Source organism: Microcaecilia unicolor, chromosome 4 (assembly GCF_901765095.1).
Source record: "Microcaecilia unicolor chromosome 4, aMicUni1.1, whole genome shotgun sequence".
Taxonomy (NCBI): Eukaryota; Metazoa; Chordata; class Amphibia; order Gymnophiona; family Siphonopidae; genus Microcaecilia; species Microcaecilia unicolor.
This window is the reverse complement of record NC_044034.1, coordinates 44,275,795-44,564,152: the sequence shown is the minus strand read 5'-3', so window position 1 is coordinate 44,564,152 and position 288,358 is coordinate 44,275,795. Positions and strand designations below refer to the sequence as shown.

The window sequence follows — 288,358 nt, the reverse complement described above, 5'->3', positions numbered from 1 at the left end:
TGGCTTTCTTTCCCGTACCAGATCTAATATCACATGTAATGCAGTTCTACTCTGGAGCACTTCCGGGTGCTGCTGCCGCCTCACACAGTCAATATTAACTGCTGGTGGTAGCCGAGAAAGGGAAAAAATGGTCAAAATTTGTACCTGAGCTCCTGCTTCTTAGGTATATTCTCCACTCTAATATAAAGGGACTTTGCTTCTGTTTTCCGCCTCCACTGCACCCCCCACCCCCACCCACCCATGACTGGCATTTCTTTCTCAACCCTCCCTCTGCAGCAACCAACATTTCCTGCCCCTCCTCCCCCCCCCCCCCCACACACACGATAACTGGGCTTTTCATTCATACTTGCTTCTTCAGCAGATGCTGACAAAGTTTCACGTTGGGCTGGTACAGGGCCTTGAGCACCTGCATATGCTGAAAGCATGCCGACTCCCGCCCTCTCCAAGGCTCTTGGAGCGTTTATTTGTGAACAAGAGGGTTAGAAATTTAATAAATGAAACATTAGACCGGAGAGTTCAGTCTGCAGCTGGCTTGGTCATCAATTTGCCAACTCTATGTCAATCTGTGGCTCATAGATTCAGACCCCAGTATAGTCAACTCAGCGGTAGATAAAGTTAATGTTCTGTGTTATGTCAGTGCTAATGTATAATATGGCTTTTGCTTGATGAAGAGATCACTGTGTTTTAAATGGATAGATTACCATGTTAGTATTCTGAATTCAGTTTGCATCACCAAACTGCAGTCACGACTGGAATAAAATATATTTTTGAAATTTCCACTACAGAATCCTGCACAGAGACTGAGCATGGCATATCTAACAGCATCAAATTTCTAATATGTTCAATGCTTTGGAGTCAGTCCAGGCAAGAGCTCTCCTTGTCGCAGCTGTTACAAAACCTGGTCTTTTCCTATCATTTTAAGCAGGGGAAGTATTACTCCAACCTGTGACAGGACCACTGATGCAATGAGGCATGTTTTTAACAGAGAGAAATAGATCTTTCTTAATAGCCTCAGCCTAAATACAAGCATTTAAGTTGTATGTATTTAGTAAAGGCACTGTTTTCCTCTCCTCTCTTCTCCCTACCAAATTCAAGTTTTCAATATAAGCAATTAGACTACTGAGGGAACCAGATCAGAATCATCAAACAGCCTGATATTCCCCACTTTGTACTGGATCTGAATTTGAAGCATTATTCTGGATTTTAAATATATATTGTAAGTTCATTTCTTGGAACAGAATGTATGCATCTGCAGGTCAATAATTAAACTCCACAGTCAGCGATGTTTTAAAATGCTTGCTGCAGCATTAAAATAAAATCCGAATATCGGCATTGAATATCCGGATAGAGCAGGCAGTGTTGGTGTTATCAAACCGGTATCCTGATGAAGTTAGGACAGCAACATTTCTATCCTCACTTTCTTTGGAGAGTTATCCAGATAAGTTTAAATATCGCCTCTAACCAGATAACTTTTGCCTCCACCTATGCCTGCACCCCTGTACCATTTCAGAACTATCCAGATAACACTGGGTTGGTCTGTACCAGTGAAAATCAATGGATGGCAGGTATATAATCAATTTCTAGTGTCTGTGGTCAAATTTATTTTTATTTATTTATTTATTTGTTACATTTATATCCCACATTTTCCCCACCTATTTGTAGGCTCAATGTGGCTTACATAGTACCGGAGAGGCATTACAGACTCCGATATAAACAAATACAAAGTGATGTGGTAAGATAAAGTTCATGTGGCACAGCCACACTAGGGAATCGTACAATGGAAGAGTTGTGTTATGTCCATTACGTTCTTTAGTTTTGTTGTGTTGCAAAGACCAGGCATTTATGTTGGATCAGTAGGGTATGCCTTTTTAAACAGGTTAGTTTTTAGTGTTTTCCGGAAGTTTAGGTGGTCGTTTGTAGTTTTCAAAGCTTTTGGTAATGCGTTCCACAGTTGTGTGCTTATGTAGGAAAAACTGGACACGTAAGTTGATTTATATTTGAGTCCTTTGCAGCTTGGGTAGTGCAGATTTAGGTACGTTCGTGTTGATTCGGATGTGTTTCTAGTTGGTAGGTCGATCAAGTCTGTCATGTATCCCGGAGCTTCACTGTAGATAATTTTGTGAACCCCTTTTCTTCCAAACTTTAATTCATGGCACACAGACTGTTATGGGTTCTTCTCTAGGTAGCAAGCCCAGCTCTTAATGCATCTCCTTCTGCTACACTTACTTAATCTACTTCTATCAGGTTTAACCAAATAGTACATTTCTCAGTATCCAGCACAAAACATTTATGAGCCTTTCTTCAGTCATCGAAATTAGATTGCGTTCATGCCTAGTCCTTCAGATCTATTAAATATTGGTGTTTGTTTTTGCATTCAGGATGTGCACATAGGCAGTGCTTGGAATTAATTATGATGCTGCTAGTTCAGATCTTTTCTGACACCCACATTAAGCATTTGTAAAACACTGCACTACAGTCTCTGTTCCGGCCCTTGAGTCATGAATCTCACTGTAATTGTAGTCTGGCAGTGTTCTCTAGGTTTGTTTTCTCTTTCAGGGTTCCTATCTGGTTTTCCCTTTTCTCCTCATGCCTGACAGCATTACGACAGCAGCTCATTAAGGGCCTGATATTGAAAATTATTTAAATGGCCAGGAGAGGCTCCTGGCTGTTTAAATCGCCTATCCAGTCTAACCAGACATATTACTACTACTACTACTTAACATTTCTAGAGCGCTACTAGGGTTACGCAGCGCTGCACAGTTTAACAAAGAGAGACAGTCCCTGCTCAAAGAGCTTACAATCTAATAGATAAGAGTGAGACAAATATAGGACAATCAAGCCATTGTGACATCACGAGGTTGGCTCTTAGGCATTGGTGGAATGAGGCATTATGACATCACAATCTCAGCTCTGGTTAAATCACTGCTATATGTAATACTACTACTACTACTTAACATTTCTAGAGCGCTACTAGGGTTACGCAGCGCTGTACAATTTAACAAAGAGAGACAGTCCCTGCTCAAAGAGCTTACAATCTAATAGACAAGTGAACGGTCGACAACTTAACCTGACTGCGCCACTGAAAATATCCCCTTGGAATCAGCAATTGGATGGTACCTTTTGGCACCATTTATTGAATTTCCCCTATATTTGCAGAGCTAGAATGTTACCGATTTCCGAGAGGGTGATTTTGGGTCAGTTCTGGCTTTTTTACAGTCCCGTTCTATTGCGTTTCGGGACCTGAAAGACTGATTTCAATACATACAATGAGCAACTACAAACACCATTCTGTTTTATTTATTTATTTGTTACATTTGTATCCCACATTTTCCCACCTATTTGCAGGCTCAATGTGGCTTACATAGTGCCAGAGATGCAATTGCAGACTCCAGTGTAAACAAATACAGAGTGATGTTGAGATAAGATAAGGTTCATGTGGCATGGAGGGTCATAATTGAACAAAAACGTCTATCTCCATGCGCGTTTATCTCCGAGAACGGGTCCGTGAAGGGGCGGACCGAACCGTATTTTTGAAAAAAATAGACGTCCATGTTTTATTCGACAATTTGTGAGCTGGGCGTTTTTGTTTTTCAGTGATAATGGAAAATGAAAGCGCCCAGCTCAAAAACGAATAAATCCAAGGCATTTGTTCGTGGGAGGGGCCAGGAGTCGTAGTGCACTGGTCCCCCTCACATGCCAGGACACCAACCGGGCACCCTAGGGGGCACTTTTACAAAAAAAAAAAAAAAAAAAGGTAAAAGAGCTCCCGGGTGCATAGCACCCTTCCCTTGGGTGTTGAGCCCCCCAAATCCCCCTCAAAACCCACCGCCCACAAGTCTACACCATTACTATAGCCCTAAGGGGTGAAGGGGGGCACCTACATGTGGGTACAGTGGGTTTGGGGGGAGGTTTGGAGGGCTCCCATTTACCAGCACAAGTGTAACAGGTGGGGGGGGGGTGGGCCTGGGTCTACCTGCCTGACGTCCACTGCACCCCCTAATAACTGCTCCAGTGACCTGCATACTGCTGCCAGGGAGGTGGGTATGACATTTGAGGGTGAACATAAAAAGTTGTGAAACGGCATATTTTTGTGGTGGGAGGGGGTTTGTGACCACTGGGGGAGTCAGGGGAGGTCATCCCCGACTCCCTCCAGTGGTCATCTGGTCATTTAGGGCACTTTTTGGGGCCCTATTCATGGAAAAACAGGGTCCAGGAAAAGTGCCCTAAATTCTCGCTAAAAACGCATATTTTTTTTCCATTATCGGCAAAAGGCGCCTATCTCTGATTGGCCGATAACCACGCCCCAGTTCCGCCTTCACCACACCTTTGACATGCCCCCATCAACTTTCTCCGCATCCGCGACGGAGTGCAGTTGAAAACGTCCAAATTCGGCTTTTGATTATACCGCTTTATTCGTTTTTGTGAGATAAACGTCTATCTCCCGATTTGGGTCGCAATATAGGCGTTTTTCTTTTTCAATTATAAGCTGGATAGCCACATAGGGGCATCGTACACGGAAGAATTGTGTTGTGTCCATACTGTATTTTGGTTTTATTGTGTCCATACTGTATTGAGATGTCGATTCAGAATCAGGACTAGCCCAAAATTCTACCTCCTAGAACTGGGCAATTTAGCAACTCTGTGGGCTCCTTTTACTAAGCAGTGGTAAGCGGCTTACCGCTCGCTATAATGTAAGTACAGCCAGGCTACCGCAGCAGCCCAGCAGTACTTCCCACCCCTACTGCGCCATCATTTCCGGTGTTACAAAAAGTATTTATTTTTGTAGCGCCAGACTGTACCCGGCGGTAATCGGGCAGTGCCACATGCTGCCCGGTTACTGTCGGGTTAGCGCAGGATCCCTTACTGCCAACTCTCCCTCCGCACCCCGAAATGGCTGCACGACAAATGCTTTTTACATGCCACCCGGCCATTTCCTGCAGGAAAGCGAGACCTTCTCTTTTACCAGCTGTGGGTAAAAGGAGGCCTCGGCGCGTGTTTTACACACGCACCAATGCCAGCACCGGCCCCCTTTTGCCGCAGTTGGTAAAAGGGGCCCTGTATTTCTGCAAATGATTCTTGTATACAATCTTATCCTGCAGGTCTCCTGTTTGTCACCAGACAAATTCAAATTTACCTTAAATGCTCAGAGAACCAAAGGTCTTCCTTATGAATTCTAACTGTTCTTGTGTTTTTTTTTTCCCTAGGGAATTCGATTCTGCTGCTGTATGCATTATTTGATCCCATTTTAGTAACTAATTCGTCACCAGGCCATCTGCAGTAACAAAGTCTGTTGTTCATCCGTGGCTTCCCACAACCTCATAGCAGTAAGTTCACTTCAAGATCTTAACTTCTGCAGAGCCAGCACACAGAAAACTGGACCCTCATCCTCTCTAAACTAAGTTTGTGAGATCCCCATCTAAGGAGGTAATTCTTTAATGGGGTCCCTCCTTTAGGTACCCCAATGCCACTGTTCCCTCTAAGCTAAGTGGGAGTCCTCTAACTGCATTGCTGCTGGAGGGGGGGGGGGGGTTAATATTGTGTTTTCAATCACTACAGACAAGCAGGTTCCCTGGAGTCCTGCAGAGCTTGCCTGTATATCACTATTGAAAATGTGATAATGAAATAGCACCACCCACTGGCAGGACTGTAGATGGAGGACTCCCACTCAGCTTAGATGGAATAGTGCCCAATGCCATACAGTGAGAGTCTTTTCTATAACATCATCTGGGCACCCAGATTCCATTATAAAATAATACCAGAACCCGTCATCAATGCATCTTGCATTTAGACACCTGCAGTTACACCAGCCAAAGAGCAAAGTGCTTACTGGATATTCCATCATTTAAACATGTCAGACTGAGGCTAATTGGTCTGCTATGTTTCAAATTGTTGGTGCCTCGATTTGGAACACTTTGCTGGTGGTAATGCGAGTGTAGTCCTGCATTTAGGAAACAGCTAAAATCACTCTTTTTTGTTCTGGCTTTTGGAGTTGCGTTGTAGGAGGCTGTTCACTGTCAATTTACTAGATGTTTATGTTTGCATTTGAGTGTGTATTGTTTCTGTGTCAATGATTTTTTTTTATTACATTTGTACCCCGCGCTTTCCCACTCATGGCAGGCTCAATGTGGCTTACATGGGGCAATGGAGGGTTAAGTGACTTGCCCAGAGTCACAAGGAGCTGCCTCTGCCTGAAGTGGGAATCGAACTCAGTTCCTCAGTTCCCCAGGACCAAAGTCAACCACCCTAACCCCTAGGCCAGATTGTGTGCATTCCTGTATTGTATTCTGCCTACGACAATTTAGATAGTGCGGTTTATAAATATTTTAAATAAATTAATTAATATGTCAGTACGTGTGTAACTTACAGTATTCTATAAGCCTAAGTGGGAGATTTGCCAATGTCCTGCCCATGTGACCACCCTTCCCTCTTGCATTTACATGCTATGTCATTACAGAATAGTGCTTAGGTGCTTTGCTGGCTACTTATGCATATGTGTACATTTACCAGCAAAAGAGCTGATATTCTGAACATTTATATACACAAGTGAAGACCCTGAGAACATTTATGAGATAGGATTCCCCTAGAATCCTATCTCATAAATGGAGGAGTGGAGGAGTAGCCTAGTGGTTAGTGCAGTGGACTTTAATCCTAGGGAACTGAGTTCAATTCCCACTGCAGCTCCTTGTGACTCTAGGCAAGTCACTTAACCCTCCATTGCCCCTGGTACAAAATAAGTACCTGAATATATGTAAACCACTTTGAATGTAGTTGCAAAAACCTCAGAAAGGCGGTGTATCAAGTCCCATTTCCCTTTCCCTATTTAAGATTCTACATGGAATGTTGCTACTATTGGAGATTCTGTTGCTACTATTTGAGATTCTACATGGAATGTAAATATTGCTATTCCACTAGCAACATTCCATGTAGAAGCCTGCCCTTGCAGATCAGCAATGCAGCCGCGCAGGCTTCTGTTTCTGTGAGTCTGACGTGCAGAACGTCAGACTCACAGAAACAGAAGCCTGCGCGGCCGCATTGGTGATCTGCATGGGCAGGCTTCTACACAGAACATTGCTAGTGGAGGAGTAGCCTAGTGGTTAGTGCAGTGGACTCTGATTTTGGGGAACTAGGTTCAATTCCCACTGCAGCTCCTTGCGACTCTGGGCAAGTCACTTAACCCTCCATTGCCCCAGGAACAAAAATAAGTACCTGAATATATGTAAACCACTTTGAATGTAGTTGCAAAAACCTTCAGGATGGCGGTGTATCAAGTCCCATTTCCCTTTCCCTATTTGAGATTCTACATGGAATGTTGCTACTATTGGAGATTCTAGATGGAATGTTGCTACTATTGAGATTCTGTTGCTACTATTTGAGATTCTACATGGAATGTTAATGTTGCTATTCCACTAGCAACATTCCATGTAGAAGCCTGCCCTTGCAGATCAGCAACGCAGCCACACAGGCTTCTGTTTCTGCGGAGCCGGCCCTGAAGATGGCCGGCGCTGTTCGATTATGCCCCTCCATGCAGCTTAGTAAAAGGGCCCCATAGTGGTTACAGTTTCCTCTGAACTGAACTTTTACCGTAGAAAACCTGCCTTATTTGGCAACCCAGCTACAACCTGTGAGGGCTCAAAAGTGCCACAACTGGAATATTTTGTGCTGGTGGCAGGAAACCACACAAAATATATTTTCTGGTGCACGTGGCGGACAAAACAAAAAAGGACCAGGAGTCTTCGAAAAAAAAGGTGGATAAAACCTTTAATCATGTATTTTGAGGAACAAATCTTTGAATGGACCTGACACGGTCCGTGTTTCGGCACTGAGCGCCTGCGTCAGGGGTCATGAAGTACGTACGGCTATATTATACAATTCAGTACGTTTGATGGAATCAAAATTTTGAGACTAAAGGAGTATGTTAATGAGAGTATTTCTCTACTTGATTCTACGCGAAGGGATAGCACGGCGGTGCAGTGTATTGCTTCCATCAAACGCACTGAATTGTATAATACAGCCGTATGTACTTCACGACCCCTGATGCAGGCGCTCAGCGCCGAAACACGGACCGTGTCGGGTCCATTCAAAGATTTGTTCCTCAAAATACATGATTAAAGGTTTTATTCTCCTTTTTTTGAAGGCTCCCAGTACTTTTTTGTTTTGGTCTTTGGAATTTTTTTTATACTTTGCTCCCTCTCTTTGCTGCAGGTAGTGGACACGCATCAAAAATAAAATTACTGCACAGGCCGCACGTTAGCCATGCGGTAACTCCAAATTGATGCACCTTGGGCGTGCCTAAGCGCCTACGCGGCTTAGTAAAAGGGCCCTTTAGCGAGTCGTGGGTGTAAATTTTAATTAATACCAATTAGTGCTGATAATCGCTTGTTAACATCCAATTGACAGCGCTGATTATCTAGTTAACCAATTAAGTTACGCGCATAGTTGTAGAATACCCTTCGATTTCCACATAGAAATTAAGGCATAAAATATAGAGTTTGGGGGACAGTGTGGGCCTCCACTTATAGAATTGCCCTTCACGAGATCTGCAACACTGATTTCAACAAGTAGAATTAAGTTCTGCAAATAATATACTGCTTTTAGGAGGTAAGTTCAAAACCAGAACTGGTCAAAACATCTTCGCCCTGGAACAGGGTAGCTTGGCAGCTCTGCTGTTATTTGGGCTTGGGCTGCACTGGAGTTGGGGGGGGGGGGTGCAGGGCCGGTCAAACCCGGTAAGCAAGGTATGCACTGCAGGAGGGCGCATGCCTTCAAGGGCGTCACTTTGCAAGCATCAACCTCTGCTGAGTATCTAATCTCTGCTGCTCATCTCAGTCTGGCTCTAAAGCTGTCAGCTCTCTGTCCCATCCCCTCCCCCCTCCCAAGCAGAGAAATATCCTCCTTGTGTTTGTCAGAGGACATCACTGCTCCAACTGAATCTGGCTCTGAAATAACTTGTGGGCGCTCAGCTAACCTCTGTCCTCTGCCCAGAGAGGGCTCAGACAGAGACAGCACAGCAGAGCCTGGACCCTTGTTTTGTCAGAGACTGCTGTTTAGTGCTGCACCTGACCCACCATTTTCCACCCCCACCCCCAACACAGCAACTCACAGGACAGGAGGGCTAGATGCCTGCTTTCAATTCCTAACCATCACCTATCTCTCATTCCCACTTCAGTAACTCCTGTTAGTCTGTCCAACTCAGATTGTAGAATATGTTAGTTTATGCTGATTAAGTCTGTCCTAGCTAGATCCTAAACTGTGCTCGATGGGAAGGTTATTGTGCTGCATGCAGAGTCTAACTTCTTAGGATTTCAGGTTAATTTTTGAAGCATTTGAAGAGGGGCTATCTCTGTTCTACATGTGTGACTGCAAGGCCAAGTGTCTGAATAGGGATCTGTTTGTTAGATTCTGAAATTTTGATAACACATTGTTTTTCAGAGTTGGCAAGACCGTCTGTTCTCCTAATTCCTGGTCTGTGTGCTAAGTTATTTTTCTTCTATACAGGCGTAATATTTTCGTTGATGCCATGGCTGGTAAAAGGGGTGTGTCTACTGTGGGGGTGGAGCCATAGTGATCCCGCCTCTGGATGGGTAGGGGCGCCGACTAATAGACTGCAGGAGGGCGCTAGAAACCCTAGGGCCGACCCTGACGGGGTGCTTGGCAATCACCTTGAGTCATCCCGCTCCCACAGTAAGAAGAGCCCTGCTGTAACAGTGTTTCAATGCATTTTTCTTTTTATCTGTGAATGGGTTTTACTGGATAAACACTTAGGACAGGGCAGCAAAAAAGACAATTCATATTGCATATCATGATGTTTTTTTGATATGCTTCTCAGAAGCCATAGTGCATTAATGGAAACTGGAGAAATGGCACTGATTAGAACTGCCTGCATAACAAAATGCCATCTGTTAGGCTGCTGTGTGGGGACTTTGTAAGTCTTTATTGCTATTATTTTAGATTAAGCAAACTACATGGAATAATATTAGGGATGAAGAAAAACCATCAAAAAAGAAAATTTTAGGACGTAAACAGCTGCCATGCAGTTGACTTGTGTGATGCACAGCATGGGTAATAAGCACATGGGGTTCTGCTGTTGGCTTCACAGCAGAGATAACAGAATAATTAGCCTTTCAGACCGCACTAATGTTAGATTCTGGCGTATTCATTCCATGGCAAAATTCACAGATATTGAGTTAAGTTGGAAGGATAAGCTGTGCCATATGGTGTTTGTTGTCTATGAATATTCAGGGTCACATTTCATTATTTGCAAATAGATGTGGTACAATACTTCTGCCTCGTGGGATGTTCCGGAGTGTGTGAACCACTGTTTTCCACCCTTGTGGTACCAGTGCCCAAGAAATGTTGTGTAAAGTATAGAACTGTAAATTGGCTACTGGAGCAAGTGCAAGCACTGTATACCTACATTTACTTTACTTTTTACTTTCTCTGGGGCTTATATTCCGCTCACACCTCGAAAGGTTCGAAGTGGATTACAATATAAGAAGCCAGTAACATTAAACTGGGACGTATTCTCAATGGAGAAGGGTAGATAGTGGGGCTCCCCAGGGCTCTGTGCTGGGACCGCTGCTTTTTAATATATTTATAAATGATCTAGAGGTGGGAGTAACTAGTGAGGTAATTAAATTTGCTGATGACACAAAGTTATTCAAAGTTGTTAAATCGCAAGAGGATTGTGAAAAATTACAAGAGGACCTTATGAGACTGGGCATCTAAATGGTAGATGACGTTTAATGTGAGCAAGTGCAACATGATGCATGTGGGAAAGAGGAACCCAAATTATAGCTATGTAATGCAAGGTTTCACGTTAGGAGTCACCGACCAAGAAAGGGATCTTGGCATCATATTATGAAATGAGGCTTGAAGAGATTTCACTTGTCCAACCATGCACAATACCATTTGTTGTGAATAAATGGTAGAACAATGGGGATCCTTTTGCCCTGAGAACTGTTTGAGCATCTGGAATAGTTTTGATGGAGAATGACAATTACTGGTTAGGATCTGCTGGGCAAACATTTTGTAAAGCTATTTCCAATTCTTTCAGATGGTGTTTGTTACATTCTAAGTTTTACCTGATCAGATCTAGAGGTTTTCTTTTTTTTTTTTTTATGAATTTTTCACTTACATTCATGCATTAACACAAATATATAAGAATTTAAGAAATATTCAAATCTTAATAAGATATAGGGAAAAAAAGAATATTAAATTTTTGTCCACATTAATGGTCCAAGTACTAGGAAATATTTTGTAAACAACAAGAATACATTTGAAATTGTTATAATCTTTAGAGTGAAAGAAGTTTAAGAGAACATAGCCGAGTAGCGTGTTGCAATTAAGAGTATCCGAACATCATTCTTTACTAACAATAAATTCTAATAGACTCCCAGGTTCAAGAAAAACATATATCAATGAGTTTAAAGAGACAATACATCTACAAGGAAACTTAAAGAGAAAAGTTCCTCCTAAACTAAGAAGTCTTGGCTTTAAAACCAAGAATTCTTTTCTTCTTTTTTGAGTGTCTCTTGTTAAATCTGGAAAGATCTGAATTTTAGATCCCAGGAATAAGGCATTGGCTTGGCGGAAATATAGTCTAAATATATTATTCCGGTCTGGTTCCAGAGCAAATGTCACCAGCATCGATGTTCTTTATGATATAACTTCCAAGGAGCTTTCTAGAAATTCTGATAGATTTAAAGTGTTTTGTTTAGGGGTTCAGAGACCCCCAGGTTCTGTCTGGTACTTGGGGATTATCCACTGATTTCTTTATTCCTGTAATATATTTTGCCTTTACAATTGGTGGAAATCCATCTGGCATGAAGAAAAGGCTAAACGAATATTTAATATAAAAAGTTTACTCATTTGTTTAGTGTACAAACTGATTACCATCAATAGGGGTAGTCAGGAAGCATTTCTGTACTCAAAGCATATCTACACACAAGCAATATACAGCAAGCTTAAGGCAAATCAAAATGCTATACACAGACAAAGAGAAATTCAAAATGCTTGCTACGTCTTTGTTTCCCTCTAGTTTTATACCGGGCCTCTGACTAATTCTCTCATACAACATTCCTGTGCAAGTCTCTGAATACCACAAACTGTTAATCATGTGCAGAACATCTGCTTTCACTTACTGCTCCCCCTTCTTTCCAGACTTTCTGGAGCCGTGCCTCTGGCTAATGTGGGCCCCATCATGTCCCAGGAGATTTTAGTGTTGAAACTGTTCTTTGAAGCATTCCACTTCCATTTTTTTATGCTTTTATTCAACAAATCCTCCCTTTTGAGGACTGATTGTTTCAGGCCTCAAACATCTGTTTCAGCTCCAGTCTGTTTTCTTACCTCCCTTCTAGATCTCCTCCCCCCTTGTTTGTGGCATTCAGTTTCTGCACGCTTTTTCAATATTTTTGGCTGACATATTAAAGTTCTATTTATTCTGAATTTCAGTTATCATTGTTATTTTAAAAACATCCTGGCACATCTTTGCAAACTTGCTAATACATGTTGCATTAAACAGATTCAATTGTACTAGGGTACAAAATTTATATCTCTTGAGGTATATAATTTATAGGACAGTGAGCTTCATTAAAGGGAAGTGCACTGTCATTCATTCTTACTTTTCATTAGCTGATGTGGCATTAAAAATTACACAAATTAAAAGCATAACATTCATTGAATCAGTTGTTACAACATTCTGCATGTAAGTGCACTTTATCGGGGGAATGTGTTCAGTTGTCATACTATTCATCAGACACCAACATGATGTCTGTGGATACTTGTCCATAAGCAAGGCTTGCTTATAAATAGTCTCATTTGTCCAATGAAGGTTTTCATCATCTCTTACACAGGTATTATTGGGATCACAGTCATGGTGCCCACTCAATTTTATCATTGTAGTCCCATACATCATAGCTGGCAAGGACAAGGATGATGTCAATCAGTGGGCACATATGATACAATCAGTCAAATTCAACATCTTGGCCACTGTAACAAGTCTATTCTCATATGTGTTCATTGTCCATTAACAAACAACAACAGTCCAATACCATCATGTTTCGGGACATGTTTGTTTATTCTTTGTCCATTTCAATATTATTAGTTCGTCGAATATCTGATAAGTGTATCCAAGAAGTATGACCTTCCAGACAGGCAGCGGTCTGAGTAAGGGCCGTGATAGCAAAAGGCCCTACATACACAGGATCCTTCCATGTTTTATGTGTAAAGTTCTTTCGTAGCACTAGGTCACCTACTTTAAAAGCACAAACATCATTAGTAGTTCCTGCCTGTGATACTACATTTGTTCGGATCATATCACTTGTCAGGTTTAACATAGGTTGTAGCTTTTGCCAGTACTGAGCTGTGCTATCAGTACTTGCTGTCTGCATCGGGAAGAAATGACGTCCTGTCTGAATTTGGAATGGGGTCAATTTAGTACGCCCATTAGGTTGGGCCCTTATAACCATCAAAGCTAATGGTAACAAATCAAGCCAGGTATATGGTTTACCTGCTGTTTCCTTGTTTAAAGCCTTCAGTAATACTCTCAATTTAGTTTTTAAAATACCATTGTAGCGTTCCACCAAACCATTGGAGGTGGGGCGATACACTGATACTTTTCTGTGTGTTAAACCCATAATCGTTGCCATTTCTTTCAAAACACTGTTATTAAAATGTGTCCCGTTATCAGAAATTATTCTAGATGGACACCCATGTCTTGGCATAATATGAGTTACCAGGCATTGTACCACTTCATGTGCTGTCTCCCTTTTACATGGAAATGCTTCTACCCACCTTGAAAAAGCATCCACCCAAACTAACAAATACCTTTTTCCCTGCACTGGAACAATCATATCAGTGAAATCGATATACCATTCTTTTGCTGGGCCTTCTGGTATTGGAAGTGTCCCAGGTGATATTTTAGGACCTCGTTTAGGTATGTTAATATTGCATACCATGCAATTTTGCACAACCTGTTGAATCAAGTTATCAATTTTCAAGGTCCAAAACCTTTGTTCAAACTGTTGTCTCATTGTTTCCTTATTCCAATGCATGGTTGCATGCCAACCAGCCAATACCTTAATCGCCTGGCTCATTGGCATACAAGGTAATCCTTCTTCTGCATTAAACCATTCACTTCCCAATTTCATACATCCTCTCTTCAACCATTTTTCACTTTCCTGTCCCTCTGGCTGCCACATTTCAATCTTATCTACATTCGTAAGTGGCCCTTCCTGTGTCTGTCTAGTATTATACAAAATCTTTTCACTTTGCTTAACCACCTCCGTTGCTGCTGCATCAGCCATTGCATTACCTAGTGCCTCAAAGGTTGGCCTTTCAGTGTGGGCCGGGGTCCACACAACTGCAGTTTTTCTACCTTCACGTTCCCTTTTTGCCAAAATTTCAAACAGCAATTTCCAATATGTGTAATGTTGTAGATTTTTACCTGCACTGGTTATCATCCCCCTACGTTGCCATTTTAATATATGATACTGTAGTGAACTTGCAACGTAACCACTATCAGTATATATAGTGACATTTTGAGTCATATCAGTGTGTTGTAAGGCCGTAATAACGGCTAAAAGTTCAGCATGCTGTGCAGTCTGGTTAGGAGGGGTTTTATATTGTACTTGCATTATCTTTCTTAGATTCTCATCTACCTGCACGCAGGCAAAGCCTGCAACAGTCCTTTCACAAGCTCCATCTGTAAACCATATTAACCCATCAGATAAGGGTTCAAAAGTAAGACAGTGAAATGTAGGGATTTCTATAGTATCGATCTCACCCTCTAGATTGACAGGAAAAAGCAGATCTATCTTATTTCTCTGTTCTTTAGTTAATGGTATTATTCTTATATCTTGTCCTAAAAGTACTGCTTGATATTTTCCAAATCTAGTGGCTGTCAATGCTGTTTGGCTAGGGCTCAACAGCGTTTTAATCGTGTGGTTGGTATGTATTACAATAGGAACAAAAGGCATTTGTGCTCTCCATTTACCTACTGCAGCCACTATAGCTGTCAGTAACTTTGGTATTTCTTTCATTCCCTTTTCCACATGATTAAAAGAGCCTGACAAAAAAGCTACTGGTGCATTTACTTCATTGTTTTGATTAATCATAGCTGCCCAACTATTTCCCATGTCTTTTACCCACAAATGCACAGGTGATTGGATATTTATTACTGCTAAGGGTCCTGGAGATAATAAATCCCTCACAATCTTAGCCAATATTATCTTATCCTGCTCTTCCAATACAATTAATGTATTCTTTGGTGTAGCTGCGGGCAGTTTCAAATGTTTATAAAGTCTCATTACTTTTTGTGTATAATTTGGTATCCATTGTCTGCAGTAATTTAACATTCCCAAAACAGCACGTAACTGGGTAACTGTTTGCGGTACCGGAGTTTCATTTAAAATAGATATAACTTCCGGTATAATGACCTTATGTTCTGCTGAAACATTTTGTCCTAAAAAGGTGACAGTAGACTGAGCTATAACACATTTTTCCCTGTTACATTTATATCCTAACTCTCCTAATAACAAAAATAATTTTGTAGTCCAATCTAGGCATTCTGCTTCAGTCTCAGCAGACAGTAGAATATCATCTACATAGACAAACAATGACACCGTGTCAGGCAATTGACTCCTGAAATCCTTTAAATCCATCATTAGTTGTTTTGAGAATACCGATGGACTATCAGTAAAGCCTTGAGGCATCCTAGTCCACCTGTATGCCTCATTCTGTACTATAAATGACGTCAAATCCCTAGACTCTGGATGAAGAGGTATTGAAAAGAATGCATTAGACAAGTCAATAACAGTGTTATATGCATATATATTCTGGGTATGCAAAAGTGTAGCAGGATTTGCACAAATCGGAAATTGATTTTTTGTAACCTCATTTAGCTCTCTTAAATCATGTACTATCCTTACATTGTTTTCCCCTTTCGGGACTGGAAACAATGGGGTATTATACGGGGATACTGAAGGTTCAATAATACCACATTTCAATAATTTACCAATGTGTTCCAGGGTTTTGGATACTAATTTAGGTCGTATGGGGTAAGGGTCTTGCTTCGGCCCCTTTGCCCCTTCTATTAATTCTATCTTATGGGGTTTTGCATTTATGGCTAGTCCATATGGTGAATCACTTGTACTCCAAATATGTTGTGGTAATTCTTCCATAACCCTTACTTTATTTTCATTATTCAACTGTTGAACCATGGTGAGCAAACTTGGTATTTCTTTATTTCCAAAATCTAAACACAATCCTAATTGAGACAATAAGTCTCTACCACACAAATTTACTGGGCAATCAGGTGCCACTAAAAAGGGTACCACAGCCTCCCTTGAACCGTGCGGTTGGCATTCCAAGCGCACCAGAGTCGGTTCCGTTAGCCTTTTTCTTTGTTCTATCCCCGTAAATCCCACTGTTGTTCTATACTGATTTGAAAGCTTAACTCCCAGTGGTTTTGCACACAACACAGAGGTACTCGCCCCTGTATCTATCAAAAATCTCACAGGAGTTCCATATTTGCCAATTGTCAATGTAATAAAGGGTTCCCTTGTGTCTAATCTGAAAATCATTCCCTCCTCCTGACACTGGTCTGCTTCCAGTCAATAGCATTGGTCTGGAGTATTCTGCCAAGTTGGAAAAGCATTTACAGTACCCTGTCTCTGTACTGCAGCCCCTGGTCCCTGTGATTGCGTCGCTGGCTGCTGTATTGCAGTCTGCGGGGCACTCACAGGCATCCCTATTACTTGTGGCATCAATCCTTGCTGCGTCTGCATTTGTACTTGGGGCATTCCTGCATTCTGATAACATTCTGAAGCATAGTGACCAAATTGCTGACATCCCCAACATTGTACATGTGCCCTCCTGTTAGGTGATAGTCCTGATCCTTGCATCCCTCGACCTCTACCCCTGCCTCTAACCATGCCTCGTCCCCTTGGTTGGTACGGCCGGCTATATCCCGGTTGTACATAGTAAATGACCTGTGGAGGTGAGGCAGAGGGTGTTACCATTGTTTCCTGTTTTTTATTTCTATCCTGTTCCTTGCTTTCCAAATCCTTTAACTGCATAGTCATTAACTTAGAGGTTAATTTTGCCTGTTCTTTCTGTGGGGTCTCTATCAGTTTACGATGCACATTACTAAAATGCATCAATGTCTCTCTTATTTCTGGCCATGGCTTTGAGGACAGGGCAATGACAGCGTCTAAATTTTTACGCATATTATCAGGCAGTGTGGACATGAATAGGTGTAAAAATACTGCTACATTATGGTCCACATCTGCATCTTGCCCTGTTTGAGCCTTATACAAATTTATACATTTTGTTAAATGTGCCGAAAAATCAGTTTTAGGGTCCCATTTATTTGCTGTTATGGCTGAAAAATCAATCGGGGTTGGATACATCACATGCAGAGCTGCAGAAAGAGCAGCCTTAACATTCCCTGCATATACATCCCCATCTGCAGTATGTGACGGCAGACGCCGATATCCACACTGCACTGCCAGTTGAGAAATACTAATACCTGATGCTGCACATAAAGCTTTAAAATCTCCAATAGTCAATTGAGTCCCTGCAGTTGCCTGTTCTATCCCATCTAACCACATACGAGCTCCTTTCACTATACTGGGAATTTTTGCAACTAAAGTTGTAACATCTACGGGGGTGTATGGCTTGTAATGTTGTATTCGATTGCCAGCTGCGTCCAAGCGCGTCATAACTGGCATGTGTAAAGCACTACTATCTAAAGCACTGCAAATCTCCTGTTTACCTTCCTCTTCCACCTCTTCTTCAGCCTGTTTCATTTTGTAAAACCAATCGTCCCAGTACTCCAGCCCTGCTTTAATAAAGTCCAGGCTTCCCGCCTTGGGGCAATATTTATTTATTACGTTTGTCAAACTCTGTACGTCCTCATGTGAGGTAGGTCCTCCCTTATCACAGGGGAAAAGGAGGTTTTTAACTTCCAACAGGTTCTTAGTAACTCCCCACCATTCTGCCCCATATTTAGTTTTATCCAATCTCACAAGTTCTGCAGCTACATAGGTTTCCTTAAAAATTGCCTTTGACGGTCTGGGTGTCAATTTGGGCGGTGTTTCCCTGATTTTAAACGTGGGTGTCTGAGGATCCACTCTAAGGGAAGGTTCAGGGGGTGACTCGGTACATAGCCGAAGCCGTCCCTCAATTTCAAATTGTGTTGCCAGGTCATATTGTTCTGATGTAATTAGGGTTTTCAAATCAGGGTAAGTGCCTGATTCTGCACTAGATTTTCCTTTTTCTTTCTGTCTCACCCATTTTTTCTCCTTTTTCTGTTCCCTAGTCCCCACATCACTGTCCTCATTATCCCCTCCCTTTTCACTTTCTGACTCACTGGGGGGGTCATCAAGAGCCGAATACCCAGCGCATGGCACAGGGCGCTTTGCCTTTGATTCCTTCATTTTATCAGTCGCCCTTAGGGGGCACAACGTGTCCCTGCTAGATTCATATGACGGGGGATTATTTCTTTCTGCCTCTTTTTGTATCCTATCTACATCAGCATGAAACAGATCTGCTGCTAAAGAAAATAAATTCCAAATTGTAAGATGCTTCTCTAAGCTTTTCTTCTTCTTTTTATTTTGTTGTAAGTATTCCAGGAGAGATAATAATTTTGGACGATCAAATGATCCATACTGAGACCAGTTTGCATCATATTTGATCCATTTCTCATGTATCTTTTCAATCTGTTTTTTTTCTAATGGGAATAATTCTATGACATGCTGCAAAGGGGAGCATTTTTTTGAACTATCTAAATCTAAATACATAGCATATACAGGAGGCTTTTCTTTCTTATCTGCCCCTTTCCCTTTCATTTTATTCTGACTATTACAATTTCTCCTATAGAGCCACAACCTACAAAAATATACTACTGCACCTAAACCAAGAAAATATACAAAACAGAAAACTATAAAACTAAACAAATATACCTAAGTCCACAATGTAAGCTTACTCACGCGTCTTCTTATTTCTCTTTAGCAAGCCCAGGAGTCGTAGCCTATATGTCCAGTTCAGCAGTTTGATCAATCCCACATCAGTGGAGCACAGAAATTAGGCTTAAACAACGCTTGCTCTCTCAAAATCCTGTAAAAAACTTCGTTAACAACAAACACTTAATTTGTTATTCGTCTCGCCTTCTCTTTTCCGTGTGCGGCCTACTCCTACTCCTACTCCTGGCTGGCTCGCCACTATGAAGAAAAGGCTAAACGAATATTTAATATAAAAAGTTTACTCATTTGTTTAGTGTACAAACTGATTACCATCAATAGGGGTAGTCAGGAAGCATTTCTGTACTCAAAGCATATCTACACACAAGCAATATACAGCAAGCTTAAGGCAAATCAAAATGCTATACACAGACAAAGAGAAATTCAAAATGCTTGCTACGTCTTTGTTTCCCTCTAGTTTTATACCGGGCCTCTGACTAATTCTCTCATACAACATTCCTGTGCAAGTCTCTGAATACCACAAACTGTTAATCATGTGCAGAACATCTGCTTTCACTTACTGCTCCCCCTTCTTTCCAGACTTTCTGGAGCCGTGCCTCTGGCTAATGTGGGCCCCATCATGTCCCAGGAGATTTTAGTGTTGAAACTGTTCTTTGAAGCATTCCACTTCCATTTTTTTATGCTTTTATTCAACAGGCATTATTCCCATAATTTCTCTAAAATATTTCTTTAACATTTCTAGAGCGGGGATTAAAGGAGATTTAGGAAAGTTCAAGAATCGTAAATTATTTCTTCTAATCTGGTTTTCTAAATATTCAATTTTACGTTTTTGGAAGTTATCTTTCATAATTGCAGTTATAGAATCAAATATAAATGGCGAGTGACTGTACTCACTCGCAAATGTGCAGTAGAGACTTCCCTCTCTGCCCCGCCCCGCGTCAATACGTGATGACGGGGGCAGGACAGAGAGGGAAGTCTCTACTGGCATGCTGCAGACGTCAGAACCGCTCTCCCTCCCCCGGAGTCGCCGCCGCCCCTCCATCTGACCCGAGCACTGTGAACTTATATCACCACGCAGCAGCAGGCACATCGGCAAGGCTGCCGTCGGGCTTCCTTCTCTGCCTTTGTCCCGCCCTTGCCGACGTTACGTCACACGAGGGCGGTACACAGGCAGAGAAGGAAGCCCACCCTGACGGCAGCTTTGCTGATGTGCTTGCTGCTGCGTGCTGAATGATGTAAGTTTACAGTGCTGCTCAGGCCGGGTGGAGGGGCGGTGGCGGCGACTCCGGGGGAGGTGGGGCGGGGCGGCACCAACCTTGGGGGGGCTCGGAACCCCCCCATTCCAAAAGTAGCCCGTTTTCACGGGCTCAATGGCTAGTCTTTAGAAGATTTTATCTCTTTCTCCAGAACTTCAACTTTGGTGATTTGTTCCTCTACCTTACCAGTCAATTGAATCTGTGCTTGTTTGATATCCGTCACGTCTCCCCGAAGGGAATTTAATATCTTTTGGAGAGTCTTATTCATACCCTGAATTGCTCCCCATAATGTTTGTAGGGTAATTACAGCAGGAGTTGTAATCTCTCCATTTCCACTGGGGGGACTGCTCTGTGTACTTCCAGGAGTTAAGGGTGAACACACCTTTCTCCCCTGCAAGGCTGTTTCCACAGGAGTCGAAGGTGCGGCGGGTCCTCCACCTTCAGCTGCCAGTACTTTCCCACTCCCGGGTGTTCCGGTCTGCTGAACTTCCATCGCAGCTAATTCTCTCCCGGGTCTCGGAGGTGCTGTAAACGAGGGAGGGCTAAGCGTCACTCCTTCCATGCTAAGGTCCTGCTCTTCCATTGGTCCTCTCGAAATGTCTCCTCAAACTCCCGGAGTTTGCAGCCCGAGCTCCTCAAGCGTCATCTGGCTCATGGTAGGGGGATTCACCCGGCTTGTGGAGGTAAGCATTAGGCTTCCCCTTTCCTTTTCCCCATTCTCAGTTCCAAGGTTTACCATTAGTCAGATTTTGCTGGAGGTCAGGAGCTTGTTCAACGCACTTCCATTCCAGATGCCATCTTGGACCCAGATCTAGAGGCTTTCCACATTCTTTCTACGCTCCTAGACCTGCCCCTTCAATAAAGCTAAATCCTGATTGTACCAAGGTTTAATTCTTCTGTTCATATTTCAAAAGGGCATAGATATCTAATGCCTGACTTAAGGTTTTATGTCATAGATATATGCTTGGTCTGATAAAGATAAAAAGCTAAAATTAGAAAGGAACAATCTTGTATTAAACTAGCAACAGTTTTGGCAAAAAAACATAAAGATCTACTGGGTGTAACTCTTGTTGCAGAAATAGATAGTAAGATACCTTCAATATATATCAGATTATGATCGGTCCACAGTAGCTGCTTAGAAGGGGGGATGGGATCTGATATGCTGCCTTTCCTGTGGTTACAAAAGTGGTTTATGTATTATATACAGGTATTTATTTTGTACCTGGGGCAATGGAGGGTTAAGGGGCCCCTCTTACTAAGGCGCGTAGGTGTCTGTGCGCGTCCAATGTGCATCAATTTGGAGCTACAGCCCGGCTACCAAGAGTTCCGGGCAGTTAATTCCATTTTTTACGCGCGTCCGATACATGTGGCAGAACATATTTTCTTTGAAGGGGTAACTAGATTGTGTATCTGGATTTTCAGAAGACGTTTGACAAAGTACCTCATGAACGACTCCTGAGGAAATTGGAACATTATGGGATAGGAGGTAACGTCCTACTACTACTACTACTATTTAGCATTTCTATAGCGCTACAAGGCATACGCAGCGCTGCACAAACATAGAAGACAGTCCCTGCTCAAAGAGCTTACAATCTAATAGACAAAAAATAAATAAAGTAAGCAAATCAAATCAATTAATGTGAACGGGAAGGAAGAGAGGAGGGTAGGTGGAGGCGAGTGGTTACAAGTGGTTACGAGTCAAAAGCAATGTTAAAGAGGTGGGCTTTCAGTCTAGATATAAAGGTGGCCAAGGATGGGGCAAGACGTAGGGACTCAGGAAGTTTATTCCAGGCGTAGGGTGCAGCGAGACAGAAGGCGCGAAGTCTGGAGTTGGCAGTAGTGGAGAAGGGAACAGATAAGAAGGATTTATCCATGGAGCGGAGTGCACGGGAAGGGGTGTAGGGATGGACGAGTGTGGAGAGATACTGGGGAGCAGCAGAGTGAGAACATTTATAGGTTAGTAGAAGAAGTTTGAACAGGATGCGAAAACGGATAGGGAGCCAGTGAAGGGTCTTGAGGAGAGGGGTAGTATGAGTAAAGCGACCCTGGCGGAAGATGAGATGGGCAGCAGAGTTTTGAACCGACTGGAGAGGGGAGAGGTGACTAAGTGGGAGGCCAGCAAGAAGCAGATTGCAGTAGTCTAAACGAGAGGTGACAAGGGTGTGGATGAGGGTTTTGGTAGAGTGCTCGGAAAGAAAGGGGTGGATTTTACAGATGTTGTAAAGAAAGAAACCAAATAACGAGCTGAATCTTCATATGCTAAATATAGACTAAAATCTATATATGGTGTGATATCTTTTTCTCTTGTTTATTTTTTCTATTTTTAATAAATTTTGAATAAATTTTAATTCTAATCCCAAAAGAAATGGAGAAAAAAGACCTCATCAGTCCCAGCTCGACGATATTTTTATTCGATCTTTCAATCAATTAAATCGTCTGCTTGTTCAAGGACTCCGTTATAATCCTTGGTCTTAAAAAAACTCCACCTCTCTTTATTTTAATAACAAAATTGTTCTTTCATTGTTCCATCTCCATATTATACTCGTGATTATTTTCAATATCAAGTTATATACTCATGTTACTTAGCTTTTTTTGCTCTGCCCTACGGGGCTCTCCGTTTCGCTATATGTTATATTATATGCTTCTTCAGGGGGCCAAGTAACAAATGGCAGATCATAATTCACGATATCTTAGAATATGGCGTCTCCAACTTCTCTGACACCGGTAGAAGAAAGAAAGAAACGACAGGTCTTGGCAATCTGCTGGATATGAGCAGAGAAGGAGAGAGAAGAGTCAAAGATGACCCCAAGGTTTCGAGCTGAGGAGACAGGGAGAATGAGAGAGCAATCAACAGAAATAGAAAACGGGGGAAGCGGGGAGGTGGGTTTGGGGGGGGGAAATTGTGGATTAAAAACTGGTTAAAAGATAGAAAACAGAGAATAGGGTTAAATAGTCAGTATTCTCAATGGAGAAGGGTAGATAGTAGGGTTCCCCAGGGGTCTGTGCTGGGACCGATGCTTTTTAACATATTTATAAATGATCTGGAGATGGGAGTGACTAGTGAGGTAATTAACTTTGCTGATGACACAAAGTTATTCAAAGCTGTTATAGCGCAAGAGGATTGTGAAAAATTGAAAGAAGACCTTAAAAGACTGGGAGACTGGAGATCCAAATGGCAGATGATGTTTAATGTAAGCAAGTGCAAAGTGATGCATGTGGGAAAAAGAAAGCCAAACCATAGCTATGTGAAGCAAGGTTCCACATTAGGAGTCACTGCCCAGGAAAAGGATCTAGGTGTCATCGTTGATGATGTGTTGAAACCCTCTGCTCTGTGTGCCAGCAGCGGCTAAGAAAGCAAATAGAATGTTAGGAATTATTAGGAAAGGAATGGAAAACACAAAAATGAGAATGTTATAATGCCTTTGTATTGTTCCATGGTGCAACCTCACCTCAAATACTGTGTGCAATTCTGGCCATCAAATCTCTGTATAAAATAGGATGAGAGATAAATAATGTGCATTATTGCATGTTAGCATGCAGTAATGAAGCACCTGTAATTAAATCTAGCCCTGTAAATAAGGAAGAGAAACAAATCTGTTCATTCCATTGTATGCATTTTAATCTATAGACCACTGGACAAAAGCTCTATGCAAACAAGTGGAGTATTTTCTAAATTCTTTCCGATTATGTGTTCATCCTTATTGTTCTGCCCCTATTTGCATGGAGGCAGGTTGCCTATTGTTTATATGTATATTTGGACATTGTTTATATCAGATTGCATTGCCTGTACCAGCTTAAAGTGGTTGTGCCCTTAAAGGCAGGAAGTGCCCTTGGACTACAAATCTTAGTCTTCCTGCAGTGCTCTGTAATAAACTTTTCCTGAGCACATGTCCCAGTTCCCTATGCCTTATGGGACTTTTCCTATTGGCTGGCCCTTGTACCTGTGTGTGCTGGGCTATAGTAGCCCACGTCTTCTCTTTCCATTGGGGTTGAGAGTGTGTCTGCAGCATGCTTTTCTAAGATCTGTAAGCTGACTTGCTGTACATTGTTGCATACTCTCCTTCAAGATCCTGTAAAATAACCAAGTTTTTACCAGTTTAAAAGTATTTACAGCATCCATTTTTCAACCAGTGCTGAAAGCGCCCAGCTTATCTCTGCAGTGAGAGAGAGAGAGAGCTGGCAGAGACAGACTCAAATCGCAGGACAGAGACTCTTGTTCAACACTCCAGAACTCTAAATTATTTCCTTTTGTTTGAATTTGCATTAAAGAAGATTTGGGTTCAAGACTTCTGAGTCTTCACAGTGGTTACGCTGGTTGACTGAACACTAATCGCCTGAGTAGAGAAAGCCCATCAAGAAACAGAACAGAACTGTAACACTTACAGTTCTGTTTTTCAGTGCATGGTGGATTAGAGAATTGGGGAGTGGGGCTGGGGGATCCTTTGTAGGAAGGAAAACCTGAACAGAAGCTTTCATTTTTATTTCATGCCTTCCATATTGCTGCTCACTTTAAAATGGCTAACAACAATCTAAAATGAGACAACTGAGTTGCATGTAGTGCAAGAACTCCATAACTCTTCAGACTAATGGAAAGCATTAATCCATCATACTCAGCCTGCTTAACAGCGCTGAAGAGCACTTCATTAGTCATCACGCCTATGTCCACTCACTCTATTGTTTTTCAGGACTCTTCAGTCAGTTGGTTTAAAAGGACTGCAGAGAGCATTATAAAGTAAAAACTACAGGTGCACTAGGCCCTGATTTCTAAAACTTTTTCCCATAGAAACAAAGTAGACCGAAATGTTTCATAAATCAGTCCTGGGGTTCTGCATCATGGCTGGAGAACAGGACAACAGCGCAAGACATGCTCTAAAGCATTAAAAATGCCCTAGTTGATATCTGAAAACATCATGTTAAGCAGTGGTTTAAAATGCTGGCTGCAGCATTTAAAAATACAGTGCTTCAATCCAGATAGCTGGTGGCACTGAATATACAGGGTGAGGCAAAAAAAAAAAGGGAACCTACTAGGATTTTTTGCTATTTTCTCAACAAATGGAGGAGTGGCCTAGTGGAAACCAGGCTGCAGAGTACTGCAAGGATCACCACTATCACCGATCCTTTTCAACCTCATGATGACTTCACTAGCCAAGACCTTATCCACCCAAGGCCTTAACCCATTTATCTACACTGATGACATTACCTTATACATCCCTTACAAACATGATCTGGCAGAAATCACCAACAAAATCAAGCTAAGCTTAAACATCATGAACTCATGGACAAATGCATTCCAACTAAAACTCAATACAGAAAAAACACACTGTCTCATCATCTCATCCCAATACAATACATACAAACCCACAAACATTAACACCCCAGGATACACCCTCCCTGTCTCAGACAGCCTGAAAATTCTCGGAGTAACAATCGACCGTAACCTATCACTAGACACCCAAGAGAAATCCACCATAAAGAAAATGTTTTTCTCAATGTGGAAACTCAAACACGTGAAACCATTCTTCCCAAGGGAAATATTTCGTAACCTGATACAGTCAACGGTACTAAGCCACGCAAATGACTGTAATGGAATCTATGCGGGATGCAAGGATCAAATCATAAAGAAACTTCAGACCACCCAAAAGACAGCAGCCAGGCTTATATTTGGAAAAACGCATTTTGACAGCGCCAAACCACTCCGAGAAAAATTGCATTGGCTACCAAAGAACGTATCACTTTCAAAATCTGCACGACTGTTCATAAAATTATTTACGGCGAGGCACCGGGATACATGACAGACCTCATCAACCTGCCAACCAGAAACACCACAAAATCTGCACCATCATACCTAAACTTCCACTACCCAAGCAGCAAAGGACTCAAATACAAATCCATCTATGCATCCAGCTTTTCCTACCTAAGCACACAACTATGGAACAAATTGCCAAAAGCAGTAAAAACTATGCTCAACCACCTAAATTTTTGGAAAGCACTAAAGACAGACCTGTTCAGAAGAGCATACCCCACTGACCCAACATAAAAATACCTGGACACTTGCGACACAATGTAACGAAAGACCGTAACAGACATGACCTGACTCTTCTTCCCCCTCTCCCTCTCTAAGTTCCCCCCAATTGTACCTACCATACATGTACCTCATTCTACCACAATATCACCTTGTACTCATTCATACCATGTATTTGTTCAGACCGGAATCGGCTAACGCAGTTAACAGTAATAGGTAAGCCACATTGAGCCTGCAAAAAGGTGGGAAAATGTGGGATACAAATGTAACAAATAATAATAATAATATTACTATTAAACAACATTTATGGCTTCTTTTACAAAACCACGTTAGTGATTCCTGCACTGGAAATGAGAGGAAGCCCATTTAATTCCTATGGGCTTCCTCTCATTTGCTGCACCAAAGATCACAATGCAATAATTTAGTAGAGCTATTAAAGGTTTCTTCCTACCCTACTAGTAGAAATATAGGCGTGTATACATGTGTTTTTGTGTAGTGGTGTGGGTGTGTGTGTTGGCACATGTTTTTGTATTTGTGATGTGTTGCATGAGTGTCTGTGTCTGGGTTTGTTTTGGACTGGGAGAGTAGAAAAAATGGGAGAGCCAGTTTGAAAGGAGAAATGTTTTAACTGTATCTAAGTTTCTTTGCCACAGAAGCTGTAACTGTTTTTCCCATAGAAATGCATTTTTCAGGGAACTTATTTCTCTAGAACTCCTGGTCCAATCTGGAGCATTTTCAAAACTGATGTTTCTCATCACCATTATTTTGCTTATGTCAAATTTGGTCTTGTTCTGTGAAGTTTTTGACCTCAGACAGAAAGATAGATGCAGACAAACATTCTTGACCCCTTATCTATAATTCTTCAAGAATAAATAATATTAATAGTTTAATAACAGGGCTGGTAGTGCATAAAAAATGTCATTGTAATAAACAAGAATGAAATAAATAGCAACCCCACCAGGAATATAATTATAACTTAATATTTTCTACCATGTAGAAAATTAAACAGATGCAGCATAACAAAACCCTGGTGAGAGAAAACCTGAGTCAACCTCCACAAATTAAAAGTAAATTTGAACTGAATTAACATCTAATATATTACATTTTAAGCAAGTCTATTTAATTTAAGGTTAATTTGATGATCAAAGTTTAATTGATTCCTCCAGCTGCAGTAGGACAGGCAGCTTTTATTATTCAGTAAATGATAACCACAGGGTTTCCAATCTGAAGGAAAAGTAATATTGTTTATATACGCAGTGTCTAGCTATGAAGATGTTTTCTCTCTTCGTCATAGCACTGCAGCACTACAATATAGACAATTTAAACTAATTATGCAAGCCTACATACCGATACAGCTAGATTTTTGCAACAGTTCATATATGGGCTGTTCTCAAACAGCATATTAAACTCCAAAAAGCTTCAGAATACAGTAGCTAGATTAATGAGCAATTCTGGTGACATATTTAAGGATGATTTATTCGTACTGCTTCAAAGACAAATGTATTCAGTTTAGAAAAAACTTCAACATGTTTTCTTTCTTAGTTATAAAATACTCCTCATGTGCTGTATGTGCACATGGCACATTTAATATAATTTAGGAGAAGGCCAAACCAAATAGGGAGGCCGGACACAACTGGGCTGTAGGCCAGCGGGAAGGAAAGGGTTAAAGAAAACAGGGGAGGGAGGGAGGGGGGCGAAAGGGGGAAGGAAGGCATAAAAGAGGGACAGCAGGTGAGAAAAGGTCTTTCGGGCGGGCATCAGTATGCCCACTTTACCTATCTCATTATTTGTTTTGGGTTCCATTATTATTTTTTTGATATATACATCTTTATTTTTCATGCTATATTTACATTGTTGTTTATGTTTGAGGCAGACCTCTGATGCAGGCGCTGTGTGCTGAAACACGGTCACTAATAGAAGACTGATTTTCAAGTTACACTATTAAAGGAATTGTGTTCCGATTTTGAAGGCTCTCAGTGCTTCTTTTTGTTTTCTGTACTTTATTTATGTACTCTGGACCCTCTTTGCATTGGTTTGATAGAATAACACTGGAATTTACATGCGCCTCTTTTTAGAATATGTACGTTTAAATTCCAATTAATGTTGATAATTGGTCATTATCAGCCAATTATCAACACTAGTAGGCTCATTAACAAATTGAGTAGCATGCATAAATTCCCCACATGCACAATTTAACTTACACTACTCAGCATGCCGTATATAGAATCCAGGGGATAGTGTGTTCTGATCTCAGTGTCCGTTTAGGATAAGCACACACAGTTTGAGTAAAATAGAATGGCACTAACAAATACAAAGTTTGATGTATCAAAAAGACTCCTTTGCTGCTTGGGTAGTGGAGGTTTAGGTATGATTGTGCAGATTTTGTGGTGTTTCTGGTTGGCAGGTTGATGAGGTCTATCATTGTATTGAATTAAGTAAAACACCGGTAACCAGTGCAATTGTTTCAGCAGGGCCAGTGGAATGCGGTAAGCAGGGTATGCAGGGCAGGGGGGCACCAACATTCAGGGGCGCCTGACTTTAGCCCTCCCCAGCTGCCCTGCTCTTTTTCAATGCCGCCACTCTGCCTCTAGTCAAATACATAAGTACATAAGTATTGCCATACTGGGAAAGACCAAAAGTCCATCGAGCCCAGCATAACGGTCTATGGACTTTTCCTTTAGGAAGCTGTCCAAACCTTTTTTTAAACTCCGCTAAGCTAACCACCTTTACCACATTCTCCGGCAACGAATTCCAGAGTTTAATTACACGTTGAGTGAAGAAATATTTTCTCCGATTCGTTTTAAATTTACTACATTGTAGCTTCATTGCATGCTCCCTAGTCCTAGTATTTTTGGAAAGCGTGAACAGACGCTTCATATCTACCCGTTCAACTCCACTCATTATTTTATATACCTCTATCATATTTCCCCTCAGCCGCCTTTTCTCTAACCTGAAGAACCCTAGCCGCTTTAGCCTTTCCTCATAGGGAAGTCGTCCCATCCCCTTCATCATTTTCGTCACCCTTCTCTGCACCTTTTCTAATTCCACTATATCTTTTTTGAGATGCGGCGACCAAAATTGAACTTGTATGGTCTGATGCACCGGCACTGTATACTCCTCTGAGTCACAAAATTAACTACTTCCAGTTTTGTGAAACCAGAAGTGGTTAATCTGTGGTTCAGAGGAGCATGCATTGCCAGCGCTCCAGACCTGTTTGACTAGAGGCAGAGCTGGAGGTGGGAGCTGATCCAGGGGACAGGTGAGAGAATGGAGCTGGAGCTGAAAATGGAGAAGAGGTGTGGTTTTTTTGAATTTAGAGGGGAAATGTCTGATTTCTGATGTGTAAAGGTAGGCCATTCAAACGTTTGGGACCCAAGTAGCTGAAAGTTGAGTCAAGGGTGCAGGATAATTGAGTAACAGAGGGAGGTGGAAGGGCAAGGAGATAATATCAACCTGGTCACTACACACTTAGAGGTCCTTTTACTAAGGTGTGCTAACAGATTTAGGGCTAGGTTTACTAAGTGGTACTATGGGTGCGTTAGTGTTTTTAACGCACATAAATGGTTTACGTGCGTTAAACGCTAATGTGTCCATAGAAATGTATAGGCACGTTTAAAGTTTTAACATGCCTTAAATTTACAGGCACGTTAAAAACGCTAATGCACCTTAGTAAACGTACCCCTTAGTGCATGGTGAATGCCTTGCAGCCCATTGGGCTGCATGGCAGTTAATGCACACTAATTTGCTAGCATGTGCTAAATCCATTAGCACACCTTGGTAAAAGGACCCCTTAAAGTTTTACCTCACCCCTGTCATGATTCTAACTTATCATTTCTTTAACCGTTCAATGGACTGGAAATGTAAAAAATGGCAATGTAGCTGATTAATTCCCAAAGTTAGCTGCATAAATTGCTTTGCATATTGTTCCCTGTATGACTTAATGGAAAACTCAACTTGAAGAGTGGAATATCATAGACAATCTTTTCCCACATGTGAGATGACAGCAAAGTGCATCTCCGAAAAATCCTCTTGAGTTACTGGACAGGCCACAGTGAAGATCAGTGATGTCAACAATTCATCTGCGAGTTGAACAGATACTGAGAAACCCTAGAAGTGGAAATCAGTGGAAACTTATTTAAAGTAGAACTGCTTTGGATGAGCAGATTTGACACAATAATACCTGTGTGTATTAAATAATGCATGTACTCGTCAGAGAATGAAAAATAGTCAATTGTTAAGGGAGCTGGAAAAAATCCAAGTTAGTGAAATGTTCATGTGAATTTAAATAGATATAGAATTGTAAAAACAGAGATAACAGATAAAACAGAAGATCATACAATTAAATAAAGGACTTAAGTACCAATAATTGAATTAGGAGTACTAGTCATTTTCATTATTTGATTTATTAATTTGATATACTGCTTAACACAAGAAAGTTTTAAAGTGGTTTACAGTCAAAAGAAGTTTTCAAAAACTGAACAAATTATTATATAACAATACAATAATACAATATAATAAAAGCCATAATAAAACAGTACACACAACAAAAAAATTGATAAAGAGCTGCCAAAAATGCTCACAAAAACCCAAGTCTTTAAGGCCAATATAGCTGGTAATACTGTTAATTTCTATTGCTAAAATGTTCCCCAATAAAGGTCCATTATAACAAACAGCTCTGTCCCTAGTAGCAGTCATTGACTTGGTATTAAAAAGTTCAGTTTGGCTGAACTCAGTTAAGGAAGCTGAAGCAGACAACTCAGAGAAGGGTGCAATGAGCACTGAGACACTTGCAGCTCTTCAGAGAGATATGTATGGGTGCCCATATATAGTAACCTAGGGGCCCTTTCACAAAGGCACACTGAAAAATGGCCTGTGGTAGTGTAGATGCGTGTTTTGGGCATGCACAGAATCATTTTTCAGTGCACCTGTAAAAAAAAAAAGCCTTTTTTAACTTTTTTGCCAAAAATGGACGTGCAGCAAAATCAAAATTGCCGCGCGTCCATTTTGGATCTGAAACCTTACCACCAGCCATTGACCTACTGGTAAAGTCTCACGCTGTAACCAGGCGGTAATGACCTACATGCGTCAAATGCCACTTGGTGCGTGTCCGATATGCGCATCCAAAAATAAAAATTATTTTTCAGATATGCGTATTGGACACACGTCAAAAATGAAATTACCACAAGAGCCATGCGGTAGCCTGGTGGTAACTCCCTTTTGGCGCACATTGGGCGCACGTAGACGCTTACACATTTAGTAAAAAGGCCCCATAGTAAATGATGTCAGATAAAGACCTGTACGGTCCATCCAGTCTGCCCAACAAGGTAAACTCATTTTACACGGTATGCGATACTTTATATGTATACCTGAGTTTGATTTATCCTTGCCATTCTCAGGGCACAGACCCTAGAAGTCTGCCGAGCACTCTTCTTTTACTAAAAGTTCTGAAGCTAATGTTGAAGCCCCTTAAAATTTGCACTCAAGCCCATCCCTATCTATTCAGTCATGATAAGGGCATAGACCATAGAAATCTGCCCAGCACTCGTTTTGCTGCCCAATTACTGGTGTTGCCCACCCAATCTCCACTAAGATTCCATGGATCCATTCCTTCTAAACAGGATTATTTTCAATAGTCCTTGTAAACTTGGCATATTAGCTTAAAATTAATCCTTGCAGAAATGGGCAAAGAAGTTCAGCCAACACGGGTGAAACATGATCATATTTCTTTCCCCTGGCTACCAAATGTGCTGTGCCGTGTTATGTACAAGCAAGTTGCTGTCTCTTCAGACTAAATGTAGTTAATCCCCAGAAAAGCGAATTGCAATAATCCAACCTACTAGTGACTAAAGCATGCACAATCTTTATCAGGTTGGATTTACTGAAAAACGGTCTTAACTCCTGGCCAGTTAAATGGCACTTCTAGCTATCTGGCACTGTAGAGCAAAGCAGCTTTTGTTTCAGATAAGATCCGAGTGAACATGATTGAATGTAGACTTTAATATTGAAAAAAAGAAAAAAATTTGTCAAAATATTAAATAAATATGGAACTGTGTAGGAGATTTATAGGACTGATGAAGAAGTAGGGTGGTTCATTAGTCCAAGCCTTATTTCAGATGTGACCTAAGCCACTGAAGTCCTTTTTCCTCCTCTTACTTTTATCTTTAGCAAATTGGATGTTACTTGCTAGTACTTTATAATGTTTATAGGCTGCAATATTTCACTAATTGCAAAAGTGATTATGCAGTATACTGCATTATTTGTCTTTGTAAAAGGATCTATATTTGACAGACATCAAGATTTTTTAGACTGAGAATGTGTGAAGATAAATCCAGTATTACAAGGCACAAGAGAGAAGAATCCTGAATGCACTTATTTACTGCGAATAACATATTTTCAAAGCACTTAGACTTAAAAATTACATTAATGAAGCGTATTTTCAAAACTCTAGACTTACAAAGTTCCATAATAACCTATGGAACTTTGTAAGTCTAAGTGCTTTGAAAATCTTTTGAGAAGCTGTGCATACTTGACTACAAAGCGTAGCCAGGTTGTGACGCCAAGGGGTGCGGACAGCGGATTACATATGTAGGCGCAACGGACCACCTGAAAATAGGTGCCAGCACCACTGGAAGTCTGTTTGGGGGAGCGGTTGCTCCCCTGGCGCCCCACCTAGCTACGCCTCTGAAAAGGACATGGAGATGCTTTCATTTTAAGTTTATGTTTCAATGAGGTTTTTTTTTAATTTATTTACTGAAAATTTTCATAACTTTACAAGCATTATACTTGCTACAAGAAATACAGATATAAGTGATACATACCATTCAAGTGGAAACATAATTAACTAAAGAAAAACATTATTATTTCACCATATCTTCCTTTGACCACTATTAAAGGAGGAAGGAGTCCAAATAGTTCAAGGGAACATAAAAAAAAAGAAAAACGTAAGGAAAGGCCTAGCCCTAAATACCACCATTCACAATACTTTATGTTGGTTTTATCATTTGACAAGCTTTTTCATATTTATAAATTCTCTCAATTGTGTCGGTACAAAAATACATACTTTATATTTAGATATTTTATAACGCACTTGCAAGGATAAGCAAGTAAGAAAGTTGCCCCTAAAGACCTGGTTTCCTCTTTCATTTCCAGAAACTGTTTTCTTCTTTCTTGAGTGATTTTAGTCACGTCGGGAAATATCCACAACTTCTGTCCACAAAATTGTTGCTGTGTATTTTTAAAATAAAGGTTTAATATAGCGTCAAAGTCTTGCTCAAATATGAAGGATACAAGAAGGGTAGCTCTAGTTGTCACCTCGGACAAAGAGTCCTCCAATATCTGTGAAATATCATTCAATTCCTCAGCTTCCTCCAAAACACCTTCTCGATCTTTCTTTGTAGGTAAAAAATAAATCTTATTTATCGGCGGAATATTTTGAGTTGAAAATTTTAAATTCTCCACAAGAAACTTTTTGAACAAATCACATGGTAACATTCCTATTGGTTTGGGGAAATTAAGAATTTGCATGTTCAATCGCCTATTATAGTTTTCTATTTGTTCAATCCTTTGACGCATAGACATATCTTTCATCACTGCAGTGAATTTTTCATTAATTTTCACAGCTTCTTCCTGAGAGTGTTTTTCCTGATCTTTTAAGTCTTGCTTCAGCTTATCCATAGATTGAGATAGCTGGCCTACAGTATTTGCAAGTTTTTTGGTCTCTTGAGTAGAATTTATTATTAAGTCTTGCATTTTTTGCATTGACTGCCAAAGCATGTCAAGCGTTACCACTCTTGGCGGGGTCTCCCACGTCGAATTACCTTCAACAGCCGACTCCAACTCCGGGAGGGGGCCCTCTCCGCTGGCCACACCGCCTCCGACTTCCGGAGCTTGTAGTTCAGCAACCCCTTCCCGAATCGCAGCTGGGCAGAGTGGAGTACCAACAGTCGGGGGAGACAAAGAGATCTCAACTTCCAGCGATGTCTGAGCCCCTGCACTGGCGTCAAGCGGGTTTCCTCTTCCTGAATCACCTGGTGGACGCCGAATTGCAAAACCGTCCAGAGTTCGCTGCATCGGAGAGGACGTAAGAGCCTGAGAAGGTAAGGCTCTCACCGTTCCTTTTCGCTTATGGGGCATTTTTTTGAGGAAAATCAAGTTTAGCCGCGAATTTACTCTGAGCAAGTTTGCAGCGTTCAGCGTGTCGGCGCCATCTTGACTCCTCCCTATGTTTCAATGAGTTTTTGTGAAATTATATTATGCATGTCTTGACTGTGAGTCACTAAGGATTTATTTGACTGTGCAGGTTGATTGTGATGCTTTGTTTTGGATATGGAACTTAAAAAAATGCGAGGTGGAGATTGTATTAAAAAGCTACAGCTGGTAGACATTTTTCACCTTCCTGGCTCACTCACTTATCAATTTATGATTCTCAGGGATCAGTATTACAAGTCTGCTGACTCCCAGTGAAGGGGCTCTTGTTAACACCATGGTTTCTTTAGCATTGAAGGTAATCTTCTCCCATTGGAAGTCTTTGCATTAGGCTACCTACCAGGAATGGTGGAACTTAGTGCTCCAAATTTACAAATTTGAATCACACCTTGCAAAGAAATCTTCTTGTTTTGCTTCATATAGGGAAAAATGGCTACCACTTGTCTCTTATTTTGATATGGTACAAAGATCAGTACTAAATTTTATGTATTTTTGGCATATGCATGCTTTATATTTTGATTTGTATCCTCTAGCCCCCCCCTCCCCTTTCCCTCTTCTTTTCCTCTTTCCTCCCTCTCTCTTGTTTTCACTTAATTTGATTCTGAATGTAGATTGTTGCTTCTTACATGTGAGCTACGGTATTGCCTTACTTTGTAAAATGTTACTTGTTGTTATGTTGTGAGCTCTTGATTGTATCTGTATCAAAAATCAATAAAAGAAATTAAACTAAAAAGCTACAGCAAAGAGAGGTAAGTTTATTTTTATTTATTTGTTTGCGCATTTGTGTCCCACATTTTCCCGCCTGTTGGTAGGTTCAATGTGGCTTACAGGAGTTCTGGATAAATTGTTTATTGGTTAAGCGAACAATGATATCAGTGTGGATTATGGGAGTTCAGAGTAAATTGTTTACAGATAATAAAGCAATGCTATCATTTATATAAAATGGTGAGGTTTACGGTTTCCTTTTATTTGTCAAGTCAATATTTTACATTTGCACTAGGTAAGTTGGATTAATGGACTTAAAACAATGGAACCAATAGCTCTATGGAATGGACTGTATTTTTGTAGAAAAATAATGGAAAATAGAGGTATTTCCAAGCAAGCAATGGTGATGAAAGGGTTAAGGCATAACCCATGATCAGTTGTGTGATGACATTACACAGGGAAGTCCTGTGGCCCTTCATAATGGCAACAGTGTCTCTCAAGAGGTTAGAAGTCAAGTTGATTGCATAGAATAAACCAGAGAAGCTGGTTTCTGGGAACAGTAAGTTGTTTATTTTTAATTTATTTATTAGGATTTATTTACCGCCTTTTTGAAGGAATTCACTCAAGGCGGTGTACAGCAAGTATAAAGCAAACATAAGCAATAGACAATTACAGCTTCATTGTGTGCCCATAAGAACATAGGCATGCCCCATAAGTTAAGGAAGCAGTGTGTCACTCAGAACAGAAAGAGTGCAAGATAGAACGTAGTAATAGAAAAGAGTAGAAAGAGAATGTGGAATGAGACCATGTATGCATGTCAAAGGGAAGAGAAGCTTATTGCCTAAAATGGAGCTAGTGGAATGTTTAGAAGAAAGAGAGGAGGCAGGAAGATTAGTCTGGCGAGATTACAAGAGCCTTGGGGGTCCTTTTAGAAAGGCGCGCTGAAAATGGCTTGCGGTAGTGTAGGCGTGGGTTTTGGGTGCGCCAATCCATTTTTTTAGTGTGCCTGTAAAAAAGGCCTCTTTTTTGGGGGGGGCCAAAAGGGACGTGTGGCAAAATCAAAATTGCTGCGTGTCCATTTTGGGGCTGAGACCTTACCGCCAGCCATAGACCTAGCGGTAAAGAATCTGGGTGGTAATGACCTACGAATGTCAAATGCCACTTGGCGCGCGTCCATTACGCACGCCCGAAAAAAAAAAAAAATTTTTCAGATGCTCGTTGCAGATGCACACCAAAACTGAAATTACCGCAAGGGCCACACGGTAACCAGGTGGTAACTCCAATGTGGTGCGTGTTCGGTGCACGTAGGCGCCTACGCAGCTTAGTATAAGGGGCCCTTGGCGAGAGGAGAGGATAGTGTGAAAAAGAACAGCCCTGGCTTCAAAAAGAAATAAAAGGACCAGCTTTTGTAGATGTTGTAGAAGTGTTTCAAGTGGGCAAGCAATTTTTGCTGAAGGAATAAAATAAGAAAGAAAGCAATGTGCTGCACAGAAACTGTACCAAACTGAGTCTGAGGAGATGGCACCTAGAAAGTGATCAAAACAAGCTGGCATTTATCTTTTCAAGCCTTTGGAACTCTATACTTGGCATCTAACAATCCTTTGTGACAATGGCTCATATTCTGTTCTGTTAAAAAAAAAAAAGATAAGTATTAACTATCCCTTTTTGAAAGGAAAGAGACTTAAATATGCAATTTTCTGTTAACTTTCTCCATAGCTACAGATGACACAAGGAATCAGGTGAATTTCAATAGTGGGTGGCTGACATCTTTACAAAACTTTCAACATTTGACACATTTGTTTGCTATATATTTCTAAAGCACACATGAAAACCTAATATTGACAGAGTTACTAAAGTGAGCTAACGTTAAAAGACATTATTTTACCACTAACTTGTGCTATTTTAGCTTTGGCTTCATTCCCAGACCTTTAATGGAAGAAGTAACTAACTTGTTAGTCTCACACACACATACACAAGGAGTGGCACGGGCTGCACATATTGTAGCAGGACATGTTCATCCACTCCTACCCCAGCTGAGATAATATTTAATCACCTCTCTGACCTCAAGTGCAACTTTATTAAAATTAGTCAACTTATTTTCTAACTCCTCTTACCTATCTATGGGGTCCTTTTGCTAAGCCACGGTAAAAAGTGTCCTGCGGTAGTGTGGAAGCGCTCTGGCCCATTTTTTACCGTGGCTTGGAAAAAAGGCTTTTTTCAACGGGAACAGTAAATGGCCATGTGCTACAATTAAACGTAGCACATGGCTATTTACTGCCTGTGCCCTTACCTCCAGCCATTGACCTAGCCGTAAGGGCTCATGCGCTACTCACACGGTAATCATGCAGCATGTGTCAATGTGGCTGCGCTGCCATTTACCGCCGGGAACACCCCCGGCAGTAGAAAATAGAAAACTTCCTGCCAGCCATTCAATATCTACTCCAGTTTTGGAGGGGGTCTGAACCAAATGTGTGGGGGTGTCTAAACCCCCACGTCCCCCCTGTGGCTATGCTGTCTACTGATGTGCAGTGACACAGATTGGCAGAGTCACCTAAGCCTAATCCTATGAGATTCCTGAAAAAAAATTGATTAGAGATCTGCAGTTTTTTTTTGTGTGTGTGTTTTTACCTGACCCATGGGCCCTTTTCCCAAAGGCTACCCTATAGAAACAATTTATCCTGCTGCACCAATCCATATACACCATGTGCTGGAGGTAGGGAAATAATGACAGGATGATGTCTTCAGCACCTATTATACCAGCGCTGTCAGAATCTTCAGGTTTCTATTGTTATGTTTTTGAGAAAGTTAATTATGTACACACAGGCTGGCAGCCTGAAACACCCCCCCCCCCCCCTTGGGCAACCTACAGTTTGTTTTGTCCATTACATAGCTCTTGAGACATATCTAGAAGGGTGTCCCTACCAGAAGCTTACGCTCTGCCAATACAGTTTACAGGATCATCAGCATATGCAAAGTTTCTCCAGCATCAAGGCACTAGTCTCAAGAGCAAGGGAAATTGGCTCCATTGGCTGCCTATTGAAGTGAGAATTATATTTAAATTTGCTTGTATTTTATATAGACTTTTAGATGGTAACTGTCCAGGATATATATTTTCGCATTTTGTTTTCCAATATGAATAAGAAAAGTATTCTCTTTTCTCCTTTCCTTCAGTGAAAGGGGAGGGGGGGAGGAGACAAATTTCATGAAAATCTGGAAGGAAATTGTTCTCCGTTTTGGACACTGAGGGCCCTGTTTATTAAGGTACAGTAGTGTTTTTTGCATGTGCTAAAATTAGTTAAAACACAGTAAAATAACATCATTCAAATGAAACAATTGTCACAATTTTGCAGTCACTGTGAATACTCAAAGTGTCCACCCCCAGCTTTAACACAGGCTTTCAGTCACTTTGGGAAGTTCTTTACAGCTTTGTCAATTGGTCCCTGTGGCAGCCTGTCCCAGATCATCTGCAGCGCCTCCTTGAGTTCAACAATAGTTTGCAGCCTGAGGTGCAGCTTGTGATAGGCCTCCAAAATTGTTCCCCAGACGTGGTAGTCCAAGGAGTTTAGGTCTGGCAAATTTGGAGCTTCCAGTTTTTGAGATGATACACAGTCACCCTGTGTTGTATAGTAACTAAAGTACAGTAACTAGTTACTTTTACTTGTAAAGAAGTACAGGATAACATTTGTTCCTTTTACTGATGTAATAATTAAGCCAATTTTTACTACTTTTACTCAGTTACATCTGATGTTTGCAGTTAAAAGTAAAAAGTAAAAGCGGAACACAGATGCAAGTGACGATCCCTTAGTAAACCAAATGAGGTACACTTGTCAAGCATATTTATTGTGGGTATCCCAAAACTGGGAACAGGATTTTGCTATTGCAAACCTCACCAGTAAATCATCTCATCTTAAATTTTGCAAGTCAGTGAATTTAACTTGTAATAACAGTAGAGTTGCCTGTTTGTTGAACTGGTTACTGGCCTCCAGCCAAACAGAACAGCGATTAGTTGAGTCACTTTAAAGTGGAGATGAAGCTAAAGCTGGTAGCAATTCTTGGTGAAAGACATATGTCTCTACCACAACAGACTGTTCATCATCTCATGGAAAATTTTACATTGGGGTAACTGTCCACTGGATTGGTAAGAGTCTTAGGGAGGAAGTCTGCTTGTCTGGCCTTTACACTGAAGGGTTCCAACACAGCTGACATTCTTGCATCAATTCTCGAAGATATTCAAACAGAGTTTGCCATTAGAGGAAAAATTGTTAGAACAAGACAATGATTCCAACTTTGTGAAAGTCTTCTTTGTAATTGGACAGCATGACAATGAAATAAAGATAAAGATGCAAGTGATGAATTAGACAGCACTACTTCAAATGCAGATGATAACAATAATGGTGATAAAATACTCTTTGCTATATGGAAGTCAAGTGTTTCAGAGATTCCCTTGATCATAACCCGCAGACCCAGGCAGAAGCCATCAGTAATATTGCAACCTGGCCCGATCTGAAGGAACATTTTAGCACACTGAACAATCCACTTTCTGCTAGTGCAGTTGATGTACCTTTTTAGCTGTGCTGGATTCATGACTCACAAGCACATTTGCATGAGTAACAGTCATTTTCAAAAATGTAGTTTTACTAAAAGCAAAGTGGATTGAATTGTACAGCAATAAAGTTGTTGGGATAAAAACGTTAATAGTTGCATTCATTGTAGTTGCGTTACTTTTACTTTTTACTCAAAAAGTATTATATTAGGCAATAACGTTTTTACTTTCACTTAAGTGAATTTTAATGTGTTCTTCACTGTACTTTTTTACTTAAGTATTAAAAATATACATTTACTTTTACTGAAGCGCTTTCACCTAAGGGTATGTTTACTAAGGCGTGTTACTGTTTTTAACATGTTTTTAAAGTTAAGGCATGTTAAACGCTAACGCGCCAATACATTCCTATGGGTGCATTAGCATTTAACGTGCATCAACCATTAACGCGTGTTAAGAACGCTAACGCGTATAAAGCGCACCTTAGTAAGCATACCCCTTATTATTTTGAACAAAATTGCAGCCGCTATCACCTTTGCTCTGAAACCTTGTTCATGCAGTGTCTGGTTTCTTATTTTGTCTGCTACCGACACCTTGCTCATGATTGCCGTTCTGATCCAAATTGCTTTTTAAAAGAAATTATCTGTAAATGATCATATTATCAAATACAAGTAATTCAAATTTAAATTATTGTTTACAAAAGTATGCATCACTGTGGAATCATTAATAGAAAGCTGATACCCCTTTTTTCAAATAATGGTAGTTTTATAGTGCAAACATTTTTGAGTGTGCAAAAATCACTGGGTGGTCACACTAAAAAGTCTCCCTTCGCTTTTACTAAGCCACGTAAGCAGCTACGTGCATCAATTTTGAACTATTGCCCAGCTACCGTGTGACCCAGGTGATTTCATTTTTTATGCGCGTCCACTAAGCATGCTGGAAATTTTCCAGCGCGTGAAGCTAACCAGGCAGTAATCTGCATTGTATGTGCGTAGACCATTATCACCCAATTAACACATGAAACCTTACCGCTAGGTTAATGGGTGGTGGTAAGGTCTCAGGCCAAAAATGGATGCGATTTAATTTTGCTGCACGTCCATTTTCGGACAAAAAAATAAAAAGAGGTCTTTTTTGCAGGTGCGCTGAAAAATGGACCTGCGCGCGTCCAATACACGCATCTACACAAGTGCACCTTAGTAAAAGGATTCAATAAAGCTGTAAAATTTCACGTTGAAATTCCAAGCAATTGGTAAGAAAACAGCAAAAAATAAATTAAAAAAACAACAATAACTCTAGGGGGTTACTTTATTTATTTATTTTGCCTCACCCTGTATATGCAAAGAGCAAGAGTGAGTCTCTCTGGCGAGGACAGCAATGTGAAGCTAAGGTGCGCTAACAGATCTAGCGTACGCTACGTGCTATGAAGCCCACAGGTACAAAATGGCCTTCTTAAAATTTAGCACATGCAAAATCCGTTAGCACACCTTAATAAAAGGGCCCCTACACGCGCTATCATCTAACAGATACACTTTTATCCAGATTCACAGGAGTGTGGGGACAATAATCTGTTTTTAATGTGAGTAAACATGTTTGTGTAAAGGCTTTTACTTGGAGAGGCATTTTCGAACAGGGATGCACATCTCTAAGGGCGACCATCTCTGAGGACGTCCCCGCGAAGGGGCGGGGCATCCCATATTATCGAAACAAGATGGGCGTCCATCTTTTGTTTCGATAATACGGTCGAGGACGCCCAAATCTCAACATTTAGGTCGACCTGAGAAATGGTCGGTTTTCGCCGATAATGGAAAACGAGGACGCCCATCTCAAAAATGCCCAAATGCAAGCCCTTTGGTCGTGGGAAGAGCCAGCATTCGTAGTCCACTGGTCCCCCTCACATGCCAGGACACCAACCGGGCACCCTAGGGGCACTGCAGTGGTCTTCACAAATTGCTCCCAGGGGCATAGCTCCCTTACCTTTGGTGCTGAGCCCCCCAACCCCCCCTCCAAAACCCACTCCCCACAACTGTACACCACTACCGTAGCCCTAAGGGGTGAAGGGGGGCACCTACATGTGGGTACACTGGGTTTCGGGTGGGTTTTGGAGGGCTCACATTTACCACAAGTGTAACAGGTAGGGGGTGGGTGGGCCTGGGCCAGCCTGCCTGAAGTGCACTGCACTCACTAAAAACTGCTCCAGGGACCTGCATACTGCTGCGATGGAGCTGGGTATGACATTTGAGGCTGGCATAGAGGCTGGAAAAAATGTTTTTTAATTTTTTTGGGGGTGGGAGGGGGTTGGTGACCACTTGGGGAGTAAAGGGAGGTCATCCCCGATTCCCTCCGGTGGTCATCTGGTGAGTTCAGGCACCTTTTTGAGGCTTGGTCGTGAAAACAATTGGACCAAGTAAAGTTGGCCAAATGCTTGTCAGGGACGTCCTTCTTTTTTCCATTATCGGCTGAGGACACCCATCTTTTAACCACGCCCCCATCCCGCCTTCGGTACACTGCCGACACCCCCGTGAACTTTGGTCGTCCCCGCGACGGAAAGCAGTTGAGGACGCCCCAAATCAGCTTTCCATTATGCCGATTTGGGCAACCCTGAGAGAAGGACACCCATCTCCCGATTTGTGTCAGAAGATGGGCGTCCTTCTCTTTCGATTATGCCGCTGATAGTGACCCCTTCATTACCATTAATACAAAACAAAACTTTTTTCTGTTTAAATTTTATTTTGCATATGTACACCACTGCAATATCTTGTCTTGATGTCACAGTATCAAACTAAATACAAACATGAACTACAGAACAGGGTTTTGCTCAAACACTATCTGGTTTCATTAATTCCCTTATATTTTACTACATCACATGAAAAAAAAAAAAGCAAAATAAAGCAGCAACATTATTAAATAGTGAACACTTAGGTTTGAGCATAATCTTAAAAGAATGTAGTCCAATAATAGAATCTGTGTCCAGGTATAGGTAAAACATTTCTCATTATTTTGAAACAGCACCTTGGCTGGCAACCTGCCCAGTTTAACAGATCTAGTAACATTTTCCTCAGTGCTCTATCCTGGTATTTCACACACACACAAAAATTAGAGACACATGTCACTTGGGAGTGGCCAGTGCTCTGAAATGTCTCTCTCATTTCCTACAATCAGTAAAACTTGAAAATATAAATTATCTATGTATAATGAAGGCAGGTGTGAACCAATGGTATGAGAACCATAAACCTAAGCGCATCTCTTCCTCCTGTCACAGCCAGAGCCGGATTAATGCATAGGCCAACTAGGCACATACCTTGGGCCCAAACGTTTAGTGGGGGGGGGGGGGGGGGGCTGTCAGATTGCCAACTGTCTGGATTTATTTTAGAATTCTAATGTGTCTAGATATTTTTTCATAGCTTAGCACTAACTCTTCAATCCTCCCCTCTTCCAGTGCAGAGACTATGGTAGGATCCAGCCAATGAAGAGGCTTCTAGTCACAGGAGGAGGGGCTGGGCTGCAAGGGCTGGAGTAGGTGGAGACTCAGCACTGCATGGGGTTTTGGAGCCAGTGAGTATTGTGGGGAATGGGATTGTTGAAAGGGAGTAGGAATTTAAGAAGAATGGGAGAAAGTGAAAGAGCGGAAACATAGTTATAGACATACCACTGGCATGGCACATGGCAGGACATCCTTCCTGTGTCCTTGCCAGGGCATCACAGGTTCATTAAGGAATTCACTGGATCTTGTCAAGGATGACAATCTGGAGGTGGATGACTTCTCAAAATCAGGATCTTCCACTGTAAAACCGTACATGTCAAAGACAGCAGATTTTCAACAGTGGTGCCAGTGCACCCCCTCCCCCTTAATGCTACTACTCACCTCCTTCGCCAGCGCAACACTTTCTCACATCTTCCGAGGGGAGAAAAGCGTAGAAGGGAGAGATAGTGATAGCGAAAAAATGTATACATTTCTTTTATAATAGTTACCTGTTACTGTTTTTTGTTGTGTTCCACTGGTCTAGTTTGCATGATTAATCCAGTTACCTGTTCGTGTTTGCTGCTTTTTTTTTTGTTGTTGTTCTACTGTTCTATTTCCACATGATTAATCCAGTTACCTGTTTGCTTTATTTTTTTTGTTCTACTGTTCTAATTTTGCATGATTAATTCAGTTACCTGTTACTGTTTTTTTTTTTTTTTTGTTGTTCCACTGTTCTAATTTTGCAAGATTAATCCAGTTACCTGTTCCTGTTTGCTGCTTTTTTTTGTTGTTCCACTGTTCTAATTTTGCATGATTAATCCAGTTACCTGTTCCTGTTTGCTGCTTTTTTTTGTTGTTCCACTGTTCTAATTTTGCATGATTAATCCAGTTACCTTTTACTGTTTTTTTGTTGTTCCATTGTTCTAATTTTGCATGATTAATCCATTTACCTGTTTGCTTTATTTTTTTTTTGTTCTACTGCTCTAATTTTGCATAATTCAGTTACCTGTTACTGTTTTTTTGTTGTTCCACTGTTCTAACTTTGCATGATTAATCCAGTTACCTGTTTGCTTTATTTTTTTTGTTCTACTGTTCTAATTTTGCATAATTCAGTTACCTGTTACTGTTTTTTTGTTGTTGTTCCACTGTTCTAATTTTGCAAGATTAATCCAGTTACCTGTTACTGTGGCTTTTTTTGTTCCACTGTTCTAATTTTGCATGATTAATCCATTTACCTGTTTGCTTTATTTTTTTTGTTCTACTGTTCTAATTTTGCATAATTCAGTTACCTGTTACTGTTTTTTTTTGTTGTTCCACTGTTCTAATTTTGCAAGATTAATCCAGTTACCTGTTACTGTGGTTTTTTTTGTTCCACTGTTCTAATTTTGCATGACTAATCCAGTTACCTGTTTGCTGTTCCACTGTTCTAATTTTGCATGATTAATCCAGTTACCTGTTCGCTGCTTTTTTTTGTTGTTCCACTGTTCTAATTTTGCATGATTAATCCAGTTACCTGTTACTGTTTTTTTGTTGTTCCATTGTTCTAATTTTGCATGATTAACCCAGTTACCTGTTTGCTTTATTTTTTTTTGTTCTACTGCTCTAATTTTGCATAATTCAGTTACCTGTTACTGTTTTTTTGTTGTTCCACTGGTCTAGTTTGCATGATTAATCCAGTTACCTGTTACTGTTTGTTGCTTTTTTTTGTTGTTGTTCTACTGTTCTAATTTCACATGATTAATCCAGTTACCTTGTTTGCTGTTTTTTTTTTTTTGTTCTACTGTTCTAATTTTGCATGATTAATCCAGTTACATGTTCCTGTTTTTTTTGTTCTACTGCTCTAATTTTGCATGATTAATCCAGTTACCTGTTCCTGTTTGCTGTTCCACTGTTCTAATTTTGCATGATTAATCCAGTTACATGTTCCTGTTTTTTTTGTTCTACTGCTCTAATTTTGCATGATTAATCCAGTTACCTGTTCCTGTTTGCTGCTTTTTTTTTTGCTGTTCCACTGTTCTAATTTTGCATGATCAATCCAGTTACCTGTTTGCTGTTCCACTGTTCTAATTTTGCATGATTAATCCAATTACCTGTTACTGTTCGTTGTTTTTGTTGTGTTCCACTGGTCTAGTTTGCAGGATTAATCCAGTTACCTGTTCCTGTTTGCTGCTTTTTCTTGTTGTTCCACTGTTCTAATTTTGCATGATTAATCTAGTTACCTGTTTGCTTTATTTTTTTTGTTCTACTGTGCTAATTTTGCATAATTCAGTTACCTGTTACTGTTTTTTTCTTGTTCCACTGGTCTAGTTTGCATTATTAATCCAGTTACCTGTTACTGTTTGCTGCTTTTTTGTTGTTGTTGTTCTACTGTTCTAATTTCACATGATCAATCCAGTTACCTATTTGCTGTTCCACTGCTCTAATTTCACATGATCAATCCAGTTACCTGTTTGCTGTTCCACTGTTCTAATTTTGCATGATCAATCCATTTACCTGTTACTGTTTTTTTTGTTCCACTGTTCTAATTTTGCATGATTAATCCAATTACCTGTTACTGTTCGTTGTTTTTGTTGTGTTCCACTGGTCTAGTTTGCATGATTAATCCAGTTACCTGTTCGCTGCTTTTTCTTGTTGTTCCACTGTTCTAATTTTGCACGATTAATCCAGTTACCTGTTCGCTTTTTTTTTCTTCTACTGCTCTAATTTTGCATAATTCAGTTACCTGTTACTGTTTTTTTGTTGTTCCACTGTTCTAATTTTGCATGATTAATCCAGTTACCTGTTTGCTTTATTTTTTTTTGTTCTACTGTGCTAATTTTGCATAATTCAGTTACCTGTTACTGTTTTGTTGTTGTTCCACTGTTCTAATTTTGCATGATTAATCCAGTTACCTGTTTGCTTTATTTTTTTTGTTCTACTGTGCTAATTTTGCATAATTCAGTTACCTGTTACTGTTTTTTTGTTGTTCCACTGGTCTAGTTTGCATTATTAATCCAGTTACCTGTTACTGTTTGCTGCTTTTTTTGTTGTTGTTGTTCTACTGTTCTAATTTCACATGATTAATCCAGTTATCTGTTTGCTGTTTTTTTGTTGTTCCACTGTTCTAACTTTGCTTGATTAATCCAGTTATCTGCTACTGTTTGCTGTTTTTTTTTGTTGTTGTTCCACCTTTCTAATTTTGCATGATTAATCTAGTTACCTGTTACTGTTTGTTGCTTTTGAAGCATGTGCTTGCAGGGTCCTTCTGCTCACTCACAAAGTATCACTGCCACCATGCCGATAGATAGGATCTGTGCTTTCCCTGCTACTTCTGGAGAAATGAACTGTTTGAGGGGAGGGGGTGAGGGTGAGAAAAGAGATAAATCCAGGGGTGGGGGGATGCGGAAATCTCAGTAGGGGGCCCATAAATATGCTTTCCTAGGGCCCAATATATTGTTAATCCGGCCCTCGTCACAGTCAGCCATTTCATGGCTTCACCTCCATGTGCCTTAGAAAGTTCTCATAAGCCCTCTAGCTTACAAAGTATACAAAAGGATGTTTTTTTTTTTTTTTTTAAACCTGAGGTAAAAATGTAGAAAACCAATGCAGTTTATCTTTCACATGCTATTTGATTTCTTATACTGCATTTTTCAGAATCATTAAAAATAATTACAAATATTACAAAAACCTGAAGCCAAAGGCAATTGCTAGATCTTCAACTGCTCTCATCCTCCCTGAAAATTAAAAAAAAACCCAAGTGCATCCAATTCAGGCAGGGCATGCATTAAACATATCGGTCAAAATATACTGCCACAAATGTAACGAGTACACAGACTGGAAGGCAAATGGACATTGGTCAGACAAGAGAAAGGTTAAAAACCAATCAAATCATAGTGCCAGAAAAGAAGAAAGGGAGTGAAGGCCTGGGGGTTCTATCCTAGGGACAAGAAGGGAGAAGCCACTTGGTCTCTCACAGACAAATAAGTTGAAGAGCAGAGGAGAAAAGCAGGAACAGTTTATTCAGTGAAATTGTTGACGTTCATTTGAGCAGTAGAGATGTGCATTCAGAGTACATTTGGTTTGTTATGCCTCAAATTTCTGTGTGCAAAATAGATTTAACATGCATTAAACTAAAATGAGCATATAGTTGATCTGCATGTATAAATAATAATGTTGTGCATTAGATTTTTTTTTTTAATTAAAATGAATGGCTGGATTGAGCCAGAAAAAAAAAAAGCCTGAAAAATCAGTACAAAAGGTCAAACTATTTTTTTGCCTGTACACATCCCTACTGAACAGTAAGCAAACTAGTGAGCACGGACATAAGTACCAAGAGATACCAGTATGCTAGTGCCACATCAACAACTGTACTGAAAAGTGTGTTCCCAGAGAAACTTAAGACTATTTTCAAGGGGTAATATCTCCAGGGACAGTGTCTCCAAATGGGTTCATTTTGCACACACTATGACATTAATAAACCGTACTCTTAAGCCACATTATGCGGAACGTGACCTCAGTTTCTAAAAATTTACATCTAGAACTTGCTGTAGTACTTTTATTGTGTCAAAAGACAGAATCCTTCTGGAGTTCCTAAGATGAAACACATAAAAGTCAACCTATCCAGGCATGCTTGAAAATTCCTTTTTAATCAAAAAGGTTTGGATGGTTTACGAAGTCCATAGACCATTATTAAAATGGACTTTGGGGAAAATCCACTGCTTATTTCTACAATAAGCAGCATGCTGGGCTTGATGGACCCTTGGTCTGTCCCAGTAAGGCAATACTTATGTCAACCAAAGGGGAAGTCAAAAGCATTGGCTCACTATTGGGATCGTTTGTGTTAGGAGTGGAGTAGAGCAGGGTCTACTACTATTTATCATTTCTATAGCGCTACTAGACGTACGCAGCGCTGTACTCTTGAACATGAAGAGACAGTCCCTGCTCGACAGAGCTTACAATCTAGTTAGCTGCATACCAGAAACCTTGGAGTGGCTCATCTCCAGCAAAAACAAAGGTATTTGAAAACCTTAAAAACAAAAACACAAAACCTCCACATTAAACAAAACAACTTAAAAAAGTACATGCAGAAGTACCTTCTATGAAAGGATTCAGTGCATTAAGTTTTGTGATGACTGAGCTGTTCAGCTTCACAGTTAACTGAGATGTAAAAGGGAAAGAAAAAAAAAAAAGAATAATTTTTTTAAAAACAGCTTAGTTTTCACCACTTTCAGGATACAAATAAATAAAAATCAAGTCAACTGCAGTTCCAAATATTCATGGATCTTTAAACCATTCAGACATCTCCACTTTTGAAGTCACTCCGACTTATTCAGTTAGTCTAGTTTATAGGACCATATGTTCAGTGACCACAACTGAAAGGAGTGCATCCCGCACCTTCTGGTGAATGTGAGTTTAACACTCACAAAAACTGTGGTCCATTAGCAAGAAGAATCTAACAGTCTCTGGCGAACTTTTTTATCTTCTTGGCTTGTTTTTTTGTCATCACCAGAAGACAGGTCTGTCAAAGAAACAGAAAGGAAGATAAATTATAGCAAACTGCACTACAGAAATTTTCTCCATTACACAAGTAGCAGAAGGAACAATAAGCAGAAAATGTTCAAGGCAATTTGTTACTATGAAAGCTACTAATGAAGTATATGAACCTTTGAAATACACTGCCCTCTCCTCCCCTCAAAAAAATACCAATTTGGTAAATCATCTTAACTCTGGGACCCTTTTACTAAGCGTCAGTAAGCCCAACGCGAGCTCTGCGCATATCCAGCAGATAGAAGCGACAGGTCTTGGCTCTCTCTTTAACATCAGCAAAATTCACCCTTTCCTCTCTGAGCACACCACCCGTACTCTCGTCCATGCTCTCATTACCTCTCGCCTTGACTACTGCAACCTACTCCTTACTGGCCTCCCACTTAGCCATCTATCCCCCCTTCAATCTGTTCAGAACTCTGCTGCACGTCTTATATTCCGCCTGAACCGATATACTCATATCACCCCTCTTCTCAGGTCACTTCACTGGCTTCCAATCAGATACCGCATACAGTTCAAGCTTCTCCTTCTTACCTACAAATGCACTCAGTCTGCAGCCCCTCATTACCTCTTTACCCTCATTTCCCCTTACGTTCCCGCCCATAACCTCCGCTCACAGGACAAATCCCTCCTCTCAGTACCTTTCTCCACCACCGCCAACTCCAGGCTCCGCTCATTCTGCCTCGCCTCACTCTATGCTTGGAATCAACTTCCTGAGCCCTTACGCCAAGCCCCCTCCCTACCCATCTTCAAATCCTTGCTCAAAGCCCACCTCTTCAATGTTGCTTTCAGCACCTAACCTTTATACCTTTCAGGAAATCTAGACTGCCCCTATTTGACTGACTGTACATTTGTCCTTTAGATTGTAAGCTCCTTTGAGCAGGGACTGTCCTATGTTAAATTGTACATCGCTGCGTAACCCTAGTAGCGCTTTAGAAATGTCAAGTAGTAGTAGTAGTAAACAGAAAGTACCACGGGGCTACTGCAACAGCCCGGCGGTACTTCCCACCCCTAGCGTGCCGTCATATCCAGCACTACAAAAATATACTTAGTTTTAGCACCGGAGTGTACCCAGCGGTAATGGGCTACTGCTGGGTTAGCACTGGAGCCCTTATTGCCACCTCAATGGGTGGAGGTAAGGGCACCCCTGAAATGCAGGAAAGCGATTTCCCTTTTACCCACTGCGCTAAGAGGTGACCTTGGCGAACGATAAAAACACGTGCCAATGCCAGCACGGGCCCTCTGTACTTAAAAAGAAATAAGGACCATTCCAGAAGTAAGGATGTGCATTTGTCCGAAATGACATGGGATATGCCAACATCTAATAAAGAACAAATTAAGGGATAGAGAGATTGGTAATCAAAATCCACAGAAATCACTTCTCTTCTACTTTGGGGCAAGCACCGACTAGATTCAAAACACTGGAGAAAATAGACCTCAGATATCAAAAGAACGTCTCACAAAAAAACAACCCACAGCTGAAAACATGTAGGCTGACATTCAATCATACATCAAAAAGACTCAAATTAAAGTCAGTAACAGTTGAGTCTTCCATGAGTCCAGTCATTTAGAACATTTTCTCAACAGGAAATCAAAGCAGCAGGCTTAGTAGCAATGAAAAGGAATATCTCCCATGTTGTTTTTAACATAAAATAACACAACCTCCCCACCCCCCAAATTAATTTTTTTACGATTGCCAATAGGGTGCACTTTTTGCACTTCAAGTTCAATTTATTTGATATACTGCAAATTTTCAAGGAGAAATCTAGATGTTTACAATAAGTAAACTAAATGGGGAAGGGGAAATAAGAACAGAAAAGTCATAAAACAACATAGAACACAAGAGGGTAATGGGAAGATTACATGTCAACCAACAGGAACGATGGAGAAAAAGGAAGAAACATGCCTGAGATTAAGACTTAAGGGAAAGGGAAAGCTACTGACAATACTGATCCCGAAATGAAACATTTTTAAAACCCAAATGAAACAAAATCCCACACAAGATATGGGAAACTAAGCAAAATGAAGATTTTTGGTCTGCAAATCCCTAGCCAGAAGCAGCATAAAAGCCATCTCTTAATTAAATTTTGTAAGCTTGCAACCAGAAAGGGAGTGGGTGCTGTCCGATCATCCCCTGACATTTCGTATTGCTTCTGATAAATCATTTTCATATCATAAGAATTCCTTTTATTGCTGAAGATGTTTTGGTGACTTGCTGTTCTTTTGAGAGTGACCATCACGTTTGCCTTCATTATTCCAACTCATTTTCTAACCTTTGGTTATGTATAGACTTCAGCGTTCTATTAATTTTTGAAGACATTCTATTCTATTCCAATTCTTCTATACCGCTTTTATGTATGTTCAAAATGGTTTACAGTAAGATTTAATACCCTACATGAGAAAGCAGTGCGTGAAATATTACCCATATCGGAACCCTGTTGCTATGGACTTTGACTTCTTTAAAATTCTTCATGATAAATATATTTTTTTAAAGACTCTATGTTGAAGTATACCACAAGTATATAGTCTGAGTGCAATAATTATATTATGTGGAGATTAATGCCAATGACCTATTCAGACTGTGGAAGCCTTCCACATTTGATATGACCACTACTTTAAAAACATTATTTAATTCATTCTTAAATGTTGAGGAAATATACGAAGGACTCTTGTTCAGCTGTGAGGCTCTCTCTTTTTGGATAGTTTGTTATTCCAGTGCAGGCAATACCTTAAAGGAAATGTCAACACTACTCTCAGAAATCATTTTTTCTACTAGGACATTTGTAAAAAGTTTGTTAACAGAAAGTGCCGACCTTTAATGTAAGTCAATCCCCCCCAACTCTCTTTTTGTCATCATCATCTTAAGAAACCACTGCATCAGGAATGCAATGATAGCAGAAATTGAAACAGGTCTTGGCATTCCCAATATATAAAAAAAAAATGAAAGAAAAAATGGAGGGTCTGCTAGCAACAAAACAGTACAGAAGTCCTTTGAAATGGAACCTTTACCACATGCATATGATTGGGTGGGGGAGGCTGTAATACTATAAAGCTTTTTCTGTGGGTAAAAGCCTGTGTTGCATGCAGAAAGGCTTTTATAAAATTGTACAGCTGCACATGCATGCAAGAAGTATGCACACGGAAAATGAATGCTTATTTTTATGCTGCGTGCGCATTCCCTGAGACAGTCTGGACACAGGTGAAGCTGTGTAGGGGTATTTCCCTGTGATCTAGCCTGAGCTGGTCTTGGCCTATACAAGCCTATGACATTTTGGTACAATAAGATGGCTGCTGCAACCCTCTGACCTGCACATTTCTGTGTCAGCAAGATCCAGCTTCAGCTTGTGGAAAATCACTGACAGGCTTGCTGAAGCCAAGGACATTCTGTGTTCCAACCATCCCCCTTCTATCTCTGAGACGCTGGGAAGGTTGTCATACTCATGGCACCAGAAGTTACCATCTCCAAGGTCACAATACAAAGAACTCTTCTTGCCCATGCACTGGACTGCACGAGAGGCTAATTGGTCCAGGCTATCACCCGACAGAGAGGTCTGGAAAAACGCAGGGAGAGGGGGAGAAGGAGTTAGTCAGGGACCCTCGGAGGAGGAGTACCTGTGAAGGACCTAAGAAATCCAGCAAGGCTTGGGGTGAGCTAGAGACTGTATGATACCAACCTTGTGACCTGCATAACTGGTGCAAATACCTGTAGCAGAGATTTGGGCTCTGATAACCAACGGAGAGATGGGAACCTGCTTGTTTGCTGAGAAAGACCTGCACTACATAAGACACAGACAGCTAAGATAGCGTCTGGGGAGATTCTGCTCTGGTCTTATCTGAAGCCGTCATCAGGACAGCGTGGTAAGATCACAGTGATATATTTCCTGGTCTGGGGTTAGGCAGTGGTTTTATCTAAGTACGACTGGTTTATGTCAGCTCTTGGTCAGGGAAAACTGCTAATGTGTATTTTGCATAAGATGTGATAAGGTTTCATAAGGATCATTAGGATATCATTTGTACTGTTCTAATCATTACTGTACGTAGTCTCAGGATAATCAGAGTGTAGTTAGACAATATATTTTGTTAGTGTTCATATCAGTAAGAGATATTATATTGCATATAAGCTATTGCAGTCTATTTTTCTACCTGTAATAAAATATAATAATTATCACCTGTGACGTGACTTTGGTTCTTTGGCGAAGAACAAAACACTGGCAGGGTGCCAGCAACAAGGTTCCTTTATAATATCCCCTAGACTGAGCGGGAACCTTGTAATAAGTATTATCAGGGAATAATTATTGCCCTAATTACTTATTTTCATCCTACAGACGTACACACAACAGATATAAGGTGCCTAAAAATTTTATGCAGTAAATATTTCCACCTAAGTGTATTCTATAAGCGGCACATAGATTTAGGCGTGGTATACAGAATACGCTTAGTTGATATATCCCAGTGCTTAAAATTACGCGTTGCCATTTACAATGAAAATATGGTGTAAATCCCTGCACGTACATTTGCACACACCGGGCCATATTCTATAACCATGTGCATAAATTTTAGAATGCCCACAAAGCACCCATTTCCCTTCCAAAGCCACGTCCCTTTTCAACTGCGCACATTAGAATTTAGGCGCAGTTCATTACAGAATATACATAAGCGAGTTGTGTGTGTAAATTCTAATTATTGCCAATTAGTGCTCATTATTGCTTAAGTGCCATTATCAACGCTGATTAACTTGTTAAGCCAATTAATTTACGCATATTGTTATAGAATACGCCTGAATGTTGGCATGGATCTCTAGGAACCCTATATAGAATCCGGCTGAATTTATATAAAGCATGCATGTTCACACAAAGGACATGCACAAATTTATAATTTTTGTGAAGAAAGTGTAATAATTGTGTCAGCATTTCTGTACAATTGGGGTTTAATCCGGAAGCCTAAAGGTATGTAGACAATTATGTTGCTTTACAAAATGGTCTTAAATTAAAAGTCCAGGCAAAATGCAAACAATGAATTCAAGAAAAACCTGAACATATAAATCCTTAGCAGAGAACTATATATTTTTTGGACCATCATACTCAAAGCTGTTTCAGGAAAAGTCGAAAATGTGCTTCTAGATATAATCATCGGTTCATTAATAATTCATGAATGTGCACCTAACAACTCAAAATTGATTTGGATCATTATTGGGCTCATTTTCGAAAGAGAAGGGCGCTCATCTTTCGACACAAATCGGGAGATGGGCATCCTTCTCCCGGGGTCGCCCAAATCGGCATAATCGAAAGCCGATTTTGGGTGCCCTCAACTGCTTTCCATCGCGGGGACGACCAAAGTTCCCGGAGGGGGAGGGGGGGTCGGAAGCGTAGTGAAGGCGGGACTGGGGTGTGCTTAACACATGGGTGTCCTCGGCCCATAATGGAAAAAAGAAGGGCGCCCCTGACAAGCACTTGGCCGACTTTACTTGGTCCATTTTTTCTTATGACCAAGCCTCAAAAAGGTGCCCGAACTGACCAGATGATCAACTCCCCTTACTCCCCAGTGGTCACTAACCTCCTCCCACCTAAAAAAAATTTTTTTAAAATATTTTTTCCAGCCTCTATGCCAGCCTCAAATGTCATACCCAGCTCCATGACAGCAGTATGCAGGTCCCTGGAGCAGTTTTAGTGGGTACTGCAGTGCACTTCAGGCAGGCGGACCCAGGCCCATCCCCCCCACCTGTTAAACTTGGGGTGGTAAATGTGAGCCCTCCAAAACCCACTGTACCCACATCTAGGTGCCCCCCTTCATCCCTAAGGGCTATGGTAGTGATCTACAATTGTGGGGAGTGGGTTTTTGGGGGGGGTTGGGGGGGGCTCAACACACAAGGTAAGGGAGCTATGCACCTGGAAGCAATTTATGAATGCTGGCTCCTCCCTCGACCAAAGGGCTTGCATTTGGTCATTTCTGAGATGGGCGTCCTCGGTTTCCATTATCGCCGAAAATCGGGGACGACCATCTCTAAGGTCGACCTAAATGTTGAGATTTGGGTGTCCCCGACTGTATTATCGAAACGAAAGATGGATGCCCATCTTGTTTCGATAATACGGGTTTCCCCGCCCCTTCGCCGGGACGTCCTGCGAGGACGCCCTCAGGAAAACTTGGGCGCCCCGTTTGATTATGCCTCTCCATGCTCCCTGATACAGAGCCAATGATCATTCGAAACATGATCATGTCAGTGATGCTAGCAAGTGCCTATGGTCACCTGAACAACAACTGAATTTTTTGATATATGTTTTCTGAGTTGCCTTTGTAACAGTCACCCTAGTATAAAATTACTTCCAAAATATACTATTTGCCAGCATTACTTTTGCAGTGCCTGGCTTTAATTTTGTTCTGAAATGTCACAATAGAATTACTACCTAAGGGATCCTTTTACTAAGCTGCGCAAAAGGGGGCCTGTGCAGGCGTCAACGCGTGTTTTAGACACGCACTGAGGCCCCCTTTTACTGCAGTGGGTAAAAGGCTGGCACATAGAGCTCTCTGGACTCGCTAAACTAAAAGCATCAGTTCCCAAAAACAACACGGAAAAATGTTGGTCATGTAATAAAGATAAAGGAACTCTTAAACATATTATCTACTCCTGTACTTTCATACAGGAATATTGGAGATCAATATGGAACACCATCCTGCTTATAATCGAACGAGAAAAATGCCCAAGTTCCGACCTAAAGCGGGAGATGGACGTTTATCTCACAAAAACGAATAACACGGTATAATCGAAAGCCGAACTTGGACGTTTTCAACTGCACTTCATCGCGGAACCGTACAAAGTTGACGGGGGTGTGTCGAAGGCATGGTGAAGGTGGGACTGGGGCATGGTTATCACCCGAACAGAGATGGGCGCCTTTCGCCGATAATGGAAAAAAAGTATGCGTTTGTAGCTAGAATTTAGGGCACTTTTCCTGGACCCTGTTTTTTCACGAATAAGGCCCCAAAAAGTGCTCTAAATGACCAGATGACCATCGGAGGGAATCGGGGATGACCTCCCCTGACTCCCCCAGTGGTCACTAACCCCCTCCCACCACAAAAAAATGATGTTTCATACCTCAGTGGACTTCAGGCAGGTGGACCCAGGCCCATCCCCCCCTACCTGTTACAATTGTGCTGTTTAATGCTTATTGGACGTCCAACCCCCCCCAAACCCACTGTACCCACATGTAGGTGCCCCCCTCCACCCCTTAGGGCTATAATAATGGTGTAGACTTGTGGGCAGTGGGTTTTGAGGGGGATTTGGGGGGCTCAACACACAAGGGAAGGGTGCTATGCACCTGGGAGCTCTTTTACCTTTTTTTTTTGTTTTTGTAAAAGTGCCCCCTAGGGTGCCCGGTTGGTGTCCTGGCATGTGAGGGGGACCAGTGCACTACGACTCCTGGCCCCGCTCACAAACAAATGCCTTGGATTTATTCGTTTTTGAGCTGGGCGCTTTCATTTTCCATTGTCACTGAAAAGCAAAAACGCCCAGCTCACAAATTGTCGAATAAAACATGGACGTCTATTTTTTTCGAAAATACGGTTCGGTCTGCCCCTTCACGGACCCGTTCTCGGAGATAAACGCCCATGGAGATAGACGCTTTCGTCCGATTATGCCCCTCCATATCATCTACATTGAAGATCCCGGGGTCCTTTTCATATGAAATAGCCATATTAGGATCATTAGCTGTACTTTGCCCACTAGATAAATATCAATCACAACTTTTGGATATACTTCTCCATACGGCCTTAAGAATACTTTTCTTCTGCTGGAAAGACTTATCCAAGGCAACCTACTTAACATGGTGGAACTTAGTATGCATACTTGCCAAATATGAATATGCAGAGGCTGAGAAGTATAATTCAATGACTAAATACAGGAAAATATGGACTCCCCTTCAAGATCAAATATTTAGTACTCTTGTGTAGATATGTACTCTTAACTGTTTTCACGATATGACTACCTACCCATCGTTACTAATCCGTAATCATAATAATTGATATTTTTATCTTGTATCAGATGTGTATATTGTTTGATGCTCAGTTTATTGTTCATATTTGTATACTGGCTAACATTTTAGCCATTTGTGTTTTGTTTCATTGATAAAATCAAATAAAAAATATTGGAGCTAAAAAAAAAAAAAAAAAGAAAAAAAAGAAATGGCAGTGCGACAAGTGAAGCATTGAGGTGGCAGTAAAGGCTCCGGCAGTAACCTGGACGTAACTGGGCAGCTTGCAGCACTGCCCGATTACCGCCAGGTAAACACTGGCACTATAAAAATTAAAATATTTTATAGCATTGGAAATAGCATACACCACATTGAGCCTGCAAATAGGTGGGAAAATGTGGGGTACAAATGTAACAAATAATTAAAAAAAAACTACTGCCGGGATGCTGCAGTAGCCCAGCGGTACTTCTGGTTTAGCAAGTGGTAAGCCCACGTTGGGCTTACTGCCGCTTAGAACCTCCCCCCCCCAAAGTTTAGAAAATTTAAAGTAACATGCAGCTATTTTTTTTTGTAATTAAATGAAACAAAAAGTGAAAAAGCAGAGGTAATAACTTTACAAAGGCTAACAAAAGGTTAAATATGTAATGACTAGCCGTTAAGGCCATAAAAACGGGCGAGATTTCCAGCTACCGTCCTCGCCGCCACTCCTTCCCCCCTCCATGCCGGGCCCACTGCACAGACCTGACAGCGCCTCTCACCTCCGTGTGAAAGCACTGTAGGCAGCAGATCACTCTGCTGCTGCCTGCAGCGCTTCCACACGGAGGTGAGAGGCGCTGTCAGGTCAGTGCAGGGGGCCCGGCACAGAGGGGGGAGGGAGCGGCGGCTGGGATGGGGGAGAGGGTGGAGGTTGGTGCGCGCAATGTTCTTTTCCAGGCTCCAGCGGCAGTCCGACTCAGTTTCCCTCTCTGTTCCGCCCTCTGATGTCATCACGTCTTCACACAAGGGCAGGACAGAGGGGGAAGTCTCTACTGCGCATTTGCAGGTGAGTTGGTCACTTGCCGTTTATATGTTTGATTTAGCACTACTAAGCCTCCCCCCTTACTTCCTTAAATATTCTCTAACCTTGGAGAAAGGTGTCATCTCTGCTCTATTGCTTTCCTAGTTTCACTTATCTCTATTTTAGCAGTCAAAGTGGCCATTTTACAAAGCTACAGAAGGGCTAATGTGCAGGCAGCACGCACCAAATCGGCACTACCGCTGGGGTAGCGCACGTACCTGGTGGTAATTCCAACTTTGATGCGTGCTGAATCCCGCAGTATTTTCTACCGTGGGGGTGTTACCAGTGGTAATCGGCAGCGCGGCCATTTTGGCGGGTGTTGCATGGTTACTGTGTGGGTAGCATGTGAGCCCTTACCACTAAGTCAATGGCTGACAGTAAGGGCTCAGGCCATAAATAGCCACGCACTAGTTTTAACTTTTGCGCACGCTCATTTTCCAGAACATTTAAAAAAAATGGTCTTTTTTCCCAGCCATAGTAAAAAGTGGCCCAACACACTCCCTTTGTAAAAGGACCCCTGAGTTTTGAAATGGAGGTTGATGAACAGCACTGGGTTGAACCCAAGTAGAATAAAACAAACCTGGCCAAGTGTATAACAGTACATGTTGATCTGTGAAAACACCCTGAAGAGTAGATAAAAATATACTGGTAAACAGATCAGAAATGGAAGGTACATTCTGGAGCTTATGAAAAAAAAAGTTTCATCTTTTCCAGAGATCTTGCTAAGTAGAATCAATTGTACTGGCTAAAAACTTCTAAATGTTTCGGTGTGTCTCAAAACTAATGGAAAGGGATGGTAACTAAGACCAAGAATAAATATAATGCCTCTGTATTGCTCCATGGTGTGACCTCACCTAGTAGAATATTGTGTTCAGTTCTTTGCCGTACTTAAAGAAAAAAAAAAAAGACATACAGGCTCATTTTCGGAAGAGAAGGACGCCCATTTTTCGACACAAATCGGAAGATGGGCGTCCTTCTCACAGGGTCGTCCAAATTGGTATAATCGAAAGCCGATTTTGAGCATCCCCAACTGCTTTCCATCACGGGGACGACCAAAGTTCACTGGGGGGTGTCAGAGGCGTAGCGAAGGCGGGACTTGGGCGTGCCTAACACATGGACGTCCTCGACCCATAATGGAAAAAAAAGGCGCCCCTGACGAGCACTTGCACGACTTTACCTGGTCCTTTTTTTTTTTACGACCAAGGCACAAAAAGGTGCCCGAATTGACCAGGTGACCACCGGAGAGAATTGGGGATGACCTCCCCTTACTCCCCCAATGGTCACTAACCCCCTCCCACCCTAAAAAAAACATCTTTAAAAATATTTTGTGCCAGCCTCTAATGTCATACTCAGGTCCATCACAGCAGTATGCAGGTCCCTGGAGCAGTTTTAGTGGGTGCAGTGCACTTCAGGCAGGCGGACCCAGACCCATCCCCCCCACCTGCTACATTTCTGGTGGTAAATGTGAGCCCTTCAAAACCCACTGTACCCACATCTAGGTGCCCCCTTCACCCATAAGGGCTATGGTAGTGGTGTATAGTTGTGGGTAGTGGGTTTTGGGGGACTCAGCACACAAGGTATGTACCTGGGAGCAATTTGTGAAGTCCACTGCAGTGCCCCTAGGGTGCCCGGCTGGTGTCCTGGCATGTCAGGGGGACCAGTGCACTACGAATGCTGGCTCATCCCATGACCGAAGGGCTAGAATTTGGTCATTTCCGAAATGGGCGCCCTTTGTTTCCATTATCGCCGAAAATCAGAAATGACCATTCTAGGGACAACCATCTCTAAGGACGACCTAAATTTCAGGATTTGGGCGTCCCCGACCGTATTATCTAAACGAAATATGGACGTCCATCTTGTTTTGATAATACGGGTTTCCCCACCCCTCCATCAGGATGTTTTGCGAGGACGTCCTCGGCAAAACTTGGGCATCCCTTTCAATTATGCCCCTCATAGTGGAATTAGAAAATGATAAAGGGGATGAAACTCCTCTCATATGAGGAAAGGCTAAAGAGGTTAGGGCTCTTCAGCTTGGAAAACAGACATCTGAGGGGAGATATGATTGAGGTCTACAAAATCCTGAGTGGTGTAGAATGAGTAGAAGCAAATTGATTTTTTTACTCTTTCAAAAAGTACAAAGCCTAGGGGACACTCAATGAAGTTACATGGAATTACTTTTAAAACAAATAGGAGGAAATATTTTTTCACCTCAACAAGTAGTTAAGCTCTGGAACTTGTTGCCAGAGGATGTGGTAACAACCAGTTAATGTATCTGAGTTTAAAAAAAAAGGTTTGGGCAAGTTCCTGGAGGAAAAGTCCATAGCCTGTTATTGAGATGGACATGTGGGAAGCCTGGGATTGGTAACGTGGAATTGTGCTACTAACTGTGTTTCTGCCAGGTACTTGTGACCTGGATTGGCCATTGCTGAAAGCAGGATACTAGGCTGGATGGACCATTGGTCTGACCCAGTATGGGTCTTACGAATGCTCAGTTGAAAGCTAAAAAAAACCCACAACATCACTTTATCTTTTGACAAAGTTACAGTCCTAACATCAGAACTAACCCTAAAACTTAAAACCTTGGTGTTACTCATGGGCTGACATAACTGTTCAAAGAATGCTAATTCCCATCATTGAAAGTGGTTATTTGATAAACATTAATAGGATTTGCAGTGTTCTGTTCATGACACTGTACTGCTCGGATACAAAAGATATTTTTTTTTGTATTCAATAGGCATATGCCAAGACAGCAGTATAAAATGTAACCTATTCTCCATATGCTATTACACAAGAGAAGTTCAAGACAACTGAATGCTGTAAAAGGTGCTGCAAATCAGAAGTTATTTTCATCTCTGCATACAGCAGACTCATCCATATTAATAAAGTAACCATCGCTTTCCACAGCCCTCCATTGGCTTTGATGCAATTTCAATTATTCTTTTTAGCAAGAGAAATGTATTTCATTAGTAGCCTATTTCGTCTTCGCTGCTGAAAATTATTTCAATTGTTAACTTTTTTTAAATAATAATTTACAAACTGTTTACACTTTTCTATCTCCGATGTAGGGCAGGCATCTTGTCTCCAGTTCAGACTAGTAATACAGAGATTGTGTACCTCTATATCACATTTAGAATGATAAAGAAGGCACTGAGCACATTTGTTCAAATAGCGTTATTAATATAAGATTGTTATCTATTGTCAGCGATGATGTATTTTGCAGTAGTTACCATAATTTGGATTTGATGTTAACATAAGAGGGTTTTATGTTATGTTACTTTACCTTACCTTATTGTTGATTATATAAGGTTTATTTGTTTTAATTATGTATACCGTAAACCCTTAATTTTTTTTACGGTTAAATATGGATTTACAGAATCCCAGGGATAATGCACACTTTCAGCTAGTGTTATCTTTCCTGCCCAGGAATATTGGGGCCACCAATGCATGGCTCGATGCTCCCAGAAACCTCTTTAAAAGGGGCAGTAGGATAATAAAAATACTGCCCAAACACTCCCCCTCTATTCACCTCAACACCAGTCAGGAGTCTCCCTAGTACCTTGTGGGGGGGGGGGGGGGGGGAGGTAACAGGAGTATCCTCTGTTGCTCCTTCCCTATAGGCTACTGGCTTCAAAATGATGCCTCTTGACCCCTGGTTGGGTTCTTGCAGTATTACTGCTAGGGGTCAAGCCGCGAAATAAGGAGATTCCTGAAATGAAACTCCTTGTGTTTGCCAAAATATGGGGCACCCTGAAATGAACTCCTTGAGCTATCCATCTTTTCACCTTAAAAAGGCACAGAGAAATAATTTTAATCATGTACAATAGGGAAAAAATGAACCTGATCAGGAATAAAGAAAATATTAAAATGACACATATGAGATCTTAAGTGCTAACTTTGTATTTCGTATTGGATACGAACTCTGATTTTCATAAATTTGTGTTTCCTTTCCTTATTTGTAGGGTACAAACTTGGAAGCCTGTTTACAAAGGCGTGTTATTGTTTTTAGCGCATGCTAAAAATTAGCATGCGTGCTAACCGTGTAGATGCCCATAATATTCCTATGGGCGTCTACACAGTTAGTGCGTGCTAAAAAATGCTAGCGCGTCTTTGTAAACAGGGCCCTTAATAATCTAAGTATTCACCAAGCATGGACAATATTCAATAATTTAGAATTGTCAATTGTTTAAATGCTTTTTTTCTTGCAATACAATTTAAACACTGTGCTATAAGGATTATTTTACTCAAAGTTAATATGCAGGGAGTAATTAGAGTTTACTCATATGTGAGATCACTGACTAAGCAATAGTTTAAACCATCACCAATAAATATAGCTGGAACAGGTAAATTTAATTTTATGCCTTTTTTAAAGTTCCACAGTATAACACACATAAAAGGGCATTTTCAATATGACATCTAAATCAGACTTTGGAGTTTTTGCAGAAAACGTCCAAAAATCCAGTAGCAAACATGGATTTTTACTAACTTGAAAAACGTCTAATTCCCCCCCCCCCCCCCCCCCCCAAAAAAAATGGCCAATGTCTAGCAATCTTTTTGGACCATTTTCTGAAGAAAAAAAAACTCCATGTGAAAAACACAAAATCAAGACTTTGGGATGTAGGAGAAGCTAGCATCTCTCAACAGACTGGCCACACAGACATCCCAGCAGAGCAGTGGGGCACCCTAGGGGACACGGCAGTGGACTTCAAATAAAAGGTCCCAGGTACGTATCTCACAGTTACCCCCTTATATTGTATGGTGAGCCCTCCAAAACCCACCAAACGCCTACTGTATACCACTAGAATTGCCCTTATGCCTGCAAGTGTAACCTACCTGTGGGTACAGTATGTTTTTGGTGGGGTTTGGAGGGCTCACATTTTCCACCACAAGTGTAATAGAGTGGGTTATGGGCCTGGGTCCCCCTTCTCTACAGTGCATTGCACCGACCACTAGGCTATTCCAGGGACCTGCTTGCTTCTCTAATAGGACTGGCCATAACATAAGATGTTCAAATACCGCTTTGTGTTTTTCTATTTTGAAAATGAGCTCCAAAGCAATTTAAGCCTTACCTTTAAGTTCTGCTGCATTTTTTCCATTTTGTGCTTCAACTTTGTTATCAAGTTGGATGACTGCATGCTTTCCATCTACTGTATCTGTCTTTACTGTCCCAAGATTCAGCAGCAGCTGCATTGGGTTAATGTTCTCTGAATGGCTTGCAACATTCTCTAACACTTTTAGACATTTGTATGACTTAAGCTCACTAATATTTTCTTCAATGAAAAGCAGAAAGAGGCTTAGGTCATTATAATATCCAGACGACAACTGGAAAACGCTGAATGTTGGTAAAATATCATACACTCTGAGAACATCCGACTTCTTCCTGAATGGAATAAGCATGGTATAGAGCACAAAAGGCATGACCAAAACATACACAATGAGGTTAATGTAACTAAGAAGCTGAAACACGCCCACTGCAATAAGTTTGCATTGAATCAGGGCAGGAAGTGCCGTGTCATTCTTTAGAATTCCAGTTCTGATGTTGCATGTAAATTCATCGGTCAAAGAGAACAGACTGATGTAGTAGCCCAAATAGATGCAAGCTAACAACATGATGACGAAGGTCAGGCATCTGCAGATGAGGTACTTGACTATTAAATTCTGTGAGCTTCTCTTTGACTTTAGATACTGCTCTACAAAAGGATATTTAAAGTGTTGGTTTTCAGATATCTCCCAAACACTGAAAAGGAAGAAAAAAAATATCAAATGCAGAACATCCGACATGTGGAATAGAAAACAGATGATTTCAGTGTCTTGTGGTGATGCAGCGCCAGAACATAAAATAAAAACGGTCCATTTCTCATGACCCATCACATGTGCTACTGCTGGAAGTTGGTGTGGTCATGACCACTGTGTTAGTATAGCACCATGTAGAATGCTGTGCCTGTTCCCGAGCCCCTTCTTATTGTAGGACTGGGTTATAAGCAGCCTATCTTTGTGCAAAGACCATATTTCAACACCTCTCCTAAGTCCTTGCTTTAATGATTTAGCTACACACAGGTGTTGAATGTGAATGAGTTTGAACATTTAAACAATGGTGCCATATGTTACGAATTCAACCCTGGCTACAAAACAACAATAAAAACCACCCACACATTCACCTGATGCCTTGCATTGATAAAAATAAAAACTTTTTATTAAGTATAAATCATCTTTTTCAACTATTATCGTATCAAGCTGCAGAAAAAAAACCTCCCAAACATCCAATGGTGTTACAAAACAAGACAAATAAAGACTAGGCAACAGGGTGCTGTAGGGAATTTAAATATTATAGAAATGAACTTTGCAGGAGAATGTGATAGTTTTGGGCAGGGGAAAAGTGTTACTGGAGCCAGTTCACGAGAGCCGTTTGTTAAGTTTTTAACAATTTTGGGAGCTGGTTGTTAAAAAGTAGGCCACCCACGGCTACTTTAACAACCAGCTCCCAAAATTTGGGCTCGGGCTCCCTCCTGAACTCCCTTTTACTTTGCTGGTGGGGATGCCGAGCCCCGCCACCCAAATAAATACACTGCTGCCACATCCCGCTGCTTGTTTCTGGCTCTGAGCAGCATGCCAGGACTTCTCGCACACGCTCAGAGCATGCGTGAGAAGTCCTGGCATGCTGCTCAAAGCAGGACACAAGCAGCTGGGAGCGATGGCAATCCATTTAGGGACTCAGCATCCATTCCAACAAAGGTATGCCTAGCATGCCCACACCAAGGTGGGGGGGGAAGAGAAGAATGTGTTGCACCCCCGAATGTGTTGAACCCTCCCCCCAAATTGCAGGGCTGGCTATGCCCAGAGAGACAACACGTTATTAAAAATTTACCAGCACACCACTGTGTATGTAGATTGTACATATGTACATTTACAACAGCTACTGTAAATGTTTGTGGCTTCAATCTAGCTGTAATGTCTAACAGTTTATTTCTAGTATTTTCACATTTCACCTTTGTTATACCACAATTTAAAGTAGAAGGTTTGGGTATAGAGAGAGTGCCAAACAAAAGGGGGCTTATGTTACAACTGATTGTTACAAGGAAATGAGTAGAGGAATTAACTAATGTGAGGGAGTCATAATGGGGCACCCAAGTGCACAATTTTCTTTTTTTTCTTGTTACATTTGTACCCCGCGCTTTCCCACTCATGGCAGGCTCAATGCGGCTTACATATACAGGTACTTATTTGTACCTGGGGCAATGGAGGGTTAAGTGACTTGCCCAGGGTCACAAGGAGCTGCCTGTGCCTGCAGTGGGAATTGAACCCAGTTCCCCAGGACCAAAGTCCACCACTTATTTGTACCTGGGGCAATGGAGGGTTAAGTGACTTGCCCAGGGTCACAAGGAGATGCCTGTGCCTGAAGTGGGAATCGAACTCAGTTCCCCAGGACCAGAGTCCAACACCCTAACCACTAGGCCACTCCTCCAATGTGATATTAATTTGTACATCTTATTGATAGAACAGCCTGAGTAAAATAAAGGCTTTAAGAAATGTTTTAAATGTCTTGATTGAGGGCTCAACACAAAGATCCCAAGGCATGGAGTTTCACGATATAGGAGCAATTACACTGAAACATGTAGTCTTAGCCAGATGAGGGTGTATTTTGAGTTGGGACAACCAAAGGATGTTCATGCGCAAAGCAAAGGGCTCAAGAAACGTTATATGGTACAAGGAGACTATATTTAAAAAGATGGAATCCTAAAATGCAGTATCTGATGAGAAAGAATAAGGGTTTTAAACATTATTAGGTAAGAAATCAGGAGCCAGTGCTCTTTTATGATGCTGCATCAGTATTTTGGGTATTTCCTAGCACCCTAAACCAGCTTGACGATCGTATTTTAAATTATTTGCAATTGAGGCAATCCCTGGAGCAAGGAGTTGCAGTAATCAAGCCTAGAAATCAAAGTACAAGCCAATAATCAAACAGATCAGAGAATATGAGCTGTGCGTATCTGACAAGAGCATGTAGAATCACTTCTGTACAATCTTTGAGATATAGGCAGAGTATGTGAGATGATTACCTACGGTAACCCCCAGAATTTTGACAAAAACTTTTCAAGGCAACTAAACATTATGTATGACTGGTAGGCAGGGAAATGTAAGAGGAGCCATAAAAGGGGAAAAAGGAAAATTGTCTTTCAGTTACTTAGCTTTAATCCATTTTTAGTGTGCAATGAGGTTTAATTTATATGAAATAAAGATAACATGAGCTGACCGTGATCAAAGAGGAAAGGAGTCGAATGCAATCTACTTGGATTTCAGCAAAGCCTTTGATACGGTCCCCCACAGAAGTGAATAAGCTGAAAGGGTTGAACTTAGGACCGAAAGTGGTGAAGTGGATTGGAAACTGGTTGACTGATAGGTGGCAGAGGGTGGTGGTAAATGGAATCTGCTCAGAGGAAAGGAAGGTGAATATTGGAGTTCTTCAGGGGTCGGTGCTGAGGCCTATTCTGTTTAATGTATTTGTGGGAGACATAGCTGAAGGTTTGGAAGGAAAGGTTTGGCTTTTTTGCGGATGACACAGGGTTAGGGTTAGTGATTTCACAGTGAGAATCCTGAAAGGTAACTTTAAAACCATACAAGAACGTAAGACCTTTGAAGTCAGAATGATTGAATATTTTAACACCCAACAGAAAGGACTTAACAAGGATCTGGGGTTCCTAGCTCATTATAAACCATAAAGCTGTATGTCTCTGTTGATCACCCCACCCCTCACCTATCCACACCCATCCTGTTAGAATATCAATGATATGCTTTGATGTCCCCATGCATACCTCCTACCCACTCCCATCCTCCCACCCTGTCAGACTGTCATAGTAATGCTTGAATGTTTTCACTTATATACACTGTCAGCTAACACATTTTCTTATTTCCAATCTGACGAAGAAGGGCAACCTTTGAAAGCTAATCAAGAAATGTATTAAGTTATGTCCAATAAAAAAGGTATCATCTTATTTTCTTTTCCATGTTTTATTTTGTTTGATTTCTATTGATAACCTGCGGATGACACAAAAATAGCCAATAGAGTGGGGTACCATGGAGGGAGTAGAAACAAGTGTTAGAAGAATTGTTGAAGGTCTGGCAGTTAAAATTGAATATAGCACTTTATTTTTCTGGGGTATCTGTTCTTTCTGGTTTCACTGTTACTTTTTGTACTTATTATAAAGAAACCACTGTACCTGATAAAACAAATTTCAAAAAAGCACTAGTTTACCTCTGTGCCAGGTTATCTACTGTAGGAGATGAGCTGGTGGCCTCCTTTTTGTCTCCAGTTGAATAGCTATTTGCAGCTTTGATTGCCCTGTTGTAGGCCTTGTCTAGCTCTTCCAGGACAAATTTCAAGTCCGAGAAAAGATGAGGTGCAGCAGTGAAACGCCAAAATAAGGAAGGGAGGTATAACAGGACAGCAACTAGTAGAAGAATATATGGGAAAAACTGTAGAGAAGAAAAAAGGAAATTAGAAGTGAACACATTCAATTAACAATCAACTATATAAAGCAAAATAACTCTTATTTAAAGTTTTAAATAAATTGACAATCAATCCTAATTACAATTGTAATTCTGGTCCTGTGGGTGGGATGTTAGGTCAAGGGTTATTTTATTTTGTTGTTTGTTTAGATGGGTCCTTGTCGGTAAGGAAAAGATACTTGCCCCAAAACCTCACTATCTGAATGAGATGTGGATGAACAGACTGGCTAGGTCATATGCAGGCTTATTTTCGAAAGAGAAGGGCGCCCATCTTTCAACACAAATCAGGAGATGGGCGTCCTTCTCTCAGGGTCGCCCAAATCAGCATAATCGAAAGCCGATTTTGGGCGTCCCCAACTGCTTCCCGTAGCAAAGGCGGGACTGGGGCGTGCCTAACAGATGGGCATCCTCAAGCGATAATGGAAAAAAGTGCATCCCTGACGAACACTTGGCCGACTTTACTTGGTCTTTTTTTTTTTTACGACCAAGCCACAAAAATGTGCCCTAAATGACCACCGGAGGGAATCGGGGATGACCTCCCCTGACTCCCCCAGTGGTCACTAACCACCTACCACCCCGAAAAAAACTTCAAAAACTTTTTTTTTTTTTTTTTAAAGAGTATGGGTGAAGGACGTCCTTCGCTATGCCTCCGTCCGTGCGACGGCAGTTGAGGACGTCCAAAATGAGGATGTTTCTGTGAGAAGGACGTCCATGCCTTTGCTATGCCGGTGACACCCCCTTTATTTATTTGGATTTTCGATCACAGGTAGCAGCAGTGGGATTTGAACCGGCCACCTCTGGATTACAAGACCAGTGCTCTAACCACTAGGCCACTCCTCCACTCCCTTGAAATCTGGCCGTCCCTGTGGGGGGGGGACCAGTATGCAGGTCCCTGGGGGGGGGGGGAGGTATGTGTGTGTCAGCAGAGGCATAACAAAAGCGTGGACGTCCTTCTTTCAAACATTTTGGACATCCTCAACTGCCTCCCCCACAGGGATGGCCAAATTTCACTGCTACTTGTGATCCAAAATCCAAATAAATAAAGGGGGTGTCACAGGCATAGCAAAGGCATGGACGTCCTTCTCACAGAAACATCCACATTTTGGACATCCTCAACTGCCGTCGCACGGACGGAGGCATAGCGAAGGACGTCCTTCACCCATACTCTAAAAAAAAAAAGACAAAAGTTTTTAAAGTTTTTTTTCGGGGTGGGAGGTGGTTAGTGACCACTGCATGCCTTTTTCTGTTCAGTTAGTGCATCAGTTAGTCCACTGCAGTGCTCCCTAGGGTGCCCGGTTGCTGTCCTGGCATGTCAGGGGGACCAGTGCACTACGAATGCTGGCTCCTCCCACGACCATTATCGCTGAAAACCGAGGACGACCATCTCTAAGGTCGACCTAAATGTTGAGATTTGGGCGTCCACGACCGTATTATCGAAACAAAAGATGGACGCCCATCTTGTTTCGATAATATGGGTTCTCTCACCCCTTCGCAGGGACGACCTGCGAGGACGCTCTCAGGAAAACTTGGGTGCCCCGTTCGATTATGGCCCTCATGGACACCCACCGCAAGTCACTTTCTGGTTTTTATACAGCAATGAGCTGTTTTACATACATGAGTTGCATGTTTTGCATCTCATTACTATTTAACCCGCTATTTAAATATTTTTGCAGTAAAAGAGGTCAGTCAAACTATGTTAGGACCCCTACTACTAAATAGTAGTAGTAGTAGTGTTAGGGCTTTAAGTTGCATTAATTAATTTATTTGGATTTATTTACCGCCTTTTTGAAGGAATTCACTCAAGTACAGTAAGAATAGATCAAACATGAGCAATAGGCAATTACAACAGTAAAAATATTCAAACAACAGTACAAAGTATGGTATGGTATACTACTTGAACTGTCACCACAATACGTAATAGAACATTTTAATTGATAGTGAAGGGTAAAGCAAAGATGTAACATATAGATAGGTAAGAGAGTAAGAGGAGTTAGAAAGTAAGGTGACTGATTTAAAGAAAGTTGCACACGAGGTCAGCGCTATACACTGAACTTGTAAGGAACAGTCCCTGCTCTACTACTATTACTGATAAATTTCTATAGTGTTACTAGAGGTATGCAGTGCTGTAGATCTTTTCTCTTTGCTTTTGTTTGTTTTAGGTTAAGAAAATTAAATGTTCCTCTCCTCTCTGCAGCCTGTTTTCTATATGGTCTTGGAGTTCTTCCAGTCCAAATCCGCCCTGGTCTGTTTGTCAGTATTGCAAATACAAAGAAACAAAGGCTCTTACCAGGCTCAGCAAGGTGCATTTTTCCCCCCCACACTCCAGCCTAATACAGCATTTGCTCCTGAAAATTATCACTAGGTGCTCCTAATAACCAAGAAACAGTACTACAGTGCCATCTGCCGTCACTGAAGAAAAGCAACTGGCTAACGGCACAGTAGGACTGGAAATATATAGAGAGAGCTATTTCAGAAAACTACAAGCAGATCAAAACCTGAATCCCTGAAAATGAATGGTTAAGGAGGGGATGAATTCAAACTTTAAAAATTATGAGACTGAATTGCAGCACAGGATAGTGAACTACAGACAAGAGTGGAGGAGTGGCCTAGTGGTTAGAGCACCGGTCTTGCAATCCAGAGGTGGCCGGTTCAAATCCCGCTGCTGCTCCTTGTGATCTTGGGCAAGTCACTTAACCCTCCATTGCCTCAGGTACGAACTTAGATTGTGAGCCCTCCTGGAACACAGAAATATCCAGTGTACCTGAATGTAACTCACCTTGAGCTACTACTGAAAAAGGTGTGAGCAAAATCTAAATAAAAATAAATATATAAAAGATGGTTCAGAACCAGCACAGAAAAATTAGTTAAGAACAAGACAAATGCAAATTTTATACCACTGAACAGGAAAACAGTCACACATCTCATCACTGGGTGTGACATGCCAAAGTGTCAGAAAAAATTGTAGACAACAGACCCAGCAAGGTAGTATGTTATCCACTGGATGCTGTGTAAACACTAGCAGAAAAATTAAGATGAGCCCTCTATAATACAATCTCTCCTACAATAGTGGGAATGAAGGAGGGGGGGGGGGGGGGGGGGAGAGAAACCTCTTCAAGTCTCCAATAAATAATCCCTGCTAAAAGTAAACACATTCCAAACCTGTATAGAAAGTTTCTGGTAGTAAAATAAATAAATACAGAAATTATGGGAGATGCATATTTCCCAAAGCTGACATATTACAATTAATAAATTCAGAATAAAAATACTGTTTTGTACCTTTGTTGTCTGAGCATTGCTCAGTCCCAAGGGCTGATTTCTGCTTTCCTGCGTCTTCTCTTAACTCCCTTACCAGGGTCTCCTGTCCTTTTGACATTTCTTCTCTCTCTAGGTCTACCATCCATCTCCCCTCTGTATCCCTGTTCAGCATCCGCCCTCTCAATATCCCTACCTTCCCCCCATATTCAGCATCGCTCCTCTGTGCTTCTATCTCCTGTGACCCTATTCCTACACTCCCTCCCATTCAATCTCTCTTGTGTGTCCCTGTTCCTCTTCCCTTTTTCCTCCACCCTGGAGTCAGCATTTCTCCTTCTACTCCCCCCCCCCCCCCCCCCCACTGCCTCAGCCTCTCCCACCACTTGCCCCAGGAGCCAGCATTTCTTACTCTCTCTCTCACCCAGCCCCCCCCCCCCCCGCTAACGTTGCTATAACAGAAAAATATTGGGATCGCAACCCTGACAGAATTATGGAGAATGAAGACATTGTGATCACCTGGGGCATTTCTACTCCCACAGATGCAAGGGTAAGGGAGAAAAGCAGAACAGCATTATTAATAGAAGTATGAGAACTGTGTATGGAGAAAGAAGATCTTCATATACTAGCCAACACAACTGGAAACCAATAAAATGTGATGAAAAGATACATAAATTGTCCCTGTTGTATTGGGTGCCATTGGCCTGATTAAAATGAATTTCCACACGTATCTTAACATGTTGCCTGTGCACATTGAATCTAGGAGCTTCAGAAACTTTGAACTAAAGTATTGAGATGAGAATTAGGAATAAACCCGACAGACTGAAATAATATCTGCTTTGGCATCAGAGTTTTTCTATCATAGTATGTGCTATATTTACCCATATGCAAAGAGTACCCTGAGGTATAACTTCAAAAATAACCTCAAAATACTGAATGTTTCAGAAACGAAGGACAAAACAGGACAATACTATTCACAGTCCTAACAACTAATTAAGGGGCCCTTTTACTAAGGTGCGCCGAAAAATGGGCTGCGCTAGTGTAGGCACGTGTTTTGGGCACACACAGATCCATTTATCAGCGCACGTTTAAAAAAAAGGCCTTTTAAATAATTTTTGCTGAAAATGGACATGCGGCAAAATTAAAAAATTGGCCCGCGTCCATTTTGAGTCTGAGATCTTACTGTCAGCCATTGACTTAGCGGTGAGATCTCACGCATTAACCGTGCGGTAACCGTCTACGCACGCAGAATGACAATTACCGCCTGGTTGCTGCCGCGCCACAAAATAAAAATTATTTTCCAGCGCGCACAACGGATGCACATCAAAAATGAAATTACCGCAAGGGCCACGCGGTAGCCGTGTGGTAACTCCAAATTGACGCGCATTGGGCGTGCGTAGGTGCCTACGCAGCTTGGTAAAAATGCCCCTAAAAGCCTGCAGTCCACTGCAAAGGTAGGTTAAAAAGGGTTAGCAAATAAAAAGCTAGAAAGCTGAAGATCCACATAAGCTTTTCTTTTTTTTTTTTTTTTAATTAAAAAGATTAATGTTCTTATACCATTCCATTTAGGATTACCATATGTCCAGTTTTCCCCGAGCATATCCTCCTTTTCAGAAGAGGAAGTATTCTTCTGTCCCCGAAGGACTCGGAGATATGTCTCATTGGCATTAGAGCTCTTAAGTGATGCAAGGCCTGTGGTTTCTTTTGAAAGTTGTGTGCTAGGTTAGTTAGATTGAGCAATGTATTTGAGACATGTTGGTTTTAAAGCGATGTAAGGTCATACAACTCTTTCCCCACATAAATCTCTTGTATAAACTGTTCTATTAGAAACTGAAAGTAACTTCCACTGCAGTACGCCTGCTATTTATTGTGGGCTGTAACAATATGAAATACGCCAAGAGAAGCTCAAGGTGGTTGTGTATCTGACAACTTTGATCAGCGAGTGTACTTTTCTCTTTGCCCCCCCCCCCCCCTACACCTCTTCCTATTCCATCTCCCAGATCCCTTCCACTATTCACTGTTCCTTTCCTCCTTTATCAGAACCAATCATAACAATCCATTTATTATTATTATTAGCATTTGTATAGCGCTACCAGACGCACGCAGCGCTTAACATCTGACACAGAGAGACAATCCCTGCTCAATAGAGCTTACAATCTAAAAATACAGACAGACAAGACAATTAAGGGTGAGGGAAGTACTGGGTGAGAAGGAACAAGGGGAGGGCAATTGAGCAGAGGCTAGGAGCACACAAACACCAGAAAAAGGACAGGTTATAAACTTTATTTTAAAAAAATAATTTTTTATGAAAATGTGCCATTTAATTGCCACAGAATTTGTAAACTCTTGCCATGGAATATTGAAAATTCTGCTTCCGATCAATGGATAAAAAGTCTATCAGTCGGTATTAGTAGAAACCTAACTCAAATACTGCCTTCTCAGAATCTGGCATCTCCGGGCCAGTCTCATTCCTAGAATTTATTCCAAACAGAAAATTACAAAGCTTTCTCCTAGTGATTAGCTGAATGGCCTAGCACGAAACCTGTCTGATTATCTGTTATCCCTGTTATTCTCTTCTATTAAAAGTTGGCGTTCTTTTCTGTTTTTAAAGTTAGATTTTCATTACTTTTTGTATTCCACTTTGATGGCTACCCATAAGCGGTTAATCAAATTAAATAAACCTGATCAAAAGTGCTCATTTCTGCACATTTGGTGGTCCTGCCCCCGGTTGATACCATTTTGGGAGGCGGTGATGAAAGCATTGGTAAGAATGTTTGGAGATTCCATGGTGTGTAGTCCACAGGTGTGCTTGCTGGGGATGTATAATGACAGTGACTCATGGGAACGGAGCAAAATGTTACGTTGGGGTCTGGCGGCAGCAAAATGCCTGATAGCTCGGAAGTGGCGAGTTACTGGCCCTCCTTCCTTGGGGGATTGGAAAGCAAAATTAGAACAACTCATAGCTATGGAGCGCTTAACGGCATACCGTAGAGATGGGAAGCTACGGCGCAAGAGAGGATGGTCTCGACTGCAAGAATGGGTGAGGACAATCAAACTTTGATAGGAACGGGTGGTAGGGAAGGGAGGAATGGAAGAGGAGGGCTAGAGGGGGAAGTGAGGCAATTATATGCTTGAACAAATTTAAGGGGGTAGGACAGAGCTGAGGGTGTAGACCGTTGTTTATAGTGATTGGGAGTTGATAGTTCAATTTTCACCATAAGGGTGACTGGGTTGTTGTTTTGTTCTTTTCTGTTATATTATATGGATGTCCAATATTTTAGGACAACTTGGCATTATCTGTATTGTCTTGAATGTTGTAAGTTGCTTCATTAATAAAAATATTTAAAGTGGAAAAAAAAATAAACCTGATCAATTTAAGTGGTCTTAATATCTTATCCAAAGCCTCACTCAATGGTCACTCGGATAATTTACAGAAAACTTTGGCATATGTTTTAGTATCGTAATTATACAACTGTCAGCGCAGAAAGTATATAATTGCTTTTCCCTAATTCAAATTAAGGATAGCCAGCCAATGTAATGGGTGGAGGAGGAGTAGCCTAAGGGCCAGAGCAGTGGGTTAAGAACTAGGAGAGCCTGGTCTAAATCCCACTACAGCTCCTTATCTTGGGCGAGCCCCTTAGAGGCCCTTTTACTAAGGCCTGCCCAAAAGTGGCCTGCACTGGTGTAGGCGTGTGTTTTGCATGTGTGCTGGTCCATTTCCTGAGCGCGCCTTTAAAAAAAGGGATTTTTTTTAATTGTGCCAGAAAATGGACGTGCGGCAAAATGAAAACCAGCGCTCGTCCATTTTCGGCCTGAGACCTTAACGGCACCCATTGACTTAGCGGTAAGGTCTTACATGCTAACCAGGCAGTAAGTGTCCAACGTACGCCAACTGCCAATTACCGCCGGGTAGGCGCCCTACAGTAGAAAATATTTTCTATCGTGTGTTTTTGGCGCGCACCAAAAATGGAATTACCACCCAGGCTGTGCGGTAGCCGGGCAGTAGTGCCAATTTGATGTGCATTAGATGCGTGTAGGTGCCTATGCACCTCAGTAAAAGGGTCCCTTAAGCCACCATTGCCTCAGGTACAGACTGTGAGCCCTCCAGGGACAGAAAAATACATTGCTTCAACAGCTTCTGAGTGCAGGCAGAAAATAAGAAATAAAATAATAATCAAGAATGTACCCCCCGGTTAGTGCGCATTAAAAATTTTAATGTATGCTAAAATTGATTTAACGCACATTAACTTACACTAATGTGCGTCAAACTGACTGTGTGGCAAACATACATACACACACATTTTTTTTTCTCTATGCAAAATCCTTAGTCATCATCTATTTGCAGTAATTATAAAAGCCTCAAAGCCAATGTGTACAAATTTTTTTCTATGACTGAAAACATGAACCAGGCAAAACAACGTCTTCCCTTCTTGTTCACTAGGCAACAATTTTTAGTTATGACATCTTGCCTAAAGCATGATAGATCAGTTTCAGAGTTACAGGAAACAACAAGTACAAGATATTATGGCACTATTAGATGGTGGCTAATTCTCTCAAAAACAGAATATTCTTCTGTTATAGGATGTGAGTCACCAATTAAAAAAAACAAACAAAAACAAAACATGTCCTGAATAGAGGAGTTTGAAAAAGTCCAGCACATAGACACAGGGCCGAATTCTACTTATGACGACTAAAATCTAGGCGTGTCCAGTTTATGCGCCTAGTGGTATTCTATAAACCGCATCTACATTCAGACGTGGTTTACAGAATAGCACTTAGGCTGGGTGGACTTGCCTAGATTTAGGAGCAGACATTTACGCCAGTGAAAAGCTGCTATAAATGCCTGTGCCTAAATCTATTCTGTAACCACGTGTGTAGATTTGATCGATGGCCCTGACATGCTCAAACTCCTCCCACTGCTGTACTCCCATTTTGGCTACACACGCTGGAATTTACGCACATCTCTTTATCGGCCAATTATCAACACCAATACGCTTGTTAATTGAGTAGTGTGTGTAAACTGGCAGCCTACAATTTAACGCGCGCTAATCAGTACCACATATAGAATCCGGGGGATAGTGTATCCAATGTTAATGCTGGAACGCCCCCCCCCCCCTCAGTTATGGTATTATGACGCTTCAATGGTGGTCTATAAACGATTTCCCCTTCACGGATGTCGATAATGTTGCCTTGTAATGTTTAATGTTAGAAGGTGGCTGCCAGTAATTTATTCTAACCCCCCCCCCCTCCCCCCCACAATTCCTGGATGAATGTTTCTAATAATCACCAAAGTCTATAGATGGTAATCACAAGGCAGGTTAAAGTGCATGTGCTTTATCATTTTCTAGAATCCCACAAGGATAAAGTTGGATTTTTATTGAAAATGGCACATAAGAGAGTTTAATAAATAATTTTAACTCAAATATTTGTTTTTATTGAACTATTTCATTTTGTACTCTTGTGCACGTAATTTTTTTTCAGCACTGTTTAATCTGGATATTTTTTTCTTTTAACATCACTGTTTCATGAAATGAGTTAAATGAAATGCTACAAAATTAAATCTCAAGGGTCGCTTTCAGCTCTAAGCACCACAGAACAATATAAATTAACATTTATTAGTCATATAACAATTTTGCAAGGTTACGGTTTTATGGTTGCCGAAGTCGTTAGATTTTGGAAACAATCTATTTCTGTTGTCATTGAAAGCCTGAAAACCGTTATATAAAATTACTGAAAATGTTAACGATGTTAATGCATGATACTGGCTGATAAATAAAACATGAGTTGTTTGCCCAATATCTGAATCGGTATCTAATTACTAAATAACATTAACATGGGGCTCAGATTGGTAATTAGACCCTTAAGGGCCCTGGTTTACTAAGGTGCGTTAGCATTTTTAATGCGCCCACAATTAGCACACGCACTAACCGTGTAGGCGCCTATAGGGATATTGTAGGCATGTACATGGTTAACGCGTGTTAAAATACATTAATGCGCCTATAACACAGTTAGTGGTCAAGAATAGCATGTAACCACTCGCCTCCACCTACCCTCCTCTCTTCCTTCCCGTTCACATTAATTGATTTGCTTACTTTATTTATTTTTTTTGTCTATTAGATTGTAAGCTCTTTGAGCAGGGACTGTCTTTCTTCTATGTTTGTGCAGCGCTGCGTATGCCTTGTAGCGCTATAGAAATGCTAAATAGTAGTAGTAGTACTAAACAGGGCCCTAAAACTTGATAAAAAGTGGCAAAAATGTGAAAAAAAAAATCAAATAAGCTTGTGTAAAATTAAAATAGCAAACTGATGTGTGACTCATTTTTAAAGATTCTTTTTCTTCACCAACATTAATGATAGTCTAAATGTCAGCTAGAAACGTCCTTGGCTTTTTACCATAAGACGTGACAAACCTAATTACTGTCCCATCAATAGGATTATTACATCACCAAGATTATGACACTAGTGCACTTATGTCTTCTTTTGACCATTTGTTTCATTGTTTTGCAGATAATACACTCATCGCCTATTTAGGAGGTGGTAAATGCTCCCGCATTAACCAGTTAACACACCAATGTGAACATACTAGCTGCTTAGGGCCTTATTCTATAAAGGATATGCTCCTAAATTTACATTCCTAAATTACGAGCATAATCTATTTTGGAACACAGAGTATGCTGAGCAAGACGAAGGGATAGCTGTGCTACTTAGAATGAGATTGAGGACTTCCCCTGAAGAAGCAGTGGTGAAACGTGCTCCCGTAGGGACAGTCCGATAATAAGGTAAGTGTCTCTCAGTCTCTCCTGTGAATTGTCAATGAATAATACAACCATAAGCCAGTCCCATTGAATAGAGCTTAGAAATAAATGCTAACAACAGTTTAGCCCCAATTCCCTCCCCCTCCCAAGATGGAACTCTCTGGTCTAGGTATCAGATGAGCAGGAGGCATCCGGACGTGAGGTCCACTTAACATACAAGTCCCAAATTTTATGGTATTTAGTTAGATGTCCTGTGCGCATAGCTGTGAGTCTTGACATCAAATGAATATTGTCCAGCTTACGTAAAATTGTTTGAAGGCCAGGGAGAGTGGGGCTCTTCCAAGTCGTCGCTAAGACCATCTTACTTGCCACAAACACCTGTGTGGCAAATTGATGAACAGGCTTTTTAACTCCACGAGGTTTAAAGTGACAGAGACAAGAATCCATTTTCATAGGCCAACTAACTGCAGTTACATTAAAGATAAATTTCAAAACATCTGCCCAGAACGTCTGAGCATGCGGGTAGGACCACCAAACGTGAAACATATCTCCTTCTGAATCACACTGGCGCCAACAGAGTGCTGAACCAGAGTGGAACATCTTGGCCAAACGCTGGGGAGTATAGTACCAACAGTAAAGTATTTTGTGCCCATTTTCCACCACTGCACTTGAAATAGAAACCTGAAGCTAAGATTTAAATGCTTGTTCCCATTGTGAGAACTCGTATGCTACACCCAAAGCTTTCTCCCACTTAGATAGATAGTACTCAATAGGGTTACGGAATGAGAGGAGAGCCCTATATATTCTCGAAATGCCCCCTCTCCCTCCCCCACACATAAGCCCTTGTTCAATTAGGGTCTCGGACAAACTTAAGTCACCTCTTGCCCTACGTAAGATAAGATCTCGCAGCTGGTAATATTGAAAGGCATGCAAGAGAGAAAACCCATACTCTTTACATAGCTCTTCAAAGGACAAAACTACACTCTCCTCCTATATTTGACCCAACTCACAAAGACCCAGGCCCTCCCACAAGCGGTAACAGGAATCCTGGGTACCTTGGGTAAAGTGGGGGGCAAAGCGGATAAACATGTGCAGAAAATATGTACGGCCTGGGAAAAATTTTTCTTGTATCCTACTCCAGGTTGTCAAAGGCCACTGGAGCAGAGGCAGGCAACCTCTAATTATCTCTCCAAGAACCTGTCTAGGCAGCCATGGTATTGCTCTCAGTGGGTGAGGGTCTAACCACCCCTGCTCAAGTCGTTTCCAAATCTTCCCTGTACCCTGTAACCAATCTGCCAATATTCTAAGATGGGCTGCTTGGTAGTATAATAGAAAAGATGTGCTTGGTAGTATAATAAAAAAGATAGGACCCCCCCCCCCCCAATGCTCTCAGCTGGTACATCACCTCTTTACGCACCCTCAGAGGTCTTTTCTTCCATATGAAGGAGAAAACTCTACATTGTAAACCCCACAGGAATTTGTCTGGTAGAGAGATAGGCAACGCCATGAATAGATAAAGTAATTTGAGGAGTATGATCATGTTAACTGCGCTGATCTGCCCTACCCAGGAGTGTCAGCCCCTGTCAATGATCTAGTTCTAGGAAAAGATCCCGCACCTTAGGGGGGAATTTGACCTCATAGAACTCATCAACCCGACGGGTTATATTAAAATACTCAGATATCATATATATCGGGTTGCCCACCGAAATGGGAACTGAGATTGCAATACAGCTATATGTTAACTAGTCATGTTCACATCTAGGGCCTCTGATTTATCAAGGTTGATCTTAAAGCCTGAAACTGCTCCATAGTCTTGCAACACGTCAGAAACTACTGGAAAGGAAACCATCAGTTTCACTAGGGTAAGAAGTGCATCGTCAGCAAAAAGGAGAATCCGGGTCTCGATGTCCCCATAATCTCTGGATGTGACCAAATAGTGATGGCAAGGGGCTCCATAACAAGTGCAAAAAGCAAGGGGGGACAGTGAACTTATTAGTGAACCCATCGGGTCCTGGAGCTTTATTAGCGGCCAACCCCCCGATTGCTTGATCTATTTCCTCCAGCTCAATAGCCTGAGATAATATCTGTCCAGCGCTATCCGGTAGCCTTGGTAGATCGATTTTATCAAGATACTCAGCAATAGAACCTGCAGAGGGTTCAATATCTGGGGAATAGAGTATTTCGTAGTAGTCCCTGAATGCAGACCGAATAGACTCAGGGTCTGAATGTATCTCACCCTTCCCATCTCTAAGGTTTTAATATTATGTACTATTTACTGCTTTAGCAATGTTTGATGATGTCAATAAATATGACTTAGGTCTGTTTCTTGTTTTTCAGGTTGTTCAAGAGCTTACATTTCAACTGACACAGTAATGTCATGTAACCTAAATTTGAAGAGACCTCTTGCCTTTAGATTATAGTTAGCTAACCAACCTATTAAATTACTTCAATAGCTAATTACAAATTTATTTTACTTTGGGGCTCATTTTCAAAAGAGAAAAACGTCCAAAAAGTGGTATAAATCTGCATATGGACGTTTTTCTCACAAAAACATCCAAATTGACATTTTCAAAACCAATTTTTAGACATTTCTCTATGAAGTCCATCGGAAGTGCATTCAAATCACAAGAGAGCATGTCATGGGCATGTTAAGAGCGGGATCTGGGCGTTTCTAAGACCTGGAACAAAACAAAACTGTCCAGTATTAAAACTAAGTCGTTTTGAGTTAGACATGTTTTTATAATGAATAAGGCACAAAACGTTGACCTAAATGACCACTGGAGGGAATCAGACATGACCTCCCCTTACTCCCCAAGTGGTCACTAACCCCCTCCCCCCCCCAAAAAAAAATAATGTGATTAAAAACATTACTTGCCATCCTCTATGCCAGCCTCAGATGTTATACTCAGGTCCATTAAAACAGCATGTAGGTCCCTGGATTAGTCTAGCAGTGGGTGCAGTGCATTGCAGACAGGTGAACTCAGGCCCAATACCTCCTCCTACTCATTTCACTTGAAGTGAAAACTGTGAGCCCTCCAAAACTCACCAGAAACCCACTGTATCCACATACAGATGCCCCTTCACCCATAAGGGCTATTGTAGTGGTGTACAGTTGGGGGTAGTGGGTTTTGGGGTGGGCTCAGAAGACAAGATAAGGGCAGGGCCCCGGGCCCGGCTGCCCCACCTCCGCGGCCCCCCGTCGCTCCCCCTACCGCTGCTGCTCCCTGCCGCTGCCACCCCGTCGCTGCAGTCCGCGGTCTCAGCTGCCTGCCTCCATGGTTCCGGGCCCCCTGCATTCAAGGTGGCAGTCGCAAATCACCTCTTTTCTGGCCTTCCCTCCCTGTGTCCCACCCTTGTCTGATGTAACTTCCGGTTTCCGCGAGGGCGGGACACAGAGAGGGAAGGCCGGAAGGGAGGCGATCTGTGGCTGCCGCTCCAAATGCAGGGGGCCCGGAGCCGAGGAGGCAAGCAGGTGAGACTGGGGACTGCAGCGCCAGTGGCCTGACCCCGGTGCCAGGCCCCCCTTGGAGGCCCGGGCCAGGGGAATTTTGTCCCCCCTGCCCCCCCTCTCGGCGGCCCTGGATAAGGGAGCATGGTGAGATGTGTAGCTGGGAGCATTTATTTGAAGTCAAATGCAGTGCCCCCTAGGGTGTCCCATTGCTTTTCTGGGGTCTGTGTGGCCAGTCTACTAAGAATGCTGGCTCCTCCTACATCCCAATGGCTTAATTTTGTGCGTTTTTCACTTGGGACTTTTTTTTCCCCTGAAAATGGACCAAAAAGATAACACACAGAGCACAAAAACATCTAATAAATAGCCATTTAAAAAAAAAAAAAAAAAAAGATAGACGTTTTTCTGTTTTGAAGATGTCTATATTCCCCACTTGAATTTTGGATGTTTTTAGCAAAACGTCCAAAGTTGGACTTAGATGTCATGATGTCATATCGAAAATGCCCCTCCACGAACACTGTTCCTGCATCTATTTCCACAGTTGGCACCTATATAATTGTGTTGCCATTCCTTCCTCCTTTCTGCCACCTAGAAATGCAGTTTCATCAGCTGGGTAGAGCAGGAGAGAATGAAAAGAATTTTGAAGAGATCACCCAATAACTTATAGGTATATCTGAAAACAGATTCTGTTTTAAAAGCAGCTGCTTCACACACACAGGGCCATTTTACTAAAAAGTGTGAAAGTTAGCACAAGCATGCTTGATTCCCACGTTAATAGTAAATGCAGTAGCTTGACACCTACCATACTAATTTCTGCATTAACTTAAAAAATTAGAATGGGGCAAGGAATTGGCAGGACTGCACCTTACACTTAACAGTACCCAGGGCCACTTTTACCGCTGGCTTAACTGGGCAAAAGCCTCTCTGCCAGTTAAACCTTTTTGAACATCGGTCCTGTTGATCCTAGATCACAGTAGTGAAATCTAGCTGTTATGTGCCATGGGCAAGTTTGGCTTTCAGGGAATTCCTCTTATAAAATTCATATCCCATACACTTAAGGGCCCTTTTACTAAGCCGCGTTAAGCGTCTATGCAGGTCCAACGTGTGCGCAAATGGAGTTACTGCCAGACTACCGCGTGGCTCTTGCGGTAATTTCATTTTTGGCACGCGTCCAATACGCACGTCTGAAAAATAGTTTTTATTTTAGGTCGCGGGTAGGTCATTACCACCCGGATTCTTTACCGCTAGGTCAATGGCTGGCGGTAAGGTCCCAGACCCAAAATTAACGTGCGGCAATTTTGATTTTGCCGCACGTCCACTTTTGGCAAAAATTTTTTTTAAAAAAGGCCTTTTTTTTTTTTTTTTTAACAGGTGCGCCCAAAACCCACGCCTACACTACCGCAAGAAAATTTTCAGCATGCCTTAGTAAAAGGACCCCTTACGTTTGGTGATATCAAGCGAAAAGGAGAACTATACTCTGAATCCAAATCAGTTTGGACTGCAGTAGTGTGGATATTGTCATGGGCCCTGATCAGTCAAGATATCAAAAATCTTTAAAAATAACTACATCTGCAGATAAGTACCCAGGAACTTATTCTTTTCAAAATGATTGTTTAAGAATTTTGGATTGCAGCAGTACGCGCACACTGTTACGATAAAAGATCAGTCAAGATTTACAAGATCTTTTCCATAACGTTATTTTAAGAACACTGTGCAGATAAGCAGCGATAAGACTGATTAAGGACTGACTGAGAACTATAAGGAAGAGAACACATAGGATCGATTACAGTTTAATTGGTTAGAGAGAAACAAAATGTTGTATAATACACATTAGTGATATAATAAAGTTTTAATCCATGCAATATTCGAAGGTGTGGACAGATTGTTTACAGCAGCTAGGGTAAAGAGGGAAGGGGGAGGGGATGGGATAGGAGGGAAGGAGGTAGGGTGTGTTTCCGTAGTGACTGGTGTGAGAAGGAATGGGAGGGAATGGGATGTTTGAGATGAATGGATAGGGGGTATTCTAAAAAGCCGATACGTCTATGGGATTACAAAACCTAAGTTGTTAAATCTCTGTTTATTATTGGATGCCGTTCAGGCTATATACTGTACGGAACTGCTTTTGATACTACTTGCAACATTGTAGATGTGCCTATGTATCGCATTGGTGACAATAAAAATGAATTTAAAAAAAAACAAAAACAAAGAGATGATGTTTGTTATAGTTATGTAAAGTGTCTGGGATATGTATATGTGATTCCGGAAATGAACTCTCTATACCTGACTGCTTAAAGTACTCTGTCACTTATGAACTTTAATGCAATACCACTCTGTATTTCTCAGTCCGATAATGGCGATCGCCACTACGGCATAATGTAAGCCACATTGAGCCTGCAAATAGGTGGGAAAATGTGGGATACAAATGCAACAAATACATAACTATATTGGAATATTAATGAACCTATAATTGTGTGAGTTTATAATACGAGATACATTTGCATACATTTTATTTAAGAGGCACCGTGATTGTTATAAATTTAGCCTGAAAACCAGATCTACTTGTGGAGTTTGAGGGCCAGAGCTAATTCTGCCTAGGTCTTTTTCCCTATATTTCAAAAGCAACAGATTAGCTGCAGTGAAACTGGTAGTTATAAACCCAAAATGCAAGAAAAAAAGACTGACCAGGAAAACCTATCCAGGTATTAATAGCATTAACCAATGAATCACTGTGACAGCCCTGTTGTGTAACCTCTCTCGCCACCACCCCAAAACTGGGCGTTTTCTGGGTAGATCACTTCTAAATATGCACAACTCCTCTTCCACCCACAAATAGTGAAATAATTATATCCCAATGAAGCATCAGAAGCAGGCTTTGAACTACCTTTCCTCAATCCACACTGTTACTGGAACTCACTCTTAAAGGAAGTTACATAAGTATTGCCATACTGGGAAAGACCAAAGGTCCATCAAGCCTAGCATCCTGTTTCCAACAGTGGCCAATCCCGGTCACAATATACCTGACAAGATCCCCCAAAAAAGTACAAAACATTTTATACTGCTTATCCCAGAAATAGTAGATTTTCCCCAAGTCCATTCAATAACGGTCTATGGACGTTTCCTTTAGGAAGCCGTCCAAACCTTTTTAAAACTCCGCTAAGCTAACTGCCTTTACCACATTCTCTGGCAACGAATTCCAGAGTTTAATTACACGTTTTGAGTGAAGAAAAAGTTTCTCCGATTCGTTTTAAATTTACTACATTGTAGCTTCATCGCATGCCCCCTAGTCCTAGTATTTTTGGAAAGCGTAAATAAAAGTGGATAGTTAAAAAAACAACAACAAAAAAACAGTATTTAAAAGTTATGTAATGCTCCTCAGATTGTGTATGCTTATAAAAGGAATTGACACATTTTTTATTAAGTCTAGGAGCCAGCGTCTAAGACCTTTCTCACTTCTCCTTTCTAACCCTTCCAACATTGTGCCCAGTGAAGTTTTTTTTAAATTGGAGGGGGGCTGGATATCCCTTCCCAGATTAGCATTAGCTCTTTTAGAAACTGACTTAAGGTGGGTTTTTTTTCTTCTTTTGTGCCTGTCAGCAAAAAACTTTAGTAAACCAGTACCTTAAGGTGCCTCTGCATAGTTTCCTTTCCCAAAGCATGTTGTCAGCTGTGTGACAGCACCCTCTAGATAGGTAAAGTAAAGAGGCAATTGCCTCTTTGCTTCACCTATCATTACAATCTGGATCCCCATCAGTTTCTGTCTCATCATACCCCCTTTTCCACAGCCTTCACCCATTTCACTCTGGCTCTTGCCTTGTTATTCACAGCACTGACTCAAGCTGCTTCTCTTGGCCCTGCACGGGCTCTGCATATACTTAACAGTGCAGAAGTTGTGAAGTCTAGCAGTTTCAACTACTCCATGCATTCCCGTATTCTATATTTTACCACAGATACATTACTCTTTAGATAAACCTCCTGGCAGACTGATACTGTCCTATAATCAATCCATTTTGGAATCCATCTCTATTTTAACAGACAAATTTTTATGTCTGATGATACTATCCATACCCTCTTATATCAAAGATTCTTCCGACATCATCAATTTTTTTTTTGGAAGGAATCAGATTGGGTGACAGATGCATTTTTGCCACCACTGATGTTGAAGCATTGTATACGAACATTCCGCCAGATGAAGCCTTGAAAGTTATTAAGGACAACTTACTGAAGCACTCTCTTTTCAGGAAAATAGTAAAAACCCGTTGACTTTCTAACCTCTTTAGCTGAGATAGTATTCAAAGATAATTATTTCAGCTTTGACACTGTTTTGTTTTTTTAATTTTTTTATCAGCAAATTAGGGGCGATCTTTTCAATAAAGAGTTTTGCATCTTCATCAGTTCTGGACTTCCTGTTTTCTCTGGACCTGCTGCTTGCTGTCTTTTTTTTTTGGTGCGGATCCAAAGAGCCTCCCTTTGCAAAATTGTCAACCTTTCATAAATCAGAAGTCGGGGGAGGGGGGAAGAGAGGGGGGTGACATACATGTGAATCTGCTAGGGTGGAGTAGCCTAATGGCTACTGGAGCGGACTTCGATCCTGGGGAACTGGGATCTATTCCCATTGCAGCTCCTTGTGACTCTGGGGAAGTCACTTAGCCCTCCATTACCCCAGGTACAAAGTAAGTATCTGTATATAATATATAAACGTTTCGCTTTGATTGTAACCACAGAAAAAGCGGTAATTAGATTGTAAGCTCTGTCGAGCAGGGACTGTATCTCCATGTTCAAGTGTAAAGCGCTGTGTACGTCCAGTAGCGCTACAGAAATGATAAGCAGTAGTAGTAAGTCTCTTTCACCTTCCTCTCCCCCCACGGCAGCGTTAAGTATAGTGTTCTCCCTCCCTTCCCCACGCCAGCGCTTTCAAGGTTTCCTTCCCCAAAGCAAGGCTCCAGTTTCAGTGCTGGCACAGGGCCTTCATGACATGAAGCATATCATGGGCTGAAACAGGTGTGCGGGTATAAGAAAAGGTATCTTTTAAAGCTCCACCATGAATAAGGAGGGGGGAGCTATTCTACAAGCTGCAGCAGAAGAGCGGTAGACCATTGGGTGAAGAGATTTATTTTTATTTATTTATTGCATATGTATCCCACATTTTCCCACCTATTTGCAGGCTCAATGTGGCTTACATAGTAACCGTGATGGTGAGCGCCAGTTCCGGTATAGCAGATACAGAGTGACAACGTAGAAGGTTCGTGTAGGATAAACACATCAGGGAATAAGGAGGAAGGGTTGAGTTGTGGATGGGGAAGGGGCAACATATGCAAGTCATCCCAGAGAGACTTAAACTAAGGGGGAAGTTGGAAGCAACTTATAGGCAAGTACATTCGGTACTACCATTGCTCGCACTTACAATGGCGCTAAGGTTGGCATAAGTGCCTGCGCCCATGTGTTAGGTGCGTACTATCTGGTTACGCTAAATATTCTATAATCACTGTTACAGTTACAGAGCTTAAAGTCTGCTATTACTAAATGTAGTTCAAAGCGGATGACAACATCTAGGAAAATACATTGAATTATCATCAACTGAATTATAAATAATTCAGTGTTTTCAAAACATGTTTCCTAAAAAGATACGTTTTAAGCATCTTCTTAAAAGCTAACAAAACTGGGCAAAGCTTTAATCCCCATTTGGAAGGCGTGACCAAAAATGTTGCTGCTTGATACATAAATATTGTGTGAAATAAATTTCCAGTAGCAGATAGGCTCCTACCACACACCCTCAGGAAGCCTAATTCTAGACACCCTCTTATAGAATTGCCCTCTTAATGCACAGTAATATCAACTACAAGGCAGCATGGAATATTGCTACTATTTGGGTTTCTGCCAGGTACTTATGACCTGGATAGACCACTGGTCTGACCCAGTGTGGCTATTCTTATGTTCTTATGCAGAGAATACCATTTACAGTAAGAACTGAGGTATTACAGTCAATGCACACTATAGGCAATTTTATAATCTTTTTTTTTGCAATAAATCTCGTTTTTATCTATGAAAACGAGCTTTTATAAAAGTTACCTCAGGGGTTATGTATGTACATGTATGTAAGGCACATTCGGGAGGAGGAGTCTGAATGCGGCATTGTCCGCCTTCATCTAGTCTGTAAAAGACACATGTACATTTACACCAACTTCTAAGCAGATCTGCAGGTGCATTTTGTCCACAATTGCTGAACGTTTCGGGGTCCTTTTACTAGAGCTTAGTGCGCACTAACACAGAGATGCCAAGTTACCCAGTTCCAGGCTGGAGATTTTGGGCCAGTCCTAGCTTTTGAAATTTCCATTCCAAAGCAGTGTGGGATTTGTGGTGCCTGATCCTCCCCACTGAAATCAGTGCTGCAAGTTCCATAATGATCCAGGATGGGGTGGTTAGAAATCCAGGACTGGTCCAATCTCCAGCCTGGAACTGGGTAACTTGGAACCTCTGCTAACAGAATTAGCGAACGCTAAATGCCAAGCAGTCCATTTTGTACCTATGGGCTTATTAGCGTTAGTGAGAGGGCCCCTACACAGGCGCCTATATTGCATTTATAAAATAGTTCCAATATAGGCGCATACTTGGACGTCCTACTTAGGCAACCTCCTGTGTTACCCTTTATTGCACAGTTACTGCAAAACCTCACTTACTACGCTGCATTAAATAAATATGTGGGATTTGAGAAAAGAAACATTTTCTACGTTGTCAAAGGGAAAACAAAAAGGCATAGCTAGCAGCATTTGTTCAGTATCTTGTGTGCCGACTTCCCAGAGCACTCACTTTATGTAGCCAGAGTGGAATATTCCCGGCTTCGCTGGATGATAAGTGCTTTTGCTGTACAGCAGCCCAACAGAAGGAGTCCACGTAAGCAGCCTGGCGCCAGGAAAAGGAGGATGGGGCAAAACAACTGATCTGGGTACCTGTAAAAATAAACAGGAAAACTATCACATTATCAAATTTAAAGCTGGGGTTTAGTAACTGTATTTTTTTTTTTGTTACATTTGTACCCTGCATTTTCCCACTCATGGCAGGCTCAATGTGGCTTACATGGGGCAATGGAGGGTTAAGTGACTTGCCCAGAGTCACAAGGAGCTGCCTGTGCCTGAAGTGGGAATTGAACTCAGTTCCTCAGTTCCCCAGGACCAAAGTCCACCACCCTAACCACTAGGCCACTCCTCCACTGTTGCTACTATTGGAGATTCTACATGGAATGTTGCTATTCCACTAGAAGTCGGCCCTTGCAGATCACCAATATGGCCGCGCAGGCTTCTGCTTCTGTGAGTCTGACGTCCTGCACGTACGTGCAGGACGTCAGACTCAAAGAAACAGAAGCCTGCGCAGCCTTCTACATGGAATGTTGCTAGTGGAATAGCAACATTCCATGTAGAATCTCCAATAGTAGCAACATTCCATGTAGAATCTCCAATAGTATCTATTTTATTTTTGTTACATTTGTACCCCGCGCTTTCCCACTCATGGCAGGCTCAATGCGGCTTACATGGGGCAATGGAGGGTTAAGTGACTTGCCCAGAGTCACAAGGAGCTGCCTGTGCCCGAAGTGGGAATCGAACTCAGTTCCTCAGTTCCCCAGGACCAAAGTCCACCACCCTAACCACTAGGCCACTTCTCCACTCAGTATTGGACTGGAATCTGGAGGGAAAATTGGATTCTTTTGCAGGGGTATAACCAGAACTCAAAAAAAATTTTTTTTTTTTTTGGGGGGGGGCAAGTATTTCCTGTTAGTTCTCCCCCCCCCCCTCATATTGGGATGCTCAAGCCCCACCAGCTGGAGAGATTCTCTGCCGGAGCCACGCCAGTCTGCTGAAGCAGCAAGGAAGCCGGCAGGGTGCTCTAGCTTCTGACGCCGGCACTTCTGCACATACTTGGTTAAATACATAAACTGAGCATGTGCGGAAGCACCGGCATCCAGCACCTGGAGCACCCTGCCGGCTCCGGCAGAGAATGTCTTCCACTGGCAGGGCTTGCGTATTCCTGCCAGCCATGCATCCGGTGCCACAATTTTGAAGGGGGCCTTAGCCCAAAGTGGGGGAAGCCCAGGAAGGCTATGCTACTGCTTTATAGACTGTCTGCATTCAGCGGATCATCTTTAAAATTACTGACTGCAAGATCATGCTGCACATTATACATATATGCCATATATAAAAATGTCCATATGGTTGGTTCCATCACACATGTAAGGCAATGGCACGGCTACAGCTGGCCACGCGAGAGCCACATAGCCCTCTGGAAGGGAAGGACACCCAAGCTCAGGCCTGGATAGACTAGAGGTGGCACATGGAGTGGGTAAAGCAGCTCACATGTGCCTCAGGAAAAACTAAGTAGTATGATGGAAAGAAGAATGGTTTTAAGGCCCATTTGGAGTGAGAAGGTGTGCTGGGATTGGACTGTGGAGGGCTAGTTTGGTGTGGCAGGGCTAGATTTAGGATACTGGTGCCCATAGGTAGGGTCAGAGTGGGTTTCTTTCCCAAATATCACAGGAATGGTCCTAAAGAAAGTGGAATCAAGCTCCCAGTTTAGCCCAAGTTATGGTGGCATCAAAACTCAGCCGTTGCCCATTATCTGGGCCTGGAGCAGGGAATGAGCCAATAAGGAAGAGAGGCAAGAACAGAGGAGAGGGATGTGAGAGGAATTACACAGTAGATCCTGCAACTAGTATATCTGTTTGTATTTTGAGACTGCCTTTCTAGTTCAAGGTGGTTTGCAACTAGTTTAAAAATTCCCTTCCCCAAAGAGCTTACAATCTGAGGGCCCTGTTTACTAAGCCGCACTGTAGGTGCGCTAACTTTTCAGTGCCCATTAATTTTTAGCGTGCACTAATTAGCGCGCCCATAGCGTGGCTTAGTAAACAGGGCCCTGTGTGTATGAAACCACAGGTATCTATTCCTCAGAGTACTACTACTACTACTATTTAGCATTTCTATAGCGCTACAAGGCATACGCAGCGCTGCACAAACATAGAAGAAAGACAGTCCCTGCTCAAAGAGCTTACAATCTAATAGACAAAAAATAAAGTAAGTAAATCAAATCAATTAATGTGTACAGGAAGGAGGAGGGTAGGTGGAGGCGAGTGGTTACAAGTCAAAAAGCAATGTTAAAGAGGTGGGCTTTCAGTCCAGATTTAAAGGTGGCCAAGGATGGGGCAAGACGTAGGGGCTCAGGAAGTTTATTCCAGGCGTAGGGTGCAGCGAGACAGAGGATTCCTGTTAGGAGTATGTATTTTTTTTATAATAATATCCATGAAATCTAAGACAGTATTATGTAAATGAACAACGGAATCAATCACACTGACTCCTGTTGAATGAAGTTGTCAAATTTTATTTGCAAGATTTTTTTCAAAATAATATTTCATTAACATATCAAGTGGTGCAGCCTTTACTAGGTGCTGTACATACACAAGCAAAATAAAGTAGAAGAGGCAGCCACGACACAGAGAATGTGGTTTGCCCTCTCAACACCTGCTGTTTAACATCACTAACATACTGAAATGCAAGGCGGCAGCAGCTGCATGAGGTGACAGCATCCCGACTGACAGAACCCTCTGAATTACCTTTTCTAGATGCCTAATTTTAGCAAATACGAACACACCCAAACAAGCCCATATAACGCTACAAAAAAGAGCATGCTTATTGTATGTCAAGAAGATACATGCTTTTCTAAAGACACATTCATGAAGAGGCTTCAAAGTATCTTTAACATGCACACTGCTGGGTCAATGTTCAGTTTTGACATCCACTGTGTTTTTAAATACCAACTACCATAGTTACAAAAAAATCCAGATATTTATTATTTAATTCATGCCTTTCTAGCACAGTATAGTCTCGATTTTCCAGCGTAAAAGGGACTGACCTGTTGTCTAATAATAAGGAAAACAATGGTAACCCCTTTAAAAAAAGGCACGAAAAACATACTTTATGCATAAACTGGCATAGGGTACTGTATTTAAAATATAGCATTTGTTTATTAACACTAACCAGCAGCGTGTGAAGCTGGAAAACAGGAAGAGAACCTGAGCACTTAACGGCAACGCAATGGCTTAATGCTGTTAACCGAGGGGTACTTTTACTAAGCCACGGTAGGCTCTGAGCGAGTGCAGCGGCGCCCGGATGAGACCACCAGGCTAGTGCACCCACTGGCGGTAATTTCAAATTCGGCACACGCCCGTAACGCTTGGATTATTTCCTCCCACGTGTGCCATTTCCAGCGGTAACTGGCAGTTGGCGCGTGACAACCGGTCACCGCTCATGAGCCCCTATCGCTAAATCAATGGGTGGCGTTAAGGGCTCAGGCCGGTTTCAGGCTTGCGCTGGTTTCAGTTTTACCGCATACCCTTTTCCATTAACAGTAAAAAAAAAAAAAAAAACAACAACTTTTTTTGTAGACGGGGTAAAAACTGGCTTGGCCAGAGCATAATACATGCGACTGCACTGCTGCAGGCCACTTTTTACTGCGGCTTAGTAAAAGGGCCCCTGGATAACTTTGAGGGGGGGGGGAGAGGGAATCATCTTACCTATGCCCACGGACCACCACGGACAGTGCCATGGAGATTCTGCGTTATTATCCGCATAGTGCCTCAGAATACCCTAACCAGCAACATTCACCCAGGTAGCAGGTGCTGCTACCCAGATAAATGCCTTGAGTAACAAACAAAATCAATCTAAGGAAACTTAAATCTTGGTGAGGTATAGTACAATGCATGCAGTATTTTTTCTGCAAAACCTCTCCACTTCCCCCTCCCCCTGGCCATCATATGATATTGAAAGTGAAGAAGCTGAGAGAATGGCAAAACACACCTGGAACTGACTTCCAGCAAATGACAGGAGCTACAACTGTCAGACAGTAAGCATGCAAAGAACAGACACAAAGAAGCCTTAGTGACAGAGGGAAGACCACCAGAGATCAAGGGGTGGGGGGCTGGGACAGCACATTAAGCAGCTACAATTCAGCAGAATGAGTGAAACAAGTATCTGATAGTTTTGAGGAGTGGGGGTAGTTCTTGTGTGTGTGTGTGTGTGGGGGGGGGGGGGGGTTGCATGAATTTAGAATAAATTTTCTTCATGCTTTTAGAACAATCAAAGAATCAAGTTGCTTGTGTCTGCTAAAGCACAACTGTATATGACAGACCACTAATCCAATCTGTAATCCAAACAAAGCATCATTATGAATGCTGTAATTATTTCAACGAAAGCATGACGACGACACGTGGCCAAATAATCACAAGACTAGCTTATTAAAGCAGCAATGTGCTTTTCAGATTTACCATAGCCTGGAAGAATTTAAACATTAGAAAGTTAACCATTTAATTGGTCTGCCCTTGGGAAACCTTATGGGCAGATGACATGTCAGCAGCTCAGAAGGAACTTAAAAAATAAAATAAAGAGACTGCCTCCTTGGCCCAGAGGTTATGTACCTCTGCCTTCATTAGACGTTAAACAAACCAAACTTTGCAAATAATAGCTTCAGAAGCTTTGCCTTTGGATTGCCACTGGCTTGTAGGGCTTGTCTGCTATTTGAATTTAATCTGGCTTGAAATTGCTTTCGGTTCTTGAATAATATGCTATCAGCATGGCTCCTGCTGAAGGAAAAAGGATCTGAAGAACCAGCATAGTTGCCACAGCGGATCTGGATCATTTAGTGTTTTTACTAAATGTTGGACCCTCAGAAGCTCAGCAGAGATTGTGTGGCAGCACCGGTGGTTAGGAGGCAGGGCTAGTGCCGGGCAGACTTCTACAGTCTGTGCCCTGAAAATGGCAGATACAAATCAAGATAACTCTAAATATCAAATCAAGGCTTGGATTATCCTCAAAGTCTATCCATGATAAAGCATACCAAGATATCCAATTACTGTGTGTGTATATTATGTTGTAGTTAAACGAGGAAAAAGCCCGACTTCGGCCCGAGTTTCACGGACCCTGTATTTCTCTATCACCCTCCTCTCACCTACCCACACCCATCCTGTTAAGACTATTAATGAAATGCATTGATGTCCCCATGCATACCTCCTACCCACCCCCACCCTGTTAGACTGTCAATTAAATGCTTAGATGTTTCACTTACCGTATTTTTCGGACTATAAGACGCAATTTTTTCCCCCCAAATTTGGGAGGAAAATGGGGTGTGCGTCTTATAGTCCAAAGGTAGAGATTTCCCTCCCTCCTTCCCTCCGAGTTCGGGATCGCCCTCCCCCCCGGCCCTGTCACCACTTCTCCCTACTCACGCGATCTTCCCTGGTGGTCTAGTGACGTCGGGGCAGGAAAGAGACCCCTCTTTCCTGCCCAGCGCGCTGCTCTCCATCCTCCTGTATGCAGCCTGACGGTCTCGGCGAGATTCAAAATGGTCGCCGAGACTTCAATTCTCGGCGGCCATTTTGAATCTCGCCGAGACCGTCAGGCAGCAATGCATATAGGAGGCTGGAGAGCAGCGCGCTGGGCAGGAAAGAGGGGGCTCTTTCCTGCCCCGACGTCACTAGACCACCAGGGAAGATCGCGTGAGTAGGGAGAAGTGGTGACAGGGCCGGGAGGAGGGTGATCCCGAACTCGGAGGGAGGGATTCGGACAAGACGCACTGGAGCATCTAGGTCTTAGAGGAGGGAAAAAGCAAATTTTTTTTTCCTATTTCCCTCCTCTAAAACCTAGGTGCATCTTATGGTCCGGTGCGTCTTATAGTCCGAAAAATACGGTATATATACTATCAGCTACCACATTTGCTTATTTCCGATCTGACGAAGAAGGGCAACCTTCGAAAGCTAATCAAGAAATGTATTAAGTTATGTCCAATAAAAAAAAGGTATCATCTTATTTTCTTTTCCATGTTTTATTTTGTTTGATTTCTATTGATAACCTTTAAGAGTGGACTAACACGGCTACCACACCTCTCAACTTCCTATGAAAATGTGCAGGATGAAGCCGGAAAGATAACATCCGAGTTACCTACTAGCAATGAATATTTCTCTTGGTTATTTCCAGTCCCCGAGACACCCCCAGACCAAATGGAGGTATCTCGAGCACAGGAAACTCCCTAAGGCTGCTTTTAATATATTCACCTTGTATATCTGAACTCCTTACTTACCAGAACTGTGTACTAGCTCATAAGTAGCCAAGAACACATAATAGATATAATTAAGAGTATAAGAAGGTATCTTTTATTTCTTAAGGATCACGTATGATTACAATTAGCCATTCGTCTGCAGATACAATTTACAGAACACTATTTGTCATGAGAAGTACCATTCAATTGGTTATAGGAATATAATATCCCAGCCGCAAACAGGTGCTATCTGGGTCTTAGCTTATGTGACATATCTTATCACTCAAGAGTATACATGGGAAAGCAATTGGGTAATTTGCCAATTCTATTGCGCTACATTGGTTTCCCCTCGAGAGAGAGAGAGAGAGAGAGTAGTAACCGCCCCTCTCTCCCTTGAAGCAGGAAGTACACTAACTTTTATATGCTCATTCAGGATACAGGTAATATGACAGTAGGCACATCTGATTAGATCTATGTTAATGTCATGGTTAACTCTGATTGGCTATGCTAATGAGTAGCTTCAAATCTTAGCTTTAACCACAAACCTTTGCAATTCCCTTGCACCTGGCCTTTCCCAAAACAACTGTTACCCAAATATTGCTACATCTTCCTGAGGAGCCATCTGTGTCCTGTTTTTGAGGTTTTTACACCCCAGCTCCTCCCTCACTTTGCTGCATGGTGTGTCCCAATAGCTCAGGAGCTTGCTGGAACTTCAGAGTTCAGGTTACGGCTAAAGGCCTGTAAGTTTTTATCTCATTTTTGGACCCTGAACTGCCAAACACCAATATACAGCATCTAGGTTGGGCCCCATTTCTTATGGTCAATGGAAGGGTTATGCTGTACAACTGGTGAAATGCCCTAAACTTCACTAATAAAAAGATCTCATATGAGAAATGTGAGTAATATTTCTGCTGTGGGGACTGAGTGGGATTCAAACCATAAAGCTTGAACGTTTGGCTTCTTGGACTTCTATGGAGACAATCCATAAGCTCATGGAATCAGGGACTTCAGCCCCACAATGTTACCAGACTGTTCCGATATATTACTTTCTTGTACCTACACAGACCTTTGGAACCATAAATGCATGTTGCAAGTTTTGTGATCTGAAATCTGTCTTACCACATAGAGAGGACTTAGGTGGTTCTCTGGGAAACATTTGTGTGTCTGCCAAGAAAGAAGTCATTACTGTCCACAGAAAGACCTGGTCACGCTTTTGCAGTGAGTGACTCACCCCACTCATTCCATTACTACATCAGATAATTGCCAAATAACAGCTCAGAAGGCACATTTGGCTATTACTGCATCAGGGAGTTACATGAATTATTAATTCAGCCATTACTTCATGTAATTCATTTGAAAAGATTAAGCATTTCGTTACCTTAAAAAAAAAAAGGGGGCAGAAAACTATGTGAAAGTAGAAAATATGCAAATACATTTTAAAAACTTTGTTTTCCTTTCCTTTTCATAGACCAGTTTTGTTTTTTTATTTATATAAGATTATGGAGACCCTTGATAGGAGTGATGTTCAATAAGGAGACATTTCTTCCTAAACTGTGCAGATCTTTATCTGCCAACACTTGTTATGAACACAGTCTTCTGTCTGCCACTATTAAAAAGGATTAGAACTTTCAGATATAATTTTATTAGAGAGTTACATGGACAATTAAACTGAACCCTTTGAGAGTGAAAAATTGATATGACAAATGATTCTACATGAGCAAGAAAGTGGTTATGATTTTGAAAATGATAATAGACCAGAACTTTTGAATAATAAAATGAATATTATTATAGATGATTAATATCGAGATTATTGTTTTTCCCAGAGTTCCGGGTATGACTTCTAAAGTTTTCCTCAGAAATATTTCCTTAATTATTACTTTAAAAGGAGTGAAGCCTGTGAAAACTGGGATTACTTTAATCAGTGGGATTTGAATTAGAGACTTAAGTATATGTATTGTTAAATAACTTCTGGTTTTTAAAAGAGAAACTAAATATTGGACAATAAGTATGTTTTCAATGAAATGATTTGACTATACACCGTATTGGTCTTGAAGAAGCCAACCAGATGATCAATGTGGAATAATGAATTAGACGAGTAATATCTGGGGATAATCAGGTTAATACCTCAGGGTTTTTTTTTCTGTTTACTGTTTAATTGATCCCCTTATCGTGTTTCACTCTCCCTATTTAGTGGTCTAAGGAAGAGAATAGAATTACCTGATTGAAATAATTCCTACACATTACTTTCTCTGTATTTCCAGCAAGTTGTTTTATCGCTTGTAAAAATTTAAATGGTTATAAATAAAAAAATGTTTTAAAAAAAGGATTAGAAGGTTCTCAATGCCAACAGTCCAAGAACGCAGGAATAAATAAAAGGAACACATGCTACAACAGCTGGAAACATTATCCACTACAGCTAAACATATCAACCACCAGAACAGAACCGACAAATTCAGTGTCCCACTGGTGGCCAATCACAGCACGGCCCCCCAAAAAATCAAAACAGAAGCCACAGGGAGAGAGGAGAAATCCTGGTGTTGTAAGGCTGCCAACATCATGCCCGACTCTTGGAGCCAGTTGCAGGCATTGCTGTGGCCTGCCTTTGTCTGATGTCAGTCCAGGGGGCTTGGTACCCTTTAACAAACCCCCTCCCCCCCAACCCCCCCCCCCTCCCCTGCAAAACAAATAAAACAGAAGCCACAGCTGGTTCAGGCTTCAATAGTCTTCCAATACAAGCAAAGGATAAAAGGGAACTCAATTCCCCATATATTTCACCAACATGCTTACATCTTGGTGGTGTACAACTTACCACTGCTAGTGTACAACTTTTGCAGCATTGCAAACTGACCAAATATCAGCATAATACACAGTGAAGTAAACTCAGAGAAAGTCAAATTGAATCCTAATAGTAATAATATGATATAGTGAGTAATGTATACATTAACAGCACAGTAGAATATTCATACAGATATGATAGAAACGTCAATACATTATAATGAAGTGCAATTGGTACATACGCAAAATGGGTAAAACTAAGGTCCTGGGATAAATAAAACTGTGTGGCTAGATTGAGCGTAACTAAAATGTACACTTGAATAAAGATATGTGGAAAATTGGGGAGGGGGGGGGATAACCTCAAGGATAACTGAGCTAGACAGTGTGACTGTCAGGTAGCTGCCGTTTCAGAGACAAAGCACCAGCTCTTTCAGTACCTCCAAATTCTGATTCTGCTAGTCTTGACGATTCGTTCAAGCTCACTTGTCATCCACACATGGAAAGTTCTGCATCTCAGCTCAAAAAAATATTAGTTGTGAGGAAGTGAAAGTAAGGTCAGAGGTCAACTAGTCTGTCGGAGAGCAAAAGGAAGCAAGAGCATGGCAGATGAGGTTTCTCTCTGCTTAACATTCTAAACCCGTAGGCAGACAGTTCAAGGTTTAGAGACAGCTTTGTACAGTAACACAATGTGCTATGTTTTATATCACATATTACTTAGTGACATACAAAAAAATGGCAGCAGGTAAAACGGCCCATCCAGTGTGCTCATCCATAGGAACTGATAAACTCTACAATCCCGTCCTCTCCCTTAGAGATCCTGTGTGTCAGGGCCATCTAGAGACAAGGCCGGGCCCAGGGCAGGACCACCGCAGCCGCCACCGCCCCCCTCCCACTCAGGCCACAGCTGCAGCCCCCCACCAACCCCACTCGGGCCGCCGCCACTACCCCCCACCCCCTTTCCTGCATTTGCTCCTCCCTCGATCTGTCACTCTCCTGCTCCTGTGTGCTGTGTTAACGCAATCACCCGGGTCCCAACCCCCAGGAGCAGGAGAAAGACAGACCCTGGTGCTGTTCCCCCTGATGCCCCCCCTCTCGGCAGCCCTGCTCTGTTTGTCCCATACTTTGACTTCAGATAGAGTTCTTGCCTCCACCACCTCTCTTCCTGTACAAAATATTTCCATAGATTACATCCAAGTCTATCCCCTTTCACCTTCATCCTAAGACCCCTTACTGTAAAGCTACCTTTTAACTGAAAGCTGGGAGATGGAGGAGTGGCCTAGTAGTTAGAGTGGTGGACTTTGGTCCTGGGGAACTGGGTTCGATTCCCACTGCAAGCACAGGCAGCTCCTTGTGACTTTGGGTAAGTCACTTAACCCTCCTTTGCTCTAGGTACAAATCAGTACCTGTATATAATATGTAAGCCGCACTGAACCTGCTATGAGTGGGAAAGTGCGGGGTACAAATGTTAACAAAAAAAAAGAGAGAGGCATCCTATGCATTTACATCATAGAGATTATTTAAATATTCTTCTCTCTCCTACCTTTCTTCCAAAGTATACATTTTCCCCCAGATTCTATGTAGATAACCCAAAATTGGGTGCGTAATTTTGGGTGTGGATCAAAAACCTGCACCCAAACTAATTGGTGATAATCAATAATTGGCAATAACAGGCACTTAAATGGCAGTCATTAAGAGTCATGCACGGCTCCGCCCTGTGCGCTGTAACATGCACACTTAAATTCTATGGCATGCAACTCCAAAGGAGGTGTGGTCATGGGAAGGGCATGGGCAGGTCAGGGACATTCCCAGAATTTAGGCGTGGTGTTCTAGAACAGCTCTAGATCTGCGCCTGACTCCCCATTAGTTAGGCACAAGATCTCCGCTAAGCTTGTATTCTGCAAAGGGCGCAGTGCACAGAACGGCCTTGATTTATTTTAATTTATTCACAACTTGCTATACCACTTTAATTGACATGCAGGGCAAATTGGTGTACAGGCTAAAAATAACACAAGATGAAAGGAAGTACATCAAGAGATGGGGAAAGAACCATTCATTCTTGCACACAATAAATCACAGCAAGCCTAATATTCAAAATACTAGCTTACCGTACACCTTCCCGGCACCTATCTTTGGGCACCATTTACCAAATCACCACATTTGTGATCTCCACCCTTATCTCTCCCTACACTCCTTCCCTAGAACTCCGTTCACTAGGCAAATCTCTCCTAATTGCACCCTTCTCCTCCATCGCTAACTCCAGACTCCGCTTCTTCTATCTCGCCGCACCTTATGCCTGGAATAGGCTTCCTGAGCCATTATGTCTAGCTCCATCCCTGGCTGCCTTCAAATCCAGGCTAAAGGCCTACCTGTTTGATGCTGCTTTCGACTCCTGATTTGCAACTTTTATCTTATCCTTATGTCTCCTTCTGTCTGTCCTTCCCTTCTCCTTTTTGGTCCTGTTTGTCCTGATTTAGATTGTAAGCTCTTTTGAGCAGGGACTGTCTTCTTCATGTTCAACTGTAAAGTGCTGCGTACGACTGGTAGCGCTATAGAAGTGATTTATAATAGTAGTAGTATCTTTAAGTTTGACCCCATAGGCTTTGTGATGAAGACCATCGAACATTTTAGGTATGCTCTCCAGAAGCATTAGCACCTCTTTCCTACAGGCCCATTCCTTTCCCTATGCGCACAAGCATTCTTCTGGCTTTTTGCCATCATTTTTTCTACCCGTTTAGCCAAATTCAGATCAGATTCAATCACCTGCCCCCATACCATATTGCTCTCTTGGGCTTTTGCAGCCTAGATACACAACACTACATTTTTATTTTTATATTTTTTTAGCATTAATATCTCAGCTGCCAAATTCTAGACCATTATTCAAGATTCACTAGATCACTCCTTGTGCAATCCACACCTTCTGGGAAGTCTACCCTGTTGCAGATCTTGGTATCATCCGCAAACAGGCAAAACTTTCCTGACAGCCCATCTGCAATATCAATTAGAAAAATATTAAAAAGAACAGGACCAAGGACTGATCCCTGTAGCACAACACTGGTAACGGCCATATCCTCAAGAGAAACTCTAATGTTCCGCTTTGGTTTCAGACCTCAAACTTTCTCCCATATACATACAGTGTTCACTAAATGTTTTTCTGCAAATGAAATCCAACATTCATATAGCTTTCCCTTCAGCTGTGGCTTCCTCTTTGCCACCCTCCCGATACAGGCCATGTTTAAGTAATCTTGAAATATTTTAGTCAGCATTTTCCACAGTCTCAGCCAGAGACCTCTGAAGTTCTTTAACTTAAATCAATTAGGCCTCACAATGACCTTTCTCAACAGGTTCTTTGACCTATGGTTACTAACCTGGAGGGATGGACCGATTTAAGTCAGTGGTACCAAACTGTTTCCACTTTTCAACAATGGACCTAGTACCTCAACGGATATTCAAACACACTGAAATTCCTTGAATCTCTTTATCCTGGAGTTTTCAACTCCTCCATGTTTGGCATGTTTAGGGCTGAACAATATATAAAAGCTAGGAAAAAATGCCCGTTTCTGAGCGGAATGAAACGGGCGCTAGCAAGGGGCCCCCTCCCTCCGTCCCTCGAAACTACTTGCCTTGTGTTTCGGCCCGCGAGTGTCAATAGCTCCGCCCTCAACGTCATGACGTTTTGACGCGTCATGACGTTTTGACGCGAGGGCGGTGCAGACACTCCAGGGCACACCGGATATCTCGGGCGCCTCAACTTCCGTGGAGGCTTCAGAACGTTCGGGTTGCCTTTTATATATATAGATATGCAGAAAATGGCTGATATTCAGTGAGGCACACATAACTGCAGGACCTGATCGAATATTAGCCAGGACCTGCAGTCCGGTGCTCGGAAATAGCCCGTCACTAATTTACCTGGCGAAAGTCAATATTTAAGAAAAAAAAACAAAAAAAAAACACACACACACATACAAGCCCGTGGCTGAATATTAACTGGAGAATTCTAGTTCTATCAAACCCCACCGTTGCTCCTTGTAATTTTCAGCAAGCCACTTAATCCTCCATTGCCTCAAATACAAACTTAAGAACTGTAAGCCCTCTGGGGACAGGGAAATACCTAGTGTACATGAAGCATCTCAAGCTATTACTGAAAAAAAAGGTGCGAGTTAAATCCAAACAATAAAAAGCAACACACACGTTTCATATTAGGAAAGTAACATGGGAATTGGATTCGGGCAAGTAGCATCGTACTAGCTGCTGTTAAAACACAAGAATTATCATATTTCAGTTGAAAATTTCATATCAGTACTTCAATTTACCACAACATACGTTACTCCTGTAGGAGCCCTACGCAAAAAAATAAAAATTAAAAAAGGAAAATTAAAAATACGTATTTGGAGTGATGACTGGTTTAAAATCCTACCCAGTCCCCAGCTCTGTTCCCTAGATTGACCTCCTGCAGCACTGCAGACTGAACAGGTTGTGGCGCCATGAGCCAACTTTTGCTTTGTAGGGCCCAGTCTCTCCCCACCCCACTCCAACAGCCAACTTTTGTTTTGCAGTGCCCTTCCCCTGCTTGCCTGATCAGCCTTTAAACAGCTATGACATTTTTTCTCCTCCCTGCAAAATGGCCAGCACCACCACAGGTTTAAAATACATAACAAGATGTGATACCTGCAAGCGAGCCCTCTCCGGAGTAGCCCCCACACTCTGGAATGCACTGCCTGAAAGGCTCCACTTAACACAAGACTACCTCTACTTCAGGAAGCAGGTGAAAGCTTGGCTCTTCAACCAAGCCTTTAATGGAAAAAGTAACTAACTTGCTAGTCTCACTCACACACACAAGGATTGACTCGGGCTGCACATACTGCAGCGGGACATGTTTATCCACTCCTACCCTAGCTGAGATAATATTTAACCATTTCTCTGACCTCACGTGCAACTTTCTTCAAATCAATCACCTTACTTTCTAATTCTTCATCTACTGTATATGTTACAACTTTGCCTTACCCCTCACTACCAATTATAATGTTCTAATACATATTGTGTTGTCATTGCAAGTAGTATACCATGCCATACTTTGTATTGTTGTTCAAATAGTTTTACTGCTCATGTTTGATCTATTCTTACTGTACACCACCTTGAGTGAATTCCTTCAAAAAGGCGGTAAATAAATCCTAAATAATAAATAATAAGAATGGGAGATACCTGTTCATATGTTTAAATCTACAGCAGTGCCAGCAGACATACAGAAAAGAGCACAGCCATGAATGCAACATCTGAAGGATAAGCCGATGAGGCAGGCTTCTGGTGCTCCTGAGCTTTGGCACCCTGCACCAGTGCGTCCATGTGGTTCAGACATGATGCACTGAGGAGGGCATTTCCTCAGGATGGAAAGGGACTTTCCTGCCTCAATTTCCCACCAAAATCCCCTTGCTTCTTTAGTAAACACCCACCTCAAATCCAAACATCAGTTCTCATCACTCAGCAAGGTCTGGACAACTGAAACAATCATCACCAACAATGTGGTCTGGTTCAGTCCCTTGCCACTAGGTCATAGGAACCAAATGGAGGAGGAGGAGGAGGTGGCAGAATAAAGGGGGTAAAAACAAACAAAGAAAAAGCAAAGAAATCCAACATCCAAAAACATTTTATTTAAAAATCCAAACCTCTCTACCCCCAACAATATGAGAATGGATTTGGGCAGTCCTTCAAAAGGATACATGTATTTTGTATTGTATAATTACTTTGTTTGCTTTGTAAACTGAGTTTGAAATCAGAGATTTACAGAGCAGCATCTGTCAACAACATATCCAAATGTCTTCAAGAGCTACCTTCTTTTTCACAGGTAGCCCTTCTGTCAAAATCTGTGGGCCCTAGGACTACCTCAAAAAGGAGGGCCAAGACATTAACAGAAGAACTACCACTGAATGATCTGACCTGCCAAAGATACAGCATCCGTGCTCTCTGCTCCAACCATGGTTTGCTGGAACAACTGCGAACACGTCAACACACAAAGCAAACTGTAGCTAAGCTGGAGATCATGAGAACGGAAGCGCTATGTGGGAATTTGAATCATCAACTATCTATCCTACAGACTTCTAATATTAACGTCATCAAGAACAAAATTGGATGACCTGGAAAATATGAAATGAATTAACAATCAGATTGAATTTCCCTATGAGAAGGCCGTTAACGCCTGTTGAGTTATGCACAATGTTTTAAGGAATGTTTTGAAGATCACTAAACCTGAAGCATCAGGATTTCAAAAATATTTTATTTTGCCATCAGGGAAGAAGAAAGAAAATGAAGGTGCTATGGACACTTTGGTGTCTAGACAGCTTAGACGAAAATGATAAAGGGGATGGGACAACTTCCCTATGAGGAAAGGCTAAAGCGGCTAGGGCTCTTCAGCTTGGAGAAAAGGTGACTGAGGGGGAGATACGATAGAGGTCTATAAAATAATGAGTAGAGTTGAACGGGTAGACGTGAAGCATCTGCTTATGCTTTCCAAAAATACTAGGAATATGGGGCATGCGATGAAGCTACAAAGTAGTAAATTTAAAACGAATCTGAGAAAATCTTTCTTCACTAAACATGTAATTAAACTGTAGAATTCGTTGCCAGAGAATGTGGTAAAGGTGATTAGCTTAGTAGAATTTAAAAAAGGTTTGGATGGCTTCCTAAAGGAAAAGTCCATATACCATTATTAAATTGGACTTGGGGAAAATCCACTATTTCTGGGATAAGCAGTATAAAATGTTTTGTACTATTTGGGGATCTTGCCAGGTATTTGTGACCTGGATTGGCCACTGTTGGAAACAGTATGCTTGGCTTGATGGACCTTTGGTCTGTCCCAGTATGGCAATACTTATGTACTGTTCTAGAGATTTAAGGAGATTATTCCTACTAGGACCACTTTGGTGGAAGCAGTATGTTCTGAGATGGATAAATCAGTTAATTTTAGGAATTACTTCAAAAATGTAATGATCTTTCTTTTTGTGAAAACAGTAAGTTTTCCCCTGATATGGCCAAAGTAGTTACCCAGGACCAAAGTTGTGACTGAAGTCTTACTAGGTTTCAGGTAAATCAATATTCATTTTCTGATCCACTTCATTTACAATTGTTTCTTGCAGATAATTTTTTTAAAAAAATTTCCTTTATGTACCACTGATTCTGTGATAGAAGGATCAAGTTATATTGAAGTGGTAATGGGGCCCATTTTCAAAGCACTTAGGGACCTGTTTAGTAAGCTGCACTAGCGTTTTAACCACACACTAAGGCTAGAGACACCCATAAGAATATATGGGTGTCTCGAGCATTTAGTGCGTCTTAGTAAACACGGCCCTTAGACTTACAACTTAGCAACTGTAACTGCAACTTGCTTCTCACAGGTCTTCCACTCAACCATCTCTCACCTCTTCAATCTGTTCAAAATTCTGCTGCACGATTAATATTTTGCCAAAGTCGCTATGCCCATATCAGCCCTCTTCTGAAGTCACTTCACTGGCTCCCTATCCGGTTCCGTATACAGTTCAAGCTCCTCTTATTGACCTTTAAGTGCATTCACTCTGCTGCCCCTCACTACCTCTCCACCCTCATCTCTCCCTACACTCCTTCCCAGGAACTCCGTTCACTAGGCAAATCTCTCCTAATTGCACCCTTCTCCTCCATCGCTAACTCCAGACTCCGTTCCTTCTATCTTGCCGCACCTTATGCCTGAAATAGACTTCCTCAGTCATTACGTCAAGCTCCATCCCTGACCGCCTTCAAATCCGGGCTAAAGGCCTACCTGTTTGATGCTGCTTTTGATTCCTAACTCGTCACCTGCTCATAACCTTATCCTCTATTCACTAGTCCCCTTTTCCTATGTGTCCTGTCTGTCCTACCCTTCCCTTATTTGTCCTGTCTGTCCTGATTTAGATTGTAAGCTCTTTTATGCAGGGACTGTCTTTTCTTCATGTTCAATTGTGAAGCGCTGCATACGACTGGTGGCGTTATAGAAATGATTTGTAATAGTAGTAGTTACACAGTCACACAGAAAGCTATCAAACTTTGTAAGTCTAAAGCCAAATTAGCTAACCTTGAGGTTAGCTAATTTGGCTTTAGATTCCAGGATGTAAAGGATAGCAAAAATTATATCAGGATCCCATCAACCCTCCCCCACCCCCAACCAATGTGAGCTTAAGGGTTAAAAAAAACTCATAATTTGCCTGCTTTTTGTTTCTAACTAGTACGATTATGTCAGTGAATTTCCCAGTTCTTCATTTTTTTGAATCTATATGTTGAAAATAAGCTATTTCTTCCAAAACTCAAAATGTTTGCAGAGAAATGATTCCTTAATCAGCTCCCCACAGGTGTGAAGATTTACAAAACCGCCACATACAAATAGCAAAATTGTGTACATATAACAATACTTACATTGTATAAACTTCCTAGTGATGCTCTTTTTTTTTTTTAAATACATTTTTAAAATAAAATAGTTTCTCCTGTTTTGACACCAAATATGCATGCTTCATTTGTGATGCTATATTTAGTACAAGCACTTGATACACCACAAGGGCTAAAGGAATAGTTTCTATACGATGTAGCGAAAATAATTAGTACAGAGAGAGAAGGGAAAATTTTGCATAGTTTCAAACATTTATACCTAAAACATCTGCTTTCTCACTTAGATGTCATATAATCAGGGTTTCACAAACCGTGGCTGCATTTGGGTTGCATGCTTTCTGTAGCCAATGAGAGTGGTGCTGTGCCACAGAAAGATCAGTAAGAGCCAACTTACACAAAGTTATTCTCTACATGATAAAAATGCTTTTAGTACATCAGGCCTTAAAGGCATTTTTCCAGACATGCATAAACTCTTTGGAAAGCTCATACAAAATCCCCAGAGAGCATTACTGAAACTATACATGGCACTCAAAATTGTGCACATAAATTTCGCACGAGCAATTTGAGTAATAGGCCAATTAGTGCCAATAATTGGGTGCTAACAATTATTGGCATTAACAATTTGGATTTATGTGTACTTCTATAAAGATGTGCATGTAATTCTTTTAGGGGGGTCTTATACTAAGGCGTGCTAGCGTTTTTAGCATGTGCTAAAAATAGGCGCGCTAAATATTAGAGACTCCAATGTAATCCTATGGGCCTCGCTAGCGTTTTATCGCACATCTATTTTTAGTGCGTGCTAAAAACGCTAGCGTGCTTTAGTAAAAGACCCCCCTTAGTGCCCAACTGATAAGGGGGTGTGGCTATGGGAGGAGCAACAGAAAAGAAGGAAGAAATCTCCACGAATGGAACAAACCAAAGGTCAAACAAAAATTGGAGTCAGTTTTTCTTGTAAATCCTCTCATGTAAATTATCGTGGATCCCCCGAATTCTATAATACTGGGCACATCTTTAGTGAATGCTCCTCCCGTAGGTCAGACAAAAAGTGGAGTCGGTCAATAACAATTGGAACCAGGTGATTCTTTATTCAGCAACCGTAAATGGGGAACCCAACACAGCTGTGTTTTGGTATCAGTATATGCCTGCGTCAGGAGTAAAATCTCTGATATAATAACTGCAGGTTTAAAAAAAATGAAGAACTGGTTTAATGTTACCCTTAGAAGTAACTTCAATGAAGCTCAGCGAGTAAGAGCTCAATGGAAGCCGTGAGGCATGAAACGCCTTGCTGGAAAATCAAAAAAGTTTATCATATTGATTTTCCAGCGAGACGTTTCATGCCTCACGGCTTACGTTGAACTCTTACTCGCTGAGCTTCACTGAAGTTACTTCTAAGGGTAACATTAAACCAGTTCTTCATTTTTTTTAAACCTGCAATTGTTATATATCAGAGATTTTACCCCGACACAGCCATTTATTGATGCCGAAACACAGCTGTATCGGGTTCTCCATCATTTACAGTTGCTGAATAAAGAATCACCTGGTTCCAATTGTTATTGACCGATTCCACTTTTTGTCTGACCTACGGGAGGAGCATTCACTAAAGATGTGCCCAGTATTATAGAATTCGGGGGATCCACGATAATTTACATGAGAGGATTTACAAGAGGTTTCAGTTGGTGCAAATCCTCATGCCCAAAGTTGGGTGTGGATTCCGGCGCTACACGTTATTCTATAAACAGTGCCCAACTCAGAGCACCACGGGAGGTGGTGGAGATGAAAACGGTAACGGAGTTCAAACATGCGTGGGATATGCATAGAGGAATCCTGTGCAGAAGGAATGGATCCTCAGAAGTTTAGCTGAAATTGGGTGGCGGAGCAGTTGAGGGGGAAGAGGGGGTGGTGGTTGGGAGGCGAGGATAGGGGAGGGCAGACTTATACGGTCTGTACCAGAGTCGCTGATGGGAGGCGGGAAATACTGCTGGGCAGACTTATATGGTCTGTGCCCTGAAAAGGACAGGTACAAATTCAAGGTAAGGTATACACATATGAGTTTGTCTTGGGCAGACTGGATGGACCATGCAGGTCTTTTTCTGCCGTCATCTGCTATGTTACTATGTCTTTTTTGGCACCCAAATTTGGGCGTCATTCATAGAATTTGGCCCTATGTAACCAAGATGAACCAACCAATATCAAGTTGAACCAGTATTGTGCAACCAATTACTCTATTTCTACAAGGTTTATTATACTTTCAGTAACACTGGTAAGCAACAGTTTTCTTTGCATAGTTAATGCTTTTATTTAATTTGGCACAGCAATTCGAGAAAACAAATGAATATATTTATAGGGGGGAGAAAATAGTGTGTTTACTTTATATTTTTTTTTTAATTCTCTTTATTAGAACCATCAGTAAAAAAAAAAAGGCAATATTATAGAATCACATCTCTATACAAATAGATACAAAATAAAATAAAAAATATCAAACATCTGGACCTCAACTTTTCTTTGTCATGGTATTATACAAAGGTTTTCCACCTCCTTAGGTCTTTTACTTTAGATTGCTCCTTTCTACTTTATGGGGTTAAAGAAACTGGGGACTTAGAACACATAATAACAGACAGTCCAAAGAAGTTGTAGCTCCTGGAGCAAGTGATCTGATTGTGGTTTTTTTGTTTTTGCAGCTGGAGTGAGGGGTAGATGCATCAAGCAAACGTAAAAAAATCAGAAACGTTAAAACCTTTACCGAATTTCAAATAACGAAGCATGCTCCAAAAACACAGCCCCAAAAAGTTTGGTGCGGTATTGGAAAGAACGATGCACCAATCCCCGTCGGTAATCGGCTCGTAAAGCATGCGCAAAGCAGCCAAGCGTTATGCTGGCTGCTCTGCGCATGCCAGAAACGTTCAAAACACAGTCAAATCGCAAGCACATGGCTCCCAAATCAAAATAAAAATAAAAAAAGGATCGGGAGGGGGCAAGGGCGCTCATCAGGAGCGTCCTGTACGGACGGCCTTGCCCCCCCCCCCCCCGCTGCTCCCCACTTTCCGCCGCTCCCCCCACCCCGAAAAAGCAAACTTCTAGAAGCCCCTGCCCCCCTCCCTTCCTCACTACTCTCTCACCTAAGCTCCGCCTCCCGACATCCTCCGTCCCTGCCCCGCCCCCTTTTGGGGTCGTCGCCGCCATTCCCCTCCTCCATCGGGCCCCCCTTCCTCTTACCGGGCCCGTGCAGCGCCTCTCTCCTCTGTCCGAAGGCGCTGCACGGGCAAGAAGAAAGCTGAATCAGCTGATGCCTGCCTTCGCCTAGCTTCGATAGAGCGTCTTTCTCCTCCTGGGCCCGCCCCTGTCTGACGTCAGTAACCTACGTAGGTTACTGACGTCAGACAGGGGCGGGCGCAGCAGGAGAAAGACGCGCCATCGCGAAGGCAGGCATCAGCTGATTCAGCTTTCTTCTTGCCCGTGCAGCACCTTCGGACAGAGGAGAGAGGCGCTGCACGGGCCCGGTAAGAGGAAGGGGGGCCCGAGCTGAGGTGAGAGAGTAGTGAGGAAGGGAGGGGGGCAGGGGCTTCTAGAAGTTTGCTTTTTCGGGGTGGGGGGAGCAAGGCCGTCCGTACAGGACGCTCCTGATGAGCGCCCTTGCCCCCTCCCGATCCTTTTTTTATTTTTATTTTTTTATGTGTTTTCTGAGGTCCTTTGGACCAATCACAGCGCTTTTAGCTCTGCTAATGCGCTGGGATTGGCTCAAAGTTTGTTTATTTTTTCACTTAACACTTTTTCCTGGCACAGAGCTGTCCTAACGAGAGGTCCAGACCTCTCGTTAGTTTTCCTGCCTTTTTCCTGCGTAAAGGCAATCGGAAAAGGTTAGTGCATGTCGTTTCAATGGGGTTTTCACACTAATTGCTCATCTCCATTCCGTTTTCGTTAGCTGCTACTACCGTCGAAAAATAGGCTTTAGTGCATGGAAAGGATCGGAAATTCTTCCTTAAGGGCTCATTTAACGATGAAAAACGTTTAGTGCATCTGGGCCTGAGTCAGGCTCCTGAGACAGCATCTTTGGGTTCTCTGTCTATGGCTGATAAACTCATATCTGGAGCATCATCACAGAGCCAGAAATCTGTAGTAAACTATGCTACCCATACGTCTTTATATGCATAACGCCTGCATGGCCTAACTGAGGCCTATGAACCAAACTGTCTAGGCCAGGAACCATCTCTTTCGGACAATACTATCATGGCTTTTACAAGGCTTCCTGCAGCACTAGACACTAGGGGCCCTGCTTACTAAGCCGCATTAAAAATTAGTGTGCGCTAATGCTAGAGACAAACATAGGAATATATGGGTGTCTCTAGCGTTTAGCATGTGCTGAAAAAACGCCAGTGCACCTTAGTAAACAGGGCCCTAACATTCCAAGGAACATATGCGTGGTCTCTCTTTGGTGTGAAACATAGAGAATACGATTTACACTAATACTGACATGTGATAATCTTTCCTGACCATCTCTTGTAAGGCGCCAGCAGCACCAGCTCTGATAAGGAGGGTCATCATCAAGGCCAAGGGCATTCCTGTGCCATGCTAGTGACAATTACCATCTAGTTAGCTCAGTGATCCTAGCGGACCAAAGCTTTACCATCTACTGTTCACGTGCACCCTTCATGCCAGTAGTCTTTGTTGACCCAGCTCATCCAAGCAGAGAACTGTTCTACGTTGTGATACAATGTCCTCTATATCATGCACTCTTGCTGGACAAGAGAAGCAGTTGGGAATTAGACAGAGATAGAGAGGCAAACAACTCTCTCTGATGGCTGTTTCTTTGCTGTGCAAGCAATGTCCTCAGTGCTTATAAAGGAACCCTTCAACTACGATAGTTCCAGAGAAGAGCTGTGTGCATTCCAGTTTCACTGCCGATAGCCTTCCACAACAAGCACAGACGAGCAGGTAGCCTATCTACACAGCCTTGTCCAGAAGCCAGCTGTGAAACATCAGCTTGGAGTTCGAGAGAGTGAAAGGAGAGACCTGCCCCACAGAGGGAGCCAAAAGACTTTTCCAGGAATCCTACAGGGTGAGGTCAGTTATCTTCCCTATGGTCCAGGACGAGATGGAACTTGGCAATGCTATAAGTGAGTCAGGACCTTTAATCCCCTGAAGATTTTTGCCATTTTTCTCAGCAACTGCTTGGAATTTCAGCATGAAATAATGCAGCTTTATTTGTTACAAGCAACAAAGCCCGCCCTAGGAAGGCTCTCGTCTAAGCGATTTCTCCTCTCTCCCCTGCCCTCCCCTCCATGTCCAGCGATTCTTCCCTCTCCTCCCATCCATGTCCAGCAATTCTCCTCTACCCTGCCCTCCCCTCCGTGTCCAGTGATTCTCCTCTGCCCTGCCCTCCCATCCATGTCCCGCGATTCTCCCCTCGCCTCCCATCCGATCGATATCCAGCGATTCTCCTCTGTCCTGCCCTCCCATCCATGTCCCGCGATTCTCCCCTCGCCTCCCATCCCATCGATGTCCAGTGATTCTCCTCTGCTCTGCCCTCCCATCCATGTCCAGTGATTCTGTTCTACCCTCCCCTCCATGGCCAGTGACTCTGTCCTTCCTGCTGCCCTGCCTATAAAGCCATTCATCTTACCTCAGGTCGCAGCGGCAGCAGGCTGGGCTCGTGTCGCCTCCAGCCTTCCCTCTCAGTGTCCCGCCCTCCTCTGATGTCATTTCATCTTTCCATGAGGGCAGGACACAGAGGAAAGGGAATGCTGGAGGCGAACTGACGTCAGCATGCTGTTACAAAGCCAGCCATCCAGGGAAGCAGAGTGACCAATTATTATATAGATTACTATCTATGTGGTATGTTTACTAAGGTGCATTAGCGTTTTTAACGCGGCTGTAAATTTAAGGCACGTTAAACGCCAACATGACTATACATTTCTATGGACGTGTAAGCGTTTAATGCATGTACACCATTTACGCGCGTTAAAAACGCTAATGCGCCCATAGCGCCGCTTAGTAAACCCAGCCCTATGTTTGTGTGCCAAGTGGACTGAGGTTATCTATAAACACAGTGGAGTTAGAAACTTTTTGCACATTCAAAAATATTTGCACTGTAAAACTACCATTATCTGAAGAAAAAAAAAAAAGCAGGGGTACTGGTTTACTGTTAATGATGTCAGTGATGTAAACTTATATAAACAATGATTTCAATAATTTTTATTTGATAATATGATAATTTACAAATAATGTCTTTAAAAGCACTTTGGATCAGAATGGCATTCATGGGCAAGGTGTCTGTAGGGGACAAAATTAAAATCCATACACTGTGTGAACAAGGTTTCGGAATAAAGGCGATAATGACTGCATATCATCCCAAGAACTGTATCATCTGAAGAACTGGAAGCTCAGCACTGAAGAAACTTAGGGCTCTGTTTATTAAGGTGAGCTAGCATTCTTAGCACGCACTAATGCTAGACACCCATATATTCCTATGGGTGTCTCTAGCATCAGTGCACGCAAGAAACGCTATAGCATAGCTTAGTAAACAGGGCTCTTTGTTAGCATGTCACAGTGACTGCAAAATTCTGACAGGTTTGTATCGTTTGAATGATGTTATTTTACTGTGTTTTAGCTCGAACATTTTTAACAGGCAAAAATCGCTAGGTAGTAACACTAAAACTTCAGTTACATCAACATAGCTTAAGATAATTAAATGCTGTTTAAATAGTAATATGATGACTAAATAAGTACATAAAGAGGGGCATAATCGACCAGAAACGCCTATCTCCATGGGCGTTAATCTCCGAGAACGGGTCCGTGAAGGGGCGGAGTGAACCGTATTTTTTAAAAAAAATAGACGCCCATGCTTTATTCGCCAAGGTGTGAGCTGGGCGTTTTTGCTTTTCACCGATAATGGAAAATGAAATCGCCCAGCTCAAAAACGAATAAATGCAAGGCATTTGTTCGTGGGAGGGGCCAGGATTCATAGTGCACTGGTCCCCCTCACATGCCAGGACACCAACCGGGCACCCTAGGGGGCACTTTTACAAAAACAAAAAAAAAGGTAAAAGAGCTCCCAGGTGCATAGCACCCTTCCCTTGGGTGTTGAGCCCCCCAAATCCCCCTCAAAACCCACTGCCCACAAGTCTACACCAGTACTATAGCCCTAAGCGGTGAAGGGGGGCACCTACATGTGGGTACAGGGGGTTTGGGGGGGTTGGACGACTAGTAGCATTAAGCAGCACAATTGTAACAGGTAGGGGGGGGATGGGCCTGGGTCCACCTGCCTGACGTCCACTGCACCCCCTAACAACTGTTCCAGGGACCTGCATACTGCTGCTTGGGAGGAGGGTATGACATTTGAGGGTGAAAGTAAAAAGTTGTGAAACATCATTTGTTGTGGTGGGAGGGGGTTAGTGACCACTGGGGGAGTCAGGGGAGGTCATCCCCGACTCCCTCTGGGGGTCATCTGGTCATTTAGGGCACTTTTTGGGGCCTTATTCGTCAAAAAACAGGGTCCAGGAAAAGTGCCCTAAATTCTAGCTACAAACGCATCCATTATCGGCGAAGGGCGCCCATCTCTGTTCGGGTGATAACCACGCCCCAGTTCCGCCTTCACCACGCCTCCGACACTCCCCCGTCAACTTTGTCCGCATCCGCGACGGAGTGCAGTTGAAAGCGTCCAAAGTTCGGCTTTCGATTATGCCGCTTTATTTGTTTTTGTGAGAAGAACGCCCATCTCCCGATTTAGGTCGGAACTTGGGCGTTATTCTCGTTCGATTATAAGCTGGATAATTTCTCATTGAAATTCAAAGCGGATGCTGACAAAACTGCTAAAAACTATAGGGAGTGAGTTTTTTTTTTTGGTTGTCTCACTCTATATATTTCTAAGCGTGACGTTCTTCTCTTCTATTACCAGCAAAACCTTATTGAGAACCCTTGCTTTGTCTTGAGACAACTTTAGGGCAAAAATCATACTCCACACACATAAGAAAAGCTACAAACTCTAACCAGATGGTTTACATAACAAAAATATATAATAAAAATTACAGAAAAACTTAATCTAATACAAATCAGGCCCATTTAATCCACAGAACCCAACTCCCAAGAACATATAGAAGAGGTCACAGTCTATCCAACTCTCAAATAAATAGATTTTCGGGGGGGGGGGGGGGGTTCAGAAAATTAAGAAGTCTCCTGCTTTAGAACTACCAGTAGATTTATGTATTTTATACATTTATATTCTGCTCTAATCCTAAAAATATCAGATTAGCTATACTGGGTAAAACCAATGGTCCTGCTACCAACATTGGCCAATCTTGTTTTAAAAGTATTTCCATATAATTTCATTGAGTGTTCCCTGGTCTTTATATTTTTTGAAAAAGTAAAAATTCAATTCACTTCTACCTGTTCTACACCACTCAGGATTTTATAGACCTTAATCATTATCTCCCTTCAGCCATCTCTTATCCAAGCTGAAGAGCTCTAATCTCTTTAACCTTTCCTCACATGGGAGGAGTTCCATCCCCTTTATCATTTTGGTTGCTCTTCTTTGATCCTTTTCTAATTCCGCTATGTCTTTTTTGAGATACGGCAACCAGAACTGAACACAATACTCAAGGTGGGGTCAGACCATGGAGCAATACAGAGGCATTATAATATTCTCGGTCTTATTTTGCATTCCTTTCCTAATAATTTCTAAAATTGTTTGCTGCCGCACACTGGGCAGACGATTTCAGCGTATTGTCAAGAATGACGCCTAGATCTTTTTCTTAGGTGCCGACTCATAATGTGGACCCCAGCATCAGGTAACTACAATTCGGATTATTCTTCCCAATGTGCATAACTTTGCATTTGTCCACATTAAATTTCATCTGCCATTTGGATACCCAGTCTTCCAGTTTCCTAACATCTTCCTTGACAACTTTCACTCATTGTTCCGTTTTCCAGATCATTTATAAACGCTAAATAGCACCGGTCCCAATAGAGATACCTGAGGCACTCCACTGTTCACCCTCCTCCATTGAAAAAATATCCATTTAACCCTACGCTCTGTTTTCTGTCCAATAACCAATTCCTAAAGCGGATTACAATAAAAATATATATAAAATCAGAAAGCCAAACAATGGCCTTCAAGACATACACATATACAAAACAATTATACTTTGCCTCAGACAAGATATGACTGAAAATAATTAACTGATTAAAATATAAATTACTGTGCTATTACTTCAGCCCAAGTAGATTTTCACAAACTAAAACGTCTTCAAATATTTTTCAAACTGAACCCCCCTCCTGCACTACAGCCTGGCAGCCGCTAGTGCGGCATTGTGATATAGTCCATTCATTTTGAGTGGACTGTGCTGGCATTTTCACACCCGACCTGAGATAACCAGGAAGTTTATTCCATAATAATGGTCCCGCAAATGAAAAGGTACGAGCATGAGTTTCCACATAAGGGTAATCTGAAACAGATGGTATATTTAGCTGTCTAGATGTTTCGGATCGCAATTCTCATTGTCGTTTATACATTTGCAAAACCATGGAGACATAAACTGGAGGTTCTCCATAAATTCTTTGATGAACCAATGACATGCACGCTATTGAATGTTATTCCAAAATTGAGGAGTGACTCCTAAAATGGTATGCTCTCTTGCTAGCATCAACTTCAGGTCCTTTTGAGACAGAATTTTAAGCCTGGAATCTGAGACCTAGTTGCCCTGGTGGGAACATTTGGTTCAATTTCATATAGAACTTTAAAATTAATTCTTAAATCCACTGGCAACCAATGAGGCTTAATTAAGAATATGTAGCTCTCACCCACCTTTTTCCTCTCAACATAGCTGAAAACTAATTTAGGAGCAGTTTACTAAAGTGCGCTTAAATCTGGGCTTAACATGTTCTAATGGATCATGCGACCCTCAGGGGGAGGAATGCTGGCTTCGGCCTACCCCTGGTAAGCCTTCCTCAGCTGAGAGGTGCCCAGCTCTACCACCGGCTGCCTTTCAGGTGCTGTGGAGGACTTGCAGCTCATCTGCATATCCTTTACAGCCTTCCCCGGGGTGACTCCCAGGTCCACTACGATCCACTCAGGGCCTCCGCTCTTGCTGCCGCGCGCCTTTAGCATTTTTCTCTTTTCATCTATTTTCTCCCAGTCACTACTGACCTCACCGAATTATACCTAATTCTGAATCACGCTATGGTCCCTATACACATTCTCTTCCTTGCCCTGTCCCTTTCTAATCTTTTCCCTCACCCCCTACTTCTCTCCACTACAGGAACTCACTGCCCATCCATCGACTTCATCACCTCACCTTTTCTCCTACCCTCTTCCTCCCTCTTAACTTTTAATCTTCATCTCTTTCTTCCTTCCATTTTGCCTTCCCCATTCCACCTAAATACCTCTTGCCTTCGACACCTTCTTGGTCACACCTCTCCTACTCTCCTCCCCTCTCTTTTACTCCTTCTCTTACTCTCAGCCGGTGACATCAATCCCAATCCTGGCCCTCCTCACCAACTATTATTCCAACTCTACAGATCTCACCGTGACCTCTCTAACCTCATCACTATTCCTCTACTCCCCTCCTCTTCTCTGCCCTTCTCTTGCGCCCTTTGGAATGCCCACTTTATCTGCAACAAACTCCCATATGTTCATGACCTCTTTATCTCACCTCACCTCCATCTGCTCGCCATAACAGAAACCTGGCTCTGCCCTGATGACTCTGCTTCAGTCTCTCTCCCTCCTCCAGATTTCAACCCCTTCTTCCACCTCAATCTCACTGTTTTGCCTCCTTTGAAGTCCACTCTATCCGCCTTTTCTCTGCTCTGCCTCTTCGAATAGCAGTCATTTATCGTCCCCCTGATAAGTCCCTTTCATCCTTTCTCAGTGACTTTGATGCCTGGCTTGCCTTCTTCCATGATCCTTCCTCCCCCTCTCTCATCCTTGGTGACTTTAATATTCCTGCTAATGATTCTTCTAACTCTTATATTTCCAAGTTACTCGCTTTAACATCCTCCTTTAATCTCTAACTATGCTCCACCTCCCCCACTCATCAAAATGGTCACTGTCTTGATCTTATCTTCTCCTCCAACTGTTCACCCTCTAGTTTCCTTGCCTCTGATCTTCCCCTCTCTGATCACCATCTTATAACTTTCACACTTAAATCTCCTCCCTCCCAGTCCCGTCCTATCGAATCTAATTTATCTAGGAATCTTCATGGTATTGACCCTCCCATGTTTCAAACCTCCTCTCGACTGTGGCACCATCCATGTCTGTCAACGAGGCTGTTTCTTCTTACAACAATATTCTATCATCTGCCTTAGACACACTTGCACCTTTGATGACCCGCCCTATAAGGTGTACAAAACCCCAACCTTGGCTGACTTCTAATATCCGCTACCTACATTCCTGTACCCACTCCGCCGAATGCCTCTGGCAGAAATCTCGGGCCCTTGCTGATTTCTTACACTTTAAGTTCATGCTGACCTCCTTCCAACCTGCTCTTTTACGCGCCAAACAGGATTATTATATCAAACTGACTAACTCTCTTGGCTCTAACCCTCGACTTCTCTTCACCACATTGAACTCTCTCCTCAAGGTGCCCCCTCCCCCAACTCCCCCTTCATTATCTCCTCAGACCCTTGCTGAATTCTTTCACGACAAGGTTCAAAAGATAAACCTTGCATTCTCTACCTCGCCACCTCTCCCGCCACTCGTCCTTTCCCCTCTCTCTCCTTCCCCTCATTCCCTTTCCTCCTTTCCTGAAGTTACTATTGAGGAAACTACACTTCTCCTTTCTTCCTCAAAATGTACCACCTGTTCCTCTGATCCCATTCCCACCCACCTTCTTAATGCCATCTCTCCTGCTCTTATTCCTTTTAGCTGTCACATTCTCAACCTCTCACTTTCCACTGCAACTGTCCCTACTGCCTTTAAACATGCTGTGGTCACACCTCTCCTTAAGAAGCCTTCACTCGACCCTACTTGTCCCTCTAATTACCGACCCATTTCTCTCCTTCCCTTTCTCTCCAAATTACTTGAGCGTGCTGTTCACCGCCGCTGCCTTGATTTTCTCTCCTCACATGCTATTCTTGACCCATTACAATCTGGTTTTCACCCTCTCCACTCAACCGAAACTGCGCTTACTAAAGTCTCCAATGACCTATTACTGGCTAAATCCAGAAGTCAATATTCCAACCTCATTCTTCTTGATCTTTCCACTGCTTTTGACACTGTCGATCACAGCATACTTCTCGATACCCTGTCCTCACTTGGATTCCAGGGCTCTGTCCTTTCCTGGTTCTCTTCCTACCTCTCCCTCCGCACCTTCAGTGTTCACTCTGGTGGATCCTTTTCTACTTCTATCCCTCTGCCTGTCAGCGTACCTCAGGGTTCTGTTCTTGGTTCCCTCCTCTTTTTTATCTACACTTCTTCCCTTGGTTCATTAATCTCATCCCATGGCTTTTCCTACCATCTCTATGCTGATGACTCCCAAATCTACCTTTCTACCCCTGATATCTCACCTTGCATCCAAACCAAAGTTTCAGCGTGCTTGTCTGACATTGCTGTCTGGATGTCTCAACACCACCTGAAATTAAATATGACCAAAACCGAGCTTCTCATTTTCCCCCCCAAACCCACCTCCCCGCTCCCCCCATTTTCTAATTCTGTTGATGGCTCTCTCATTCTCCCTGTCTCCTCAGCTCGAAACCTTGGGGTTATCTTTTTTTTTTTGTTACATTTGTACCCCGCGTTTTCCCACTCATGGCAGGCTCAATGCAGCTTACATAGGGCAATGGAGGGTTAAGTAACTTGCCCAGAGTCACAAGGAGCTGCCTCTGCCGGGAATCAAACTCAGTTCTTCAGTTCCCCAGGACCAAAGTCCACCACCCTAACCACTTTGACTCTTCTCTCTCCTTCTCTGCTCATATCCAGCAGATCGCCAAGACCTGTTTCTTTCTTTACAACATCCATAAAATCCGCCCCTTTCTTTCTGAGCACTCTACCAAAACCCTCATCCACATCCTTGTCACCTCTCGTTTGGACTACTGCAATCTGCTTCTTGCTGGCCTCCCACTTAGTCACCTCTCCCCTCTCCAGTCAGTTCAAAACTCTGCTGCCTGTCTCGTCTTCCGCCAGGGTCGCTTTACTCATACTACCCCTCTCCTCAAGTCGTTTCACTGGCTCCCTATCCATTTTCGCATCCTGTTCAAACTTCTTCTACTAACCTATAAATGTACTCACTCTGCTGCTCCCCAGTATCTCTCCACACTCGTCCTTCCCTACACCCCTTCCCGTGCACTCCGTTCCCTGGATAAATCCTTCTTATCTGTTCCCTTCTCCGCTACTGCCAACTCCAGACTTCACTCCTTCTGTCTTGCTGCGCCCTATGCCTGGAATAGACTTCCTGAGCCCCTACATCTTGCCCCATCCTTGACCATCTTTAAATCTAGATTGAAAGCCCCCCTCTTTAACATTGCTTTTGACTCGTAACCACTCGCCTCCACCTACCCTCCTCTTTCCTCTACACATTAATTGATTTGTTTACTTTATTTTTGTCTATTAGATTGTAAGCTCTTTGAGCAGGGACTGTCTTTTTTCTATGTTTGTGCAGCGCTGCGTACGCTTTGTAGCACTATAGAAATGCTAAATAGTAGTAGTAGTAGTAATGCAGGGCATTCCCCCACACTAAGCCCAAATTTAATGCAAAACTTTTTTTAGAGCATTCCATGTCATCTCTTTCTCTCCACCTCCTTCTGACGTCTCCCTCACTTTTCCAGTCTACTTTTAAAATGCATTTTTCTTTGAAGGCAGCACTGGTGTGGCAATGATTCCGATGTGCTACCTGCAGCCTCCTCTGTGCTTTCCCTCTGCCGTGGTCTGCCCAAGCAGTAACAGGAAGTTGCAGCAAGGGTGGGGGAAACTGCAGCAGATGGAAAGTGCCGAACGGGCTGCAGGCAGCACATCAAAATCGCTGCTGCACTGGTGACCCCTTGCAAAAGACTGGGAAGGTGGAGACATTGGACGGGGGTGAAGAGAAGGGGAAGACATGCCTGGAGCAGCTGTTTTAAAGTAGACCAGGGTGGGGAGGGGGCAGAAATGATGGGTCCAGAAGCAGAGGAGAGGGAGAGAGAGAGATGGTTGGCAATGGGATGGAGGAATGGAAGAAAAAGTGGGTGGGGGGATGGTGTAGAGGGAGGGAGAGAGAGATACTGCATGGGAGGGTAGCTGGGAAGAGAAAGGGAGAGATTGGGGGCCCAGAGGGGGTGGGAAGGGATGGAGGGAGGGAGGGAGGGAGAGATGCTGGATGGAAGGGCCGTCTGGAAGAAAGAGAGACATTGGACCTAGGGATGGAAGAGAGAGAAGAAAGAGGGAGAAATGTTGGGTCTGAAGGTGGAAGGAAGGGAGAGATGCAAATTAAATTTAATGTGGACAAATGCAAGGGGATGCACATTGGAAAGAATAAACTGAATTATAGTTATCTGATGCTAGGGTCCACCTTGAGGGTTAGTGCTCAAGAAAAAGATCTGGGTGGTGTTGTAGATAATACGCTGAAATCTTCTGCTCGAGATGCTAGGAATTATTAGGAAAAGGATGGTGAATAAGTCTGAAAATACTATAATGCCTTGTATTGCTCCATGGTGCGTCCACACCTTGAGTATTACGTATTACGTTCAGTTCTGGTCACCGTATCTCAAAAATGATATAGCGGAATTAGAAAAGGTTCAAAGCAGAGCGACTGTCTTAGATATGGTATCTTCAATAAAATATTTTGGATAATATACTGATCTGCTTGCTCATTTTCCACTACTGGGCTAGATGGACCACTGGTCTGGCCCAGTATGGCTACTCTTATGTCCTTATGCTGCATCAAAGGGAAAGGGGTGGAGAAGAAGAACAGAGGGAGTAATGCTGGACCACGGGGGCTGGGAAGAGAGAGAGGAGGAGAGATGGACCCATGGAAAGGCGCAGGAAGGAAGAGTGGTGGAACAAGAAGATGCTGGGGGGTGGAGGGAAAGGGCCAGGGAGATGTCAGGAAATGAGTGGGATGGGTTACAATAGTGGAGAGAAGAAGAGGGGATTCTGGACATGGAGGAACCATGTGGGAGAGGTCTTAAAGGGGGCGGCAAGAAGCTGAGTGAGGAGAACAGCGAGTACAGAGGTAGAAATGTGGTAATGAGGAGTAGATGGAAGGAAATAGGAGGCTGGGAAAGGATTGAGATGGGAAATTGATAGGTAACTGAAAATTAAAAAGAACAAGGGTGAGAGTGAGTGAACAGAAGCAGAAAAGAAAAAAAGGGAGGAAAGAGCTGAAAGGGAAAAATTAATATATTAGAGACATGCATAGTGTGGGAATGGAACAAGAGAGAAGAGAGGAGAAAAGAAAAATGGACAGCAGATACTGGAAAGAGAATTAGCATCACACAGACAAGAAAGCAGAAAAGAGAAACTGGGACCAAGATGATAGAAAACAAAATTTCCAAAGAGCCCAAAATGGGTGGGCACCAAGCTTCCCACCTGAATGCAGAATATAAAATACCTAAGCTGGCAGGGATCCCTAAGCCCTGCCAACTGAAGACCTCCTCCTCCAGTAGTACTGCACTGACATTTATATATTTTAATGTGTGCTATTGTGGTTTTATTGTTTTAAGCTAGTGTGGATGATATGATGAATGTGATCTTGTGTGATAGGCTTACCTATTATGCATTGGCGTTCCTTAATGTACTATTTACATAAGTATTGCCATACTGGGACAGACCAAAGGTCTATCAAACCCATGCATCCTGTTTCCAACAGTGGCCAATCCAGGTCACAAATACCTGGCAAGATCTAAAAAAGTACTAAACATTTTATACTGCTTATCCCAGAAATATTTTCCACAAGTCCAATTTAATAATGGTCTATGGACTTTTCCTTTAGGAAGACGTCCAAACCTTTTTTACACTCTTCTAAGCTAACTGCCTTTACCACATTTTCTGGCAATGAATTCCAGAGTTGAATTACATGTTGAGTGAAGAAAGATTTTCTCCGTTTCATTTTAAATTTATTACTTTGTAGCTTCATCGTATGCCCCCTAGTCCTAGTATATTTGGAAAGCGTCAACAGATGTTTCACATGTAGCCGTTCCAGTCCACTCATTATTTTATAGACCTCTATCATATCTCCCCTCAGCCGTCTTTTCTGCAAGCTGAAGAGCCCCAGCCGCTTTAGCCTTTCCTCAAAGGGAAGTCGTCCCATCCCCTTTATCATTTTCCCTCTTCTCTGCACCTTTTCTAATTCCATTATATCTTTTTTGAGATGCAGCGACCAGAATTTGTTTTATTATGTAAACCTCTTTGTACTGTTTAGTTTGAGTTTATTAAAATTAATAAAAACAAGCCTGCCGAGTTTAACTTCTTGGGGTTCCCAGTTCCGTTTTGGTGTTCATATTTCTATTTTTAATTTGTTATCCTTTGTTCTGTATTAGGTTAAAGTCTGTCTGTGCTTTGGGTATGAAGAAGTCATTTAAAGTTGAAATATGTGCGGTAGTAATGGTGGCTGGGGAGATTGGGGGCCCCTTCAATTTCTGCCCTGGGACCCAGCATGTCCAACACTGGCCCTGGTCAGATTCTTCCCAGAGTGTCAAAAATAAACTATGCCAGCATTACATTTGGTCTGATTGATATAAAGTACTAGTCCTCACTTAATACGATTGTAAACTACTCTCTTATTGCTTAGTGTTTTCAGTGACAATAGGTTTAACCCTCTTGCTTGGGCCCCTCCTTTTCTCAATCTACACCTTTTCCTTAGGCTCCCTGATCTCATCTCATGGTTTCCACTATCATCTTTATGCTGACGACACCCAGCTGTATCTCTCCACACCAGACATCACTGCGGAAACCCAGGCCAAAGTATCGGCCTGCTTATCCGACATTGCTGCCTGGATGTCCAACCGCCACCTGAAACTGAACATGGCCAAGACTGAACTTATTGTTTTCCCACCCAAACCCACTTCTCCTCTCCCTTTACTCTCTATCTCAGTTGATAACACCCTCATCATCCCCGTCTCATCTGCCTGCAACCTCGGCATCATCTTCGACTCCTCCCTCTCCTTCTCTGCGCATATCCAGCAGATAGCCATGACCTGTCGCTTCTTCCTCTACAACATTAGCAAAATTCGCCCCTTCCTCCCTGAGCACACCACCCGAACTCTCATCCACTCGCTCATTACCTCTCGCCTTGACTACTGCAACCTACTCCTCACCGGCCTCCCACTTAGCCACCTATACCCCCTTCAGTCCATCCAGAACTCTGCCACACGTCTCATCTTCCGCCTTAACTGATATACTCATATCACCCCTCTCCTCAAGTCACTTCACTGGCTTCCGATCAGATACCGCATACAGTTCAAGCTTCTCCTACTAACCTACAAATGCACTCGATCTGCAGCCCCTCCTTACCTCTCTACCCTCATCTCCCCTTACGTCCCTACCCTACCCGTAACCTCCACTCTCAAGACAAATCCCTCCTTTCAGTACCCTTCTCCACCACCGCCAACTCTAGGCTCCGCCCTTTCTGCCTCGCCTCACCCCATGCTTGGAACAAACTCCCTGAGCCCATACACCAGGCCCCCTCCCTACCCATCTTCAAATCATTGCTCAAAGCCCACCTCTTCAATATCGCTTTCGGCACCTAATCACAACACCTCTACTCAGGAAATCTAGACTACCCAACTTGACATTTCATCCTTTAGATTGTAAGCTCTTCTGAGCAGGGACCGTCCTTAGTTATTAATTTGTACAGCGCTGCGTAACCCTAGTAGCGCTCTAGAAATGTTAAGTAGTAGTAGTAGTCTTGCTTTTAAAGTACAGTAGATACCAAGAAAGTTGTTAAAACCACATCACATCAGGATGTTATTTTTGGCTACACCTTGTGGTATGAACTGTCATTATGTGCAAGTTTGCAACTTTGACTCCAACGCTACCACTGGTGCGGTATTCCCTCTACAAGTGCGAAAGATCCACAACAAAACACAACCGTATATATACTGTTCACGTGCTGGGCTAATAAAAAATTATTATCTACCGGCCATAAAAAGGTTCCAACTCTGCACTTACAAAATATCCGAGAGACTTTTATCGATTTCCCTGTTTTTAATAATCAAAGTCAATTACTTGCATCAAACTCCTCACCCCGCTTGTTTTGACTTTCAAAAACAGGCTCAGATTTGCATGCGCAAGGGAATTCATTAGTCCGCAGGTCAAACTGTTATCAGATTTGTTTTCTATAGCATTACCCTTAAAACATAAATCAGAGAAATGAGCTTAATTGCAGAAAAGCTTGGAGCGGTGTCTCCACTTCTGCAGCCCCGCACGCACACTCACCCATAGAGATCTCCTGGGCGAAGGCGAGCGAGATGAGCAGCAGCGGCAGCCCTACGCCGATAAAGGTGACGAGTTTGTCCACGGCCAACTCCAATCGCAGCCCCTTGTACTTGCTCTCGGACGGCTCCTTCAGCAGAAAGTCAGAGAAAACGTACTCGGTGGCCAAGTGCGCTATGGCCATGGCTGCTGTACTAACCGGTAGCTAACAAGTGAACGGAGAAAGCAGCACAAGCCGCCTCTTCCGGGGCGCCGGCGATGTCTTCTTCACACAGTAGCAGAATCGGGAGAAAGAGTCTGTAGCATCCCAAGCGTCACCTGCTGCAGTGACGGGCGACGCGAGCGCCCTTTGTCTAGTCTACCACTGTGCAGCCGTATTATGGGCGCCCGCCCGGTGCAAAGCTCGTGCTGTAGTCTGCCAGTGCACGAGCTGGAGAGGGGCGCCACTTGCTCTTGCTTGTAGCTGTGTGAGCGCGAGAGGGCGTGCCTTGCTCTTGCACGCGCGGTCTAAAAGAAAAGCAGTGGTGCCTTTCTCGGAATTGGAGATTTAAAAAAAAAAAAAAAAAGCACATTGAGTTCAGTGGAGAATGCCTTGCTTACAAATGCGATACACACCTTGCTACAGTGTGTCTAAGGAGCTCCCTGTCACTTTATTACTTCGGTAACACACCTACAAATCGTTACGTCAGTAAAGATTCGTCAATCTGAATTTGAAGGCTGGCTTCTTACAACTTCTGCAATTAATTATCTAGGAATGCCTCCTCCTCACATACATTAGGGGACTTCCCGATTAGGCAATGTCATTGACAGAATCAGCCTGTCTCATTTTCTGTACGCCTCCTCTTAGCTAAGAGAAATTACCTTATGGATTTACCAGCTTGTTTTCCCTAAACTTCTTGCAGGTGTGTTAGAGAATTAAGGGGTGAAGTGCTACTTTCTCTGACTTTAAGTTTCCATCTACACCATTTCCTGCTTTTTCTATATGAATGGTTTCTGACAGGTCCCATACTAGGGTATTAGTCACCCTAGGCAAACCTTCAGCCATGCCCCCTCCAATTAACTTTTGGGCCTTTAAAACCCCAGCAGTCACAATCACCTCAACAACGTAGCTCCTAGAATAAGCTGGGTAAATGGGCTATTTGAAAACTGCCCACTCGCCCTGCTGGTAAAAGTATTTCCTGTTATTTCCTTTGGTTTGTGTAGCTTTCAAGATATATTTTGTTTTGACTCCAGCAGCTCTTTGCTGCCCCCTCCCCAGAAACTGCTGCCCTGGGCAATTGCCTAGTCTTGCCCAGTGGCATTCCTAGGTCGGCTGCCACCTGGGGCGGATCGCTGCTGTGTACCCCCCCCCTGGGTGCAGCGGCATCCGTCCCCCCAGGGTGCAGCATGACACCCCCTGGCACAATGACACCCCCTTCCCCCGCATATCAAGCCCCCCCGGATGCATTCTTGGCTTCTGGAGGGTGCAGAGAGCAGCCGCGCCCCTGTCAGCTCTACTGGCTCCCTGCTCCCTCTGCCCCGGAACAGAAAGTAACCTGTTCCGGGGCAGAGGGAGAAGGGAACCAGCAGAGCCGAAAGGCGCGCGGCTGCTCTCTGCACCCTCCAGCAGCGTGCACCCGGGGCGGACCGCCCCCACCACCCCGCCCTTGCTACGCCACTGGTCTTGCCTAATTGTGGGCCTGCTCTGGTTACTGGTTCAAGTTCTGCAAATGCACCTAAATATGCTTGGGTGGTCCCTGTTTTTAATTAAACTCCATCCGATTTTTAAAAATTTTTTTTCTGTTTGTATTCACTAGACTATAAGCCTAGTCTCAGTGGCATAGCTAGGTGGGGCCACAGGGGCCTGGGCCCCCACCCAAATTTAATCTGGGCCCCTGGTTTTGCTGGTGGGGGTCCTCAACCCCCACCAGCTGAAGCTTTGTCCAGCGCCGATCTCTGGTGCCCGTCATGTTCCCTGCCCTGTCTTCCTCCTCACATCCTGCATGCTCCTTTCAGTGAAATTGAGAGTTTCACTGAAAGGAGCATGCAGGATGTGAGGAGGAAGAGAGAGCAGGGCAGGGAATGCAGTGGCGCTGAAGAAGGCTTCAACTGGCAGGGGTTGGGGACCCCCGCTAGCCAAGGTATTTGCTGCTGTGGGGTGTGGTAGGGCGGTGGGGGGACCGGCAAGGCGGTGGCTGGGGCGGATGGCGGTGAGGCGGCAGACTAAAATGTGCTCCCCCCACTACGAGGTTTGGCTACACCCCTGGCTCAGTGTTTCTTTGCACTACTGCATACACCTTGTAGTACCGTACCATGTAAATGTCTTGCAGTAATAGTACACTGATCTTTCCTTTTCTTAGTAGCATGGTCACCCATGAGTTAGGTTCACCTGTTATTACTGGCATATACTTTAAAAAAGGAACTTTTTTTTTTTTTTAATCAACCACCTCATTGGTTCAGAGCATCCTTTTCAATTCACCAGATGCTACATATCTTTTTCTTTCTTTTTAGTTCTGTATAAATCTACACATTACATCTTTGAGGCAATTATAATTTGATTCAGTACTGAATATGACTATTCTTACATAGTAGATGACGGCAGAAAAAGACCTGCACGGTCCATCCAGTCTGCCCAACAAGATAACTCACATGTGCTACTTTTTGTGTATACCCTACTTGATTTGTACCTGTGCTCTTCAGGGCACAGACCGTATAAGTCTGCCCATCACTATCCCTGCCTCCCAACCACCGGCTCTGGCACAGACCGTATAAGTCTGTCCAGCACTATCCCCGCCTCCCTACCACCAGCCCCACCTCCCGATCTTGACTAAGCTCCCGAGGATCCATTCCTTCGGCACAGGATTCCCTTATGCTTATCCCACGCATGTTTGAATTCCGTTACCGTTTCCATTTCCACCACCTCCCGCGGGAGAGCATTCCAAGCATCCACTACTCTCTCCGTGAAAAAATACTTCCTGACATTTTTCTTGAGTCTGCCCCCCTTCAATCTCATTTCATGTCCTCTCGTTCTACCGTCTTCCCATCTCCGGAAAAGGTTCGTTTGCGGATTAATACCTTTCAAATATTTGAACGTCTGTATCATATCACCCCCGTTTCTCCTTTCCTCCAGAGTATACAGTACATGTTTAGTACAGCAAGTCTTTGCTCATACATCTTGCAACGCAAATCCCATACCATTCTCATAGCTTTTCTTTGCACCGCTTCAATTCTTTTTACATCCTTAACAAGATACGGCCTCCAAAACTGAACACAATACTCCAGGTGGGGCCTCACCAACGACTTATACAGGGGCATCAACACCCCCTTTCTTCTGCTGGTCACACCTCTCTCTATACAGCCTAACAACCTTCTAGCTACGGCCACCGCCTTGCCACACTGTTTCGTCGCCTTCAAATCCTCAGATACTATCACCCCAAGATCCCTCTCTCCGCCCGTACCTATCAGACTCTCCCCGCCTAACACATACGTCTCCCGTGGATTTCTATTCCCTAAGTGCATCACTTTGCATTTCTTCGCATTGAATTTTAATTGCCAAACCTTAGACCATTCTTCTAGCTTCCTCAGATCCTTTTTCATGTTTTCCACTCCCTCCCGGGTGTCCACTCTGTTACAGATCTTAGTATCATCCGCAAATAGGCAAACTTTACCTTCTAACCCTTCGGCAATGTCACTCACAAATATATTGAACAGAATCGGCCCCAGCACCAATCCCTGAGGCACTCCACTACTCACCTTTCCCTCCTCCGAGCGAATTCCATTCACCACCACCCTTTGGCGTCTGTCCGTCAACCAGTTCCTAATCCAGTTCACCACTTCAGGTCCTATCTTCAGCCCATCCAGTTTATTTAAGAGTCTCCTGTGGGGAACCGTGTCAAAAGCTTTGCTGAAATCTAAGTAGATTATGTCCATAGCTCGTCCCTGATTCAATTCTCTTGTCACCCAATCAAAGAACTCAATGAGATTCGTTTGGCACGATTTCCCTTTGGTAAAACCATGTTGTCTTGGATCTTGCAACTTATTGGCTTCCAGGAAATTCACTATCCTTTCCTTCAGCATCACTTCCATTACTTTTCCAATAATCGAAGTGAGGCTTACCGGCCTGTAGTTTCCAGCTTCTTCCCTATCACCACTTTTGTGAAGAGGGACCACCTCTGCCATTCTCCAATCCCTCGGAACCTTTCCCGTCTGCAAGGATATATTAAACAAATCTTTAAGAGGACCCGCCAAAACCTCTCTGAGCTCCCTCAATATCCTAGGGTGGATCCCGTCCGGTCCCATGGCTTTGTCCACCTTTAGCTTTTCAAGTTGTTGATACACACTTTCTTCCGTGAACAGTGCTCTATCCACTTCATTCTCATTTGTACTATTTCCAGGCCATCGCGGTCCTTCTCCAGGATTTTCTTCTGTGAAAACAGAACAAAAGTATCTATTTAGCAAATTTGCTTTTTCTTCATCATTTTCCACATAGCGGTTTGCAGAATCTTTTAGTCTCACAATTCCCTTTTTAGTCATTCTCCTTTCACTAATATACCTGAAGAAATTTTTGTCACCCCTCCTTACATTTCTAGCCATTTGTTCTTCCGCTTGCGCTTTTGCCAGTCGTATCTCTCTCTTGGCTTCTTTCAGTTCCATCCGGTATTCTTCCATGTGTTCCTTTTCTTGAGTTTTTCTGTATTTCTGGAACGCCAACTCTTTAGCCTTTATTTTCTCAGAGCTTGGCTGAGTTCCTCTTTTTTTTTTTTTCCTGTTTTAAAACTGTAATGTTGGCTAGTACTCCAAATAAGACAATATACATTTTTTGATAAATGAAAAATATATATTCAAATTATAATGTACCGTCTGTGATGGACGTACTGCCTAATGGTTAGAGCAATAGGCTGGGAAAGTAAAGTTCAATTATTGCTTCTGCCAGATACTATTTGTGACCATTGCCTCAGGTACTCGCTTAGATTGTAAGCTCCATGGGGCAGGAACATATTATTTATAACATTTAACCTCACAATTTCAGTAGTAGTACAAGATGAGTTACATTTACGTATAGTAGGCATTTCCCGCTACATACTAAGGGCTTTTTTTACAAAGATGTGCTACCAATTAGGGTGTGCTGAGTGTGAGGAAGCCTATGGGAACAGAATGGGCTTCTTCACATTCAGCACACTGCTAATTGGTAGCACAGCTTCATAAAAGGTGCCCTAAGTTTTGTACCTGGTGCAATAGAGGGTGACTTGCCAAGATCACAAGAGCCAACAGTGGGATTTGAACACTAATTTCTCTGGTGCCTAGCTCACTTCCCTAAGCACTATACATACATACTATTGTTGCCAGATGTGGTAAAGGCGGTTAGCTTAGCGGAGTTTAAAGAAGGTTTGGACGGCTTCCTAAAGGAAAAGTCCATAGACCGTTATTAAATGGACGTGGGGAAAATCCACTATTTCTGGGATAAGCAGTATAAAATGTTTTGTACATTTTTGGGATCTTGCCGGGTATTTGTGACCTGGATTGGGCACTGTTGGAAACAGGATGCTGGGCTCGATGGACCTTTGGTCTTTCCCAGCATGGCAATACTTATGTACTTATAAATCCCAAAGTGCAACAGAAACTTTAAAAGCAAGTACAATGCTAGGAATTAATCAGAACATTATAGAGGACAAAACAAGAATAAGGGGTTGGGGTAACTCCACCTGGAGTTCTGCTATAGAACTGCTAGAAAAGATGCTGAAAAGAGAGAGAGCCAGATTTATGCATATTGTGGCCCCTAAGATTTAAAGAGGACCCCTCAATTAAGTAGGTTTAATAGTTTTCCATGCTAGTGAAGCGCGAGGCCCCTTGTAATATAAGGCCCTAAGCTGTAACTTGTCTAGTTTGTATTTGAATCCAGTCCTTGGGACAAGAATGATCCGTGGGATGGGTTGGCTTCCTACAGAGAAAGAGTAAACAGGTTAGGCCTCTTGAGCCTGAAGATGAGACATGATAGAGATTTTCGAGATCATGAGTGGTGTAAAACAGATCAGTAAGAAAGAGTTACTTACTGTTTCCATAGCACTCTGACAAGGATTTGCTCACACTGTTTTCAGTAGTAGCTCAAGGTGAGTTACATTCAGGTACACTGGGTACTTTCCCTGGCCCTGGAGGGCTCACAATCATTTTTGTTATTTTATTAGGATTTATTTACCGCTTTTTTTGATTCCCTCAAGGCAGTGTATAGGGTGAAACGATTAAGTTAAAAACATCCAAGGACCTGTTTATCAGGTTCCATGAAGGGTTACCCTGGTAAAATTACTAAGAATGCATGTGAGTGTGTATTAAATATTTCAGTCTGTCTAAAGATCCTCTATAGCCTCACATATTCACTACTTTCCAATCACATTAATCATTTTAAATAGAAAGGATGCTCCTGAGTAATATTGTTATTATTATTAGCATTTGTATAGCACTACCAGACGCACGCAGCGCTGAACACCTGATACAAAGAGACAGTCCCTGCTCAAAAGAGCTTACAATCTAAATAATACAGACAGACAAGACAGTTACGGGTGAGGGAAGTAATGGGTGAGAAGGGAGGAAGGGACAAGGGGAGGGCAATTGTGGCTAGGAGCTAAAAGCAGCAGTAAAAAGGTGGGTTTTCAGCATAGATTTGAAAACAGGTAGAGATGGTGCTAGACGTATAGGTCCAGGAAGTCTATTCCAGGCATAAGGTGCCGCGAGAGAAAAGGAGCGAAGCCTGGAGTTAGCAGTGGAGGAGAAGGAGGACAACAAGAGAGATTTGTCCAGTGAGCGGAATTCACGAGGAGGAACGTAGGGAGAGATGAGAGCGGAGAGGTAATGGGGGGGCTGCAGAGTGGATGCATTTAAAGGTCAGTACGAGAAGTTTAAACTGAATGCGGAAGTGGACAGGGAGTCAGTGAAGTGACTTGAGGAGCGGGCTAGTGTGGGTATAACGATTCTGGCGGAAAACAAGCCGTGCCGCAGAATTTTGGAGAGAGATGGCTGAGTGGAAGACCAGTGAGAAGTAAATTGCAATAGTCCAAGCGAGAGGTGACAAGGGTGTGGTGGATAAGGGTTCTGGCAGCGTATTCAGAAAGGAAGGGGCGAATTTTGCTAATATTGTAATACAATTGTAGCAGAAAAAGGGTAAAAATCCACCCAAGAATCAGCAAGAAGCAAAGTACCTGGGATTCTGCCAGTACTTGGGACCTGGATTGGTCACTGTTAGAAGCAGGAGCCTGGGCTAGATGAACCCAGTAAGGCCATGCTTATGTTCTTATGCAAAGACGACAGACCCAAGCAGCGGTTGGTGAACCACTTTATTAGGATGGGACCAGACACGGCCAGTGTGTTGATGAGAGTGCTTTCATCAAGGGTCAGTATCAGCCAATTCCACAATACAGACAGAAAGGAGGAAGAATACTGCTAAACTCTGCTGAATATGTGAGATCCCAGCTGCTGGTACATTTGTTTCCTGAAGAATTAATAACATACGTGTACTGCTTTGTCTATATTGTGGAACTGGCCGATACAGACCCCTGAAGTAGGTAATGTTGCCGAAACACAAGTTATTCACCAACCTCTGCCGAGGCCTGTCACCTTTTCTTTACTTACAAGTCAAGCCATCATGGCCATAACGTTTACACTCTATTCTCCTTTTCACCAGGCTCTACATTAGAACCATTTTCTACTGCTGTCTTTTTTTTGTTTACCATTATACTACCTTTTCCACTGAATAATACCGAAAATGGTGCAAAAGATCAGTGATTATGTAAATTATTCAATTTTTATTTTTAAAGGAGGAAAAAAGGGCCTCACAGAGCTCCTAGACTCTACAACTGTCTATTGGAGCTGAAACGGATATACATCTATCCTCTGTATCCTCCTTTAAAAAATTTTTAAAAAATTGAATAATTTACTTAATCACTGACCTTTTGCACCATTTTCAGTATTATTCAGTGGAAAAGGTAGTATAGTGGTATTAATTATTTAAGTGATTTTTCCACATCCTGATAGTTGGTATTTAGTGGATACTATTTTTTTTTCACAGGTTTTTGTGTGGGGGTTATCCATCTTGTACCTAGTCCTTTTCTTGCTTGTATGTAGCTTACTTCCCAGAATGCAATACAAATTAAGGCACTCTGAGCAGATGAATGCTGTAGTCCTAAATCACTACCAACAAAGACCTCTGTAACAATGAACGCTGCTATGTTCTTATCACAGTCTCAGCAACTCTAGTTCAAACTCTCTTCAAAATGCTGCTGCTTTTTAAACACAGTCCCAGAAGCACAGATTCAATCCCTAATCTCAAAAAGGAAGTGTTTTTCTCAAGCACAGCCCAGAAGCTCTGAATCAATTCCTGTGTGCACAACAAATGTTGCTGTCCATCATTCATAGTCCACGCAACTCTCACATAAGCACTGTGTACAAAATGCAGTACAAGCATTGAAGAATGCTGTTAGTTTTACCATCACCTGTGCTATAGCTTCACAGATCGACACCTGCTCCCAGCCAAAACTATTATGATTGGCCTGAGTGTTTTGGACAGTTTTGCCCTTCAGTGTACTCCATTTCTTCTGCTTTTTCTTCAGTCTCCATTTCCTCTGACTGGGATGTAACCTCCTTTTGTAGGATTTCAAGTTCCTTCAGCAGGGCTTTCCTACTACACATTTATCTCCCAGTTTCCTGACTGCTGAAGATACTTAGCCAATACACTTGTGAGTGCAGGACTCTGCCCAGTCTGCTCTTACAACCCTGAACCCCAAAGCCTCATTGCTTAACAGGAAAGTCCTATCTTTCCCAATTGTTAATCATTTTCTACCCTATGTTCAGAGGTTACTGTAGTAATAGAGCAAGAACCAAACAAAAAAAATCACTCTGGACATGTTTACCTAGGGGTATGAATGCACTATTTTGGATCACTATGGTTATTTATTAATCACTACTACTTATAATTTCTATAGCGCTACTAGATGTACAAAGCGCTGCACACGAAACATGTAAGAGACAATTCCTGCTCGACAGAGCATACAATCTAATTAAGACAAACAGGACAAATAAGGGATTAAGGAATTACTTATGGTGGGATGGATAATATAGGATAATGATAATTTGCAAATTTGGCAAACAAGCAAACAAAAATAAATACTAAGGACCCGATATTCAGACTACGGGAGTTAGCTCAACTAACTCCTGCAGTCGGCGCTCAGCCCGGATATTCAATGCTGGGCCATTTCTGGTGACCGGCGTTGAATTTATTTTTGGCTGATTCAAACTTAACCGGCCATGCCACTATTCAGCGCTGACTGGTTAAGTTTAAACCAGCCAAAGATAGGCCTGGTATTCATGCAGTCAAATATGGCCACCAAACGTGCGCAGAAAATTGGTAGATAGCTACTTATCTCATGTGATACTACTGGCTATCCGCTAAGTGTGAATTTTCAATGAGATATGGATGGCCGAATCCCGCTGAAAATTCAAGTATAACTGGTTATGGTGTATTTAACTGGCCAGGTGCCGATCCTGGCCGGTTAAATGCTTTTGAATATCAGGTATAAGGGTTATACCAAAGATCTGGCTGAGTATTACACGAAATAGATATCTGCATTTATTCTGTTACAGTACCATGAATGATTATTCCTGAGAAGATATTATAAAAGCTGCAAATATATTAAGCTCATAGACCATGCACATGAGCAGATACCCTATACTTTGCATACTAAAAATAGCAACTAACTTTCCCCAAGACCATAGGAGTGAACCCTTTCCTCACCTTAGACGCTAGCAACATCCTTAGTAGCCAAGTTGCTCGGTGATAGACAGAATCTTTCCTTCTAGGCTCAACTGCATCTCAGTAAGTTGACCAGCTAGCAGCTGGATAGTATCAGAGATATATCTGTCACGTTTCAGTCTGGCACATGTTGAGGGCTCTCACAGTGTCAGAAGCCATAAATATTAGTTAAGGCTTTTCTATACAGACTTGGTGTATAGAGAGGTACAGTTCATAGGAGATACTGATTAAACAATCCCTGTCATTAGAGAGCTATCACTTTGTCCTCCTCTCTCCTGCCCAAAACAACTTCTTTACAAAGCCCGATATTGGCTTTGTCCCAATGGTCCTTAGGTGACTTTTCTAGAGCAATCAGGTCCCACATACCTATCTGTCCAGCAGATGAAATACAGTTCCTAGCTGGAACAGGCCTCAGCCTACAAAATGTGAGCCATAAGGTACACCCCTACAGTACTCTTGAAAAATGGAGTTCTCCCTGGGGTTTTCCCCAACAAGTCTTCCCTCCAGATCCATTGTGTTTGGCTGGTCTCTCTTCTTCCTCTATTTCTGTTCCACTCTGTTGATGAATTTTGAACTCCATCACACTAGTCACCATGATATAACCTTACTGACTTGCATTTTACCATTAGGTACTGTTGAACAGCATTTTGCCAGACATTTATTTAATTCCTGTGTGAGGGAGTATATAGCAAGTTACTGCTCCCTCACAATTGCACAGATTAACTCTCACACTCCTGCCCAGGAGGGAGATGACACAGGAGAGGCAGAGCTGGAAGGGTGTGGCCCAGGAAGTATAAAAGCTCATGGCACAGCTAAGTTGGAGGCCCAAAAGGAAGAAGCAAAGCCTTACTGCCTAAAGCCTCCACCACATGTGTGACTCCCAGACGCTACCTTCTGGTAGGCCTAATTCATCTTGGAACCTTGCAGAACTTTGTAGGAAAACCTGGCCAGAGGTTGGCTAGGGAATGCCATCTTGTGTGAGACCAAACTGTATCTCTGGACTCAAGCCAGAGTCAAGCTGCGAATACTGTTTTCTGAGAGACAATAGTGCATGCCGTGTCCCTGCAGGAACAGAGCACAGGAGGAAGTTTGTGAATCTAAAGGATGAGATTTTGTGTTCATCTTCTCCACCTTTGAAAGAAACAGCATACCCTTACCTGGTACATTAGCAAATTATTTTGTGTTCATCTTTAACCCATTGTGTGGCTCCATTTATCAGGGCTCTGGGCCCACCTTCACTCACAAGTTTCTCTTTGTGATCACCAGTGTTGGCTCCCATCTAGTGAAGCGGTATGAATGTACCACCAAAAATAACTTAAACTGGGAACCAAAACAGTAAGAAGATTCAGATGATTGAGGAGATAGCAAAGAAGGAATAAATGGGGGACTGAGGAGTGATGTGGGGAAGAGGGCAAATGAAAGGAGAATGTTTTCTACCTATTGACCTACCGTCACTGCTACACACTATTCCATAAGTATTTGGAGAACTTGCATCCAGCATATATGCAATGCACTGACCCATCCAATAGAGTTGCAGAACTCCAAGCTACATACCCAGGTTCTACAGCTAAAAAGTGTTTACTAATCTCTGTTTTCTCACACATTGCAGAATGTGAAGCTCTTATCAGGGCCATCCCAAAGGTTATCTGACATCCTAAATGAACCTTCAGCTGTGCACCCCCCTCCCCATCGAGAGGCTGCTCAAGGCCTTCCCCCCTATGTACAGCATCACCCCGTCTCCTTCCTTCTGCTGTTCAACATCAGTGTGTCTCCCCCGCCCCCTGGTGTGTGTGCACCTCTCCTTTTGCCTGCATACCTCCCCCCCCCCCCCCCCCCCAAATTACCCTAGCACCTTTGGGATGGCACCAGTTCCAACGCGGCAGTCATGATGTCTATAGAAGATTCATCATGGCTGGTGCAGAGCCTTGAGTATCTGTGCATGCTTAAGGCCTGTCAAATTCTGTCCCCTCTGACCTTCCTGCTCAAGGTCCCACACCGACCACGATGACTCTTTTGTAGAAACCATGAACTGCCGCACTGATGCCACCCCCAAATTGTACTGTCCTAGGTAGATGCATATTGAATGTAGATGATTGAATGGCCTCTGTAATCCAAAAAATCTCATCTATTAGATTTAATAAATAGGTTTGTGTATGGTGTACAGCGCTGCGTATGCCTTGTAGCGCTATAGAAATGATAAGTAGTAGTAGTAGCATTGTAAACATTTATTGAGAGAATATACATATTGCCAAGAAACAACCTCTACACTGATTTCTCTCTCACTCTCTCTCTCTCTCTCTGAATCTTTTCATGTGGATGAACTTTCCTATATAATTACACATTTTATGATGTCAAAACCCCCCAAAACAAAACGTATGTTGATTAGAATTAATACAACAGTGTCATGATTGAGCAAAAGAGACCGCATGACTTCAGTAAAATTCCACTTACTGCATCGTCACCCAGGACCTCTCTTACCAATCTCTTGTAAAGTGGCTAATGGTTCTTTCCATGTTTTACTATCAAACTATTCCAGGCCTGAATAGTAGTAAGACAGATACCTACCACACTAACTTGGTGAAAAATGAGTATGTTTTGTTGTATGCCTCATACATACTCGGGCACGTGGTCATATCTGCCTTCTTATATATGCAGTTGTGGCTTATTGTTAACATGTGGAACACTGAAATGGAGGCACATGGAATAAAAGACTTCTAACATTCTAGAGAAGAAAGCTCTTGATTCAAAACCCTTTTGTAGTCAGAATCTAATAAGCAGTATCTTTGTGGTATCACATTGTCAAACGGGATTTTAAAATGTCATAATTGTTTAACTTATTTATAGTACATTTATATAACACAATAACAATAAAATCAACAAAACTTTCAGTAGTAGAAATAAAAATTAATTCTGCAGTAGTACTTATGTGCAAAATAGCATAGCCAAACCATTCAATATCTTATTACCAAAGCCCCTAGTTTCCTGGGACACCTCATGAGCAGATTGAGTGGTTAGGGTGAGAAATTCTGTGGCACGTTTGGATAGACTTGCATACTGAATAGCACGCATTTGTATTTTACTTTATAAAAACGAAGTCATTTTCTGGTATGTATTGTGTGTCCAGGCAGTGTATGTTGTTCTTTTTGAAAACAAAAAGGATATTAGGGTCCCTTTTACAAAGGCACACTAGTGTTTTTAGGGGCACTTTTTTTTTACTAAGGCACGTAGGCACCTACATCCAACACAAGTCAATTTGGAACTACCACCTGGCTACCACGTGCCCTGGATGGCAATTCCAATTTTTTACGCGCGTCTGATATGCGCGCCAAAAAAATAGATGTTATTTTCTAATGCGCGGCATTAACCAGGTGGTAATCAGTAGTGTACACAGGCTGACAATTACCGCCCGGTTAACGCTGAGACCTTACCGCCAAGTCAATTTTTATTTTGGTGCACGTCCATTTTTGGCCCCCAAAAAAAGGCCTTTTTTTGAAGGCACGCTGAAAAATGGACCTGCGCACATCCAGAACGCGCGCCTACACTAGCCCAGGCCATTTTTCAGCGTGCCTTAGTAAAAGGACCCCTTAGTGCGTGCACTAAACACTAACATAGTAATATAGTAGATGACGGCAGAAAAAGACCTGCACGGTCCATCCAGTCTGCCCAAGAAATGTGCCACTTTTTAAGATACCCATTATATTCCAACGGGCATCTTAGCGTTCAGCTCTCTTGAATTTTTAGCACATGCTAAAAATGCTAGCGCACCTTTATAAAAGACCCCCCGTAGTGATTATTTTACACTTTATTTTCAAGTGATTTTTGGCTATCCAACATGACTTGCATTTTAAGTGCAACATAAATTACCAAAATTATATACAGATTGCCAATGTCCTAGGTTACCCTCCCTATACCACATACACCCTATTTTCAATTAATACCTCTAAAGAACTAGTATGGTACCACAAAGAGAATTACTTGTATTATGTTTGTTTAAATACTGTTTCTTACTTTTCTCAACGTTTTTGATAGTTGAAAATAAAAATAAAAATCAGGAGGAAAATACCTCATTTAGACCTTAACCACACTCTTGGAACTTATTGTTTCCTGCATATGGGGTTGGTCAAACAAGTCATCATTGGTCTGAAAAACCTCCTGTTAATCGTTGTTAAACAACAAAAATCAGTCTAGTTTAGTCACAATAACTTAAGTTCAACAAGCGTGTATATATAAAAAATGTTACTTAGCTTGAGCAGCCTTGCTCTTAAGCAACTCCAAGTGATCGTCCAATGGTTTTTATTATGAGACCATGTATGACACTGTTAATAGTTTGGGGAGGGAGCCGTTTCGCTGTGGCTTCTTCCGGAAACCTCACCTTACTAGACAATCTCTTGTGTTTGGATTCTTAAAATGTTTTTACAGCATCTAGTAAGGTGGGGTCTCCAGAAGAAGCCACAGTGAAATCTCCCCAAACTATTAACAGTGTCATACATGGTCTCATAATAAAAACCATTGGACGATCACTTGGAGTTGCTTAAAAGCAAGGCTGCTCTAGCTAAGTAACATTTTTTTAATATATACGCTTGTTGAACTTAAGTTATTGTGAATAATGTAGACTGATTTTTGTTGTTCAGACCAATAATGACTTGTTTGACCAACCCCATATGCAGGAAACAATAATTTCCAAGAGTGTGGTTAAGGTCTAAATGAGGTCTTTTCCTCCTGGTTTTTATGTTCAACTATCAAAAACGTTGAGAAAAGTAAGAAACAGTATTGTAAATGGGGTTTAAAATAAATAAAAATACGTGGGTGCCCCTTTACAGGGGTTTACCTGCTCCTGGGCTGCTCCGGGGGCCGGTGGACTTTTGGGGACATTCCTTATTTATTTTTCACTGCACCTAAAGACATACATATCATAGAATTTCCTCAAATACTTTTTCTGTACAACTCCTTATTTGGTGAGTGTAAAGGTGGGGAACCCTGATACCGTGAAAAGCACATCTAACCACCCTGTTTGAAATTCACCAAAGGGGGGGTTGCTACAGTATTTAAACAAACATAATACAAGTAATTCTCTTTGTGGTACCATACTAGTTCTTTAGAGGTATTAATTGAAAATTACAACAAATTGTGATGTCATCAAGAACCTGTAAATGCTGCCTATTATGGGGCTGTCTAACCAAATCTTTAAGTTCAGATCATCTCTATCGTCCAACCAAAACAAGACCAGAGTCTTCTCAACCATTTTCAGAATGACAATACAATCTACCAGTGTAATTTACCAATGAAACATTCCATCTAAAAACATTATTGCACATATTTCTGCCCTTACCCTGTGTTTCGCAATTATTACTTGTAAACTTGAAATGCTATAATTCACACCCATCTGGTAACAGTGCATCACAAAGTTCAATACATTTCAAGAAATAAACTTTGACTATGTGATAGCTACAAATTATCTTCCATGTATAAAGGTGATTGAACACTCTTGTAAGACATCTTTCTTCTCAAGAACACAAGGGCCATGAAGAGCAGTAGCACTGTGACCAGCAGGAGAACTCCAATGGTGAAAAGGGAGAGAAGAGCGATATTGACTTCCTTTGTATCCAGGTTCCTGCCAAGCAATTCTATTTTTTGGTTGCCATCTGTTGAAAGCCAAAAATACCTTTTCAGAAAATTGACTCAATGAGGTAAATACTACTACTACTACTACTATAAAGACCTGCTGAATGGGCATGAGGGCTGACTAATTGTGACTGGTTATCTATAAGAGAATTTTCAGCTGACCCTAATCAGCTAGGTTTTCAGCTGAATATGCTCCTAAATCTAGCTAATCAAAACTTTGCTCATTAGTGCTGAAAATCAGTCACTAGCATGCTAAGTCCTCTTAAAAAAAAAAAGACAACCCAGCTACCCCTCCCTCTAAATCCTTGAAGAAAATGGCTCTGCAGTGGTAGGATCCTCTCCCCCCCCCCCCCCCCAACTCTTGCATGCAAGATAATGATCCCACCATAGTGGGACCCATTTTGTCCTTCTGATTTGGCCAACAACTGGTGTCTTCTTTCTCCCAACTCTGTCAAAGATAAAACAAGATACTTTCTCCATGGGATTCTTTTTCCTGCTATCATTACACAAAGTACCCTAGCTGCTCCCCTCCCTTTACATCATTGCTCCCCGAAAAAATAGAGAGCACCAGTTGGGGATACCCCTCTCTCCTTGCAAGATCCAGAAGAGAGGGGACGCTAGCTGCTTGATGTTCTCCTCTTCAACTCTAACCAAGCCCCTGACCACCTAAATTTAACAACTTAGTGAAAATTCGGAGGTTAGTCTGGACAATTTTTAAACATTATGATATCTTTGGTTGTTTTGAGTACAGAGCCCTCAATGTATACAACTGTGTTTTAAACAAGAGTCTTACCATTCCTAGTATTTGGTTGTTCACTGCTAGCCAAAGGAGGAAGAGCTGCAAAAAGATAAAGACACAAGAAGAAGCAATAATATTTAAAGTTAAGAACATAAGATTTGCCATACTGGGACAGACCGAAGGTCCATCATGACCAGTATCTTGTTTCCAACAGTAGCCAATTCAGGTTTATGCTTGTTATCTCAGAAATAAGTAGTGGATTTTCACAAGTCCATCTTAATAATGGCTTATAGACTTATTTTAGGAAATTGTCCAAACCTGTTTTAAACCCTGCGAAGCTAACTGCTTTTGCCACATCCTCTAGCAAAACATTCCAAAATGAAATTATACATTGAGTGAAGAAATCTTTTCTCCAATTTGTTTTAAATTTGCTACTTAGTAGCTTCACTGCGTGCTCCCTAGTCCTTGTATTTTTGGAAACAGTAAACAAGTGATTCACATCTATCCATTCCACCCTACTCAGTAAAAGCAAAGGGAAAGGGTTGAGACTCGATATACTGCATTTCTGTGGATACACTCATAGTAACATAGTAAATGAAGGTAGATAAAGACCTGTAAGGTCCATCCAGTCTGCCCAACAAGATAAACTCATTTTACATGGTATGTGATACTTTATATGTATACCCGAGTTTGATTTGTCCTTGCCTTTCTCAGGGCACAGACCGTAGATGTCTGCCCAGTACTGTTCTTGTACTAAGTTCTGAAGCTAACATCGAAGCCCCTTAATATTTACACTCCAGCCCATCCCTATCTATTCAGTCACGATCAGGGCGTAGACCGTAGAAGTCTGCCCAGCTCCCGTTTTGTTTCCAATTACCGGCGTCGCCGGTAACCAAAGTGGTTTACATGTATATGCAGGAACTTATTTTATACCTGGGGCAATGGAGGGTTAAGTGACTTGCCCAGAGTCATAAGGAGCTGTAGTAGGAATCAAAACACAGTTCCCCAGGTTCTTAGGCTGCTGTATTAACCACTAGGCAGGGAATCTCAGCGCAGTTCTTGAGTCATACCCAGTCAGTCTGGTTTGTAGAATATCCACATCAGATGAATATGCATGAGATAGACATGCATACAATGGAAGAAGTACATGCAAATCAATCTCATGCATATTCATTGTGGTTATCCTGAAAACATGACTGGCTGGGTATATTTGTAGAAATGGGTTGAGAACCACTGCTCCACTTGTTCAGAAGGAGCCACTGGTGTGCTGGATATTTAAAACTAGATATTTCAACCCATTCTGAACTGTTTTTATAAATTCAACTACTTCTGATAACTTATTGAGTTTTGAATTGAATTTTATTTTAAATGTTATCATTTAATTTATTTGAATACGTTCCTCATGATTTGCCCTGTAAAATGTACTTCCAGCATTCTATGACTGCAAAGTTTCTCTTCTGATGTGTGCATGCTTTTAGTACACATCACCCTGAAGCACACATTTCCTAGTTAGTCATACTTAGGGCCAGATGTTAAGACTGGGTAAAAAAAACAGTGCCGTGAGCCTATAAGGTCAGCTTGCTCATACGATTTAGAAATAACGCATCTCTTTTATTCAATCTGTAAGTGGTGAGTGGTCATAAGAAACCAGACTTACTCCACTGTCTATTTTTCTTGCGACAGATTCTTGCGCATAAGAATTGGGAAGGTGGGGGGGGGGGAGAGGAGGTTTTCATTGCATTATTTTGGTGGATGAGGGTTTGGGCTTGTTGGTGGGTTGCGTTTCTTATTTTGAAACTATCACTGTGCATTATATTATGTTGTTGTGGTTTCTTTTGTCTCGTGTTCAATAACCTGTTTAAAAATTAGAAATGGTGCATCTTTTCCTGGCAATTCTGGAAGGAAAAAAATTCCATAGGTAAAAACTGTGGGCTTGATACTCAGCCAGCGAAGGGCAGCACGCTTGCTGTCCGCCACTGGCATTAAACCTGGATATTCAATGCTGCACCATATCTGGTGACCAGCATTGAATATCTGGGTTTATTTTAGCCACTAAAAAGTTAACTGGCTATGCAGATATTCAGCGCTAACTGGTTGTCTCCCACTGAATATCCACAGTTTGGCACTTAAACCCTATTTAACCAGCTGGTTAAATAGTTTTGAAGAACTTTAGCTATATAAACACACCTACTTAAGGGTAAAAATTCCATAACACTTTTCATACAAACTTTTGCTTGCAAAATCGTTTTCTGTGGAAATTTTGCCCTTCTAGAAGCTTCAGTAAATTAAAGCCTTAGGTCAAATAGGCGTAATTTCAAAATGAAAATAAGAGTAGCCATATTGGGTCAGACCAGTGGGTCATCTAGCCCAGTATTCAGTTTCTAAACAGTGGCCAAGGGGCAAGCAGTTGCATTCCCATGTCTGTCTCAATAGCAAACTATGGACTTTTCCTCCAGGAACTTTTCCAAACCTTTTTTAAACCCAGATACGCTAACTGCTGTTACCGCATCCTCCAGCGAAGAGTTCCAGAGCTTAACTATTCGTTGAATGAAAAAATATTTCCTCCTATTTGTTTTAAAAGTATTTCCATGTAACTTCTGCAAGCACAGTGACTAAGGGGTCCTTTTACTAAGTTGCAGCAAAAAGTGGTCTTAGCATCTCTTATACGAATCTTTCCCACACGCTAAGGCCACTTTTCCACAGCTAGAAATGGATTTTCCATTTTCCTAATTAATGGCCAAGCGCTAATGTTTATGAAGTCACAAAAGACAGGGTAACAGCATACAAAAGTACAACACAGAAATGAGAAAAGCAAATACTGAGCCTTCAGGATAGAGAGAAATGTAATACTTTAATTCAGAAGATGACCCGACATAGGCCATGTTTCGGCGCACAAGCGCCTGCCTCAGGGGTCAAATATATCCTATAAGTATTGTCATGATTGTGACTGTTTTCCCTGGCTGTGCTCTCCTCGCCCTCTGGTGGCCAGATCTGGTGGCTGCCATAGACTGTCTTGCTGTCTCCCTACTCATTCCAGACTTTCTTTCCGGTCCGGTCCAGATATTCCAGCCCTCCAGACTTGGGTTGAAGTTTGGCTGCTAGCCTCACCCTTAGCTGCCTTGAGATTGCTGTCCGGTCAAGATATTCCAGCCCTCCAGACTTGGGTTGAAGTTTGGCAGCTAGCCTCACCCTTAGCTGCCTTGAGATTGCTGCAGCTGAGCCTCTGCTGCTGATGGGCTTATTAGCCACCTGGAAACTTTCTGCTTTGCCTCTGCAACGCCAAAGGTCCAGGTTGGTGTTTGTGCTCAGTGCACTTCTGCCTTGTCTTGTTAGCCATGTTTCTCAGTTAGTGTCCCTAGTCTGTATTCCTTGCCTGTTTGAGACTCCTGTATCCTGTCTTGAATCCAGTGCTGATTGCTCCTTCCCTGTCTGCTTTTGGCTTCCTTTCCCTTCTGCTTGTGCTTGTTTCCTGCCTGTTTGAGACCCTGTACCTTGTACCCTGTTCTAGCCAAGCTTGTTTGCTTCCTGCCTGTGTGAGACCCTGTACCTTGTTCTAGCCAAGCTTGTGTTTGTTTCCTGCCTGTTTGAGACCCTTTATCATGTACCCTGTCTAGTCAAGTTTGTCTTGATCACTCCGTCCAGTAAGTCCTGCTGGCTGCCTGCGCCTAGGGGCTCAACCCCTAGGGAACGGCAGTCAAGCGCAGGTGAAGTATTGTTCCAGTCACGTTAGTTCCTGATTCCTGCTTGTGTTTCCTGATTCTGGTCCCTGCAAACCAAGTCCATTCTGGTTCTGCTTATTCCTTCCTCGCTTGCCTACAGCTTCTACTCCAGTCCTGTTGGTCCGGTCCTGGTTGGAGGGTTTTGTGCTGCTACCGCTCCTCATCAGCAGCCCAAGGGCTCACGATTCCAGACTACCCTTGAGAACCTGAGAAGTATATTTTATGAAGTCAATCAAGCAGTCGGGATAAATTTCCCAAGAATATGCTGATTGTCTGTACAATCTTTAGAACGGCATTAACAAAACTTAGCGCGTGTGAACTTACTGTCACCTATTTTGTAGCCAATAAGGCCTCGTGCGCTAACCCTCTACTAATCAGTTAGTGTGCGGTAATGTAGATGTGCTAATTAGCACAGAAACACCCATTCTCCTAGTGTTCTATAGTAACTAAGGAAATGTATTTAGTTACTGAACTTAAGTAAAAGTTTTGTCACTTTTACTTGTAAAGAAGTAAAGGAAACATTTGTTACTTTTACCAAAGTAATAGTTTCACCAAATTTTACTACTTTCACTTAATTACCTCTGATGTTTGCAGTTAAAAGTGGAAAAGAGACCTAAATGATGATTCCTCAGTAAACTGAAACAGCAAAATCTGGAACAGGATTTTGCTATTGCAAACTTCGTAATCCAAATAATGGATAATCTCATCTTAAATTTTGCTGTTCAGGGAACACAGCCTATGAGAACAGTGGAGTTGCCTGTGTTTCTTGAATTGGTTACTGGTCTCCAGTCAAACAGAGAAGTGGTGAATTTGGTCCCTTTGAAGTGGAAATGACATTGAAGCTGGTTTCCATTTTTTGTGAACAGACATATGTCTCTACCAAAACACACTGCTGGATTATCCCATGGAAAATTTTACTTTGGGGTGACTAACCACTGGATTGATGAAGTCTTTAGAGAAGAAGTCTACTTGTCTGGCCTTAAGACTGAAGGTTCTCACACATTTGACATTCTTGCATCAGTTCTTGAAGATACTCAAAGAGTTTGCCATCAGATGAAAAATTGTTAGAACAATAGACAATGATTCCAACTTTGTGAAAGCCTTCTCTAACTGGACAGAATGACAGTGATAACAAATATGAAGATGCAAGTGCTGAATTAGAAAGCACTACTTCTAATGTTACACACACATTGTAACTTAGATCAGTTCCTTATTTCTTAGTTAACTATACAACAAACTTGCCTTGAGTTTAGCTAACCATCAAATTATCCCAACTGACTCTGTACCACGCATCTTGTTCCCATTATATATCTGCTCTAGGTCCCTCAGCTATCTGGTAATCTGTATTGTAGAAATTCTTTAGCATCATATCTATGTTAGCTGAATGTTCTAATGCATGCTTATTAGGTGTAACATTAGTATTATGCTAACATTGTATTATATCTCTGGTATTTGAATTTCAATGATGTTAAATGTGTATATTTTTGATACTGTTTCACGGTAGTTCTATTATTAGATTTCAATTTACTGTTTTCAAGTTTACCTCATTTTTTTGTATTTATGTCTATTCTTGGTTATTTTACTATTGTTATGCTGTTAACAAAATTGTAAGTTCTATGTTAAACTGTACCTGCTGTACACTGCCTTGAGTGAATCTCTTCATAAAGGTGGTTAATAAATCCCAATAAATAAATAACAATTGTAGCATGATATGAGTTTAATTGTCAGAGTTATTGATTTTGCTGGATCAGATACCAATGTGTATATATAAAAATATATATATATAAGACTTATTGGGACTGACTCAGATAAACTAGTCTGGTTTTCATCTTCCCCACCTTCCCTCTGGAAAACTACTGACAACAAAAACTAGCTGGGTGGTTACCTAAGCCCATCAACACATCTAATACACCTAACAAAAGACAGTGAGACGCCACCTATTCTCAGACAAAGACTCAGACTGAAAAGCCCATCTAAGTCCAATTACTCTCAGACAATGGACCACCAGAGGTCCAGATGATGTCATTAAACATGTGACCAGTTGCTAAAAATAGATGACTACAAATAGGTGAAACCAGTTGCTAGAGGTGGATGGGACTGGCTACTACAAAAGAGGCTTGAATTATCCTGCTGCTGGTCTCTTCCTCTGGACATGTGGCTCATGGATTGCTGACCGGTCTCTCTCTTTGAATCTGCCTCCTGCCTCTCTGCTGGATTTCAAACACACTCTGCCAAGACTTTCTCCAAGCTTCAAGCTCCCACAACTCTGCAAGAAAGACTTCTGTTTCAGCAAGGATCTCCATCACTCCTCTGCCAAAGTGAGTTACCATATCCTGCATAATTTATAATTTAGACTTGATAGCTTGAAAAGCACATTTCCACTTGTGATAAGATTCTTAAAAAACTGCCTCTCTCTCTTGTAACATCATTACATTACCTGTATTGTAAATAAACCTTTTAAAGTTAAATATATGGTCTTTATGTTCTGAGCACATGTCTTTAAACCTTGCAGTGCAGGTTAATGTAATTCAACAAATATAATATTTAATTCCCCCTTTTTCTTACATATTCTTAAGTTTATCATATTACCTTATAGGTAATTTGTGGAGAATAAAAATATAGTATCTTACATTTATTAAATGGTGGAAGAATGTGGCCAAGGGAAATTGTGCACAAGATAACAGGGTCCTCCTAAAAGTTAAATTGTTAATGAAATTGTATTTTGATGCTTTATAGAGAATTAGTATTGTGTTTCATTAATAAACTTCCTGTTGGTAAAAGTGAAAACACTCCCCACATGTGTTTCCTTGGTAACTAAATCTAGTTTACTGTCCCTGTGGCTTTATTTTCATTTTCTGCTAGCATGTACCTTGGTGAAGACACTAATGTGTTGGAACTGGTGCCTAGGAAATCTTTAATCTTCTAACCTCTATTATATACATCCACTCCTAAACTTCCATCCTTTTGAGGTTGGTAACCACTTGTTGTTCAGGCATATTTTCAAGGGCAGTCTTCATGCCAATAAAACCTCACTGAACTCCCATGAAATATATGTGTTTCCAGTTATTTTTCTAAGCCTCTCTTTTCCATAAAAGAGAGCATTTTCTGACACACAAAGCCTACCCCGGCTTCTCCCCATACCAACTTGTGGAAAGGTAAATATATTCTTCAATTTTACTGCATAACCATGTTTTGGCGTAAAACGAAAACTGATTTTTCAGCTTATTCTGAGGGTGCCACACATACACACACTATTCTAGGTGTAGATAACCCCACTTTGTTTAAGCAATGTGTAGTATCCTCTGGCCCTAACCCTTGGACTCTTAGTGTAACTGATGATATCATCACCACCTTTGATATTGAAACCAAATTTGAAAAGTATTGTTCCTTATATTTAGTTAAGTCAGAGCGTAAAAGAAATGTTGCTTGTCTTTGGTTACTGTGGGCCACATGTAAGAAAATTTTAAAAGAGCGTGCAGAATTGAAAGAGAAATTACAAACTAAAGAGAAAGAATGTATGGAGACAGATAAAGAAAATTAGTTTTTAATCACAATGACTACTTGCTTAAGTTATCAAGAAATTCGAATGCAGACCCAAATTTCAGCTTTGGAAATACAAGCAAGCCAGGGTCCAGGCTTGAAACACTTAGAGAATTAACACTGCAGACTCCCACTCTAGGTGAAGATGCTGATCATGCACATTGTCACAGGGAAATACAAACCTTAAAACAAAAGCTGCAGGATTCTCGCTTGCAGGTCTCAGCAATTACAGGCTTCCAATATACCCCTCCGGACCCAAAGACAGCCACAGCTAAGCCTGTGTCAGCTGTAATAAATGTATCACAGTCTCAACCTACAGAAGGAGGTTTCACTCAAACTATTAGCTCCCAACCCTTATCACAGATATGGAAGTGATAGCTAAGCAGGTAGGCAAGATAGACCCCAATAATTTTCCCCATGCTTGTCTTGTGCTATGGAAATTAGAGCAGGAAGAGAAGCTTAATACAGAGGAATTGATTAAAATTGTTCGCCTCTGTATTAAACCTGAATATGCAGAGCAGATGGAAAAAGCTATTAGTTTGGCTAAGCAGATAGGCTTTTCCTTACTCAATTTGGCAACAGCTGCTTGTGTCTCTTTTGGCATGAGAAGGTTCAAGGCTCAAAGTGCAGTTATCCAACAGAATAAGAAAAAGTACTGAAGATTATGTTAGAAAAGCTATACTATTACTGGTGATGACTGGACTAGATGATGGGAGAGATGCGAGAGGGCAGCCACCAAAAGATCTTTTAGATGTACACATAGATACTGAGGATCTCAGGGAAATTTGTCAGGGCATGCATCCTGCTATTGCAAGAGCTTTATGCTCTTGGGCACCAGGTGAGCCTGCTTCTGCTAGAGATTTGTGTGTGAAGGCAATGAATGTGTGTGTGAAGGCAATGAATGTCCAAAAGTATCAGCCTTATGCTTCACACCCAGTGGCAGCAGCTGGACCCGTTTTATACCCTGATTTAACACCATACCAGGAACAGGCCCCAACACAGCATCCAAAACCCCAGTACATAGGAACGCAACCTGTTCTGTATTCTGATTTAAGCATTTATAAAAGTGAGCCTTCAATTAAATATTCAGCTCCTCAGTACATAGATCCACAACCTGTTTTTCATTCTGACCTAAGTTCACATAAAAGTGAGCCTTCAATTAAAAATCCAGCTCCTCAATATGTAGATACTGAAACCCGCAGGCAAGCATGTAACATTTTAAAAAATCAAGGTGAGAATATGTCCTATTGGGAAAACAAACCCACCAGTGTCCTTACAGCAACAGCCTTGCAGATAGCTACCCAGAAACCTCATAAAAAGAGAAATCTGCCACCAGATAAGCAGGAGCCTATAACTGCATGTCCTACTGGACCAGAAACTGACATTCTCTCAGCCCTTCCTGCAATGTATTTCTATGGAACATGAGGAGACGCGTCCAGCCTGGACTGGACTTCTCCACAGCATGACCAACTCTGCAGATGGCAGTGGGATCCAGGTGGCTGATTTTTGGTATAGGTTGGACAGGAATATAGAGAAAAAGTTTTTGCACTGAAGTACCTTTGTAACATTGTTCAGGATTTAAAATGTCTCTTAGTAATAAGTAACTCCCACTTGAGCTGAAACTAAAACTATTGTATCTTGATTGAATTAACAAGATGTGCTTATTTTTGTAGAGTGCACTAAAGCCTGTCTGCACCCTGGTTGCATACCATGGTGTGAGATCTTGTGAAGGAACTGTGAATGAGGGAGTATCCTAATAAAAAAGCAAGAACAGTGGAGCCATGTGACCTTGTAAATTAATGTGAAAGTGTCTTTTTTCTTTCTCCTTCAGAGTTCAAGCTTTAAAGTTAGGATTTTTATGGAGCCAGGATTTGATACATACATGGCTATCCCGGAAACATCTCTATATATAAAAGGCACCACCAACGTTCTAAATGAAGCCTCCAGCCGGAAGTGTGAAGGGGGAGAGATATCCGGTTTCCCCATGAGTGTCTGCCCCGCCCTCGCTCTCTCTGTAACACAAACAGTGAAGGAAAACACAGCAAAGGACTCAGAGGGGGGAGGGTAGAGAGGGCAGAAGCCCTCACTATCTCTGTAACACAAACACAGCACAGCAGGAAACTTAACACTGAAGGACTCGACTCTGAGGGGGGAGGGGACAGAGAGGACATACTGCACAGGGGAAGGGAAAGAGGGCAGGGACACACACACTCCCACAGGCACACAGAAGAAAACTTTGCTAGCCCCCGTTTCATTTGCATCAGAAACGGGGCTTTTTTACTAGTTTTTAATATAAGCAAATCCTTTTCTATTTATGGGATAGTTATGCCATGTACAATTTTTGCTTATTTGTGCACATAAGAAGTACTCCTCGCTTAATGGAACTACTTGGGTAATCCAATTGGATACCACATATGCTGTTTTTTAAAAATATAATAGTGGGTTTATTTGCAGGTTAAGCCAAGTCCTGAATCAATCGATGTGATATACACAAGGCCTATTAGAACTCTGTGTTTTGTCTGTCACGTGGTCTCCATTTTTATCTGTTTGTTTTATCTTATGGGATACCCAAGAACTATAAACAGACATTCCTAGACCGTCCCAATCAGCCCTTTCATTAGTCCAAATTGTACCATGTCCTTTTCCAAAACATTCTCACTGGCAGGCAAGATTATATATATACACATACACACACACACACACATTATACATACATATATACACACACACATACATACATATACACACACACATGTTCACTACTATTCAAGCTATGGTTTATTTATTAAGTTCTACAAATTTCTATTTAATGTCATGCATATATACTTGCTAGTTTATTCTGTACGACAATCACTACATACAGATGGTCTCTCTCTTGAATGAAATATTAGTTGTGTGCAAAGCACAGGTAATATATCTCATATGAAGTCTATATTAGGTACACTAAACACGTTAGTATTGTCTCTATCAATTTACTATATTAAGTATATGAATATTGTAACCTTTTACTACACTCAGTACTGATACATAGTTTCTCTCTGAAAGATAGCTCATAGTACCATACCATGATCCTGTTTTTGCTTATTTGGTCAATGATCAATTAGATATTATTGTATATGATGATTGATAGGAATAATTATTTTGTATGTGATAGTAACCTAGGAAGTTATAATGATAATTGCATGCTTAATGGTACCTGTGCCTTTCATCTTTCTAATGATAACAGTAGTATAGTTCCATATTCCCATTCTTGTTTATGTATTAGAACTATCCATCCTTTTATTATTGCTAATGGTATTGTGTTCATAGTAATTGAAGGTTTAAATCTATGTCTATGTGATGTCACTAAAATTACAGGATGTGATTTTAGTTATTCCAGACCAATGATGCAGTATGTTTCCAATGACCTATCCATACCCACTCCTGAACTATTACCTATTCCCTTAGGTTTTAATGTAACCCACTTACAGTCCGTATGGAAGCACCCTATTATACAGAGATCCTTACAGCGACTCAAAACAGAAAACAAGATAGTGACTGAGAAAATCACCAAGGATACTACATTAATACATCAGTTAGCCTCTAAAATAGAGAACATAGGGAAACATTCATGGTGGGATATTTTCCTTGGAAAGTCCCATTGTGGTGGTATTGATTGGTCAGTTGCTCACTTTCATGCTCATGATTTGCTTGCATGCTGGGTTAAGAGAAAGTTTCACCAGATCCAGAAGATGACCTCTTACAACCAGATCTAAAGTGCCATACCATGAAGATACCATGTGACATCAACTTGGGAGCAACCTATGTCCCTGAGTGGTTGCAAAAACGAGCTGGTCTCTAGGGGTGGTGCATATGAGGCCCGGGAGTGACATTGCAAGCCTACTAAAACTAGAGCAAAGCCAGACTCTGCCCAAAACCGCATAACTGATTAGAAGCCGAATGGAACTGATGCCAGATGACCATAGAAAACTTGATCAATGGTGAATACCTAGCAACCTAAATGTAAGACATGAGCACAAGCAAACAAAATAAATAATAATGAGTTATTTGCTTATAATAGTCACAATTCCTACTAGGTGACATGTTCCAAGGTTCAATATCCACTAATCAAAGACTCACTTCTCCCAATATACCCATGTGAATAGTCCAATATCTGTGCTATTGTTTTATTTGAATTCTGCTTCTGTGTTAAGATTGTAACTTTTTATAGTTATTTGTGATTCTCCATTCCAATATTGTGTAAATATTGTCACTAAGAATCAAGAGAGGGAAATATGTAGCATGATATGAGTTTAATTGTCAGAGTTATTGATTTTGCTGGATCAGATACCAATGTGTATATTAAAAAAAAAATATATATATATATATATATAAGACTTATTGGGACAGAATCAGATAAACTGGTCTGGTTTTCATCTCCCCTCCTTCCCTCTGGAAAACTACTGACAACAAAAACTAGCTGGGTGGTTACCTAAGCTCATCAACACATCTACTACACCTAACAAAAGACAGTGAGACGCCACCTATTCTCAGACAAAGACTCAGACTAAAAAGCCCATCTTTTTTTAATAACTTTATTGGTTTTCAATTATACATTTACATACTATAAATGTGGAAATATAAGAAAAAATATATAATTAAGGAAAATATTCTTTTCCTACAGATAGAAAACTTGAAAAATTGTCTTAAGTTAGTCCACACATTATTGATCAAGACATAAGGAAATAAAACAATATGGAAATAAAGAGGAAATCTCTATATATAAAAAGCAACACCAACGTTCTATGAAGCCTCCAGCTGGAAGTGTGAAGGGGGTGAGATATCCGGTTTCCCTATGAGTGTCTGCCCCGCCCTCTCTGTAACACAGTCAGTGAAGGAAAACAGCAGAACACGAAATCAAATCGCTGGCTCTGTAACAGTGAAGGACTCAGAGGGGGGAGGGGAGAGAGGCCAGAGGGCAGGGACACACACACTCCCACATGCACACAGAAGAAAACATTGCTAGCCCCCGTTTCATTTGCATCAGAAACGGGGCTTTTTTACTAGTATAACATAAATTCACTCAAAAGAGAGGGGAGAGCACAGATCCAAACCAGCGGTTTCAGCTTCCTGTTGGAGCAATCGAGGTTAATTCACCACCACCATTTTCTTTGGCAATAATAAATTGTCGCAGTTTAACCGGGTCAAAGAATACATAATTAATCATATTCAAAGAAATTAAGCATCTACATGAAAATTTTAAAATAAAAGTTCCTCCCAGAGCAAGAATCCGTGGCTTTAACCCCAAGAATTCTTTCCTCCTTCTCTGCGTAGATTTACTTAAATCGGGTAAAACTTGTATCCTTGATCCCAGAAATTGCATGGAAATATATCTGAAGTAAAGCCTAAATATATTGTTCCTATCAGTCTCAAAGGCAAAGGTAGCAAGAAGAGTCGTGCACTCGGTAATTATCTCTAAAGAAGTTTCAAGAAGTTCTGTTAAATTTTAATCTGGCATAGGTTCTGCAGGCAATGGTTTTATTCCTGTGATGTAGTATGCTTTTACAACAGGAGGAAGAGCTTCTTTAGGAATACCTAGTATTTCAGTAAAATATTTCCGCAACATTTCCGTTGCTGATATCAAAGGCGTCTTTGGAAAATTTAAAAATCTTAATTTGTTACGTCTCAGTTGGTTATCTAGGTATTCCACCTTTTTCTGTATATTATCTTTTTCAACGACAACAGGTCCCATAACACTTTGCAGTTTTTTAATCTCTAGTTCATTTAACTCACATTTATCCTCTTGCGTTTTTACCCTTGAGGTTAAAGCTTGCTGATGTTGTTTAACTTCGGTTACTTCCGTCTTGAATAAATCCGTAGATTGTAGTAGTGATAAATTTAGAGCCTGGATTGCGTCCCACAGAGTCTCTAAAGTTATAATGGCAGGACATAAATGCTCACCTGTTCTCTCCGAAGGGGTTACCATGATGGGGGAGGGTGAGGGGCCAACTCCCCTCACAATTGTTGTTGACTCATCTGGAGTTGAAAAGCCAGCAGGGCCTCCTCTAGTCACTACCAATTCCGTTTGTGACTCTCGAGCCGGCATCAAATCCCCTCCGGGTCTCTGTGGGGCCGATTGTTGAGGCGGACTCAATGATACCATCTCAGAGCTAAGATCACCCGGCATCTGAAAAGCCCATCTAAGTCCAATTACTCTCAGACAATGGACCAGCAGATGTCCAGATGATGTCATTAAACATGTGACCAGTTGCTAAAAATAGATGACTACAAATAGGTGAAACCAGTTGCTAGAGGTGGATGGGACTGGCTACTACAAAAGAGGCTTGAATTATCTTGCTGCTGGTCTCTTCCTCTGGACATGTAGCTCATGGATTCCTGACCGGTCTCTCTCTTTGGACCTGCCTCCTGCCTTTCTGCTGGATTGCAAACACACTCTGCCAAGACTTTCTCCAAGCTTCAGGCTCCCACAACTCTGCAAGAAAGACTTCTATTTCAGCAAGGATCTCCATCACTCCTCTGCCAAAGTGAGTTACCATATCCTGCATAATTTATAATTCAGACTTGATATCTTGAAAAACACATTTACACTTGTGATAAGATTCTTAAAAAACTGCCTCTCTCTCTTGTAACATCATTACATTACCTGTATTGTAAATAAACCTTTTAAAGTTATATATATGGTCTTTATGTTCCGAGCACGTCTTTAAACCTTGCAGTGCAGGTTAATGTAATTCAACAAATATAATATTTAATTCCCCCTTTTTCTTATATATTCTTATGCTTATCATATTACCTTATAGGTAATTGGTGGAGAATAAAAATATATTATCTTACACAATGATAAAGCATTCTTTGCTATAAGGAAGTCATGTGTTTCAGAGAGAGAGAGATTCCCTTGACCAACACCTGCAGATCCAGTCAAAAGACATCAGCAATACTGCAGCCTTGCCTAATCTGAAGGAACTGTTATCAGACTGAACAATTCACTTCTTGCTAGTACAGTTGCTGAATACCTTTTTAGCAGTGCTGCATTAATGATACACACAAATGAGCAACAATCATATTCAAAATATAGTTTTACTAAAAGCAAAGTGGATTGAATTGTAGAGCAATAAAGTTGTTGAGATAAAAGCATTGACGACAGTTGCATTCATTATAGTTATGGCACAAAACAGGATGACTCTTATTCTCTGTAATAATTGTGGTGCTTTGGTTTCAAGGCCAATCATCTGGAGACTTAAGGCTTGTCCTATCTGTCATCAGCTCACTAGTTTAAAACAGGAGCTCAGTAAAGTAAAGCAGGAATTAGATGCACTTAAAGCAACTTCTAACACTGCACAAAATCATACTGCACAGAATCAAACCAAATTCACACCACTGCCTCAAAGGATAAAACCACCTAAAAATAGATGGTTCACAGTAGGCTCAGGCAGACTTCATTATGTGACACAGAAGCATCCGCCCTCACAAGTGTTGCCCCTACAGAATTCTTTTGCTCCATTACAGCACTGTGATGTTTCTCAAAATAGAACTGAGGCGGAAGAAAAAGCAATGAAGGTGGAACAAAAAGATATGAAGGTACCCAAAGAGAAAAGACACCCCCAAATCAATAATGTTGAAACAAACACCAGAAAATGTAGATGGAAAGCGATGACCACAAATGCTCGCAGACTAAGCAATAAAGTTCATGACCTTCAAGCCCTGATGTTGGAGGCAGACTTAGACGTTGTTGCAATCACAGAGACATGGCTAAATGGTTCCCATGAATGGGATGCAAATATACCAGGCTATAATCTATTTAGGAAGGATAGAGATGGTCGTAAAGGTGGAGGAGTAGCTCTGTATGTGAGAAATGACATTGAGGCAACTGAAATAACAGGGACCTGGGGAAAGGAAGAAGTGATATGGATCACCTTAAAAAGAGATGATAAAACCTCTGTCCACGTGGGTGTTGTCTACAGACCACCAACCAGTGGCATAGCCAGACAGCCAATTTTGGGTGGGCCTGAGCACAAAGTGGGTGGGCAAAAATTTTTCTCTCTCCCCCCTCTCCCCCAGCACTTCCCAATTCAAAATATAAAATACTTTAGCAGATGAGGATCCCCAATCTCTGTCAGCTGAAGGCCTCCAGTAATGATGGCCAGAACTCCTCTCCACCAAGCCTAGCAGGCAGCAGCAACTCCTTGAGCCACTGATGCCAGCACCCCATACATGCTTAGTTGTCAGTGGCTCCAGGATGCTGCCCCCATCTGCCAAGCTCAGTAGAAGCAGGGCTTTTTTTGAGGGGGTACTTGGGGGTACTGAGTACCAGCACCTTTTCCGTTGCCTGCTAAAATTGACCCATGGACCCCAAGTTTTAATGAAAGAGCTGAGGCTCTACACACCAATTCTGCCTTGTCATACATTCTGTGACCGGTTGCAGGGGGCTTCGCTATTGTGAGATGGGTCCCTCAGTGATTACCCCACCCCTGAAGAGTGGCCTAGCATTTGAGTCCGGCACCTTTTTTACTAGGAAATACGTACAGAGTAGAAGGCATCTCTGGCCAGCTTCAGAAGAGACCCCCAGCTAGTAGGGCTTGGGAATCCCCACTAGCTATAGCAAGGGTCAGGGCTGCCGTTAGCCATGCTGGTGACCAGGGCAGAAAATAAAGCCCCTCCCCCAATTCCCTCTCTTCTCCAATCTCCTCATCTGCCGTTAAAGTCACACCGACAGACCCTCACAAATTACAGAACAAGGGATCACAAATTAGAAATAAAAATATATAGACAAAATTGAACTGGGAACCTCAGCATGTACTGCAACACTGGAGGAAAAAAACCCCAAAACAAAAGCGCATTTCCTTTTCTGCTTAACACAATAAAAAGACATCCGCTATGCACATTTCCCAAAGTTAACATATTCCATTTAAAACATTCAAAGTAAAATGATTTTCCTACCTTTATTGTCTGGACATTTTATTTTTCCATCATGTTGGTTCTAATTTCTCTTTCCCGCTTTCCTGTCTGTCTTCTGCTAATTCTTCAAGCGGTTGTCCATTTGTCTTTTTTCTCCTGTCGTTTCATTTCCTCACTACACCTACCTCTGAAATATTGATCCTTCCATTTTAGCTCTTTCCTTTCTTTTTTTTTTTCTTTTCTGCCTCTGTACACTCAAATGTCATCCTCTTTCTAAATCTTTTCCTTCTTTCAGATTATCTATCACATTTCCATCTCCTTTCACCCACTAGCTCTCCCATTCCCTATCTCTCTCTTTCCCAGCCTTCCATTCCCTTCCATCTTTGATCTACGCACCATTACCATATTTCTACCCCCTGTAATCACTATTCTCTCATTTTTTCCTTGCCATCTCCACTTCCTGGGCCTCTCCCCCATGCTTTCCACCATTCCCAGTGTCTCCCTCCCTCCACCCTTCCAGCCCAGCATCTGTTCCCTCTTTCTACCCTCCTCACCCTCGTAGCATGATATTTCCCTATCCCTTTTACCTCCCACCACCAGCATCTTCCTGTCCCATCTCTCTCCCCTCCCCCATTGTCCAGCATTTTTCCCTTTCTCCTCCCTACCATCCATTGTCCATCTTCTCTCCCTGGATCCATCTTCCCTCTTTCTCCCCTCCCCAGCTTGTGCATCTCTCCTTTCCTCTCCTCTTCTCCACCTTCATGTCCAACTTTTCTCCCTCTCCCTGCCTTGAGCCTCTGGTTTAACATCTCTCTCTATCCCCCCCCCCCACACACCCACCCACCACCACCACCAAGCAGCATCTCTCCATCCTTTCTTTCCCTCGCCTCAATGCCATGTTCAACATGGACTAGAGGGCATGCAATGCTCAACTGCATATATCATATGTGTGCATGTTTATACTAGTTCTTGAGCAGGCATTTTATTTGCCAAAACATCCAAATCACTATTTTTGAAACATATTTTTAAGACATTTTTCTATACAATTCATCTGTAGTGCATCCAAATGACAAGGGGGTGTGTCTGTAGAATGTAGGGGGCAGGATCTGGGTGTTCCCAAACACTGGACGTTTTTCTGCCATAATGGAACAAAACAAAACCGTCCAGGGCTACTATTTAGACGTTTTGGTCTACACCTGTTTCTATCATGACTGAGTCAGAAAAAGGTGCCCTAAATGACCAGATGACAACTGGAGGGATTAAGGCATGACCGACCCTTACTCCTCCAGTGGTCACTGACTCTCCTCCCACAAACATGTGAAAGAAACAGTACATACTAGGCTCTATGACAGCATCAAGAGCAGCAAGCAGGTCCCTGGAGTAACCTAGTGGTCGGCACAGTGCACCGTGAAGAAGGGGACCCAGGCCCATATCGGACTCTTACACTTGTGGTGGAAAGTGTGAACCCCCCCTTCTGTACCCATATATGCAGCCATAAGGGCTATTGTAGTGGGGTACAGTAGGTGTTTGCTGGGTTTTGGAGGGCTCCCCATACAATATAAGGGGGTAATGGTGAGGTATGTTCGCTAATGGATTTTTGGACATTTTCTGCAAAACATCCAAAGTCGAATTTAGATGTCATATCAAAAATGCTCCTCCACCTGTCTTGATAAAATAAGCTAAAAATAAGCGTTTTTCTGCACTATTAACCTAGGTGCCCTGTTACAAAATTTCCCTCTTAGGACTCTTTTTCCTAATCCTTGCATCTTCAAAGGGTGATATATACCCTCTGTGCATCGTGTCACTTGCCTAGGGCTGGCTTTGCTGGAATGTCATCATATTTTGTCTTAAAAGTCAGTATGACATACCTGGTTTGCTGTGGACAGTAAAAGTTGTTTCCATGCCAGCATGGATATGATCAGCCACATGGCAGTGCAGCAGCCATGTTCCAGGGTTGCCTGCTATGAGCTCTACTGTCTGAAATGTTCCAGGAAACAGGTCATAGACATCTGCTCTGTGTTCCTTCTGTGTCTATGGCAAGGAGAACGAGACCAAAGAATAAAGATATAGTTAAAAAAACAAACAAAAAAATAAACACCATACACACACACATTTTATGCCAGGCCCTCGGCAAGTTATCCAAACACAAATTAATTGTTCTGCAGGGCAGCCAATTTAAATTTTTATCTACCACAGTTACCCAGACAAACCAGTTGAATGTAAGCGCCAGTTTCAGAGAAAGAATTATGTTCTTTCCATTCTGGAAATAGCTAGGCATGAAACTTACAAAAGTCCTGCAATTTCACTAGTTAGCTTAGGGGCCCTTTTACAAAGGCGCGCTGATAAAATGGCCTGCGGTAGTATAAGTGCATGTTCTGGGTGCACGCAGAATCATTTTTCAGCGCACCTGAAAAAAATGACTTTTTAAAATTTTTGCCGAAAATGGACGTGCGGCAAAATGAAAATTGTCGCGCATCCATTTTGGGTCTGAGATCTTACCGCCAGCCACTGACCTAGCGGTAAGGTCTCACGCGGTAATGGTCTACGCACATAGAATGACGATTACTGCCCGTGAACCCAGAAAATATTTTCCGGCTTGGGTGGGAGGCGGGATAGTGCTGGGCAGACTTATACGGTCTGTGCCAGAGCCGGTGGTGGGAGGCGGGGCTGGTGGTTGGGAGGCGGGGATAGTGCTGGGCAGACTTATACGGTATGTGCCCTGAAAAAGACAGGTACAAATCAAGGTAAGGTATACACAAAAACTAGCACATATGAGTTTATCTTGTTGGGCAGACTGGATGGACCGTGCAGGTCTTTTTCTGCCGTCATCTACTATGTTACTATGTTTGCGTAGCGGACATGCGTCAAAAATGAAATTACTGCAAGGGCCACGCAGTAGCTGGGCGGTAACTCAAAATTGATGCACGTTGGGTGCACGTAGACGCCTACGTGGCTTAGTAAAAGGGCCCCTTAATTTTGAAATAGTTAAGTCATACTGGAAGGGAAAAAAATTGAATTCTGATAGTAGGAAGTTTGTGGTCCTTTTGGTCCATATGGGTTAGGGGGTTATATTCAAAATTGTGCAGGCAGGTGCAAAGTCTGTAAACACTTTACTCCGTGGACTTTGCATCTGTTCAATAAAGAGGCTTCTGCTTTGAAAACTGCTCAGAAAAAAAAAAGTACCCTCACCTGTATTTTTATGCAGCCTAACATCTTTTTCTCATGCATAAAAGTACACGTATTGTTGATTCCTATGCATCTGAGGAAAGAGTGGGCAATTTTCAGACTGCCTATTTACCTGGGTAAATGGCTTTTGAAATCTGCACTGGTGGGGTCTTTGCCTGCTTTTTCAACTAGCCCATTGAATTATGACTCAAACAGCAGAAAAAACAACACAAACAAGTGTCAAAAAGAGGTGTCGGGTATACATGCTCTGCAATGCTATACACTTTAAAGTATGCCATAACACCAGATTTAATCATGTATATCATGTGGAGGGGCTTAATCGAACGGGGACGACCATCTCTAAGGGTGCCCATCTCTAAGGACGGTGCCACGAAGGGGCGGGGAAACCTGTATTATCGAAACAAGATGGGCGTCCATCTTTCGTTTCGATAATATGGCCAGGGACGCCCAAATCTCAACATTTAGGTCAACCTTAGAGATGGTCAACCTTAGAGATGGGTGACCTCGGTTTTCACCGATAATGGACACCGAGGACGCCCATCTCAAAGACAACCAAATCCAATACATTTAGTCGTGGAAGGAGCCAGCATTCGTACTGCACTGGTCCCCCTGACATGCCAGGACACGAATTGGGCACCCTAGGGGGCACTGCAGTGGACATCCTAAATTGCTCCCAAGACCATAGCTCCCTTCCCTTGTGTGCTGAGCCCTCCCCCCCCCCCCTATGCAACACTCTCGCCAGGATGGGCACGCGGTTTTAGGAAAAATGTTGGTAGAACGATTTTATCATGGATTCAGGGATGGTGAGCCCTTGAACTGCAGCCAAGCCTGGCAAGGTCAATATTTAGACTTAGCTGTTTATCTTTAAACTGGCCAAAGATACACCAGGTTTTCATGCAGATAAATATGGCTGCAAAACCCAGTTTATAAATAGTTGGATAGCCGGTTATATCGGCAATATAATCGGCTAGCTGCTAGCTGGGGATGTTCAGCAGGAGATAATCACTTATCCCCCACTGGATATCAGTGGATAGCTGGTTAAGTGCTATTTAACTGGTCAGCAGTCGTTCTGACCAGTTAAACAGTGCTGAATATTGGGGGGAGTGTATCTAATTTTTCAGAAAGCTTTTGACAAAGTTCCTCATGAGAGACTCCTGAGAAAATTAAAGAGTCATCGGATAGGAGGCAATGTCCTGCTGTGGATTAGGAACTGGTTGTTGGACAGAAATTGGAGGGTAGGGTTAAATGGCCGTTTCTTTCAATGGAGGATGGTGAATAAGTGGAGTGCCACAGGGACCTGTACTGGAATCAGTGCTATTTAACATTCATAAATGATCTGGAAATCGAAACAAGTGAGGTGATTAAATTTGCAGATAGCACAAAACTATTCAAGGATGTTAAAACACATGCAGACTGTGAAAAATTGCAGGAAGACCTTAGGAAATTGGAAGACTGGGCATCCAAATGGCAGATGAAATTTAATGTGGACAAATGCAAAGTGATGCACATTGGGAAGAACAATCCAAATCATAGTTACCTGATGCTAGGGTCCATCTTGGGGATCAGCATCCATGAAAAAGATCTAGGAGTAGTTGTAGACAATACACTGAAATCTTCTGCCAGTGTGCAGCGGTGGCCAAAAAAGCAAACAGGATTCTAGGAATTGTTAAGAAAGGGATGGTAAATAAGACCAAGAATACTATAATGCCTCTGTATCGCTCCATGGTGTGACCTCACCTTGAGTACTGTGTTCAGTCTGGTCACCGTATCTCAAAAAAGATATAGTGGAATTGGAAAAGGTTCAAAGAAGAGCAACCAAAATGATAAAGGGGATGGAACTCCTCTCATATGAGGAAAGGCTAAAACTTTTAGGGTTCTTCAGCTTGGAAAAGAGACAGCTGAGGGAAGAAACGATTGAGGTCTACAAAATCCTGAGTGGTGTAGAATGAGTAGAAGTAAATAGATTTTTTTACTTGTTCCAAAAGTACAAAGACTAGAGGACACTCAATGAAGTAACATGGAAATACTTTTAAAACAAATAGGAGGAAATATTTTTTCACTCAACGAACAGTTAAGCTCTGGAACTATTTGCCAGAGGATGTAGTGACAGCGGTTAGTGTATCTGAGTTTTAAAAAGGTTTGGACACGTTCCTGGAGGAAACATCCATAGTCTGCTATTGAGACGGACATAGGGAAGTCACTGCTTGCCCTGGGATTGGTAGCGTGGAATGTTGCTACTATTTGGGTTTCTACCAGATACTTGTGACCTTGCTTGGCCACTGTTGGAAACAGGATACTGGGCTAGATGGACCATTGGTCTGACCCAGTGAGGCTATTCTTATGTTTCTTTATGAGGTCAGCAAACTCCTCCACTTTATCCCCCCAAAACTGTCTCCTCGGTAAGACACACAGCCATAAGAGTCTGCACATCCCTGCACCCATGGTGGAGAGTCTAGACACAATGTCAAAAGAATCGTGCATGCTTGTGTAGAGCTGGTAGGATTGAATACAGGCAATGAGCATCAAGGCCTGAAAAGCTTTCCTTCCAGAGTCTAGTGTCCGAGCCTCTCTACCCAGAGGAGCGGAGGCATTAGTCTTGAAGCTCCTAGCTCTTTTGACAGCTGATTCAACAACCAATGAGTAGCGAGGCAGCTGAATCCTCTCAAATACGGGAGCCTTCTGAATACGATACTGCGTATCCACCTCCTTAGATGCAACCTACACTGAGGCGAGATTCCTAGTTCTTCATCAGTGCATCTTTAAGGATAGGGTACAATGGTACCATGACCCCTTCCTTAGGTGGTCCATTGTCCAGCGTAGATAACATCTCTGCCCTTGGTTTTTCCTCCATCTCCAACTTAAATGGGATGGCTGAAGCCAGTGAAAGAGAGACCTTTAGGTGGAGATTTATGTCTTTATTGAGGTGGGAAGGGATCAGAAGGTATCCCATAAGACTCCTCCTCCAAGAAGTAATGAGGGTCTTCTTCTGAGTCCCATTTAGACTCCTCATCGTACTCTTAGACTAAGTGAGTCTGTGCCTTCCTCGGCTTAGTGGATCTATGTCCATGCCCCAAAGAGCGCTGACGTAAAGCCCTACCCTCGGACTCCAGGGAAGTTTCCTCCCCCAACGTCGAGAGTGGTACTGCATTTGTCAATGTCGACAATCTTTGAGGTGCCAGTGTCAAGGATCTCTCCACAGGCATGGATGGAGCCTCAGGAAGAATCTGGGGCTGATCCGCAATTGGCGCAAGCGCCCTTGATGCCTGAGTGGATTGCAATTGGAGCATCTGTGCCAGCTCCTCCCTGAACAGGGATTGGAACTGCTCATCAAAGGTTGACATCGGCAAAGGCGGGGGAGCCGGGAGAGAGGCAGCCTGAGAAGGCATTGGTGCTAAACCAGAAGCGGGGACATGGTTGCCCAGAGACTTGTGCACCGGCACCTCTGTTCCAAACAGGGAGAGCACTCCTCCCAGTGCCGGCGCTTCTCAGATACTGGCGCTGCCGATGCCCCAGAGCTCCCAGCATCATGCGTTGATGAGGACTTATGCTTCTTGGTGTGTGGTCCGATACTGTCTAGTCCCGGGGCCTACTATCAGTGCCCAATGTTGAAAGAGGTGGAGACCGTCTCGATGCTGGTGCACTCCCAGTGGTGGTTGAAGTCTTAGCTGCCATCGAAATCGAAAATTCCAGTGCCAATGACGATGTACTGGCCTTCAAGGAGCCAAAAAGTCTCTCCTGTTGAACCTACCGTGCCCTCTGTGTCCTCAACTGCATTTGCAAACAGAGAGAAGAAGAGTTAGGCTCATGGTCAGGCCCAAGGCACCTGATGCCCCAACTGTGCGAGTCCGTCAAGGAAACCACCCAATTACATTGGGCGCACCTTTTGAACTCATTGAGGTCTTCTTGGACATCAAGAATTGTGGCCAAATTAAACTCCTTAACTGTGAACAGTAAAAAGGGGCAGAGTTCAAATTGAGGTTGCTACTCTGGCCTAAACGGGCTAGCAACTTGCAAAAAAGAAAGGAAATACTACAAAAAATAAAAAGGGAAATAGAATAAAATTAGAAGTAAGGAAAATATAACCGACAGGGACAAAAATACCCACATGGGAAGGCACTAGAGATGTAGTACTAAGAGGAGAACATGATGACACGTCCTCCCTGATCCACAGAAAAACAAGGGCTGCGGGACTCATGCTCACGCGTCAGTCGGGAATGCACCAAAGAATGCACAGTGGGATGCTGCTAGAAAGTTCTATAATAACTTCGCTAGTCAGCGTCCACACCGACGTTACCCAGCTGTAAAAATACAACTGACCTGCATGTACTCAGAGAACTGATTATTAGCGCCCAATTATCGTAGCTAATTGGTTAATTATTCAATTAAATTGTGTACCTAAATTGTGCTCTGTGATTGCAGATCCCTGCATAAAATACCACTAGAATTGAGCATGTCTCACTTCTGACCTCTATGTTCTATGTAAAATAAGGTTTTATATGAATTTAGAGACTCAATAATATGACCCTTTTATCTACCACTAGTAAAAAAGCCCCGTTTCTGATGCAAATGAAACGGGGGCTAGCAAGGTTTTCTTCAGAGTAGAGAGTTGCACGGGGACAGAAATCTTACCCATCCCCGCCCGTCCCTGCTGGAATCTTACCCGTCCCCACCCATCCCCACTGGAATCTTACTCATCCCCACCCATCCCCGCAAAAATTTAAACCATCCCAACCCGTCCCCACCCATCCCCGCAAGAATTTAACCCGTCACCACCCATCCCCGTAAGAATTTATGTTCAATCATTTTTATTGATGTTCAACTTTCCAAACAATCATAACATTTCTGTTTTATCCTCCATTAAGTTATCACTGAGTTATACATAAACAGAACTCACACAACTGGAACATCATATTATTTTTTCCCCCTTTTTCTCCCCCTCCCCTCCCTTTTCCCCCCCTCCCCCCCACCCTCCCCCCTCCTCTACCTCCCCTCCCCCTATTGTTTCCAGTTCAAGGTTGCCACAGACCTGATTATCATTGTTAAGATCAATAAAATGTTCAAATGTTCAACAGGCGGCTTCTTGCCGCCGGGGACAAAGTCATCCAAAACGGAGCCCATCGTGTTTTAAATTTCTTTCCTGCTGCTGATGATATGTCTCCCACTCCAACTCTCTCCAGGCGCAATAATGTTATCATTTGTGTTCGCCATTGTTGGACACTTTGTTCATCTGCAGACAGCCACTTTATGAGGATAACCTTTTTTGCCATAACAGTAGTCCGCACAGCAAAGTCTCTCAAACCTTTTGGTGTTGGTTTTCCCAAAGCTGGTCGGCCAAACAACAGTTTGGCGTCCAGTTTCCAACTTGTCGCCCACCATCTACTCACTTGCTGTGTAACTTGTGTCCAAAAACGTTGGATATGTGGGCATTTCCAAAACATGTGTCCTAAAGTTGCACCTTCCCCCCCCCCGCACTTAGGGCAGGCGCCATCTGGCGATATTCCCATATGAAAAGCTCTTCTGGGCGGGATATACCAGCGTAGTACCATTTTATATTGTAACTCCCAGTGTGACTGTGCCCACATTAACCTTCTCATGGTTAAAATGTGTGTTCTGTATATTTCTTCAGGCAATGTTAGACCCAAGTCCATATTCCATGCTTGGGCTATAACATTATATTGTATTTCTGATGCTGTATCTCTGATGTGCCTGTGGTGGAAGGATTCCCTTAAGAATTTAATAGTACATAAAAGAAAGTTCCAGTCAGCTCCCTCAGTCTCTCTCTGGATTTGAGCCACAGCACTGTAAGCAAGGAAGGAACGGAAGTTGGAACTTGGAACACTCTGGTGCGCACATGTAAGATTTGTCTCTGATTCACTGGCAGTGTGTGCTGAGAGGTCGCCACATGCACGCGCCAGTAGGTCAGGTGACATCTGATTCTCGTGCCTGTGTCAGAGCTGAGGTCTGTGCACCAGCCTGGGAGCAAAGAGGATTAATAGTAACATAGTAAGTGACAGCAAATAGACCTGAACGGTCCATCCACTCTGCCCAATAGACACACTCATGACCAATTCATCATTAAATCAAGTGTGATATTATATACTTGATTATGGTCTTTCTTTCATGTTTCTGGAACAAAGACCACAGAAGTCTATCTGGCCCCATCCTTATGTTCCAACTGTGGAGTTGCCATCGAAGCCCACTCCAGCCTATTCATGTTCTCAATTGTGGGACACAGACCATAAAAGTCTGTCCAGCACTGTCCTCATGTTCCAGCCACTGAAGTTGCTGTCTAAGCCCTTTCCAGTCCATCCTACACCAGATTGCCATGTATGAGACACAGACCATACAAGTCTGCCAGGTATCAGCTCTAGTTCATCACAGCCAGAGTCGCCATCTAAGTGTCACTTGACATATCCACACACATGCAGCCATTTAAGGTTAGCATGCCTTTTTGAATTCTGTCATCATTTGTGACTCTACCACCTCCTTAATGGAAGACTTTCCACATTTATGCTGTTAAAGCAAGGAAGAAGAGGAGGAGGAGGAGGAGACAGCACTCAAATAAATTGTTATTCGGTAGATGAGAGGCTGGTGCAGGTGCAGCTTACACTTTCACGGGAAGCCCACAGAACTGGTTCCATCCCCGCGGGAACCCCACAGGAACTGCCTCCGTCCCCGCGGGAACCCCGCAGAACTGCTTCCATCCCCGCGGGAACCCCGCAGGAACTGCCTCCGTCCCTGCGGGAATCCCGCGGGTTCCGCGGGATTCCCGTGGGGACGGAAGCCGTGCAGCTCTCTACTTCAGAGTGTGCATGTGGGAGTGTGTGTCCCTGCCCTCTGCCCTCTCTCCCTCCCCCTCCCCCTTGGAGTCCAGTCCTTCAGTGTTAAGTTTCCTGCTGTTCTGTGTTTGTGTTACAGAGAGAGTGAGGGCATCTCTCTCCCCTCCCCCTCTGAGTCCTTCACTGTTACAGAGAGAGAGATTTCGTGCTGTGCTGTTTTCCTTCACTCATGGGGAAACCGGATATCTCTGGCGCTTCACACTTCCGGCTGGAGGCTTCATAGAACGTTGGTCTTGCCTTTTATATATATAGAAGATGGTCTTGCCTTTTATATATATACATGTTTGGTATGAGCTGCAGTACTAATTTTTTTAAAAATCTTGTATGCTATCTGTCTGGATCCTAATTGTTAGATCTCTATTGAAGGATTTATTTTGCATTTATCTAGGGGCATGAGCCTTCTTTTTTTTAAACTCTATTTCTTGCGGCTATTCAGAAAACTGATTGAGTTGACTTTCAAACTAGTTCGTCCTTTTTTTTAGCCCTGCTTTTTGACCAGGTCTTAAATCTGGCAACATCATTGACTAAGAATATTCTGCTTCCTGTCACTGAGCAACACATGCAGTATTATTCTCAAAACATTACTAAGGACAGGAAAAAAAACCTCCACTCTAGTAACTTCAGTATTAATTTCTGCTCTCTGAAATTTGACACTGACAATCAGACAAAGTGATTCATGCCATTCTGCTCATAACCACAATGTTCTCTTCCTCATCTGTTCTAAAATGGCAAAAACTTAAACCAGAGCCTCAAAGCCTGGCCTCAGGTCTTCACAGTTTCTGAGCTGCATGTCATTGCCTGAACATTTGGAGATATATAGCCTGCTGAACCTTTCTCCCATGCTGCAGTAAGATATTCTGGACAGTTTTGGGTGGGGTAGGGAATGATAACTGGCTCTGTGCATAGGAGGCTCACATCTGTTTGTCATTTCTTGCATATTTACAGAATGGATATTTTTTTATAGTAATTCTTAAGTATCTCAAGGCATGTTATTTTCATTATCCTACATGTGTCTATGTGTCAAAGGGAAACCGTACACCACAAGTTATCAAAAAAATGTGGACTAATTTGCATTTATTCTCCGTGCCTTATCTTGCAGCACAAACACTTTGATATACAGCTAGAATACATCCACTTAGGGCCAAATTCTGTATATGGTGCCTGAAATATCGGCATCATAAAATCACACGCATAGCGCTATTCTATAAACGCCTAAAATTAGGCACATTTTATAGCATATGCGCATGTGTCGTTCTTGCTCCTCCAATTTAGTTGCACCCCTTTAGGCCACCTAAAATTAAGCCTAAATACCTGCACCTAACTTAGGCACAGATCAGGTGTATTCCGTAACAGTGTACATAGTTTTTTGGAACGTCCACAACCCGCCCATTCCATGCTCATTGCCATGTCTCCTTTTGGCTTTGCACGTTAGAATTTACACACACCATGTTATAGAATATGCCTATAAGGTTGGGCAAGTAAATTCTAATTAAAGCCAATTAGTGGCACTAATCGGTTATATACCAATTATCAGCACCGATTGGCTTGTTAATCAATTAAGTTGTGCGTGCAATTTGGCCGCATGGCCATTAGTGCACACAACTTAAGGCGCCATATATAGAATTTGGGTGTTAGGGGATAGTGACTAAAGTGTTATGGCAATAATCCATGATACTTGCCTCTTTAATGCGTGTTAAACAGCAATACCGTGTGCTATGTTACTGTAATGCATGTTAGTTTAAGTAACTCTAAGAGACATAATAACGAGATGCAAAGTGTGCAAAACCCTCATTATTATAGAAATCAAACACAGCTTGAGCTCCACACGCAGCATTATTCCATGAAAAATAATGCCAGCTCAAAGATGGCATTATTTCCTGCCCAGGACATCTTACCATTAACCCATGGCTGAATACTACCAGGCACCATCTTGGAGAGGCCAGAGCTTCTCAAAAGGGGAAGAGTGCTCCCGCCCCCCCCCCCCCCCTAAAGATTCCCACCTTCCTATAGGCCTACCTCTTAGAATCCCTTGTGTTCTAGCGATTACTCGGGGGAGGAACGATCCCCACTTGTTCCTGCCCCTACTAACACTAGGTTCAAAACAGCAGCTGTGACCCCTAGCAAGGGCAAACAGTGATTTGAGTCTCTGGATGGCACTCTAATCTAGGCATACTGGTCAACATCGTACCTAGATTCAGTAGCTTAGAAGGGAAATTTTCTTCTCCCATCCTTTGCCCAGCAGGCAGCATCAACCCTTGTCTTTTGTCACCCCAATTTAATAGCAGTGGGTCTAGGCTCCAGCACAGAATGTGCTCAGTGTTCCGCCTTCGGTGGCAATCAGAAAAATGCAGAATTCCTTTATGGAGCATAGCCTCAGTTCCCTTCCCTTGCTCTGAAGGCAGCTGACACTGACAGAACTGGCACTTCTGGGTGAGTGAGACCCTGTGACGCCTGGCAAATTACACCTAAGGCAGGTGCCCCACTCATGGCACAATAGGTAACTGCCATTGCTTGTCTACAGCTATATCTGGACCTGTACTTGGGAAATAAAATGCTTACCCCTTCCTATAGTATTGTAACTAATTATTGAAATGTGCAATTGAAATGTGATTACTGCAATGTCTATACTATGAAATGCATCCATTATTTTCACTGAAAGCCTAACATTATCACATACACACACAAATACAAAATCTGTTGTTTCAGGAGTTATTTTGTTATTGCAAAAAGTTTATCCAACCTTGAAGAGAAAGCTCTGTGCATGGAAGTGTACTGTGTGCATATCTATTTCATTCCCCAAACCAAGCAGGTACCAGTTGGTCTTTTCACCTTCAGTCATCCTCAGCCCATGAAGGTTGCCATAGAGTTTCCCATTAATTGCTGCATGGGTGAAAACCAGATTAAGTCACATTCAACATTACTTCAAAGGTCTTCCATCATCCGCAAATTTCTAACCTTTCAGTTTGGAAACGTAAAAATACAGGTATGTAAAACTGATTTAACAAGACAAGATGCAAGTTACAATTTGCAGATAGAAGTATTCGATCATATATGAACTATCCTTCTTTGAAAAAATGCAAATACTGTTTTCAGAACTTATTGAGCCACATGTGAAACCTAGCATTGTTATCCATTAATGAATATATAATGTAAGTTGTTGTGAAATTTTGATCTACTTCATGATTCGCAATCAGGTTTTCGAAGATTCACAGTACAGAAACAGTATTAGGAGCAATGATATTGGAGGGAAGATCATTCTTGAGCAAAAGACAAAGGGCAATTATCTTGCAGTTTGACTTATCTAGTGCTTTCGATCTGGTGGAACATAAACTGATGTTGAACATTTTGGGTAGTCTAGGCATCGGTGGTAATGTATTAACATGGCTAGAGGGTTTTCTTACTGCAAGAAATTATACAGAGAAATTTAAAGGTAGTCATTCTGAGTCTTGGTGTGCAAGTTGTGAAGTGCCAGAAGTCTCTCGCAGACTTTGTTTAATATCCTGACATCGTCTCTTGGTTCAATTATGTGCTCGGTAGGATTTAAGATCTTTAGTTATACTGATGACATAACAGTTTTTCTACCAGTTGCTGGTAGAACAGATGCTACAATAGTTAGAATAAACGAATGTATTTTGCTCCTGGAAACATGGGTTAACGCACATGCTCTGAAACTTAAAGATAAAACCAAATTTCTTTTCCTGGGTCATTAAACGATATATGGAACAGTAATTTGTTAACACCAGCTGGCAGGCACTTTGTATTTGAGGATAATACAAAGATCTTGGGCATTACTTTATCTGAATCATCAATGTTAGAGTCTCATGTGAATTCTGTAGTTAAGAAGTTTTTTTTTCTAATGAAAAAATGCAGGATGATTTGAAATATGCTTGATATCTATACTTTTAGACTTGTAGTTCAGAGTCTAATTTTATCTATTTTACACTACAGTAATTATATATATGCTGGATGTCAAAGAAAACTGAAGAAAAGAATTCAAACTGTACAAAATACCACAGCACACATGATTTACTCTGCTCATAGAAGTGTCAGTTTCTCCCTTGCTGATAGACCTTCATTGGTTGCCAGTGGAGGCACGAGACGAGTTTCTTTCAAGGTGTGCATATTAGTATTTAAAATCCTTCATGGGTCTGCTCTGGCTTATTTGTCCAATTGTGTACTGATGTCCAATAGGAATAGGGGTTTACGTGATAATTTTCAGCTACACTTCCCGAGTCCTCATGATCTAAAATATAAGGGTGTCTTTTACTAAGGCATGCTCACGTTTTTAGCACACGCTAAAATTGTGGGCGCTCTAAACGTTACAGACGCCCATAGGAAAGCATTGGTGTCTCTAACATGAGCGCGCCTTAGTAAAAGACGCCCTAAGACTATATTTTCAGCTAATCTCTTATCAAGCACCAGTCATTTGGAATTCTATCCCTTTAGCCATCAAGAAGATTCAAATTTTGCTTTTTTTTTAGGAAAGCTTTAAAATTTTGAATATAATATGGAATTTTTTTTTTGTAATAATATTGCCATAAGGAATTGTATCTTCTATTTGTTAGCTTGTGGGGTTTGCCTGGTCTTTCTTTTTTTGTGAACCGAATTTGAACCCTTTGAGTTGTTGCAGTCAATAAGAACTCTATGTAATGTAATGAAAATAAAATATTGGAAATTATCTCAGTGAATTAATTCATATGGTTAGAACGTTGACTGATGGATTGATTGCGGAATATACTGATGGTTTGTAGAGGGTAATTCTATAAAGAGGGTGCTAACATTTACACGGTAAAGGCCAAAAACCCAGCTATAAGCATATTTTACAGGCGGGAGTTCACATGGACAGGACTCACATATATGTGAATAATTTATAGAATACAAGTTACGCACATATCTCATGAACTAGGCATAAGCATTTAAACCAGCTTTCTATGGCTGGCATAAGTGCTTGTGCCTAAGCACATATATACCTGGTTACATTAGTATTCTATAAAGGAAAGTAGACACCTTCCTTTATAGATCAGGCTCCACATAAGTGCCCTCTAGGTGCCTAAATCTATGTGTTCTTTTATAGAATTGGCGGCAACATGCTTTTTTTTTTAAAGTGAATTTAGTATCAGTAAAAGGTAGAGAAAAGGTGAAATTTATTCTTAATTTCTTTCCTTGAGTCTTGCTAGACAAGTCCACACTAGTGGGTTACATCCTCTTGACCAGTAGAGAGAGGTAGAGAAACGCAATATCAGTACAATACAGTCAAATGGATCCCATAGTTCGTAATTGCAGAAAAGAGAGTGGATCACAGAAGATGGCCACATTTCGCCTATGACAGACTGCTTCAGGGGCAGCGACTGTTTAATTAGACGTAAGTTAAATTAAGAACAAACACTAAATAATAAGCATTTAAAAACTGAACAGATAAACACATATACACAAAAAATGTCAAATATTACAGGAATAAAACAAATTAAAATTAAAAACTTCTTAAACATGTCCTTAAACAACATGTAGAACTTTGTGTCAACATGCATAGCGAGGAATACAATTGACAAATTATAATAAAAACACTGAAATAAATTAACAACAGTAATATAAATACCATTAAGACTATTTACACAATTGTTACCAAAATAACCCCTGTGATCAGTAAAACACAACCATTAATTTAGAACTAAGCTGGCCCATAGATCCAGCTTAGAATGATTCATGAAGGAATGGAGAGAGGACCATATTGTTGCTCGACAAATGTCCTCCAAGGAGACAGCCCAGGCCTCCATCCTAGAAGTGGTCCAAGTCCAGTCACATGGGCCTGCAGATTTTATTCACAAAACTGTAGGCTGACTCAATGGCCAGCTTAATCCATCGAGCAACGGACGCTTTAGAAGCCACCCATGTTCAGCCCCTGAAACAGGGACAAAAGGCAACACTTACTTTACTTTACTTTACCGGGAACCTATTATTCCACTCACACCTAAAAAGGTTTAGAGCGGATTACAATTCTATTTACCTGTGGCTCCCATGTCAAGTTCTGATCCAATGTGACACCCAATATTTTCAAAGAGGATTCTAACTTATATAAGCAACCATTCATTATGAAGGACCAATTTTGTGCTGCTGTCATATTTTATCCAATCAAAAGAAAGTTTGTTTTATTGCTAGTTGGCTTTAGGCGGTTAGCAGCCATCTGAGTGACAATTTTAGAAATACAATTCTCTATATAAGATTTTACTACAAAATATCATCTGGGGTTGGTATCAGGACTGTGATATCATCAGCAAATATCCATACGATCCGTTCTCCTCCTGGACTTGCTCAGAAAGGCAGGCAAGGAAACTACCTGGTTCAACTGAAAAGGTGTAACCACCTTTGGGAGAAAGGAAGGCAACATATGCAAGGAAACAGCATCATCAGAAAAGAATAAGTAAGGATCTCAGCCAATAAGTCTGTCTTCAAAAAAAGATCTTTTATGGAGGCCAATTGCAGGGGCTCAAACAGAGCCCTAGCCAGGGCCTTCAGGATCAGAGAAAGATCCCCTTGGAGCAGAACTGGCCGCATTGGGAGACAAAGCTGCTTAACCGTTCACAAGGGCCTATGTCAGGGAGGGCCATCAAGGACTTAACTCTCAGATGATTCCAGTAGCAGGCTAGAGCCACCACTTAACTCTAACAGAACTCAAGGTCAGGGTCCAGTCGAACCCATCATAGAGAAAGGAAAGAATGGAGGGAACCTCAGCCTTCCATGGGGAGAGTGCCTTCCGTCCACAAGACAACACAAGCTTCGCCAAATCCGTACATAGGCTAGAGAGGTGGAAGCTACCTTATTCTGCAAGAGCGTTTCAGTCACCAGCACTAGGTACCCCTTATGCTTCAAACACCACCTCTCAAGGGATCTGGATTCTCCATGATATCTGGAACCTGGTGGAGGAGGCCCTGCCCCCTCAGAAGGGAGACAGAATCCTCCAGTTGTAGATGAATCAGATCTACATACCAAAGGAAGCCTCGGCCAATCTGGTGCCATGAGAATTACCAGGAAAGGGTGTTGCACTATCCTGCACAATACCTGTCCCACTAGGGACTGGGGAGGAGCATGTACAACAGCAACTGAACTCCTGAGTCAGTGCATTGAGCCCCACTGAGCCCTCACAGACCTGTGACTAAAAAAGAAAGGCGCATTATCTTGAGCCATCAGGTTAAAATCCAGTCTTCCCCAGTGATCCACAACCAGAAGACATGTAGAGTGGCTCAGGGCCCGCTCTCCCAGTCCAGGTCATGGCAGCTGAGGAGGTGAACTTGGACATTGTCTACCCCAGCAATGTGTATTTCTGATTATCAAGTAATGTTCCTCCACCCAGCTGCACAACCATCAAATCTTTCAGTGCTACTGTTGCACTCATGTACCCCTGAATGATGGGCAGAACCCTTGAAGTGCCAGGTGGATTGTCCTGGCCTCCAGAAGATTAATGAACCAAGAGACCTTTTCTGCCAACCAGGTGCCCTGAAGCACACTGGCCTGGCAATGCTTATGCTTTCCATATACTTGATGTATCGCTAGGCTTGGGTAAGGTCATAATGGTGTGTGTAAGCAAATAAATAAATAAAGACAGATAGATAGATAGATGTATAAACAAATAAAAGAACACAATAGAATACACAAACACACACTCCAGACAACAAATATACCCCCTTCTTGCCCTAATCAGCTCCTTTTTAAAAACAATGAGCTCTCCAGCCCCAGAGGTTCGTATCAGTGGTGACTACCATTCACTCTGGAACCATCAGTGGAACCCCTATAAGGAGATGAGTTGAGTGATTCCACCAACCGAAGAGAGTAACCAAGTGACAGAGGAAGACTTCAAAATCCTGGGACTCCAGCAGGACAAGACAGCTCTCTAAAGGGAGCACTCTGGAACCATCAGTGGAACCCCTATAAGGAGATGAGTTGAGTGATTCCACCAACCGAGAGAGAGTAACAGAGTGACAGAGGAAGACCTCAAAATCCTGGGACTCCAGCAGGCCAAGACAGCTCTCTAAAAGGGAGTACATGTGATCCTGCACCCATGGTGTCTACCATCAATCCCAGAAGCTGCAAGCAATCTCATGCTCTGGGTGCCATCTGGGTGCAAAACTCCCTTTTCCAGGTGTGAAGCTTGGAAAGAAGCAGATGCAGACATATTCTAGGATAGTGAGGAAGTGAACCCCCAGGTATTCCATATTCTGTGTTGGGTCACTGTGACTTTTCACATAATTGACCATCCAACCAATACTCTCCAAGAGCTGGATGACATGGGACATCGCCATTCGAGAGCCCTCCTCCAAATTGCCTTGGATCAGACAATCGTCTAGGTAAGTATATACCCACACCCTCTCCTTGCAGAGAAAGGTAGCCACCATGGACAACCACCATCATAACCTTGGAAAAGGTCTGCAGCGCCATGGTAAGCCCAAATGGGAGGGCATGGACCTGAAAGTGTCTGAGATGTTAAAGCAGGCTTCTGCCAGGTCCAAGGAGAGGAGGAACTCCCTGGGCAAACTGAAGTCATCACCAAGCAGAGGATTTCCATGTGAAAGTAGGGAACCCATAAGGCAGCATAGACACCCTGGAGATCTAGGATGAGATGGAAGAAGCTCCCCTTTTAGGGGACTATAAAAAAAACAGAGTAGTGGCCATGTGCCCACTTCACTGTGGGCACCTCTTCAACCATCCCCAGCTGAAGGAAGCACACTAGAATGTCCTCCACCATTCTTTGCTTGAGGGGGGAGCTCAGGCAAGTGGATACCATGAAGGCCCTGGAAACTAGGGACGTGAATTCTAAGGCACAGCCACTGCAAAAGACCTCCAAGACCCACTGATCTAATATTATAAGAGTCCACACCCAGACAAATCAATTGAGCTGATCTACCAGAACCAGTCCGGAAGGGACTACTTGAATCTCAATGAGAATCTTTCTGTGCAGTGGTTCCGGTCCAGAGGAACCTCCCCTCACCATCCCTGGGCTCTGTTGTCCATCAAATGTGCTGTCATTTGGCAGTGGCACACCTTGAAGGGGATTTCTTAGGGTGCCACTGAAAAGGGTTCATTGAAGGGGAAACATTTTTTCAAGATTATGGTACCCCACAAGGATGGTGTAACCCCCCTCTAATGTCAACAGGAGTCACCAAAGAAAACCTGCAGGGCCCCTGCAACCTGATCACTGAAACAAAATACCACTGGGGAGTCCAGGCTGTCCCCTGGAGAGAGTTCACCCGACTACAGGGAGTCGGAGCTAGCTGAGGACAATGATCCCAGTGAATCCTACCCTGCTTCTGATGCCAGCAGAAAAGCTAGTAGCCCATGTCCATCGGGGGGGGGGGGGGGGGGCAGTAGGTATGGGAGGAGACGGAGGTAGAAGAAACCCTATTTGGGAAAAACCCTGAGATGCTCCAGTCTTGTGCCTGGGACCCATACCCTGAAGATTTGTTCCCCACAAGGCCACTGGGACTCTACCAAGCCCTTTGAAAATGGCCCCCAGGACTGCAAAGGGCTGATCCAGGTACAAAGGTCCTTGAACACCATTCCCTGTACCCTCCATGGGGAGGGGGGACAGCTTGGCATGTCTTCCATAGGAGTCACATGGCCAGAATCAGATGGCTGCGGTCCATGCCAAAAACCATGGGTCTGTGGCTGTTGAGCTAAATGTTGGAGGAGCCCTGCAGAGTCTGCACTCCGTGATGCCAGCTCCAGAAGGCTCCTGGTACCAACTGCAGCAGTTCCTGATGACCCTGCACCGCAGTTAGAGCATCTGGACCCGAATCTATGCAGGCATGCTGCGGCCCTCCCCTGATACTCACTCCAGCTGCAAGGACAGAGGGAAAGGCCCCCCCCCAACTGCAGTCCCGAGACCACAGCCCTGCCTGGTCCTCTCCCTGGAGTCTTTCCCTAATAGAATTCACTTTCGCTTAAAGAAAAAAAATTATTTCTTTTTTGAACAACTTTATCAGCTGCAACAAGGAAGCTAAACTCCAATGCTTTTTTCTTCTCCAGTGGCTCCAGAGAGGGGAGAGGGATACAATAGAGGTTGGGGGAGACAGGGGCTTTGAAAGGCCTGTTTGAAGGGCTCTGTCCTCAGGAAGGAACCCAAGCCTGGGAGGCTAAAACACCCCCAACTTAACCAGGAGATGGCACCTAGACCAAACCTGAGAGAAGCACTGGTCAGACAGACACAACCAGGGAGACACCGACCATTGCCCAGGTCTGTGGAAGTTAGGCCGCAAACCAAAAAAAAAAAAAAAGAACAGATGCACCACTCCAACCTACACCATATGCTGGAGGTAGAGAAATACAGAAATATGTCTATGTTTATTAAAAGTTTTGCTACATCAACGTTTCTGCAAAACAGGTCAAAGCGGTTTACAATAAAATTAATAAACTAATTAGGAAATGAATGCCAATTATTGATAGGACAGAATGCAGTCACATCCAATGTACCATTCCCAAACAAAGGAAGAGAGAGAAAAAATACCAACTAGCTCTAGGCTGCACCTGCTGTTATACCAGTAGTGTCACTGGAAACTGTCTGCGTTTCTCTACCTCTATCTGGTTAGGAGATATAACTCACTGATGTGGGACTGGTCTAGCTGAATGAAAAGGAAGTGTACCTTTGAGTGACAGTGGAGGAACTAAGCCCCTCAATGAGCTCTAGGGTGATTTAGTTCCAATTAAGTGTGAACCCATTCAGTTCCCATCATGTGAGTTGTAACAGATTCCCTGCCTTCCAGATGTTGCCATCTCATGCAAAAACACCCTAAAGAGAACAGGTTTATAGGACAATTCCCTCAAAAATATTCCATCATGCAACATTCTTGCTTGGAAAATTTCCACCAAACTCTAGGGCACAAGAAATAGACATTAAGGATTTTAAGATCTTTGTCAAAATCTCTCAGCTTGAGAAACTGCTTGAATGCTTTAAATCAGGAACTGAATAACCACAACTAATCCACCTACTCTTTTTGACTTGGGAGCCTGATGGCCCTCCATCTGTTTGTCAGTGCTTGACACGGCATTAACCCATGTCTCCGTCACCAGAAGGACTGCTTCTTACAAGGAACTGAATAGTAAACCAAGGTTTTACCATTTCAAAGCTGACACTTTTATAGGGAACCAAGAGACACATTAATTTCTCACTGAAAAAAATTGGACTAGATGAGTTTTTCTTGAATGGCAGATCTGAAAAAACAGGTAATTTTTTGTAACCTAAAATGGAAACCCATCTTGCCCAATATAGAACACCTGGCAACATACACACCATGGAGTAGGTTGCTTTCTGTAAATTCTTCAGTTTCCTCAAAATCCTCAGGATCCTTATGAAGATAGTTTGCAATATTTTCATTCAAATACCAGGATTTACTTTCATCAAACACCAGAAAGAGTAAAGCAAATTCTCGAGCCACATCATTCCTCGATCCAGTGCTGTTCAATATTCCTCTTCTACAGGTTATTAATGGACCAACAAGACCACTGTACATATCCTGCAGTCACATAAGACATTTTTAAATGTTATTGCAAATATTAATGTAAAATATTTTATTTAAAAGAAATGGCTAATGCTAGCAAAAATATATATCAGATACACCTTGTGATAAAGTCACCTCCAGGATAGTTGGGTTAAGGCAGTTTCAGTGTGAAATACAAGTCCCAGAAGGCATTGCAGGCAAGGAGCCAGAGGGGGAGATTAAGAACCCGGACTGGACTCCTAGCTGCAATCAGGGAAGGCATGGGTGTAAGCTGGCAGGCTGTGTAGAGTGGCTGCCACTAGGCGGAAAGAGAGTTAGGAAACCCTGTGTGCAGGAGCTCATCATTGGTCTCATTAGTCTAATGCTTAACTCAGCTGGTTTGGGTGTGAGGAAGCTAAGGGAAGGAGAATGATTGATGGTGGTAGCTGAAGCCAGGGATTGATTAGGCAGGTGGGAAGGAGTCCCAGCAGTTCAGTTCAGGAGAGAAGCAGTTGCAGGCTGAAAACCCTTGGGCAGGGAGGTCCCTAAAGTACTGAAGCAGGTGAAATTCCTTGGGTGAGAGGAAGTCCCAAAAGTATTGAATTCACTGTGAAGCTGAGGCAAGGGAAAACCCTTGGGTAGAAGGAGTCCCTAAAATATTGAACTCTCCTGAAGGTAAAGAGGATAGAAGGTAGAAAATGCTGCTTGGTGACTGAACTGTGATGATGAACTGAAAGAACTGTTTGTCTTGGGAATTGAATTACTGTTTATTGTGCACTGGATAAAGAGCCCAGGCTGGAGCCTGAAAGCCTGTATTGAAATCCTGGTATGTGCCATGCTGCTGTTGGAACTGTGTACTAGAAACTTGCATGGAATAAAAGTCCTTAAGATTGAAGTTACTGGTGGACATCTATTTCTTCATTGTACCGGGAGCCTGTGGCTGGAGGAGATTGTTCTATCCTTGGCTGCACAAGAGAGGCGCCTGGTTACAACCTACAACAATGCCTACCTTTGAAAGATACATCAACAACACAGCTAAACTTGGGCTCTAAGGAGACATATACAAATACGGAATACAATGTAGGCATTATCCTCTTTTTTTTTTTATTGTCAAGAGAAACGTACAAGTACAATACATATATCTGTGACCAAGAAAAATGCAAAAAGATACGAAAAGCTTCTAGTACAAAAAACATAGTGTTAACATTAAATGACAAGCCCAACTAGTAGGAAAAAATCACATACTATACACAGCCAATATGAATCAGTTTAACCGTGCCATTTCCTCTTTTGGAGTTTTATTGCTGCCCACCGTCCCAACCCCCCACCCCAAAGGCTGATTGATCCCTTTCTCATGCTGTCTCAATGTTGTGCTATGAGCTGGACATGTGCAGCAGTTGCTCAAGGCGCTTGACAACAACAGATGAGACCATAAATTGTGGGTTATGTCCATCTACCAGCAGATGGAGATAGAGTACATGAAACTGAACTATTCCATATAAGATGGTGAGCAGCTAGGTCAGTCAGCATTTCTCTATCTCCAGCAGGTGGTGGACGATCTCCTAGCAGCTCCTGGTCTCTTCTGTGAAACTGCCCCTGTTCTAGGTCTCCTGATTCAGTTGAGCTTGAGAGTGTTTAGAGTGTCTGAGGTGCCCACTTTGGGGTACATCTAGTGACGCCAGGTCGACCCTCCCTTTCTGCCAATTCATTCTCATTCCTCGCAAGAAAAAAAAAAGGCAAAGCGAACAGAAGCTTTCTGTTCCTCAGCTGCCTGCTGCTTGAGGGGGTTGATTCAATGTATTTCTGTCAGTGAATGTGAGGGGAAAAAAATGTACCAGAGAAACTGCCTGGTACATTGCAGTCAGATTTCAGAAGTCAGATTTCCTGCAATCAGCAATTACCACTTTAAATTTCTTTACTGTTGAGTGCCTGCTTTGGTATGGTTTCACTCTACTTTTATTTTCCATGACGGCTAAAACAGTTAAATGCTGCTCCCGCTGTGAAGCACAGAGGGCAGCTTTGGGGCACTGTGCTAATTGTTTGAGTCAGGCGGCATCGGGGCCATAAGATTTGATGGTGGCTCAGTTGGATTCCCGTACAGAGGAAGATTCTTCGATGTCGCATCATTCACTGGTTTCAGCTTCTTCTTACATTGCAGGTTCAGCGGCCATATTGAATTCCTGTGCAGCTCTCTGATTCTGACACCCATTTCTCTGCTCCTCAGCCATTTAACCTGCCTTCAAGCTTTGACTTCTTTTCCTACAGCTGCCCATAAAATATCAGATTCTGCTTTAGACTCTCAGGTACTGTTTTCACCTGAATTCATTTTATTACTGCACCAGGCTCATCTGCTGAAACAGGCTCACCCTGTTATTACAGCAGACTTGGTAGCTAAAAACAGACATGTTGAAAGTCTAGCAGAGGTAGACTTTGAATCTCCTCCATCTCCACCACAGTTGGAGAGGGGTCTTTCTGCAGCTTCATATCATTCTGTAGTGCCAGAGGTTTTAGAAGGAGAACTTCCTGTGCATGACACTGATGATCCCACGGCTGTCAGAATTTTCCATACAGAGGAGTTGCCTGCCTTTATCAATTTTCCATACAGAGAAGTCATCTGCCTTTATCACTACAGCCCTGGAGGTCCTTAATATTTAATCCCCTGCTTTTCAGCCAGCTACTTCCTCTAACACTATGATGGCTAGCACTAAGACCTCCAATATCTTTTTCAGTTCATGAGGCCATGCAGGAGCTGATTTCTGCAAAATGGTCCACTCCTGATTCTAGTCTCAGGGTGGCTCGCGCTATGTCTCGCTTATGTCCTATTTCTCCAGAGGAACTGGAAAAGTTGCAGCTACGTAAGGTAGAGGCCTTAGTGGCTCTGGTGACTAAGAAGACAACTCTGCCGGTCAAGGGTGGAATTGTTCTCAAGGATATTCCTGACAGGAAACTGTTATCCTGCAGATAACTGCTCTGTCTCTGTGTTCAGGCTCTTCACCTCCTTTCCTCCCACATTTTTCAAACATAGTGGGTGTGACTTGTTCTTACTGGGCAGTGCCTACCTGCCTGCTGCCTACCATTCCAGTTTTAAGCCTCTAATCCAGCTCTGCCGTTCTATCTATCGCTTAACACCTCAGTCACTACATATATACCCATAACACCTCAGTTACTACTTATGGCCCCTTTACACATTCTCTTCCTTGCCCTGTCCCTTCCTAATCTTTTTCCCCTCCCCCTACCGCTGTCTACCACTGGAACTCACTGCCCACCCATGTCCTCTCCCATCTTGCTCACTACTGCAATACCCTACTCACCCCCGTCCCTCACCACCTCACCATCTCTCCTGTCCCCCTCCTCCTTCCTAGCTCTCAACCTTCAACACTTCCTTCCTGCCATTAACCCATCCCCATTCCTCCTAAGCGCATCCCGTCTTCGTCGCCTTCGTCGCCCTACCTCCCCCACCCTCCTCCGCACTCTCTTGCTCCTCCTCCTGCTATCCGCAGGAGACATCAATCCCAATCCAGGTCCCCCACACCTGTCTTCGTCCTATCCATGCAAACGTTTCCGGGATGTCTCCAATCTCATATCTATTCCCCTCCTCCCCCCCTCTTCCCTCCCCTTCTCATGTGCACTGTGGAATGCCCACTCGGTCTGCAACAAACTTCCCTTCACCCACGATCTCTTCATCTCTCATTCCCTTCACCTGCTTGCCCTAACTGAAACCTGGCTCTCCCCTGACGACTCTGCCTCAGTTGCGGCTCTATGCCATGGAGGCTATCTCTTCTCCCATACTCCCCGCCTAGTTGGCCGTGGAGGAGGCGTCGGGTTACTACTCTCGCCCTCCTGTAGCTTCCAACCCCTCCTCCTACCACAGTCTCACTGCTTCTCATCCTTTGAAGTCCACTCCATCCGTCTATTCTACCCGTTGCCACTCAGAGTGGCAGTCATTTACCGCCCCCCTGATAAATCCCTCCCTTCCTTCCTCACCGACTTCGACGCCTGGCTTTCTGTTTTTCTTGAACCCTCATCTCCATCCCTCATTCTCGGAGACTTCAACATACACGTTGATGACCTGTCCAACTCTCACGCTTCTCAGTTCCTCACTCTAACATCATCCTTCAACCTCCAGCTTTGTTCCACCACCCCTACTCACCGTGATGGCCATTGCCTTGACCTCGTCCTCTCCTCTTCCGGCTCACCCTCCAATTTCCACACCTCAGCTCTTCCTGTCTCTGATCATCACCTGATCACCTTCACACTTCTTCACCCTCCCCCTCAGCCCCGCCCAACATTAACCACTACTTCCAGGAATCTCCAGATTATTGACCCTCCCACCTTATCATCTAGTATTTCTAATCTCCTCCCCTCCATCATGTCCTCCGAGTCTGTTGACGAGGCTGTCTCCGCTTACAATGCCACTCTCTCCTCTGCTCTGGACACCCTTGCACCATCCACCTCCCGTCCCACAAGGCGTACTAATCCCCAGCCCTGGCTGACCCCTTGCATCCGTTACCTTCGCTCCTGCGCCCGATCTGCTGAACGCCTCTGGAGGAAATCTCGCACCCATTCAGATTTCCTTCACTACAAATTCATGCTATCCTCCTTCCAGTCCTCACTATTCCTTGCCAAACAGGACTATTACACCCAATTGACTAATTCTCTCAGCTCTAACCCTCGTCGTCTCTTCGCCACCCTTAACTCCCTCCTCAAAGTGCCCTCCGCTCCCACCCCCCCGTCACTCTCTCCTCAATCACTGGCTGACTACTTCCGCGACAAGGTGCAAAAGATCAACCTTGAGTTCACTACCAAGCCACCTCCTCCTCTTCACCCTTCAACCCTCTCCCTCAACCAACCAACCCAGACCTCTTTCTCCTCCTTTCCTGATATCTCCGAGGAGGAAACCGCCCGCCTTCTTTCCTCCTCAAAATGCACCACTTGTTCCTCTGATCCCATCCCCACCAACTTACTTAACACCATCTCTCCTACTATCACCCCCTCCATCTGTCATATCCTCAACCTCTCTCTCTCCACTGCAACTGTCCCCGACACCTTCAAGCATGCTGTAGTCACGCCACTCCTCAAAAAACCATCACTAGACCCTACCTGTCCCTCCAACTACCGCCCCATCTCCCTCCTACCCTTCCTCTCCAAGACACTTGAGCGCGCAGTCCACAGCCGCTGCCTTGATTTTCTCTCCTCTCATGCCATCCTTGATCCGCTTCAATCCGGTTTTCGCCCTCTTCACTCGACAGAAACAGCACTTTCTAAAGTCTGTAATGACCTGTTCCTTGCCAAATCCAGAGGCCACTACTCCATCCTCATCCTCCTGGATCTATCCGCTGCTTTTGACACTGTCAATCATGACTTACTTCTTGCCACACTGTCCTCATTTGGGTTCCAGGGCTCTGTCCTCTCCTGGTTCTCCTCCTATCTCTCCCACCGCACCTTCAAAGTTCACTCTCATGGATCTTCCTCCACCCCCATCCCCTTATCTGTTGGTGTTCCCCAGGGATCGGTCCTTGGACCCCTTCTCTTCTCAATCTACACCTCTTCCCTGGGCTCCCTGATCTCATCTCATGGTTTCCAGTATCATCTCTATGCTGATGACACCCAACTGTATCTCTCCACACCAGACATCACCGCGGAGACCCAGGCAAAGGTATCGGCCTGCTTATCCGACATTGCTGCCTGGATGTCCAACCGCCACCTGAAACTGAACATGTCCAAGACCGAGCTTATCGTCTTTCCACCAAAACCCACTTCTCCTCTTCCTCCACTTTCTATCTCAGTTGATAACACCCTCATCCTCCCCGTCTCATCTGCCCGCAACCTCGGAGTCATCTTTGACTCCTCTCTTTCCTTCTCTGTGCATATCCAGCAGATAGCCAAGACCTGTCGCTTCTTCCTCTTTAACATCAGCAAAATTCGCCCTTTCCTCTCTGAACACACCACCCGAACTCTCGTCCACGCTCTCATTACCTCTCGCCTGGACTACTGCAACTTACTCCTCACCGGCCTCCCACTTAGCCATCTATCCCCCCTTCAGTCTGTTCAGAACTCTGCTGCACGTCTCATATTCCGCCAGAACCGATATACTCATATCACCCCTCTCCTCAGGTCACTTCACTGGCTTCCGATCAGATACCGCATTCAATTCAAGCTTCTCCTTCTTACCTACAAATGCACTCAGTCTGCTGCCCCTCACTACCTCTCTACCCTCATCTCCCCTTACGTTCCCGCCCGTAACCTCCGTTCACAGGATAAATCCCTCCTCTCAGTACCCTTCTCCACCACCGCCAACTCCAGGCTCCGCTCATTCTGCCTCGCCTCACCCTATGCTTGGAACAACCTTCCTGAACCCTTACGCCAAGCCCCCTCCCTGCCCATCTTCAAGTCTTTGCTTAAAGCCCACCTCTTCAATGCTGCGTTCGGCACCTAACCCTTACCGTTCAGTGAATCCAGACTGCCCCAATTTGACTGCCCCGATCGGACCGACCGTTCACTTGTCTATTAGATTGTAAGCTCTTTGAGCAGGGACTGTCTCTCTTTGTTAAATTGTACAGCGCTGCGTAACCCTAGTAGCGCTCTAGAAATGTTAAGTAGTAGTAGTAGTAGTAGGAAACTGGAACCCACTCTTAAGCTTTCCTTTGAAATTTCTGCCTTATCCTTTCAGTCAACAAGTATGTATTTCTTATGCGGGTAAGCCGTGACTTAGTTAGGAGTAACAGGTTGCTGATTACCTGGCTGATTAAACAATCCCACTTCTTTTGAATGGCTTAGTTTATCTAGCAGACGTGGAGGGGCATAATCGAAAGGGACGCCCAAGTTTTGCTGAGGACGTCCTCGCAAAACGTCTCGGCGAAGGAGCGAGGAAACCCATATTATCGAAACAAGATGGGCGTCCATCTTTCGTTTCGATAATACGGTAGGGGAGGCCCAAATCTTGACATTTAGGTCGTACCTAGAGATGGTCGTCCTTAGACTTGGTCGTTTCTGATTTTCGGTGATAATGAAAACCAAGGATACCCATCTCAGAAACGACCAAATGCAAGCCCTTTGATCATAGAAGCCAGAATTCGTAGTACACTGGTCCCCCTCACATGCCAGGACACCAACCGAGCACCCTAGGGGGCATTGCAGTGGACTTCAGAAAAAGCTCCCAGGTACATACAGTGGGGGAAATAAGTATTTGATCCCTTGCTGATTTTGTAAGTTTGCCCACTGACAAAGACATGAGCAGCCCATAATTGAAGGGTAGGTTATTGGTAACAGTGAGAGATAGCACATCACAAATTAAATCCGGAAAATCACATTGTGGAAAGTATATGAATTTATTTGCATTCTGCAGAGGGAAATAAGTATTTAATCCCTCTGGCAAACAAGACCTAATACTTGGTGGCAAAACCCTTGTTGGCAAGCACAGCGGTCAGACGTCTTCTGTAGTTGATGATGAGGTTTGCACACATGTCAGGAGGAATTTTGGTCCACTCCTCTTTGCAGATCATCTCTAAATCATTAAGAGTTCTGGGCTGTCGCTTGGCAACTCGCAGCTTCAGCTCCCTCCATAAGTTTTCAATGGGATTAAGGTCTGGTGACTGGCTAGGCCACTCCATGACCCTAATGTGCTTCTTCCTGAGCCACTCCTTTGTTGCCTTGGCTGTATGTTTTGGGTCATTGTCGTGCTGGAAGACCCAGCCACGACCCATTTTTAAGGCCCTGGCGGAGGGAAGGAGGTTGTCACTCAGAATTGTACGGTACATGGCCCCATCCATTCTCCCATTGATGCGGTGAAGTAGTCCTGTGCCCTTAGCAGAGAAACACCCCCAAAACATAACATTTCCACCTCCATGCTTGACAGTGGGGACGGTGTTCTTTGGGTCATAGGCAGCATTTCTCTTCCTCCAAACACGGCGAGTTGAGTTCATGCCAAAGAGCTCAATTTTTGTCTCATCTGACCACAGCACCTTCTCCCAATCACTCTCGGCATCATCCAGGTGTTCACTGGCAAACTTCAGACGGGCCGTCACATGTGCCTTCCGGAGCAGGGGGACCTTGCGGGCACTGCAGGATTGCAATCCGTTATGTCGTAATGTGTTACCAATGGTTTTCGTGGTGACAGTGGTCCCAGCTGCCTTGAGATCATTGACAAGTTCCCCCCTTGTAGTTGTAGGCTGATTTCTAACCTTCCTCATGATCAAGGATACCCCACGAGGTGAGATTTTGCGTGGAGCCCCAGATCTTTGTCGATTGACAGTCATTTTGTACTTCTTCCATTTTCTTACTATGGCACCAACAGTTGTCTCCTTCTCGCCCAGCGTCTTACTGATGGTTTTGTAGCCCATTCCAGCCTTGTGCAGGTGTATGATCTTGTCCCTGACATCCTTAGACAGCTCCTTGCTCTTGGCTATTTTGTAGAGGTTAGAGTCTGACTGATTCACTGAGTCTGTGGACAGGTGTCTTTCATACAGGTGACCATTGCCGACAGCTGTCTGTCATGCAGGTAACGAGTTGATTTGGAGCATCTACCTGGTCTGTAGGGGCCAGATCTCTTACTGGTTGGTGGGGGATCAAATACTTATTTCCCTCTGCAGAATGCAAATAAATTCATATACTTTCCACAATGTGATTTTCCGGATTTAATTTGTGATGTGCTATCTCTCACTGTTACCAATAACCTACCCTTCAATTATGGGCTGCTCATGTCTTTGTCAGTGGGCAAACTTACAAAATCAGCAAGGGATCAAATACTTATTTCCCCCACTATAGCTCCCTTACCTTGTGTGCTAAGCCCCCCAAAACCCACTACCTACAACTGTACACCACTACCATAGCTCTTACGGGTGAAGGGGGGCACCTAGATGTGGGTACAGTGGGTTTCTGGTGGGTTTTGGAGGGCTCACATTTACCACCACAAGTGTAACAGGTAGGGGGGTGGGCCTGGGTCCGCCTGCCTGAAGTGCACTGCAGCCACTAAAACTGCTCTAGGGACCTGCATACTGCTGCGATGGAACAGAGTATGACATTTGAGCCTGGCATAGAGGCTGGCACAAAATATTTTTAAAGCCGTTTTTTGAGGGTGGGAGGGGGTTAGTGACCACTGGGGAGTAAAGGGAGGTCATCCCCGATTCTCTGTGGTGGTCATCTGGTCAGTTCGGGCACCTTTTTGTGCCTTGGTCCTAAGAAAAACAGGACCATGTAAAGTCGTCCAAATGCTCGTCAGGGACGCCCTTTTTTTTCCATTATGGGTCGAGGACGCCCAAGTCCCGCCTTCGCTACGCCTCCAACATGCCCCGTGAACTCTGGTCGTCCCCGTGACAGAAAGCAGTTGAGACGCCCAAAATCGGCTTTCAATTATGCCGATTTGGGCGACCCTGTGAGAACGACGCCAATCTTCCCATTTGTGTCGAAAGATGGGCGTCCTTCTCTTTCGAAAATGAGCCTGACAGTGTCACTATTCCCTGTTTCACTACATATTTTCAATAGTGAAGGAAAGGCACACTCTGCTGGATTCCAGGTAACCTGCCTGTCTCTAGTGATTGAAAACACAATATTGACGTGCCACCTCCCACTGGCAGCAATGCAGTGGGAGGACTCCCGCACAGCTTAGAGAGATCAGAGCTCACTGTATGATCTTCTGCAAATATCAACCATGCAGATGGCTTTGGCAGTTATGGCTAGGTGACTGTTATGGCTTCACCACTGGGCAGCAGATGCTGCCTCCAAGTAACAACTCACTAAATTTCCTTTTTTTTTTTTTTGGGGGGGGGGGGGTGTAAGTTTCTCTTTTGCCAGAAGATAAGCCCAAGTCTTCCTTTAGATCAAATTAATCACGTTCTCTCCTCAAAAGACGTTAAGAAGTATAGACCGGGGCAGACTTTCAGAAGTCCAGGTACCAGCAGTCCTTTTGTGCTGACAAAAAGAGCTCTTCTAAGTCCACCAGGTCTTTCCCTGCCTCTCACCCATAACAATGATGGGATTCCGGACCACTCTTCTTAGGAGGCAATAGGAGGAGTAGCCTAATGGTTAGTACAGTAGACTGAGAACCTGGGGAACAGGGTTCAATTCTCACTGCTCTCTTTGTGACCCTGGGCAAGTGAAAGCCCTCCACTGTCCCAGGTACAAAAACTTAGATTGTGAGCCCTCTAGGGACACAGAAAGAACCTGTATATAATTTGATTGTAGCACAGAAAGGCAGTAAATGACAACACATTTACAACTAGAAGAGTGGACCAAGAGTGGCCAATCAATTGTTTGGAATTCAGAGCAGTTCGCTGGGCCTTGCCAGCTTTTCAAATGATAGTTTGAGGCAGTCCAGTCTGAATCCTATCGTACAGTATGAAAGAAGTCACTTACATAAACAGACAAGGGGGCACTCAAAGCGTTCAGCTGGCTCTGGAGGCTTGCCTGTTGTTTCAAGTGGGTGGAGAAGCACATACTGTTGATTTTGGCACCTCACACTGTGAGGACCTTAAATGTTCAAGCAGATTATCTGAGCAGGAACTCCCTATGCCTGAAAGAGTGAGAACTATCCAACCAAGTCTATGATCACAAAAAAATGGGAGACTCCAGTCCTGAATCTAATGGCCTCCATGTACAACACAAAAGATCAGTGTTTCTTCAGCAGAAATGTTTGGTTCAGAGGGCGCTGATTCAGCCATGGCCTGAGACAGCCTGCTTTATGTATTTCTGCCCTATCCAATTATCAGCAGGATACTCCACGGAATTCTTCTTCATCCAGGAAGGGTGATCCTCATGGTCCAGATCTGATTCACCTCCTCATAGATCAGTCCTTTTGCCTTCCTCTTCTCCAGGTGTTACTCTTTCAAGGAGCCACTCAGATGGAGGATCTGTCCCATTTTGGTCTTATGGCTTGGCTCTTGAGTGTTTGAAGCTGAGGAAGAAGGGTTATTCAGAAGAAGTGATCACCACTTTGCTCCAGGCTAGGAAGCATTCTACCTCTATGGCATACATTAGAGTTCGGAGAGTATTTGAGGCTTGGTGTTCAAAAAGAGCTATTTCTCCCTTTCACTCTTCCTTGCCTCAAATTTTAGTATTCGTACAGGAGAGTTTTAAATAGAGACTTGCTTACAACTTTTTGTGAGTTCAGGTTGCTGCATTAGCTTGCTTTCAGGGACATCTTCTTAATTACTCCCCTGAAGCACATCCGGATATCATACTTTTTAAAAAAGGTGTTAACCACCTGAAGCCTCCTCTTCGTCTGAAACAGAAACTCGACTTAGTGCTTAAGTCTCTGCAAAAGGCTCACTTTCTCAGAGGCTGCGGTAACTATTAGAACTGTGCCTTCCTCCCTTCCCAAAGTGGTATCTTCCTTCCATTTGAACCAATTCTCACCCTCTTTTTGTAGGGAAGACAATGAAAAGAAATTTGACTCTTTGTGCTTCCTTGGATGTTCGCCGTTTTATTCTTCAGTACCTGCAAATCACCAATGAATTTCGTCGTTCCAACCATCTTTTTGTTTTGTTTGCAGGTCCTAATAAGAGCGTCTCGGCTTCTAAGGCTACCATTGGTCATTGGCTTAAGAAAGCTATTTCTTCGGCTTACATTCTTTCTAGTAAACAGTCAACAACTTCCCTGAAGGCTCATTCCATGAGAGCACTTTCCGTATCTTGGGCAGATACATTGTCCCTTGAGGAGATTTGTAGATCAGTCACCTGGTCATCTTTGCATACATCCTCCAAGCATTACTATCTGGATATCTCAGTCAGGACGGAAGCTTCCATTGGAGCATCAGTCCTTTCCGCTGCTGCTTCAGTTCCCCTTCTTGAGGACTGCTTTGCTACATCCCACAATTTATGAACTCATCTCTTGTTGATGACAAGGAAGGAAACATTTTCTTACCTGATAATTTTCTTTCCTTTAATCACAACAGATGAGACCAGAAATCCCTCCATTTCTTTGTTTCTCTTTTTAGGTTTGTTTGTTCATGTTGCTTGTTAGTAGGTTCAAATGTTCATATTTTATATAAGGAAAGAAGCATTTGGTTTAGTCAGGGCTTCTTTTGAGGGGGTACTTGGGGGTACTGAGTACCGGCACCTTTTTCATTGTCTGCTAAAATTGACCCATGGTTCCAAGTTTTAAAGAGAGAGTTCAGGCCAACACACCAACTCTGGCTTGTCACAGATTCTGTGACTGGTTGCAGAGGATCTGGCCATTCTAGGGTGGGTCCCTCAGTGATCACCCCACCCCTGAAGGGTAGCCTGGCATTTGAGTACCGGCACCTTTTACACTAGAAAAAATGCACTGGGTATAGTTATCTTTTATTTCTGCTTTGTTAGTGGAATATTGACTGACCTAGTTGCTCACCGTCCTATATGACAGAGTTCAGTTTCTTGTCCTCTGTCTCCACTTGCTGGTAGAAGATCATACAGTCATAGGTACTAAGCCACTTGGACTATTGCAACGCACTCTACGCTGGTTGTAAAGAACAGAACATCAAGAAACTTCAAACAGCCCAGAATACCGCAGCCAGACTCATATTTGGAAAGACAAAATATGAAAGAGCAAAACCCTTAAGAGAGAAACTACACTGGCTCCCACTTAAAGAACGGACCACATTCAAGATGTGCACGATTGTTCATAAAATCATCTACGGAGACGCCCCGACTTACATGCTAGACCTCGTTGACCTACCTGCTAGAAATGCTAAAAGATCCGCCTGCACATTTCTTAATCTACACTTCCCTAGCTGCAAAGGATTAAAATACAAACTAATATATGCTACCAGTTTTTCCTATATAAGCACGCAGGAGGTCTCAGAGGTTTCTACCTCTCTTATAGGCTACAATCGGCCTCTTATCACTGAAGTGGTCCAGATATTCTATTATGGACTAATGACTCCTCAATATTCTGGTAATGTCTTTAGAAAGGTGGGTGAATCATAGAGTGCAAACTGATATCCTCTTTCGCCTATGGAACAGGGTTAAGCATGCTTTTAGCTCTCTTGTAGCATTTGTTGATGCAGTCTGTAGGATACCCTTTTCCCCCAAAAGTATTCATGCATTTCAAGAGGTCTGTTCTCAAATACAGCTACATTGGAACAAAGTCTTTTGATCCTGAGGAACTGGCTGCAGGGAAAATTGTTCTTCAAAGATTTATTGTGACAGTTTCCATAGTCTAAAAGTTTATTCATATCTGTAGGTTTTCTAAAAATTTCTGTTAAAAACTTCCCTTCTACACAGGAATCCATTCAGTATTAAATTCCATTTTGAAAGTCACATTTGTATCTAAAATATTTAACCATGTATGAAATGTTTTCAAATCAACCTCTATACCTTGCCATATCATCAAAATACCATCAATGCACTGCCTCCATAGTATATGTTCAACAAACTCATGTTCACTCAGAAACCATCTTTCAAACTTGGTGCCCTGTTTACTAAGCAGTTCTAAGGGTGTGTTTGCGTTTTTAGTGTGCATTAATGATTAGCACATGCTAAACGCTAACACATAGGAATATATGGGCGATTTTAGCGTTTAGCACGCGCTAAAAACGCTAGCATAGCTTAGTAAACAGGGCCCTAAGCTATGTAAAGGTTGGTTATAGAGGGTGCCATGGTCACACCCATAGCTGTACCCTTAATCTGCTGGTAAAACATATTTTGGAAGCAAAAGAAGTTTTGTGTCAAAGCAACTGTAGCTAACTCTACAATAAACTGGGTTGCGATCCTTAATGTGAAATCCCTTTGGGAGATTGACTCAGCAATAATTTTTAAAGCTTCTTGTTGTGGGACATTAGTGTATAATGATTGGACATTGAAGGTAACCAGAATAATACTCTCATAACAATGCTGATAATTTCAGTGGAGTCTCTTAATATAGGAAGGAATATGCGGGACAAATTGTCTTAGGAAATGATCTGTAAATACTGAAAGTGGTTCAAGTATTGAACCAATGGTAGAAATTATGGGTCTTCCATGTGTCTATTGTAGTGATTTGTGTATTCTCCAAGGACAAGCAGGGCTTAGTTTCTCACATTTGGTGACATCATCTGACGGAGCCCTGATGCGGACGCTATCCAGCATTCTATTACTTTAAGAAGCCTTTGGCAGAATCACATCACGCATGTGTGAGTACCTTCCCGCCCAGCCTGAGCATGTGGGACAGGCAGAATTTAGTTTTCCATGGAACAGAGAGTTCGCATTTGTGAGCTCTCCTCAACGCATCTGTTATTTTGGCAGCGTTTCATCAGTACCCTCCCTGTGGTACCCCTTTATTTTTTTTTATTTTTTTCTTCTCATTTTTCCTTGTCCCCACTTTTATTTCCTTAGAGTTTCCAGCAAGTTTAAGTTTTCTTTGTTTTCAGCAGCTCCCAAGGCCCGCTTAGGCCTGAGCTCCATTTGGGTCTTTCCTTCCTTCTTTGTGAGGCTCTGTTTTTTGATTTCCTCACAAGCCATTTGATTTTGCTTCGGCTGTTTTTCCCTTCATGTCTAAGAAGCTCCCCAGTAGCTTCAAACTGTGCACCCAATGTTACAAAGTCATATCAGGAACTGACCCCTATCACCGGTGTCTTTTGTGCCTAGGTCCTCACCATGTGGCTTCTGACTGTCTTATCTGTTTCAAAATGCAGAAAGGGACCTAGAAAAGTAAGCTGTACCAGCAGAAACTTTTTGGCACTTCTAAGTCTGATCCATTAACATTGGAGGCATCGACCCTTATGGCTGTAAGAGCTGTGTCAGACACAGAGTGCATTGACATTGAGGTGGTCTCCTCCTGCCTCAACATGGATGCTGTTAGGGAGTCCTGGGACCAGTCTGCATTGGACCCGACACAGAGGACATGCTTGGATTAAACATCAAACTCTTTGGAACCGAGGGATCCTGATGCTGTGCATCAAACGAAGGCGTAGAAGCATCAGCATCAGTTCTCCTCGAAGCATGGCACCAAGAGTTCTGGGGCCTTGGCATTACCAGCACCTGAGAAGCATTGGTACCAAGAGGAACACTCATCCTCTGTTGTAGTGGTGCTGATGTAGCAGTCTCCCCACAACTGGAATCCTGCTTCTGATTCAGCACCGACATTTTCAGCCCTCGAGGAATGGTTCCAGTTTATGCTCCAGGAGAATCTGGGGCACCTCTTGGAATGGCTTGATGTCAAGTCATCAAGGTGCTTGCACCATCTATGGAGCTGCTCTAGCCCATCTTGGAGACCTGCGCCCTTCCTGTTGAGTGGTTGTCGACAAGTGCCTCGCCAGGCTGACTGATGTGGTGACCCTCTCTACTTCAGGGGAGGAAGCTAGCATGGAGTCCAGATGGGGATCCATACCTCGGCACAATTCCTCGTGGCCTGGACCATTTTCCAGCAGACCGAGGCAGGCACAGACTCAGATGCCCCATGTTGAGTGCTTTGCTGAGTCTGTAAGGACTGTTCCTGGGCATCTGATGAAGAGCCAGGGGACTTCTCAGAGGATAGATTCACTGACCTTCTGCCTGATTCTTCCCTCCACAGGAGAGAAGGGGGTCCTCCCCTGAGGAACCCTCCTTTGTCAACTTTTTAAAGGAAATGGCAGAGGCCATTCCTTTTAAGTTGGAAATGGAGGACGAGCCCAGAGCACAGCTAACTGTCCAGATCAACTTCCTAAAACTAAGGGTGATTTGGAACACTTTAAAGACATTTAGAGATTGGCTGATGAACCAAATTATTCTTATTCAAATACACAATCAGGTTGCCATGTATTACATCAGCAAGCAGAGGAGTACAGGATCCTACCCCTTGTGTCAGGAAGCAGTCAGTATGTGGCAATGAACCACCAGCCACACCATGGTGCTCCAGGTCACATACCTGGTGGGGAAAGACAACAGCCTTGCAGAAAGGCTGAGCAGGCTGATGCAACTGCATAAGTGGTATCTCAGCATGGGCATTGCCCACAAGATCTTGCAAGAGTGGGGCATCCCCTATGTGGATCTTTTTTGCCACTCATGTCAACAGAATCCCTCAGTTCTTCTCCAAACACAGATCACATGACAAAATAGCATTGGGTGCCTTCCAATTGCACTGGGGGAGGGGAGGGGAGGGTCTCCTGTATGTGTATCCTTCTATCCCTCTGATACTGAAACTCAAGCAGAACTGAAGGACGGACCATGATTCAAACTGCACCTTACTGGCTAACACAGATCTGGTTCCCTCTTCTTCTGCAGTTGTCGTCCAAAACCATGGTGATTGGACTGTTTTTTTGACTCATCATGCAGAACAAGGGGTCTCTCCTGCACCCCAACCTCCAGTCCCTGGCCCTCAAGGCCTGGATGTTGAGGGCATAGAGTTTGTATTTATGCAGCTGCCTGAGGTGTCTCCAGGATCCTGCTGGTTTCCAGAAAAGACACTACTAAGAGGTGTTATACTTTTAAATGGATTTACAAGTTCAACAATAGTTATCACCAACTGTAGAACACATCCGCTTCTTCCCAAAAAAAGATTTTGATTCTCTGGCTGCTTCATGAGAGCAAGACATCAACCAATGCACACTCCCCTGAAGCAGCTGGAATGGCTGGCGAAGAAAAGATCTTTTGTCGAGAAGAAGCGAAATGTGTTCTGCAGTTGGTTTTAACTGTTGTTGAAAGTACCCTTGGAGGAGTTCATATATGGACATCTGACTGTTTCTTTTCAACCGTTAAAGTGCATGTCCAATGTGTTTTTGCCTGCTGTTCTATCTACACTGTTTGATGTGGGATTAGAATTTTTTATGCTGATGACAGTGCTGATGACAGCTTTAAGAGTTTTATTCTGATTTGCTGTCACTTAAGTATGAAGCTTTTTTCTCCAACCCTTTTTTGTCTTTGCAGTGGTAGTCGTGAGCAGGACACATTCCCCCAGATTCTATATGTGGCGCAGATTTTTGAGCGCTAATCCAAGATGTGCGCCCGACTTAATTGACTAACAAGCCAGTCAGTGCTAATAATTGGGTGCTAACTGGCACTAATCGGCATCAATTTGGATTTAGGCGCACATCTTGCTAGGCATTATTCTATAACAGTGTGCAACCAAATCCCACAGTGCGCAACTCAATAATGGGTGAGGCCTTGGGAGGTCCATGGGCATTTCTAAAATTTACGTGCAGAATTATAGAATACTGGGAATGTCAGCCCAGAATGGGTGCCAGAAATTACACCTAGTTTCAGCATGCATAACTCCTGGTGCCTAAATGTGGATGCCAAAATCGATACACAGTGCTATTCTATAATGGGCACTCATTTTTGAGTGCCCATTATAGAATGGCATTGAGTGCTCATTTCTTTTGGCGACATTTACTGAATTTAGCCCATTGTGACTAGCTTTGGAACAAGTTTTAGAGTGGCTGTGTTATAATTATTTTGTTGCCACCCTTTGGCTGTGTGACTGATGAGAATAATCCGTAGATAAGACAACCCTGGTATACTGATAGGATTCGGAAGATAACATTTCTCAACTTACATGAGTATATATGGTAATCTATTTTTAGTTTCCTGGTGAATTTGTGTGTTGAAAGCATTGTAGCTTGGGTATATGTTTATTTTGCAAAAAAAAGAGCATTTTATAGGTTTTATAATCATGTTTAGTCACGGAGGCTATTATAGTGATTTTTTTATACATTCAAGTTTGTAAAATTTAAACTTTAATCAATAAAGGGACTCATGCCCATATGTTTAGTTTGGAAAAACCAGCAATTCTACAAGTTTTATAATCATTTTTAGTTGCAGCAGTCATCTTGTGCTAGCAAAATTTCAACTGTAATCAATAGAGGAACTCATGCCATTCATGTTCATATGATTATTTTGCAAAAACAAGTTTGTTTCAGAATTTATTCTACTTTATTTATTTATTAGGATTTATTTACAACCTTTTTGAAAAAATTTCATTCAAGGCGTTATACAGAAAAAGAAGTCAAACAATAGACGATTACAGCAATAAAAATATTCAATTTTAGTTTCTTTTGAATGGCAGCCATGTTGTCTCCTAAGGTGATGTGACCCAGCCAGTGCTTATTACAAGCAGTCTCACAGACCACAGTATGCTGCTACACAGAGACCCTCCTGGAGACTGGAGGTCCTGGTAAGTTGTTTGATTTCTTTTTTGCAAATCTCACTATACTTATCTTCACTTTTTAGTTAAAAAGTTTAATTGGTATGAGAGCTACTGCAAGGTTCCCCACTATCTCCACTGCTGTTTAATCTGTATGTACATTTATTAGGTTTTGTGCTGGAGGAATTAGGTGTGGCAGTGGCGTACCAAGGGGGGGGGGGGCGGTCCGCCCTGGGTGCACGCCGCTGGGGGGGTGCCGTGCGCCTGTCGGCTCTTCGTTTTCATGCTCCCTTTGCCCCGGAACAGGTTACTTCCTGTTCCGGGGCAGAGGGAGCATGAAAACGAAGAGCCAGCAGGCACACCGCACCCCCCCGCCCAGCGGCGTGCACCCGGGGGGGGGGGGGTTCTTTCGCCGGGGGGGGGGGGGGGGCACCGCACTGTTCCGGGGGGGGCGCTGCACCCGGGGGGGCGGGGCGCATCGGCGATCTGCCCCGGGTTTCAGCCCCCCTAGGAACGCCACTGAGGTGTGGTGTTTTTTTTTTTATTATGCAGATGACATTACAGTTCTTCTTCAAGTGCAGAAGGAGGTTTCTGCTGAAATGCATGTTTTGCAAACGGTCTTTAGTGCTACAGAACACTGATTGTTGGTTCACAGGATGAAACTTAACACGGAAAAACCCCCCAAATTATTGTTAATTACGGACACCATGGGGCCCGCTGAGTCCAATTTTGTAATATATCATCAGGTCTGCTCCTTCTCCTCATCGGTGAGAATTTGGGGAATTTTTCTGGACTCAACGGGCTCGATGGAGCTTCAAGTAAATAAAGTGGTTCAGAGAGCTTTCTTTCAGAGCTAAGCACTATTCTATAAACCATGCCTAACATTAAGCAATGCAGCTGTCCTTAGATCCAGTGGTGCAGACATGCTATGTGGAAACTAGAACTTCTTCCTTTACTGTTGCTACTAAGTGCTAGTTCTTTCGGCACAGATTTTTTTTTTTTTAAGACACCATTTATAGAATTTAGTCCTTTTTTGTATAAGTTGCAACTATGACTACTGGATTGTAATATGCAAACTACTATACCTTCACAAAGTCCACGGTGGAATAGTAAACCCAGCTGATGCAGTTGGGGTCATCACTCCCTGGACCGGATCTTTCTGGCACATTCCACCTGTACAGGTTAACTTCCCCTGAAACATTGACAAAAGGGTAGTATTTAATGCTAAAATTTATAGACAATGACCTAGTACAAAATTGACAAGATGTATTTAGTCCAACGCTTCACCACAGAATCGCCTGAGGTAAGATAGTTTAATATCTCATTGACAATATTGCTCTAGTGAATAGTAAAGCACTGTACTGATTTATTTTTCAATTGGAAAAGCTAAGAAAACTTTGAAAGATAACATTATGTATACAGCATTCTATGAAGCAATTCAATTATGTATGAAAAAAAGATTTATATTGGACTTCAAGTTCCTTTCCATCTTCAGCTGAGCTCCTAGATGCAGCGAAGAAAGAAAGTTGTTGCTGGGAATAGGGGTTGAGGGGAGAGAAGTGTCCCAGTTGCAGAATGCAAGGCTCAGGCAGATTCATTCAGGATGAACAATCTGCCAGAAATATGGTGGGATTGTAAACTAACAGCAAGAGGGCAAAGAGAAGCTGCAACAGTCCGTCTATTCGGCTGTCTCTGGTTTCACCCTCTCTTTACTCAGATAACTCTCTCTGTGCCTGTGCTCCGAGCACATTTTCATTTTATTTATTTATTTATTTATTTATGCACATTTATACCCCACTTTTTTTCCACATGTATGCAGACTCAAAGTGGCTTACAATGTACTGATTAGGCTATAGCCAGACCAGTTGTTATACAATTACATGAAATAGGATAGAAGGTACAGTGTAAGAAGAAATAGGGAAAGGGTAAGAGAGTATTTAAAAAAAAAAAAAAGGTCTATGGACATTTTATTAGGAAGGACTGTAGGTAATATGTGGAATTTCTGAAGTTGGCTTTCAGAGATAGGCTAGTCTTCGGTAGATTCCAGATGTTGAGATGGTTCACAGTGGCTACAACAACTATCGGCAAAGCAATCCATTATGGGGAGCAGGTGTAATACCCATCCATTTTGTTACTATTTTCTCACAGCCTTTGCTAAGAAGTTCCTCTGTGCATCCCCCAACCCTCTCCATGGATAAATGCCTTATGCTGTTCCTGAATCTACTCCCTTCTAGCCTCCTAGCAGGGGTATGATGTAACTGAATATGTTAAAACAGATTGTGATTTGTAAGCAGAAAAAAATATAAAATTAGGGCTTTACATTTAACACATTAACAACGCAATTAACGTGTTAAATGTTTAACTCGGGTTAAAAATTTTAACGCAATTAACAGTCATTCTCTCTCCCCCACCTACAACCATCCAGCATTTGTCTCTCCCCTCCTCTGTATCCCGTTTTTGTCCCATCTTGTCTCCCTATTTTCTTTCCTATTCGCTGGCTCACTTCCTGTTTCTGGGTCTGGCAGAACCAGTGGCAGCATGCAATGGGGAACATCCCTGCGCCTGCCATTTGCTTGCAGCTGCCACCACAGCCACGATGAAAAGAGAAGTAGCAGACCGGTGCAGGAGCTTGAGACCACATAAAATGAGTGAGCCAGAAGGAGGGGGAGAGGACAGGGAGACATGGGGCAATGCAGAATATGGAGGAGGCAGGAAGAGATGGAGCAATGCAGGACATGAGGGTGGGGAGACAGTGCAGTGCAGACTCTGGGGAGAGGAAAAGATGGAGCAATGCAGAATATGGAGGGTGAGGAGAGACAGAGCAGTGCAGACTATGGGGCATTGGGGGTGGGGAAAGACAGAGCACTGCATAATATGATGGGAAAGAGATGCTGCAATGCAGAACATGTGGGGTAAGGCCAGATGGAGCAATACAGAAAATGGGGGGGGGATGGGGCATTGCAGGATATAGGGGGAGACAAGGCAATAGTACATGGTTGAGGGTGGGAGAGAGTCAGGGAGATGGGGCAATGAGGGATGATGGTTTTGTTTTTGTGATGGTGGTCAAGGTTTAATTGACAGGAGAAGGCGGAAGAATGCTTGGTCCATTATCTAGCCTAAGGCCAGTAGACGGAGCTTGCCACCATATTGAGACACCCAAAACAATAGCAAACACTGTTTAGAAAGAAGGACTGCCCATGTGTGGCTTGGTGTGGACCAATAGTTTGTTTTGGTTTGAGTGTATCAAGATGGTGGCTACAGCTTCAGCCTTGTCACATGATGTCTCCTGTCAATTAAACCTCCTTGGTGGTGGTGGTGGTGGTGGAGAGAGGAGGCGAGACGGAGTGATACTAGATGTTGAGGGGCAGGACAGAGATGGGGCAATGCTGGGTGCTGATGGTGTATGAGAGGGAAGAGATGGGTGATACTGGATGGTGAAGGGAAAGAAAGGTGATGCTGGATGGTGAGGGGGAAGAGAGAGAGATGGGACAATGCTGGATGGTAATGGTGTGTGAGAGGAAAGAGAAGAGTGATAATGGATGGTGGAGGGAGAGAAAGAGAAGAGTGATAATGGATGGTGGGGGGAGAGAAAGAGAGAGGGGTAATGCTGGATGGTGAGTGAGAAGAGAGAGAGATGGGTCAATGGTGGATGATAGAAAGAGGAGAAATACTGGATGGTTGGGGAAGAGAAAGGGATGATGGTGGATGGCAGAGGAAGAAAGGGAATACTGGATGGTTGGGGAAGAGAAAGGGATGATGGTGGATGGCAGAGGAAGAAAGGGAATACTGGATGGTTGGGGAAGAGAAAGGGATGATGGTGGATGGCAGAGGAAGAAAGGGACAGATGTTGGAAATGGGGGGTGGAAGAAAAAAAAAGAAAGAAGGGAGATGGTGGACATGAATAGAGGGTAGAAGAAGGAAAGAGGGGAAATGTACATAGATGACAGGGAACGGAAGAGAAGAGAGAAGGAAGGAGATGCTGCCGTGGATGGAAGGAAAAGGAAGTGCTGAAAACTAGATAGGTTTGAAAAGGAGGCAGAAAAAAAGGAAGAAAGTTGGACTTGAAAGGGCAGGGTGTGAAGAAGAAAGGAGGAGAGAAAAGAAACAGTAAATGGATAGAAGGCCCTGGAAAAAAAGTTCAGAGAACAGAGGGAAGTAGAATCAGAGATAGGGAACAAGATAATTACAAGAATAAAATCACCAGACAACAAAGGTAAGAAAAATGATTTTCAGTTTTGTAATTGAAACATGTTAAGTTCTGAGAATTTACTTCTGCTGTCTATATTTTGCACTGTACAGGAGGAAATTTGAGGGGGGACACTTTATGTGATTGTGTGATTAAAATTTTTAATAAATGTGCAGTCCTACATAAAATATGAACTGTAAGTCACCAAGTAGCTTTATTTAAATCAAGTGGGAAGTCTCACTTCTGCAGAGTTGCTTTCAAGCTGTTTTACAACCCAGCCTGGAAGAAATGTACCCAGAAAATAGCACTGAGTTCAACATCTATACAAAGTAGGCTGCAGCATGAACACTGAGGAACAGCAGGCCTGAATTTATGCAGAAACCACAAATGGCAGAATCGCACAAGGACGGGGAAGGTTGTGCCCTGAAGCAGTTTCCTCTGGGTAATGTTGTCAGGCTAATTCTGATCCCTATATTACTGGGTAGCAGATGGCTTGTGAACAAAACCGATAAGATGAAAATATGCACTCTCTCACCTAAGACGAATCTCATGGCTTTTCCTGTTTACTTGATTCAATAAGGCACAGATCGCTTTTAGCTGGGGTCCGTTTTCCTGAAGAACCCTAAAACTCCCCTGAAGTTGACCCTGTGCAGTTAATAAAGGACTCTGAGTTTACTGAAGTTGCCTATGCAATGCCACACATTATCAAACAAGTTTTTAGTGCCTGCACTCATCATTCCCAACTGAGAAGACTGTACGGGAAAGGGTCACAGCATCAGTCATGGGGCTATTTTGTTTGATGAAAGCTTTTTATTCCAACAGATCTAATTATAATCATTTTGCCTATTTTCCCTCTATGGACTAGATTCTATAAATGGTGCCGAAAAATCAGCACTGAAAAATTTAAGCGCTGAGCACTGTTCTATAAAGGATCTACGTCCTTTACAGAATAGCGCTAAGCATATAAACAATGCCTTGCTGAAAGCAGGTGTAAATGCCAGCACCTACGTTAGGCACTGATTGAATCTATTCTTTAATATTGCGCGTAAATTCTGGGAATGCCCCCTGAACCGCCCCTGTCCTCACACCCTTGAAATTATGCACTATAGGAGTTTCGAGGAAGTGTTATAGAATATGATATGCGCGTAACTCCCAATTAATGCCAATAATTGGTTGTTAGTAGCCAATTACTGGCGCTGATTGACTCATTAATCAATTAAGTTGCACGCGCAGATCAGCTATGTGCGCCCAACTTTTGTTGCCATATATAGAATCCGGGCGTATGTGTAATCAGAATTAAAGGTTCATAAAGAAAAAAAATACACTACTGTTTATGAATAAATCTTCTCTCACATTTTAGAATCTGTACCAGAAACAGGAATTCTACTAACCTGGATTTGTTGCTTGAACCTTCTTTTTGTTTCCAGCATTTTCTTCTTGGACACCATGTGCATAAATCGAATATGGGCGATTAGCTTTGTTTTTAAATGCTACTAAGATGATATCTCCAACCTCTGCTCGAATTATTGGTCCTGAAATTTTAAAATGGAAAAATTATGCCTTACTTGATAATTTTCTTTCTTTTAGTCATCACGGAAAACTCAAGAGACTTGTGCAACAGGTTGCGGACCTGGGGAACCAGGTTCAATTCCCACTGCTAATGGTTCGCATTGGGTTGAGTTTCTGGGGAAACGAGTTCAATTCCCTCTGCAGCTCCGTGTGACCCTGTCCAGGTACAATATACTACTTAGATAGTGAGCCCATCAAAGATAGTGCAAGTACTTGTAAAACTGTATGTAAACCACCTCAATTCATGCTCAAAAGAGGTGGTAAGTACTTGTAAAACTGTATGTAAACCACCTTAATTCATGCTCAAAAGAGGTGGTATATCAAATTAATCAACGATAAACGATTATGTCCATCTTCCAGTAGATGGAGATAGAGAACACTGAAATGAAGTGTGCCACATATAGGTATGCTCCTTGGTTAATCAGTGTGTCTCATCAGCAGAAAAAGGAAACAAACAGATTAAAACTGCTCCTTCCTCACAGCATTCAACAGTAATGAGATAACAACCGGAAAATCCCAAGAACCTAGGAAACTGCAAAGAAGCCCAAACACAGAAAGCAGACAAGGGTGGGTCTCTGGATTAATCTGCTGTGAATAAAGGAAAGAAAATGAGCAGGTAAGACATAATTTTTCCTTCCTTGTCATCATCATCAGCGGATGAATCCAGATCCCCATCCTTGTCTGCACAGTCCTCAAATAGGGTGGGAAACAGAGACACCTGTGAAGAGCACTGACACCCCAAAGGATGCCTCCGACCATGCCACAGCATCCAGGTGATAATACTCAGCAGAGGTGTGAAAAGAAGCCCACATCGCCAAAGCAGCTACCTACACCCGAAGAGAGTTATAGGACAGGCCTACGCTGATAAGAATACAAGCAAGTGATAAGACCCCTAGTAGTTTTAGATCCTCTATGAAGGAGTCCTCTCGCAATATTTTAGCCTTGATCTCCTTACAAGAGGACCTTACGAGACTGAGAGACTGGGCGGCTAAATGGCAGATGACGTTTAATGTGAGCAAGTGCAAGGTGATGCATGTGGGAAAAAAGAACCCGAATTATAGCTACGTCATGCAAGGATCCACGTTAGGAGTTACGGACCAAGAAAGGGATCTGGGTGTCGTCGTCGATAACACACTGAAACCTTCTGCTCAGTGTGCTGCTGCGGCTAGGAAAGCGAATAGAATGTTGGGTATTATTAGAAAAGGTATGGAAAACAGGTGTGAGGATTTTATAATGCCGTTGTATCGCTCCATGGTGCGACCGCACCTTGAGTATTGTGTTCAATTCTGGTCGCCGCATCTCAAGAAAGATATAGTAGAATTGGAAAAGGTGCAGCGAAGGGCGACTAAAATGATAGCGGGGATGGGACGACTTCCCTATGAAGAAAGACTAAGGAGGCTAGGGCTATTCAGCTTGGAGAAGAGACGGCTGAGGGGAGACATGATAGAGGTATATAAAATAATGAGTGGAGTGGAACAGGTGGATGTGAAGCGTCCGTTCACGCTTTCCAAAAATACTAGGACTAGGGGGCATGCGATTAAACTACAGTGTAGTAAATTTAAAACAAATCGGAGAAAATTTTTCTTCACCCAACGTGTAATTAAACTCTGGAATTCATTGCCGGAAAATGTGGTGAAGGCGGTTAGCTTAGCAGAGTTTAAAAAGGGGTTGGACGGTTTCCTAAAGGACAAGTCCATAAACCGCTACCAAACGGACTTGGAAAAATCCAAAATCCCAGGAATAACATGTATAGAATGTTTGTACATTTGGGAAGCTTGCCAGGTGCCCTTGGCCTGGATTGGCCGCTGTCACGGACAAGATGCTGGGCTCGATGGACCCTTGGTCTTTTCCCAGTATGGCATTACTTATGTACTTATGTAGAGGAAAGAAAGTGTCTTAGCTGAGAATAAGCAAACAACTCTTGGGGTATAATAGGATATTGTTCTTTCAACAAGTCGAAAGGAATCAGGTGATCCTCGTCAAACAGTTGACCCCCAGGTCACCAAGCCCAGAGATACCCATCTAGAAAACGGCCCGGGAGAGAGACCAGGAGGAAAAAGTAGGTTGTTAGCTATTGGAAACAATTTGGAAAAGGCTAAGTCCGGCTTAGTAAATAGCCCATCCCAGTAAAAATAATAATGTTGGAAAAATCGATGGGTACAAGTCCTTGCTTAAAATCCTGTATTTGCGTGGAAGCCACATCAATGAGCGAAGAGGACAAGAACCCACCTCAACCTGCTCCAATTGAACCCATAACTTCTGTGGATTATCCTGAAAGCACTCAAAGGCCACTCGAGCTGCTTTATAATACCAAAGAACATTAGGAACACCTAGACCACCTTTCCTCCGGTCCCGATAAAGTAATGCCCTGGGCAGTCTAGGACACTTGTTAGACCAGATAAAACAAACCAGTTTGTCCTGCAAACTTGCTAAGAAGCCCCTAGAAACTCTAAGAGGGAGGACTTGGAAAAGATACATCAAACGAGGTAGTATATTCATCTTCAACGTAGCAATCCTACCCAACCAAGACAAATCAGAGGCATCCCACCTCTCTAGCTCCTTATAAAGAGCCTTCAAGAGAGGATAGTTAGCAGCAAACAAATCTGAAAGAATAGGGGTAAGAGTAACCCCCAAGTAGGTTATACCCCAAATACCCATTTAAAAGAAAAAGAGTGCCGAATGGACTCCACAACCGGACGAGAGATCCCAATCGCTAAGGCCTCCAATTTATTCACATTTAATTTAAAACCCGACACAGAGGAATAGGCAGTCAAACGCTTCATAAGATTAGGTAAAGAAATTAACAGTTTTGTCAGTGAAAGAAGAACATCATCAGCAAACATTGCCAATTTGTAATCCCTATTCCCAACAAGGATTCCAGAAATGTTAGGGTCAGAACGTAAAAACATCGCAAGTGGTTCCATAACCAACATGAACAACAGCGGCGAAAGAGGACATCCCTGCCTAGTGCCCCGAAACAAAGGAAATATTGGAGAGTTACCACCATTAATATGGACACAAGACCGAGGAGAAGTATAAAGAGCCTGAATCCATCTATGAAAACCCAGACCAAATCCAAAGCGTTCCAACACTTGAAGCATGAAAGGTCAATGGACTGTCAAAAGCCTTTTTGGCATCCAACCCCAATAAACAAACTGGAAGATCACACTTCTTAGATACATGAATCAAGTTAATCATGTGACGGACATTGACCACGGCCTGACGATGAGGAATAAAGCCTGTCTGATCCGGATGGATTAAGTCAGGCAGAACTTTAGCAAGGCGATTATCCAAAACATTTGCCAAAATTTTAACATCGGAGTTCAATACTGAACTGGGACGATAAGAAGCACAATCAGTCTTATCCTTACCAGGTACCACTATCCAGGCTTCCATCATAGAGGGAGGAAATTCATCTCCAGCTAAAATCTCATTAAGGAGCCCCGTCAATATAGGTGCCAATTCACCGCGAAATGCTTTGTAAAAGTCATTGGGCGGCCCATCCAGACCAGGTGATTTTCCAATTGGAAGTGCTTTAATAACCTTAGAGACCTCATCAACTGAAACCGGACCATCCAGAGCTTCCTGTTGATCGACTGTAAGTGTAGGGAAAGAACATGTCGATAGAAAATTATTCATTGCTTCTGGCGTAGTAGAAGTGTCAGATGTGTAAAGAGTTTGATAAAATGACTGAAATTTTTGACAAATCTGCAAGGATGATATCACAACTTTTCCGTTACCATCCCCCACCTTAAGAATAGTGCAGTCCACCTGGCGTTGATGCAACTTAACCACCAAGGCCCTACTTGGTTTATTACTATACACATATAGTGTCGCTGTTGAGCATAAAAGAATTGTAACTGATCAGAATATATCTGGTCTAATTTCAAACGAAGTGCTTGAATTTCCCGCAGGGTAGCAACCGAATGAGAAGATTTGTGACTTTCAGAGAAGTGAGTCAATTGAGATAGGCACTTAGCTACCTCAGCCCTTTGCTGCCTAGCATGGAAACTAGCTTTTTGAAGAAAGAAACCTCCTAGAGACAGCCTTAAGCGCATCCCAAACAACCCCCATAGATGGTCCAGAGTTTAAATGAAGTTCAAGATACTCCTGCAAGAGTTCTCTATAGCCAGCTAGAATCTCATCCTCTTTTAGCAAGGTAGTATTCAATGTCCACCTCCTCTCCTTATCCTCCTCACGGAGAGAGGGAAGCCAGACCCTAACAGGACATGGTCCGATAAAGTAAAAGTTCCAATATCTGAAATCCATCCAGCATGTGTCAGAGAGATATCAATGAAAAGGTAATCAATGTGAAAATAAGTATCATGAGAGTGCGAATAAAACAAATAATCACGAACCCCCGGGTGAGATATACGCCAAACATCAGAGATGCCAAGATCTCGAACACCTATTTAAAGCTTGGGAAAGTTGAACATCTGGACTGGAAGGTGGGCCCGACCTATCCAATGCAGGATGCAATTTACCATTGGGACAAAATGTAAAGTGTCCTATCAGCTTATTCAGAAAACCCCCCTAGGCTTCATTGGGAGCATGTATTGAGGCTAAAGTAAAGGCTAAGTCATCTATCCTGAGACTGAAAAGCAAGAATCGCCCATCTTTATCACGCTGAATTTTAACTACCTGTGTCTGCAAGGAGGAGTGGAGCAAAATTGCTACCTCCCGCTTAAGTACATAAGTACATAAGTAGATAAGTAGTGCCATACTGGGAAAGACCAAAGGTCCATCTAGCCCAGCATCCTGTCACCGACAGTGGCCAATCCAGGTCAAGGGCACCTGGCACACTCCCCAAACGTAAAAACATTCCAGACAAGTTATACCTAAAAATGCGGAATTTTTCCAAGTCCATTTAATAGCGGTCTATGGACTTGTCCTTTAGGAATCTATCTAACCCCTTTTTAAACTCCGTCAAGCTAACCGCCCGTACCACGTTCTCCGGCAACGAATTCCAGAGTCTAATTACACGTTGGGTGAAGAAAAATTTTCTCCGATTCGTTTTAAATTTACCACACTGTAGCTTCAACTCATGCCCTCTAGTCCTAGTATTTTTGGATAGCGTGAACAGTCGCTTCACATCCACCCGATCCATTCCACTCATTATTTTATACACTTCTATCATATCTCCCCTCAGCCGTCTCTTCTCCAAGCTGAAAAGCCCTAGCCTTCTCAGCCTCTCTTCATGGGAAAGTCGTCCCATCCCCACTATCATTTTCGTCGCCCTTCGCTGTACCTTTCCAATTCTACTATATCTTTTTTGAGATACGGAGACCAGTACTGAACACAATACTCCAGGTGCGGTCGCACCATGGAGCGATACAACGGCATTATAACATCCGCACACCTGGACTCCATACCCTTCCTAATAACACCCAACATTCTATTCGCTTTCCTAGCCGCAGCAGCACACTGAGCAGAAGGTTTCAGCGTATCATCGACGACGACACCCAGATCCCTTTCTTGATCCGTAACTCCTAACGCGGAACCTTGCAAGACGTAGCTATAATTCGGGTTCCTCTTACCCACATGCATCACTTTGCACTTGTCAACATTGAACTTCATCTGCCACTTGCACGCCCATTCTCCCAGTCTCGCAAGGTCCTCCTGTAATCGTTCACATTCCTCCTGCGACTTGACGACCCTGAATAATTTTGTGTCATCGGCGAATTTAATTACCTCACTAGTTATTCCCATCTCTAGGTCATTTATAAATACATTAAAAAGCAACGGACCCAGCACAGACCCCTGCGGGACCCCACTAACTACCCTCCTCCACTGAGAATACTGGCCACGCAATCCTACTCTCTGCTTCCTATCTTTCAACCAGTTCTTAATCCATAATAATACCCTACCTCCGATTCCATGGCTCTGCAATTTCTTCTTAGAACCAATCGCCGAGGCGCAGAAAACAGAGGGATATTGAGGATGTGATAAAAAATTTTCATGGTCCCTTCTCAAATGAGCTTCCTGAAGAAACACCACGTGGTTTAAAATGCAACAATTCCTTAAATAATTTTTGGCGCTTTAGAGGAGAGTTCAGGCCTTTCACGTTGTAAGTCTTACGCTTTTTTTTACCCTGTGAGGAAGAAGCGAGGCATGAGGAAGCAGGAGGAGGAGGGGTGGAGGGGATTGGACAGACTTAGCACCACTAGGTGTACCCCTAGCAAAGGCACCAAGCAGTCAAATAACTCCATGATCTAACGAACCAGGAGAACCTAGAACAGGAGTGAAAGCTGAGGGTGAGACCAGGAGCTTGTGAGAGCCCGACCTCTACCTGCTGGAGATAGAGAGCATACAGATTAACCAAGGAGCATACCATCCTACATGTGGCACACTTCAGTTCAATGTTCTCTATTTTCACCTGCTGGTAGATGGACATAACCTACAAGTCTCTGCATTCATCCGCTGCTGATGACAAAGAAAAAAAAAAGGTTTCCCTCACACACCCACACAACAATTATTGCAGAAGCCTTCACAGCCTTGGTGGAAACATATTGCAAAAACTATGGGGTCAATATTCAAAGTGATGTAATCAGCCAGAGATGGTTCCTGGCCAGTTAAATTGGCTGACCAGGGTTAACCGGGCATTTTCAGTGGCACTTAACCGTTACTACCGCTGAAAATGGCCAGTTGGTGCTTAAAGCAAAACTGGCTATTTTGGGGGCATTTCGAGGGCGGAGTTGATACTTGGCCGGTTAAGTGCAGATATTCAGCACTTGACTGGCCAAGGTCATTGCATAAATTGCACCTCATAAAAGTCAGTCCATTTTGTTGCCAAAGAAGATGGTAAAGGCGGTTAGCTTAGCGGAGTTAAAAAAGGGTCTAGACAGCTTCCTAAAGGAAAAGTCCATAGACCATTATTAAATTGACTTGGGGAAAATCCACTGCTTATTTCTGGGATAAGCAACATAAAATGCATTGAGCTTTTTTGGGATCTTGCCAGGTATATGTGACCTGGATTGGCCACTGTTGGAAACAGGATGCTGAGCTTGATGGACCTTTGGTCTGTCCCAGTGTGGCAATACTTATGTACTTATTATCTTTATGCGGTGCTTCATAGCAAGCCAAGTGCTGAATATTGCATTTAACCGGCTATAGTATAGCCGGCTCTGTAAACCCAGAAATTCTTTGCCAAAACCTAGACATGGCCCAGCACTGAATTTCCAGGCATAATGCCAGCGGTGGTCAGCAAAACGCTGAGGCTGCTGGCTGAATATCAACCCCAAATTGGTGCCATTTCAGCATAACTATTAAGGGAGTAATATTACACGTGACTTGATCAAGTAGAAGAGCATTTTATACCCTCAAATAAGTGCTAATAAAATTGCATCAAGAAGGCACTCAGAAAACTAACACCTACTTTTATGCACCCTGTTATAGAATTTTCCCTTTAGTGTATTTAGGAAGGGCAAGATCTGAGGTCTTTTTCACTCATAATTAAAAACAGAAATATTAAACAATAAAACAGGCATCTTGTTTGAAAATCATAAAGTGAATAAACAATTGTGCAGCAGTATTTTTTAGATTTGGTTGTATTTTATAAAATCTCTCTATATAAAAGGCAACACCAACGTTCTATGAAGCCTCCAGACGGAAGTGTGAAGGGGGAGAGATATCCGGTTTCCCCATGAGTGTCTGCCCCGCCCTCTCTGTAACACAAACAGTCAGTGAAGAAAAACAGCAGAGCACGAAATCAAATCGCTGGCTCTGTAACAGTGAAGGACTCAGAGGGGGGAGGGGAGAGAGGCCAGAGGGCAGGGACACACACACTCCCACATGCACACAGAAGAAAACCTTGCTAGCCCCCCCCCCCCCCCGTTTCATTTGCATCAGAAACAGGGCTTTTTTACTGAAGGACTCAGAGGGGGGAGGGGGGAGGGGAGAGAGGGGGAGGGCAGGGACACACACACTCCCACATGCACACAGAAGAAAACATTGCTAGCCCCCGTTTCATTTGCATCAGAAACGGGGCTTTTTTACTAGTAAATGAATAAACACCGATTCCTATGGGTACAAACACATGCAAAGTTACCCATGCCTTTAAGGAAGTGTAACTGTGCAGGAACGTTTGGGTAGGACATTTTATAAAGTCGCATATATTGGCTTTATAAAACAGGTGAAGCTATGTGCCTTGACAGCTTAGGCACAATGTTATAAAATTATCCTCTCTGGGAGCTTAATTCTATCCAATTTCACAGCCAAGACTTCCTGAATGTAGAACTCTGGTTAAGTGGGAGCCTGTAGCCAAAAGATAGGGGAGAGGGTGAGGCAGGAAGAAGATCCAACTGGAAGGTGAAGTTTTTTGGTTCCATTCCTGTACCCTGTGAAGGAGAAGGGTTTACTTGCTGATAGGAAAAAGACCATGGGGCCTGCTTATAAAAGTGTGTTAAACAGTTAATGCATGAATTAACTTGCACTGTTTCCAAGTGGAATAACAGCGTGTTAATTTGTGTATTAACTGCAGGCTGGGTTTGGAGGCAGAAACTGAGTGAATTATGGGCAGAGAATAAGCATGAACTGCATACTGCAGGTTAGAACACAGTACTCACCACACGCTGCCACTTGTGTAGTTAGGTAGCGTTAAGTGCATCCATACTAATTGCAAGCAGAGTTTGTTATAGAATATTAGTGTAAACCCACACCAGTGCACCTAAATTTAGATGCGGTCATTTATGCCAGTCAATGATAGGCATAAATGGGTGTGTCTAAATGCACCATGCAATGATTGCAATTTATATACTGGCCGTTATTCAGCCGGCAGCAGTCAGAGATTTTTTTAAACACTGTCGTCGGCTGAATTAGCCATTAATATTCAATACTGGGCCATGTCTGGGCACCAGCACTGAATATTGGGGGCTAAATGTGGGTGGGCAGGCTGCCAGAGATTATGCTGTGGAATATTGAGGGTTAGGTGGTCCGAGGGAATTTATGTGGGCAGGAGCCTCTCCTGCCCGCTTAAATGGCTTTGAATATCAGGAGGATATTATCTAAGTTGGAGACATGCTCATGCCCCTCCCATGCTCTGCTCACATGTACGTCCCCCTCTTTCAGTTATGCACTCTCTTATAGAACAACATACGTGCCGCTTTTCTTTGCACTTATGTGTGTGCAAGACTTATGTAACCTAAGGAACTGCCTTTGTTAAGTGCAAAACCTCAGCTTTCTTAGAGCTGGTTACATGAAGAAGAGGATGGATGAACTATTTACTGACTCTTGCTTTTACTGCCACAGTCTGAGATACAGAGGGGTAAGCATTCAATGCTATTCAGAAGACTTAACCTGATTAAGGAGGTGGGGAAGGAGGACCTCATGACCGTGCACAGGGGCAGGGGCCTTTTCAATCCCAAATGATAGAGCATAGCTTTAGTAATATTTTGACTGAACTGTTCCAGAAGCTGCTTAAAACATCATAGACACCAACACCTTAAGGTTGTGTGCCACTGAATAAAGTCTGCCAAATGGCACTAAGACCTTTATTTCACATGGACCTTGTCCATGCTGTCTACCAACATGACAGACTTTCAGACCCCTACAGCAAAGATCATCATGCCCATCCATTCATCCAGTCATCTTAGTCTCACTGTGCAGGTAAACGTTAGGTAAATTTTGGCAGGCAGGCCTTATTTTTGTTAGAAAAGTCATGGATTTTGAAAAGAAACCAGAGGGAAAGGCTGGAACCTGAGATGGAGAAATTTCCTTGAGTGGAAGGAACCCAGCTCAGCTAGTCTAGAAGGAGTGATGGGCAAACTGAGAAGATAAAAATACAGGCCAAACTGGGCTGGAGAGGGCAGAGAGCATGAAAAAAAGAACTTCTTCAGCTCATAAACATGAAACATTAAGGGGCCAATGCAGAAAGTTAGTGCAGATGGAAGCGAGCAGTTAATGCAACATTTACACTCAACTTTCTGGGTGCCCAAAGCAGAAAAGCTTTGCGCAGAAGCAAAACCTCATGTTAGCACCAAAGCACATCATAGTAAAATGGAGGCTATTAGTTATTCCCAGTGGCGTAGCAAGTGCGGGGTGGTGGGGGCAATCCGCCCTGGGTGCACGCTGCTGAGGGGGGTACAGAGAGCAGCCACGCACCTGTCGGCTCCGCTGGCTCCCTCTGCCCCGGAACAGGTTACTTCCTGTTCTGGGGCAGAGGGAGCCAGCAGTGCTGACAGACGCGCGGCTGCTCCCAGCAGCTAGGAATGCTCCGGGGGGGGGGGGGGGGGGGGGGGGGCGGTTTGATGCGCCAGGGGTGTCATTGCGTAGGGGGGGGGGGGGGTGTCGTGCACAACGGTGATCCACCCCGGGTGGCAGCCGACCTATGAACACCACTGGTTATTCTACCCTGGTGCAGAGAACTGCTGCAGAAGACTCTAAGGCGAGCACAATGTGGGAACTTATTGCCAGGTCTGAGGAGGCAGTAAGGATGGAATAGTTAACAGCAATCATTACACCCCTAATCCCCTATCTCAAAAGAACCCCAATGCCCCGGTGCACTCATCCCCTGACACCAGAAGGGACACACTCCTCAGAGATGATCCCCTCCACAATATTACCAACAAGAATCTCTGCCGTCCCCAGACACCCTTTAAACCTGGTTCCTATCAGATTAACATAGGCTCACAGAGAAATAAATGAAACAGCTTGCAACAAATGACACATTGAACTATTTGCAAACTAACATTACTTTGTCCACACACCTCATGGGTGAATATTTACCTAATATTTCTAGGTGCTCCTCTTCTAATGCTCTTGCTTTAGCCTCCTCAAAATCTCCATTCACATATTCTCTGTAAATCACCTTTTTGTACTTTGAGCCTATTCGGTCTTCACTCCTACTCACAAAAATATTTCCCGGGCTGAGAAGAAAACAAAAAGCATAAACATCAAAAAAGCCATTACCAACAGTAAAGAGGATTGAACTGTGGCTCTTCAGTGCCCCCTCCAGACATCAAAACCCCTCCCATCCACCTGCATCAATAATGGCTTCCAGGCGAGTCCATTCCCCCTTGGTAGGATCATAGCAACCATATAAGTGGTCAGTAAGACGTTCCAGTTCTCTCAAGGCAGCCAGTTGACGAATCCAATCATTTAAAGTTGGCTCATGTACTTGTTTCTACTTGGCAGCAATCTCATATTTAGCCGCAGCCAAATATGAACGTTTAAAAAGCACTTGCCAGAGAAGTCCCCTCTTATTACTAAGTCCCAAAAGACATGACTTGAAGTCCATAGGAAAGGAGATACCCATCCCCCTTTCCATACAACGAATCACCAAGGACTAATAATGCTGTGTTTTCCCACATTCCCACCAAATATGATAAAAAGTTCCTTTGTCTTCTAAACATCTCCAACAAACATCAGTATTGACATTAGGAAACATGGCTTGCAATTTAACCAGAGTATAATACCACCGGGTAACCACTTTGTAAGCATTTTCTTTTATCAATACACAGAAGACATGAAAGACCCTCTTCTACTCATTCTGTGTTAACTCCGTGGAGGAGTGGCCTAGTGGTTAGGGTGGTGGACTTTGGTCCTGGGGAACTGAGTTCGATTCCCACTTCAGGTACAGGCAGCTCCTTGTGACTCTGGGCAAGTCACTTAACCCTCCATTGCCCCATGTAAGCCGCATTGAGCCTGCCATGAGTGGGAAAGCGCGGGGTACAAATATAACAAAAATAAATAAAATAAAATATCCGTTTCCCAATGATGCATAAACCCGTATTTCTCAAACTCCGTCCCACTAACACGTTATATAAAAGTGAAATCGGACCCTTTAGCTTACCCAGATCCATTCAAAGATTTTCAAAATGTTCTGTTTCATCCAGATCCGTCTTTAGCCAACCCTGACCCAACATGTAATGCTTTACTTGCAAATATGGAAAAATATCCCCTCCCCCCCCCCCCCCCCCCCCCCCGGACTTAAATTTATACAAATTGTTCAACTCTTCAAAGGACAAAAAGTCATCCATATCTAAAAACTGGCAAAAATTAGTTATCCCTAACCCCTTCAAATCGAAAAAAAACCTCGCTCTCCCTCCCCATCTAAAATAGGAATTCATTTCTAAGGGATGCCAAAGTTGAACTCTTGGCCTGACAACCCTTTTTACCCTTCACTTTCTCCCAAATCCCAAAGAGATGTTGAATAAAGGGATTAGAAATTATCTGTGAATATTTTTCTGGAATTCTAGAGAACCATAATAAATGTCTTAAACAGCAAAAAATGCTTCTGTTCTATCATAATTCCAACCTTCTGTGGGGATAACTCACACTCCAATAACTGCCTAAGTTGTGCCACTCAATAATACCATAACAAATAAGGGACAGCTCGCCCTCCTAAATCCACCCTTTGCCACAAAATTTTCCTTGCCAACCGGGGAGACTTATCATCCCAGATAAAATTACAAAAGTCACACTGAATTGCCTTCAGAACCGCCAGTAGCACTGCCACCGGAAGAGTCTGAAACAAAACTAAAAGACAGGGAAGAACATTCATTTTAAGTAGGGCTGCATGTTAATTTTGATTAACACATCAATTAGTGGCCGCAATTTAAAGACTTTATTGCGATTAATGATGGACTGCCCTCCTTCCCCTGCCTGCCCATACGCATGCACACACAGTTGGTCCAACATCTCTCCCTCCCAGAACGCTGGCAGTTCTCTCTCCACTTCTGTCCCCTCCCCATTTATCTTTTTTTTGGTAAATCTTCACCCTGCAGCAGCGGCAGTATTGAAACGCTGCCTCAGCCTGCACTGGGCCTTTCCCTTTGACCCATCCCGTCCCCTTCTGATGCAGCTTTCTGTTTTCAGAAGGGGGTTGGATGGGTCAGAGAAGGAAAGGCCCAGTGCAGGTCGAGGCAGGGTTTCAATACCGCCGCAGGGCGAAGATTTAATGAAAAAAAAAAAGGTAAATGGGAAGGGAGAGATGCTGGACCAACTATGCGCGCAGGTGGGGGAGGGCATTGAGAGAGAATGACGGGAGGGGAGGCACAGAACATTAGAGAGAGAGAATAAATGAATGAATGAAGACAAAGGGAGGCATATGAGACATCGATAATGGGCAAAGGCAAGGGGGGGGGCATGTGAGACAGAGAGAGAGACAGAATGGGTGAAGACACAGGGGGGCACATGAGAGAGAAAACGGGTGAAGGCACAAGGGAGCACATAGACAGAGAGTGAGAGAGAGAGAGAGAATGGGTGAAGACACAGGGGGGTAAACGAGAGACAGAATGGGTGAAGGCAGGGGGGGGCAAATGAAAGAGAGAGAGAGAGAGAAAATGGGTGAAGGCAAGGGGGCACATATGAGAAAGAATGGGTGAAGGCAAGGGGGCACATATGAGAAAGAATGGGTGAAGGCTCGGAGAGCACATATAAAAGAGGGAGAGAATGGGCTCAGGCCCCCCTCCAAAGCTGCAGTACCTGTTCAATGGCTGGTGGGGTAGCTGAAGCCCCGCCAGCCAAAAACAATCAGCTGCCTGAGTCGCCCCCTTCCTCCTCGTACTACCTCAGGTGCAAGGAAGTCAGCAGGGTGCCTCCAGCCACCAGCATTTGCACTTCCCAAGCATGCTTAGTTCATGCATGAACTGAGCATGTTCAGGGAGTGTTGGCATCAGTGGATCATAATTCTGAGAATAAAGCTGTTGTAAATCTCTCAGTATCTGAATCCCCAAATATTGAATCTGTGTTTCCGCTCATCTAAAAGGAAAGCTTTGTTGTAAAAACTTCTCTTCTGGAGGCTCTATGGTGACTCCTAATATCTCAGTTGTATCTAGATTAACCTTAAACCTGGCCACCTCTCCAAATTCCCTTAACTCCTGCAAAATAATGGGAAGAGATAGCCTGGGTTGTCCCACATGTAGTGAGATGTCATCCGCAAATAAAGCCAATTTATGATGCTGATCACCCAACTGGAAACCTCTAAAAAGAATCCATTTTTTATGATGTCTCTCTTACATTAGGGGTCTAAACTTGGGCTCCTCCTCATGATGGCATTTTGATGGGAAAATCTATCTGGATGGGCTTCCGGCCTTCTCTTTTCTTCCCCTAAAACTCAGAATTTTTTTTGTTTCTCACCCACTGCCAACAGTTCATCTACTACTACTACTATTTAGCATTTCTATAGTGCTACAAGGCGTACGCAGTGCTGCACAAACATAGAAGAAAGACAGTCCCTGCTCAAAGAGCTTACAATCTAATAGACAAAAAATAAAGTAAGCAAATCAAATCAATTAATGTGTACAGGAAGGAGGAGAGGAGGGTAGGTGGAGGCAAGTGGTTACGAGTCAAAAGCAATGTTAAAGAGGTGGGCTTTCAGTCTAGATTTAAAGGTGGCCAAGGATGGGGCAACACGTAGGGGCTCAGGAAGTTTATTCCAGGCGTAGGGTGCAGCGAGACAGAAGGCGCGAAGTCTGGAGTTGGCAGTAGTGGAGAAGGGAACAGATAAGAAGGATTTATCCATGGAGCGGAGTGCACGGGAAGGGGGTGTAGGGAAGGACGAGTGTGGAGAGATACTGGGGAGCAGCAGAATGAGTACATTTATAGGTTAGTAGAAGAAGTTTGAACAGGATGCGAAAACGGATAGGGAGCCAGTGAAGCGATTTGAGGAGAGGGGTAGTATGAGTAAAGCGACCCTGGCGGAAGACGAGACAGGCAGCAGAGTTTTGAACCGATTGGAGAGGGGAGAGGTGACTAAGTGGGAGGCCAGCAAGAAGCAGATTGCAGTAGTCTAAACGAGAGGTGACAAGGGTGTGGATGAGGGTTTTGGTAGAGTGCTCGGAAAGAAAGGGGCGGATTTTATGGATGTTATAAAGAAAGAAACGACAGGTCTTGGCGATCTGCTGGATATGAGCAGAGAAGGAGAGAGAAGAGTCAAAGATGACCCCAAGGTTTCGAGCTGAGGAGACAGGGAGAATGAGAGAGCCATCAACAGAAATAGAAAACGGGGGGAGTGGGAAGGTGGGTTTGGAGGGAAAAATGAGAAGCTCGGTTTTGGTCATGTTTAATTTCAGGTGGCGTTGACACATCCAGACAGCAATGTCAGACAAGCACGCTGAAACTTTGGTTTGGATGCAAGGTGAGATATCAGGGGTAGAAAGGTAGATTTGGGAGTCATCAGCATAGAGATGGTAGGAAAAGCCATGGGATGAGATTAATGAACCAAGGGAAGAAGTGCAGATAGAAAAGAGGAGGGGACCAAGAACAGAACCCTGAGGTACGCCGACAGGCAGAGGGATAGAAGTAGAAGAGGATCCACCAGAGTGAACACTGAAGGTGCGGAGGGAGAGGTAGGAAGAGAACCAGGAAAGGACAGAGCCCTGGAATCCAAGTGAGGACAGGGTATCGAGGAGTATGCTGTGATCGACAGTGTCAAAAGCAGCGGAAAGATCAAGAAGAATGAGGATGGAATACAGACCTCTGGATTTAGCCAGTAACAGGTCATTGGAGACTTTAGTAAGCGCAGTTTCAGTTGAGTGGAGAGGGCGAAAACCAGATTGTAGTGGGTCAAGAATAGAATGTGAGGAGAGAAAATCAAGGCAGCGATGGTGAACAGCACGCTCAAGTAATTTGGAGAGAAAAGGGAGGAGGGAGATGGGTCGGTAATTAGAGGGACAAGTAGGGTCGAGTGAAGGCTTCTTAAGGAGAGGTGTGACCACAGCATGTTTAAAGGCAGTAGGGATAGTTGCAGTGGAAAGTGAGAGGTTGAGAATGTGACAGATAAAAGGAATAAGAGCAGGTGAGATGGCATTAAGAAGGTGGGTGGGAATGGATCAAAGGAACAGGTGGTACATTTTGAGGAAGAAAGGAGAAGTGTAGTTTCCTCTATAGTAACTTCAGGAAAGGAGGAAAAGGAATGAGGGGAAGGAGAGAGAGGGGAACGGACTAGTGGAGGGAGAGGTGGCGAGGTAGAGAATTCAAGGTTTATCTTTTGAACCTTGTCGTGAAAGAATTCAGCAAGGGTCTGAGGAGATAATGAAGGGGGAGTTGGGGGAGGGGGCACCTTGAGGAGAGAGTTAAATGTGGTGAAGAGAAGTCGAGGGTTAGATCCAAGAGAGTTGGTCTGAGTGGAAGGGTAAGAAAAGATACCTTGCTTTAAACTAATGATTATCCTAATATTCTTTTATATTGCGTGCTATTTTTTGTTCTTTTCTATGACACTTTTTGTAGTTTTAGAAACCCCAGCTCCACCCACAAGCACGTATGTAAAATTGTACAGTTCTTACTTTTAAGCCAGTATCTAGTGCCTACTAGGACTCTGTCAGCAGTGAGACCACTTGTATTGAACTCAACAGTTTCCCCAAGGATCAGGATGTGTACACAGGTCTGTGCTACAATCCATGTAGGCACCATTTCCCACTGAAACCTATCTGGTCTTCTCTTACTACCACACAGTACCTGTCCTCTTCTGTGGTATTGTACTTCTCCAGTTCCCAGCGCCTATCAGGAGAATAATCCCATTCCACTTCTTCTGCAGCAATGTAATAAGTTCTCACTGTGCTGTACTTCTGACTAGAAGTGGACGTATTGCAACAGTTGTTCACGGTATACATCTGTTTCATGCCTCCAATGAAGTGATCAGTTGTTCTGCATACCAATTCAAAGCTGCCTGAAAGGAAAGAAATGTCCTGTATGATAGTCTGTCTTCAAAAGAGGACCAATACTGCTATTGGCCAGACACATTTAGAATCCATGCACCCAACCAGCCTAATCAATCAAGAACATCTCTTCCTACTCTTACTCCTGGGAGAATTCTGCGCAACTGTGCAATGCAAAATTTGTGCACAATTCACCTTCCAAGAAGAAATATGTAGGTGCACCACAGATTCTGGCATAGGGACCAGGAGATGGTGGCAGCTGTAAGAGAGGCAGCAGCAGGGTCAAACGTGCAAACAGGAACAGAGACTGGAGTAATGTGAGTCACACGGGTAGAAGAGGGGATGTATCAGCAGGGTCAGCCACATGGATTGAAAGAAAGGCAATGTCAGTTTGGCCTGGAATTGACGAAGCTGTTGCAGAGGGCTTTGATTTGTAGACCAGACAAATCAGGTGTAGCCTCAGGGGGAAATCTAGGCAAGAGAACTGTGGACCTTGCTGAGGGAGGGGGTAAATGGAAGAAAAAGCTAGGAACTTTGCTTGGGGAGAAGGAGAGGGGAAACAGAATTGGAGATTTTGCTTAGCACGGGAGAGGGAAATGGAAGCGAGACTAGGGAAGTACTTCTCAATCTTTTTTGTGGCTGTGACCCCATGATAGAGGCCAAATAAACTGTGTGACCCTCCCACTTCCCAGAGGTGCAGAATAATAATGCACCTATAAAAAGTCCATCCAGGTTGTGACCCTATTTGGGTACCAACCCACAGTTTGGGAAGCTGTGGACTAGGGGTTTGATGCACCATTTTGAACCCCAAATCTCATCCTGTAAAAACTGCACAACATCCAGATGAGCTGACCACAAAATATCTTCCACCTGACCTTGGTGTTTAATAAGGCACTGTACTGTTGGAATGCATTAAAAGTCTTATTAAATACCTAATACAGTTTAGTCAAAAGGGCCCTAAATTTGCTGTGTCCAAAGACTCAAGTAGAGAATGAGCATACAAATACATTTTCAGTCTTTGTCTTATTTGGGGATCACTAAATATCTCACTTTTCATTAAGGTCACCGATTTACCTTAACTGAAATTGCTAAAATAAAGCATGTTATTCTTCAATCAATAAAGTGAGAGCAGTCATTCCTCATGTGAAGCTAAATTATTAATGAAGCAATATCCCATTACAGACACAACAAAGAAGAAATGCAGTCTGTGAGAAAGCACCTCAGTCCTTTGGAAATAGTCTAGCGTTTATAAATAAGAAGGTATCTATCAAAGCCATAATATGATGACATGACTTTTGGCATAAAATATTATAAATTATTTTATGTCAACTCTGATGACTGCTCAATGCATTTGTTAGCTTTAGACTATATTGGCAGTTTACGAATGTCAGCCTAGGTAACGTCTTTCATTTATTTCTTATTTTGGGAGGGACAGGGACAGATTATTAATTATTTTTTGTCTGTGTGGGTCTTTGTAAACATAAATTACAAAGTTATTCTACATCTTATTGTAGGAGCTGGAATGGAATTGATGTATTTATTTTATTTTTGTTAAATTTGTACCCCGCGCTTTCCCACTCATGGCAGGCTCAATGCGGCGGGCAATGGAGGGTTAAGTGACTTGCCCAGAGTCTCAAGGAGCTGCCTGTGCCGGGAATCGAACTCAGTTCCTCAGTTCCCCAGGACCAAAGTCCACCACCCTAAAAACTAGGCCACTCCTCCACTCCACTTCTTATTATTAATAAGAAAATATTTTCACATTTTGTAACAATAATAATCCAAATCCATAATACTTACTGCACTGTTCAGCCTCTTACACTAGCATTTTGGACTGATGGCTCGGTGGCTGCACTGGCCTGCTTCAGTGTAGGAGGCCTGGACTGACTGCACTGAGAAACTTACCCACTTCATCTGGCTGCATGGATACAGTGCTTGAGGAGTGGGGAAACAAATTAAGAGTGTCTCTTGTCATGCCTCCCAACTGAATGGTGTTTCCTTGAAAGTAAATTCCATGCAGATCAACCTCTGTGCCAAGTCCAATCATATGCCAGGAAACTCTGTCATTTTGGCACATTTCCAGGCCAGGCAGGTTACCGTACATAAAACCATTCACAGCTGGCGGAAGAGAAAATATTCAGCATACAAGTTTTAAATGTATTCATTTTACAAGTAAACACAATAAAGAAATTAGACAATCAATATGGTAACAAAACAAGCCATTAAAAGAAAAAAACATAAAACCTTAGCTCATATTAGAAAAGAAGGAACAAAAATATCAAGAAGGGAAATTCTGAATTTAGCTCATGCCTTTTTCAGTATTAGCTCAGATGCCATTATAAAGAAGCTCTCATTGTGCAGTATTAAGGTGCCTAAAAGGGGGTGCCCAGATACAGAACTACCCCCTATTTATCCATAAGTCCCATAGGACTTGAAGAAGGAAACGTACCTTTCGTTTTCATTTTCCCTATCCAAAAGTTTCAGCAATACCCCTGTATTCCAAAGCCATATGCTATGGGGAGGCCCAGCTCCACACACACCATGTCTCCACCACAGCCCCCAGTACTGCCCTGACCAGAATATAAACAGATCAGCAGCATCTTCAAGCTCTCTGCCTTTCAGATATCCCTTTCGCTCCCAAGCATGCTGCAGAAAGGTAGATTTTAAATAAGAGTATGCCACTGGGTGATGATGATGCCACCTTCCTTCCATAAGGCCCAGTTCCATATACAATGGGCAATTCTATACATGAAGTGGTCACATTGACACACATGTAAATGTTTAGAACAACATATACGGTCATATGAGTACACATATTCATAAATGCCAATATTCTGACTAAGTTCTATTCTGAACAAAAAAACAGCACCACGGGCCTTTAAAATGGAACAAAGTTCTTTAATGAATGAGCCTTGACCCATAAAATGATTATTAAAAAATGAATTAAAATTAATTAAAAAATTAATGAAAAACATTTTTTGAAACCTTAAAACTAGAATGAAACGTGAGTGGCATTACAAATCTGTAACATTATGATAAAACTACAGATTTGTAATGCCACTCACGTTTCATTCTAGTTTTTAAGGTTTCAAAAAATGTTTTTCATTAATTTTTTAATTAATTTTAATTCATTTTTTAATAATCATTTTATGGGTCAAGGCTCATTCATTAAAGAACTTTGTTCCATTTTAAAGGCCCGTGGTGCTGTTTTTTTGTTTGGACTTTAGTTTGTACTTTGTTCCCTCTCTTTTGTTATACCTAAGTTCTATTCTGCAAATATCCGCTTAACTTATATAGCCGGTATTTGCAAGGAGAGCATATGCAGGGAAGGAATATGGCTGAGAGACAGGCAGAGCATTCACTTAAACAGGCAACTTACAGAGTACTGTCACTTATGAGCGCCTCTTCCACATTTAGGTGCCTCCACTTGCACCAGCTCTATGGCTAATGTAAGTGCGGGTACCTACATGTTAGAAACATCAATACCAGACTACACTAGTATTCCATAACAGACCCTAGGTGCCTTGGTTCCATTATAAAACAGGCTCCTATCATCTGGCCTCGAGGCAACTGAATACTGACTCCCAGCTATAGAATTACCTCCACAATGTCTTCAGCACAGCCCCAAGTACTGCCCTGACTAGGGTATCTCCAAGCATTCTGCCTCTCAAGTATCCCTTCTGCTCCTCTTTACATTTTTCTCTCCTCTTCCTCCTAAAGTATATTTCCCAAATTATTTTTGAAAGTTCAGATTTTTTTTAGTTCTTGTTTCTCTCACAGGAGGCAAGTGACAAATTTAAGTAAGTAAAATAAAATAACGAGACCACAGTGCTATTGGTTTGGGATTCTTGTAATGTATTTTATTTTCTTATGTTGTATTTTTATTTTAGGATGTGAACTGCCTTGAAAAACTGATTTTGAGAAAAAAGTAGTCTGTGAGTAATTTTATACAGGATTTTTCATACATAATACCTGTTTTATGCATACTATGACAAAAAAGTATGCACTTATATTGATGCAGAGGCACGCATGTTTAGAGGTGTAGTTTGGGTTAAGTCACAAAGTATATATGTAACTTATAATATACAAATCTATATGCACACTTCTCCCGCATATACTTACGCCTGCTCCCAAGGAGGTGTAAATGTACACAGGGGCTTTTTAGCCATGACTATTTAGGTTTTATGAGGACATTTTATAAAGACATATAGCCACCTGTGTAACGTTATTACATAACCTCAAAATAAGCGCCTACTTGGACATCCAACCTCATATACTGGCACATACAAGTGTATGTGTACAAGTTACAATTATAATTCATATATATGATGGAGCTGGGTATGACATTTGAGGCTGGCAAAAATGTTTTTTAAATTTTTTTCTTTGGGTGGGAGGGGGTTGGTGATCACTGGAGGAGTAAGGGGAGGTCATCCCCGATTCCCTCCGGTGGTCATCTGGTCAGTTGGGGCACCTTTTCGAGGCTTGGTCATGAAACAAATTGGACCAAGTCAAGTCGGCTAAATGTTCGTCAGGGACGCCCTTCTTTTTTCCATTATCGGCCGAGGACGCCCATCTCTTAACCACACCCCTGTCCCGCCTTCGGTACACTGCAGACACCCCCCCCCCCCCCTTCCCGTGAACTTTGGTCATCCCCATGACGGAAAGCAGTTGAGGACACCCAAAATCAGCTTTCGATTATGCCAATTTGGGCGCCCCTGAGAGGACGACGCCCATCTCCTGATTTGTGTCAGAAGATGGGCGTCCTTCTCTTTCGATTATGCCGCTGATAGGCGTACATAAGTGTTGTCACTGAACTGTAATTGGCCAGTTGGATACATCTGGTGTACCCGAGGCTTCTCACACATACTACTGAATTAGATGCCCTCTAGGTGACTAAATCTAGGTGCCCCTTTATAGAATTGCCCTCTGCATGGGCAAAAATAACAAAAAATAAAATCTTACTTCTGCTCATTGGCACAAATAGGGCCGTTTACTAAGGTGCATTAGTGTTTTTAGCGTGCACGCTAACCATGTAGGCGCCTATAGGGATATTGTAGGCACATACGTGGTTAACGCACATACACGGTTAATATAACGCTGCTTAGTAAACAGGGCCCATACACTGCAATTCTAACTGGGGCTCCACCCCCAACTAGAACTTCTCTGTGAATGAGAGATGGAAAAATGAAGGTTCATAGCCATATTGGAGATCCCCTCTGGACGCTTTGGGATAGAATGTGCTAAGTCTTGGCCTTAATTATTTTTATTTATTTTTACATAATTTGGCATTCAGTGTGGGACTAAAAGCCTAAATACCGTGCATTTTATTGGATTCCTGGAAATGTTCGTCCTCTGTATCAATCTTCAAAGGGTCTTCAGTAATCATCTGGATATTTTTTTCAAGATACCAGCTCAGATTCTCATCACAGACAGTGAAGAGTAAATAGAATTCCTTGTCAACTCCCTTCTGTAGGGGGAAGGAAACAAAATGCATCAGAAAAAGGCTGGTTTAGTGTGATTTCACTGCCCGAGAATAAATAGCACTACACTCACTCCCAGGGAGAATATGTTTACCATCTCAAACTTATTTATGCTTGCTTCAAATAACAAGCACTAATAAAGAGCCCTGTTTACAAAGCTGCTCTGTAGGCACCCTAGCTTTTTTAAGCATGCGCTAAAAATTAGTGCACATTAAATTCTAGAGACACCCATATATTCCTATGGGTGTCTCTAGCATTAGCACATAACGTTACTACCAAATCAAGGGTTACACACTCCTCCTCTTAGTCAAATTGTGCTACACAACCAAATATATATGACTATTTCTAAATTTTACTATCATTTCCACATAACAATTATACATACATTCCATATATCACATCAAATTTATTCCTGCTTAAAAAATACATACAGATCAACCATACCCATAACTCTATCCCACCATTTCACAATGTATGTATAATTATTATGTGGAAATGATAGCATTAGCACATGCTAAAAATGTTAGCTAACCTTAGTAAACAGGGCCCAAAGTGTACATAGAGCAATGCAAGTGTCATATTTGCAACTAGTAAAAAAAGGCCCGTTTCTGACACAAATGAAACGGGCGCTAGCAAGGATTTCGTCATTTAGCACCTCCCCGCTCCCCCCGGTTTCTATTTCTGTTGATGGCTCTCTCATTCTCCCTGTCTCCTCAGCTCGAAACCTTGGGGTCATCTTTGACTCTTCTCTCTCCTTCTCTGCTCATATCCAGCAGATTGCCAAGACCTGTCGTTTCTTTCTTTACAACATCCGTAAAATCCGCCCCTTTCTTTCCGAGCACTCTACCAAAACCCTCATCCACACCCTTGTCACCTCTCGTTTAGACTACTGCAATCTGCTTCTTGCAGCCCTCCCACTTAGTCACCTCTCCCCTCTCCAGTCGGTTCAAAACTCTGCTGCCCGTCTCATCTTCCGCCAGGGTCGCTTTACTCATACTACCCCGCTCCTCAAGACCCTTCACTGGCTCCCTATCCGTTTTCGCATCCTGTTCAAACTTCTTCTACTAACCTATAAATGTACTCACTCTGCTGCTCCCCAGTATCTCTCCACACTCGTCCTTCCTTACACCCCTTCCCGTGCACTCCGCTCCATGGATAAATCCATCTTATCTGTTCCCTTCTCCACTACTGCCAACTCCAGACTTCGCGCCTTCTGTCTCGCTGCACCCTATGCCTGGAATAAACTTCCTGAGCCCCTACATCTTGCCCCATCCTTGGCCACCTTTAAATCTAGACTGAAAGCCCACCTCTTTAACATTGCTTTTGACTCGTAACCACTTGTAACCACTCGCCTCCACCTACCCTCCTCTCTTCCTTCCCGTTCATATTAATTGATTTGATTTGCTTACTTTATTTATTTTTTGTCTATTAGATTGTAAGCTCTTTGAGCAGGGACTGTCTTTCTTCTATGTTTGTGCAGCGCTGCGTATGCCTTGTAGCGCTATAGAAATGCTAAGTAGTAGTAGGTGCGATGCCCCCACTCCCGGCCCCATCCCACCCACGGCGATGCATCCGGACGCAGCCATCCGACCCACCGTGCCCATCGCACCCACCTTCGCATTGGTTTGGCGGCGGGGGACCCGGAACCCCGCCACCACAAGTCCTGTGTGCTGACTACGGCATCATCGTCGGCATTGGTACCTGTGCAGGGCGGAGTTTTGTGCGTCTGACGTCATGCACGTGCAGGACGTCAGACGCACAGAAGCCCTGCCTCCACAGGCTAGGAACGCTGAAGATGACGCCGTAGCGAGCAGACAGGGCTTGTGCTGGCGGGGTTTCGGGTCCCCCGCCGGCAAAGCAACGCGAAGGTGGGTGTCTCAGGAGGGGGTTGTTGCGGGGGGGGGGGGGGGTGCTGGAGGTCCTTGTGTTCAGCTGCAGGTTTAGGGGGGGGGGGGTCAACCGTTTGTTTAGTTGATTTTTTTTTTCCTGCCCTCGACGTCACGACGTTTGACGCGAGGGCGGGGCACGGGTCTGTGGGGTGGCTTCACCACCATGAATCCACGAACCGTTCTGGGAGACTGACTGACTTCAGTGACGTCAGTGTCCTCAGAATGTTGAGGTTGCTTTTTATTATAGTAGATGGTTGCATAAGGTTTGCAGATAGAGAGTGTGGAGGAAGGGTTGACAAGCCAGACAGCATGTTATGGAAAGGAGTGAATATATGTACAGAGTGGTCAGCACTGCCACTACATGGATTGTGGCAATATCCGGTCCGATTTGAAGATAGTTTTCTGCATAAATGTAAGACATCCTAAAATGCCCATGTTCCTCCTTTGCTGTGCTCTGGCACTGAGCATATAGTGCTGAGGCAGTCTTTAAAGATTTCAGTGGCCCTATCCATACACTTCCACTGAAAACACACAGAAGGAGGCTGACATTATCCAGATAATTGCCTTTGAATATCAGGGACTATATATCTAAAAAAAAAACCAAAAAACTATTAACTACCTTCATGTGCATTTATAGGACAGTCTCTCTTTGAGATCCCACAATGTATTTTATCAGCTTCATTACAATAGACAACAATGTGTGTGTGTTTTTCAAGGCTAAGAATACATAGCTGCATGGATTTGTGCTGTGTGTTTGAAAAAAATGAGTAAATATATGTGGAAAAGGGATTTCATGCATATAGGTACGGAGAAGGGCAATCAAAAATGATAAAGGGAATAGAATGAGATACAGTGACCAGAATGGCACACAATACTCAAGGTGTGGTTTCGCCATGGAGTAATATAGAGGCATTATGATGGTCTCTGTTTTATTCACTGTTCCTTTCCTAATAATCTGAGCAGAAGATTTCAACGTATTGTCCACGATGGGCCCTATATCCTTTTCATCAGTGGTGATTCCTAATATGGACTCTATGATTTGGATTATTCTTCCCAATGTGCATCACTTTGCACTCGAGCACATTAAATTTCACCTGCCATCTGAATGCCCATTCTTCTAGCCTCCCAAGGTCCTCCTGCAATTTCACGTAATCCGCATACAGTTTAATAACTGAATAGTTTCGAGTCATCTGCAAATTTGATTACCTCACTCATTGATTCCATTTCCAGATCACTTATGTTATATAGTCCACTATTCACCTTCTTCTGTTGAGAGAGACAGGCCCATTTAATCCTACCCTCTGTTTTCTACCTATCAACCAGTTCCCAATCCACAACAAAACATTGCCTCCTATCCCATGGCTTTTTACTTTTATCAGAAGTCTCTCATGAGGAACTTTGTCAAAAGCTTTCTGAAAATCTAGATACACTACATCAACTGTCTCATCTTTATCCACGCTTTCAAAACAAATGTAGCAAATTTGTGCGGCAAGGCTTCCCTTGGCTGAAAAGAAACAGGAAAAGAAAAAACAAACAAACATTCTATAGAGAACGGAAAAGCAAAAAGTGGACATGGCCAGGCGGATAAGGATGTCACTGGAGCCACACTCTGGTTATTAATTTTATTGTTAACCCGATACGACCATGTTTGAATATCTGGTTTATTTTTGGCCGGTTTAAACTTAATTGGCCAAGTCAATATTCAGCGCTGGCCAGTTTAAGTTTAAACCAGCCAAAAATAAACCTGTTATTTCAGTGTCACGAGTTGGCAGCCAAGCTTAGCCAGCAATACACTGAATACTAGCGGATAGCCAGTTACATCACATGATGCAACTGCTTAGCCATTAAGCTATCTCCCACTGAATATTTGCGGATAGCTGGTTAAGTGCAATTTAAACGCCCAGGAGCCATTCCTGACTGGTTAAATAGCATTGAATATCAGGGTGGGGGGGGGGGGGGGAATTGTTCACAAACCTTAGCCTCTCATATAATTGGTTGATCCAACAAAATACTGCTACACCGTTCAAAACAGCATTGAAACACAAAGTCTTCACAAATTCACTGATCATGGCCTGCATGGGACCAAGATGCTGTTATAGAATTTGCGCTTTAGCACGTGACATCAAGGCACCTAATGTGAGGCATTAAGTTATAGAGTTGCCTCCATTATATTTTTCCCACTGTTCTCCAGAAGCCAAAACAAATTTCAGTAAATTGTCCTTAGCAAATAGATTTATTAAACACAGAGATCAGATCAGTTTAGAAGTACTTGCAAATTCCATGGAGGACAGAATTAAAATTTCTAATTGACCTGGATAAAATGGAGAATTGAGCAGAAATAAACAGGCTGATAAATGCTAGTGAGACAGTGATATATCAGTCATTAGCAGTTTTAAAGATAAACATCTGTCTAGAATCATGTACTTGCATTGGGTATTTTGGAGGAAGGGATACAGAGTAAATGACACCCTACAGGTTCCTTCTAGTTCTCTATGATTTTTATATTCAGTCATACTTTCATCTCTCTTAAAGTGCATTTACTGCAGCATAAAAAGCAATTGGAAGAGAGGATCATGCTTTCTCACCTGTGTTTCATCATCATTCAAAGTATTCTTTTTACAGACTAAGAGGGGCCCCACTAGGCCAGAGTTGGTGTCCATGACTGGATCCACTGAGGAGTAGTACAAATAAGTAAGACACGATGGGTCACTAGCAGTTGGACCTACACTTTCAGGCACTGTCCATGTGTATGTGAAAATCTCACCAGGTTTCACATGTGCTCCCATCTTCTGAACCTCTTAAAATATAAAACAAATTAGTACCACAGAATAAATTATAGTTAACAGAAAATGTAAAAAGTAAATACTAGCTTCTGGTTTTTCTCAAGGCAGATGTGACCAGAAGACAAACAGGAAATTTGGAAAACGTGTTATATAGATTACTGCACTAGCTGGGGCAGTGCAGACTACTCCAGTCTGTTTTGTTTTGGACTTTACTGGTTTTGAGTTCAGTTTCAGCCAGGGAGGAAAGAGAGACAGATCTCTTTGTGGAGGCTCGGTGAATTATATGTCCTGACCTTCCCAGGTACTATTTAGACAGTATATAGATGTTTAGTTTTCTAATTGATCCATTTTTCAGTTACTTGTTACTGTTTGCTATTTGCACATTTTTGTTCAGTATTCAATTTTTATGAGAATAAACAAAATTGTTTGTTTGCTCTGCTTGTCTGGACTGATAAAGAATCCTGGTGGTTTGTGTGTTGGATCTGCGAGTGCTTTCTGGGAACTGTGGGACCACTGGGAGTGTGGCCCCAGTAACCTAGAAATCACTGGAGATAACTTGGGAGCTGAAGACTTGCCCCGAGGCGGTTGTGACCCAGATGGTGGGAGGAGGGTGCTAGTATAGAGCACAAGCAGCAGGTGGACAGAGCTGTGCTGGAGATAGACCCTCTAAGTGGCTGTGGGGTAACCCCAGGCAGGTGGCTAGGCATTTTGTGACACTCCCACACAAAGATACACCTACTCTGAGACAGGAGTAACTTTGTGTGTATATACTGGTGGAAATCAATGCTTATGGTGTGTTTTATAAAATACCTGTCCCTATCTGGGTACCATCGCTGAATATCTGGGCACAAGGCAGCCATTTGGAGTTATATTCTGAATATCGGTGGTGCTTAGGTAACTGCCAGCTCCATCTGACTGCCCCCAGACCATACCGATACAAACTGGAGACTGATGTGGCAGTGACAGCAGATATTCAGTGGCACTGTCCGGTTAAATGTAACTGAACATCTGCTCTAGGGCCAGCCAGTGTGATTTAACCAGGCTGGAGCGTCTCTTGTTTGGTTAAATTGTTTTTATTAATGACCCCAAGATATCTAGGTCCCAGTTCCACTCTGTTCTGCCCATAATCCAACCCTGGGACACCTAAACGTATATCACATTAAAATAAGTGCTATGGTGTTTGACTGCCTACTTTTCAACATGGACAGTAAGGACCGCTAGAACCACACTAATGGGTGACATCATCGGAACACAAGCAGGTTGGAATTCCTGGAGGAAAAGTCTATAGTCTGCTATTGAGACAGACATGGGAAGCACCTGCTTGCCCTGGGATTTGTAGTATGGAGTGTTGTCATAATCTGGGTTTCTGCCAGGTACTTGTGACCTGACTTGGCCACTGTCTGTAAACAGGATACTGGGCTAGCTGGACCATTGGTCTGACCCAATATGGCTACTCTTATGTTCTTATGGAATAGCTTTCTAAAGTTCATAAAGCTCCGAAAAAGCTTTCTGAGGCTGTGCAGGAGTTCCCGCACTGCCTACTGTAACTGTAGCCATCAGTTCTTTTCCTCTGCGGTTGCAACTGGCCATCCGATATCTTCCATCTGTAAGTCAGTGCCTCAGAATTCATTTCAATTTAAAAATGGCCTCAAAATTAATTGAATTTGACTTTGTAGCTTGTGCTTCAACATGCCAGAGGTAAAGCCAGGTTTTAAAGCACTGCCTGATTTATGAGAAGAGAGATTTCAATAATGGATACCCATGAGTGCTGTGTCTGCTGCATGGGGGTCCCATGAAGTCAGTGACTGTTCAAACTTGACCAGATGTTTTTTGGTCTAGAGTGTCTAAATTGGAATATGTCCATTCAACCATGTCAGCAGTGTAATTAAGTAAGGGTACACATATATACATATTATACCTATATGTTATTAAAAGGGGCGTATCTGAGGTTTGGCGGTAGGGGGGGCAGGGGCTAGAGTGAGGGGGTACATTATAGCCCCCCCGGCTGCCGCCGCCACCCCCCCCAGCGCCGTCAACCCTCCCCCGCCTACCACCGTCAACCCTCCCCCGCCTACCGCAGTCACCTACCCCCACTGAGGTCCGCTTCCTCCTGCGGGTGCCTTTAAAAATATTACTTCAGCTGGCGGGGGACCCCAACCCCCCGCCAGCCCAGCCGAGGTCTTGTTTTAAGTTCTTCCTCATGCTGTTGAAAGCTGCAGCCTGCATCCCTTCCAGTTTCGGACGGAGTCTGACATCGAACACGTTGACATCCTGCACGTACAACGTGCTGCGACGTCAGACTCCGTCCGAGGCTGCAGCTTTCAACAGCACGAGGAAGAAGAACTTAAACAAGACCTCGGCGGGGGTAGGTGAAGGCTATGGCGGGGGAGGGTTGACCGCGGTGGGGGGGTCCAGGGCGAAATCTGCGGGGGTCCAGGGCGAAATCTGCGGGGGCCCAGGCCCCTGTGGCCCCACGCAGATACGCCTCTGGTATAGATAGGCACAGAATGATGCTGTGCATAAAATACAGTATGTATAACTGTAATGTATGATTATATAGACAAAATGAATCCAAACTGAATGACAGTGCAATTTACCATCTGCATACTGCGCTCCTTCGAAAAGTTTACTATAAGATACTCCATGTGGCAGAATACTATAATTCCGGTCAGCTTTGTTGTTAAAAATAACCAGTACAGTATCACCAACTTCAGCTTTGATAGCTGGGCCTGAAACCAGAATATAGTACAGGTTTAGGAAGATTATTTAGCAGCAAGCATTTTAATGTTATCTAAAGACGCAGAGAAAGTCTCGCAATACCGAGTATCCCCATATGTGCTTCGGCTTCAGTTCGCTGCTTTCTTTCAGTGAACGTCTGATCGGTGAATTCGGTGAAATGAACTTTCCAGTATCTTCCTCCAATCCTATCATTACCTTGCCCAAAGAAGGTTTCAGAATCACTGCAAAAAGGGATACAACAATCATGAGGAGGTAATTCTATAAAAAGACGCCTATATTTAGGCACCTATCAGGAGGCTATTCTAAAACAGAAAGTAGCCACCTACTTTCCTTTGTAGAATACTAGTGTAACCAGCTATATACGTGCCTCTATTTTAGGTGCAAGAACTTACACCAGCCACAGAGTTAGTGTAAATGCTCACGTCTAGATTGGTTAAAAAAAACATGAAAAAATGATAGCATTCTATATAACCAGGGCTACCGAGAGACAGAGCAGGGCCACCGCCCTCCCCCCTCCACTTGGGTCGCCGCTGTCCCCCACCCCCCTTACCTTCCTGCATCTGCTCCTCCCTCGGTCTGCCACTCTCCCGCTCCTGTGTGCCGGGACCCTCCAGGCCCCGACACACAGGAGCAGGAGAGAAACAGACCAAGGGAGCAGAACCTTCTGGCACTGGGCCCCCCCCCCCTTGGAGGCTGGACCCCTGGAATCTTGCCCCCCCCTCGGCGGCCCTGCATGTAACTGTGTGCCCTACCCACACTCTGCCCATGTGTATGCCCACCTTTAAACTACGCACCATCGCATGTTAGCGTGATTTAATGGAATAGCACGTAGTAGCATACATGCACACTCTGATCATTTATATGCGTTCGTGGTGCCTAAATGAGGGCATCTTCTTTACAGAATTACCCCCTAAATGTCTCCTGGAAATGACTTCACCTACAATGTCGAGTCTACCTTTTTGAAAATTGGATTTGGCTTGCACTTTTTCAGTAGTAGTTCCAGGTGAGTTACATTCAAAAGGTACTGTAGACATTTCCCTGCCCCCAGAGGACTACAATCTAAGTTTGTGTCTTACCACTATAGACAGGAAGCCCTTTCAGTTGGAGGACCCCACTCAGAAAGAGCTTTGCCACTTCTATGCAACACAAACTACTGAAAAATAAAATAAATATATAGCGCGGCAGCACACAGTCATTATTAGGGAAAGCCCTAGTAATGGCTGTGTGTCGCTGCATTATTTAATTATTTTATTTTTCAATAGTCTTCTGACTTGTAGAATTTATGCATCGTGAAGATACTGTGCAAAATGTGTCATAAGCACTTAGAATTATGTGACCCACCAATGCTCTGAGCCCTTTAAGTATTGGCAATTAAGCAACTAAGCTCCCGATATCAAACATCCATAGGTACCACACTAGGCCCTTTGGATCAGCATTATCCTGTTTTAGGCCTCTCGAGTTAGGGTCACCACTTTGGGCCTATTTGGTATGCATTAGGTTTGTCTTATTTTTAATAACCCTTTGAGAAGAGTGAGAAAGAGAAAGAGAGAGAGTACACAAAAATCCAATACTGTTTTTATCAATTGGATATGTTATGCCCAATGTACGCGATATTAAACCAGTCACAGTGGTAAAATTCCTATGCTACCTGCTTAATATGGGAGTGGGTGTGACTGGGGCGGAGCGCAGGAGTGGCCTGCTATGAAAGCTAGTATGTGGGTCATTAACACATGATAGCTGCCACAACTATCATGACTGCAGTCACGCTACCAGCAGTTAAGTAGCACAGTCACAGTCCCCTAACAATGAACAATGCTCCTGCTTCAATATCCCCTTTGTAATTCCCCATTCTCCCACAAAGCAATCCCGATCCCTGCAACACCCCAATAGGCACCGTTAACCTCCGCATCCCTCCTCGATCAGCATTCCTGATCAGCTCTCCCAATCCCAACTCCCTCTCCCAATCCTCCCCACCCTCTTCAATCCACTTTTGCAATCCTAAGACTATCACTAGGAGTCAGCGACACCATTTTGAACCCGGAACAGGATGCAGAGCGAGAAGCCCGCTCCTTGCCATTTACCTAAAGGTAAGTCCCAGGGGTGGGTGGGGCTTGGAGTGGAGGAAAGTTAGCAGGTTTCAGGGGTGATCCGGGGTCATGGATTGCTGGGAATGGGTGGTGACACTACAGGTAGCTATCTCATTGGAAGCTAACACCCAGGCTGCGTTACATGCCTGGACCGAGCGCCCATTCTATCAGCCCCAGCTTGTAACATGGTGCCCGTGCATTAACTGGTTGCCCTGTGCAGTAAATGCAGGGTAAGACTCTTGGATTTACAGCACAGGTTTTGCACTTACTGCACATTCATTTTTTTCTGTTAATATGCAGTAACTATAAAACCCTACCGCACTTTAGTAAAAGAGTCTCACAGGTGCCTATGTGCCTTTACTAAATACTAGCATATCTGTCAGAAATCTCGTCTTGCATGCAAGCGTGGACCAGTACACCTCCTTGACTGCAGGTGTAGATGCTCACATGGAAAGTTTGCAAGTACATGCAGAAGTATTTTATAATCCACACATGTACTGTACTTACGATCTCTGCCTGCAATGTACCCAGAATGCAATCCCAGCTATGTCTACTGGCAAGGTATGCCCCTTCTTGACAAGGTTAATGCCTCTTTCCAGTTTGACTGGAAACAGGGAATAAATTTAGGCACCTAACATGTACATATAATAATAATATTACATTAGTCACACTGATTTTGCCACCTTGATAGAATTCAACATTATCATCCTCTCTCTAATAATCACAGCACATCAGACTTTCCTCTCCCCCTCCCCCCAATATCACATACAGCTCCTTTGGACATCCGTAGTACCCCAAGGTACAGTGTATTTTACAAAGTCTTTTTTGCACATATGTGACCACATTCTCGCATAAAAGACTGTTTTATAAAATACTCTATATCTTGGGATACTACGGATATCCAAAGGAGCTGTAAGTGATATGGGGGGGGGGGGGGGGGGGGGTGGAGACAGGAAAGTCTGATGTGCTGTGACTAATAGAGAGAGGATAATAACGTTGAATTATATCAAGGTGGCAAAATCAGTGTGACTAATGTAATATTATTATTACTAGTAAAAAAGGCCCGTTTCTGACCCAAATGAAACGAGCGCTAGCAAGGTTTTCCTCATTTAGCAGTTGCCTGTGAGGTGCGATGCCCCCCCTCCCGGCACCATCCCACCCACGGCGATGCATCCGGCCGCAGCCATCTGACCCACCGAACCCATCGCACCCACCTTCGCGTTGGTTTGGCGGCGGGGGACCCGGAATCCCGCGACCACAAGTCCTGTGTGCTGACTACGGCGTCATCGTTGGCGTTGGTAGCTGTGCAGGGCGGAGTTCTGTGTGTCTGATTTCTTGCACGTGCAGGACGTCAGACGCACAGAAGCCCTGCCTCCACAGGCTAGGAACACCGAAGATGACGCCGTAGCGAGCAGACAGGGCTTGGGCTGCCGGGGTTTCGGATCCCCCGCCGGCAAAGCAACACGAAGGTGGGTGTCTCAGGAGGGGGTTGTTGCGGGGGGGGGGGGGGGTGCTGGAGGTCCTTGTGTTCAGCTGCAGCTTTAGGGGGGGGGTCAACCGTTTGTTTAGTTGATTTTTTTTTCCTGCCCTCGACGTCATGACGTTTGACGCGAGGGCGGGGCACGGGTCTGTGGGGTGGCTTCACCACCATGAATCCACGAACTGTTCTGGGAGACTGACTGACTTCAGTGACGTCAGTGTCCTCAGAACGTTGAGGTTGCTTTTTATTATAGTAGATATGTACAAATAAGTTAGGTGCCTAAATTTATTCCCCGTTTCCAGTCCAACTAAGAATTCTAAGGGATAAATAGTCAGCAGAAGTCAGCTGCTACTGGCATTTTGCCCAGATATTCAATGCTGGGACATGCCCCGGGCACCGGCACTGAATATCTGAATTTGTGTGGCAAACTATTCCTTATCCTGTAAAGTGAAACATTCAGAAGTTAACCTCCTAAGCGAAACTCGATAAAGACAGGACTGAGTTTCATGCGGTCCAATTTCTTGAGTTAATTAAGCGGTTAAGTGCTGAATATCAGCACATGACCACATTAAGTGCCAACTCCACTCCTGGAGTACCTACAAAATAGCCAGCTACAGCTTTAGTAGTTAGTGCTGATATTCAGTGGAACTAACCGGCTATCAGTAGATAGACTTGACAATTTAACAGCCGGCTAAGTGCCACTGAATATCAGTAGATAGCAGCCAGGAGCCCCCTCCTGGTAGGTTAAATTACTTTGAATATCGACCCCTACGTTTTCAGCTGAGAATTCACCTGAATGTAGGAATTTAAAATATATGTTTCTAAATTTAGGCCTGTCATTCATTTACCCAGATTTAGTAGCTTAAATTTATAAGCCTAGTGCTGAAAATCAGTGCTAACTTTTCCTACACCCTAAACCCATTCTGTTGCCACCTATTTTTTTTAGACTCCTAAATTTAAGAGTTTAGTGACATTTTGAGCATAACTTTGGGTGCTCAGCCCCAGGGGCGTATCTGCGTGGGGCCTCAGGGGCCTGGGCCCCCGCAGATTTCGCCCTGGACCCCCCTACCGCTGCCAACCCTCCCCCTCCGTTGCTGTCGCCTACCTTCGCTGGCGGGGGACCCCAACCCCCGCCAGCCGAGGTCCGCGTCCTCTTGCCGCTGCCGGCTGCCTTTAAAAGAATTCCGTCAGCTGGTGGGGGACCCCCAACCCCCGCCAGCCAAGCCGAGGTCCTTTCATTTCTTCCACTAAAGCTGGCAGATTGGCAATGGCAGCGGGAGATTGGCAATGGCAGCGGCTGGGGGGAGGGGGATCGGCGGCGGGGGGGGGGGGCTATAATGTGCCCCCTCACTCTGGCCCTGGCCCCCCCTACTGCCGTTCAGATACGCCCCTGCTCAGCCCTAGTACAATTTCAAAGAGACCAATTTAGGAGCCTAACTCTCAGTTAGGAGCCTAAATCCTTTGCAAATTGATCCCATGGTTTCTTGCCATATCAACGTGTTATGAAGTGAAACACAGAGTACACAATCCATCTACAGAGCTGCAGGGATACTACAGATCACATCAATACTGCTGTAAAGCACATTTTCAGTAGCAGAGAGGAGCAACTTAAAGCACCTGATGGCAGATGTGGGGTTCATATATTAAACAATAGTCCCCAATATGAGAATGAGTGATCGGGATTTGCTGGGTAGCATTCGGCTGTACAGATCTGAGTCTTTGAATCTAGGAGGAGTAGCCTAGTGGTTAGAGCAGTGGACTTTGATCCTGGGGAACTGAGTTCGATTCCCACTGCAGCTCCTTGTGACTCTGGGCAAGTCACTTAACCCTCCATTGCCCCTGGTACAAAATAAGTACCTGAATATATGTAAACCGCTTTGAATGTAGTTGCAAAAACCTCAGAACGGCGGTATATCAAGTCCCATTTCCCTAACATGGTGAGGAATATGTAATTTGAATCTTTTAACTGATATTGGACCTTACAGATTAAAGATCAGTATATACACAAATGAAGTTGGGCATGCATCTGGAATAGTGAACTATGCACTGAAGTGTCAACATTTAAAGGGTTTGTCCAGCTATCTTCGGGAGTTAACCAGACCAAACCTGATGTTTGAAATGTGCTATTCCCACTAACTAGCTAAACTTTATCCAGGGCAAATTATTGCCCAAACAAAATTTGGTCGAAAAAACACTAGATGGTGATGGGAGCATGCCTGGGCACAATTCAGGTCTGACTGGTCAACAACATCATCAAGTGCCGTTTGGCCAAAGTTATCTGGGTAACGCTGCTCAGGCAAATAGCAGGCCTTAAAAGTTAAGGAACAATTTTGTTCCGGACAGAGGTCAGGGGGACACTAGCAGTAAGTGTTAAAATAAATGCATAGCCATTTCTAAATGATGGAAGGTCTTATGCAGAGAAGGGCGACAAAAATGATAAAAGGGATGGGACGGCTACCCTATGAGGAGAGGTTAAGACGGCTAGGACTCTTTAGCCTGGAGAGAAGGCGGCTGAGGGGTGATATGATAGAGGTTTACAAAATAATGAGCGGGATAGAGCGGACAGATGTGAAGCGTTTGTTTACATCTTTCTAACAATAATAGAACCAGGGGACACAAGATGAAATTAGAATGTGGTAGGTTTAAAACAAATCGGAGAAAGTTTTTCTTTACTCAGTGCGTAGTTAGACTCTGGAACTCATTGCCGGAGAAGGTAGTGACGGCAGCTGGCCTTGCTGAGTTTAAAGGGGGTCTGGACAGATTTATGAAGGAAAAGTCCATTGATCGTTACTAAATTTTGGGGTTTTTGCCAGGTACTTGGGGCCTGGATTGGCCGCTGTCGGAGACAGAGTGCTGGGCTTGATGGACCTTTGGTCTTTTCCCAGCGTGGCAGTGCTTATGTAAATTAGGCATGTGGTTGCACAGTAAACAGTATGATATACTCTTCTCCAGGCACTATACACTGTGCATTTGCTAAAGCCTAAATGATAACAATTGTCTTTATAGTGTGCATTCTGCATTTCAAAAATCTCTTATGCTGATCAGTCGAAAATGATCACAATGTTGCCTGTAACAGTCACTCCAGGAAGTAGGATTAAGCTACTATTCTGTGTGTACTTTGCTGGATATCATAAGTGTACACTGCCAGTAGTTGTAGTACTTTCATTTTAGCAAGTTAAAAACATTGATGGCTAAGTTTCAATAACGTTTATTTTATACCTACTAAGCTGTTTGAGGTTCCTGGCATTTTTTTTGTGGGGGTGGGGGGGGGGGGAGATGTTTGTAGTTCTGTGAAACAGAAAAAAAAGCAACACTGGGCCTTCAGGATGGAGATAAATGTTGTCCTTTTATTCTGACGATGACCCGACACGGGCGTACAAACGCCTGCCTCAGGGATCAGAAAGTATATGGAAATAGTGATGGAAAATCAGGAAAAAAACCAAACAATCAGGGTATATTGCCTATCTGTGTAGGCAAGAAAAACGCTAACGGTGAAAAAAAACGCCAATCTAATTTTCACCGTTAGCGTCAGACCCAAAATGGACGCATAGCAATTTTCATTATGCCGCATGTCTATTTTCGGCAAAAGGTTTAAAAAGGCATTTTTTACAGGTGCGCTGAAAAATGATTCTGCGTGCGCCCAAAACACGTGTCTACACTACCGCAGGCCATTTTTCAGCGCGGCTTTGTAAAAGAGCCCCTTAACCTTGCACTGCCTCAGGTACAAACTTAGGGTTCCTTTTAAAAAGCTAAGCTAGCGATTAGCGGTGCACCAAATGTGACAAAGCCTATTCAATTCCTATGGGTTTAGATTGTAAGCCTTCCAGGAACAAGGGAATATTTTGTGTACCTGCATGTAAATCACTGTGAACTACTACTGTGAGCTACATCCAAATAAATAAATAAATGTACCCCCCCCCCCCCCCCCAACTATCCACACCTCACAGTAACACAGGTTTTGTCCTTGATGGGACAGAATCTTCCATTAAACCTTCCAGTGATTCAATGTCCTCTTAGCTCCAAAAAGAGACCTTAGTAAACAGTTTTGTGGTTTCCAAACAAAATGTTTGCCATTTCACAAAACAGGCCAGTAACTACAGTACAGAAACAGAATGCCAGCACTCAATCCAAAAGTAGGCAATGTACATCATTCATTCTCATACTGGGGACTATTTAGACTTTTTCATAAACCGTTAAATTGGTTAAATCCATCCTATATGGTTTACAATATTGCATGCATAGTAAATTAAATTAGCATGCTTCCCCCCCCCCCCCCCCTGACTGCTCTAACATGGTCAGAAGCAAAGAAAGATGAATAAATACTTTCCCCCCTGTTTACTAAGCTGCGGGCAATGCCGACACAGCCCATTTACTAGAGCAGCTTAGTAAACAGGGGGAGTTTGTTTCCTTCTGAGAAAAATCCCCTCAGAATCCTTTCTTTCTATTCTTTTCTCTTGAATTTCAAAGGAACACAAAGACCATTTTACTTGAATCAATTCCCTCTGTTGGCCTTCCCTCACCTGTAAACTCAGATCTATTCTAAGTTAGGCCTTGAGACTCTGGAAACAATAACATCCTTTTTCCTTTACTTCTACGTTCCTTTCTCTGCCTGGCGAATGCTTTTACATAACTCTGCTGCTATCTACTGGACACACAAAATTACTACATCTCTTATACCATTTTCCTTACTACACCAATATTTTATTTTATTTTTTGTTACATTTGTACGCCACGCTTTCCAACTCATGGCAGGCTCAATGCGGCTTACATGGGGCAATGGAGGGTTAAGTGACTTGCCCAGGGTCACAAGGAGCTGCCTGTGCCTGAAGTGGGAATCAAACTCAGTTCCTCAGTTCCCCAGGACCAAAGTCCACCACCCTAACCACTAAGCCTCTCCTCCACTCCTAACCTAACAGAACATTAGCTACCATAACCTCATCAGTGAACGTCTTATTTCAGAAAGACAATTAATACACTCAGCAGACCTTTTATAAAGCAGCGGTAAGTCCAAAGGAAGCTTACCGCTTGCTAATCCAGAACTACCACTGCCGGTGGCAGTTCCAGCTGGAGCAGACGCCATTTCCGGCACTCCGGAAAATTTTTTTCTGTAGCGTAGCGCTAAACCAGCAGTAATTGGGCATCGCTGCGCAGCAACTGGTTATCGCCAGGTTACCGTGAGAGCACTTATCACCTCAATGGGTGGTGGTAAGTGCTCTTTTGGGGGGGGGGGGGGAGATTTTACCTGCCGCAGTAAAAAGGGCCCTGGAATGCAGAAAAAATGGCCCCCACCACTACCAAAGGGCCCTTTTTCCCCGCAGCTTAGTAAAAAGGACCCCTCTGTTCATTTCCTACCCTTAGCACCACCTGCATGCCTCAGTCAAGGACACAAATTTGAAAAAAATGCCCCTTCTTACCAGGGACAAAGGTTTAAATGCACAATCTTAATCAGCTTTGTCACCCCCCCCCCCCCCCTCCCATACCAAGAGGGAAGAAAGGGAAAAATAATTCTCTATTCTTTGGAAAATCACCTCACCTGCCCGTTGCATTTAAAGCTTGGCCACTGAACTTGTCAGAGCCTTGCGGACCATAATCCCATAGCACCATCTCAGCAGCAATAAAGTACTTTCTTTCTCGGCCAGCCAGGGGTGGTGCAGAAACCTGGCTATTACAGGACTTTACTTCATAAAGGCCTTGCATACCAGCTGAAAGAGAAGAATCAAAACTGAGCAGCCCTTCCAATAATATCTGTTTTCCAGAGATACTGGCAAAATTTCCATCTTTATTATCATTTATCATCTTTTTATCATTTTTTTCTATCAATGAAGCATTCTATTCAACATTTCTTGTGTTTTCTAGCAGCTAGCTTCTATGGATTTATTTTTTTATTTATTTATTGCATTTGTATCCCACATTTTCCCACCTATTTGCAGGCTCAATGTGGCTTACAGAGTTTGTTATGACATTATCATTCCATGATATCATATACACTTAGTATTGTGCAGTTTATTCCCAAACCTGGTCCTGGAGGCACCCCAGCCAGTCAGGTTTTCTCACGATATCCACAATGAATATTTATGAGAGATATCTGTATGCACTGCCTCTACTGGATGCAAATCTATCTCATGAATATTCATTGTGGATATCCTGGATACCTGGCTGGCTGGGGTGTCTCCAAGACCAGGTTTGGTAACCACTGAATGAAATAAATAAATAAATACACTATTTTAATGTACCATAATAAAAGCTTCAGTAAACAGACAGCAGAATAAGTGGCAATTAAACAACTTGGTACTAAGAGGTAGGCACCACAATAGGGCACGCTTAAAGCTAATTCTTTAACGGCGCTTAAGCTGTTACAGAATACTAGCTCAACATCATGTTGGCATGCCAAAATGGAGACGCAGAAGCTTACAGTAGCTCAATGGCCTTCGTGCACCATGCAATGTGCGCAACTGATACTATTCTATACATTTCACACCGCTTGGCGACACACCCACATGTACACCCCCTTGCAGTTACGTGCTAAGCGACTTTAGCGCATGTTTTATAGAGTAGCGCCTAGCAGTTATGCACTTAAATGCCAATTATTAGAACCTCTGACGAATGAGTGCTACCATTCTATAAACTATGCACACACTCGGCACCTAATAGTAGTCACTGAGCTAGTGAATGATGGTGTAAGCAGGGGCATAACCAGACCTCACAGTGGGAGGGGGCCAGAGCCCGAGGTTGGGGGCACATTTTGAGTGCCGCCCCGCTGCCCTCCCCCCACCGCCACGCCTCACCTCCTCGGCCGCCCACCCCCACCACCTCGCCTCCTTGCCACTTCCCCTCACAAACAAATACCTTTGTTGGCGGAGGTCCCCAACCCTGCCAGCCGAAGCCTTCTTCAGCGTCGGTCTCCGCACAGCCACGTTCGCTGCCCTGCTCTTCTTGCTCCTCCTGTGCACGCTGACGCTGTTCTGTCCTCTGACAGCCTCGCACTAGTTTATAATGTGATCCTAAAATGTGTTTAATGCCTGTACTGTTATTCTCATTTCTAAGGACTTTCACTGCTGCAGTTTCTCACTGCAAAGATACATGAGCAATGCACTGTGGGTAATGTAGTTCACAGGCAGTGCAGCCACACTTGCTTATCTGTGTAAGGACGGTTACCACTGGTGGTGAGGCTGCCCAGACCTATTTTCTCTCTCAGCCAAGCCTGGCTCCTGTGTCTACTTGCTATCATTTCCTGTTCAGTCTTAATATCTATGTCCTGAGAGGTCAGCCAGGTATGACCTTTCCCTCCAATCCTCTAGGACCACCCCTTGATACCCGATGGCAGGCTCTGTCCCCATTGGTCTCTATCTGCTCCTCCCTGAACCTGTGTGAGGCCTCAACACCTCTTTGCCCCTTCAGCCATAAGGCATTCCACCATCTTGCCAGAGACATGGAGCATGCACCATCTTATTCCAGACAGCTCTGTCCTGGTGAAACTCCTTGTAACGAACCTGTTTTTTTACCTTGAAAATATCTCCTCCCTAATGAGATATCACATATTCCAGTCACCCAGCTTTGGACCAGTTCTACCTGTTCAACTATCTTTCTCTCCTGCAATAAAGCTACCTCTCCCCAGATCTCCACCTCCAACAGCTCTCAGATTAAGGAGTCTCTGTGCCCTGGAACAGCACGTCTGAACATCTGTCTGTGAGTAAATTATCTGTGATTTATTCAAATAAAAGAAGCTTCATAAAATAATAGAGACTCCAGGTGTGACTGTGTGCCAAGGTTATACTCCAAGATATTGGGGCCTCAAGTTAAGAAGCATCAAGAGTCTTGACAGACGTTCCTTCTCAGTTTCACATAAAGGAGCGTCAGCAGGCATAGGAGGAGCAAGAAGAGCAGGGCAGCGAATGCGGTTGCGTTGGAGACCGGCGCTGAAGATGGCTTCGGCTACCGGGGGTTGGGGACCCCCGCCAGCCAAACCAAGGGCCCGGATGAAATTTGCGGGGCCCAGGCCCCCGTAGCTATGCCACTGGGTGTAAGTGAGGAGGATATGCATGTAGTTTGATTTCTAATTCATTTGTCATGCACACAGATTCAAACCTCTCTCTTCTCTACTGCAAGTATTCCATTGGCTACCCAGTATTATTTTCAAATTGCTCATTCTTACTTTCAAAGCATACAGAATAGGTCTGCTAGATTATCTTAACACATTTACCATTCCATATTCTCTCGCTCATCTGCTCTGCCCTAGTTCTTTCTAAACCAAAGATGGCCCCAATTAGAATTCACCCGGCACCATGCACCTTTCTTCTAGAATTCTTTACCTCTCTCCCTTTGGGCTAAGTCATCCTTTAAAAAATTTAAGACAGCTCTAAAAACATGGCTTTTTACATAGGCTTTTTCTTTGGAATAATTGTTGTTTTCAGTATGTAGATTTGTCACCGCTTCCCTTGCCCATTTTCCTCACCCGTTCCCTGCACTCCGCTGCCCAACCCTTTTCCTTCTCCTTTCTCTCTAGATCCCTTCCCTTGCTTTCTCCTAGCTTACCCCCGTTTACTAAGACTCACTAGCGGCTGCCGCGCGACACTAGAGCAGCTTAGTAAACTGGGGGTTAGCTTGCTGTGAATGTCTCATTACGATTGTTTTACCATCTTTCCTACAAGTTTTGTAGTTCCTTTCGACCCTTTTTTTACAAATAATTTTATTGACTGTAAACCACTCTGTTCTGCGACTCAGTATGGCAAGTTTTAATAAACTATAAATGTAATTGTTTAACCAGAATTATTACTTGGATTTATACATTTTATTTTTTCATTTTTATGTAAAATCTCTGTTTTGTTACCTTGAATGTGATCATTCACTTGGCAACTCAACATCCATTTTCCAGAGTTTTCCACGATCATTTCAGCTGTGACAAAAGTTGCTGGAAAGAGGTTGATGATATCTGTTCTGTGCCCTCTGTTTATGATGGTGTGGCCGTGAAAATATGCAGAGTGGACATCTACTTCATTACCCATTCCAAATAAATGCCAGGACACAGAGTCACCCATACATAGCTCTAGGCCTGGTAGATTTCCGAAAACATAACCATTGATGGCTTTAAAAAAAACACACATATTTAAGATATTAGTGACAGCAAAACCAGTCTGGATAGTATCTAGATCTATAGGCTATAGTGGTTTCCAAACAACGTCATCAGGCATGAAAGATATACTTTTGACATATTCCCACTAATTCTATATATGGTGCTTAGAATAGTGCAACCAATTTGCATGTGCAATTAATTTAATGAGCCAAGCGCTGATAATTGGGTCTTAATCATGCTAATTAGCATCAATTTAAATTTACACATGTATGTTGCAGATCTAATTGAACTATCCCCAAGAAATGCAAGCCCGGAAACCAGAGGTTAGTTACTCCTTCATTTACCAAACTGCAGAACTATAATTTGCAAAACCATCTACATGGGTGGATTTAGTTATCTGGGCTCCAAATGGTGGAACTCAATACTCGAGGCAACAAGAAGCATTACTAATTATCTTCAAGTCAAAAAAGAACTGAAGACCTACCTTTTCAAGAAATTCTATAGGTATCTTCACACGGCAATGATGTTCACACTACTTTGTAACTGTAATAAACCACTGTAACTTCGCATAACTGTAAATTATAAGCCACATTGAACAGAAGCTTGTTTTTGGATAACAGTGGGATACAAGAATGAATAAAATAAATAAATTAAATAAATATTTACATGCCAGGATCCTCACATAAATTTTATGTGCGGCATTAAAATGGGGGTGGCCATGGGAGGGTCATGTGCAGATCAGGGGTCTTCCTGCGATATATGCGTGTTGTTATAGATTAAGTGGGGTCTGTGTCTTATTTAGGTGCCAGGATTTACATCAGGATACAGTGGGTATAAATTCTCACAGCTAAAGTTAGTTGCGGATCCAGGCGCTAAGTTCTATTCTAACTTTCTCGGCACCTATTTTTCTGTACCATTTACAGAATTTAGTCCATTATGGGCTTCTAACGTACAAAGGTATAATCTGAAACCTGAAAACCTGACAAGATATGAGGTCCACTGCTTTAGGCCCTTATTTTTTACTTCTTCTTTGGACCTAGTAGACATTCCGGAAGGATCTGGGTCCTTATAACACAAACACAACTAAGTGGATTGCACTTACATCTCTGATTCATATCAACTGACCATCTATAGAATGGAGCACCTATGAGTTCAAATGCCCAAAGCCATTTACCCAGGTTAATATGCTGCTGGAAATTGCTCACCTTTCCCTGGATAAAAGCACACAAAGGAATCAGCAATACAAATATTTTTACTTGTGAAGAAAGATGAGTTCTGTGTAAGATTAGATCGGGACAGGTACAACATTTTCTGTGAGCACTTTATCCTGACAAATTATCAGGGGAAAGTCTTCTCTTTGAAAACTGGTATGAAGTCTGTAGGGAAAAGTACCAGTGAACTTTGTACCAGTCTACAGAGTTTTGAAAATGGCCTCCTAGAGGGGCAATTTTTCAAAGAATGTTCCATTAATAAATTAGGAGAATTTTCGGTCAGACTTACAACTCTTAGGGGTCCTTTTATTAAGGTGCGCCAAAAAATGGCCTGCGCTGGTGTAGACGGGTGTACTGGACGCACGCAGGTCCATTTTTCAGCACGCCTGCAAAAAGGGCCTTGGGGGGGGGGGAGGGCTGAAAATGGACGTGTGGCAAAATGAAAACTGGCGCGCGTCCATTTTGGGCCTGAGACCTTACTGCCACCCACTGACTTAGTGGTAAGGTCTTAAGCGTTAATCGGGCAGCAATCGTCAGCGTGCGTACAATGCCAATTACCGCCCGGTTGGCGCACGTAGCAGATAAACATAAAAAAATGAAATTACCACCCAGGCCATGTGGTAGGCGGGCAGTAGTTCAAAACTGATGCGCATAGGATGCATGTACACGCCTACACAGCTTATAAAAGGGTCCCCTAATCTTTGGATAAAAATTCACCTAAATTTAGATTTTGAAAATTTAGGAACCTAAGGTATGCTAACAGATTCAGCGCACACTAACAATTAGCATGCACTAAATGATAAGATGCCCATAGGAATACAATGGGCATCTTATCATGTAGCGTACATCATTAGCATGCACTAAATCTGTTAGCGCACTTTAGTAAAAAGGACCCTAAATGTAGGAATCTAGTGCTGAAAAATGTTAGTGTGTAATCTTCTATTCACCTTTGGAACTCAGGAGTCAATTTTCAAAAGATAGCCAGTCAGCTAAGATTCGCTAGAACCTCTCCCAAACCGTGCCATTCCGGAGGACTTGGCCTTTCCTTCCACAAGATCAACATAAGAACATAAGCGTTCCCAAACTGGGAAAGACTGACAGTCCATATAGCCCTGTACCCTGCTTCCAAAAGTGGCTAATACAGGTCACAAATGCCTGGCAAGATCCCGAGAGTGTAAAACAGATTTTATGCTGCTTATCCTAGAAATAAGCAATGGATTTTCCCAAGTCCATCTTAATAATGGCTTATGGATTTTTCTTTTTGGAAAGTATCCAACCCCTTTTTTAAAACCCTGCTAAGCTAACTGCTTTTACCACATTCTCTGGCAATAAATTTCAGAGTTTAATTACTCGTTGAGTGAAGAAATATTATCTCCGGTTTGTTTTAAATTTACTACTTAGTAGCTTCATTATATGCCCCCTAGTCCTAGTATTTTTGTAAAGGGTAAACAAGTGATTCACATCTACCTGTTCCACTCAACTCAGTATTTTATAGACCTCTATCATATCTCCCCTCTGCTCTCTCTTCTCCACTGCTCTGATAATGGTCAATAAGAGGAGAAGTTCCAGGAGGGGGGGGGATGGAGGAGAAGAAATGGGGGGCCAGCAGTTTTCCGATGAAGAAAAGGGAGAGAGGTCTGGCAGCCAATTATTTTTTTTACATTTTGGGTGTAAGGAAGGAGGGAGGGAGGGAGGATCAAGAAAGGGCATCTAACTGGTTACCATATTTATTTTATACAAATTGAGTGTCAAAAGGCAGGGAGAGATGATCAGGCTGACATCCACTTTCATTTTTTTTTTTTCACTGTCAGAAGAGAGGAGAATGAATTGCCAGCTTGGTGCAGGAGGACAGCACTGTAGAGTACCTAGCTGGCTAGTAAGGATTTACAGTGCTAGCTGGCTAGGTTACATTACATTCCGCAGTTACCTACTCAGTTCACAGTGGATCACAATCAATCACTAGATATCCCTAGCAAAAACTTAAATAAACTTAATGCAAACTTTAAAAATTATCTTCACTGTCATGAGCATAAATGCAGTCCTAACATCCAGTCAAAATTTGTCTAAATACAAATAAGTCTTCAGTGCTTTTCTAAACATATCATATCATATAATCAATAATCAATCTTATAGCTTGAGGTAATGCATTTCAAATTAGAGGTGCTTGTAACATACATAGTAACAACCCCATCAGGGCTAAACATATAAACTGTATTCCTTTTCCCTAAATGTGCCCAGTAGTCACTCACTTTTTAGGCGCTCAAATTTAGGATTCAAGTGAAATGTCCTTTTACATTACAGTGAATTGTTTACAAAATTAATTTTAAAAAGCACATGGTGTAAATTCAACAGTCATTTTGAAATTTACACTAAGAAAAGCAGCTACTGCTAATGGACAGCCGTAATAACAAAGGGGCCCTTTTGCTAAGCTGCGGTAAAAAGGGCTAGCGGCTGGGGCTGTTTTTGCCGTGCGCCGAGGCCCTTTTTACCACAGTGGATAAAAGAGCCAAAAAAAATGACATGGCCTTGCGGTAAGACTGCTCTTGCCGCGTGGCTATGGGGAGACGCACTTGGGTGGCGGCAAGAGCTCCCGCGCTAACCCGGAGGTAACCAGGAAGCGAACAGCGCTGCCCGAGTACCGCTAGGTAACTCCCTGTGGAAATAGGATGTTTACGCTAATGCCAGAAATGCCACACGCTGGGGGTGGAACTACTGTCAGTGCCCGCGTTGGGCCAGCAGTAGCAAAGCCCATAAAGCATTCACATGTTGCTTTACTCAGAATATTGGTTCACTGGTAGTCCTTTTCTGGCTGAAATTCTTTGGGGTTCATTCACCCAACAGCAACTATCATGGCAGTCGCTAGCGTGGCTTAGTAAACAGGGGGTGGGGTTACTCTCTTACTGCACGGTAATTGCTTGCCATGGCAGAAGATGGGAAGAGGATGGAAAATGGACTAGTTATGGGAATGAACAGAGTTTTCAATTAGCACACGATAGGTTACTGTGTACTGTTACAGCTGCAGATAGTGTGTGGATGCACTTGCTGCCACCTCACTGGTGGCAAATGGTGGTGGAAATGAAAACTGTAATGGAATTCAAACATGCCTGGGATAAGCAGAAGGAATGGATCCTCAGGAGCTTAGTCAAGATCGGGAGGCGGGGATAGTGCTGGGCAGACTTATACGGTCTGTGCCAGAGCCGGTGGTGGGAAGCGGGACTGGTGGTTGGGAGGCAGGGATAGTGCTGGGCAGACTTATACGGTCTATGCCAGAGCCGGTGGTTGGGAGGCGGGGCTGGTGGTTGGGAGGCGGGGATAGTGCTGGGCAGACTTATACGGTCTGTGCCAGAGCCGGTGGTTGGGAGGCGGGGCTGGTGGTTGGGAGGCGGGGATAGTGCTGGGCAGACTTATACGGTCTGTGCCAGAGCCGGTGGTTGGGAGGCGGGGCTGGTGGTTGGGAGGCGGGGATAGTGCTGGGCAGACTTATACGGTCTGTGCCCTGAAGAGCACAGGTACAAATCAAAGTAGGGTATACACAAAAAGTAGCACATATGAGTTATCTTGTTGGGCAGACTGGATGGACCGTGCAGGTCTTTTTCTGCCGTCATCTACTATGTTATCATAAAAAGGGATATTCACAGGACATTTGTTACATAAAGAAATATTTTTTGCAATTGCAGAAAGCCTCCATTCCCTTTGCCCACAGACCTATCCCCACTCCCTTATTTATCCCACACCTAGCCACCTACTAGATTCCCAGCGCCTGGAGAGCTTTAGACTTGCTCCAAGGTTGCTTAAATCCAAGGCTGAATGCTTCCACAGTTCTGTTATTTTGACATTTTCAAATGCTAGGAAACTTGTGACAACCCCTCTTCTTTGTACACTATAACATAATGACTTGTCAACACAGGCTACTTTTACCATTCATTAACTGCTTCAAAGGGGCAGTGCTCTTGCCACAAGGGACTGAAGAACACATCTTTTAAAAAGCAGACTGATCACATACCTACAATTACAGAACACATACAATCTCTATGTCCTGCAAATAATTTATTTTTGATTGACAAACTCAATAGTTGTTTAACTACCTTGCATCAAGAACGGGAGAAAATTAACAGAAAAAAAGAGCAGAGAAATCCATGTTTTTTCACCTTTACGAGTTTCATCAGTTTCATATTTCCTTAAGATATTGTTCAAACTATGTAAGGTACTTGCTAATAAACTAAAGTTTTACTTCTCAAAATAAGCAAGTGTATCTCTCTGATTCACCAGTTAATTTATATTTTGGAGGAAAAGGAAGGCAGGATATAAATCAGGCTTCGCTATGGCCATGGATATTGCTCCTTAAGAAGCTTGCAGCGAAACAGAAATTTTCTGTAGCGCGTCCCCAGCCGCAGTTGTTACTAAAGCCCAGATAAGTGCCGCCGATGCAGTATATAAATAAAAACAAGTATAATAATTACATAATACATACAAATAAAGTTGTAGGTTTTTTTTTTACACTAAGGAGGAGCTCATGCACTATCCACATCGGAAAGTGGATATAGGCATTCAATCATTCACTGTTTAGCTGATTTAACAGAGAATGTTGAACATCTGAAGTCTTTTTCCTCCAAAATATAAATTAACTGGTGAATCCGAGAGATACACTTGCTTATTTTGAGAAGTAAAATCTTGTTTAACAGCAGTGCCAGGAGAATGTTCTCTATTTGGAGCCTGTAGGTGGTGACAGAGTTGACATTCCACCAAACAGAATATCTTTGGGGGTTGGACCAGAACTGCTGGAACCATTATTTCCTGATCTCTACATTACTATGTTGCAAGATCTTAATAGCCTGAACCTGGTTGAAATCACTGTGAACTTGAGACAAGTTTGATGCCAAGTGCAACAAGGAAACAGGAAATACCTAATGACTGTACAGATCTCAGCATGCAAGTTTCTTTCAATATAATTGCTCCACCTGCTGCACTCACCATGCATTTTGTTGCTCTCCTGGAAATCGGCATCACCTTTGTCAACACTGCCTGGTTCTAAGCAGTAGGTGTCTATATTCTCATCAAGGTACCAGCTAACATTTTCATCTACAACACTAAACATCAGTGAAAACTCCTTATTAACATCAGTCCTGTCCAATGTAGATTCAGCCAGAGTTCCTAAACAACAAAGAAAAGTAATAATTAAAAAAAGTATAATCAAAATAATCAAACCCAGCAATATCAGCACTGTAGGCATAATTCTATAAGTGGATGCCTCCTTTTAGGCATCCCAATACCACACAGTATAAGACTATATTTATTTATTTGTGGCATTTGTACCCCACATTTTCCCACCTCTTTGCAGGCTCAATGTGGCTTACATAATACCGTGAGGTGTTAGCCACCTCCGGTGATGGAACAAATACAGAGTGATCATGTTACAGAACATTAGAGAATCAACAGAAGAAGAGTGATATATTGTTCATTGCAAGTTATGGCTTCGTTGTGTTGCTGAGTTCAGTTACTTAAGTTGGATCAGTAGTATGCCTTTTCGAATAGATCGGTCTTTAGTGATTTCCGGGAATTGAGGTGATCCTGCGTTGTCTTTATGGCTTTCGGTAATGCGTTCCATAGTTGAGTGCTTATATAGGAGAAGCTGGATCCGTAAATTGATTTGTACTCGAGTCCCTTGCACCAGGGTGCCCACATTCCATTGTAGAGTACCAGTGCAACCCGGTATCAGGCTGCCTAAAACCTAGGCATCCAGTTACACCAGCCATGGCATAACTGTACAGAAAGTGCACACATAACTTGCAGTATTCTATAAATGGCAGCCCTGTCCATGCCATTCTACGCTACACCCATGTGAACGCCCCTTGAATTCACGCATTATCCCCTGGAGTCTATAAATGGCGCTGAAATTTCGGCACGGATCCAAGATGCGCGTGCAACTAAATTGCTAAAATGAGCCAATAACTATTATTATTTGTTGCATTTGTATCCCACCTTATCCCACCTCTTTGCAGGCTCAAAGTGGCTTACAATATATCATGAATAGTGGAAGAATGTTAGTAATATAAACATTTAGTATTGCATGATCTTGGTCAGCATGATGATAATACAAAGTAGTAGTATACAAGCAGATTTTAGGAAACAGTTCTGAAATTAAATAGGCGAGTTGTGCATATTCACTTGGGTTGATCTTTTTGGTATGCTCTTTCAAAGAGGTGGGTCTTCAGTAGTATGTGGAACTTCGTTATTTCGTATATCGATTTCAAGTTGCGCGGCAGTGCGTTCCATAACTGTGTGCTCAAGTAGGTGAAGTTTGACGCATGCTTTAGTTTGTATTTCATTCCTTTGCAACTTGGGAAGTGTAGATCAAGGAATGTGCGGGATGATCTTTTGGCATTCCTAGGTGGTAGGTCTATTAGGTCAGACATGTAAGCTGGTGCGTCTCCATGGATAATTTTGTGAACTAGTGAACATATTCTGAATGTGATGCGTTCCTTAAGTGGGAGCCAGTGTAATGTTTCTCGTAAGGGCTTTGCACTTTCAAATTTTGGTTTGCCAAATATGAGTCTAGCTGCAGTGTTCTGGGCTGTCTGGAGTTTTTTGATTATTTGTTCTTTGCAGCCGGCATATAGTGCATTGCAATAGTCTAGATGACAGAGCACTAATGATTGTACCAGGTTACGGAAAACACTCCTTGGGAAGAAAGGTCTTATTCTTTTTAATTTCCACATTGAGTGGAACATCTTCTTGGTTGTGTTTCTCGCGTGGTTCTCTAGTGTAAGGTGTCGATCAATAGTGACTCCAAGAATTTTTAGGGTTTTTGAAATAGGAAGGTTTAGGGTTGGTGTGTTGATGGCGGTGTATTCTTTCTTGTTGTGTTGGGAGGTTAGTATTAGGCATTGGGTCTTTTCTGCATTGAGTTTCAGCCGAAACGCGTCCGCCCATGAATACATGATTTTTAGACTTTGGTTGATGTCACTGGAAATTTCTTTTAGGTCTTGTTTGAATGGGATGTAGACCGTTACGTCATCCGCATAAATGTATGGATTGAGGTTTTGATTTGATAGTAATTTTGCCAAGGGTATCATCATTAAGTTGAATAGAGTCGGCGAGAGGGGGGATCCTTGTGGTACTCCGCATTCAGGTACCCATGCGGCTGAAATAGTCGAGTTGGATGACCTTGAACCACTTGAGGACATTGCCTCCAATTCCGAAGTAATCAAGGATGTGTAGTAAGATTCTGTGGTCAACCATGTCAAATTGTAGAAGTAGTATGTTCTTACCAGATGTAATCGTTTGTTTGAATTTAGTCATGAGGGTTACTAATACTGTTTCGGTACTGTGGTTAGACCGAAATCCTGATTGGGAATCGTGAAGTATAGAAAATTTATCTAGATAATTTGTAAGTTGCTTAGTCACCAACCCTTCGGTTAATTTGGTTATTAAGGGAATGGATGCTACCGGTCTGTAGTTAATTCACTAGCACTCTTCTTTGTGTCTTTGGGTATGGGGGTGAGTAAGATGTTTCCTTTTTCCTTCAGGAAGAATCCATTTTGTAACATGTAATTCAGGTGTTTCCTTATGTCGTTTATGAATTGTTGAGAGGCAGATGTCATCAGGTTGTTTGGGCATAGGTCTAGTTTGCAGTGCGATTTGGCAAATCTTTTGAGCGTTTGGGAGATGATGTTCTCCGATAGTATCTCGAAGTTGGCCCATGACCTGTCCCCGTTGGGTGAATGCCAGGGGCTGGGTCTAGGCAATTAAGGAGTTCAGCATAGTCGGTGGTGCTGACAGGTATTTTAAGTCGTAATTGTACTATTTTTTCGTTGAACTATGAATTAACTGGCTTTAACATTCAATTATTAAAGTTGTTAATTGGCATTAATTTGGATTTGCGCACACATCTGCCTGCGCGGTTAACACCGAACACCTAAATCCCATAGAGCGCAACTCAAAAGGGAACATGGTCAGGGGAGTAGTATAGGCAGGCCAGGGGCATTCCAAATATATGCACACAGTGTTCTAGAACAGGGCCATTACATGCCAAAATGCCATGAGTTGGACGCCTACATTTACACCAGACTTCAGCTGGTGTAAATTCAAGCACTCAACTTTAAACGCAGGAATCATCTCTAAATGCTGTTCTATTTTTTTTTTTTTTAAACCTAATCCCGGAGCACTCTTTATAAAATAGTCCTGCCAATTTTTTTCCAGTATTTTTGAGTGTCATTTACAGAATTCCCCCCACATCACTTATGTGCGCCCTTACAGCAAAGCGCTTAGGTATTTTTCTGCCACTTACCCGTGAAAGCCTAATACCATGAACTACGGTGTTCTAACCATAACGTAATAGAAAAATATAAAGCTACTTAGTTTCCTGCTGAACCATTATAGGATCCTCGGTATGAAGAGTCACTGCAGAGGTCTGGTTAGAACACCGTTGTTCATGATATTAGGCGCTGGGTTATTTCAAATTAAATGGAATTGTCACACCCACCGTTAAACTTATTGGACTGTTAAAGTTGACTTACCTGTGAAAGTGCACTTATTCTACACATTCATGCGTGCAACTGGCACTTAAATGTGGGTGCCCAATTATAGAATTGCCCTTAGGTGTACACACAACTGTTTTTAGTGCTCAAACTGTAGAGGAATAGCCAATGGTAGAACAGCAGGGTAGCCAGGGTTCAAATCCACCCTTATGTTTCTTGAGACCTTTGGCAAGCCAACTTCTACTGTCTCAGGAACAAAAACTTAGGGCAAGATTTACTAGCCTGTGTTAGCAGGACATATGGTATATGAATTTAAAGCATCAGGGTAAAACATAGAGGAATAGATTTATATTTGTCCTTCCATGTAAAACTAACGGATATAATTACTAAGCTCCTAAATAAGGAGGTCTTTTAAAAAGGCATGGTAGCATTTTTAGCGCGCACTAAAACGCTAGAGACATAGGCGCCCCGTATAAGAGGCCTGGGGAGGCTAAGGGGCTCATTTTCAAAGCACTTAGCCTTCCAAAGTTCCATAGAAACCTATGGAACTTTGGAAGGCTAAGTGCTTTGAAAATATGCCTCTAAGCCTCCCCAGCCCAATCGTGTACTTCCGCTTGTGATGCAGCCCACCCCCCCGCCCCGCGCATTTTGATCTTTTATTTCCGTGGCAGCGACGTCAATGAAGAAAAAGACTACAGACTCGCCGCCAGCTTCTCCCTTCTCTCTGCACACAGTGTCCCGCCTTCTGCGGTGATGCATTTCCTGTTTCCACGAGAGCGGGACACTGTGTGCAGAGAGAAGGGAGAAGCTGGCGGCGAGCCTGTAGTCTTTTTCTTCATTGACGTCGCTGCCACGGAGCGTATGGAGGTAAGCTCCGCCTCCTTTAGCCTCCCCAAACAGTTGGGCTACCGACCGTCTATGGCTAGAGACACCCATATGAATATATGGGCATCTTTAGCGCACTTATTTTTAGCGTGCGCTACAAACGCTGGCGTGCCTTTGTAAAAGGCCCACTAAGTTATTTTCAGTCAAAATCAGCTCTTGTACATTTGTAGTGAACATGCTATAAAGAAAAGCAAAAACTGTCAACAAAGTATAAGTACGTGCAGCACTTCCCTTACTTAAGTTAATAATCACCTTTTTTGCAAGTCAAAAGTGCTCCTATTAATCCAGAAGAAATGTCTCTAGGTGCATCAATATGAGAGTGATAAATCCAGGTCAAGCAGTTTGGGTCATCTACCGTGGGTGCGTATTGTTTCTTTACTATCCACTGATAGGTATGAGTCCCGCCAGGGAGAACAAAATCGTCAAGTTTATCTCTTCCAGATGTTCCATCTGGGTATAGGGCCCCTGATAGTTGAAAAGACAGAGTTTTCAAAGTCAGTTCTAGTAATGGTCAGGTTGTATACATGAAAAAAGCAGAATATAAACTTTTTTAGATTAATCCTATTTATTTTAGTTTTATGACTGTGCTTTTTATTCTGTTATCTGCCTTGGTCCGGGCTGGATATAAGTGAATATAATTATAAATAAAACATTTCGCCATCAACACTTGACCCAATCTCTATGGCTCTATCTCTCCTTCCAGTCCTAAAAGTCTGCAGTTTAAAATTAGGATAATAAAAATTCTTGTCTGTGCTGTTTGCTTTTTAACAACTCCTGTTCTTGGCAGGCTGACAAGCTGATTCCTTTCTACATTTAACCTGAAATTTGACTTTTGTTTCCCAAGTCACATGCCTCACAATTTTGTAATTGTCCAGCAGCCTCCTTGTAAACAGACTCTCATATATTATCCCCTGGATTCTATACATGGTGCCGAAATTTCAGCGCAGATTCAAGATGCACACACAACTAAATTGCTAAACAAGTCATTAACTATGAATTATTTGGCCTTAACAATCAATTGTTCAAGTTAATTGGCACCAATTTGAATCTGTGCACACATCTGCCTATTCTATAACACTGAGCGCCTATATCCCATAGCGTGCAACTCAAGAGGGGTATGGCCAGAAGAGTGGCATGGATGGGTCATAGGCAGTCCAAATAGTTGCGTGCAGTGTTCTAGAAAAGGGCCATTTATGTGTCAAAATGCCATGAATTTGGCACCAGCTCTAAGATCACCACATATTTGTTGTGAGACTGAGAATCTGAGCTCCCAAGTTATCCCGTTCCAGAGGAAGATTTTGGACTAGTTCTCGATTTCTGATTACCCCATCCTCTGCATTATAAGACCTCCAACACTGATTTTGAGAGAATCAAGGACTACAAATACCAAATTGTTTTGTGGGAAAAAATACAAGCCCAGAACTGGCCAACAAGTTTCCCTCCTGAAACTGGGCAATTTGGCAGCTCTAGAGAATAGGAGGGAAGGCGCTAAACTTCTGAAGCAAGAAATACAGATTGCAGAGGCTTTCCTCAGCTGGCAGGTGTTCAGCTTATGCCCACATGAAGACCACAAAAGGGGTAGGATACAGCCTCTACTGTCACTGAGCCAGAGAGGTGCAATTGGCTGAGAGCTGCCATTGCAAGAAAGATACACTGCTTTGGGTGAATCTCTTCATAAGGGTAGTTAATAAATCCCAATAAATAAACAAAGGAAAGAGGAATGAGAGAATATGGAAGGAGGAAACCAGGGCAAAGGCAATGGAAGTGAGAAAAGCAGACAGGAGACAGAGTGAGGTCTAAACAAGCCAAATGTATGGGATTTTTAATGAAACATTAGTGCATGTTACCTGTCACAGGATCCACTTTATTCTTAGGGGATACTTGCAGATTAACAAGCACTAATCTTTAGAAAAAGATCCCCTTAATGTATTAAGCATGAGACAAGCAACAGAGGCAGATCTCACGCTCACATGGTAAAACCCTTTCCTCAGCCATTACAGAGTCTCCATGAGAGGCAGGTGACAAAGACTTTGTGAGTGCAATAAGCTTGGAATTGCAGCAATTAACAAACACTGCCACCTGGTTGGAAAGGGGAAACTAACAGCACCCAAAAGAATCCTCCCAGGTCCCTGTCATGGCCCTACCGTGACTCCCACCCCGATACACCTTTTTCCCAAGGGTCTCGCTGCCTCCTTCTGCAGCTGTGTGCCAGTCCTCCTAGGATGCTCGTGTCCCAGAAGCACTTTTTTGTATATCCAGCAGAAGGAGTCATTGGAGAACACCTTCCGGCGACGTCTACAACAGAGTCCTATTTTAGGGTGTTCGGGACTCTGCTCAGGGGTCCTTGCAAGAGGTCTCCTGATTTGCAAGGTCTTCCTGCCTTGTTCCAGTTCCTGCCTTGCTTCTGTTCCAGCCATGCCTGGCTTGACCAGTTCCTGCCTTGCCCTGAACCTAGCCTTGCCTTGAAGTTCCAGCCTTGTCTTGTCTCCGAGTTCCTGCCAAGCTCCAGTCCTGCCTTGTCTCTGTGTCCCTGCCTTGCCTGCATTTCCTGGTGCCAGCCTTATCTGCCTTGCCTTTTGCCTTACCAGGCCTCTGCGGTCCCGTCTGGATCCAGTTCTTGCCCTGCCTTACCTTGTCCCAGTTCTTGTCCAGACCCAGTTCTAGCCTTGTTTCCTCGAACTGCCTTGTTCTGTCTAGGTCCAATTCTAGACCTGTTGTCTTGCCCAGTTCTAGCCTTGTCCTACCTTGTTATGTCTAGCCTTGTCTGCCTTGTCCTGCCTTGTCTTCCTGCCTTGCATCAGTTCCTGCCTTGTTCCTGTACTGCTTCAGTTCTTATCTTGGATCACCTTGCCCTGATGCCGGTCTTGTGCCAGCCAGGGAAACTTGCCTGTCACAATTGGGGGTCTGGCTATGGCCTAAGGGCTCAATACCTTCTGTCCTTGTGTCATGCATCATCTTTTTGCCTGCCATGGCAGAGGCACCAGCCAGAGGAGAGCAAAGCTGGTGGGTTGGCCTGGTGCTTTTCAACCTGGCTGCACTGCAGCAAGTGATACTCCATCCTACAAGGTTTATATTCACATCACCTCTTTAAATCACTCACTATGGCTGCAGTGGAGTTGGGTCAAAAAGGTTGTCTTGGCCCACTATCTTTGCTCTCCTTCAGCTGGAGCCAGCCATGAAGGAAGGAGGTGCTGAGGCAAAGGAAGGTAATGGGGGAGGGGTGAAAAGAGTATGAAAATGTTGGCATGGAAAAATTATGTCTTGCCTGATAATTTTCTTTCATATTCGCCACAGATGAGTCCAGTAAATTGTGGATTATCATCATCTACCAGAAGGTGGAACTAGATGACAAGAAACTGAATTCTCTCATAAAGGACGGTAAGCATTCTGGTCAGTCAGTATTTCTCAAGAAAGCAGAAGGAATATAGTAAGCAGAACAAACTTCTCCTTCCTCAAGGAAAAGAGGTGCCAATAACCTATCAACAAAAACTCAATGCAGGAAATCTAACTAGAGAAAGTATCTTAGAGCAGGTTTCTGGACCCATCTGTTGTGATTACAGGAAAGAAATTTATCAGGTAAAACACAATTTTTCCTTCCTTTTCATCAGAAACATGAGTCCAGAAAACTGGGGATTGAGCAAAGCAGTACTCAAATAGTACAGAAAACAGAAACAGCCATGGAGACTTTTGATGCTCTAAAGGATGACTCTGTCCTAGCCGAGACATCAAAGTGATAATGTTTGGGAAAAGTGTGTACAAAGGACCGTGTAACTGATCTGCAGATTTCCTCACGGAAAATACCTGAGACTCTGCTAACGAAGTAGAGAGGGCTCTGGTGGAATAAGTAAGGAAATAGGAGGCTGTTTACAGAAAGAATATATGCTGAAGAAGTGGACTCTGATCCACTTTGTTACCTTAGAGGCCAGATTACGTTTATTTGGTCCCACAAACAAGAGAAAGAAATAATCCAGTTTGCTAAATTCATTAGTGACTTGGAGGTATTAAAGAAGATGCCACCAGACATCAAGAAAACAGAGTCAAATTCTTTCCCACATTTTCCTCTATGAAAAGAAAGTAGAAATAAAGGTTGGTTTAGATGAAAGGAAGAAATTAGTTTAGTCAGGAAAGATGGAACTGTATGGATGGTGACTCCAGCCTCTGAAAAATGAAAAAAATGAATTCCTGCAGGACAGAGCCTGAAAGTTCTGTTAGAAGGATTTCTGAAGTGATGGCTACCAGAAAAAACAACTTCAACATGAGATCATTCAAAGTAGCTTTCGTAAATGGTTCAAAAGGAGATTTCTGAAGAGACTTGAGCACCAGATTAAAATTTCACATAGAGCAGATCCTTCTCCAGCTATGGCTGAAGCAGAGTGCTGACCCCTTTGAAAGTGTACTCTCTCCTTCAGCAGAAGAATCTGGGAACCTTGGCAATGTGACGAGATGCCATGAGATCCATAACTGGAGTGTCCCACTTCTCCGTTACCAAGTCGAAAACCTCCAGGGAGAGCTTCCATTTCCCCTGGATCAAGAAAATCAACTTGGACACGGTGAGATCCCACAATGAGTGCTGGAGAAATCTGGGACAAATGTGTTTCTGCCCAGGAAGCAGGAGGTGAGACTCTATCACCAACTGAGCACTGTGAGTGCCTCCCTGCTTGTTGATGTAAGCCACAGCCGTGAGATTGTCCAATAGAATCTGCACTGACTTGCCCCGCAGAAGGCACTGGAAAGCCAGAAACACCTTGCAGACTACCTGGCGTTCCAGAGGATTGATCGGCCAAGCCAACTCCATTCAGTTCCAGAGATCCTGAGCATTGTGATTGAGACAGTGGGCTTCCCAGTCTGAAAGGCTGGAATCCATCACCACCACCACCCAAGGCGGGAGGGCAGAGAAGTCCCCTGACAGATTCAATAGATGTAGCCACCATGACATGCTGGTTCTCACCTGCCAAGTCCATGGAAGGAAGAGCTGATAAGTCCTGAGATAGGGGTGACCAACAGACCACAAAAGACTGCTGAAGAGGACGCATGTGAGCCCTAGCCCATGGAACTACATCGATCGTCATCACCATGGAGCCCATAACTTGGACATAATCACACGTTCTTGGATTCAGAGTCTCCAACAACAAACAGATCTGACTTTAAATCTTACCCCATCTGAGATCTGTCAGAAACACTCATCTTTATGAAGTGTCAAAGCAAACTCCTAAATACTCCAGGGACTGCATGGGAATCAAAAGGCTCTTCAAGAAATTGATTACCCACCCAAGCAACTGAAAGTTCACTCTGGATGCAGTCCAATAGCTCTCCAGAATGGAAGAAGCCCTGATCAACCAGTCATCCAGATAGAGATAAACTGATTCCTCCCTCAGAAATGCCACTACCACCACCATGACCTTGGAGAAGATCTAGGGAGCCATAGAAAGGCTGAATGGCATAGCTTGAAACTGAAAATGCTTCCCAAGAATTGCAGAGGAAGTAGTTACGAGATTGGAGAGTAAGCCCTTGGACTGCCGTTGGATCCCTGACCAGAAGACCAGGAGGCCCAAGCCGATGGCAGATGAGTCAATGAGGTGGCAAATGGAAGGCTGGATGGAAGGCGACCACAGAGAATCATGTGGAAGGCCAGGACTGGAGATGGTAAAGGAGACAAGACGGTCTCAGCAGGAACTAGAACTGGAGACAAAATGGCTTTGGCTGGAACTAGAGCAGAAACCACAGGAGCTGGTACATGGCTGGAACTGGAGCAGGAACAGAAGAAACTAGTACTGGAACCAAGACGGGTTTGAATGGAACTGGAGCAGGAACTAGTACGGCTGGAACTGGAGAAGGAACAGGTACTAGAACCGGAGCAGGAACAGCAGGAAAAAGTACTGGCTGGAACTGGAGGAGGAACTGCAGGAATTGGTACAGAAACCAAGATGGGCTCAACTGGAACTGGAGCAGGAACAAACACAGGCTGGAACTGGAGCAGGAACAGCAGGACTCATGGGGGAGGAGGGCCAGGCAACACATGGCTAGGCAAGGCTGGCAAATGTTGCAAAGGCAATGAGGGGAGGGCTGACCGCCTTAAGTAGTCAAGTACTGAAATCATCATTGGGCACCAGGAGCAGTCAGCCCCTACAAAAGGCACATGGGGGCATGCGTGCACAAACCTAGGGAACCAGCCACTAAGAAGGTATCCTGCAGCGTGGAGGACCCGGCACACTAGAGCCACCACAAGGCTTGCGACCAAGGGAACCTGCTCCTGAATGGCCTCGCGGTTCACTCAGTCCCCACTAACGTGCAGGTAACAGGACCAGGGTACGGTGACAGCCGTGACAGTATTTCCCCCTCAAGGCCCCTTGTCCTTCTTACAGTAGGTCTGGGCTTCCATGGAAAGCTTCGGTGGAATCAGCAGAGAAGGGCTGGGGCATGGACCTGGTCTGCTGGCTCCCAAGAATTCTCCTCTGGACCGAAGCCCTTCCAGGCAATGAGATTGCAAGCTCCCTCATACCCTTCGGAAGTCAAGAATGCCTTGGACCTCAGATTCTTCACTGGGATTGGCGTCAACTAGTAGAGGTGTCAGTGGGACCTTGCCGGATTTCCTTAGTACCAGTGGCTTCAACAGGGATATGTGGAAAGTTTTATGAACCTGTAAGTTGGCGGGCAGCTTCAGATGGTAAGTAGCTGGGCCCACCTGATGGATAACCGGGTACGGCCCGATAAGCCAGGAAGCAAACTGGACAGAGGGGGTTTTGAAGCATAGATTCTGCATGGAAAGACAGACTAAATCTCCAGTATGCAAGCGCGGAGCCACACATCTTCTTCTGTCAGCCCGCCACTTGTGCCTCTGGGTGGCCTGAATTAAGAGTTTTCGTGTTGTTTCCCAAATCTGAGAGAGGGATATGATGGTTTCTTCAACTGCAGGAACCTTCAGTATAGGAGGCACTGGCACAGGCACTCGAGGATGTTGGCTGAATACTATCAAAAAGGGGGAAGCTCCTGTAGATTCGCTTACCTGATTGTTATAACAGAACTCTGCCCAGGGTAACAGCCGGGACCAGTCATTGAGTAAAGTAGAGACATAAGTACACAGGAAGGTTTTCAGGATTTGATTGATTCTCTCTGTTTGACCATTGGTCTGTGGGTGGTATCTGGATGAGAAATACATTTTTACCTGTAATGAACTATTGAGTCTCTGCCAAAATCTGGAGGTAAACTGCACCCCCCTCAATCTAAAGCAATGGACTTGGGCAGCCTGTAAAGGCAGAAGATTTCTTTCAGGAAATGCTGGACTAAAGTGCAGGCTGATGGTAGCTCAGCTAGAGGCACAAAGTAAGCCATCTTCAAGAAGCGGTCCACCACCACACAAATGGTGGAGAAACTGTCAGAGAGTGGAGATATCAGTGATGAAATCCATTGCGAGATGTATCCAAGGTTTCTTGGGTGCTGGGAGTGGTTGAAGAAGACCCCATGGACGGGCATGGGAAAGTTTGTACTGTGCACAAACGGGACAGGCTGTGACAAATTCTTTTATGACCTTCTTCAGGCTAGGCCCCCAATACAAGTGGGATATCAGTTTGGTGGTACCTCAAACTCCAGGGTGTCCAGTGATTTTAGAGTTGTGCCCCTATTTTACGGCCTTCTGGAGTAATTTGAGCACTTTGGTTTTGCCAGGTGGAACCGGCACTGTGGTAGCAGTCAAAATCTGGGCAGGGTCTATGATGTGCTGGAGGTCAGACGTCTCTTTGGTAGTTTCCATAAATTGAGACAGCGCATCCGCTTTGATGTTCTTCTGTGCAGGACAAAAAAAAAAAACATCTGAAAATTGAAGCAGAAGAACAAGGATCACCGGGCTTGTCGTGGATTAAGTAGGCGAGCTTCTTGGAGATACAGCAGGTTTTTAATGATCCTTCAGTATGATTAACGGATATTTGGCTCCCTTGAGTAAGTGGTGCCACTCCTCTAGTGCCATTTTATGGCCAAGAGTTCCAGGGCTCCAATAGTAAAGTTTTTTCAGCTGAAGAGAACTTTCAAGAAAATTAGGCACAAGGAAGCAGTTTACCCATTGGTATCAGCCTAGGATAGTATGGCGCCAGCACCTATGGCGGATGTGTCTACCTCAATGAAGAAATGCCTTCTGGGATCTGAGTGTCAAAGAATTGGGGCAGACATGAAGTCCTGCTTCAGGCAGTCAAATGCTGCCATAGCCTCCATTGGTCAGTCTCGAGGGTTAGCCTCCTTCCGGATAAGAGCCATCAGAGGTTCCGCAATGGAGGAGTAGTTCTGAATGAACTGCCAGTAATAACTGGCAAATCCCAGGAATCTCTGAAATGCTCAGCACCCAAGAGGACGAGGACAGTCATGGATCGCTGAGAGCTTGTCAGGATCCATCCATAGCACCTGGTCAAAAATGATATACCCTAGGAAGGGTAGTTCAGTGCGCTTAAAAACTAATTTTTCCAACTTGGCATACAGCAGATTCTGGCACAGGCTTTGCAGCACTGTCTTGATTTGCTGCAGGTGCTGTTCCAGCAAGCAAGATCAGGATATCATCAAGGTATATGAGAACACATTTGTATAGTAAGTCTTGGAATATGTCGTTGACAAAATTCTGAAAGACAGCAGGGGCACTGGCAAGCCCAAACAGCATAATGAGATATTCATAGTGCCTGTCTCTGGTGTTGAACACTGTCTTCCACTCTTCACCCTCCTGGATGCAGATTAAGTTATAGGCTCCTCATAGATCCAATTTGGAGAAGATACGGGACCCTGGGAGCCAGTCGAATAGTTCTGAAATGAGTAGAAGGGGGTAGTTAGACAGAAACAAAAAAAGGCAAAGATCTGCCACAGAAATAGCAAACCAAAAGAAAAAAAAAGCAGATGAAAAAAGACAAAAAAAAATGGAACAGGAGGGTAACAGAAGAAGTGGTTTATTGCAAGGTAACCACTACTTCTGTTACCCTCCTGTTCGATTTTTTTGTCTTTTTTGATCTGCTTTTTTTCTGAAAGGGGTAATTATTATTTATGGTAACAGCATTCATCCCCTATAGTCAATGCATGGACGTAGCCCCTCCATCCTTCTTGCCAACAAAGAAAAACCCTGGCCCTGCTGGAGTCGTGGACGGGCAGATGAACCCTCTCTGCATATTATCCTTAATGTATACGGACAATGCTTCGGTCTCAAAAGTGAAAGAGGGGGTAGACTCTACCTCTCGGGGGCATCTTTTCAGGTAGCAGGTCAATAGGACAGTCATAGTCCCAGTGCGGTGCTAGAGTCTCAGGCTGTTGTTTGGAGTATATGTCAGCATATTCTTGGTAGGCCCAGGGAAGGTCCTCCCTGGTCTTCAACTTACTAATGGTCACCAGAATGGTAGGATTTTTAAAAAGGGTTCTAGGGTGATCCAGGAAATTATAGACCAGTAAGCCTGATGTCGGTGCTGGGCAAAATACTGGAAAGTATTATAAAGAATAAAATTATAGAACACGTAGACAAACATGGTTTAATGGGACAGAGTCAGCCTGGATTCAACCGAGGGAACTCTTGCCTCTCTTCTTTGAAGGCATAAATAAACATGTGAGCCGGTTGATGTAGTATATCTAGATTTTCAGAAAGCTTTTGATAAAGTTCCTCATGAAAGACTCCTGAGAAAAATAACGAGTCATGGGATAGGAGGCAAGGTTCTGGTGTGGATAAAGAATTGGTTATTGGACAGAAAACAGAGGGTAGGGTTAAATGGTCATTTCTCTCAATGGAGGAGAGTGAACAGTGGAGTGCCACGGGGATCTGTACTGGGACCGGTGCTATTTAACATATTTATAAATGATATGGAAATCTGAATGAAGACTGAGGTGATCAAATTTGCAGATGATACAAAACTATTCAGGGTTGTTAAAACACATGCGGACTGTGAAATATTGCAGGAAGACCTTAGGAAATTCGAGGACTGTGCATCCAAATGGCAGATGAAATTTAATATGGACAAATGAAAGGTGATGCATATTGGAAAGAATAATCCAAATCACAGTTACCTGATGCTAGGGTCTACCTTGGGGGTCAGCGCTCAAGAAGTAGATCTGGATGTCGTAGATAATATGCTGAAATCTTCTGCTGAGAATGTGGCGGCGGCCAAAAAAGCAAACAGGAATTATTAGGAAAGGGATGGTGAATAAGACCAAAAATACTATAATGCCTCAGTATCGCTCCATGGTGCGACCGCACCGTATTGCATTCAGTTTTGGTCACCATATCTCAAAAAAGATATAGCGAATTAGAAAAGGTTCAAAGAAGAGTGACCAAAATGATAAAGGGGATGAAACACCTCTCGTATGAGAAAAGGCTAAAGAGGTTAGGGCTCTTCAGCTTAGAAAAAAGAGATGGATGAGGGAAGATATGACTGAGGTCTACAAAATCCTGAGTGGTATAGAACAAGTAGATCAATTTTTCACTCATTCCAAAAGTACAAAGACTAGGGGACAGTCAAAAAAGTTACATGGAAATACTTTTAAAACAAATAGGAAGAAATATTTTTCCACTCAAAGAATAGTTAAGCTCTGGAACATTTTGCATATCTGGGTTTAAAAATGGTTTGAACACGTTCCTGGAGAAAAAGTCCATAGTTTGATATTGAGACAAACCTGAGGAAGCAACTGCTTGCCCCAGGATTGAAAGCATGGAAATGTTGCTCAGCTTTCTTTTTTCAGCCTTCTCTTTGGAACTGCCTTCCCAAAAACCTTAGACTGGAGCAGTCTTACATTCAATTTCATAAATTTTTGAAAACATATTTGTTTCAAAACACGTTTGAAAATAATCTGTGATGGAAGGCAGTATTTAGACAGAAGTAATTATGTAGTGAAGAAAGGTGGGAAAATGTGGGATACAAATGCAATAAATAAATAATGTATTTGTCGTGAATGGCTGTTTAGTGTGTAGTGGTATTGATCATCTTGTAGAACGTCTGTTTTAAGTTTGCCATGCTTTCCTATCAAGTTGATGGAATTCTTTTTATGTCTGTTGTTTTTATATTATGATTTTTTTTATACTGATATTGTGAACTGTTCTGTTTTGTGCATACAATTTGTAACGGTATAGTAAACGATAAACGATAATTGGGTTTCTGCCAGATACTTGTGACCTGGCTTGGCCACTGTTTGGAAACAGGATACTGGGCTAGATGGACCATTGGTCTGACCCAGTATGGCTACTCTTGTGTTCTCATGGCAGGGACATCCAAGCTGTGTTATCAGCGGTGACAGCAGAGTCAAAGCAAATTTCCAGAAGAGTGAATGAAATGGGAGGTGATAAAGTGACGCTGTGGTGAGGTGAGTTAAGGGGAGGAAGTGACAGATTGAGGGAGTGAGGAGAAAAGAATGTGAAAGTGAGTCAAAGACCCTGGGGAATGAGGCAATGTAAGGAAAAAAAAGTGCAAGGTGCCACTTTTGGGCAGCCAAAGTAGAATATTAGTATCTTGCATGGTGTATAGGACCCTCCTGAAGATCAAAGCCCAGACTAAATTCAAAATTAGACTGAACCTTCAGTATTCTCTTCTGGTACTAGCGGGACACATTCAGCCACAACAGCAGCAGGTGAAGGTAGAACAATTCTCACTGGCATCACTAACAGCAGAGGCTGGAAGAAACAAGCCACATTGTCAGTACCTGCAGCAGCAGAGCTGCCAAGTTACCCAAAACAAAGAAAGAGAATCTTTTGGCCAGTCCAGGTTTTCAGTTTTCATCCCAAATGCAGTGTGATATTTGTAGTCATTTATTCTATCCATTGAAATCAGTGCTGGGGGTCCATGATGCATCAGGATAGAACTGTCAGAAATCCAGGGCTGACTCAAAATCTAAAATCATTTTAAACCAATTCCTCTTTTTGTAAAACCTGGCAATCTATTGGTGAAAATGGATTTAAACTAATAACAAAGGGTCTTATGGATGCCTCAGGTGTCAGTACAGTCCTATTTATATCCTGCACATAATTCCTGAAGTGTCTCTCAAACTTTGGCCCTCAATCGCTCTCACTGGAACCAGGGCCGGCTCAAAGCATGAGCCAGGTTAGGGTTACCATATGTCCGGTTTTTACCCAGACATGTCTTCTTTTTGAGGACTTGGCCGTGCAACCGGGCGGGTTTTGCCATCCTGCCCGTTTGTCCAGATTTGCGGACAAACGGGCAGGCTGGCGGGCCTAGTGGTGTTCTATCCTCCCCTCCCTGTACTGCCCTGGTGGTGTAGTGACCTCTTTCCTGCCCAGAGTGCCTGTAGACTGTTTGCTGACTCTGGTCCCGTCGCTGATTCAAAATGGCCGCCGAGAGTTGAAGCAGCCTCGCAAGACTTCTGCAGAAGTCTTGCATGGTCATTCTCGGTGGCCATTTTGAATCAGCACTGATACAGAAGGGAGCAAGACAGTCTCTCCAGCCGTTCTGAGCAAGAAAAAAGGGGCTCTTTCCTGCCCCAAAGAGGTGACTAGACCACTACGGCAGTACAGTAAGGCAAGGGGAGGATAGGACACCCTTAGGGGGGTGTGAAAGGGGTGGGGTGGTATGTGACAGGGGGCGGGGTGGGGGCAAATATGGTAACCCTAAGCCAGGTGAGCACTGGCTCATGTAATTATTAGATCTGCCTCACCCGTTTGGGCAGCGGAAGCCAGGGGCTCTCTCTACTATCCTGGACAGAATTGTCTATCCCCTCTAGGTACTTAATCACCCCAATCCTGTATCTGCTCATGACAGTGTTAGCAGTCAAGGCAGTATAAACCTATGTAATTAGAAAGGAACCCAGTATTTAGTAGGAAAAGAAATTCAGTTTATTGACATTGATATCTTACCAAGGATAGTACAAGCAGTTCAGGCAGTCATATGGTGGAACAGCATTACATGACACGTCCTCTCTCTCTGGCCTTCTGGAGTCTTCTCTTGTAGCCTTCCTTCTCCCTTCTCCTTCACTCACTGATCTAATACCCCTCAGACTGCTGCTTATATACAATTTTAACCCCATTCATTCCAATGGACCCTAGCTTGCTCACCAGAGATCTTGGTCCTTATCAGTTGATCAAAATGACTTCATGTGTTCCCAAACCTTCCCCTAGCCCCCCCTTTGGATGTTCTCACCCGGGGTGCAGCTGACCTAGTACTATCTCTACATAACCATAGCAACTCTTGCTCATGACGTCTTGCAGGTGCCAGTCTCCTCCTTATCTACAGAGTAGATTCCCTCCACCCTCTGTCAGCTCTCTGAGCACTTACTTCAGCATTTGCTACAGTAAAATTTAACTGTGTCAAAGGTGATCTCTGATTTTTAAAAGCCTAGCTCTTGTATCAGAGATGATTTTTGGATTTCAAGAGGCCTAGCTCTTAGCCTGGGTCATTGGCCTGTATTTCACTGAGAGCAAGGGCTACTATATTTCTTCACTCAGGGCACCAAAGCTCAAAAGTGCCAAAAGCCTGCCTCAGCAGCTCAACCTTCACAGTGGCAAGAGCATGTTTTGCCCTCACCACTGTGCTCTTTTCTCTGCACAGCCACTGGCACCGCCACAGGTTAAAATGCAAGTTACTTTCTGTTTTCATGCTTAAACCTGGGACACTAAAAGTGGGAGGGCGACCAAGGATTCCAAAGACTGAAAGGATATATAATAATAAAGATGTTTATTGAGGTATAAAGACTCGACACAACGTCGTGTTTCGGCTGTTAGGCCTGCATCAGGAGTCTATAATCAAATTTTGAATACGTAAATTATAAAAACAATATAAAAGTAGACAACATATATATACGTTTAAATATTTAAAATTAATTTTATAATTTTAAATGTTATTATATAAAAAAGTATGTATAATAATAACAAATTAGATGCATTTAAGAATGCATGTGTGCTTGTATAAAAATGATGTACATATATTTATATGTACATCATTTTTATACAAGCACACCATTTTTTGTCTTTACATATATCTAAATATGGAAGGTTTTATTTTATTTTTTGATGAATTAAAATGTTTTATTTTCTTAAAAATTTAATCATCCGTTTAAATTCATATTCATTCTTAAATGCATCTAATTTGTTATTATTATACATACTTTTTTATATAATAACATTTAAAATTATAAAATTAATTTTAAATATTTAAACGTATATATATGTTGTCTACTTTTATATTGTTTTTATAATTTACGTATTCAAAATTTGATTATAGACTCCTGATGCAGGCCTAACAGCCGAAACACGACGTTGTGTCGAGTCTTTATACCTCAATAAACATCTTTATTATTATATATCCTTTCAGTCTTTGGAATCCTTGGTCACCCTCCCACTTTTATTTCATTTCTTGTTGTTGTCCGTGGGGTGTCTAGAGTTCTCCGCCTTCTGGCGGATATTTTTTTCTCTAAACCTGGGACACTGCCAGTTGGCTCAGAGCACGACAATCCCTTTAGCTGCAACGACTGAGCTGGTAAATCTCGCTTTTTGGGATGGACCACAATTACTAACTCTGGAAAGACCACTTATTGTATAGGTCACCAGCTGACACTGTGAAGCATAATTCATTTTATACCTTCAGAATCTTTTTCGTAGAAAACTCCATGTGGATGTAGAGAATATGGCCGGGAGGCAAAATTCTTCATATGAATTACTAGTTCATCTTCTACTTCAGCCTTCAATAGTGGCCCAAGAAACCCAAGCCAGGATGGTTTATGAACTTCTGTAGTGTAGGCCTCATCTGTGAACTGTCTATAAATTGCTTTTTTGTAAACACGTCCTATTTTGTTTCCTTCTCTTGTCAAAAACACAGTAGCTTGTCTAAAATAGAGAAAAAAAAAAGAAGATGAAACATAGATAGAATGTTAGAAACTTAGGATTAACCTGCTGCCACCGCCAACAAAAGAGGGAAAATTGATTACCAGCTCCATTTTCCTCTCTTTGAGTCTGTCATGGTTCATGGAGATAACTGAAGTCATCATTCAGCAGTAACATTTATTAATGTAAGAATTTTGTGGTCTGAAATGAACCATGGTCTACAGTTTCCAGCAGGATTGATAGGAAAAAGAATATGCAAAAGAAAAAAGTTTTGATTACTGCACTCTATGAAAAATGTAATTTGTTTTCCAAACTTTGTGTGACTGAATATTTTATATTACTCTTTCATTCTTTTCTCCACTTCAGTTTTCACCTCTTTTCTTACCTTCCATTGCTTTCTCTCCATTTTCTTGTTTTCTTTCCTGTTATGTCTGTCTCGAACTATCCCCACTATAGGGGGTCATTTACTAATGGTAACACAGTAACATAGTAGATTACGGCACTAACAGTATTAGAACATGCTATCTGCCACACGGACTATATTATACCTACGGGCCCTACAACACATAGCATGCATTAACCATTGATATATGACCCACTAAACATGCCTTCTATCTTGTCTGCCTCTGTTCTTTTCTCTCTTCTTCCTAAACTCTCTTCCTACCATCTCTCTACTCTGCTTCATCCCTCAACTATTTATCCATTATCCAGCCTCTCGTCCCTCTGTTTTCCAGTTCCATTCCCTGCTTATCCTCTCAAGCACCCAATCTGATTTCCCCTCTTTCTGAACCCATCCCATTTCTGACATTCTCTCCGTTTTATTTCTATTTTCCTTCCTTCCCTATCCTCATTTTCTCTCCCTCCTTCCAGTCCTCTCTATCTCCCCTGAGTGATGCTTTCTTTCCCCGTGAAAACTGCCCTACACTCCCCCCCACTACCACCAAGGAAGAGGGTAGTAGTGCTTCTGACTGCTGTTGGGGCTAGACTTGTAATTGCTTCACATGGGATAGTGTCTCATGGTTCAAGTAGCAATCAGGTTAGAGCAGCCCGTAAGGGCTATGGTAGTGGTGTACAGTTGTGGTGAGTGGGTTTTGGGGGGAGGGTGTTGGGGGGATCAGCACACAAAGTAAGGGAGCTTTTTCTGAAGTCCACTGCAGTGCCCCCTAGGGTGCCCGGTTGGTGTCCTGGCACGTCAGAAGAACCAGTGCACTATGAATGCTGGCTCCTCCCACAACCAAAGGGCTTGCATTTGGTCATTTCTGAGATGGGCGTCCTTAGTTTCCATTATCGCCGAAAATCAGAAACGACCAAGTCTAAGGACGACCTAAATGTCAAGATTTGGGCGTCCACGACCGTATTATCGAAACGAAAGATGGACGCACATCTTGTTTCGATAATATGGGTTTCCCCGCCCCTTTGCCGGGACATCCTGTGAGGACGTCCTCAGGAAAACTTGGGCGCCCCTTTCGATTATGCCCCTCTTTGTCATCCAAGTCTGTCAATGAGGCTTAAATCCCGTGCCCATGTTGACTTCATACATTTCCAATTCTTGCTGACCTCCTTCCAGTCTGCTCTTTCACTTGCCAAACAAGACTACTACATCCACTTGACAAGCTTTATTGGCTCCAACCCTCGATGTCTCTTTGCCACACTGAATTCTCTCCTTAAAGTGCCTTCATCTTCAACCCCTCCTTCACTTTCTCCCCAAACTATGGCCTGAGTACTTTCATGATAAGGTTCACAAGATTAACCTTGAGTTCTCAACCAAGTCACCTCCACCTCTCCTTCCCCCAGTGCATTCTGTCAATCCTCCTTCAACCCCTTCCTCCTTTTCTGAAATGTGAAAGGAAACTGCACATTTTCTTTCCTCCTCCAAACTGACTACCTGTTCTTCTGATCCTATTCCCACCCATCTAGTCAGCACAATCTCTCCTACTGTTATCCCTTCTATCTGTGTTACCCTCAATCTTTCTATTTCCACTCCAACTGTTCCTGATGCCTTCAAATATGCTGTAGTTACACCCAGTGGCGTAGCTATGTGGGGCCACGGGGGCCTGGGCCCCCGTAGATTTGGCCCTGGACCCCCCTGCCAATTACCCTCTCGACCCCCCCCCCTGCCGCCAACCCTCCCCCGCCACCGTCGGCTACCTTTGCTGGCGGGGGACCCCAACCCCCACCAGCCAAGGTCCTCTTCTTCCAGTGCAAGGCTTCGTTCTGTTTCTGTGAGTCTGACGTCCTGCACGCACAACGTGCAAGACGTCAGACTCACAGAAACAGAACTAAGCCCTGCGCCGATAAAAGAGGACCTCAGCTGGCGGTGGTTGGGGTCCCCCGCCAGCAAAGTTAGCCGACAGCGGCGGGGGAGGGTTGGCGGTGGTGGCGGTGGGGGGGTCAAAATGGTGGGTGGGGGGGGTCGGCGGCACCGGGGGGGGGGGCTAAAATGTGCCCCCTCACTTGGACCCGCCTCCCGCCGAAGTCTGGCTACGCCCCTGGTTACACCACTCCTCAAAAAAACCTTCAATGGACCCTACCTGCCCTTCCAACTATCGCCCCATCTCCCTCCTCCCTTTCCTTTCCAAAATACTTCTCCTGTTCACCCCAGTTGTCTTGACTTTTTCATCTGATGAAGAAATAGCAGTACGGTTACGGCTCAAGGGATGTTTTAGAGGTGAAGGCCGACCAAACTAACAGACATGACTGTAGCTGGAATGGTATGTGAACAGGAGTTCAGGAAACGGAACATGAGATAATAGAAAAGTAGCCAGGAGCTTTTGGCTGTACAACATAGGAGAAAAAGATGAGTGAAAAGAATGAACTAATGTTTTATGAAAGAGCTTTGTATGGAAACAGTATATAAGCAGCAGTCTGATTAGTAAATGTTTGAGACAGTCTCAGCCAATACCTTTGCATAGGAAGAACTGTACTCCTATGAGAAAATCTTTAATTCCGTATACTCTATTGGTAAGTTAATAAACTGCTTTTCTCATACATTACGTGGCCTGGTCTTTTATCATTCCAATCTTTTACTGGGATATGCATGATTATTGGGATGGTGGTAAAAAGACCTAAACCTTAATTACACTCAAGCTATTCAAGCTGAACAAAAGAAAAAAAAACCTATATACCTCTTAATTGCTTCGAACAATGATGCAAGAAAAATACAGGTGCAATAGCGGTGACAGCTGGGGTGAGTGGGAGAGGGGGGTTTCAGACCTGCTACATTTCCAGTTAGGCCTGGTGGCAGAAATGGAGACCAGATAAGGAGATTTCAAGTACCTGACTTCCTGGTTCTCAACTCTCCCCAACTTGCAGCAACATAAAAGAAAAGCACAAGCTTGCCGTCAAAGTTTTGGTGACACAACAGTGTGGGTGAGAACCACTGGGTTAGAGAGATGGAAGAGGCAGACATGGCACAAATGGCAAAGTGCAGTCACTTTCCTCTTCCTCCTCCTGCTGGATCACTTGGGGGGGGGGGGGAGGCTTGGGTGTGCACTGTAAGCCCAACCAATTACCACTTCTCCTGGTTTTATATGATTCTTTGCTAATTCCTCTGCAATAAGGGCCAGATTTGTGGCTTAACAGTAGCTACAGATCTAGGATCCTTGAAGACAGAACCAGCTTTGATGAGCACATGAAATGCACTAGGAGCACAATTCATTAAGGCTCTTCACCCAACGCATAATTAAAACTCTGGAATTCGTTGCCGGAGAACGTGGTGAAGGCGGTTAGCTTAGCAGAGTTTAAAAAGGGGCTAGACAGTTTCCTAAAGGACAAGTCCATAAACCACTACTAAATGGACTTGTGAAAAATCCACAATTCCAGGAATAACATGTATAGAATGTTTGTACGTTTGGGAAGCTCGCCAGGTGCCCTTGGCCTGGATTGGCCGCTGTCGTGGACAGGATGCTGGGCTCGATCGACCTTTGGTCTTTTCCCAGTGTGGCATTACTTATGTACCTATGGGGGGAGGGGAATCTTAATGAATCCAGCCCTGTATATATACAGTATGTTAGCAACTAAGAACACCAACAGTAGTAAAATACATGTTTCTGTAAATCAGTTGTCAGTTAAGCAAAATTGATAATCACTGGTGTTCTGAGAGCTATTTCATTGTTTTCAAGAAAATCTTTGTATTTTAAGTTTCACAGAGTTCCTCCTTAATTATTCCACCAGTGAACAAATGAGGTAACCATTAGCCAAAACTAGGCAGTCTCCTAGGATAGCAGCTTCTGGGAGGCAGTAAAGAGCTGCTGTAATGAAAACAATTAATATATCCTAATATAACGGCACAAACTCAAAGAACCATTAATGCACACTTTTACCTACAGGAAGGGTAGATGATTTTTAAATAGGAATGAATAAACAAGTTTTAGAAACTGCTCTCATTATTTATTTATTTCCTTCAACATTTATATTCTGCCCGGGTTGGCTGAAAGTTAATTTAGGAATGGGGGGGGGGGGGGGGGGGGGGGGGGGGGTCGCAAAGGCTGAAGGCTGGCCTAGGGCACCCATCTTGCACTGGCCCTGTATGTCATGTTATCGGAATCTTTACTAGGTAATAAACTGATGTACAAAAAACATGTAAACAACACAAACAGATCAAGTACAGTTAGATGGCAGATTGTAAGCTCTTTGAGCAGGGACTGTCTCTCTTTGTTAAATTGTACAGCGCTGCGTAACCCTAGTAGCGCTCTAGAAATGTTAAGTAGTAGTATGGCAGATGACGTTTAATGTGAGCAAGTGCAAGGTGATGCATGTGGGGAAAAAAGAACCCGAATTATAGCTACGTCATGCAAGGTTCCACGTTAGGAGTTACGGACCAAGAAAGGGATCTGGGTGTCGTCGTCGATAATACACTGAAATCTTCTGCTCAGTGTGCTGCTGCGGCTAGGAAAGCGAATAGAATGTTGGGTATCATTAGGAAAGGTATGGAAAACAGGTGTGAGGATGTCATAATGCCGTTGTATCGCTCCATGGTGCGACCGCACCTTGAGTACTGTGTTCAATTCTGGTCACCACATCTCAAGAAAGATATAGTAGAATTGGAAAAGGTGCAGCGAAGGGCGACGAAAATGATAGCGGGGATGGGACAACTTCCCTATGGAGAAAGACTAAGGAGGCTAGGGCTTTTCAGCTTGGAGAAGAGACGGCTGAGGGGAGGCATGATAGAGGTATATAAAATAATGAGTGGAGGATGTGAAGCGTCTGTTCACGCTTTTCAAAAATACTAGGACTAGGGGGCATGCGATGAAACTACAGTGTAGTAAATTTAAAACAAATCTGAGAAAATATTTCTTCACCCAATGCATAATTAAACTCTGGAATTCGTTGCCGGAGAATGTGGTGAAGGCGGTTAGCTTAGCAGAATTTTAAAAGGGGTTAGACGGTTTCCTAAAGGCCAAGTCCATAAACCACTACTAAATGGACTTGGGGGGAAATCCACAATTCCAGGAATAAAATGTATAGAATGTTTGTACTTTTGGGAAACTTGCCAGGTGCCTTTGGCCTGGATTGGCCGCTGTCGTGGACAGGATGCTGGGCTCGATGGACCTTTGGTCTTTTCCCAGTGTGCTTATGTTGAAACTATTGGGGGGGGGGGGGGGGAACACCCTGGTGTGACCATCCAAAAAAAAGATTTAAACTTTAGAAAAATAAAAGAAAAATTATTAGGCACAAAAGGAAAGAACCAAGAATAGAACCAACAGTGTCAAGAGCAGCCCACGTGCTCCTCTGATGAATCAACTAATTCTAAGTTAAATTCAGTGCAAGGAAAAAGCAAGCAGTGTAACATTTGCAGAGCCCATCAGTTACTGGTATTCGAGCCAAACACGTACAAACCTGCGGTAGCTATCTCAAAACTATCGCAGCTGTAAGGAAACACTGACAAACAATTACAGGTGGTTATCTTTCCACGACCCTAAAATTCCAATCCCAGGCTTCCAACCAATGACTCTATAATCACGCGGTTTTAAACTACTGCATAACGAGAAAGTGCAAGCATTTACCACCGAGAAGGGGGAGGGAGGTATCCTTGACATTAGAGACCATGTCATCAACAGGTACGCGCAAACCTCCATCACAAGTTCCAAATCCACACTGTTGGACACGGTGGCGATTCCCACCACCACACTTCACATATATTTCCCTTCTGCGTCCTCCAAACTCAGGCTAGTAAAGAGCGCCCTCCCCTCCTGAAGAATTTGGCAGGAGCCCGCCGTGCCCCGGTGGGCTGGTACAATACATAGCAAGCGCCAGCTAACACAACGGACGCTGCTTTTCTGCTTTGCAACGAATTTGCAGCCGGTCACTTACTCATCCTCGGTGAGGTTCTGGCCCGTGACGAGATTCTTGCCGCTCGGTGCATAGTCCCATTCCTCCTCCACAATCCCCAGATAGTAAATCCTGGTGGCCGCTTCTGCCGCCTGAAAGAGCAGCGCGGAGAGCAGAAGAGCCGAGGCGCAGCCAGTCGCCCTAGGAAGCATTTCTAACCCGGCCAGCGCTTTAGCTGAGAGTGACTGTCTCACTCTGACCCTGCGGCTTGGACAAACTGTGCAGAGCATAGAGTAGAGCACAACAGACAGACACCTCCCTCGCTGGAGCAGCCCTGGGGAGGGGGCGGGAGTTGCTATGGGGACCGGGACAGGACCTTTGTCCAAGGCTTCAGAAAAATCCAACTCTCTAATGTTTGCCATTTGAGTTCAAAACAAACCTGGCCGGACCCGGCTTGGGGGGGGATAAGATGAGCTTTTTGTCCTGTTTTATTTCTATTAGCTTTAAAGTGGACTAACAGCAACCACAGTTACCACCCTACTTTATCCACAGTATTTTTGGTGTGTGGGGGAGGGTACCTTCTCAATCCTCACCTTTCTGGAAGTGGAGCCATCTAGTAACCCTCAGCCCCCTACCAAATCCTCTTTATTTTACCCTCCCTGCACCTCCATTCTCATCCCATCCGCCTCCTCCTCCTTTCTCACAAACATGTAAAAAAAAACCCATTTGTGGCTGACAAGTCTGCCAGACTTTATCAGCTAGCCACATTTTTACTGACCCTCACTGGTAATTAATATGTATGTATGTAGGTTGCACAATTGTACTCCCCCTTCTCCAACCCACTACTCAACCTGCACCTCATCATTGATTTATTTGATTCAGTTAGTTACTTTGGACTCCTGCATGTTCACCAGTGACACCTGTGGAATTAAGAGACACATGGTCCATTTTTTTGCCAAGTTTTTGGGCAGTTGGCAACCCTGATCTCAACCTTTACTCTGTCCTGGCATACTTTTCTCCACCCCACCTTTGCCTCTCCTTCTACTGGCATCCTTTCCCCATCTCATCCGTTCTCTGGCACACTCTCCTCTTTCCCCTAGTACATTTTACTTCTTCCTCTCCCCCACCACCCCCATATGTCTCCTTTCTATCCCTCTTCCATTTGACACACTCTCATTTAACTTTACAATCTTTCCCGTCTCCTATGGCTGCAATGGGGATGGGACGACTTCCTTACGAGGAAAGGCTGAAACGGCTTGGGCTCTTCAGCTTGGAGAAAAGACGGCTGAGGGAAGATATGATAGAGGTATATAAAATGCTGAGTGGTGGAGTGGAACAAGTAGACGTGAATCGCTTGTTTACTCTTTCCAAAAATACTAGGACTAGGGGGCACGCACTGAAGCTACAAAGTAGTAAATTTTAAACGAATCAGAGAAAATATTTCTTCACTTGACGTGTAATTAAACTCTGGAATTCGTTGCTAGAGAATGTGGTAAAAGGTTTGGATAGCTTCCTAAAAGAAAAGTCCATAAGCCATTATTAAAATGGACTTGGGAAAATCCACTGCTTATTTTCCTCTCTGAACAGACCACCCGAACCCTCGTCCACTCGCTCGTTACCTCTCGCCTTGACTACTGCAACCTTCTTCTCGCTGGCCTCCCGCTCAGCCATCTATCCCCCCTTCAATCTGTCCAAAGTTCCGCCGCACGTCTTATCTACCGCGTGAACTGATACTCTCATATCACCCCTCTCCTCAAGTCGCTTCACTGGCTCCCAATCCGCTACCATATACAGTTCAAGCTTCTCCTATTGACCTTCAAGTGCACTCAATCTGCAGCCCCTCACTACCTCTCTGCCCTCCTCTCCCCGTATGTTCCCACTCGTAACCTCCGCTCTCAGGACAAATCACTCCTATCTGTACCCTTCTCTACCACCGCTAACTCCAGACTCCGCCCCTTCTGCCTCGCATCACCTTATGCCTGGAACAGACTTCCCGAGCCCATACGCCATGCGCCCTCCCTGCCCATCTTCAAGTCCTTACTCAAAGCCCATCTCTTCTCCCTTGCCTTTGGCGCCTAACCACCTTCCCCATTCATGATACCTACACTGACTACATAGTTTGTAATCTTTAGATTGTAAGCTCTCCTGAGCAGGGACTGTCCTTCCCCATGTTAAACTTGTACAGCGCTGCGTAACCCTGGCAGCGCTATAGAAATGGTAAGTAGTAGTAGTAGTAGGATAAGCAGCATAAAATATATTGTACTGTTTTGCTTTCTCTACCTCACCAGCTCTCCCTCCACTAGTCCGTTCCCCTCTCTCTCCTTCCCCTCATTCCCTTTCCTCCTTTCCTGAAGTTACTATTGAGGAAACTACACTTCTCCTTTCTTCCTCAAAATGTACCACCTGTTCCTCTGATCCCATTCCCACCCACCTTCTTAATGCCATCTCTCCTACCCTTATTCCTTTTATCTGTCACATTCTCAACCTCTCACTTTCCACTGCGACTGTCCCTGCTGCCTTTAAACATGCTGTGGTCACACCTCTCCTTAAGAAGCCTTCACTTGACCCTACTTGTCCCTCTAATTACCGACCCATCTCCCTCCTTCCTTTTCTCTCCAAATTACTTGAGCGTGCTGTTCACCGCCGCTGCCTTGATTTTCTCTCCTCACATGCTATTCTTGACCCATTACAATCTGGTTTTCGCCCTCTCCACTCAACCGAAACTGCGCTTACTAAAGTCTCCAATGACCTATTACTGGCTAAATCCAGAGGTCAATATTCCATCCTCATTCTTCTTGATCTTTCCGCTGCTTTTGACACTGTCGATCACAGCATACTTCTCGATACCCTGTCCTCACTTGGATTCCAGGGCTCTGTCCTTTCCTGGTTCTCTTCCTACCTCTCCCTCCGCACCTTTAGTGTTCACTCTGGTGGATCCTCTTCTACTTCTATCCCTCTGCCTGTCGGCGTACCCCAGGGTTCTGTTCTTGGTCCCCTCCTCTTTTCTATCTACACTTCTTCCCTTGGTTCATTAATCTCATCCCATGGCTTTTCCTACCACCTCTATGCTGATGACTCCCAAATCTACCTTTCTACCCCTGATATCTCACCTTGCATCCAAACCAAAGTTTCAGCGTGCTTGTCTGACATTGCTGCCTGGATGTCTCAACGCCACCTGAAATTAAATATGACCAAAACCGAGCTTCTCATTTTCCCCCCCAAACCCACCTCCCCGCTCCCCCCATTTTCTATTTCTGTTGATGGCTCTCTCATTCTCCCTGTCTCCTCAGCTCGAAACCTTGGGGTCATCTTTGACTCTTCTCTCTCCTTCTCTGCTCATATCCAGCAGACCGCCAAGACCTGTCGTTTCTTTCTTTACAACATCCGTAAAATCCGCCCCTTTCTTTCCGAGCACTCTACCAAAACCCTCATCCACACCCTTGTCACCTCTCGTTTAGACTACTGCAATCTGCTTCTTGCTGGCCTCCCACTTAGTCACCTCTCCCCTCTCCAGTCAGTTCAAAACTCTGCTGCCCGTCTCATCTTCCGCCAGGGTCGCTTTACTCATACTACCCCTCTCCTCAAGACCCTTCACTGGCTCCCTATCCGTTTTCGCATCCTGTTCAAACTTCTTCTACTAACCTATAAATGTACTCACTCTGCTGCTCCCCAGTATCTCTCCACACTCGTCCTTCCCTACACCCCTTCCCGTGCACTCCGCTCCATGGATAAATCCTTCTTATCTGTTCCCTTCTCCACTACTGCCAACTCCAGACTTCGCGCCTTCTGTCTCGCTGCACCCTACGCCTGGAATAAACTTCCTGAGCCCCTACGTCTTGCCCCATCCTTGGCCACCTTTAAATCTAGACTGAAAACCCACCTCTTTGACATTGCTTTTGACTCGTAACCACTTGTAACCACTCGCCTCCACCTACCCCCTCCTCTCTTCCTTCCCGTTCACATTAATTGATTTGATTTGCTTACTTTATTTATTTTTTGTCTATTAGATTGTAAGCTCTTTGAGCAGGGACTGTCTTTCTTCTATGTTTGTACAGCGCTGCGTATGCCTTGTAGCGCTATAGAAATGCTAAATAGTAGTAGTAGTAGTAGTAATCTTGCCAGGTTCTTGTTACCTGGATTGGCCACTGTTGGAAACAGGATACTGGGCTTGATGGACCTTCAGTCTGTCCCATTATGGCAACACTTACGTACTTATGTACTTATAATGTCTCAACCCCGGAGTGATCCCCATAGCAGAAGCTGTCACCCTAGACCCTGGCGACAGCAGCTTCTCATCCCAGCTCCTCAAATCGGCAGCACCTTTCACATTTATGCCCCTGACAGCAGCAGCTTCTTGGCAGGCAAATTGTGGAGGGTGCGGCTTTTTTAGCACTACACGTCACCTTTGGTTCTTGATCATATGAGAGGGAACAGACCAGGTTGCAATTCTCTCCTCTCCTCATCTGTTTCTTTGTCAGACAAACACAACATCTTGTGTGTGTAAAGATCCCCAGTCCATTCAATCCCTCCCCCCCCCCCCCCCATCTTTCCTCTGGACTGAAAGATGCAGCAGTGATTCATGTCACCTCTTCCTTTGCTGACTGGTTTCACCCTGCAATTTGAGCACACAGTGCCAGCTGATCCCACAGAACTACAGGACAAACCACAGAGTAGAGACATGTAGTCTCTTCCTGCTGGCCAGATGGAGGGGCGAGAGAGAAGCTGAACCATGATGGCACTGAGCTGGGGGGGGGGGGAGGACTAGGAATTTTGAGAGAGTATGGTGTCAAACTTGGAGGTAACGCATTCTAGTGGTCCCTCTGCCCTCCCTACAATGCCCCTCCCCCAAGATGCTTGGCCTGAAAACAACTACCTGTTTAAAAGGGAGAATCCTTTATACTATCATGTGAATCATATCACTTCACTTTCTAGCCTTGCATTGCATGGATAAATTGGGATTCCCACTTCAAATGGTAGAGAGGTGTGGTAGCCGTGTTAGTCCACTCTTAAAGGTTATCAATAGAAATCAAACAATAAAACATGGAAAAGAAAATAAGATGATACCTTTTTTATTGGACATAACTTAATACATTTCTTGATTAGCTTTTGAAGGTTGCCCTTCTTCGTCAGATCGGAAATAAGCAAATGTGTTAGTTGTTGATAGTATATATATAAGTGAAGCATCAAAGCATTTCAATGACAGTCTAGCAAGATGGGGGTGGGTAGGAGGTATGCATGGGTACATCAAAGCATTTCCTTTCATTGATAGTCTAACAGGATGGGTGTGGGTAAGTGAGAGGAGAGTGATAAACAGAGAAATACAACTTTATGGTTTATAATGGGCTAGAAAACCCAGATCCTTGTTGAGTCCTGTCTGTTGGGTGTCAAAATATTCAATCATTCTGACTTCAAAGGTCTTACGTTCCTGTATTGTTTTAAAGTTACCCTTCAGGATTCTTACTGTGAAATCACTGGTGCAGTGTCCTGGTCCTGTAAAGTGTTGGCCCACAGGGGTGGGAATCTGACTGGCACCAGCTTTCTTCACGTTGTGTCTATGTAAGTTGAATCTTGTCTTAAGCATCTGGCCTGTTTCTCCAATATAGCATCCTTCGTTACATTTTTTACACTGAATGATATATACCACATTGGAAGATGAGCATGTGAAAGATTCCTTTATGTTGAATGTTTTTCCTTTGTGAATGACTGTGGGGTCCTGTGAAATGTTTTGGCATAGCTTGCAGCTGGATATTTAACAGGGAAACGTACCCTTTTCTTTTTCAGTCTGTGTTGGGAGTTTACTTCTGATTAGCTTGTGTTTTAATTTGGGTGGCTGTCGGACTTCAAATGGAAAGGCGAAAACCTCCTAGTATTCCAAATTCATTGGTGATACAGTAGTCAACCGAAGGAAAATTTACTCATTAGTTAATAGTTTATTGGACACTCAACTAATAACCAAATTCAACTGATCCCATACCTACTGCCGACCACTTGGCTACTTATTTTAAACAGAAAATAGCTAAAATCAGACTACAACTTAACAATACCCCTTCATCTATAGACTATTTCCTCTATTTACATGATCCTTTACTGCCTCATTCTCAAGCAGGTAGAATCTGGTTCGTTTTTAATCCAATCACTACTGATCAGGTCAATCACGCATTATGCAAATATGCAAATTCACATTGTCTGCTTGATATGTCCCCTACTTATCTCCTCAAGTCAGCTCCTGATTTATTCTTCCATCATTTGTACTCAGTTCTTACTTTGATGTGATTGTAAGCTCCTTTGAGCAGGGACTGTCCTTCTTTGTTAAACTGTACAGCACTGCGTAACCCTAGTAGCGCTTTAGAAATGTTAAGTAGTAGTAGTATGTTGTCTCAAGGCTTCTTTCCCTCTGACAATGGCAATATTATTTTTGATTCCTATACCTAAAAATACCCAAACTAGCCTAAGTTTAGTTTTCAGCTATAGCCCAGTAGCCTCAATTCCTCTTCTTGTTAAAGTAATGGAAGGACTTGTCATGCGCCAACTTATGGAGTATCTCCAGCTTCATGCCTTTTTGCATAGTTCACAATCTGGTTTTAGGCCCTCTTACAGTATAGAATCTGTGCTTACCACCCTCTTAGCTAACTTTAGGAGTGAATTAAGTTTTGACAACTAAATATTGATACTTCAATTTGATCTATCCAGTGCCTTTGATACTGTTGATCATAATATTCTTTTAAATAGTTTTGACTGTTAGGGAATCTGTGGAGTTGTCCTGAAATGGTTTTCTGGCTTCTTAAGATCTAGGTTGTATCAAGTCAAACAATCAGGTGTACTTTCTTCCACTTGCAGGCTCATTTTCAAAGCACTTAGCCTCCCAAAGTTCCATAGAAACCTATGGAACTTAGCCTCCCAAAGTGCTTTGAAAATATGCCTCTTGGTCTCCTGGCTGTGAGGTCTCTCAAGGTTCCCCTCTTTCCCCCATCTTGTTTAATATTATGATGGTCATCTTTTAGAAAAACATGGTCTTTCAACATATATATATATACTAGTAAAAAAAGGCCAAATGAAACAGGCGCTAGCAAGGTTTTCCTCGAAGTTTGAGAGAGACAGAGTATGTTTGTGTGAGAGAGTGTGTGAGAGGCAGAGTGTCTGTGTGTATGTGACAGAGAGATAGAGTGTGATAGACAGAGAGTGTGTCAGAGAGTGTATGTGAGAGACAGAGTGTGTGTGCCCCCCCTTTAAGGTCTGAGGACCCCCTCCCTCTCCCCTGCTCCCCCTCCTCCAGTCGCCCATGTCCAGCAACCCTCCTCTCCCCCTGCCCCCCCTGCAGCCACCCATATCCAGCAACCCTCCTCTCCCACTGCCCCCCCTGCAGCCACCCATGTCCAGTGACACTCCTCTCCCCCTACCCTCCCCCTCCAGCCCCTATGTCCAACAACCGTGCTTTCTCACCTGCCCCCCCCCCCTGCAGCCACCCAGGTTGGGTAGTTAATTCTTCAGGGCAGGCAGGAAAGATCCCCGGTCCAGCCTGCCTGTTGCTGGCGCTGGCCCTCCCCCACTGCCGGATCGCTGTTCAAAATGGCCACCGAGACGTCCAATGGCGGACTCGCGAGACTTCTGTTGAAGTTTTGGAGTCTGCCCTTGCAAGTCTCGGTGGCCATTTTGAACAGTGATCCGGCAGCGGGGGAGGGCCAGCGCCAGCTGTGAGTGACGTCAGCCTGGCTACGGTGCCTAGCTTAGCAACGCCAAAGGAGCCACGACCACAGGCAAGACATTAGAACGTTGGTGGTGAGAATTATTATATAGCATATGCTGATGATATCATTTATATCCCATTCTCTAAGGAATTACTTGACATAACTCACATGATTAGTCTAGGGATAAAACTTATGGAATCATGGGCTTCTAATTTCAAACTAAAACTTAATACAGATAAAACTAAGTTTCTTCTAACTAAAATCTGGACAATAAGTATGTTCTCAATGAAATGAATTGACTATACACCGTATTTGGTCTTGAAGAAGCCAACCAGATAACCAATGTGGAATAATGAATTAGATGAGTAACATCTGGGGATAATCAGGTTAATACCACGTTTTCTGTTTACTGTTTAATTGATCTTCTTGTCTTATCTCACTCTCCCTATTTTTCTTCATTTTGTGGTCTAAGAAAGAGAAAGATTGTATGTAATCCATATATCTAGTTGGGATTGCTTTCTTATCTTGTATTAATGTGCAGTCTTCTCTGTATTACTGTTTGCAAGTGACCCTTGTAAAATGAAAAATTATAAATGATTTAAAAAATAAATAAAAACTAAGTTTCTTATTATAACTAACCCTCACCACCCTATGAATCTTAGTAACTTTACTATTAAGAACAAAACCCATTCTTTAGAGTCATCAATGAAAATCTTGGGAGTCACAATAGATCATTTCCTTACCCTTGAAAACCAAGTCTCTAAGTTGACATTGAATGTCTTTCACTCACTTTGGAAGCTAAATAGATTGAGGCCATTTTTCTCTAAATCTGTCTTTGGTTCAATCCCTTGTCCTCACCAAATTCAACTACTGCAATTCCATCTACGCTGGACATAAAGATGGTCTCAAAAATTACAAACAGCTCAAAATACTGCTGCTCGTCTTATATGTAGATCTCCTCGCTTTGCCAAAGCCACTCCTCTTGTATATGAGTTAAATTGGTTACCAGTAAAAGATAGAATATCTTTCAAATTATGTGTTTTCATTCACCAAATTCTGTTTGGTCAAGCCCCATCATATATGAATAATCTTATTGAATTACCCCCTCATAATGCTGTTTCATCATCTAGAGAATGTCTTGTCTTACATTTCCCTATCTGTAAGAATGTGATATATAAAACAATTCACTCTGCTAATTTCTCCTAGCAAAGCACCAAAATTTGGAATTCTCTTTCTAAATCAATCAAGTTTACAGATGATTGCCTAACTTTTAGAAGCCTTCTAAGAACATCTTCAGTCTGAATTTTACCCACACCCTTTTCTTAATCTAATTTTCTATCTAGTCATGCCTAATTATGCTCTCACCTATCCACCCTTAATTATTTGTTTGTCCTTGAGATAATCTAAATTCCTGGTTACCACACATGTATTAATTTGTTTCTTGAACGTATTGCAATTTGTGTTATATTCTGTACATTATTATGTTTTATTCACTTTGTTTGTTTGCAAGCCACATTGAACTTAAGTCTATTTCAGGCTAATGTGGGGTATAAATGTCATGAATGAATGAATGAATAAATAGGTGGCTGTGCGCTGTAATGTCTGAAGCTTTTTCAGCAGGCCCTTGGATAACCCCAACAAAGTAGCATCGTTCTTATTCATGAAGGCAGGGTATATTGTTATATCAAACATATAAACGGCGAGTGACTGTACTCACTCACTCACAAATGCACAGTAGAGACTTCCCTCTCTGTCCCGCCCCCGCGTCAATACGTGATGACGGGAGGGCAGGACAGAGAGGGAAACTGCGCGAAGGGGAGGAAACCGCCGAGGTCGCCACCGCTCCCCCTCACCCCCCCCCCCGAGGTCGCCGCCACTGGTACCCCTCCCCCCCACCCGGAGTCACCGCTGCCGCCACCCCTCCACCTGGCCCGTCTCTTCGCTATTCAACTTACATCTCCACAGCAGGCAGATCAGCTGAGCTGCCGTTGGCCTTCCTTCCCTGCCTGTGTACTGCCCTCGCCGACGTTACGTCACACGAGGGTGGGACACAGGCAGAGAAGGAAGGCCGACAGGAGCTCAGCTGATCTGCCTGCTGCAGAGATGTAAGTTGAATAGCGAAGAGACGGGCCGGGTGAAGGGGTGGCGGCGGCGACTCGGGGGGGGGGGGGGTACCGGCAGCGGCGAACTCGGGGGGAGGGGCCAGCGGCAATCTCGGGGGGAGGGGCAGCGGAGACCCACTAGCCCGTTTTAATGGGCTCAATGGCTAGTATGTATATAAAATATGAATATTATTTGTATTCAATTGCATTGTCTGTGTATAGTTAGCACTGTGTATTAGGACTGCTTTTCCTGTAGTTTGCAGTATCCTGTGATTGACTCCTTGTGAGCTTTCCTTATTGGTTGTTAGCTCTGAGCTAGGGCCAGCCTTCCTCTCTGCCCCTGTGGGCTGTGTGAGAGAGCCCAGTCTTGCTAGCATGCTTTGATGATCAGCAACTGTTCTAGGGGCTGATCCCTCCTTAATCTACTGTAATTCCATCAAGATTTTTAACATCTCCCCAAGTCATTCCCATTTATTTTTCCTGAGTTTCTCCCCCTTATTTTCCCGCTTGAGTGCTACAGCTTTTCCTCTCAGCTGGGCTGAGGTTTTGGCCTCTGGAGTTGCTAGATGCAGACTCTATGCAGAAGGCAACAATTCTTTCACAAGGAACTCAACTGTGAAATGGATTTTCTTTATTTATTATGAGTACTATAATAAAGAATATTTGCTTAAGAATTGAGAGTCTATTGGTAAATCTGGATGGTTTAAGATGGCTGTTTAAGCTATACTATACTTTGCCTAGAACAGTATAAGCATTACAATTGTCTATGTGAGCTAGGATTAAAGATTGTGTAATAATCCTAAACGCATAAAAGTTAATACTTGCTCTAACTCTTCGCAATTTCTTCATAGTATAGAACACTTTTTTTACTATTCCACTTACACGAGGCCACTTACATATAAGGTGTGAGCAAAATCCAAATAAATAAAAATAAATACATGATCGACCTTCAGTCTATCCCAGTATGGCAACACTTACGTACTTATAATGTCTCAATGCCGGAGTGATCCCCATGTTGGCCATTTTGAGAGCCAGATCTGGAGGGGCAGAAGCAGAGGGGGCAACTCACTTCTGGCCCTCTGTACCATTAACAGTCATCTCCAGATAAGGCAGGGGAGACAGATGGGGCTAGGAGGGGTCAGACTGGCACATGTGGGCGGGACTTGGAGTATGGAGAGGGGAGGATTGGGGTGAAGAATTGGATGCCGGGGGGGGGGGGGGGGGGAAATCTGATGATGGAGGGGTCAGGAGATGTTTTTGAAAAGGTTGTGGCCATGCTATTGGACTGCCAGTAGTGCAGCTGCACCTACTGCCTCCACTTGAGATGGCCATGTGCAGCTGTGCAGGGCCGCCGAGAGGGGGAGCAGGGGGGGGCCGGCGCCGGGGTCAGGCCACCGGCGCTGCAGTTCCCGGTCTCACCTGCCTGCCTCCTTGGCTCCGGGCCCCCTGCATTCGAAGCAGCAGTCACAGATCACCTCCCTTACGGCCTTCTCTCCCTGTGTCCCGCCCTCGCGGAAACGGGAAGTTACATTAGACGAGGGCGGGACACTGGGAAGGAAGGCCAGAAAAGAGGCGATCTGCTACTGCCACCTTGAATGCAGGGGGCCCGGAACCATAGAGGCAGGCAGGTGAGACTGCAGCGGCGGGGGGGGGGGGGGGGGGGGGGGGGGCGGCAGTGACCAAATCAGTATTTTCAAAACCTGTTTTTAGATGTTTTTCTATGAAGTCCATCAGAAGTACATTCAAATCACAAGAGGGTGTCGGGGGCATTTCAAAGACAGGATTAGGACGTCTTACAGCCATAAGGAACAAAACAAAAATGTCCGGGACTAAAACCAAGACGTTTTAAGCTAGACATGTTTTTTTATAATGAATAAGGCACAAAAAGGTGCCCTAAATGACCAGATGACCACTGGAGGGAATCAGGGATGACCCCCCCCCCAATAATCCCCCCACTGGTCACTGACCCCCATCCCACCCCCCAAAAATGTGAATAAAAATATGACGTACCAGCCTCTATGACAGCCTGAGATGTTATAGACAGGTCTATTAGAGCAGCATGCAGGTCCCTGGAGTAGTGTAGCGGTCGGTGCAGTGCACTATGGAGTGGAGGACTCGGGTCCCCATCTCCCTCTACCTGTCACGCGTGGTGGAAACTGTGACCCCTCCCAAAGCCACCAAAACCCTACTGTACCCACATATAGTGCTCCCGTCACCCTTAAGGGCTATCGTAGTGGTGTACAGTCGGGGGCTGTAGGTTTTAGGTGGGTTTTGGAGGGCTCAGGGGACAAGATAAGGGAGCAAAGGTGAGACGTGTACCTGGCAGCATTTTTATGAAGTGCACAGAAGATAAAGATAGAAATTACATTTGTACCCCGTGCTTTCCTACTCATGGCAGGCTCAATGTGGCTTACATGGGGCAATGGAGGGTTAAGTGACTTGTCCAGAGTCACAAGGAGCTGCCTGTGCCTGAAGTGGGAATTGAACTCAGTTCCTCAGGACCAAAGTCCACCACCCTAACCGCTAGGCCACTCCTCCACTCTCGTGGGATGTCCAGGGGACCAGTCTGCTAAAAATGCTAGCTCCTCCTACATCCCAATAGTTTGATTTTCTACATTTTGCACTTCTTCTTTTTTTTTTTTAATGGACCAAAAAACAAACAAACAAACAAAAAAGCACAAAACCTTATTCAAAACAGTATTTTTGAAAAAAAGATAGACATTTTTCTTTTTCAAAAATGACTTTCTTTCCTGTTCAGATTTTGGATGTTTTGTTCAAAATGTCCAAAGTCGGACTTACATTTATTTATTTATTTTATTTATTGCGCTTGTATCCCACATTTTCCCACCTATTTGCAGGCTCGATGTGGCTTACAGCGACCTGTTATGGCATCGCCATGCCAGGTTACATCATACAATTGGTGTTACACAGAAGTTAAAGAAGACAAGAGGATTGTTCATGCAGTTGTAGAAGGATACATTCTAAATAAAGTTGGATAGGTGTTTGTTATGGTTAGTTAAGGGTTCTCGTGGTAGGCTTTGTTAAAGAGGTAAGTCTTCAAGGCTTTGCGGAAGTCAGTTAATTCGTTGATCTTTCTCAGGTTAGTTGGAAGTGAATTCCATAGCTGCGTACTCATATAAGAAAAGCTGGTCGCGTGTGTCACCATTTACAAAAAATGACATCGTAATATTTTTTGAGTACCCTCGGATATAACCCACTATTCAGTGCAGACAATCAAGCTGCTAATCAGTTGTATAGCACTTCTTTCACCGGGTTACTCATTTAGTGTTTATTGGGAGGGTGTTTCTTGTGTGTAACTCATACACCATCTCCCAAGTGCTATCAATATTATTCAACCACTCTGCAATAATGTCATGAAACACAGTGTACTTAGCTTAGTCTCGCCGAGAATAAATCCAAACTAAGGATTTCTTCCAACAAGTGCCTTCCCCTGAAACCGCCCGACTCCACAGGTTTCAAAGCGCTTTCATCAAGGACAAGGGTTAAGGCCATGATCTCAAAAAAGATATAGTGAAATTAGAAAAGGTACAGAGAAGGGCGACGAAAATGATAAAGGGGGTGGGATGACTTTCCTATGAGGAAGGCTGAAATGGCTTGGCCTCTTCAGTTTGGAGAAAAGACGACTGAGGGGAGATATGATAGAGGTATATAAAATACTGAGTGGAGTGCAACGAGTAGACGTGAATCGCTTGTTTACTCTTTCCAAAAATACTAGGACTAGGGGTCATGCAGTGATATTTCTTCACTCAACATGTAATTAAACTCTGTAGTTTGTTGCCAGAGAATGTACTAAAAGCAGTTAGCTTAGCAGGGTTTAAAAAAAGGTTTGGCTAGCTTCCTAAAAGAAAAGTCCATAAGCCATTAATAAAATGGGCTTGGGAAAATCTACTACTTATTTCTGGGATAAGCAGCATAAAATGTATTGTGCTGTTTTGGAATCTTGCCAGGTACTGGTGACCTAGATTGGCCACTATTGGAAACAGGATACTGGGCTTGAAGGACCTTCGGTCTGTCCCAGTATGAGAACACTTATGTACTTATGAACTAATG

At 43.1% G+C, this 288,358-nt stretch overlaps 2 protein-coding genes and 1 long non-coding RNA gene across 7 annotated transcripts; all 3 read right to left on the bottom strand.

Moving 5' to 3' along the window:
* Window positions 1–44,875: 44,875 nt before the first annotated feature.
* Window positions 44,876–45,459, bottom strand: LOC115468461. The gene is made up of 2 exons (XR_003941873.1): window positions 45,144–45,459; window positions 44,876–45,035 (listed from the first exon to the last, which is right to left on the bottom strand). It is a non-coding gene; the product is annotated as an uncharacterized LOC115468461 (long non-coding RNA).
* A 2,891-nt stretch (window positions 45,460–48,350) lies between these two features.
* On the bottom strand, window positions 48,351–123,684 carry PANX1 (pannexin 1). Of its 2 annotated transcripts, none has more exons than XM_030199350.1 (5): window positions 123,224–123,684; window positions 87,466–87,605; window positions 66,957–67,177; window positions 62,776–63,443; window positions 48,351–48,665 (listed from the first exon to the last, which is right to left on the bottom strand). In XM_030199350.1, exons 1-5 carry the CDS (start codon window positions 123,402–123,404, stop codon window positions 48,586–48,588), a joined length of 1,290 nt encoding a protein of 429 aa, XP_030055210.1. In that variant the 5' UTR covers window positions 123,405–123,684; the 3' UTR covers window positions 48,351–48,585. The 2 variants fall into 2 exon arrangements, with proteins under 2 accessions (XP_030055210.1, XP_030055211.1); XM_030199351.1 differs by lacking the exon at window positions 48,351–48,665 and adding an exon at window positions 60,026–60,208.
* Window positions 123,685–136,623: 12,939 nt separating this feature from the next.
* HEPHL1 (hephaestin like 1) lies at window positions 136,624–274,761 on the bottom strand. Of its 4 annotated transcripts, XM_030200195.1 has the most exons (21): window positions 274,543–274,761; window positions 267,989–268,233; window positions 253,710–253,922; window positions 249,067–249,246; window positions 242,642–242,896; window positions 239,348–239,516; window positions 230,329–230,468; window positions 230,106–230,237; window positions 227,311–227,522; window positions 222,673–222,823; window positions 219,262–219,474; window positions 217,160–217,370; window positions 211,487–211,626; window positions 200,587–200,727; window positions 196,095–196,201; window positions 176,814–177,036; window positions 168,276–168,415; window positions 157,379–157,541; window positions 150,443–150,445; window positions 139,411–139,455; window positions 136,624–138,637 (listed from the first exon to the last, which is right to left on the bottom strand). In XM_030200195.1, exons 1-21 carry the CDS (start codon window positions 274,710–274,712, stop codon window positions 138,441–138,443), a joined length of 3,450 nt encoding a protein of 1,149 aa, XP_030056055.1. In that variant the 5' UTR covers window positions 274,713–274,761; the 3' UTR covers window positions 136,624–138,440. The 4 variants fall into 4 exon arrangements, with proteins under 4 accessions (XP_030056055.1, XP_030056056.1, XP_030056058.1 ...); XM_030200196.1 differs by lacking the exon at window positions 150,443–150,445; XM_030200198.1 differs by lacking the exons at window positions 136,624–138,637; window positions 139,411–139,455; window positions 150,443–150,445 and adding an exon at window positions 145,075–145,341.
* Window positions 274,762–288,358: the final 13,597 nt, after the last annotated feature.

What these genes read in the sequence shown, in the direction of transcription:
- HEPHL1 (XM_030200195.1), bottom strand. Translation starts at nt 274,712, where the DNA reads ATGCTTCCTAGGGCGACTGGCTGCGCCTCGGCTCTTCTGCTCTCCGCG. An exon ending in GCTTTAAATGCAACGGGCAG is followed by an intron (nt 230,469 to 239,347) that starts GTGAGGTGATTT and finishes CCCTTTTTGCAG; the next exon opens with TGATTCTGAAACCTTCTTTG. An exon ending in CACAGAGCTTTCTCTTCAAG is followed by an intron (nt 157,542 to 168,275) that starts GTTGGATAAACT and finishes TCCTTGCCATAG; the next exon opens with ACACAGAAGGAACACAGAGC.
- PANX1 (XM_030199350.1), bottom strand. Translation starts at nt 123,404, where the DNA reads ATGGCCATAGCGCACTTGGCCACCGAGTACGTTTTCTCTGACTTTCTG. An exon ending in TTCCACTCTGGCTACATAAA is followed by an intron (nt 67,178 to 87,465) that starts GTGAGTGCTCTG and finishes TCTTCTCTACAG; the next exon opens with TTTTTCCCATATATTCTTCT. An exon ending in AAATGCAGCAGAACTTAAAG is followed by an intron (nt 48,666 to 62,775) that starts GTAAGGCTTAAA and finishes TTTCTTTGACAG; the next exon opens with ACCTGTCTTCTGGTGATGAC.